Here is a 288358-nt window from a genome sequence, read left to right as displayed (position 1 = left end):
CATTTTAATTCCTACCTCTGTTCCTGTTCCAACATGGCCTCCCCTTATGCCACGATGAGGCGACACCTCACCTTCCATCTAGGTAGCATCCAACCTGATGGCATGAACATTGATTTCTCCTTCCAGTAATTTTTTCCCTCCCCCTTCCCTCTTCTTCTATTCCCCCACTCTGGCCTCTTATATACCTCTTCTCCTCACCTTCCTATCACCTCCCCCTTTGTCCGTCCTCCTTCCCTTTCTCCCATGGTCCACTCTCCTCTCCTATCAGGTTCCTTCTTCTCCAGCCCTTGACCTTTCCCACCCACCTGGCTTCACCCATCGCCTTCTATATGGTCCTCTTCCGCTCCCCCCAGCTTTTTACTTTGGTGCTCTCTTGCTTTACAGTCCTGAAGAAGATGCCTGGCCCAAAATGTCGACCATCTGTTTATTCCATAGACGCTACCTGACCTGCTGAGTTCCTCCTGTGTTTTGTGTGTTGTTACGAACCCCGTAACTGGGTCACTTACCAGCAAAGATAGAGAGGTCCGTTGAAGTCTGATGGTACTATTTTTAAACGTTTTTATTTATAAAGGGGCACAAAAGTAAGGTTAATACAAACATTCAGATAATATACGTCGTCAATACTCAATCTAAAGCGTGGGTATAGTAATAATCATCAATAAGAAGTAGCTCTATCGTTTTGTCTAGGGGTAAAAATATTGTCCGATGGAAATATAAAAGTCTCTCGAGTTCATGCAGGCTTTTAGCCTTTTGGGGACCGCTGGGTTTCACGTGTTGGAGAGAGAGAGAGAGAGAGATTTTTGGTGAGAAAAGAAACTTGCCCAGTCCTTAGGACGCAAACCGTTGAATCGGGAACGTGGGTTCCCCGTTGTTAGTTCGAAGTCCTTTTCGGTGTTATCAGCCACCTGCTCCCCAGGCCAGGGGAAACGGACCACACGTGGCTTCCGAATAGCTTCCCGTTATCACGGGAGCGATGAGCGATAGTGTCTCCTTCTGGTGCGTCGCTAGGGGACTGCCCCCTGCAGCCCCTCTTTTATCTTGACTTGCAGGGTTGTAGATGTCAAACAGGGTGGGGTGATGCAATCCCCAGCCCACATTGCCCGAGGGTGTACACGTAGCCCTGAGAGCTGGCACGTAGTATAGGATCGCAATCCACAAAGGTGTCTCCAAGAAACAATGGCCAAATCCGTTGCTTTGTCCTGCTGAGGATTCTCTCTCATTTCCTGGGTCCAAGACCCGAATTAATAGCGATCTTGCGATTCTCAAGAAGGAGGGGGCTGGGATCATAACAGTGTGACACTCTCAACAGTTGGTTAACAGTGAGATTGCACTTGCTTCATTCGTTCCAAACTTGGCTGCAACTGACAGTCCTCTCCATCTGATTCTGTCTTTGATCTTTTGGGCGATATTTCACTCTGCAGTGATCTGGTTCATTTCAGTAGAAATCAGCTCCTTTGCTTTCAATGCCAAATCACAAAGAGGCGGGTAAGTGCTGGCAGCAGTGTAACACTGAGTGACAAGTGACAATAATAAACCAATATTGGTACTGAATTGGTTTATTATTGTACCATGTACTGAGAAACAGTGAAAAGCTTGTCTTGCATATTGTTCATACACAGTGCATTGAGATAGAACAAGGTAAAACAGTAACAATGCAGAATAAAGTGTAACAGCAACAAAGTGCAGTGCAGTTACTCCATTACCACACTTTAACCTCTAACTGTATTTTTATATAATTCTTTGCTCTTTACAATTGTTGAAAGTTGTTTTTGTTGCATGCCGTACCAACACACCACAGTAAGTTCCAAATACACATAAATGTATATAGCAAATATAGTTGAACATTATATTATATATATGATGTTCTTCTGCACATCACTGTTGTAATGAGTTACTGTCACCTTCCTGTCAGCCTGAACCAGTCTGGCCATTCTCCTCTGACCTCTCTCATTAACCAGTCATCCTGACCCAGTCTGGCCATTCTCCTCTGACCTCAATTACAAGGGGTAATTGCCCACAGAGCTCCCACTCATGGATATTTTTGTGTTTTTGACACCATTCTCTGTAAATTCTAGAGACTTTTCTGTGTGAAAATACCAGGAGATGAGCAGTTTCTGAGGTAATCAAACCACCCATCTGGCACCAACGAAAGTCACTGAGACCACATTTCGTCTCTCATCCTAATGTTTGGTCTGAACAACAATTGAACCTCTTGACCATGTCTGCATGCTTTTATGCATTGAGTTGCAGCCACATGATTGGCTGATTAGATATTTGCATTAACAAGCAGGTGTACAGGTGTACCTAATAAAGTGGCCACTGAGTGTACAATTGGTTACTTGTACAGTGTGATTTATAGGGTCGCTTTTACATTTATATTCATTGTGCTTTTTATATTGCAAGGGATCGGGAGTAACAATCATTTCACTTTTTTTAACACCTTGTACTGCAGAATTGTTGTAAACAATCTTGAATCGTTAATGAATCAGAAGCCATTCCTAATGTTATTTCATATGTTTAAGCACCCATTTCTGTTAAAGCAGCGCCCTCTGCTGTTCTGAATTAATGTGTCTTGCAAGGGGAATGGAGATCATTCCAACAGACCAAAAGACGGCTGGATCACAATGCCTCTGAGTTATATCAGGGCATTTTTCTCATGGGAGTCCTTACATGAATTTTCCAATTGTTTCTCCTGCTCCATCTCATTTCTTAAACCTTCCAAAAAGGACAAATGCGACCCGGTACAAGGTGAGGACATTACAGAGGCAGAGAGCAGAGGTGAACAGCTTCAAATCCCGATTCTGATTGCTTTATTTGTCGCGTTCATCGGAACATACACAGGAATGTGACATTTGTATTAACACCCACCACAATGTGAGGATGTGCTGGGGCCAGCCCGCAAGTGTCACCATATATTCTGGTGCCAGCGTAGCGTGTCCATAATGTTCAGCAGGACAGCACAAAGGACAAAGGTAACAAAGGAAGCTCCTTTCTTCCTTCTCACCAACACACTCCCTCCAGCTCCAGGGCAGACTACCTCTGAGCCTCCAACCTCCAGTGGACTCACGGACATCAAGCCCCCAACTTCTCCAATAGACACATAGTCCTACTGCTTTGACCAATCTGTCACAACTTCCTGATTTCTGATAGACCTTTGGCCTTCAAACTTCAGTATTGACCCCATGACTTGCTGATGATGGGACTTCAAACTCTTGTCTCACCGTCTTGTATAGCTAGGGTGTCACTTGTCTTCATGTCTCCTGCACGCATGGGCCTATGACCCTGTGACCCATCGATTTGAGGGCCACCAACCCTCTTCCTCACTATTCTTTGTCCACAGTGTCTGCCACCTGAATTACATCTACAAATTTCCTTCATCACACATCCATGTCACCAGCCTTTGAATGTGGAGCATGGAGTTGAGGCCTAGACTCCGGCCTGACCTCTAACTCCCCAACATCCTTGTCCCTAAACCCTAACCTGACTCCCTAGCTCTCTTCCCTGTCTCCAAAACCATCCAACTAAATCTGAGCCACGATTTTGAAATCTCAGCTCGGCACCGTCTTGACTGGAACCTCTGCCCACAAGAAAATGAATCTCAGGGTTGTATATGGTGACATATACAGTATTTACTTTGATAATGAATTTATTTTGAACTTTGATATTTCATGGCAGGTGAGGGAGAGATTGAGACGTAGAGGAGGAAAGGAAGGGGATGATTTTATCACCAGGTTAATGGGTGTTAAAATGGAATTAAATTTCTCCTCACAGTGCGTATGTTGTGAATTTCTGGAGTCTGCTACCCTAATAGGGTATGGAGGTTAGACCTATGGAATGATTTAAAGAGCTGGTAGATGACATTTTTTGAAAGATCAGGAGATCGAGGATCTTGGGGAGTTTGCTCAGAGGAGGTGTTAAGGAATGGGCCAGATCGGGGCACTTCAAGTATTTCTGCTTGGTCCACTGCTCTGCGCTCACTACTCACACAAATGTGTGGTGAGATGCAGCTCTAATGCTGTGATTGTATTGTGATTCCTAGATCCAAGTGACATGGCACAATGGACACTCAAGTTGATTTGATAGGTTAGAACGTCAGGGACCTCCAAAATTCTGATGTATTCATGATTCAGCAGTCATGGCGCCATGGTAGCGTAACAGTTAGCGTGACGCTATAACAACTTGGGGCGTTCCGGAGTTTGGAGTTCAATTCCTGCGCTGTCTGTAAGGAGTTTGTATGTTCTCCCCATGAACTGCATGGGTTTCTTCCAGGTGCTCCAGTTCCCTCTCACATTCCAAAGACATATTGGTTAGTATGTTAATTGGTCATTGTAAAATATCTTGTGATTAGTTTAGTGCAGGGGTTCCCAACCTGGGATCCACAGACTCCTTGCTTAATGGTATTGATCCATGGCATAAAAGAGGTTGGGAACCCCCACTGTATCTCTAAATAAATAAATAAAGAAAGAAAGAAAGAAAGAAAGCTGTGATTAGGCCATATTCCGTGTACCGTGTGCAAATCTGGACACCCTGTTGTAAGGGAAAAAGAGTGAAGGTTGATAACTAATAAATAAGGATGTGGATTCTGCTAATGTGGTAACAGGGAACTGCAGACAAAAGGAAGAGACATTGAATGACACCCAAGTTTCAGGAACTTCACTAATTGTGTTATAACATGCACCCATTGTTGTAATTTTACCTTGACCTTTTACCTCTTCTCAGCTGCCTATTACTTTCCCCTGGGTCCCCTCCTCCTTCCCTTTCTCCTATGGTTCACTCTCCTCTCCTATCAGATTCCTTCTTCTCCAGCCCTTGACCTTTCCCACCCACTTGGCTTCACCTATCACCTTCCAGTTGGCCTCTTTCCCCTCCCCCCCACCTTTTTATTCTGGCATCTTCCTCCTTCCTTTTCAGAACTGAAGAAGGGTCTCGGCCCGAAACATCAACTATCTATTTGTTTCCATAAGTGAGTTCCTCCATAATTCGTGTGTGTTGGATTGGATTTGCTGCTAGACCTGTATCATTTTATTCTGTAATCAGGACCTAGTCTGATACATAATCCCTGTAGTCACCATTCTGATATCAGAATGTAGTTTTACAGGTAATCTTATCAATTTGGTAATCCGTGCTCAGGTACATCAGTTTTGACTGGTCTCTTGATGCACATCAGTTTTTAATAAATCACCCATTATTTTGCCCCTAGCTGTAATAGCATTGTACTAACCGCTGTGCTACAAACTGCGTGTGATCTTTCAGTCTGTTCCTACACACCCCATTACAGGATGGACGTGGAAGATTTGGTAAGATGCAGAAGAGGTTTACCAAGATGCTGCCAGGATGAGAGAGTATAAGGAGAGGTAGGACAATCTTGGTTTTTCCCCTCTGGAGTGTCTGAGGCTGAGCAGCTGCCTGATCAAAGTTTATAAGATTTTGAGAAGCATAGATAGTGTAAACAGAATCCTTTCTTCCCAGGGTAGAAATATGAAGTACTAGATGAAGTCAGTCAAATATGAAGTCAACAAAATAGAAAGAGTACAGAGAACATTTACTAAAATGTTACCTGGGTTTCAGCACCTAAGTTACAGAGAAAGGTTGAACAAGTTAGGTCTTTATTCTTTGGAGCGTAGAAGGTTGAGGGGGGACTTGATAGAGGTATTTAAAATTATGAGGGGGATAGATAGAGTTGACGTGGATAGGCTTTTTCCATTGAGAGTAGGGCAGATTCAAACAAGAGGACATGAGTTGAGAGTTAGGGGGCAAAAGTTTAGGGGTAACACGAGGGGGAATTTCTTTACTCAGAGAGTGGTAGCTGTGTGGAACGAGCTTCCAGTAGAAGTGGTAGAGGCAGGTTCGATATTGTCATTTAAAGTAAAATTGGTTAGGTATATGGACAGGAAAGGAATGGATGGGCTGAGTGCAGGTCGGTGGGACTAGGTGAGAGTAAGCGTTCGGCACGGACTAGAAGGGCCGAGATGGCCTGTTTCCGTGCTGTAATTGTTATATGGTTATTTAGATCATATCATTATCATCATGTGCCGTGCCATATGACATGGGCGATCATGGTCTTTCCATGACCACGATTGTTCCTGGCAAATTTTTCTACAGAAGTAGTTTAACATTGCCTTCTTCTAGGCAGCATCTTTACAAGATGGGTAACCCCACCTATTAACAGTGCTCTTCAGAGATTATCTGCCTGGCGTCAGCGGTCACATAACGTGGACTTGTGATATGCACCGGCTGCTCATACGACCACCCACCATCTGCTCCCATGGCTTCATGTGACTGATCGGGGAGCTAAGCAGATGCTACATTTTGCAGAACTGCCTTGCACCTCCTTTGGCAGAAATGTATCTCTACCTTGCCACTCAGATGTAGTAGGGAACATGCATTTAAGGCAAGAGGGAAAAATTCAAAGTAGACGTGTGGGGCAAGTTTAATATACAGACTGGTAGATGCCTCAAACAGGCTGCCTGCAGTAGTGGTGAAAGTGGATATGACAGAGAAGTTTAAGAAAACGTTAGATAGGTACATGAATCAGAATCAGGTTTATTATCACTGACATATGTCATGACATTTGTTGCTTTGTGGCAACAGTACAGTGGAATATATAAATACACTATAAATTGCAATGAGAAGTATCAACTCAGAGCCACTTGATTAGATACAAGAGTGGTCTAATAAAGAACCCTTCTGCTTTATCTGGTCTTCCGTTACTGAAGCCCATCCACTTCAAGGTTCAACGTGTTGTGCATTTAGAGATGCTCTTCTGCACACCACTGCTGTAATGTGTGGTTTCTGTCACCCTCTTGTCAGCTTGAACCACTCTGGCTATTCTCCTCTGACCTCTCTCATTAACAAGATGTTTTCACCCACAGAACTGCCACTCACTTGATTTTTTTTTTTTTGCACCACTCTCTGTAAACTCTAGAGATTGTTGTGTGTGGAAATCCCAGGAGATCAGCAGTTTCTGAGATACTCAAACCACCCCATCTGGCACCAACAATCATCCCACAGTGAAAGTCTCTTAAATCACATTTCTTCCCCGTTCTGATGTTTGGTCTGAACAACAGCTGAACCTCTTGACCATGTCTGCATAATCATTGAGTTGCTGCCAAATGATTGGCTGATTAGATACCTGTGCACAGGTGTACCTAATAAAGCGGCCACTGAGTGGATATAAAAAATAAATTAGTGCAAAAGGAGAGCAGAGATAGTGAGGTTGTATTCATGGGTTCAGAAATCTGATGGCAGAGTGGAAGAAGCTATTCCTAAAACCTGCAGGGAATAGAGGGAAATGGATAAAGTGCAGGCAGAACGAATTAGCCTTGGCATTTTGTTTGGCACAGGCATTGCGAGCCAAGGGCCCGAGCCTTGCTGTACTGCTCCATGTTCTGTTTCATGATGGACTAGATTGGACAAGCGTGCAACTGAAACCTCATCATCTTCAGTGGTGTGTTAAAAATCAGCTGTAACTGCTCGATGGTGTCTGAAAAGAGGATGCTGTCCAAGTTGCATGCCATCTTGGACAATGACTCCCATCCACTCCATAATGTACTGGTTAGGCACAGGAGTACATTCAGCCAGAGACTCATTCCACCGAGATTAACACTGAGCATCACAGGAAGTCATTCCTGCCTGTAGTCATCAAACTTTACAACTCCTCCCTCAGAGTGTCAGACACCCTGAGCCAATAGGCTGGTCCAGGACTTATTTCCACTTGGAATGATTAACTTATTATTATTTAATTATTTATAGTTTATATTGCTATATTTCTACACTATTCTTGGTTGGTGCGGCTGTAAAGAAACCCAATTTCCCTCGGGATCAATAAAGTATGTCCGTCTGTCTGTGTCCATAACTCCAGGGACATTGGCCATACTGTTGCCTCTTCAGTTGTTGACGTTTCTCTGCCTTGCATCCATTAGTGAGTTCAGGGAACTTCTGGGCCCAGAGTTAAGCACAAAAGTCACATCGAGGTCAGTCTGATTTAACATCCCTGATCTAACAAGCTATCTCTGCCAAAGAGATTGCTCCATCATAGTCTAACTCACTCTCCCAGAGCTCACATTTGTCCAGAGTTTTATTCCCTGCCCCCTCAGCTGCACCCACAAACACAAATGCCTACCTACAAAATATCTGCCCTCCCCCCCACCCCACTACCACCTGCACCACACACATCCTAGGCATGAACACAAGAGATTCTGCAGATGCTGGATATCCACACACGAAATGCTGGAGGAACTCAACAGGTCAGACAACATCAATGGGGAGAAATAAACAGTTGACGTTTCAGGCTGAGATCCTGAACATCTCCTTTTGTTTTCTGTTTCCAGACTGGATGCAAGACGCATGGCACACAAAGATGATTTTTTTTCCCTCTGTCATTTTTGTATTATGTACTTAACCCCTACCCCTCTGTCTATTATGCTGCTGTCATTTAGGGCAGCAATGAAGGTCCTCTATATCTGGTAGTGTTCAGTAGCTTACTCTCGGTTTTCACTGCTGTCAGCCATGGTTCCAGGTGGAGACTCAGGAATACCGTCACACTCAGATGTGGAAAGATTCTTTTTTGCTGTTTCTGTAACAATTTTGGGGCCCTGAGCTGGACCCCAAAGCTGGAGGGCTGGTGGACCACTCTTAGTCTGGCCTCTTGTTTACCTGTTTAGCATGGATGACCCTGCCAAAGCACAAAGCCCTGACCGCAGCCAGCATACCTCTCCAGGTCATTGAGGCACGCAAGCTTCCAAACCACGAGCTTGTGGTCCTCTTGGAGGCTGTACTTTAACCATTTGGACTACAAGTTTTTGGATCTGCTGATGGTTACTCTGCCTCTTTGTCACTTTTATTGTCAACTTTACAGACACTTCTTAGTCACTTTAATCTTCAAGATTAGCTGTTTAAAGGTCTGGATCAATGTCAAGTTCAAAGTAAATTTATTATCAAAGTCCGTATATGTCACCATATACTACCCTGAGATTCATTTCCTTGCAAATATTTACAGGAAAATAAAGACATTACAATAGAATTTATGAAAGAACAACACACAAGTGAAGACTAGCCTCCACAGTATCCAGGACTTCTTCAAAGAGCAATGCCTCAAGAAGAGGGCATCCATCAGGAAGGACATCCATCACCCAGGACGTGCCCTCTTCTCATTGCTACCATCAGGAAGGAGGTGCGGAAGCCTGAAGGCACACACTCAGCGATTCAGGAACAGCTTCTTCCCCTCTGCCGTCCGATTTCTGAATGGACATTGAACCCATGAACACTACTTCACTACTTTATTATTTCTATTTTTGCACTATTATTTAATTTAACTATTTAACATTAATTTATATACCAACTGTAATTCACGTTTTTAAATATTATTATGCATTGCATTGTACTGCTGCCACAATGATAACAAATCTTACAACATATGCTGGAGATATTAAATGTGATTCTGATTCTAACTAACAACCAACCAACCAATGTGCAATGTGCAATATGCAATCTGGTTGAAACAGATATTACGACACAGGACTATCTTCTTGCCAGAATGTATATCAGTGATCAGGGTTTGATTCCCACTGCTGTCTGCAAGGAGCTTGTACGTTCTCCCCCTGACCGCATGGGTTTCCTCTGGGTGCTCTGGCTTCCTCCCACAGTCCAAAAGAGGCACGGTTTGGGGTAAGTTGTGGGCATGCTATGTTAGCACCAGATGCATGGCGACACTTGCAGGCTGCCCCAGTGCATCCTCTGCCGGGGTTGTTTGTTAATCCAAGTGATTCATTTCATTGTATGTTTTGATAGATAGATAGATAGATAGATAGATAGATAGATAGATAGATAGATAGATAGATAGATACTTTATTCATCCCCATGGGGAAATTCAACTTTTTTCCAATGTCCCATACACTTGTTGTAGCAAAACTAATTACATACAATACTTAACTCAGTAAAAAAATATGATATGCATCTAAATCACTATCTCAAAAAGCATTAATAATAGCTTTTAAAAAGTTCTTAAGTCCTGGCGGTAGAATTGTAAAGCCTAATGGCATTGGGGAGTATTGACCTCTTCATCCTGTCTGAGGAGCATTGCATCGATAGTAACCTGTCGCTGAAACTGCTTCTCTGTCTCTGGATGGTGCTATGTAGAGGATGTTCAGAGTTATCCATAATTGACCGTAGCCTACTCAGCGCCCTTCGCTCAGCTACCGATGTTAAACTCTCCAGTACTTTGCCCACGACAGAGCCCGCCTTCCTTACCAGCTTATTAAGACGTGAGGCGTCCCTCTTCTTAATGCTTCCTCCCCAACACGCCACCACAAAGAAGAGGGCGCTCTCCACAACTGACCTATAGAACATCTTCAGCATCTCACTACAGACATTGAATGACGCCAACCTTCTTAGGAAGTACAGTCGACTCTGTGCCTTCCTGCACAAGGCATCTTTGTTGGCAGTCCAGTCTAGCTTCTCGTCTAACTGTACTCCCAGATACTTGTAGGTCTTAACCTGCTCCACACATTCTCCATTAATGATCACTGGCTCCATATGAGGCCTAGATCTCCTAAAGTCCACCACCATCTCCTTGGTCTTGGTGATATTGAGACGCAGGTAGTTTGAGTTGCACCATATCACAAAGTCCTGTATCAGTTTCCTATACTCCTCCTCCTGTCCATTACAAATGTTTGTATATGTGACAAATAAAGCTAATCTTTATTCTAGCGGTGTCATGGTTCCGGTTGGCTGTTCCCCTTTAACACTCCTTTCTCCCTGATTATGCACTAATTTCTGTCATTAGATCTCCAATTGCTGCTAGTTTACTCAATTACAGTACACTTGGTTTTCATCAGAGACTGTGAAATAAGTACGATGGCATTACTATCGCAGGTTGCTAGTTTGTTGGTCTATTCCCACGTGATAACTTCATTTCTCAACTGCTTAGAACGATTTGTTCTAAGTTCAGCTCCAGTTTCAAGATATTCTATGAAAAACCCTGTCTCCGTGTTGTTACGACCCCCGTAACTGGGTCACTTACCAGCAAAGATAGAGAGGTCCGCTGAAGTCTGATGGTACTACTTTTAAACGTTTTTATTTATAAAGGGGCACAAAAGTAAGGTTAATACAAACATTCAGATAATCTACGTTGTCAATACTCAATCTAAAGCGCGGGTATAGTAATAATCATCAATAAGAAGTAGCTCTATCGTTTTGTCTAGGGGTAAAAATATTGTCCGATGGAAATATAAAAGTCTCGCAAGTTCATGCAGGCTTTAGCCTTTTGGGGACCGCTGGGTTTCACTTGTTGGAGAGAGAGAGAGATTTTTGGTGAGAAAAGAAACTTGCCCAGTCTTTAGGACGCAAACCGTTGAATCAGGAACGTGGGTTCCCCGTTGTTAGTTCGAAGTCCTTTTCGGTGTTATCAGCCACCCGTTCCCCAGGCCAGGGGAAACGGACCACACGTGGCTTCCGAATAGCTTCCCGTTATCATGGGAGCGATGAGCGATGGTGTCTCCTTCTGGTGCGTCGCTAGGGGACTGCCCCCTGCAGCCCCTCTTTTATCTTGACTTGTATTGGAGTATAAAAGTATAAATTTACCAAAACTATGAAGTCAGTTCTGAGTTTGCTATTTGCTATGCATGTACCCAATTTGGTAGGAGACTGAAATCTTAAGATGACAATGGTGTGTTAATGAGAGGTAGCTACAGAAAGAGTTTGCTATGCATATATCCTAAAAATGTAGAAGACAATGGTATGTTAATGAGAGGTAGCTAAGAGATGTAGATTAGAACATGATTAAGTCAATTGATAGAAACAATAGGGACGTGAGGTATGTGTAATATGCAACTATAGATCGATTACATATGCTAATGCAACTGGACCAGGAGATTGCTATAAAAAATGCTATGTACAAGAATCGGTGGGCAATCAGCGACTAGCTCAATGACTGTCTCAGCTTTGATTTGCAAATTAAAGTTTAACCCTTCTTGAAGAATCTTCTGCGTCTCCTGGTCATTTGTGAGGCACAAAAAACCACGACATAATTGGCGACCGCGGCAGGACTGGATAGAGACCCGCGGAAGGGAAACGGCAGATTGGGAACACTTCCCGGTCCTCTAGGGACCCCCACAAGGCTAACAGAATTAAGGGTGCACCCAAACAAAAGGAAAGCGCTTTTTGTGACAATTTGGACTAAGAATTCTGTTGGCTTTGGGGAGGTCTTGGAGTCTCAGGAGTGTGGAACCACTGCCAAAGGGTCTCTCCGGTCCAAAGAATCTGGCAGAATTGGGGGTTAACGGAGGAGGCTCAGAGGATTGCTCAAGAACACTGCAGTGAGGGTAAGTACAAATAAGTTAATATGTTAAGAAAAAGTCCACATGGTGTTGGTAAATCCCTGTGGGTACCGCTTCGTATGAAATGAAGGGCTGAACGGGCAGGGAAAGTAGAATAGAATTAGAGTAGAAAGTCCTTGTGGTTACCGCCTTAAGAGAGAAGGGTCTGCTCGGGCGAGGTGTTAGAATAGAATTAGAGTAGAAAATCCTTGTGGATACTGCCTTAAGAGATAAGGGTCTGAACGGGCGAGGTGTTAGAATAGAATTAGAGTAGAAAATCCTCGTGGATACTGCCTTAAGAGATAAGGGTCTGAACGGGCGAGGTGTTAGACTAGGCGTAGAATTAGAGTAAGTTATAGGAAGAAAAAGTCCACGTGGTGTTAGACTAGGACTAGGTGTAGAATTAGAGTAAATAATATTATCCAGTAAACAAACTGTGAATCTCTGAAATACCTTAACAAGAGAGAATAACATGACAGGTAAAGGAACAGCAGTAGAGATTCTGAGCAAAAAATTCCAATTAGTTCAAAATGAGATCACAAAAACTTCAGAAAAATGGGGGAAAAGAACCAAAAACCTGATCACAAAGTTGCCAAAAGAAGGAACATTTGATGTAAGTTTGTGCGAAGAAATGGAGGGACTAATTAAAAATTACAAATCAAAAGATAAATCTAAGAAAAGAGAGCAAAAAAGAGAACGAGAAATGGAAGTGCTAAAACTCTTCAGAACGGAGGGAGAAAGGATGAGGAGGACAGGTAGAATATTGATTACAAGCGAGGAAGACACTAAGGTGCTGGAGAAACAGCCTGTTATAGAGAGAGAGAGAAGGGTACGGTGAGAAGCTGGCTTCAGCTCCGTACCCGGATGCGAAAGAAACAGAAAAACCCCCTCCCTATAATGAGGAAGGAACCCCCAAGCAGTGCCCCCTGCTGATGGGAACAGTAAACATGCAGGGAGAAGTCCAAGTTTGGGATAATGAGGAGGAAAAAAAACAATATGAGAAGGAAAAAGCGGCGATATGGCAGGAGATACAGGCAGAAAGGATAAAGATAGAACAGGTACAGAGAGAAATGCAAGAACAGATTGAACGGATGAAATACTTGAGAGAGGAAAAGGAATATGAGGAGTATCGATTATACCATAGAAATAAACAGACTAGAAAAGGTGACTCATTGGAGGAGCAAGAGTTAACTGGAGAGAGAGAGAGAGAGAGGATATGAGAATTTGTGGGGAAGAGGTAGGAGGCAGAAGCCTAGAAGGACAGAAGGAGGCAGTAGGGGAGCGACTTGCGGAAGTAGAGAGAGAGCCAGATAAGTTACTGAAAGGGGATTGCCAGAGGAGATGCGAAAAATACTCCAGGGGCCAACCAAGTATTGAATCAAGACAGAAAGGAAGGACTCCACAGGGAGACGGAGGGAAGAGCAGAACCCCGGAGACATTTGTGTGGGAGGCAGTAAAGACATACCCTGAGACAGATGGGGAGTCAGGTGAGGAGGAGAGCCAGGGCAGTTGGGAAGAAGGAGGAAGAATGATGCCGTTGTTAGTTAAAGGATCAGGACAAGTGCAGTATATCCCTTGGGGATCCCAGGACCTAGAAGGGCTGAAAAACACTCTGCCCAATTTACATGAAGGAGCAGGGAAATGGATTAGAGCCTTTGAAGAAGAAACAGTGGGACGATTATTGGCTATGGGAGATTTGAAGGCACTGTTGATAAGGTTGATGGGAACCTCCAAATTTAACGAACTAATGGAAATGGCTGGCATAGTAAACTCAAACGACCCAAGAACTGATGGAGATGGGTTTGACAGAGTGAGGCAGAGGGTATGGCAGGCCCTCAGAAAGCTTTATCCACCCAAAGTGGACCCCAAAGCCTTAAAAGGGGATCCACTGGGAGACACTGGAAACCCAGCAGCCTACGTAGAAAACCAGTTGAAAAGGTGGAGACTGGAGACTGAGCAAGAGGTGGAGAACAGCTTATTTATGACCTCACTGTTCCGACATAGCATTTTGGATGCAATGCCGCCACAAGTAAAATCCAAACTGGAGGAGGTGGTTGGGCTAACGTCAAAGACCCCACAAGAATTTAGAGACCACGTAGTCCATGCAGTTGAGAAATACTGGAAAGACAAACAAAGGTTGGCTGAGCAGCAGGAAGAGGTGCAAAGAAAGTTAATACAAATGCAGCTCGAAGAACTCAAAAAGAAGCAAAAAGAGAAAAACAAAAAGATGCTGCCAACAACCACCGGTTCGAGTACAGCCATCGAGCTGGACAAAGCACTGCTATATGGAGGGACCGATCATACTGTAAGACAAGGGCTGGAAAACCCCATGCCAATAATTAACTTTGAGGGAGCATTCCCACAAATGCTCTATCAGGAACAGACTAAATTCAAACAGCCCAGACAGGACTGGAAGTCCCAAGGAGGGGGGCAGAGGAGCTATGGGCAAAGGAGACCAGTGAGAAGACAGTGGGAAAGAGAGGTAGGGAGATTGTGCTGGGAATGTAATCAGCCAGGTCACATGAGAAGAAATTGTCCGTTTATACTATGGCCTGTCACACACCAGCAGGAACCGATAAGAAGGGAACTAAAGTTTAGCCAAGGACTAGCCCCCACCGGCCCAAGCGGACCTGTGAACCCCTATGCGAGGTATTAGGGGTGCCCCGAGAACTTGAGTGGGAAGGGACATTACCCAATGATAACAAGGGAGGCAGACGAGGAACCCATTGTTCAGGTTATGTTAGAAGGGCAACTGACACCAATGATGATAGATACTGGAGCCACGTACACTTGTGTACAGCCACAGTATGCCCTTCACCTTCCCATGTCAGGAAAGTTTATTAAGACGGTAGGGTTCTCGGGGAAAACACAGTTGACACAGTGCACGGCTCCAGTGCGGTTGAGAATGGGAAATAAAGAAATTGTTTTGCCGGTGCTAGTATTTAAAGGAACTCCGATTAATTTGTTAGGCAGAGATGCCTTGTTGAAACTGGAATTAAAATTAGAATGCACCAAAAATGGGCTGAGTGTGAAAAGAGCAGGGGCTCAATTGATAGTGCGAGAAGACAAGAAGGCTAATGTCTTTTGGATAGGAGACATCGCAGACCAGGTTTACCTGCGAGTTTTTCGGAGAAAGTGGAATGAGCCAAGAAGGGAGGGACCCTTTACGGTGACTAAGGCATCACCCACCGCAGTTCAGGTAGAAGGAAGCTCCACCTGGTACCACCTGAACCATTGCACGAGGGCAGTCCTGCAAGGGCAATCAGGTGAGGTGTCCGAGGTAAGTGATGCGGAAGAGCAGTTAGCGGGAGACAGACGGGGAACAAGAAGCTGACACTGCACCGCAGGAGTTTGATCAATTAGTAAGGGAAATTTTTGATTCTGAGGATGGGCCTCAAGACCCTCAGGATTTGGTGGTGGATAATAGGGCTTCTTCAGATAATGGGGATGAGCTGGGAACGACCAGTTGTGCCCCCGGGGACAAAGCACCCACATACTCTAGTGCAGACTTGGGTACCATTAGTGGGGCAGATATGGAATGGGACTGGTAACCTGCAGAAAAGAAGTAAGAGGAGCACAACACTTACCTCCTCGCCATGGTTAAAGACACATACTAATCAGTGGTATCAATGGGCAGCTTACACGGCAGGAATGGTGAAGAGACAGAATTGTTATCTGTGCTCAAGGGAAAGCCTCACTCAGCATGTAGTTCCCATGCCTTATAACTCCTCCACCTGCACGCGGTGGCGAAGAGAGCACAGGGAACAATGCCAACGACAGTGTCCAGGTCCGGGTAGGGCTTGTTTCATGAGGATTTGCGTTAAAGCAGATTCCTGCTATCAAAACTGAACAATGCACCAATGTGCCCATATTGGTGTATGCTATATCAGGCGTCCTCGCAGTTTGACCAAAACAAGCTTGCCTATCACTGTAATTATAGCAGACCCTGGGCTATAAACAAAAGAAGCCAGACACCTACACTGCAACAGCTTATAATGCAGGACCATCTGAATTATGAATGTTTCATGCGGGTGGGCACTCACCCAGTTGGCCATTTCCGAGGCAACTGCACTCAGACATGGGATGTAACCCCAGGTATAAGACACTTGACAGGTTCCCCTCCTCCTGAGGGTGCAATGGAGTCTCAGACTATCCCTTTAGCAGACACTTGGTGGCTGTGTGGGCAGGAAGGAGGTCTGAGATCTACGCTCCCCCTCAGGTGGGCAGGAACATGTACGCGTGTCATGCTGCTTCAGGAAGTTATAATGTCCCCTGAAGTACAGTCCAATGCTAACTTCCCTGAGCAGCGGACTCTGCTACGGCAGAAGAGAAAATATGACCCGGATCCGACAATCCGAATTGACAGTATAGGGCAGCCAAGAAGTAAAACTAACGAATTCAAGGCACGAAATGAGATTGCTGCAGGCTGGGAAGCTATCATACCTGTGATAGGGGTGAGCAAAAATGTTGAATGGATAAACTATATATACTACAATCAACAGAGGTTCATCAACTACACCGATGATGCACTGGAGGCCTTAGGGCAACAGCTGGATGCAACTAGCAGGGTGGCGTGGCAAAACAGACAGGTACTAGATTGGCTTTTGGCAGAGAAAGGGGGTGTGTGTGTAATGTTTGGAGAACAATGCTGCACTTTCATACCGAACAATACTAGCCCAGAAGGGTCTTTCACCAGAGCAATGAATAGGTTAAAGAATCTGCGGACGGAGGTCAAACAGAATGCAGGGTTCGGGCATCAGTTCTTTGATTGGTTAGAAAGTAGACTCAGAGGATGGGGAGCATGGCTGACTAAAATAGCAATAACTGTCAGTATTATATTGTTGAGCTGTGCGCTTCTGCTGTGCTGTTTTCTTCCTTGTCTCAAATCTCTTGTAGTGCGTGCTGCAACCAAACAATTTCCAATGTTCGTGGCAATTACTGAAGCAAGCTTAGTGGAGAAAGAAACACCGAACATGTATCGTTACAGCCTACAACACCTGTAGGATGAACAAAAGCAAAACGACAGTGTGGGAGTAGATTGTAAGGGCTGCTGAGTCTTTTTCCCTGTCTCAGGTACAGAGGGACAGGTTTTTGGCTCAGCAGCCCAGGGTAACAGGGAGAGAATACTTTGAGGTCTTGGCACAGAAAATTATAGTTTAACCTGAGATTTGGGAATAAGTGCTTGAGTTTATTGGGGCTTTTGTGCGCAGACTCTTAGTCTTTCTCTGTGTGAGTGTGAGACCCTTTGGGTCTCAAAGGGAGGATATATTGGAGTATAAAAGTATAAATTTACCAAAACTATGAAGTCAGTTCTGAGTTTGCTATTTGCTATGCATGTACCCAATTTGGTAGGAGACTGAAATCTTAAGATGACAATGGTGTGTTAATGAGAGGTAACTACAGAAAGAGTTTGCTATGCATATATCCTAAAAATGTAGAAGACAATGGTATGTTAATGAGAGGTAGCTAAGAGATGTAGATTAGAACATGATTAAGTCAATTGATAGAAACAATAGGGACGTGAGGTATGTGTAATATGCAACTATAGATCGATTACATATGCTAATGCAACTGGACCAGGAGATTGCTATAAAAAATGCTATGTACAAGGATCGGTGGGCAATCAGCGACTAGCTCAATGACTGTCTCAGCTTTGATTTGCAAATTAAAGTTTAACCCTTCTTGAAGAATCTTCTGCGTCTCCTGGTCATTTGTGAGGCACGAAAAACCACGACACTTGCAGGGTTGTAGATGTCAATCAGGGTGGGGTGATGCAATCCCCAGCCCACATTGCCCGAGAGTGTACACGTAGCCCTGAGAGCTGGCACGTAGTATAGGATCGCAATCCACAAAGGTGTCTCCAAGAAACAATGGCCAAATCCGTTGCTTTGTCCTGCCGAGGATTCTCTCTCATTTCCTGGGTCCAAGACCCGAATTAATAGCGATCTTGCGATTCTCAAGAAGGAGGGGGCTGGGATCATAACACCTCCCCTCTTAAAAACGTTTTTACCAGTGGTTAAAAACGGAGTGGTACAGAGTCTTACAGGATTTTAGAATCTACCATAATACAAAAGCTTTTCTTTTAACTACAGAGCCATACAGTTATACATTTAATTCAGCATCCAAACAGTTAGCGATTACAGTGTCCCTTCCTTTACTAGCTTAACATCCTGTGCCTTACTAAAGTCTTATAGCCTCAGACTTCAACTTAATAACCACCTATATTTTTTTTAACAGATCTAACGAGTTGTGATCCCCGACGGGGAGCCAGGCAGGCTTCCAAGGGGTTTGTCTTTATTATTCACATGCCTTGCTGAAATCCCGTACAACCGGCTGGGCTATTTAAAAATGGCGCCCTTCATTAATCGTCGTCTCTTTTCCGGTGAGTTCCTACGGGAGGAACTCGGGTAGTTTGGCGAGGTAAAACCCCCCCGCCTCGTTCATAGGGGTTATTTTATCAACACCGTGTCCCAAACTTAGACCATCTTCTGAATTTCCACCCCATTCTTTAATTTTACTCAAGTTGCTAGTTTTCTCTTAAGGACCCTTCAGGCTATTAGTTTTGAATTCGAACTCTTTGTTCAAGCAGCATTTCAGATTCTGCCTTGTCACACCCCATTCTGGAATAACAATAGGGTGGGGGTTCCCGGCATCTCCCGGCTTAATCTGTAAGCGATCTGCAGGGTTTAAAATTTCTTCATTCGATTTGGGAACTACAAATTTTCCGGTTCCTTCAATAATCATATTTATCTTACCATTTTCGAGTTCTGCTTTAAGTTTTCCCACACCTTCGAGCTCAGACCCCGGGGAACTTCCACCTCCCGCTATTACTAAGGTTAACCCTTTCTTCACTGAACCCAGTCTATCTGACCCAAAAGGACGACCGTCTTGTCCAGCTGAATCAAATACCTCAGACTTTTTCTGAGCTCCGTGACTAGGTTCAGGACCACGTGCATCCCCATCTTGGACACACCCCAACGGGACATTGACCTCTTCCAGGCTTTCAATACCCGTACCTTTTTCAAATTCCAAATTCCCTTGCTCCTCCCAGCTACTCTCTGGGCAACTCCCTTCCAGAGTAAACTCAACCCCACGGGCTGAAACAACCTCATCTGCCAACCCAGCAGACCTCTCCAAGGTAATGGCATCCTTTTCATCTAGGACTGCCCTCATCTCATTATCGGGAACACCTTTAGAATTTTCAACTTCTTCAAACAGTTCCACCAAACCAGACAGATCATCCATGTCCAACTCTGGACCTTTTAACAGCTTTATATGTTTCTCATCTTTATTTCCTACCTCTAGGACCTTTCTCTTCGCTGAGGGAAGATCTCGCTCCTCTCCCTTACCCCCTTTTACTTTACTACTCTTCGTTTTACCACCCTCTAAACCCTCATGGCACAAGGTCGGTAAAGACGTCTCGGCCAAATCAAAACTGGCCAGATTTAAACTGCTCTCGGTCTCAGCTGCCGCTCTCAACAGGCTGAGAGTGACCGCGCATGAGGGATAGCTCTTGGACGCTAGGGGCGGGGCCTCAACATGCACCGGTTGGCGGGTCATCGTCATGGCTGACCAAACCTTACCCCCTGCTAAATCGTTCCCAAGAAGGACGTCCACGTCAGTTCTCGGGAATTCTGATGGCACCCCTATTTCAACTGATCCATACACCAGCTCACAATCCATAATGACCTTATGTAAGGACACCATTTCTATCCTTTTATTTATCCCCTCCACCGCTATCATGCCCGTTTGTCGACTACCCTCGAGTACCTTACGGAGGATCATCGATAGCTCAGCCCCTGTATCTCTCCAAATCGTTACGGGAATTGGCGGGTCCCCCTCCCTCAAAGACACGGTTCCGTGTGACAGACAAATCTCAGACCCCTCTCGTACTCTGCCTACCCGGGGCTCTCTTGTCGATTTTCTGATTACCACTGCACACCCGATAGGGACCACTGCTTTCCCTTTTTCTGGCTCCTTCCTCGGAGCAAAGCACCGAGACGCAACATGCCCGCTCTTCCCACAATTAAAACAGGTCAAGCCCGGAAATCTCTGGCCACCTGGCCTTTCCCCCTCAACCTTACCACTAGCTCCCGGCGGGACCTCTGCCTCAGCCGGCGGACTTTCTCGATCGTTCCCACGGTCTCTCTGGTAACTTTTATTCGAGGGAAACTTTGTCTTGTGGGTTAGGGCATATTCATCTGCGAACCTAGCAATTTCTGAGATGGACTTATTCGGCTTCTCATTCAAATACATCCGGATCTCCTCCGGAACACAACCTTTAAATTCCTCAATCAAAAATAACTCCCTGAGAAGCCCATGATCCTCGCCCACCATTTCTGCGGTGCACCAACGGTCCAAGAGCACCCCCTTCTCATGGGCAAACTCGGTATACGTCTGATTCCACCCTTTCCGTAAATTTCTGAACCTTTGTCTATATGCTTCAGGTACTAGCTCGTAACTCCGGAGAATGGCCTCCTTTACTTTGGCATAATTCTCCGCTTCCCCCTCCTCCATGGACAATGCCGCATATGCTCGTTGTGCCTTCCCTTTTAACACACTTTGTAACAACGCCACCCACTGATCTCTGGGCCACTTCTGATTCACTGCCACCTTTTCAAAAAGCAAGAAATAACTATCAACATCCGTCTCCTCGAACGGAGGTACTAACCTCAACTCCCGACTAACATTAAACTGCTCCTCTTGGTCTGACTCTTGATCTCTTCGCTCTTGCCTTAACTTCTCCATCTCCAAGTCATGTTTCCTCTGTTTCTCTGCCTCCTCATACTCTCTCTCCTTCTCGGCTCTTTCTTTCTCTTTTTCAGCTGCTTCCAGCCCCTTTAGCTGGAGCTCATGATCCCGTTTCACCTCTAACTCCTTTAGTTGGAACGCCTGCTCCCTTTCTCTCTCAGCCCTTTCTTTCTCTTTTTCAGCTGCTTCCAGCTGCTTTACTTTGATTTCATGTTCCAACCTTAATTTCTCCAACTCTAACTGATCCGTCCCACTCGCTAGTACCTTTTCAGGGATATTTTCCAAATCCTCAGCTGTAAACACCTTCTTCTCAATGTAATACTGAGTTATGGCCCTTCGCACCTCCTGCTTTTTCATTGACGACCTCACCTCTGTGAGGCTTAACCCCTTCGCCAAATTTACCAAGTCTGATTTGGTGGCCGTCTCTAGCGCCCCCAGAGTTGGGTTTCCCATAAATTCCTCCACTCCAAGTTTGGACTTACAATCCCGATTCACTGGCCTCCCAATTTGGTGTCAAATCCCGGACGAGCCCCCACGTTGTCACGAACCCTGTAACTGGGTCATTTACCAGCAAAGATAGAGAGGTCCGCTGAAATCTGATGGTACTATTTTTAAACGTTTTTATTTATAAAGGGGCACAAAAGTAAGGTTAATACAAACATTCAGATAATCTACGTCGTCAATACTCAATCTAAAGCACGGGTATAGTAATAATCGTCAATAAGAAGTGGCTCTATCGTTTTGTCTAGGGGTAAAAATATCGTCCGATGGAAATATAAAAGTCTCTCGAGTTCATGCAGGCTTTAGCCTTTTGGGGACTGCTGGGTTTCACTTGTTGGAGAGAGAGAGAGATTTTTGGTGAGAAAAGAAACTTGCCCAGTCTTTAGGACGCAAACCGTTGAATCGGGAACGTGGGTTCCCCGTTGTTAGTTCGAAGTCTTTTTCAGTGTTATCAGCCACCCGTTCCCCAGGCCAGGGGAAACGGACCACACGTGGCTTCCGAATAGCTTCCCGTTATCATGGGAGCGATGAGCGATGGTGTCTCCTTCTGGTACATCGCTAGGGGACTGCCCCCTGCCGCCCCTCTTTTATCTTGACTTGCAGGGTTGTAGATGTCAATCAGGGTGGGGTGATGCAATCCCCAGCCCACATTGCCCGAGGGTGTACACGTAGCCCTGAGAGCTGGCACGTAGTATAGGATCGCAATCCACAAAGGTGTCACCAAGAAACAATGGCCAAATCCGTTGCTTTGTCCTGCTGAGGATTCTCTCTCATTTCATGGGTCCAAGACCAAAATTAATAGTGATCTTGCGATTCTCAAGAAGGAGGGGGCTGGGATCATAACAGTGTCAAGACTCCATATCAGAGCTCTGTGTCAAGATTCCTCCTGTTTGCTGTTCAACGTTCATGTCTACGCCAGCATCCCCATCTCAATCTCTATGCCCGTGTCCTGCGCTTGGACTCTGCTCAGTCACTCTGTGCAACAAGTAGAACCTGAGTGAACCAAACTCTGTTATTTTATCCTCCTTTTCCAACTGTGTTTTATTCAGTGATATTGGACTAACACAGCGCTTCATGATTCATACAGTGTGTAAAATACTATGCCTGTCTGGTTTCATCACAGCCTGTTATGGAAACACCAATGCCTCGGAATGGGGAAGTCTACAGAAAGAGGCGAGCCCAGCCCAGCCCATCCTGGGAAAAGCCCTCCCCACTACTGAGCACATTTACCAGGAGCTCTGCCACAAGACAGCAGCGGCCATCATCAAGGACCCTCCCCATCCAGACTGTGCTCTCTTCTCACTGCTGCCATCAGGCAGGAGGTATAGAAACCTTACTGCAGGTCCCACCTCACCAGGAACAGCCATTATCCTACAATTGTCAGGGTCCTGAACCAACGTGAATGCCTACACTCACGGCATGCTGAACTAACTCTATGACCTATGGACTCACTTTCAAGGATTCTACAGCTCGTGTCCCTGCTGAAGGCTCTTGGCCCAAAATGTCGACTGTTTATTCATTTCCATAGATGTTGCCTGACCTGCTGAGCTCCTCCAGTGTTTTGTGAGTGTTGCCTTTCATGTTCTCAGTTTTATTTTTAATCGCACAGATTATTCTCCTTTGCTTATTTGTTGTTTGGCTGCCTTTGTGTGAAGTTTTGTAAATTATATTGCATTTCTTTTTCCCATGTAAATGCCTGCAAGAAAATGAATCTTAAGATAGGATATGGTAACATCTATGTACTATGATAGTACATTTACTTTTAACTGTGAACTTTGAAAATTGTAACGCGGGTACCTCTATCCAGGAATAACAGGTGATCAAGTCCCTGTGGTGCCCACAGGTCCTGGAAGTCCCCCAGTGTACCCATACATACAACGTGCTCCGTCTCCATGGACACACGGGCATGGATGCAAGCTCGGCAATCGACTTGGGCAGAACGCAGGACATGGAACCGTGAATGGCTCCCTTAGCAACACTCTATTGTAGTGTCAACTTTAACCCAGTTGGCAGCAGCAAGTGTTTATTACCAACCTGTTACAGAATGCACCTGTCTGACTCTGGAGTCTGATCAGTTAGAGAGGCTGTACAAATCTGACCATCACTAACCTGTCAGCTAGAAGGGCTGCAAATCAGCTAATAACTGATGATCCTGGAGATTCAAGTCTCATCCGCTACTGTCCTGTGGGTTAAACTTCCCTTTGACTGGTTACACTAATACGTTCCAACAGAATGTGGAATTGTAGTAAGTGGCATGATGGCATAGTCGTCAGAACAACGCTTTACAGTACAGGCAACCCGGGTTCAGTTCCTGCTGCTGTCTGTAAGGAGTTTGTATGTTCTCCCTGTGACCACCTGGGTTTCTCCGGGAACTCCGGTTTCCCACACGAACCAGTTGTCCGGTAATAGGTCAGTGTAAATTGTCTCCTGATTAGGCTAGGGTTAAATCAGGGGATTGCTAGGTGGTGTGGAAGGGCCTGTTCCACACTGTATCTCAATAAAATAAACAAATAAATTGGTTCAGCTTCTTCCTGCAATCTGACACGTTGAGGACAGCATTCACCGATGCACTTCAGGATGTGGCAGAGATCGACGAGTGTCACAGACACAGCAAGCTGTAACCAGAGTGGTTGTGTATCCATGGACTGGAATAATCCTGGGATAAAGTATGCTGCATTAGAATTATTTTGTGTAACAGGATAAACTAGGAAAGCATTCAATGACAGTGATACAACATAACTCGCACTTAGAGCAGAGAGCATAGAACACTACAGCACAGTACAGGCCCTTCAGCGGACAATGCTGTGCTGACATTTTGACCTACTCCAAGATTAGTTTAATCCTTGCCTCCCACAAGGCCCTCCATTTTTCTTTCATCCATGTGCTTTCCTTCCATTGGCTGTAGGGAGTTCGTACATTCTCCCCGTGACTGTGTGGGCTTCCTCCCACAGTCCAAAGGCGTACCGGTTGGAAGGTTAATTGGTCATTGTAAATTGTCCTGTGATTAGGCTAGAATTTCATCAGAAGTCTGCTGGGCGGTGCAGCTTGAAGGGCCTATTCCATACTCTTTAACAATAAATAAATAATCTGAGAATATCATGTCTCTAATGTACCTGCCTCTGCCACCACCCCTGGCAGGGAGTTCCATGCACCCACAGACAGTGTAAAAAAAAACCTACCTCTGACATCCCCCCCGATACTTCCCTCCGATCACATAAAATTATGCCCCATTCCATTAGCCACCCTGGGAAAGTTTCTCTGGCTGTCCACTCAATCTCTACCTTTTATCATCTTGTACACCTCTATCAAGTCACCTCTCATTCTCCTTTGCCACAGAGAGAAAAGACCTTGCTTGCTCAATCTATCCCCTCTAATCCAGGAAGGATCATAGTAAATCTCCTCTGCACTCTTTCTAAAGCTTCCACATCTTTCCTATAATGAAGCGACCAGAACGGAACACAGTACTCCGAGTGTGGTGTACAGAAGCTACTCAGGCTACACTGAAGCTACTGAGGCACTCAAGTTGCTTTTCATCAGCAATCATTCCCTTTCACCTCCAAACCGTTCCCCTCCACCACCGCCCTCTGTCCGTCTATCAGAACTCATTCTCACCCTCAACAATTTCTCCAAACTCAAGGGGTAGACATGGACACCTGCATGGGCTCCAGCTATGGCCGCCTTTTCATTGGCCAAGTAGAGCAGTGTATGTTCCAAGCTTTCCCTGGTGACACTCCTCAACTCTTTCTGCACTACATTGGTACTGCTTCATACACACATCAATTTCAACAACTTCCACCCTGCCCCTAAATTCACTTGGCTCATTTCCAAGACATCTCTCCCCTTTCTCGATCTTTTTGTCTCCATCTCTGAGGAAAAACTGTCCACTGACATCTTTTATAAACCTACCAAGTCCCTCGGCTATCTTGACTGTACCTCTCCCCACTCAGTCTCCTGTAAAAATGTTATTCCTTTTTCTCAGTTCCTCATCTCCACCGCATCTGTTCCCAGCATGATGCTTTTCTTTCCAGGATATCTGAGATGTCCTCCTTTTTCAAAAAAATAGGGTTTCCCTTCCACCACCATTGATTCTGCGATCACCCTCATCTCCTCCATTTCCTGCACATCCACGTTCACTCCATCTTCCCACCGCCATAACGGTGATAGAGTTCCTCATGTCCTCACCTACCACCCCATGAGTCTCTGGATTCAACATATCATTCTCCACAACTTCCGCCATCCTCAACGGGTTCCTACCACCAGACATATCTTCACCTCTACCCCGTGCCCCCCACCCACCCACCAGCTCTCTGTTTTCTGCAGGGATCGTTCCCTCTGTGATTCTCTTGTCCACTCGTCCCTTCCCCCCCTTCCTACTCATCTCCCTCCTGGGACAGATCCCTGTAAGGAACAGAAATGTAACACCTGCCCATTCACCTCCATTCTGAGCCCCAAACAGTCCCTCCAGGTGAGGCGACATTCCAGGAACTTCCAGAAATTGATATTTGGAAGTTATCAAACTTCCGGTAATGCACCCCCCCCCCTTCACCATTCCCTATCCCCTTTTCCCTCTCTCATTTTATCTCCTTGCCTGCCCATCACCTCCCTCTGGTGCTTCTCTCCCTTTTTATTTCTTCCATGGCCTTCTGTCCTCTCCTATTAGATTCCCCCTTTTCCAGCCCTGTGTCTCTTTCACCAACCAACGTCCTGGCTCTTTTCTTCACCCTTCTCCACTCCCCCAGTTTCCCCTGTCACATTATCTTTCTCCCTCCCCTCCTCCCACCTCTAGCTCTACTCCTTATCTTCTCGCCAGTCCTGCTGAAGGGTCTCGTTGACTGTACTCTTTTCCATGGATGCTGCCTGGCCTGCTGAGTTTCTCCAGCATTTTGTGTGTGTTGCAAACATCTCATATTCTGTCTGGGTAGCCTCCAACCTGATGGCATTTACATCGATTTCTCCTTCTGGTTAAAACAAAATCTATTCCCTCAAACTTCTGTTCCCTACTCTAGCCTCTTACTTACATACCTCTTCTTCTCACTTGCCTATCACCTCCCCCATTGCACCTCTCCTTCATCCCTTTCTCCATGGTCCACTTTCATTTCCTATCAGATTCCTTCCTCTCCAGCCCTTTACCTTTCCCAACTCATGGCTTCACCTATCTTCTTCTAGCTATCCTCCTTCCCCTTCCCCCTACCTTTTTCATTCTGGCATTTCCCCCTTTCCTTTCCAGTCCTGAAGAAGAGTCTCGGCCCAAAACATCGCCTGTTTATTCATTTCCATGGATGCTGCCTCACCTGCTGAGTCCCTCCAGCATTTTGTGTGTGTTACTTTTACTTCCCTGTCTGTTCAAGTCCTGTACCAGAGACTTGCTCACAAAATCCAGGCTAGCATTCCCGTGCAGAGCCGAGGGGTGCTTCAGCATTGTAGGTGTAGCCTTTCAGATGAGATGTTAGGCCGAATCTCCGTCAGCTCTTGGGCTCAGAGATCCCATGATACTGTGACAACTAAAAACCTCAGGAGGAACTCCTATCAGCAGGTTGGTCAATATTTACCCAGTGTTAACACGAGATCAACAGATCTGTCCATTAATTATTTATTCTTTATAATTGTTGAATACTGTTGTTTTTTTTTGTTGAATGTTGTGCTAATACCCCACAGCAAATTCCTAATAGATGTAAATGTATAGTCCCGTGCAAAAGTCTTAGGCACATATACTGTATGAGGCTAGGGAGCTGAAGACTTTTGCACAGGATTGTAGTAATTTTATGCCTTGCATTGTACTGCTGCTGCACAGAAAAAACATATTTCATGACATATGTGATTGATGATAAACTGATATCTGATATGGGTCTTTATTGTGGGCTGAGAGTGGGAAGGGAGCAGAGAGAGAGGAGGGAGAGGGAAGCACCAGAGAGACATTCTGTAATGATCAATAAACCAAATGTTTGGAATCAAATGACTTTGCCTGCTGACTCAGGGCTCACCCATGCCACCCCCTGCCACTGACACTCCTCTGCCACCTGTCCTACACCCCTCCCACAGTGTTCCACCCTCGCCATTCCCAACATTCTTCACTCCCGCCAGATTTACAAACTCACCCTCCACTCCGCATTGCCAAATACAGTGCTGTGCAAAAGTCTTAGGCACCTTAGCTATATACTATATATGTGCCTGACACTTCTGCTCAGGACTCTATATGGAAAATAAAGTTGATCCCTGATATGGGTACAGATATGTAGGGCAACAAGGAAGTGTAGCGGTTGGTGTAACGCTTTACAGTTCCAGTCCCACTATGGTCTGTAAGGAGTTTGTACCTTAACCCCCTGAGCTTGTACTAGTGCTCTGGTTTACTTCCAGATGTATGGATTAGAAAAGGTTAGCGAGTTGTGGGCATGCTATATTGGCACTGGAAACATGGCAACACCTGCAGGCTGCCCCCAGCACATCCTCGGACTCTGTTGGTTGCTAAACATTTATTTAGCAATACAGCGCGGAGCAGGCCCTTCCAGACCAATAAGCCCCAACACCCAGCATTCCCTAGCCTAATCACAGGACAATTTATAATGACTATTTAACCTACTAACCGATACATCGGAAGAAACCGAAACCCACAAGCTCACGGGAAGGGCATTCAAGCTTTCTTTCAGAGGGTGCCAGAGGCGAACTCCAAACTCTAGCACCCCACGCTGTAATATCATGAGCCAGAAACATTGACTGTTTATTCATTTTCATAGATGCTGCCTGACCTGCTGAGTTCCTCCAGCATTTTGTGTGTTGTTTTGGATTTCCAGTGTCTACAGACTTCCTCGTGTTTATAAGACAACCTATGTTGCAATGTACTTGTGACAAATTACTCTAATCTGTATAAAGCTCTTCTCTTTCATTGATAAACTACTTGTTGGAGGAACACTGACAACTGAGCAGCTCCTGTGAAGGGGGGAGGAATTCTCAACACTTCAAGACAAAATCCTGCATCAGAACTGATCACAGATGCTGCACGGACTACTGAGTTCCTCCAGCAGACTGTGTGTTGCTCCAGGTTCCAGAATCTGCAGTCCCCTGTGTCTCCACTACCTTTAAGAAGAGAGAATCTGCAGATGCTGGAAATCCGAGCAACACACACAAAATGCTAGTGGAACTCAGCAGGCCAGGCAGCATCTATGGAATGGAATACATTCCTCCAGCAGGACAGGAGAAAAAAAGATGAGGAGTGGATTTAAAAGGTGAGGAGGGGAGAGCTATCTCTGTTGTTTTGGAGTTCTGTCATGTGCAGTTTGTTTGTTCTGCTTCCTGCATTGTGATCAGAGCCATGTTTCCCTAGACCCCAAGATCTGGGTACAATCTGACAGTCTTCCAAGCAGGGGTTCCCAACCTGGGGTCAACGGACCCCTTGCTCAATGGTATTGGACCATGGCATTAAAAAGGTTGGGGATCTCTGCTCTACGTAATATAAACATGGAGAAGATGTGGTAGAGTCTTGGACCAGAACTTTAGAATACAAGGATGCCCCTTTAGGACAGAGATGAGGAGTAATTTCTTTAGTCGGAGGGTGGTAAATATGCAGAATTCATTGCAACTGACACCTGTGAAGACCAAGTCATTGGGTATATTTAAGGTGCAGGCTGATAGATTCTTGATTAGACAGGGCAACAAGGGTAACAGGGCAGGAGAATGGGGTTGAGAGGGAAAGTAAATCAGCCATGGCTGAATGGGTTAATTATGCTCCTATGTCTTATGGACATCTATATGGTGTAATTGTGCCATTCATGAGGTTGTGGTTAATTACTGATAGATAAAATAAAATCAGAAAAATGCCAGACACTTGGTACAGAGCAGACAGTGTCAGTGGTGATGGACAACAACGTTAGTTTATCAGGTCCATATCAGACGTATTTAAGAACAATTCAAATCAAGTGTAGACTTTACATGCATCAGAGCTCTGATGAAAGATCTTGGCCCAAATGTCAACTGTTAATTCCCCTCCATAGATGTCGCCTGACTTGCTGAGCTCTGAGCCCTCTCTAGTTTTGCCAGTTTTCCAAGGTTGTCAACGGCATTTTGGGGGCAGAGCATTCTACTTATGACCCCTTCCACAACCTCCTCATTTACCGCACATCATAATCAGAGCCATGTTACTATCACTCTCTTAACTTACTGCTTTACAGTAGCAGTACAGTGCAAAGACATAATTATTCTGAATTATAAAATAAATAAATAATGCAAGTGAAATGGAACAATGAAGTTGTATTCAGGGGTTCATGGTCTGTTCAGAAATCTGATGGGGAAGGGGAAGAATTTGTCCTGAACCATCAAACATGGGTCTTCAGGCTCCTGTTATGCAGACAGAGAATCCTTGACATAGTGGTAGCACATACAGAATGGTGGAGGAACTCAGCTGGTCAGGTGTCCTCTACATTGCCAGACCTGCTGAATTGCTAAGACCTCTCCCCAGCATTGAGGACCTCTTCAAAATGCATTGACTCAAAAAAGGGAGCATCCATCAGGGAGGAGATACAGGAGCTGGAAGACACACACTCAACGTTTTAGGAACAGCTTCTTCTTCTCCTCCATCAAATTTCTGAACTGACAATGAACCTACTCACAATCACTACCTCAATATTTTTGCACTTGTTTTGTACTAATTTAATTTAATTTAAAAAATGTATTTCTTATTGTAATTTATAGTTTTCTAATTATTATGTATTGCAATGTACTGCTGCCATAAAACAACAAATTTCATGACATTTATAAGCGATTTTATACCTGATTCTAATTCTGATTCTTCCGGCTTGTTGATAACTGGTAAATCAAATTGTTCATTGTCACGTGCACCGAGGTACAGTGAAAAACTTTGCTTTGCGTGCCATGAGTTCAAAGCATAGTATTTTGGAAAAGTAACAACAAAATGCATAAAATTATGTCACAAGACGGGGTAAGACTGAGAAACAGCTTCTTGCAGAGGGCTGCTGTGCAGCTGAATAATGCTACACCTGACTTGCCTTCGAGAGTTAGGGACTATCGATGTAAATATGGGAATTTTCTTTGTTAAGTCATATCGAATGCGTTGTAAGTGCTATCCCTTTCTCTCAATTCCTCCGCCTCCGCCGCATCTGCTCTCAGGATGAGGCCTTTCATTCTAGGACAGTCTTTTTTAAAGAAAGGGGCTTCCCTTCGTCCACTATCAACTCTGCCCTCCATCGCGTCTCCCGTATTTCATGCACCTCTGCCCTCACCCCATCCCCCTGCCAGCCCACCAGGGATAGAGTCCCCCTGGTCCTCACCTATCACCCTACCAGCCTACAGATCCAACGTATAATCCTCCATAACTTCCACCACCTCCTACGTGATCCCACCACCAACCACATCTTCCCCTCCCCCCACTCTCGGCTTTCCGCAGGGATCGCTCCCTACGCGACTCCCTTGTCCATTCATCCCCCCTCCCCCCCCATCCCTCCCCACCGACCTCCCTCCAGGCACTTATCCCTGCAAACGGAAGAAGTGCTACACCTGCCCCCACACTTCTTCCCTCACCACCATCCCAGGCCCCAGACAGTCCTTTCAGGTGAGGCACCACTTCACCTGCGAGTCAACTGGGGTGATATACTGTATCCGGTGCTCCCGATGTGGCCATTTATACATTGGGGAGACCCGCCGCAGACTGGGAGACCGTTTCGCCGAACACCGGCGCTCGGTCCTCCAGCAGTGGCGGGATCTCCCTGCGGCCACACACTTCAATTCCACAGACCACTCCCACTCTGACATGTCTGTCCATGGCCTCCTCTACCGTCAAGATGAGGCCACACGCAGGTCAATGGAGCAATACCTTATCTCCCTCCTAGGTAGCCTCCTACCTGCTGGCATGAACATTCAACTCACAGACCTCCATTGATACCCCTGCCCCCCCTTACCCCCATCCCTATCTATTATTTTAGTCTGGTTCTCTTTCTCTCTCTTTTCCCCCATCACTATAATCTCCCCCCAGCCCTACCTTTCTTTCTCTTTTATTTCCCATAATTCTCCACCTTCCCCCTAGCCCATTTCCCTCCAGCCTATCACTTCCCAGCTCTCTACTTTATCCCTCCCCCCACTTCTTTCCCCCCCTCGACCATCCCATGTTACTTCACTCCCGGAGAAGGGTTTCGGTCTGAAACGTCGTCACTACCTCCTCCCATAGATGCTGTCTGGCCTGCTGAGTTCTGCCAGCATTTTGTGTTTTTATTTATTTCCAGCATCTGCAGATTCACTCGTGTTGCATTGTAAGTATCTGTTTTACACGGTCTGGAGGAGCACCACAATCTCGTTGTCTTGGGCAGTGACAATAACGTTCCATTCTATGCTACAGAAAGACAAGATGGTGTATTGCCATGACAAGATAGATTGTGAGGTCAAGAGTCTGTACTCGAGGTCCATTCAGTAGACTTATAACTGCAGGTTGGAGCTGTCCTTGAGCTTGGTTATATGGAGAAGGAAGAATGACCAGGATGGGTGGGGTCTTCGATAATGTAGACAGAGTCCACAGCGGGAAGGCTGATTTCCACGATGTACTGAACTGTGTCCACCACTCTCTGCGTTTTCTGTTACTAAGTGACTGTGTTGGTTTAACTTACTGGAGATGCTCCTGTGTCTTTAGTTCTAATACAACGTAAATCTATGGCGTCCTATATTGGATGAAATCAAGTTGCCCACGTCATGGTGCACCGCAGTAGTGTAGTGGTTAGTGCAATGCTATTACAGCTCAGGTCACTAGAGCTTGGAGTTCAATTCGGGGGCCGTCTTTAAGGAGTTTTTGTACATCCTCCCCGTAAATGTGTAGGTTTCCTGTGGGTGCTATGGTTTCCTCCCATGGTCCAAAGACGTACAGGTTAATAGGTTAATTTGTCATTGTACGTTGTCCTGTAATTAGACTGGGGTTAAATAGGTGAGTGTTATGTTTTGTAACTCCAACACATAAAAAGTATTGAACAAAAACATGGGGCTGGGGAGTAACATATCTTAGTTTTGCTTTCACTTCAAGCAAGATCTGATGCAGTGGCGTGATGACATAAGCCATTCATGTATATATAACCAATAACCTGACCGGGGGGGGAGGGGGGGGGTCCACTCTATTGGTAGGAAAGACTTGTGGCTGCAAAGAAAATCTCAGATTCTGGGGCCTCCTCAGTGGTGGTTGTAGGAGTTGAATCTGAGACTGCAGCATTTCCAATGATAAGCTGTCCCCTTGAATTCAATCTTGTAATTGTGTCCTCCAAGAAACAGAGCCCATTCATGATGCTGCTGTTAGTGGAACACCCTTCTGAAAATGAACCATGATTGAAAATGAACACTCGTGGTTAATTATCAGTAATAAGCGTAAACTCTCTCCCATTCAGGTGCTGCTTGAATCATTTTACACCCCAAGTCCTCTTTGTCAATCTGTGCATAATTTCTCTCTGCGGTGGGAAGGGAACGTGATGCAGAGTCTATCGGCCACTCATTTCAATCACTTATAACATGTGACATAACTGCACCTATACCGTTAGGTGAGGGGTCACAGGCAACCTTCATTAGATGGTGCGGATCATAACTTGTCACTACAGGGTCTGATGTCAGCATTTCCTTTGCCTTTTGGAATGCCACCTCACACTACTTCGTCCATTGACATTTCTTCATTATCTGTAGTAATGAGTTCAAGGGGGCAGCACAGTAGCAGGTTAGGCAGGAACCTGTTATTGTCATCGATAAATCCTAAGAAAGGACCACAAGTGTGACACAGCCTTTGGCTTTGGGTCTTCTACCACTGCTTGAATTTTCTCAGCACACTTCTGTAATCCTTGTGCATCAATGGTGTGACCATAGTAAGTGATGCTTAGTTTAAAGAATTCACACTTGTTGCGCCTTGCTCTGAGTTCATAATTTTCTAATCTATTTAACACCGGCTTGAGATTTTGGAGATGTCCCTTGTCTTGTCATCCTTCCCAGTATAATGATGTTGTCCAGGTAATACTGAGTGCCTGAACCGCCTTGCAACACCTGGTCTATAGCTTTCTGTCAGAGTACAGGTGCAAAAGCTTCTCCAAAAATAAGCCTATTATAGTGACAAAGCCAGTTGTGAGAGCTTATGGTGAGGAACTCTTTGGACTCTTCTACCACCTCCATCTGTAGGTAGTTAGGCCTCAGCTAAATTCATTTTGTTTAAGCGTTTCTCTTCAGAAAGGTATGAGAAGATACCTTTTTGTGGTAAACTATGTATACCTGTCTGGACACGCCCCCCCCCCCCCCCGCTGAATGCTCCTGTGGCTCCTCCCACAGACCCCCTGCTGACAGCTCCTGTGGCTCCTCCCACAGACCCCTGTATAAAGGCGATTGGGGGCACTGCTCCTCCCTCAGACTCGACATGGTCGTGGTCACTTCCTCGCTGTTAATAAAAGCCTATCCGTTCACTTCCAGTCTCCTAGAGTTATTGATGGTGTATCAGTTTTATACCGGGCAGAGGGTATTGATCTACTTTCAGTACTGCATTGACGGTGACCCTAAAATCACCACAGATCCTGTCAGACCCATTCTTCTTTCCTCAGTAGCATGCAGATTAGTGCTCTTTTTGAAACTGCTATTCGACATTTTAACTTTTTCTCTTCCCTGTGTGCCCTATTTTTTGTCTGCTTTGAATGTGTCCTACTTTGTTGCATTTTCTGTAAGTTTCGCCTTTAAACCGGCATTGGCCTGGTGTATGTGAGCCCCTGTCACAACAGAAACACAATCTGTCTGGCCAGGCAGCTTTCTGTTCAGTCGTTCCAATTTTGTTCAAACTCACTTTCATTGCTGACTGGAACTCAATTGTGTTGGAGGTACTGAAGCCTGAAGGCACACACTCAGCTTCTTCCCCTCTGCCATCCGATTCTTAAATGGCCATTGAACCCTTGGACACTACTTTTTTTTACTATACAGTATTTCTGGTTTTTGCACAATTTTTAATCTATTCAAAATATGTATAGGGTAATTGATTTACTTATTATTATTTTGTATTTTTTTCCTTCTCTGCTGTAATCTATTTATTTTAAATTATTATTTTATTGTTTTTTTTCTTCTATATTATGTATACATTGTACTGCTTCTGCTAACAAATTTCACATCACATGCCGGTGATAATAAATCTGATTCTGATTTTGTTTATGAACCTGTGAACTCATCTGCTTTCTAAAACTCGACTGTTTCTCTCTTGTGAAGAAAGCATGTTGTGCTTTCTTTTTCCCGAATGCTTCGCTGCACTTCAACAGACAGGCAGTCATCTCGGGCTCTTTTGAACTTCCTCGTCGCCACTGTTACGTTTTGTAACTTCCAAAACGTAAAAACTAATTGAAGTAAAAGCATGGAGCTGGGAATAACTCATCTTAGTTTATTTTTACTCTAAGCAAGGCGCACGCATATGACTCGGTGGCGTAATGACGTGTGCCATTTACGTACTATTACATGTAACCTATAATAAATAATTTAAACAGACAAAGTATGTTTAATCAATCAATATATTTATGATATTACTGAAATATTAAATATAAAACAGTAAGTTGTTGGGCGATGTGGCTTGTTACGTCAGTAGGTCCTGTTCTGTGCTGTATCTCTAAATAAAAATTAAAATTTTCACAGTCACCTCATCCTGTTTGATAACCGATCTCTTGAAGGATGTGGTGACTTTCATTGTGCAGTTACATATGTACAATGCTGTTAACCTGTTCTCATTGAACAGACTGGAATCTTGCCCTGAAACTCTTGCACTGGTAACTTTGTAAAATATTCCATTGTTGGCACAATTCAGACAGATCCAAGTTTTGATGAGCATGAGTAGAAAAGTCCACGTGGATACAGACATCCCAAAAACAGCCTGAGTAATTGCTACACTTTCCAAAAAAATATTTTTATAGTTACGCGTCAAAAGTAATCAATTACTCAAAACTAGACAAGCTGTGTTGATTTGTTGGCTGGGAGGCAGGCCTGATCATATCTCAACCTGTTGACGCAGGAAGGGACGGCTCTGAACACAAACAGCGAAGGGAGAAACAAGTAATTTCAAAATGCTCTGGTCTCTAAACTCCCCCTCTGTGTAAAGGTGGAGGAGCCCCAGCTACCAGTGCCATTAGCTTGTGCGTTGCAGCATGTGTGTGAGTGGGTGTATGTCTTTGTCTGTGTTCACAGTGTGCGTGTGTGTTTTAGGTGCGCTGTTGGTGTGTGCAAGTACGTACATGATCAGCCCTCGATCCCCTGCAGGTTGGAGTCGACGATGCTGTCATCTACCTGCTGAAAAGAGCCTATTCCTATTTGGATTAGCAGGGCAGCACTGTGTGGATGATGTTTTCTTATTTCTCAAGTGCCTTCAATAACATACAACCCTCATTACTGTCGGAAAAGCTCCGTTCAATGCAGGCTGGCAAACACACGGACTTAAGTGGAGCACCAACACAGAGAGGCTGTGTACAAGAAGGGCCAGAGTCGCCTCTACTTCCTGAGGAGATTGAGGTCCTTTGGGGTCTGCAGGCCTCTCCTTCACATGTTCCACCAGTCTGTTGTCACCAGTACAATATTCTATGTGGTGGTGTGCTGGGGCAATGGCATCAACATGGGTGATGCCAACAGTTTCAATAAACTGATTAGAAAGGCTGGCTCTGTTATAGGAGTCAAATTGGATACAGTGGAGGCTGTGGTAAAATAAAGGACCCTATGGAAGACCCTGGCAATTCTGGACAATGTTTCTCACCCTTCCCATTCCACCTTGGCTGATCAGAGGAGCACTTTCAGTAAAAGACTAAGACAACCGCGCTGGTCCGAAGAGCACTATATGAGGTCATTCTTACCCTCAGCCATTAGGCTCTATAATGAGTCAACCTCTAACCAGGGAAGTGACAACCCTCTCCTGTTAGACTGTTAGCGGTAATTTATTTTTTATTCTTTCTTACTTCTCTTCTGATATTTGAATATCCGTACACTTGTAATGCTACTGTGACACTATACTTTCCTTTGGGATCAATAAGTATCTATCTAACTATGACTGATGCAGCATGTGCAATGCTTTACAGTGAGCCAGATGTAGGATCAGGGTTCAATTCTCACCGCTGTCTGAGAGGACCATGCCCAAGCCAGGAGAGGAGAAGGGCTCGTACAAAGGTGAGTAACAGCCGCAGGTGTAGGCGAATCAGACCCCCAAGCCTATTCTACCATTCAATTGGCCAAGATCATGGCCTCAAAAACACTTTTAGAATATAGAACATAGATCACTACAGCACAGTACAGGCCCTTCAGCCCATGATTTTGTGCCGATCTTTTAATCTGCCTCATTTATTGAAAGCTTCCCTCCTCTGTAGCCTCCATTTTTCTTTCATTCATGTGCCCGACTAAGAGTCTCCTAAATCTCCTTAATGTATCTGCCTCTACCACTACCCCTGGTGTTACATGCCCACTTGACTTTTTCCCAGACAGGCACTGGTTGATACAAGAGGGCATAATTTTAAGATGAAAGTATGGGGGGGGGGGGGGGTGGAATGTTAGAGGTAGGTTTTTTTTTACACAGAGTGTGGTCCGTGCATGGAATGCACTGCAGAGATTAGGTTAAAGGTCGACACAACATTGTGGGCCGTAGAGCCTGAGCTACTGTCCTATGCTTTATGTTCTAATAGACCAGTTGGTCTGCCTTCATCAGTCGGGGAAATGGAATCCATTGTTAAGGAAGTGTTAGAGGGCATTTATTAAAACAAACCTAATAGGATTGGCCACAATTGACATGGGTTTGTGAAAGGAAAACTGTATTTGGCATAAATCACACAGCAGCATAATGGTTAGCGTAAAACAGGGGTTCCCAACCTTTTTTTACACCATGGCCCCTACCATTAACCAAGAGTTATGAGGAACCCAGGTTGGGAGCCCCTGGCGGAAAACCTGACAGAGTTTGCAATCACTGACAGGAGTTACGTTCTCCCCGTGACCATCTAGGCTTCCTCCAGGTGCTCTGGTTTCCTCCCAAAGTCCAAAGACGTACCGTTTAGGGTTAGTAAGCTGTGGATGTGTTATGTAGGTGCCAGAAGCATGGCAATAATTGTGGGCTTTCCCCTTGCACATCGTCGACTATGTTGATATTGATGCAAAGTGACTCATTTCCTTGTACGTTTTGATGTACATGTGATAAATAGAACTAATCTTTCTTTTCCACTGGAATGATTTGGATTCTAGGAATTTCTGACTAAACACAAACTCCACCTCTGCAGAGAAATGTTGGGACATGATGGGTGGCTGGAGATTTGTCTTCAAAGCATTCCTGCTCTCTGGTTCATTGATTTATCGCACGTACATTGAGAAATATAGTGAAGTGTGTCATTTGCCAATACAACCAGAGGGTGGGCTGGGACCAGCCCACAAGCTTCACTGCAGATTCCAGCTCCAACATAGCATGCCCACGATGCTCAGCAGGACAACTAAATCAAAACAAGCCCCTTTCCTCCCTCCCAGGTAACCACCCACACACATGGACAGTCCTCCAACACCAGTATAACCCTCCTTGCAAACATTGTGTGCTAATTAATACAGTCCACATGAATATGCCAAGAGCCAAATATTATTAGTGCATGAATGCTGACCAGAAGCATGTGTTGTTAATTAGCAGGTTGGTTTCAGTGACTTGGAGTTTAGCTTCTGACTGTGCTTATACACGGATATCGTCCACATAGGACATCAAACCGTGCAGTGCAGTACAGGTCCCTCAGGCCACAATATCATGCCAATATTTTAACCTACCCCAAGATCAATCTAACCCAGAGCTTCCTAACTATTTTCACGCCATAGAGCCTTACCATTAACCGAGGGGTCCGTGGACCCCAGGTTGGGAACCCCTGATAACCTTTCCCGCTCACGTAGCCCTCTATTTTTCTTACATCCCATTTTTACAGATGTTTTTAATCTCTCCCTCTCCCAGTGTAGAGAGCCCTCCTGCTCAAATTATCCACCATTGTCCCTGTACCAAAAAAGACCAAAGTAACATGCCTGAACGACTGGCGTCCTGTCGCACTCACCTCAATAATAAGCAAATGCTTTGAGAGGCTGGTCAAAGATTACATCTGCGGCTTTCTACCACCCAAACTCGACCCCCTACAATTCACCCGCCAACACAACCATTCGACAGATGATGCGATAGCCACTGCTCTACGTACCGTCCTTACACATCTGGAGAAGAAGGATGGTTATGTGAGAATGTTGTTCTTGGACTACAGTTCAGTATTCAACACCATAATTCCCTCCAGGCTTGACAGGAAGTTCAGAGACCTCAGCCTTGACCCTGCCTTGTGTAGCTGGATCCTGAACTTCCTGTCAGATTGTCAGCAGGTTGTAAGAGTGGGCTCCCTCACCTCCACTCCTCTGACTCTCAATACAGGAGCCCCTCAGGGCTGCATACTGAGTCCCCTCCTTTACTCCCTGTATACCGATGACTGTGTCGCCACCCACAGCTCTAATCTGCTAATTAAATTTGCCGACAACACTATATTGATTGGCCTAATCTCAGACAATAATGAGGTGGCCTACAAGGGAAGGAGTCATCTCTCTAATACAGTGGTGTCAAGAAAACAATCTCTCCCTCAATGTTGTAAAAACAAAGGAACTGGTTGTGGATTACAGGATGAATGAAGACAGGCTAGCCCCTATTGACATCAATGGATCTGGGGTTGAGAGGGTGAACAGCTTCAAGTTCCTCAGCATCCATGTCACAGAGGATCTCACGTGGTCTGTACACACCAGCTGTGTGGTGAAAAAGGCACAACAGCACTTCTTTCACCTCAGACGGTTGAGGAAGTTTGGTATGGGCCCCCATGTCCTAAGAACTTTCTACAAGGGCACAATTGAGAGCATCCTGACTGGCTGCATCACTGCCTGATATGGGAACTGTACTTCCCTCAATCGTAGGACTCTGCAGAGAATGGTATGGACAGCCCAGCGCATCTGTAGATGTGAACTTCCCACTACGTGAGAAAAAACCCTGAAGGTTCATTGGGGACCTGAGTCACCCCAACCACAATCTATTCCAGCTGCTACCATCCGGGAAATGGTACCGCAGCATAAAAGCCAGGACCAATGGGCTCCGGAACAGCTTCTTCCACCAGGCCATCAGACTGATTAACCCACGCTGATCTGAGTGTATTTCTATATTATATTCACTGTTCTATTTATTATAAATTACTATGATTGCACATTGCACATTTAGACATAGCATAAAGATTTTTACTCCTCGTATGTGAAGGATGTAAGAAATAAAGTCAATTCAATTCAATTCAATTCATCCTTGTGCTTTTCTAACAGTCTTTTGAATATCCCAACTTTATTTGCCTCCACCACCATCCTTGGCAGCTTAATCTCAGGGATTTTCACACAGAACAGACTCCATTTGGGTAGCTTCCAACATGATGACATAAACATTGATTTCTCCAACTTCTGGTAGTTTCTTTCCCCTCCCCTACCCTCTTTTTCTACTCCCCATTCTGGCTCCACTCAGAATCAGGTTTACTATCACCAGCATTTGTTGTGAAATTCGTTGTTTTGTGGCAGCCGTACATTGCAATACATAATAATAAAAACTATAAGTTACAAAAAGTACAGTATATAAATATATTTTTTAATTAAATTAATTAAGTAGTGTAGAAAGAGAAAAAAATGGTGAGGTAGTGTTCACAGATTCATTGTCCATTCAGATACCTGATGGCAGAAAGGAAGTTGTTCCTGAAATGTTGAATGTGTGTCTTCGGGCTCCTGTACCTCCTCCTTAATGGTAACAATGAGAGGAGGGCATGTCCTGGGTGAAGGGTCTCACGCATGATGGATGCTGCCTTTGTCAGGCATTGTCTTTTGAGGGTGTTGCTCCTCAAAGCTGAGGAGGCTAGTACCCTTGATGGGGCTGGCTGAAGTTTACAACTTTGCAGCTTTTTCCAATCTTGTGTGACTGCCCCACACTAAACATACCAGGAGCAACTCCTTCAAATGAGCCCTGCATACATGACAGTGACGCAACCAGTTGGAATGCTCTCTCCCTATCTCCCGATCTCTTCTCCTCACCTGCCCATCATCCCAGTCTGGTGCCTCCCTCCCTTTCCTCTTTGGTCCAATCTCCTCTCCGATCAGATTCCTTCCACCTCTCACCTCCCAGCTTCTGACTTAACCTATCCCACCCACCCACCTACTGTTGTGTATTTAATATTTCAGTAATAGTTGAGTAATATTGTAAGTATATTGTTTGAGTAAGCATTCTTTGTTGTTAAAATAATTATGGGTTATATGTAAAAGTACGTGAATGACATGGCATCATTACGCCACCACGTCATAAACATATGCCTCACTTAAAGTAAAATCAAAACTAAGATACGCGTCTCTTGCTTTCAATTAATTTTATGCTTTGAAGTTACAAGACGTAATACCAACCCACACCCCCCCCCCCATCCTGGCTTCACCTATCACCTTTCAGCTTGTACTCCTCCACCTCACCCCCACCTTCATATTCCAGCTTCATCACTTTCCTTTCCAATTCATATGAAGGGTCTCGATTGATTCTTTACTCCTCTCCATTGATGTTACCTGACCTGCTGAGTTCCTCCTGTATTTTGTGTGTGAGGATAAAGAGATTACTTCTGTGTTTGATATATTCCTTAAGGTGTCCCCGTTTATTTAGTTTCTATTTTGAGTTCAAAGTAAATTCATTACCAAAGTACATATATGTTACCATATACTACCCAGAGATTTATTTTCTTGTGGGCATTCTCAGTAAATACAAAGAAATACAATAGAATTGATGTAAGACCACAAACAACAAAGACAGATGAACAACCAATGTGCAAGACAACAAATCATGCAAATACAAAAATGTTTTTCAAATAATAAATATTGACAACATGAGTTGTAGAGTCCTTGAAAGTGAGTTCATAGTATATGAAATCAGTTTAGTGTTGGGGTAAGTGAAGTTATTCCCTCTGGTTCAAGAGGCTCATCTTTGAGGGTTAATATGTTCCTGAACCTGGTGGTGTGGGACCTGAGGCCCCTGTACCTCCTTCCTGGTGGTATCAGTGATAAGAGAGCGTGGCCTGGATAATGGGGGTCCTTGATGATCACAGCTGCTTTCCTGTCGCAGTGCTACTTGTAGATGTGCTCAGTGGTGGGGAGGGCTTTACACATGATTGTATCCATTACTGTTTGTAGGCTTTTTCATTCAAGAGCATTGGAGTTTCCATGATGCAACCACTCAGTATACTCTCCAGTGCATCTATGGAAGTTTGTCAAAGATTTAGATGACTTGCTGAATCTTCTCAAACTTCTTAGAAAGTAGAGGTGCTGCCATGCCTTCTTTGTAATGGCACTTGTGTACTGGACCCAGGAAATCAGAACACTGAGGAATTTAATGTTGTTGTCCTTTTATGGTGGTGGATGGACATTTGTATTGAGAATGGTTGTGAATTTATATTTTTTACCATGACAGGGTTAATTCACTGAAAATCCTGCATAGAATATCCATGGTTAATTTATCATCCATTACCTGGAAAACATTTGGAAGGGACTACTGATTGTGATGTTAAACAAGATTAAACTTTAACTTTTCTTACAGGAGCAGGTTCTCATTTTTTTGCCTTGTTAGCATAAAATGTTTAAAGTGTTTATCTGAAATTGTTTCCACCAGTTACTGAGGTAATCATCTGTTTGCTGTCTTCTGCTTGTTGTTTTCTTCACCTTTCACCGCTGACAAATACTACTTTCGAAACATTCAAAATTACTTTGAGAAATAGGTTGGCATTGGAAACAGAGCGATGCAAGTGGGCTGCCCAAGTTCGATTTACGTTGGTGCCAGAAGTGTGGCAACATTTGTGGGCTGCCCAGCACAATCTTTGCTGATTTAATTTGACACAAACAATGAACTTCACTGATAAAATAAGTTTTAAATCTTTAAAAGATTGGCATGCTGTTTTCCGAGTTCTCTTCATTGGTGATGACAGGTAGTGATGTCATTGAGTCATACAACACTACAGCACAGAAACAGGCCCTTTAGCCCATTTAGTCCGTGCCAAACTATTATTCTGCCTAGATCCATCAACATGAACCTGGCCCATGGCCCTCAGTATTCCTCCCATCCATGTACCTATCGAAATTTCCCTTAAATGTTGAAACCAAATTTGCATCCATACATTTCCATTGGCAGCTTGTTCCATACACTCACCACTCTCCATGTGAAGAAGATCCCCCTCAGGCTCCCCATAAACATTTCACCTTTTGCTCGTAACCCATGACCTCTAGTTCAAGTCTCACCCCATCTTAGAGGAAATAGCCTGTTTGCATTTACCCTATCTATGGCCCTCATCATTTTGTATTCTCTGTCAATCTCTTCTCATTCTCCTACACCTCAGGGAATAAGGTCCGATCCTATTCAACCTTTCCCTATAACTCAGGACCTCAAAGTCCTGCAACATCCTTGTAAACCTTCTCTGCATTTTCTCAATCTTATTGACATCTTTCCTGTAGGTAGGTGACCAAAATTGCACACAATACTCCAAATTAGGCCTCTCGAACATCTTAAACAACTTCAACATAACATCTCAACTTCTGTCCTCAACGCTTTGATGTATGAAAGCTAATATGCCCTATCTACCTGTGGTGTCACTTTCCAGAAATCATGGACCCCAGATCCCTCTGTTCTATCACACTCCTCAGTGCCCTACCACTTGCCATGTAAATCTTACCCTAGTTTGTCCTCCCAAAGTGCAACACCTCACACTTACCTGCATTAAATCCCATTTGCCATTTTCAGCCCATTTTTTCAGCTGGTCCAAATCCTGCTGCAAACTCTGATAGTCTTCCTCGCTGTCCACTACATTCCCAACCTTGGTGTCATCTGCAAATTTGCCGATCTAGAAACTTGATTTCTCAGGAAACTTGTGTCTCGAGATTTCTATTTGCATTATTCCAAAACCTTGTAGTTCCAGCAGGGAGTCAGCAAATGCCTGGGATGCCTGTTTACCTTTTGAGTTGCCAATTTAAGGAAAATCTATCCTTTCCTCACCAGAGAATTCCCAGCCAAATTTCCACATGATGGTCCAGATTCACACTTGTAGGATAATTGATGAACTATTAAAAATATATTCAGTGGCCACTTTATTAGGCACCTCTGTACCAAAAAACTGGCCATTGAGTGTATGTTTGTGCTCTCCTGCTGCTTTACCCTATCCACTTCAAGGTTCAACATGCTGTGCATTCAGAGATGTTTTTCTGTACATCACTGTTGTAATGCATTGTTATTTGAATTACTGTCTCCTTCCTGTCAGCTTGGACCAGTCTGACCATTCTCCTCTGACCTCTCTCATTAACAAGACATTTTCATCCACAGAACTGCTGCTCACTGGATGTTTTGTTGTGTTTTCACAACATTCCCTGTAAACTCTAGATACTGTTGTGTGTAAAAATCCCTGGAAACCAGCACTTTCTGAGTTACTCAAGACACCCCATCTGGCACCAACAATCATTCTACTGTCAAAAGTCACTTAGATCACATTTCTTCCCCCTTCAGTGGTTTGTCTGAAAGACAGCTGAACCTCTTGACCATGTTTACATGCTTTTATGCATTAGTTTGAGATATTTGCAGTAACAAGCAGGTATACAGGTGTACCTAATAAAGTGGCCACTGAGAGTATTCACCATTCTAAGTGAACTTTATTATATTCTACCACCAACCACTCCTCCAACCCCATAATATGCAGAGAGCTTTAATGGACTCAATTAACTATGATATAGTCAAACTAGGCTCAATGATTTAAACTTGAGGGACACTTGAAGCCAGTTTTCAAAATCCTATAATCTTTTGTGTAAGTAAAGAGACAGACTGATAGGTTACACGATAATAACTATGAAATTACTTAAACTAAAATACAAGGGGCAAATACCTTACTTTCTTTTGCTCGTGACTTTACCCTGAACTGATTAACTTTCTTCACAATGTGAAGTTGACTGAATCGCAATGTGCTTTGTGACTTATAATGGCACAGCTGTGCATTTCCATAAAAGGCTATTGACCTGAGACCTCTCATCACAATCCTCATGCTGCCTGGCTTGCTGAGGATATCTAGGATGATCTGTTTGTGTTCCCCATCTCCAGATTCCACAGCATTACACTGAAGTCAGGTACCTCATGGAAAGGGTACAGAGGAGATGCTGGGTTGGAAAGGGTACAGAGGAGATGCTGGGTTGGAAAGGGTACAGAGGAGATGCCGGGTTGGAAAGGGTACAGAGGAGATGCCGGGTTGGAAAGGGTACAGAGGAGATGCTGGGTTGGAAAGGGTACAGAGGAGATGCTGGGTTGGAAAGGGTACAGAGGAGATGCTGGGTTGGAAAGGGTACAGAGGAGAAGCTGGGTTGGAAAGGGTACAGAGGAGATGCTGGGTTGGAAAGGGTACGGAGGAGATGCTGGGTTGGAAAGGGTACAGAGGACATGCTGGGTTGGAAAGGTTACAGAGGAGATTTACCAGGATGCTGCCTGGTTTGGAGAGTATGGATTATGATCAGAGATTAAGGGAGCTAGAGCTTTACTCTTTGGAGAGAAGGAGGATGAGAGGGGACATGATAGAGGTGTACAAGATATTAAGAGGAATAGACAGAGTGGACAGCCAGCGCCTCTTCCCCAGGGCACCACTGCTCAGTACAAGGACATGGCTTTAAGGTAAGGGGAGGAAAGTTCAAGGGGGGTATTAGAGGAAGGTTTTTCACTCAGAGAGTGGTTGGTGCGTGGAATGCATTGCCTGAGTCAGTGGTGGAGGCAGATACACTAGTGAAAGTTAAGAGACTACTAGACAGGTATATGGAGGAATGTGAGGTGGAGGGTTATATGGGAGGCAGGGTTTGAGGGAAGGCACAACATTGTGTGCTGTATTATTCTGTGTTCTATATTCTATGTTCTATTTGATCCCTTTTTACTTTTCAATTTTTAAAAATTTATTTAGAGATACAGCATGGAACATGGCCTTCTGTTCCACCCAGCAACACACCTATTTAATACTAGCAAAGGACATATACAATTCACCTATTAATCGGTATGTCTTTGGTCTGTGGGAGGAAACCATGGCACACAGAAGAAACCCATGTAGTCACAGGAAGAATGTATAAACTTCCTACAGACAGCTCCGGTATTGAACTCCGAACTCCAATGCCCCGACCTGTAATGGCGCTGCTCTGATGGATACGCTACCAAGGTACTCTTGGCTTCCCTGATTTGCAAAGGTCACCGCAGTTTTGACAACTTACTGTGCCCAATTCGTCACTCCATCCAAACTAATATTTACAAGATCACAGAAACTCTACAGTGGAGAAGGAAGCCATTTGGCCCATTGAGTCCCTGTTCACCCTATTGAAACCGCTCTGATTTCCTTGGCTGCGTATGTCTAGAGAATACACACCCTCGTCCCACCAAACCTGTGAGATTGAGACAGCTCTCCCACCCCAAACCCCCAGTTTGTGTGGATGCTCTGTAATTTGCTACCCTGTTACAACTCAGTGCCACGCAATAACACACAGCATACTGCATACGATTAAAGGAATTATATTTATGAATCTTAACTTAACTAAATGGGTTAGTAAAGAAAAAAGGACCCATTATAATTAAGCAGTCAAATGTGCACTAATTCGAACACAACTCTTCCAAAAGTAGTATTCGCTGATCCTCAGTCGACTGTGGCACCTTGCTCCATTGAATCATAATCCCCCACCAGGTTGAATCCTACGATCGGTTCTCTCCAACGTCTTCTCTCTTCATCTCGCGCCAAACAAAAGACCCAGCTCACACTCCAAAGCATCCGTTCTCTCTAACCATAACCCAACAACTGCTTCTACTAAAAGACCATAACTTTAGCAGTGAAACCTTTCCCAGAGTGTTAATCTAATATTACCGGTACCCATAATTAAACTGTATCCAGTCATTCCATGCTGTAAACCAAAGTAATAAAATTATTTTATTGTTTTGTTATTACTATCTTAGTTTTAGTGGGGAAATGGTAGTGTCAATGATAAAGGATGAGGAAATGTGTAATTAGATAACCATGATAACATTCAGCAAAAGCTAACTTAACCTGTCAAAAAGAAAACTGTGCTTGCGAAATGTAACAGAGTTTTTTTTGAGCATGTACAGTAACTATTAGCGTAGTGAAATAAGAGAATGTGGTGTATCTGCATTCTAAAAAGGCATTTGATAAGGTACCACATAAAACGCATGGTAGTGCGGTGTTTAGAACATTGCTTACATTACCCATGACCTGGGTTCAAATCCTGCCACTGTCTGTAAGGAGTCTGTACATTCTCCCCGTGACCATGTGGATTTCCTCCGGGTGCTCCAGCTTTCTCTGACAGTCTGAAGATGGAGGCAGCTCTCTGACTGCTGTGTTGTCTAGAAGACGGTTTCCAGTAAATTCTTCCCTCTCCCCCTTCTTGCTTTTTCCATTCCCCATTCTGTCACTCCTCTTCATGCCTCTTCTCCTCAACTGCCTATCACCTCTCTCTGGTGCTCTTCCTCCTTCCCATTCTCCCATGGTTTACTCTTCCCTTCTATCAGATTCCTAATTTAGCCTTTTACCTTTTCTGACTGTCACCTCCCGAATTCTCACTTCATCCTCCCTCCCCCACCCATCATCTCCCATCACTTCCCATTTTGCACAGTCTCCCCTTCTCCCACCTTTTTATTCTGTCTTCTTCCCTCTTCCTTTCCAGTCCTGATGAAGAGACTTGGCCCAAAATGGCAACCGTTTATTACCCTCTGCGGATGCTGAGCTCCTCCAGCATTTTGTGTGCGTTATCCTGCGTTTTCGGTATCTGCAGAATCTCTTGTGTTTTTCTTGTGATATCTATTTGTTTTGTGGCAGCAATACAGCCCAATACATAAAAGCTTACAATAAGAAATATAAAAAATAAGTAAATAGGTTGTGCAAAAAGAGAGTAAAATAGTATCATGGGTTCATAGACCTTTCAGAAGTCTGCTGACGAAGGGGAAGAAGCTGTTCCTAAAATGTTGAGGAAGAGTCTCCAGCACTCCTACCCAATTGAAAAGTGGAATGAACTTTCTACCACAGAGACACAAGCTGTCAACCAAACCACAGCTGACATTGCAATATCTGTAGAACTCTACATGTAACTTTAATTGCATTCCTTTGTGCCACTCCTATAAAACAAAATTACATCACCAATATCTATTTGTAGTGAAGTTGACTGGCCCAGCCCAGCAACTCGGGAAAAATCTAATTATGTCAGATCTTGTTGCTGATCAGCTTGCTATTTCCTTCCACAGGTTGGAACACGTACATTTTGTGGCAACTTTATTCGGTACACCTGTACACCTGCTCGTTAATGCAAATATCTAATTATGCGGCAGCAACTTGTTGAATAAAAGCCTGCAGACATGAGCAAGAGATTCATCTGTTGTTCAGACCAAACATCAGAATGGGGATGAAGTGTGGTCTAAGTGACTTTGACTGTGAAATGATTGTTGGTGCCAGACGGGGTGGTTTGAGTTTCTCAGAAACTGCTGATCTCCTGGGATGTTCATGCACTATGATGTGTAAATAAAATAAAAACATACTGTGGATTGAAGTTCTGTGGGTGAAAATGCCTCGTTAATGAGAGCGGTCAGAGGAGAATGGCCAGAGTGGTTCAAGCTGACAGGAGGCGACAGTTACTCAAATAACCACACGTTACAACAGTGGTGTGCAGAAGAGCATCTCTGAATGCACAGCATGTTGAACCTTGACATCGATGGGCTACAGCAGCAGAAGACCACAGACATATACTCACTGGCTATTTTGTTGGGTATAGGAGGTGCTTGATAAAGTGTTCACTGGGTGTAAAATCATCTAAGCGAAATACACCATGTGAAACGGAAAGAGTTAAATTTGCCAGAAGTCATATTTGATTCTTCGTTGGTATAACAACTGTTGCTAGCAGAATATCAGATAATGATGAGGAGGTGTACAGGGGTGAGATATATCAGCTGGTTGAGTGGTGTCACACTCAACATCACTAAGACCAAGAAATTGATTGTGGATTTCAGGAAGGAGAAGCCAAGAGAACAAAAACCGGTACTCATCGAGCGGCCAGCCGTGGAAAGGGTGAGCAGCTTCAAGCTCCTTGTTGTCAATGTCACTGAGGACCTGTCTTGGACCCACCATTTTGACAGTATCATGAGGAAGGCCCACCAGTGGCTTTACTTCTCTGGGAGTTTGAAGAGATTTGGTATGTGACCAAAGACTAGCAAAATTCCACAGATGTACCTTGGAGAGCATTCTAACTGGTTACATCACAACTGTAGGACGGAGGCTCCACCGCACAGGATTGGACAAAGCTTCAGAGTGTTGTAAACTCAGCCAGCTCTTCAAGAAGATGGCATCAATCATTGAGTGCAAACCCTCTTCTCATTGCTACCATCAGGGAGGAGGTACAGGAGCCTGAAGACACACATCAACATTTTGGGAATAGCTTCTTCCCCATCAGATTTTTGAAAGTTCCATGAACCCATGAACACTATCTCACTCCTTTGTTCTATTTTGACACTATTTATTTTTTAATATATTTCTTACTTATTATTATTTTTTATATTTCTCATTAGTATTTTAAATATATTTCATGGTACTGCTGCTGCAAAAGCACAAATTTCATGGCATATGCCACTAACAATAAACCTCTCTGATTCTGAACTGGCCTATCCCATGCTTACATATGATTAAATGTGGATTCTGGAAACCAAAGGTACCTGCTGATTGATATGCTTGTAAATTACCACATGGAGTCAAGCTGGTTCTGAAGATCTTTCAGTCTGTAATTGTTCGGATGCTGCAGGGGGTTCTCAAGGTGCTTATGCAACCAAGGACATGTCACTGCCACAAACTTCAAGCAGGAGCACAAACCAGCTGTGTGACCTCCTCTACTTCAGTGACATCTAAGCACTGGGCCGAATGGAAAGGTCGGGTATTGGGCTGAGTTGAAGTGGCAGGGTTAGGGCCATTTACCCCCTTTGTTTCCAGTCCTGATGAAGGGACTTGGCCCAAGATGACAACCGTTTATTACCCTCCGTGGATGCTGCCTGACCTGCTGAGCTCCTCCAGCATTTTGTGTGTGTTATCCTGTGTTTCTGGTATCTGTAGAATCTCTTGTTTACGTTGTGATATCTGTTGTTTTGTGGCAGCAATACAGCCGAATAGAATCAGTTACAATAAGAAATATTTAAAAAAGTAAACAATGCAAAAATAGTGCCATGAGTTCATAGACCTTTCAGAAATTTGCTGATGAAGGGGAAGAAGCTGTTCCTAAAATGTTGAGGAAGAGTCTCCAGCACTCCTACCCAATTGAAAAGTGGAATGAACTTTCTACCACAGAGACACAAGCTCTCAACCAAACCACAGCTGACATTGCAATATCTGTAGAACTCTACATGTAACTTTAATTGCATTCCTTTGTGCCACTCCTATAAAACAAAATTACATCACCAATATCTATTTGTAGTGAAGTTGACTGGCCCAGCCCAGCAACTGGGGAAAAATCTAATTATGTCAAATCTTGTTGCTGATCAGCTTGCTATTTCCTTCCACAGGTTGGAACACATACATTTTGTGGCAACTTTATTCGGTACACCTGTACACCTGCTCGTTAATGCAAATATCTAATTATGCGGCAGCAACTTGTTGAATAAAAGCCTGCAGACATGAGCAAGAGATTCATCTGTTGTTCAGACCAAACATCAGAATGGGGATGAAGTGTGGTCTAAGTGACTTTGACTGTGAAATGATTGTTGGTGCCAGACGGGGTGGCTTGAGTATCTCAGATTAGCATCTCAGTATCTCAGGCATTAGCGGCGGACCAATCGTTTGAGAGAGAGAGAGAGTTCCGCACAGGTCGGGGAGAAAAGTCTGAAAAAGGAGTGTTTTGTGGGGCTCGGTGCATTAGCGGCGGACCAATTGATTCGAAGAGAAAGAGAGCTTCACATAGGTCGGAGAGAAGAGTTTAAAAAAGCAGCGTCTCACGGGGCTCGGCACGGTGGGTATGACTGCAAGGCCAGTTTTCTCTTCTGGGTGTCAGAAGTGGTATGTCCAGGAGATTTCCAGTCTCCCTGATGGCCGCCTCTGTGCTGGGTGCATCGAGCTGCAGCTCCTTAGAGATCAGGTTAGGGAACTTGAGCTGTAGCGGAAGAGGGAAGGGACGGCGTCAGGCAGTGGAGAGCACCCCTGTGGCTGACCCCCTTAACAATAAGCAAGGCTTACAAACCTGATTGAATTCTTTGAGGAAGTAACAAAACACATTGATGAAGGTAGAGCAGTGGATGTAGTGTATATGGATTTCAGTAAGGCATTTGATAAGGTTCCCCTTGCAAGGCTCCTTCAGAAAGTAAGGAGGCACAGGACCCAAGGAGACCTTGCCCACAGAAGATAAAGAGTGGTTGTAGATGGTTCGTATTCTGCATGGAAGTTGGTGACCAGTGGTGTTCTGCAGGGATCTGTTCCGGGACCCCTCCTCTTTGTGATTTTTATAACTGACCTGGATGAAAAAGTAGAAAGGTGGGTTAGTAAGTTTGCTGATGACACAAAGGTTGGGGGTGTTGTGGATAGTCTGTAGAGTTGTCAGAGGTTACAGCGGGACATCAATAGGATGCAGAACTGGGCTGAGAAGTGGCAGATGGACTTCAACCCAGATAAGTGTGAAGTGGTTCATTTTGGTAGGTCCAATTTGAAATCCAATGAGTGGCAGATCTCTGGGTAAAGCGCCTTGTTAATGAGAGAGGTCATAGGAAAATGAACAGACATTAAGTCAAATAATCACTCTATTTTTATATTTCTTATTAGTATTTTTGAAATGTATTGCACTGTACTATTACTGCAAAACAACAAATTTCATGACATATGTGATGGATACTAAAGCTGATCTGATTGTGATGCTGAACTGGCCTATCCCATACTTACATTTGATTAAATGCGGATTCTGGAAGATAAAGGTACCTGCTGATTAGTATGGTTGTAAATTACCATGTGGAGTTAACTGATTTTGAAGATCTTTCAGTGGAATGGATCAGATGCTCCAGAGGTTTGCAAGGTGCTTATGCAACCAAGAGGACAATGTCACTGCCACAAACTTCAAACAGGAGAGTGGTCTCCTCTACATTGGAGAGATCTAAGCACTGGGCTGAACTGGAAAGTTCGGGTGCAGACCGAATCAAGATGGTGGGTGCGGGCTCAATAGCGTATCCAAGTGGCAGAGCTCGGATCTGAGAGCGAGGAACAACACGAGGCTTGGACAATTTGCGCACCAGGCCACATTGAAAAGGTCAAAGTGCCTGCACTGGAGGCAAAAGATTGGCCGGTTCCTCTTGTTGCACTGCGAGGTTTCCTCATCTCTATGCCGAACTGAGGCTGTGGCCTGCAACTACTGGGCTCCTGAATCGGCTGCAGTGATGACTTTGAGGCCATGGACTCTCCCTCATGAAATCCAGTTGTCTCCTGTTTTGGTTGTTTGCACAATTAGCTTTTTTTCCCCTGCACATTGGATTTTTGACGGTCTTTCTTTTAATGGGTCATATTGGGCTTATTTGTTTTCTCTCTGCCTGTAAGAAGACGAATCTCAAGGTTGTATAACATATACATACTTTGATCATAAATGTGCCTTGACTTTAACGCAGATTGTGCACTGCTTTGTTGAACTCCTTCACTCAGTCCACCGCAAGAGGCATGATCTCCTGATGGCCCCCCATTTCAATTCAACTTCCCGTTCCCATTTATCTGTCCACAGCCTCCTCTGCTTCCATGGTACAGGCCAAACTCAAGTTCGAGAAGCCTCACTTCATATTCTGTTTGGGCAACCTTCAACCTAATGGCATGAATGTCGATTTCTTAAACTTCCAATAATTTCTCCCCCTTCCCTCTGTACTCCCCCCCCCCCCCCCCACCACCTTCTTATTCTGGCTTCTGTCCTCTTCCTTTCTAGTCCTGATGAAGGGTCTTGGCCTGAAAAATCAACTATTAATTCCTCTCCATTGATGCTGTCTGATTTCCCGCATACTGTGTGTGTTGTTCAAGATTTCCAGCATCTGCAGAACCTCTTGTGTTTAGGAGCTCTGGAAAGTTTTCATTTCTCCTTAGGACATAGAAGCAGACCATTTATTCCATTGAGTCCATTCTCTAAGCATTCCCATTCCATTAATGACTTCTCTATAATCTATTAACTGTCACACACGTATTGGCAACCGCCCCCCCCCCCCCCCCCACACAGATTCAGTTTTGTTCAAAGCAGTTCTGGAGTCACAATAGTTCATGTACTATAACTTAGCACAACTTACTTCCTAGTTTATTATGAGTTATAGCGACAATTGCCTCCTGTAGAAGTTCAATGCTATTACAATCTACATCAGAGAGTCTGACAGAATCTGCCACTTATATTTGTTTGTAGCACTTCCAGGCAAGGCAAGTTACACACATCTACAGTGAAACATCAGAACATACCGTGAAATGCATCGTTTTGCATCGATGGCCATCATAAACTGAGGATTATGCTGGGGGCAGCCTGAAAGTGTCTCCTTGCTTCTGGCGCCAACATAGTGTGGTCACAACTTCCTAACCCTAACCTGTACGTCTTTGAACTGTGAGGGGAAACCAGAGCACCCACAGGAAACCCATGTGATTTGCAGGGAGAACATAAAAACTCCTTACAGACAGCGGCCTGAATTGAACCCCAAATGGGTGACTGCTGGTCTTGTAGGTGATTGTATACCCACAACCCCTTTGTGCCATTGAAATGTTTTAGGAATCACCTGTCTCCAAAAATCTCTGACTGGCACTGTGATTGTAGGCTATAAACTCTTGGTAGCTGCCCAACTACTCAATCAGCTGATTTTGTTATTGCAATTACAAGCTCACTCGTACCATTGGGCCTCAATGGCTGATGTTTCAGTGCACTACATCAAGGTACAATGGAGTGTATCTGGGGGTGAATGCTCCTGGGTTATGAATGCCCCATTAATGGACACCCTCTACATATGACTGAGTTCCCATAGTATTATGAAATTCAGAAGTCTGATGTACAATAAATACATTTGATCCTGAGAGCAGGAGAACTGGTATCTCCTCTCCTCCACTTTCAGTAATGTTTTTTTCTTATTAGTTTTAAGTGCTTTTGATCTCTTTCCTTACAATACTGTGAAGGTATGGTTACCATAGTGAGTTGTGTATCTCTGACTTGAGGACAAAATTGACGTTGTAAAAACAGAACCCATTCGTAATGTGGGTCAGCTCGCATATGCGAATGCAATTAATATGCAGTGGATGACTGGCTTCACGGCCGTGAACTCACTTTCGTTGAGTTGCGAGCCAGCACGGATGGAAAGTGTGCAAGGGCCCAGCTGGATTCGAACCTGGGACCACTTGCCCCAAAGTCCGGTGCAGATGGCACTTCAGTTCTGAATGTTAGTTGCTTACTTTTATTGTTAGCATGATTTGTTTTATTTTCTCTCTGCACATTTGCTGTTTGACGGTCCTCTCTTTCTAATGGGTTCTTTTGGGTTTGTTCTGGAGCTGCCTGTAAGGAGACAAATCTCAGAGTTGTATAGAGTGTATATACTTAGATCATAAATGTACTCTGAACTTTGAACTGTGGATCCTGGTTAATTGGGGACAGCCACTTTTTTGGGACAATGCCTGAAGAACAAAAAGCTAACCAAGAAAATAGCTGGGATTTCCTTCATTTATTTTGGGTCACTATGGCACTTAATTGAGACAGGAGACTGTTGCCGAACAGTTTCTAACTGGTATCAGTCACATACGCTTGTGTGGCCGTTGGTCACTACACTGTGCTCAGAGTGAGCAGTTTTTAAATAGTATCAGTTGCGTATGCTTGTGGTTTGTTATTCATTTGGGACAACTAACGCCGAATTATAAAGCAGTGATTTTTGACACTAGGAAGGCAATGTAGGCAACCCATTATTTACACGATGTGGCTGCGCAAAATTTGTTCATTTACAGTCAATCAAAAGTGCACGGCAGCATACACAATATGAATCCCTCCATCATTAACTATTAGGAACTAATACACAGTTTTATACTACTGCAGTAATATTGGTCGTATTCTTTCTTTCTTCTTTCTTTAGCAATCTTTTTATTAATTAAAAAAGTACATGTATATAAACAAGAGGAGAATTATCTCAAATATCTATTTCGATAATAATTCATATAAAAGGTAAAATAAACATTATCAAGATCATACATAGTATTAATCTAATAGTATATAATAAAAAATTTAAAGTTTAAGAGTAACATGAGGGGGAATTTCTTTACTCGAAGAGTGGTACCTGTGTGGAATGAGCTTCCAGTAGAAGTGGTAGAGGCAGGTTCAATATTGTCATTTAAAGCAAAATTGGATAGGTATATGGACAGGAAAGGAATGGAGGGCTATGGGCTGAGTGCGGGTCAGTGGAACTAGGTGAGAGTAAGCGTTCGGCACAGACTAGAAGGGCTGAGATGGCCTGTTTCCATGCTGTAATTGTTATATGGTTATATGGCTAAAAAATAAGATGATCGATTCTCCTCTTATCATTCCATGAAAAGAAAAAAGATAAAGAAACTTTTATAATTTTTATATACATAAAAAACCCCACTAAAAAAAAAGAAAAAGAAAAAAAAGGAACTGGGCAGTTCATACTGAGAGTGAAAGCAAGAAAAAAGAGAAACTTTCTGATCAAATCCAACATTTTGAGAAAGTAACTGGAAGAGCAATAAATCAAATCATATGAAAATGTATTCTAATTTATTCTGTATTTCATTTAAATTGTAGTTTGTCTTTTTTAAAACTATTTCCATGAAACTTTGGCTGATTAGGATAGCTGCTTAATTTGGCCAAATGTGCCAATTAACCAGAATCCATTGTATTCATTGTTGTACATTTCCGTGCCTTGTGGTGCATCGGGTGGCAACCTTGTGGCTTAATTAGCACTTTTGTCTGTTTTTTTTATGAGGCCGAGTTGCTAGCATGATGCTTAACCCAGCACGGATGGAAAGCAGGGGACGAGCTGGATTTACACCCGGGACCATTCACCTCAAAGTTCGATGCGAATGCCACTACACACTCGGCCAGAGTGCTGTATATTCATGTTCATATGTAAATGTTCATTGATGATATCGCAATATGCACATGGAGAGTTATATTGTTAATATGAGTTTGTTAATTTTTTTGGAGACAATGGGGTAGTAAATTGTAAACTTAGTAAATTAGTTTATTATTGTCACATGTACCAAGGTACAATGAAAAGCTTATCTTCATACAACTCATATAGATTAATTAATTACAACAGTGCATTGAGGCTGGTCAAGAAAAAACAATTTCAGAATGTAAAGCCCTAGCTCCCTTAATCTCTGATCATAATGAATACTCTCTAATCCAGGCAGCATCCTGGTAAGGATTTGATTCTGCTGGCTACTTTACCAAGGCAGTGAGGTGTAGACAGAGTCGAAGTTCAAAATAACTTTACTATCAAAGTACTTATATGTCATCATATACAACTCTGAGATTCATTTCCTTGTGGCCACACTCAATAAATCCTTAATAGAATAATAACCATAATAGAATCGATGAAAGACCGCATCAGTGAGCAGAAGTCCATGGAGGGGAGGCTGATTTCCATGATGTTCTGAGCCGTGTACAAAACCTTCTGTAGCTTCTCGCAGTCATGCATTGAGCAGTTTCTGTACCAGTGATGCATCTGGATAGGAAGATTTCTGTGAGTCCATTGATAAAAATTAGTGAAGGTCAAAGAGGAATGGCAGATCTCTACATGCTTGTATTTAATGCAAGTGTATCTAGAAATTGCGATATTACTTTGGACACATTTTTGTAACAGCCCTTGCAGTTAATTGAGTGTTGTTTACTTATGAAAGAAGTTGTTTGTTTAAAAAGCTCCCGATATCGTACTTGCTTTACTGAACAGTCATATGGAAGTTATGAATGCTACAGCACTTTGATGACTTTGCCACATGAGGACATCACTGTCACATGGTGTTGGCATCTCTAAAGTGTGTCCAACAGCAGAGTTATTTTTACAAAGCTACGTGATAGCAGCAACGTCTGTCCTCCTGACTGATCTCCATAAAGATCACAGGCATCTTCTTACATGTCTGTTAATAGTGCTTGTGAACATGTAGTGTGGTGCTGCAGCAAGTGATGGGATGTCAACAGATAACAGAACAGGCAAATTGGAAGCTATGGCTAGAAGCTGGGCTGGAAATTCAAAAAGCGTAGGGAAGGCAGAGAAGCATTTTATGCAAAACAGAGAACTGGCATGAATTATTTTGTCTTTGCATAATAGATAGATGCGTACTTTAGATACACACTCAGCAGCCAATTTATATCTCCTGTACCAATAAAATGGCCACTGAGTGTGTGTTCATGGTCTTCTACTGCTGTAGCCCATCCACTTCAAGATTCAATAGGTTGTGTATTCAGAGATGCTTGTCTACACCCCACTGTTGTAACTTGTGGTAATTTGACTTAATGTCTGATCTTTCACCTCTGGCCTCTCTCATTAAAAAGGCATGGTTATTTGAATTACCATCACTTTCTTGTCAGCTTGAACTAGTCTGGCCATTCTCCTCTGACCTCTCACATTAACAAAGCACTTTCACCCACAGAATTGCTGCTCAGTGGATGTTTTCTTTGCTCTTTTGCACCCTTCTCTGTAAACCCTAGAGACCGCTGTGCACGAAAATCCCAGGAGATCCGCAGTTTCTGAGATAATCAAACGACTCCATCAAGGATCAACAATCATTCCACGGTCAAAGTCACTTAGATTACATTTCTTTCCCATTCTGATGTTTGATTTGACAACAACTGAACCTCTTGACCATGTCTGCATGCTTATATGTATTGAGTTACTGCCATATAATTGGCTGATTAGATGGTGCAGCCCCTGCTCTCATCAGGTAAGCTGTCTCCTCTGTCACACCACATTATCTCCCATGGTAAACCAGACAATGTCATGTGTGCAGTTCTTTGCTGAGTGGACATCATTCATTGAGCATGTGATCTCAAGTCCCCCAGGCAATGTAACTATAGCTTTCTCTTTTCATTTTTTTCCCCTTGGAAAAACAGATGTAGCTCTTTCACTCACTCAGCATTTCTGCCCAATGAATAGGTGAGCAAGTAAGGGCTTTGGTACAATCCTTGATCTGCTCAATGAGCTGATCCCAGTCAGTGGTGGTTTAGAGAGCCTCGAGGCCTCCCCTATTTGAGAAGGGGAGAGGGCTACCAGGTCCCTCCCCCACTGCTCATACATCAACAACTCTTGCTGGAAATGGAGCACATGCATGCGTTGCGTGAGGACACCATCAGTTTTGGCTGTGATGTCTGTAAAGGTTGAGCCCGCCAACGTTCACTGTTAAGGATCAAAGGCGACTAAAGCGGGAGAAGCATCAGAAGGTGACTGGCAGCAGAGTCAGCAGCGGAGGTTGGATCAGTGAGAATAACTAATGTGGGTACTGATTGGGTAGATACCATCACCTAAGATGCACCAATCCGTTAATTTTAATAAACCTTTATTTATTCTCTGCTCAATTAAGTTACATGTTTTTGGTCAGCCCACTCGACTCAATAAACCTGTAGTTTCCTAGTCAGCCTCTTCCTCTGAGGCCTATTTTCAATTTTATAACTGTTGTATTTATTGAATTTTCTTCCATAGTTTTTTTTAGAAACAGAGCTGAGCGGCCCTAACTGACTGGAATATTTCACCTCACAAGGGCTGCAGACTATGTACCACTTGCATAACCTTTCCTTGGAGGTACTATTTACAAATACTTGTGTTATAAATGGAGATAATGACAGCTGGGGCCTGTCCTCTGTGAATCGTGATAAAGTTCACTATGTGGAGGGTACTGTGTCGGTTGGTAGGATACCAGATTTTCCCCTCCAGAGGTCTCCATGCCTGAGTCTTTAATCCAACCCACACCTGTTTGATGAAATATGTTGTCAGGAAATCCTAGCAGAGTGAATGTTGGCGGGTGCCACAGTAGCGTAGCGGTTACCTCGACACCACGACACTATTACAGCTCAGGGTGTCAGAGATTGGAGTTCAATTCCGACATCATCTGTAAGGAATTTGTACGTTCTCCCTGTGACCACGTGGCACTCCTCCAGATTCCTCCCACAATCCAAAGATGTACCAGTTAGGCAGTTAAATGACCATTGCAAATTGTCCTGTGATTAGGCTAGGGTTAAGTAGGTGGGTTGTTGGGCGATGCAGCTCATTGGGCCTGATCCAAGCTGTATCTCTAAATAAAATATCTAAAAAATTTGCATTAATGAGTAGGTGTACAGATGTGCCAAAGAAAGTGGCCACTGTGTGTTCTTATTTCAGAACAGGTTAGGTTTGCTTGGTGAAGTTGTCTTATCCCAAATGGTTTAATTGTGGAGTTTCTTTTGTGTAGCCGATGCTGGTGATCTGTCTATTAGCTTGGTCTAGAAAGGCTGGACAGAGTGAATGTGGAGAGGATGCTTCAAGTTGTGGGAGAGTCTAGCACCATTGGGCATGGCCTCAGAATAGAAGGATGGTCAGATATGAGGAGGAATTTCTTTAGCCAGAGGGCGGTGAGTCTGTGGAGATTCATTGTCACAGATGGCTGCGGAGGCCAAGTTATCAGGTACATTTAAAGCGTGGTTGATAGTTCTTGATTAGTAAGAATCAAACGTTACTGGGAGAATGCAGGAGAATGGGGTTCAGCTGAGGTGGATCGGTTCTTGATTAATCAGGGCTAATTGCTGTTGATCACTTTTTATTTTTCACACAATTTAGAGGGAAATTGAAAATTATTTGTAGGATATACTGTACATTATAACCTATGCTTCCTCAACCAGTAATTCTTCATGTAACCTGTTGTTCTTGAGGTAGTAAATCTGTGGAATTCATCGCCACAGATCCTTGCCGCTCTCTGTAAGGAGTGTGTGGTTCTTACTGTGACCGTATGTGTTTCCTCTGGGTGCTCCGGTTTCCTCCCACATTCCAAACAAGTACCAGTTGGTAGGTTAGTTGGTCATTGTAAAATTGTTCCATGATTAGACTAGGGTTAAATCAGGGCTTGCTGGGTGGCACAGCTCAAAGGGCTGAAAGAGTTAGGCAGGTTCTGCAGTAGCAAGGGTGTCAAAGGTTACAGGACGAAGGCAGAAGAATGAGATTTGCTTTACTTGTCACATGTACATCAAAACATACAGTGATATGCGTCAATGGCCAACAAAATCTGAGAACGTGCTGGCAGCAGCCCACAAGAGTTGCTGTTTCTTCGCCAGCATAGCACACTGTCTCCCTTTCTCTTCCACACAACGATAATAGTACTCAGAAATGATCAGAGCTTTAAATCATAAACACTGCACATACTGAAAATCCAGAGCAACACACACAAAACGCCAGAGGAACTCAGACGGTCAGGCAGCATCTATGGAAATTAACAAGCGGTTGATGTTTTGGGCTGAGACCCTATTATTATTCTATTAGTAAAATGAAAAGGTGTGTGTGTACCTTGATGTTCATGATTTCCCCTAAGATGAATTCAATTCAATTCCTCGCTGATGTCGCTGATTGAAACGTTGCGGGAGACTGAGACATCAAGACAGCTGTCGGAGGCCTCTGGACTCAAGCAGGATCTCCCAGTGGCCACACATTTTAATTCCACATCCCATCCCCATTCTGATACATCAATCCATGGCCTCCTCTACTGTTGAGATGAAGCCACACTCAGTTTGGAGGAACAACACCTTATATTCTGTCTGGGTAGCCTCCAACCTGATGGTATGAACATTGATTTCTATAACTTCTGTTAATGCCCCTCCCCCTTCTTACCCCATTGCTAATTTTTAATTAAAATGTTTTTTTTCTCTCTCTCCCTCTCACAATAACTCCTTGCCTGTTCTCCATCTTCCTCTGGTGCTCCCCTCCCCCTTTCTTTCTCCCTAGGCCTCCCATCCCATGATCCTTTCCCTTCTCCCTTTTGCCAATCAACTTCCCAGCTCTTAGCTTCATCCCTCCCCCTCCTGTCTTCTCCTATCATTTCAGGTCTCCCCCTCCTCCTCCCACTTTTAAATGCAGGAAATATTGGGGTTTCTAGATCTATTTTTAAAGCGCTATTCAGAAAATGTAGTAGCATAATACTTGAAATGATACTGTTATCTGTTATTATCTAAATAATAACTAGGCTTTTGGAAGAGAGTGTTCTCATATTGCAAATCATGACTCTAAATTACATTTTTATTGGTACATGGTGAAATTTTAAATTATAACTAAATTTTAATACACTTTCAATTCTATTTTTAATCCAAACAAACAATATTTATTGGATTCCTATGTTAGCGCTTTACCTGTTTATCTCTGAATCAGTGTTTCCATCGCCTTGAATGGGTTGCTTCACTTGCTGCTGCCTATGTCATTGTTGCTGCCTCTTGCCAAACCTACACTGGAATTGGACCAAGGTTCACAGTGTTTTGGATTCTAACCAACTGAGCTAATAGAATGGATCAGAACCTGGGAAAAGGCAGGCGATGAATACATCAAGGCTCAGCCAATGCCTGCACAACACAACAATACACTGGACAACAAATATTTCAAAAGTGTTGCTCCCTCAGAAACTTTTTTTGCTTATGATAGACTACTTGAAGATGAACACAAATATAATTTCAGAATACTTGTATCACGTAGGAATTTGGAGAAATAACAAATTAACTTTTATTGAATATAATGTGTTCAATTGCATAATGGTGCTGATGCTTTGCAGTAGTTCAACTAAGTTAAAAACATTTTGTTAATGATTTTCATTTGTACTCAGTGTCTGAGGCTTCTTGCTTAAGTGTCCAACAATAATTCGCCAGCATTGATGGATTCCAGTTGCCTTGGTATCTTTTCTCCATGACCGCAATGTCCTGGTGAAACCTTTCACCATGCTCGTCACCAACAGCACCAAGATTTGCAGGGAAGAAGTCTAAATGGGAATGCAGAAGATGAATCTTTAGTGACATGTTGCATTTCATGGTTTTATATGCTTGAAGCATGCTTTCAACCAGGTGCATGTAGTTTGGTGCTCTGTAGATGCCGAGAAAAATTTCAACAACTTCCTTGAATGCCTTCCATGTGATTTTCTCTGGTCCCACTAGAAATTCTTCAAATTTCCTGTCATTGATGACCCATTTGATTTGTGGACCAACAAAAATGCTTTCCTTAATCTTGGCATAATTTGTTCTGGGATGCATCTGTCTCAAATATCAAAATCCTTCATAGAAAATTTTGTGCCTGGTGATAACAAATTCCATCCTTACAGTCCTGAACCCAATAATTATTCCTAAAACTTGTCCTGCCATGGAGCAGCCGCGCTGCCTAAGCATGCCCAAGCATGCCTAGATGAGATAGGAAACTTTCCAGCTTACATTGTAGGCAACATTTTAATTGACTTGAATTATGAATTAAAATAATAAACATAAGTTCATTTAAAAAATGATGCATGATAGGGAAATTTCATGGTGATTTTCATGATTAGTAGCCCAAAATTCATAAGATACACCTAAAGGTATTCAGGAAGCAAAATCTTTGTTGTCCAGTAATTATTAACCAATTTATTAAGTATAAATTATTATTAATAATTTATTAATTATTAATAATCAAGTGTGAAGCAGTTTTCCTCTGCTCTTTGGCTGGGTTCCTGTCTGTCTCCTTAGCCTTGCACATATTCAGTTGCTATTTCCTTCATCCTAGCCATTTCTCTCGTCTTCTCTGCAATTTAAAACTTCCTTTTCTCTCCCCGTGTAACATACATTAAATGCTAGGAGAATTCAGTAGCGCCTATGGACAGGAATAAACAAACAACGTTTAGGGTCGAGGCACTTCATCGGGACTGGAAAGGAAGGGGGAAGAACCCAGAATCAGAAGGTAGGGCGAGGGGAAAGAGTACAAGCTGGTGGGTGAGAAGTGAGACCGGGTGAGAAGGAAGGTGGATGGGCGGGGGAGGGAGGAAATGAAGTAAGAAGCTGGGAGGTTAAGTTCTGAAGATTAAAGGAATCTGATAGGATAGGAGAGTGGAGCATGGGAGAAAGGGAAGGAGGAGGGACACCAGAGGCATTGATGGGCAGGTGAGGAGAAGAGAAGAGGTTTGAGGGGAACCGGAATGGAGAAAGAGAGAAAGGGAGATGGGAGAAATTACCTGAAGGTAGAGAAATCAGTGTTCATGCCATTAGGTTGGAGCTCAGATGGAATATGAAGTGTTGCTCCTCCAACCTGATTTTAGCAATTGAGGAGGAATGGGAATGGGGAGCGGAATTGAAATGGGTGGCCACCAGAAAAGCCTGCCTTTTGAAGACTTCTCTCCGGGTTCTGGTTTCAGGTCTTTAACCTGAAACATTTACTCTGTTTCCCTTCAACAGTTTCTACCTGCCCTGCAGAGTGTTCCCAGCACTTTGCTTGTTTTCAGATTTCTGGCATCTGCAGTTCTTAAACAAAAATATTAACCCATACTGGAAAAGCTTTGAAAATCAGTATGTGCGGTTGGGAGACTGTAGGTCTGACACGGTGGTCAGCAGCACAGGAGCGCCGCAGGGAACCGTACTCTCTCCGGTCCTGTTCACCCTGTACACATCAGACTTCCAATATAACTCGGAGTACTGCCATGTGCAGAAGTTCGCTGATGACACGGCCATAGTGGGGTGTGTCAGGAATGGACAGGAGGAGGAGTATAGGAAACTGATACAGGACTTTGTGATATGGTGCAACTCAAACTACCTGCGTCTCAATATCACCAAGACCAAGGAGATGGTGGTGGACTTTAGGAGATCTAGGCCTCATATGGAGCCAGTGATCATTAATGGAGAATGTGTGGAGCAGGTTAAGACCTACAAGTATCTGGGAGTACAGTTAGACGAGAAGCTAGACTGGACTGCCAACACAGATGCCTTGTGCAGGAAGGCACAGAGTCGACTGTACTTCCTTAGAAGGTTGGCGTCATTCAATGTCTGTAGTGAGATGCTGAAGATGTTCTATAGGTCAGTTGTGGAGAGCGCCCTCTTCTTTGTGGTGGCGTGTTGGGGAGGAAGCATTAAGAAGAGGGACGCCTCACGTCTTAATAAGCTGGTAAGGAAGGCGGGCTCTGTCGTGGGCAAAGTACTGGAGAGTTTAACATCGGTAGCTGAGCGAAGGGCGCTGAGTAGGCTACGGTCAATTATGGAAAACTCTGAACATCCTCTACATAGCACCATCCAGAGACAGAGAAGCAGTTTCAGCGACAGGTTACTATCGATGCAATGCTCCTCAGACAGGATGAAGAGGTCAATACTCCCCAATGCCATTAGGCTTTACAATTCAACCGCCAGGACTTAAGAACTTTTTAAAAGCTATTATTAATGCTTTTTGAGATAGTGATTTAGATGCATATCATATTTTTTTACTGAGTTAAGAATTGTATGTAATTAGTTTTGCTACAACAAGTGTATGGGACATTGGAAAAAAAGTTGAATTTCCCCATGGGGATGAATAAAGTATCTATCTATCTATCTATCTATCATGTGCTTCATCTTTCTATTTCACCACTGTACAACAATTTTTTTCAAAAGTGTTGCTTCCTCAGAATTTTTTTTATATATGATAGACCACTTAAAGCGGAACACAAATATGATTCCAAATTCATGTAGGAATTTGCAGAAACAAGAAAATAACTATTAAGTATAATGCATTGAATTGCCTAATGGTGTTGACACTTTGCAATCGTTCATCTAAGCTGAAAATGTTTTGTTGATTAGTTTTGTTTTGTACTCAGTGTCTGAGGCTTTTTGCGTAAGTGTCCAACAATAATCAGCCAGGGTTGATGGATTCCAGTTGCCCTGATACTGTTTCTCCATGACTGCAATGTCCTGGTGAAACCTTCCACTGTGCTCATCACGGGCAGCACCAAGATTTGCAGGGAAGAAGTCTAAATGGGAAAGCAGAAGATGAATCTTTAGAGACATGTTGCAGCTCATTGTTCTGTATGCTTGAAGCATGTTGTCAGCCAGTTGCATGTAGTTTGGTGCTCTGTAGTTGCCAAGAAAATTTTCAACATCATCCTTGCATGCCTTCCATGTGATTTTCTCTGGTCCCACTCTAAGTTCTTCATGACTACATGACAGAAAGATGAAGCAAATAAAACAGTGCCTTCTTTTATATCTTTTTGAGTGATTTTCAACCTCACTGAATGCTCATCTAGCATGTTCGAATTTATACTGACTGGACGAACCTGTCCTGTCCATGGCTACTGTTTCAAAGTTCAATGTAAATTTATTATCAAAGCACATAACCTATATGTCCTGAAATTTTCCTGCAGGCATTCACAGTAGAACAAGCAATACAAAATAATCAATGACATGCTACACAAAATGCTGACAACCAATGTGCAAAGGAAGGGGAAAAGTTCAAAAAACAATTTAAATAAATAATACTGAGAACATGTGTTGTAGAGTCCTTGAAAGTTGGTCCATAGGTTGTGCAATCTCTGGGTAGTTCACAACCCCTTTGAATGTACACTCTCTGGGTGACTGCAAGCAGAATGTGTGCAATTTCTCCAGCGTGTGCAGCCCCTCTGATTTGTCTCAACCCCTCTACGCGTGTGCAACTTCTCTGGGTGATTGAAATGGAATTGGTTTTATATTGTCGTATGTACGAGATAGTGAAAAGCTTGTTGTGCACACTGTTCCTAGAAACATAGAAAATAGGTGCAGGAGTAGGCCATTTGGCCCTTCGAGCCTGCACCGCCATTCAGTATGATCATGGCTGATCATCCAACTCAGAACCCTGTACCTGCTTTCTCTCCATACCCCCTGATCCCTTTAGCCACAAGGGCCATATCTAACTTCCTCTTAAATACAGCCAATGAACCGGCCTCAACTGTTTCCACAGATTCACCACTCTCTGTGTGAACACCACACTCTGTTCCTACAGATCAAATCATTACAACTGAGGTGAAATACGTTAAAATAATAGCAAAAGCAGAATAAAGCTACGAAGTGCGATTTCTATGGAAGTTTGCAGCTCCTCACTGAGTGTGAGCAACTTTCCGGAGTTACTGCAACCTTCATGCATGAATGCAGTCTCCCAGGGTGATTGCTGCTTCAGTGCTTGCAGCTTTTCTGGGTGATTGCGAACACCAGCCAACAGTTTACCCGCCGGAGTCCAACTCAAACGTGTTGTCACGAACGCCAGACATTCCAGAGCCAGCAGCGGGCCGCGCCCCCTCTTACGTCGCCAATGACCTGCCCGCACGATGTGACGTCAGACCGCCGCCCCCGGGCCGCCCCCTGACGTCACAGACAGGGCCGAGTGCGCCCGCGCGAACCGCCCTTTCCCGGCATTGAGGCGGCTGGTCGGCACAGGAGCCTCCGGTTCGAGGAGGAGAACGTGGCGCCTGCTAGGTCATGTCAGAGTAAACGATGTCTCAGCGGGAGACTCTGCTACACCTCTTCGCCGGAGGGTGAGTAAGCCGACTCCCCGAAGCCCCCGTTCGCCGCCATCCTGCTTTTGGTTGCCGGGGAGATGAAGACGGCAGGAATGGGGGGAGGGGTTGGGAATGGGGAATGAATGGTGGGCTTGTAGGTGGGGGAGAGAGCGGCATTATACCCCCTCCCTCCCCGGAAACTGAATGGGAATGTTCTAGAAGCCGTACAAGTGTCGTGAAATGAAGGGTTTAGGATGTGGAAGCGGAGGGGAGGGCAGCGTGGATCAGCCATGATCAGACTGAATGGCGGGGCAGGCGTGAGGAGCCGCTTCCTATTTCCCCCACTCCCCATCCGTTCCTCTGAGGGTCACAAGGCTTGTCAGTTGCTCCTGACTCTCCTGCCACAGGCACTGATTTGGAAAGCAAATGGTTTTTTGGTCTTTTTCTTTCGAGTGAATTTTACTAGGATGCAGTTATGTAAGGTAGCAATTTTGTGAGATTGCACCTGAGGTATTGTGTGCAGTTCTATTCTCTAAAAATAAATATGATCCAGTTGACATGGAGAAAACGTGTTAGGGAAAAAAAATCACCACATTGATTCCTGCTGTCGCGTGAGAGGATAAAGATCATTATTTAAATATTAGAAGAAAGAGAGCCTTGTATAATTCTTGCAAGACATAAAATGCAAGACTCCTGCCGAAGGGTTTCAACCCGAAACGTCGATTATACTTTTTTTTCTGCATCGATGTTGCCTGGCCTGCTGAGTTCCTCCAGCATTTTGTGTGTGTTGCTTGGATTTCCAGCATCTGCAGATTTTCTCTTGCATGTAAAATTCTTACAGTGTTTATGAAACTGGATGCAGAGAGGATCTTTTCCCAGGCATATGGGCCTAGATTCTGGGTCACTGTTGCCGAATAAGGGATAGATTATCTTCAACTTGATGAGAAGAGATTTCTTTATGTAGACTAGAGGATGATAAGCTTTGCGATTCTCTATCCCAAGTAGCTGTTACGTTGTTCAAACCAGGTTGATAGATTTTTGGGTTTTTATGAATTTGAGGGATATTGGAATAGGTAATATCCAGATACAGTTTTGATATAGAAGATTTTGATGAAATGCAGAGCAGGCTTATGTTAATTAACCCCTAACCTAATTTCTTTGTAACTTCTTGACATTAAATGTCTACAAAATTACTTGTATGAAAAATTGGAACGAGTACAATGTACTCCCATGCAGTTAGATATTCTAATATCAGTCATTTAAAAAAAAAATCTGGCCTGTAATAATGATATGTTTTTTTTAATGTTTTTTTTCTAGTTTGGTGTGTACATTTGCTAACTTGGTTGGTTCACAAATGAGGCTGATAGATTACATAGTCTCATTTGCATTTCCCCAGAATAGCAAACAGCTTTTGAACTTGTGCCAGCTCTCTAGTTCAGTAATGTAAGTGTGATGTGATTGCAAGGCTAAGATTTCGTACTGTATTAGTCAGCTGATTGCCACCCACTTCAATTTTCTTGTAAACTGCATGGCTTCATTGCATAACTCATAAAAAAGTGAACTGTAATTATCATCTTTAATAATAAGTAAATTGGTTTTATTTTAGTCGAACCTTGTTGGGTTTGTGTTCTGTGCTACATGTCTCTTAGGAAATATATTGGAAATGGAGTATATGGTAACTTAACTGGATTATCCTGACGTTAATGTTTATCTACTGGAGAATTTTTTTCCACTGAGTTGTTTTGCTTTCTCATGGCTAAGCTTCTTAAGGATGTTGCTATTTTCAGTCCACCTTCCGGCTTTAATTATGATAGTGATTGTACTGCAGTGGGTTGGAAAGGGAGTCCCATGCCTCCAGGGTTTTTGGTGGGGGTTGCACTTAAGGGCAGCACTCAGCTAAGTTTCAGGAAGTAAGTTCTGAGTTAAGGAAGGGCAGTTAAGGGAAGGTTTACAGCATTGGCTCCTGAAATTGTCCTGTGATTAAGCAAGGCTGGGCGGTGCAGCAAGTTGGACCAGAAGGGCTTCTTTTGTGCTGAATCTCTAAATAATCTAATGATCTGGAAGAATTTCTTCATTCAGAAGGTTGTGTATCACTGGAAGTATCTATTGTAGAGAGATAGGAATGCTCTGTTGTAGAGTATGTGTCTGAGAGTGGAAGTCTGGGAATGATATACTTTTTATATCCAGTGGATCTGAGAGATGAAGGAAATGGATGTGTTGGTCATGATCTTAAGTAGTGAAATGAGCTAAAAAGACCATGTTGTACATACAGAGCTAGAGACGATACGCAGTCGGTAAGTCGTTTTGAGACTAGTTTGTTCAAACTTTGCAGCACCTAGGTCCCTAGCACCTGCCCTCTCCGGGCGGAAATGACATCAGAGGTGCATTACCAAAGTCTCCCCCCATGCGCTGGCTATTTGTGAGCCGGTTCGTCTGTGCAGAAAATGGGTCGCCACATAAACCCCCCCCCCCCCCCCCAGAACCGGCGATACACCCCCCAATGTCCACAGTCTGGATCAGCCTCTGTTTGGGAGGTCTGCCTCTGCGCCACGGTGCCTGAACCTCGACCGGCTGCACCAAGTCCACATGGGCTGGTTTGAGTCGGTCCACCGTGAAAAACTCCTCTTTCCCCCCAATGTCCAGAACGTACGTGGACCCGTTGTTGTTCATCACCTTGAACAGCCCCTCGTATGGCCGCTGTAGTGGTGCCTAGTGTCCGCCCCTTCGTACAAACACAAACTTGCAGTTCTGCAGGTCTTTGTGTACATGGGTCGGGGTCCGTCCGTGCTGTGAAGTCGGTACGGGGGCCAGGTTGCCGAGCCTTTCACGTAGTCTGCCCAGGACTGCTGCGGGTTCTTCCTCTTGCCCCCTTGGGGCTGGTATGAACTCTCCTGGGATGGTCAGGGGTGCGCCGTACACCAACTTGGCCGACGAGGCGTGCAGATCCTCTTTGGGCGCTGTGCAAATTCCAAGCAGGACCCAGGGAAGTTCGTCCACCCAGTTAGGTCCTCTCAGGCAGGCCATGAGAGCCGACTTCAAGTGATGGCGGAAACACTCCACTAGTCCGTTCGACTGTGGGTGGTAGGCAGTAGTGTGGTGTAGCTGCGTTCCCAACAGGCTGGAGGTGAACTGGGTGCCTCTGTCGGAGGTAATGTGGGCCAATACCCCGAAACATGCTACCCAGGTTGCAATCAGTGCTTGGGCGCAGGAATCGGCAGATGTGTCAGTGAGCGGGACCACCTCTGGCCACCTCGTGAACTGGTCTACCATAGTTAGGAGGTACCACACTCCTCGGGACACTGGTAGGGGGCCCACGATATCCACATGAATGTGGTCGAACCTCCGGTGGGTGGGTTTGAACTGCTGCGGCGGGGCTTTAGTGTGCCGCTGCATCTTGGCTGTTTGGCACTGTGTGCACATTCTGGCCCATTCACTGACCTGCTTGTGAAGTACGTGCCATGCGAACTTGCTGGAGACCAGCCAGACGATTGTCCTGATAGATGGGTGCACCAAACCGTGTATGGAGTCGAAAACTCGCCGCCTCCAGGCTGCCAGGACGATGGGGCAAGGTTGGCCGGTAGCCACGTCGCACAGGAGGGTCCTCTCATCTGGGCCTACGAGAAAGTCCTGCAGCTGCAAACCCGAGACTGCGGTCCTGTAGCTGGGCATCTCGTCGTCTGCCTGCTGCGCCTCCGCCAGTGCTGCATAGTCCACGCCCAGGGACAGGGCCTGGACAGCTGGTCTGGAGGGTGCATCTGCCACGACGTTGTCCTTTCCCGAGACATACTGGATGTCCGTCGTGTACTCGGAGATGTAGGACAGATGTCACTGCTGGTGAGCCGACCAGGGATCGGACACCTTTGTGAACGCGAAGGTCAACGGTTTGTGGTCCGTGAATGCGGTGAACGGCCTGCCTTCTAAGAAGTACCTGAAATGCTGGATTGCCAGATACAGTGCCAACAGCTCCCGGTCGAAAGCACTGTACTTGAGTTCGGGTGGTTGTAGGTGCTTGCTGAAGAACGCCAGGGGTTGCCAGCGCCCCTCGATGAGCTGCTCCAGCACCCCACCGACTGCTGTGTCAGATGTGTCTGCCGTGAGGGCGGTCCAAACGTCCATTCTGGGGTGCACCAGCATCGCGACATCTGCCAAGGCTTCCTTGGCTTTAACGAAAGCGGCCGCGGCCTCCTCGTCCCAAGTAATGTCCTTGCCTTTACCCGACATTAGGGTGTACAAAGGGCACATGATACGGGCTGCTGAGGGGAGGAAACGGTGGTAGAAGTTCACCATACCAATGAACTCCTGCAGGCCTTTGACTGTGTTGGGCCGGGCAAAGTGGCAGATCGCGTCTACCTTGGCGGGCAGAGGTGTTGCCCCGTCTTTGGTAATCCTGTGGCCCAGGAAGTCGATGGTATCGAGACCGAACTGGCATTTGGCCAGGTTGATCGTGAGGCTAAAATCACTCAGGCGGGAGTAGAGCTGGTGGAGGTGGGACAGATGCTCCTGGCAACTACTGCTTGGCTATAAGGATGTCATCCAAATAGATTAACGAAAAGTCCAGGTCGCGTCCCACCGCATCCCTTAGCCGCTGGAACATCTGTGCAGCATTCTTCAGGCCGAACGGCATTTGGAGGAACTCGAACAGGCCGAACGGGGTGATGAGTGCCTTTTTGGGGATGTCTTCAGGGTGCACCGGGATTTGATGGTATCCCCGGACAAGGTCTACTTTGGAAAATATTCTTGCCCTGTGCAGGTTTGCTACAAAGTCCTGTATGTGCGGCACGGGGTAGCGGTCTGGAGTAGCGGTCTGGAGTTGTAGCCTCGTTCAGTCTGCGGTTGTTGCCGCATGGTCTCCAACCCCCGGCTGCTTTGGGCACCATGTGCAGGGGCGAGGCCCATGGGCTGTCGGACCTCCGTACGATCCCCAATTCCTCCATCCTCTTGAACTCCTCCTTTGCCATGCGGAGCCTTCGTGCGTGGGCGTGGAGGGGTGGTCCCTTGGTCGGGATGTGGTGCTGAACCCCATGTCTGGGCATGGCTGCCGTGAACTGCGGTGCCAGAATCAATGGAAAGTCCGCCAGGATTCTGGTGAATTCGTTGTCCGTCAGTGTGATGGAGTCCAGATGAGGGGCCAGCAACTTGGCTTCACCCAAGTAGAATGTCTGGAAAGTCTCGGCATGTACCAGTCTTTTCCCTTGCAAGTCGACCAGCAGGCTGTGAGCTCGCAAGAAGTCCGCCCCCCAGGAGTGGTTGGGCTACCGCGGCCAGTAAGTCCCACGTGAACCGGCTGGCGCCGAGCTGCAGCTGCATGGTGCGGGTGCCGTAGGTCCGTATCGTGCTGCCGTTTGCGGCCCTCGGTGGGTCCTGGCTTCCTGTTGCGGGTGTCGTACCCCGTCGGGGGCAAGACGTTGATTTCCGCTCTGGTGTCGACCAAGAAACGGCGTCCTGACTGTTTGTCCCAGACATACAAGAGGCTGTCCTGGCGGCCAGCCGCCATAGTCATTAGTGGCAGCTGGATCCTTGCAGGGCGGGCAACAATGGCGGGCTTTTGTGCCCCACCGCTGGTGGTAGAAACACCATTGTTCACTGGCCTCCTCACTCCTGCCTCTGTGTTGTGTGCCCCCCCCCCCGCCGGGCCTGGTCTGGCCCGCTGTTGGGCGTGTGGCCTGGTAACCTGACCGACGCACGCCACGCTCTCCCTCTTGGCTTTCCACAGCACGTCTGCCCGGGCCGCAATCTTCCGGCGGTCGCTGAAATCTGCGTCGGCCAGCAGCATATGTATGTCCTCGGGCAGTTGCTCTAGGAACGCTTGCTCGAACATGAGGCATGGCTTGTGTCCGTCAGCCAGGGCCAGCATCTCGTTCATCAATGCTGACGGCAGTCTGTCTCCCAAACCGTCCAGGTGAAGCAGGTGGGCACCTCGCTCACGCCGTGAGAGGCCAAAGGTCCCAATGAGCAGCGCTTTGAATGCTTCATATTTGCCTTCTTCCGGGGGCGACTGTATGAAATCCGCAACCTGGGCGGCCGTCTCCTGGTCAAGGGCGCTCACCACGTGGTATTAACGTGTAGAATCAGAAGATATCTGCCGAATCTGGAACTGGGCTTCTGCTTGGCCAAACCACATGCTTGGTCGCAGCGTTCAGGAAATTGGCAGTTTTAGCGAAACTGCGTGAACAGATGAAGAGTCGGTCATCTTTGGTCCAAATCCCGTTTGGACCGTTGGGGTCACCAGTGTAGCGATGTACTACATACAGAGCTAGAGACGACACGCAGTCGGTAAGTCGTTTCGAGACTATTCAAACTTCGCGGTGCTGGCATTTAATACCTAGTGCCCGCCCTCTCCGGGCGGAAATGACATCAGAGGTGCATTACCAAAGTCTCTCTCCCCCCCCCCCCCCGCGCGCTGGCTATTTGTGAGCCGGTTCGCCTGCGCAGAAAGTGGGTCGCCACAATGTCCATTTTTTATTGTCAATAACACCTTTTAATTATGCAGTGACTTAAATGTGGCTGGACTTACAAGATACTTCATGACAAAAACTGGCCCAATGTAACACAAGTTTTATGAGCAGGAACATCGTTATAATGTGACTTTTAAAGATGTGGAGTCCATTTGAGAAGTGGAAAGGGAATTCCAGAGTTAGAACCATAGAACATTACAGCACAGAAACAGGCCATTTGGCCCTTCTTGGCTGTGCCGAGCTATTTTTTTGCCTAGTCCCACTGACCTGCACCTGGCCCATATCCCTCCATGCACCTCTCATCCATGTACCTGTCCAAGTTTTGATTAAATGTTAAAAGTGAGCCCGCATTTACCACTTCACATTGAAGACATGGCTACTAATGATATCATGGTTAAATTCAGATATGATCAAGAGGTCAAAATTAATAGAGCACAGATATATTCTAATAATATAAGGATAGAGAAGATTATGGCCTAATTCTGCTCCCATGTCTTATGGTCTATTATAATTGAACCATGGACAAATTTGGAAAAACATGTTTTTAAAATTGAAAGCACTGATTGAGTTGGGGCAAGGATAGGTAACGAAGTGTAAGTATGATTGTGTACATAAAAACATATGAGCAGTTAACTGTATGTAAAAGAGTGCATAGCTTGAAGAAGAGAACCATAATTGTTCTCAGTAGTATTAAGTATCTATGAGAGCTTGTTGTGCACAAATTGACATGCTTCCAACCATGGTGACACTTCACTAGTATTTAAATAGGATGTTCTCAGATTATGGAATAAATAAGACTATTTATGGTAGTTGCAATTCATTGTTATTTGCAGAGTTTAGGTGCAGGAACTCATTAACTTCCTTTACATGGCAGTGGATCATACCTGAGATACTCAAGGTCACGTTATTGTGAAAACAAGGCAAAGCTGAAATGTTGCATAATCATGCTGCGGTTGAAGTGTAAAGCTATTGATACTTGAATTTTTACATGGTGGTTCTTTGTTTGCTATTACAAATGACAAGGTCCACTGAATAAGTAGTCAGAAAACTTTACAACTTTGCAGAACTTATCTTCTTTTCACGATTATTTAATGTAATATACCAAGGGATGGTCATAGAAGCTGTCATATTTGTAGTACACAACTAATTTCTTGGAATGTGGTGTTACTCTTGACACCATTAGAGGGTCTCGGCCCGAAACATGGACTCTTTTTATTTCCATAGATACTGCCTGGCGCCTGAGTTCCTCTAGCATTTTGTTTGTGCAACATTTGAAGCTCAACTGTCTCGACGGTGAGATAGAAAAAGTGACATACGCAGTGTTTTGTTTCATTTGTATGGTTTCTTTGGAATATCCTGACAATTCATGTAAAAGGCTGTACAGAGCACAGTGCTTTGTAGAATGTTATAAATCTAATATAGATCATGGCTTCAAAGCCTTTAATATAGCTTACAATAGCGCTAACATTGAATAACCTTAAATGTGTAAAACAGGTACCATTTAATACATAGAATTTAAAATTATTTTGTACATTTTGTTTACTGAGATAATGATTCAAACTGAAATAGTTGTTGTGTAATGTTGGTCTAAAATTTGTTGTTAGTTCTTTTGCATATTTTATCACAAAAGAACCTTTGAAGATATGGTTCTGAGCTAGCATAACTATTTGAAACATCTAGAAGGGTAAAAGTTGCATATCCTGTTGTCAAGTATGTAGCAATTTCTTTGAGGATATTTATCAGTAATTTAAATCATTTGCAGTCTTTACAAGAGTGATGGTGAATTTATTGTCCAGTATATGCCACCTTTAATGTAGCAAAATCTCTTAAAGCCAAGTTTTATATGCCAATTTCCAAACAAAATTATGTTGACCCACTTATTAGGACAGATATGAAATACTTGGGTATTAAGGAGAAAGATTTAGGAATAAAATTCCAGAGCTTTGATCCTTGGCAGTTGAAGATATTACTGGTGTGGTGGCACAGGCTGCAGTGCCTTCAACTTGCATCAGAACTTGTTTTCTCTATCGTTAATTATTTTTTTGTTTTTTTTCCACAATATAGATGACCATTTAGCTGATCAAGTTTGTGCCCGTCCTCAGTACATTCCCACAAGTCCCATTTCCCTGTCTGTTATTTTCTCTCATGTGCCCTTTAGTTACCCACTGAAACCAGGGGCATTTTACAGTAGCCAATTAACACACTGCCCTGCTTTAAGTTGCAGGAGGAAACTGGTGTATGCTACGAGCAAAATAATGTGGTTACAGGGAGAATGTGTAAACTCCATAGTCTCAGTGTCTGAGGTTAGAATCAAACTGTGAGGCTGCTGTTCAGCTGGGCAAGGGAATGAGAAACAAGGCAATCAAAGGCTCATACAAAAGTACCACAATGTGAAGAAATGCCTATGGCACAAACTTATGACTTGATCTGGAAAGAAGAAAGCTTGCTAATGGATTTTAGATGCTGTAATCATGGTCATCTTTGGGAAAAACAGACAAGTCTGGCTATAATAATTAAATTCCATCAGCCACAGGTAAAGCTGTTGTGAGCATTCTAATTAACTGTCTTTCACAACACTTTAGAGATCTCTGAGCTGAAAAGCAGATTGAGGCATAATGGACATGCTCTTCACTGAGCAACAAAACTAAGAAGTCTGGTAAAGATAGTACCACTCATCTGCACACTGGGAACAATTTACAAAGACCAATTAACTTGCCACCCCAAACATCTTTGGGAGGTGATACGAAATGGGAGCACCCGGAGCAACTCACAGAGTCACAGTGAAAAAGTGTTGGAGGTGTGCATTGAGCCTGGGTCTGTAGAGCTGAGATAGATGGTAGTTGTGCTAGCTTAAAGACTTAATCATCAACAGAGATGGATAATGAAGGATTTTTCTCAAACTGTTTACTGTATTCATAAAACATGGAAGAGTACAACTTAGGACCTTTGGTCCCTTTAACCCACTCCAAGAACAATCTAACCCTTCCAACAATTTTCCCATTTTATAATGACATGAAAAGCACAATCATTACCAATTCACCGCCTACTCAACCTCATCCAGACTGGGGTCAAGCAAGGCTCTGTAATTCTACCTAATGTCCTTAGGGGCAATACTTTATCTTGCCTCCAGCAGACTGCTTGCTGGAGATAACAGGGCAAGTGCGAAACTGCTCAGCATTTGTCTTTAGAACAAAAAGATCAATTTCAGTCATTGAGTTACAGAATGCAGCACTTCATTTGTTTATGTGCACACTTCCAATTCAGCTCTAAACCTCTGTCGATTCTTTCACTGAAATATGAGAGGATGGGTCTTCCTCACAGTATCCAGAAGGCAAGGATCCTTCACCAACTTGCTACAGAACATTGCCCCTCCTCCCCAACAATCAAGACACATGACAAGATCTGCCCTTCATTACTGTAGATAGCCATGAACATCTCAATAATGCAGTCAGTGCAGCCTTAACCACCAATGGTAAAGGGTATTTGAAAACCATAACCTCAAACTCAGCACCAACCTCACGGTCTACTAATTAGCAATGAGAAGTATCTTTCTCTCTGATTTGGGGAGATGAGGATACTTGTAGTTCAAACTATTCACATCACATCACCAAACCTCAGCCATCAAATTGCAGGTGATAAGAGGACTGTCAGGTTGAGCTACTGAGGGAATAAACTTTGTCTGTGAGCATCAGTGCCTCTTCTGAAATACTTCAAATTTACTGTGAGGATAGGGGAACCACTACCAGTGTTCTCTCCTGAAACCACATCCCATGCTCAACCATGATTGGGCTGCCTCATCCACACACCCAACTTGAGACTGTGCAGGCATGCATACTTCTCTGAGCTCTGTCAGGATGAGGTTACCATGAGTACGGAAAAAAAGAAGCAGTTCAAAACAACCTGTTGCAAAAATGTGTGACGTTCTCATCAATTGGAATTTCTGGCTCAAAGTGGTGTAAATGTGTAAAAAGGAAACAGGAAGGTCCTGCACATTCTGAGCCTATCCAGGTGTATGTTGGATGAAGGAGCGCCATAAGGATCAGATGAAGACTGTTTTAAGGAAGTGAAAGATCAGACCCGAGGACCTGGAAGATGTTGCTGCTGACCGTACCACTTGGCGACAGCTGTGTAGGGACGGGGTTCGTATTCTGGAGATGGACAGAACAACCAGAAGACAGCAGAGGAGAGCCAGGAGAAATACAGCCATGGTTGCCACCACTACCACATACACATGTCCCACCTGCAATAGAGCTTGTGGGTCCAGGATAGGATTGTATAGTCATCAAAGATCTCACCGTTAAAGGAGTGGACACCGTCATCAGATTCCGATGAACAACCAGAGAAGGAGGAGGACACTAAATGTAAGCAATGGAAAGAATGGACTTATAGTCAGTGTGTCCGCCTGCTCTATCAAGTACCTTCTGTCCCTCCTGAGGATGGGTCTGCATATCCCACCTGGAAATCATTGGTCACCCTGGAACTATGTGAAAATCCCAGAGAACACTTGAAGTAAAAATGTTTGGGTGGTCTGATTTGGTGAATTGTGGCTCAGGATGGGGTCGGCTTCTGTGGCTAATATACTGGAAGTGATTGGCAATTGGGATTAGTAAGTTAAAAGAATGAGAATTTTAAAGACAAATTTTGCTTGGACAACTGCTAATGTCCATCAGAAAGTACGGTATGTCAAGAGAGAGGAGTTTAGAATGGGCTCACGCCTGAGGAAGGCTAGCTAGGGATACACTCAAATAGTTAATGGACGTATCAAAGGCATAGATGAGTGTTGGAGCAGTGGATGAGCAGAGGTAGTGATTGTGGGGCACCGGGTATGCAACGTTGAGCAATGTCCCATTGATCTTTTATTAGTGAGTTGTAAATTTCTAACCATAAGGCACACTAGGAAGTATAGATGGTAGACTGAGGGTTTAAAAGAATGATGTAGATAGTATGTAAACTTTAGCTGTGATATGTATTGCTTTTGTGAACTGTGATAAGGATCTTGAGTTTTATAATTGCTGGAGATTTTGCAAAACCAGTTAATTAAAAGAGTTTTTTTAAAGACTGAACAAAAACATACTAAATCAAAATTTGTTAATGGGGAAATAAGGAATTATTTTGAAGTTTTGAGATCTGCTGGAAGAATGGGATGGGAACTATTGGAGTATAAAGTTGCATTGTTTGCTGTGTAACCAAAACTATGTAGTCAGCTTTGTGTTTGCTATTTGCTATGTATGTATCCAATTTAGTAGGAGAATGAAATCTCTGTATTGTCTCTGTACTATTGAACACATCAGTGACTTAAGAATGTAGCCAAATAAGAAGATAATGGTGTGCTAATGAGAACACATCAGTAACTTAAGAATGTAGCCAAATAAGAAGATAATGGTGTGTTAATGAGTACATGGAGCAGAAGCAGTTGAATGACAGCTGGGATTACTGTATTGAGCAGTGCTGTCAAACGAATTGTGACATCACTTTGGTAACAGTAGGGTGTTTTACTGACTGGAATTAGCATACATTTAAGAAACTAATGGATGGAAGCATTGTCTGAGGATTTAGGAAGCAGGGATACTAATGTTTAGCACTGTTATTAAATATTTTATACATCCTAGAGCATGGGTCCTTTTTATGCCATGGATCAATACCATTAAACAAGGAGTTCCTTGACCTCAGCTTGAAAACCCCTGGCCTAGAGGGCCTTAAAAAACTTGAGTTTAACATGAGTTATATAGCACAGAAACGGACCCCTCGTCCCAACTTGTTCGTGCAAAGTGAATTTTGAGTCTATCCAACGAGGTCTTGAGTTGACAGGGACCCACGGGTTTACAGTTATGTTCTTTGAGGGCACAAATAGGAGATTCAGCATTCTACATGAGACCAGCTTGGAGTTTAGAATTGTGAAATGTCTAATCCAGCATCAAGCAATTTCAAAATTAGTATGGTGAAAATATACCAGATTTTAAGATTGTTTATAGCTTCATTTGATGAGTTAGAGATTGAATTGAACTTCTTTATTATTGCGTCTTCAAGTCGCAGTTCAGTTTTGCTGTGCTTAATGATCAGTCAGTTTGATACTAGCCTTTTGCTAGTACAATAGATTCTAGCTAATTGGGGCAGCCAGTTATTTGGGACAACTCTTGAAGAACAAAACTAATCAGGAAAATAGCCAGGATTTTCCTTTGTTTATTTGGGACACTATGCTGTTTCTAGCATCAGTTGTGTGATCTTGTGTGGCCATTAGACACTACACTGTGCTTGAGTTATGTTATTCATTTGGGTAGATGGGTGCCAATGGAAAAGGCAGTGCTTTTTGACACAATGCCATGCAGGAAGGCAGGCCATTATCTACACTGGCTTTCTGCTGATTTTGTTTATTTACAGTCAATGCAGAAAAAATCATACTCGGGATGAGCTTCTCCGTCAATAACTACCAGGAAGCAACAGTTTTATAGTAGTGTACTGTCATAGTATTGATAGCGTTCTAATTCATTCTGTATTTTCTTTAAATACATCATTTGTTAAATAATAGTTTATTTTTTTAATAGCTTTTGACTATTTCCATGAAACTTTGGCTAATTGTGGCAGCTGCTTAATTGGGCCAAAATGTACTGGTCCCGATATGTTATAGTTAACTGGAATTATGTCTGTTCCAAACCAGTGCATTTGGGATGTACATGTAATTACTGTAGGATAAACATCCAGAATCTTTTTCCCAGGGTTTAAATATCAAGCACTGGAAGAGCATAACTTTTTTTTTCTAATTTATTTTTTATTGAAGTTCATCATCAGACAAACATTTCCATAAGATGTATTTCAGATACTATACATACAGCTGAGAGAGGGAAAGGTTTAAAGGAGTAACACTGTTGTAGTGGGTACCCAGAATACACTGCTAAGACAGGTTGTAAAAACAGTGGCATTTAAGAGGCTTTTGAATGGAGGGTTACGGATTAGTTTAATTGGGCATCAACACAGGCATTGTGGGTTGAAGGGCATCTTCCTGTGCTGTGGTGTACTATTTAAAGTTTTATGTAAATTTATTTATTTAGTTTAATTAGTTGGCGATGCAGCATGGAACAGGCCCTTTCAGCCCTTTGTACCATGCCGCTCCAGCAACCAAGAACTCCAGTTTGTACCCTAACCTAGTCACGGGACAATTTACAATGATGTCATTGGAATGAGGGAACAAGCCGGAGCACCCAGGAAAAACCTATGCCTTCCATGGGAGGGCTCCTTACAGAATAGTACTAACCATTACACTACTGTCGATGTAAGAATTTCTCCCTCCACCACCCACTCAGGTGGTGTGCTTCAGATTCCAATCGTCCCCGGGTATAAAAAGTTGCAATATATCCTCCTTACCTAAACTTACAACTTCTAGTTTTAGGTAACTTTTCTCTAAGTAAAGTTTTCAGCTATTTACCAGTTAAGCTCCTCATAATTTTGTGCATCTGTCAAGTACCCTCAACCACCTCCTAGCTTTTATACTTTTAGCAAGTGAATGATTCTGAGTGAATACAAAACATGATACAAACAAGTAGAAGATGATGTTTCCTACTAGGACAAGAGGGCTCATCCTCAGAATAGAAAGACATCCCTCCAGAATGGAGATGAGGTATTTCTTTAGCCAGAGGATGATGAATCTGTGGAATTCATTGTTATAAATGGCACTGGAGACAAATCACTGAGTATATTTAAAATGGAGGTTGATTGATCCTTTATTAGTAAGGGCTTCAGCAATTAGGAGGAGAAGGCAGGAGACAGGGGTTGAAAAGGGTAATAAATCAGCCATGATGAAGTGGCGGAGCAGAATTGATGGGCTAAATGGCCCAATTGTGCTCCTATGTTTTAGGGTGTTATAAAGCCTACTCCCTTATACTAAAACTGATAAAAAATTTATCTCTGGTGAATGGTTGTCATTACTTGTGGTTGGGGATTAGGGGTGTGGTAGAGTGTAACTCTGGCTTAATGGAAGCTTTAGAGCTATCTTCTCTAATACATCTAAGGATGGCAAGGCAAGGGTTTCTAAACCCAGGTGGCTGATGTTGGGAGTGGTGAATAGAAAGATAGAGGAATAGCACCAGTAATCTGGGTTCAATTCCCGTCACTGTATAAGGAGTTTGTACGTTCTTCCATTGACCACATGGTTTTCCTCCAGGTTCTTCGATTTCCTTCCACGTTCCAAAGACATGCAAGTTAGGGGTTAGTGAGTTGTGGGCAGGCAATGTTGGAACCTGAAGCATGGCAACTTTTGGGGTCTGCCCCCAGCACATCCTTGGACCTCATTGTTCATTGATGCAAATGAGGCGTTTCCCAGTATGTTTCAATCAAGTGTGATAAATAAAGTTAAACTTTTCATTGCACGAAAGCACAGGTCAAATTCTAGAGCTGGTTTGGAAGAGGGTTACAAAGCAAATTTGTAGGTGTGGTATTTTCGTATTAGGGATGGTGAACCAATGGAGGATAGCAAGTGCTGTTCATGGCTTGAATTGAAAGGTAGAGTAGACGAATGAGTGGCTATTAAACTGGTGCAGATAGCAAGGTTTCAGGTTCTTGGATCATTGAAATCTCTTTTGCAGCAGGGGTGACCTGCACAGGAGGTACAGGTTGCACTTTTACTGAAGGGGCATTAATATCCTGGCCGAGTGGGAACCAGAGAGCAAAGTCAGAAACTGGAAGAGTTAAGAAAGTAATGTCATGACCAGTAAGAACTGTAAGGAGCAAGGTTACAGACACAATGGGTTGGACAGGTTGAAGTGAGCATAGTTTAATGCTAGGAGTATGATGGTAAAGCATTGGTCAGTACATGGAATTATGTAACAAAGAGTTGGTTAAGAGAGGGACAGAAATGGATGCTTAAGTGTTCCAGGGTTTTGATGTTTTAGAAAAGATGGAGGAGGAGATAAGAGGGTGGGTGAAAAAGTTGTGCTCTTTAATCAGAAACAATTACACAGTTGCATTCAGAGGGACACAATGGAGGGCTCATTCACTGAGTATGGGTAGAACTCTAATTAAGAAAGGTGTAATTATTCTGGGATTATAATGCAGGCCCCTCCAATAGCCACCAGGACATTAAGGAACAGATGTAATGTTAAAATTGTACAAGGCATTGGTAAGGCCAAATTTGGAATATTGGGTACAGTTCTGGTCACCAAATTATAGGAAAGATATCAATAAATTAGAGAGAGTGCAGAGACGATTTACTAGGATGTTACCTGGGTTTCAGCACTTAAGTTACAGAGAAAGGTTGAACAAGTTAGGTCTCTATTCATTGGAGCGTAGAAGGTTGAGGGGGGACTTGATCGAGGTATTTAAAATTTTGAGAGTTGACATGAATAGGCTGTTTCCATTGAGAGTAGGGGAGATTCAAACGAGAGGACATGATTTGAGAGTTAGGGGGCAAAAGTTTAAGGGAAACACGAGGGGGTATTTCTTTACTCAGAGAGTGATAGCTGTGTGGAATGAGCTTTCTGTAGAAGTAGTAGAGGCCAGTTCAGTTGTGTCATTTGAGGTAAAATTGGATAGGTATATGGACAGGAAAGGAGTGGAGGGTTATGGGCTGAGTGCGAGTAGGTGGGACTAGGTGAGATTAAGAGTTCGGCACGGACTAGGAGGGCCGAGATGGCCTGTTTCTGTGCTGTGATTGTTATATGGTTATATGCAGGGTGATAAGAGAAGGGTGTAAAAACAACAGGGTTGTTGCAGTGAATGACTACAACTTCCTTAATATAGACTGGGACCTCCTTTAGCGCAGAAACATTTAAGACAGGGCAGAATTTGTTGTGCATGTCAGGAGGTTTTTAAAAATTTTATATGTAGATATAAAATCTACATTTTTCCAGCAGCAAGAGGAGGGGCCGAACTTCTTGTGGTGTTCGGTGGTGAGCCTGGCCAAGTGACTGACCTTACTTTCAGTGAGAGTACAGTTATGGAACAGTGTTCTTGACCCCCTGAGTTTTAAGACTTTTGAGATATTGATCTGTGTGGTACTCACAGGACAGTATTAAATTGGACCAGGGCAAATTACAAGAGTATCAGGCAGGAACCAGGGAAGAGTCAATTGAGTGCAGCTGTTTTTGGGCAAGTACACACCTGACGTGTGGAGAGTGTTTAAAGATAAACAGCACAGAGAGTAGGACAGTTATATTCCAATAAGAAGGAAGGACAAGGATGGCAAGGTAAGGGAATACTGCATGTTGAAAGTTGGTGAATTTATTCAAGAATTTAAAGGAAATCCACTAAGGTTTAGGAAGTTAAAGTCAAGCTTGAAGAAGATAAGAAACCAGAAAAGAACTCAAGGGACTCAGGAAAGCCAGCAAAGACAATGAAAAGTCCTTGGCAAATAGCAATAAAGGGAATCTAACAGTGTTTTGTACATCAAATGCAAGAGGATAGCTAAAGAGTAGGTGGGACCACTCGAGGATGAAGGAGGGGGTCCTACTGGAAGGCGGGGGTAATAAATCTTCTTACCAATGAGAAGGACATGGAAGATAGGAAGATCAGGGTGGAGCTTGCGAATTTTGAAATTTAATAGAATGAAATTCTACTAGGATGAAATTTAATAGAATTTGGGGCCTGGGGCCTTGACCAATATCTTTGTGTCTTCTGCATCCACAGGAAAGGATCAGGAGGATTGACAAGGTGCTAATGTTCTTCCATTATTCAAATAGGGAAACAAGGTTAATCCAGAAAACTATAGATCATGACTCTCACATCAGGGGCATGGAAGTTACTAGAGAGCAACCTTTCTTAGGAATAGGGCGTATGATTTATAAGAATTGGAAAACCATAGCAGAATTAGACTTTGTGTAGGGCAAGTTGTAACTTACTAACTTGATTGAGTTTTTTGAGGTGATTATGAAGGTAGAGCTGTGTGTTGATAGTATCATTTTTCCCCAAGGTTGAAATGTCTAAAACCAGCGGGCATGCATTTAAGGTGCGAGGAGGTAAGTTAAAATCAGAGTGGGGCAGAGTGGTGGGTGTCTGTAACGACTACCTAGGGTAGTGGTGGAGGCAAATACTATAGAGCAGGGGTGTCAAACTCATTTTAGGTCACGGGCCGGATTGAGCAAAATGTAGCTTCATGCGGACCAGATCAGTTGGATGCATGCGAACGCAGCTTTTGTTGCCTCCGTTTTTTCAGCCTGCTCTCATGTGTCTCAGTCTCTGCTATAACTACAAAGTGTTTCACTTTACAAATTCCGTTTCTTATGAAGAAGACTGCCGAATAAACACTAAAAACCCTGAAAACCTGGTACCTGAATAAATTCAGCATTAGCCATATCATACGCCATAGGCGCTTCGATTACTGGGGCCAGCTTTAATAGTAATTAGATATTATCTCGCGGGCCAAAGATAATTCCACCGTGGGCCGGATTTGGCCCGCGGGCCTTGAGTTTGACATATATGCCATAGAGGCTCTTGGATAACCACATGAATGTGCAGGAAATAGAAGGATACGACATTGTATAGGCAGAAGGGGTTAGCTTAATTGGGCATTTGCTTACTGATTAGTGTGGCATTGCATTGTGGGTTGAAATTCATGTTCCTTTGCTGTGCCTTTCTAAGAATACGTTGATGGTGAGTAGAACAGGCTAGGTTTCAAATAGAATACAGTCGGCCTTCCATATCCGCGGGTTCCGCATGTGCGGATTCAACCAACAGCGGTGAGGAAAACCCGGAAGTTCACTCTCCAGCATTTGTTGTTTGAGCGTTGTTCGCCTCGCGTCTTGTGAACGAGAGGAGTTTAAGGCTAGTAAGGGATGGCTGGCTGGCTATGTAAAATGCTACAGTCTCAACAACTTAAGGATCACGGGAGAATCTGGATCGGCTGTTGCTGAGACGGCATCAGCTTTCCCAGAAGAGCTACGATGGTTGTAACTGTACTGAACATGTACAGACTTTTTTTCTTGTCATTATTCCTTAAACAATACAATATAACAACTATTTACATAGCAGTTATATTGTATTAGCTATTATAAGTAATATAGAGATGATTTAAAATACACATGAGGATGTGAGTTGGTTATATGCAAATACTATGCCATTTTATATAAGGGACTTGAGCATCTGTTTTTTGGTATCGGTGGGGGGGGGGGGGGGGTCCTGGAACCAATCCCCTGCAGATAAGGAAGGCCAACTACGTTTGTATATTGAGATTTTATTTTGGATGTAAATGTTCTACTGATTGCAATTCTTTTCAGTTGGGCTCACAATATAGAAATGCAATGTCACTGTTAACTTGAACATGCCAGGGTTCAATCATGCATTCTCTTTCTGGTTATTAATCAATGAATAATGCCCAAGTGTTTATGTGCATTTAAGTGAGAAGGACAAAGTGAGGATTGACAGTGGTGAAACTCCTGTTGAGTCATTGACTGCCATTCAGGGCCCCAAACAGTCCTTCCAGGTGAGGCGACACTTCACCTGTAAGTCTGTTGAGGTTATCTACTGTATCCGTCCCAGTGTGGCCTCTTGTATATTGGGGAGACCACTTCGCCGAGCACCTATTCTCCATCTACCAGAAAAAGCGGGATCTCCCGGTAGCCATCCATTTAATTCCACTTCTCGTTCCCATTCCGACATGTCAACAGTAGAGGGTTTTTTAAAATCTCTGTGTGGCAGAAGAATAGTTGTACGGCATTAGAGCATTGACACAGGACAGTTCGTTTTTCTAGTTTTTTTCTCTGCTAGTGTCTTAATTCTGTGGAACACTTTCTTGTACTCTACTTTTATGTACTGCATAGTCCCTGTATCATGAATTAATTATATGCTTGTGTCGATAATGTAAAATTCTCTATCATTGTTTCCAATGTCATGATAACAATGATGCATAAAGTCAGATTAAATATTAAAACAATGTTCATGTTATTTGCATGTATAAAGTGGGCATGGCCCAAAGCCTATGATTAACACACACCTGGCATCAGTGGTTGACAAAAGTCATATTATTTAACAACTGCATAACTTTGCAAGAGCATTAAGTAACTGCTAAGGGTATCTCTGGGTCAAACAGTATCTAGTGAGGGAAGTAATTGTCAGTGTTTTGCAGGGTTTCAGCTTGAAAGATCAACATCTCCTACACCCCCCCCCACCACACCATGTATCCCACTTGACCCTCCAGCACTTGATTGCTCCAGAATCCAGCATCTGTAGTCTCTTGAGTCTGTATAGCTTTGCATAATCCTGCCTGATAATGTAATTTGCTTCTATTTTTAAAATTTTTGACAAAGGTCTGCACTGTCAAAATGGGCCCTGCATTTATTCTCCTTTTGCTTTTCACATAGATAGGCGGCGGCTTCTTAAACCCATCACCCCTGCTTGGGCATAGAGCAACGACAAGTTGCTCGCCAGAGCCCTCTATCCTGGGTCAGTCTTTCAAGTTGTCCCCATCTGGAGAAGAGCCTTCTTCTCCCAAGGATGAGATAGAAACATACAAAAACCTACAGCACAATACAAGCCCTTCGGCCCACAAGGTTGTGCCAAACATGTCCCTACCTTAGAAATTACTAGGCTTACCTACAGCCCTCTATTTCACTAAGCTCCATGTACCTGTCTAAAACCTTCTTAAAAGACCCTATTGTATCCGCCTCCACCACCGTTGTCGGCAGCCCATTCCATGTACTCACCACTCTGAGTAAAAAACGTACCCCTGCCATCTCCTCTGTACCTACTCCCCAGCACCTTAATCTGTGTCGTCTTGTGGCAACCATTTCAGTCCTGGGGAAAAAGCCTCTGACTATCCACACGATCAATTCCTCTCATCTTGTACACCTCTATCAGGTCATCTCTCATTCTCATCCTTGTATATCTCCTCTGCACCCTTTCTATGGCTTCCACATCCTTCCTGTAGTGAGGGTACCAGAACTGAGCACTGTATTCCAAGTGGGGTCTGACCAGGGTCCTATATAGCTGCAACATGACCTCTTGGCTCCTAAATTCAATTCCACAATTGATGAAGGCCAATACACCTTACGCTTTCTTAACCACATAGTCCACTTGCACAGCTACTTTGAGTGTCTTATGGACTTGGACCCCAAGATCCCTCTGATCCTCCACACTGCCAAGAGTCTTACCATTACTATATTCTGCCATCATATTTGGAGCTTCTGTTGGTGTTTCTATAGCTCTGGATTTTTACAGGATGGGGTTGCTAACCCCATACCCAATCCTCTTTTTGCAGCTGACCTTGGGTCCGTCCATGGTGGACTTCCTTTTAAGTAATTTTTAATAGAGCAATATTATCATCCTTTCCCCACAAGCCTCTATTCTCCCTTCTCTCAAAGTACAGCTCCTACAAAGATCACTTTGATTTGAGGCCACAATGGCATTAGTTAATGAAATCAATTAATTAACTTTCTGTTTGCACTTTCCACAGGTGTGGAGGAACAGTGGGGGCAATTGTCACCTGCCCATTGGAAGTGATTAAGACACGGCTCCAGTCCTCGGGTTTAACACTTCGACCAGTCTACATTCCACAGGTCAACCTCAGTACAATCAATGGACCGGGTGTTGTTCGGCCAGCACGTGTCGCACCAGGACTTTTCCAAGTTCTAAAGTAAGTGGATTATTTCCATTTGTTTTTATTTTGTTTTCTGTGTAAAAGTCATAAATTGTCTTCTAGGTATTGAGTTGGGTATTGACGCGTGTTGTTCCAAGTAGTATCCTGGATGGTTCAGTGATTGCCCAATCAATGCGTCTCAAGTTAGTTATTAATTGGTAAAGTAAGATAAATAGGTGTTGAAATAGTAGGCTTTACAATTCCTGGAGGCCACTCTGTCATTCAGTATGTTCTTGGCTGATAGAATATCTCATTTACTTTTCCACGTAATCTTATCACTTGATTTTTTTAAACTGTCCAAAATTACCTTCACTTTGTCTAGTTCTTTGATAAGTTCAAATACTTCCTTCCATTTGCCTCTCTGCATTAAAATATTAGAACAATCCCAGTTTCTCAAGTCTACTGCCTTTAATAGAAGTTCTTCTGGGGCCCTTAGCTCGCAGTGGAGCACAGGCCGTTGATAACCTCTTGTTTCCATCATACAGTGTTGATGGTCTGGTTCGAGTTCAGCAATATTTCTGTAATCCATTGTATCCACTGTACAAGGGATTGGGTTATACAACTTCATAGAAACATAGAAAACCTACAGCCCAATACAGACCTTTCGGCCCACAATGCTGTGCCGAACATGTACTTACTTTAGAAATTACCTAGGGTTACCCATAGCCCTCTATTTTTCTTGGCTTCATGCACCTATCCAGGAGCCTCTGAAAAGACTTTGTCATATCCACCCCCACCACCGTTGCCGGCAGCCCATTCTACACACTCACCACTCTGCGTTTATAGAATCTTCTATAAAGATTAACATTGCAAGTTGTTAATATTTCATAAATTCTTAGTACAGCTATAAATATCATGTTCACCAGGTGGATTTTTAAGAACTGAAAGTTCAGAATGGGACTGAGAAGGGGATTTCAGAGTATATACTCAGCCAGTCAAAGATATAACCTTGAGAGAGGATTCAGTAGCTTTATTCAGTGCTCTGAATTCAACAAGATTTATTGCACTTTGTCACTATAACATTGCAAAAGTTCACCCACAGTATTCTTTTATTTCATAAATTTCTAAATATTTGAATTGCATTTTGCAGATCCATTTTGGAAAAAGAGGGACCAAGATCACTTTTCAGAGGACTGGGACCTAACTTGATTGGTGTTATTCCATCAAGGTAAATTTAACCGCATTCTTTTAGAGGAAGGAAATATTCTTCGGTCTTGGTTTGGTTAATAGGCTCTTGTAACCATTTAATGTGCATTCTTAATACCTCGTTAGTATCTCTTGGCTTGTGATAACAAATTGTGCAGTATTCAAACCTGTATTCGAAAATAATATATGTGACCTCATTTTACTATATATTCATGCCACAAAAGGAAGAACTCCTTATTCAATATGTTGACTAGCCACCTTTCTTTGTGAAAGGTATCACTCAAACTATTGTTTACCCCTTGATGGCCATTGACTATCAAACTCCTTACTTCTGGTTTATTGAACCAGAGGGGATAACATTGCTCAACTTCAGTCACCCTAACCCTGAACTGATCCCACAATGTATGGGCTTGTTTTCAGGGACTCTTCATCTCATGTTCTTGATATTTATTGCTTATTTATTTATTACCATTTTTTGTATTCGCAGTTGTTGTCTTTTGCACATTGGTAGTCTATACAGTTTTGTCTGCAGTTTTGATCCATTCTACCGTGTTTCTATGTATTTACTGTGAATGTCCACAGGAAAATGAATCTCAACTACTGAAGTACTAGTTTTGTTCAGTTGCTGCCTTGATGTCACGGCCCATTACTGTAACTTGAGTGAAATTCTTTCACTGATCTTTCAAGAATTAATAGATTCTGGCATTGTACAGGATGACTGGAAAATTACAAATGTTACTTTGCTACTTAGGAAGGATGGGAGGCAGCAGAAAGGAAACTATAGACCTGTTAGCCTGATATCAGTAGTTGGGAAGTTGTTAGAATTGATTGTTGAGGATGAGATTATGGAGTACCTGGAGGCACATGACAAGATAGGCCAAAGCCAGCATGGTTTCCTGAAAGGAAAATCCTGCCTGACTAACCTACAGCAATTTTTGGAGGAAATTACAAACAGGGCAGACAAAGGAGATGCTGTGGATATGGTGTACTTGGACTTTCAGAAGGCCTTTGACAAGGTACTGCTCATGAGACTGCTTAGCAAGATAAGAGCCCATGGAATTGCAGGGTAGTTACTAGCATGGGTGGAGAAAGTGTATGGTCATGCACTTTGGTTGAAGAAATAAGCGGGCAGACTATTATTAGATGGGGAGAGAATTCAAAATGCAGAGATGCAAAGGAACTTGGGAATCCTTGTGTAGGATTCCCTAAAGGTTAACCTCCAGGTTAAGTCGGTGGTGAAGAAGGCGAATGTAATGTTGGCATTCGTTTCTAGAGGTATAGAATATAAGAGCAAGGATGTGGTGTTGAGGCTCTGTAAGGCACTCGTGAGACCACGTGGAGTATTGTGTGCAGTTCTGGGCTCCTTATTTTAGAAAGGTTATACTGACATTGGAGAGGGTGAATCAGAGAAGATTCACAACAATGATTCCAAGAATGACAGGGTTACCATATGAGGAACATCTGGCAGCTCTTGGGCTGTATTCCCTGGAGTTCATGAGAATGAGGGGGGATCTCATGGAAACATGCCAAATATTAAAAGCCCTGAACAGATTAGATATGGCAAAGTTACGGTTGGGGAGTCTGGGACAAGAGGGCACAACTTCAGAATTGAAGGACGTCCATTTAGAACAAAGATGCGGAGAAATTACTTTAGTCAGAGGGTGGTAAGTCCGTGAAATTTGTTGCCACAAGCAGCTGTGGAGACCAAGTCTTTAGGTATATTTAAGGCAGAGATAGGTTCTTGATTAGCTAGGGCAGTAAAGGGTATGGGGAGAAGGCAGGGGAGTGGGGAGGACTGGAAGAATCGGATCAGCCCATGATTGAATGGTGGGGCACATTCAATGGGCCGAATGGCCTACTTCTGCTCCTCTGTCTTATGGTCTTAAGTGACACTGCAATACCTTGCCAATGACTGATTGGCTGGATTGAAGTTGTGCACTTTTGTTTTTGAGCATGCAATCTGAATCTTAAGTTTGTATTTTGAATTATATATTTTTTAAATGTACGAGGCTCAAGTATTGAGGATGAAATTAATTGGCATGTTTAGCAGTTGAGATATTATGTACGTCTCTGTTCAAAGCGTTTTGGATATGTACTTCTATATCCAAAGCTGCTTTTTCAATCGAAGAATGGAACATTGCTAGGGGTAGTGGTAGAGAGAGGTAGGTTAGAGACAGCTTAAAAAACACTTCGATAGGCACACGGATGAAAGAAAAGTAAAGGGCTATGGTATGTGGAAGAGAAATGATATATTGATCTTGGAGTTGGTTAAAAGTTAGTGCAATATCGGGCTGAAGGGCCTGGACTGTGCTTGTGCTATACTGTTGCATTCTAGAATCATTGTATTTCCTGAAGACACTTAATAAATTGTCTCTATTGTGTCTATACAGAGCGATCTACTTTGCTGCATACTCTAAAGCCAAGGAGAAATGTAATGCAATCTTTGTACCACACTCTAATGTTGTCAACATGTGTTCTGCTGGCTTTGCAAGTAAGTATTTTTAATTAGATGTTTTTTGTATATAAGGTAAAGTTTTATACCTCTTTCTACAACTTAGATGTTTGTACCATTTACCCAGATGTCTGTATTCTTAATAAAATTATGCAAGTTTTATCTTTATCAACAAATGAGGTTTTAACTTGCAGCCAACTAACTGATATTAATGGACTCTTGCCTTACCAAAGTCTTATTTACTTGCACTGATAGGCACATTTCAATGTTAGTTTGAATGATTATAGCTATACCCTGTACTGGGATGGATCTTGAGCAGTGGACAGACCAATAAGTGCTGTGTGAGCTGCCTCTCCTAGGTTTGCAGATCTCTGCTCTGGGTGCCACCCCATTTCAGCACTTTGCTTAATCTGCCATCTCTGTGTGCAGTTGATTAAGAGTATTAAATAGTTTGGAGCTGGACAGAGGATTTGCCTGTTTCCCACCACCTCGCCCTGCCCGTTGTTACAAGGGGTTGTTCCCTGTGCCAAGCTGGTTTACTTATTTGGGCTCTGTTTTCAGGATTAGTAATTGGCAGAGTCACCTGCCAAGTGCTTGTTCCTGGCCCCATTAGTGCACTGTGTTAAAATATCGAACCTTAAAGCTGGCAGCGTATTTGTAAATCTACTGTTTGACTGAATTGTTGTACTTTTGGATTTTTAATTCATTATTTCAAGAAGCGTCAAAAGGAAGTAAATAGTCGTAGCGCAATGGATTCAGGCCCAGCAAGCTAGGGGCCCACTCAGCTAGGCCCAGTTTCCTGCGTTGAGCCTATTTCCCTCCAAGCACTGCCCCTTCATACACACCTAATACTAGTATACCTGTCTCAACCAATTCCTCTGGCAGCTAGTTCCACACACTCAACACCCTATCTGTGGAAAAAGTTGCCCATTGGGTTCCTTTTAAATCTTTCCCCTCTCACCATAAATTTATGTCCCCTAATTTTGGACTCCCTACCCTGGGAGAAAAGATGATTACCACTCATCTTGTCTATGCCTCTGTGTCTCATTCTCCTACATTCTAAGGAATAAAGGCCTAACCCAGCCAACCTCTCCATATAACTCAAGCCCTCTAGTCCTGGCAAGATCCTCAAATACTTTCCAGTTTAACCTCATCTTGGCTATCACAGGGTGACCAAACTATACACAGTGCTCCAAGCATAGCTTCACCAATGACTTGGACAACATACACTTGCCCTCATTTACCTTTTAGATACCTCTTTTTAAAAAAAAAAAATCTCTAAAAGGTTATCAAGCATCACTTTCCACACACAAAGCCATGCTGTCCCCTAATCAGACTCTGCCAATCTAAATGTTAGTAGATCCTGTCCCTCAGAATTTACTCCAGTAACTCTTCTCCACTACCAGTGTCAGGCCTGTAGTTCCCTGACTTGTCCATGTTAAATAATGGAACACAATTAGCCACCATCCAGTCTTTGGGAATTTAGCAGAGGCTGACGATGAAGAAAATATCTCTGCAAAGGTCTCCAGAGTTTCCTCTCCAGCCTCCTATAAAGACCAAAGATGTACCCTCGGAGATTCATCCACCTTAATCTGCAAATGTTTCTTTGACTGGTAGAGATAAAGGATCAACTTTATTTACCGTATATATTTCCATATATTAAGATTTTGGTGTGGTTTTTGGTGCAGCATGCAACAAAAAACACATTCAAAAATTATAAGAATAAAGAATTAGATTAAAAAAAATAGTTAGAGGTTAAAGTACAGATATGGAATAGTGTGCATAAATACGTAAATCCAGCATGTATTTACAATGTAAACAGCATTATAAAGTGTTTTGAAGTATTTACAGAGTAGTGAAGTGACTGATATATTTAGAGGAGGGTGTGGCTGACTATCCTCCAAAGCGTCTGCATTTGTTTATCTCTTGCCTCTTGAGTGACCACTATTTTCTCCTCTGCCATACTGAGGAGAAAAAAAAATTAAAAATCCAGTCTCTCTCCTGCAGTTCAAGACATAAGTAGCAATGCTGATCTCTAAGGGAACCTACTCTCTCTCTCACCTTCCTTTTTACTCTTAATGTAATTATACAACCTCTTGGAGTTTTTCCTTAGCCTTATCTGCCAGGTCTATCCTCTTCGCCCTCCTAAAGATTCTAGATAGTTTATTGTCATTCTTCGATTAAAGGAGAACAAATTGATATTTACTCCAGATCTGATGCAGCATAAAAAACACCATAAGTATAAAGTACACAATTAAAAAATCAATAAATATAAAAGCAATCCTATAAAACACAATGTACAAGTAACTGTTATGTACTCAGACTGATTCAATGTACATAGTGGTGCTAGGTGATGTGGAGGGGTGGGTTAGTGGGTGGACGTGTTGATCAGCCTGACGGCTTGGGGAAAGTAATTGTTTCTGAGTCAGTAGTGGTCATGGCGTGGATGCTGTGTTGCTTCTTCCCTGATGGGAATGGGACAGACAGCCCATAACCATACCTGTATTCTTAATCTTTTTATGGTCATGAAGCAATTCACTCCATCCAGAATTTCTAAAGTCAATGAATGCTTTTTTTCTAGAACTCGTATAACTTACATTAAAATGTAACCTTTTAATACACTAGGCTTTATCACAAACACATTGATGAACCCCATTTGGTTGGTTAAAACAAGAATGCAGCTGGAAAGCAGGTAGGTTGTACTTCTGAATTTATTTAAGGATGTGTACTTGTTTTATTACAATATAATTTTAACAAGTAAAAATGCTTCTGTATTTTATTTAGTTCCTTGTTATCTGGTTGCAGGAAACGAGGTGAAAAAGCAACAAATGCTTTCCAGTGTGCAAGGCACGTCTATCAAACTGAAGGATTCAAGGGGTTTTACAGAGGTTTAACTGCCTCATATGCTGGGATCTCCGAGACTGTGATTCACTTTGTTATTTATGAAGCCTTGAAGAAACATTTGGAGGAATGGAGGATCACTGTGAGGGAGAACAATAAGAATGTTTCAGACTTCTTCGGATTAATGATCGCTGCAGGAATTTCAAAGACATGTGCATCTTGTACTGCCTATCCTCATGGTTAGTATTCTTCCTCCTCCTGGTTTGGCATGAAGTGTGGAGGGAAGGAATTTTTGACAGTGGTCATGGGGAGCAGGAAGGGGTAAATGGGAGAGGATGAGTGGGATGATGAGGAGTTAATAGATCTGAGATTGTGGAGGGTATGTGAGGAAAAGGGCTGGTAATAATCTTGAGTCCAGGGAGATGGGCTAAAACTGAGGTAACATTGCAATGTTCCTCTGGGACCAAGGCACAAATTACAGTACATAAATCACATATAGTACATAAATAATATTAACACAAAAGATAATAAAATGACAGCAGTTTGTTTTGAAAACCAGAATATTTTCCCTTTAGAGTTTAATGTGTTACAAATTAAACATTAATGTTTGATTAATGCACATGTAGATGCAAATAAGAAAAAAAAATCAAAGCCAAAAATTAATATTGCTGTTCAAGAAAATTGCAAATACCTACAAATACTAAACAAAAACCATGCGAGCAACCATTCGGTGATTCTAATTTCTGTATGTGTGAGTAACACACACAAAATGCTCATTGACTTTTTATTGCCCCTTACCCGTAGATGCTGCCTGACTTACTTGCATTTTGTGTGTGTTGCTTAAGATTTCCAGCATCTGTAGAATCTCTTTGTGCTAATGTATTTGTGAGGATATATTGTTTTTACCTCTCATAAAGACTTAATGGCAAGATTGGTCCGTCTTCTGGGTCAGTACCGTTATGGTGAGAGGAAGAGTCATAGAATACTACAGCCACAGAAATAGACCCTTCGACTCATCTAGTCCCTGCTGAACTATTATCCTGCCTAGTCTCATCACATTTCTTCTGGACCATAGCCTTCCCTACCACTCCCATCCATACACTGATCCAAAATTCTTAAATATTGAAATCAATCCTGCATCCACCACATCCGCTGTTAGCTCGTTCCACACTCTCACTGCCCTCTGAGTGAAGAAGTAACTCCTAATGTTCCCTTTAAACATTTCACCTTTCACCCTTAACCCATGACTTCTGGTTCTAGTCTTACCCAACCTTAATGGATGAAGCCTGCTTGTATTTACCCTATCCCTACTCCTCATAAATTTGCATACCTGTACCAAATCTCCCCTCATTTTCCTATGTTCCAGGGACAAAAGTCCCAATCTAACCAATCTTTTAACTCACATCCTCAAGTCTTGGTGACATCCATTTAAATTTTGATTGGTTGAAGGAGCTTTGATGCTAAAGTGGAAAACTGCAAGAAAAAAACCTATTTGTTTTTCAGAAGTAATAAGGACGAGGTTACGGGAAGAAGGCACGAAATACAAGGCATTTTTGCAAACGGCACGTTTAGTGGCAATAGAGGAAGGTTACAGTGCCTTCTATAGAGGACTACAAGCCCAGCTGATTCGCCAGATTCCAAACACTGCCATTATGATGACCACATACGAACTGATCGTTCATATCTTCGGATAGCATTGGAAATAAATGGACGCTCAGCAATGGAAGGTTTCTGTGTTGTTGCAGTGCAATGTCATTATGATGACCCATAAACTAGGGAAAAATGTAGGAAGTCACTGAGCAGATTAGGTACCGTTCATGCAAAGCACAAAGACACTATTTTCTTCCTGGATCCAAGCCAGAGTGTGATACAGGTGCGACTTCTGGCATTAACATCATATATTGTGACCAGGGCATCTGCTATGTGATGACATCTACACAAAGTGTACGTGCCATTGTAGGTGCTGGCGTTATCTTCAAGCTATATCTTCCATGATCTGTTAGAAATGGTATGTTAAGATTAGCTATCTGGGCAAGTTTTCAGATGGTTACAATTGACTGCTGTTAGGCAAGATTCATCACCAATGGAAAATAAGCAGGAAACATTGATAGAACAAAGGTATTATTTTCTCTGAAAATAATCTGTGCAGTGATAACTTATGCATTGGCCTCTAGACACCACTATTTATTTTAAAGGTTAACTAAAAAAAATTCTTGCAAATTTAATTTGTGTTACCTTTCCCTCTTGGAAAGCATAGGATATTTTTTTGATCCTTCTGAAAACTTTGGGAAACACTGAAAGGAATGTATGTATATTTGTAATGTATGTGGCTTATGTAGATATGTTCAGGTAGAATGTATTTATACTGAGTGCAGTATGAAATGCATGCTACATGTAGTAATGAGAGAAAACGACAGCAAAATATTAATTTATTCAGTTTAATGTGTCTCAACAAAAATTAGAACCTGCAAAATGGTGTTTTGTTATTTTGAAGGGAAATGTAGTCTTTATTGGCTCTAGAGATAATAACTTGCTATTTTGTCCCTATTAATTATCTTTGTTTACAATTCATTTCCCCCCAAAAATTTAGTAGATTGTCCAGAATTCAGTCTTAACCAAACACCAAAACTTGATGCTTTTGTTTATATTTAAAATTACTAGCTCTGCTGTACTTTACTGTTAATTTATTGAAATTTTTGAATTCACTATTGTATCAACAAAAGGTTAGAAATCTACAACAACAATAGTTTTAAAAAAAACTCTGCTATTAATTTCATATGTGTGCCTTATAGATTTCACCAATGATCAAACAAACAATGGAATAGAGTGAAGATGTCTTTGGTCAAGAGTGTTGCAGGTCTTTATAGTTGTTACAGACTCATTCCTATACCTCTCTTAAAACACTTCATTTAGTATCTACGATAAAGGAAAGGGGAGAGGAAGAGATGCATTCTATTGCAATGCTTAAAAAAATTTCAGTAGGTATCAGTGTACTAGCTAAAGCCAGAATGTCAAACATTTGGTATGACTTTATTAGGTATTAACCTTTAAAGGACATTAATAATCAGTATAGCGTGTGTTCAGCATGTGTTACTGTTAGTTTATTTTAAAAATGAATTGGTTGAAAATTCCCATCTGAATAAATATTTGCACCATTCATTTCTTACCAAGTACTGTGTTTATTTAAACCTTTAACCATAATTTGGGAGCAACCAAACTTGATCTGTGCATTAAAGAAAGAAGTAATATCACTGGGTTCTTCTTACCACTTTGTCAGTCATGCTTTCAGTGTTTAACTGTACATGCATCTACTTACCAAGTTATTTCAGTATAATATTGCCATCGATAGAAACACATCTAGATTAACACACTGTATTGTCAATTGGACATGGACCTGTGCCCTGGATTCTAGCACATCAAAGGTATGCACTGAGCAGTTGACACTTGAAAAGGTTTCTATTCCTGCCCTGATTTTTAATTAGTAGATTTGTCTTTTAGACTAGACAACAATAGCTTGATCTAGTCCAGGGCAAACAACCTTTTTTATGCCATTGACCAATACCATTTAAGCAGTGTGGACCCCAGGCTGGGAATCTCTGATCGAGTCTTACTAGTACTCTTTTTGTCGTCAGCTATGGATATGTGTTGTCACACTGATAGAATAGATTCATAATGTTGCAACTGGAAGTGCTTGCTGGTGAGAATATATCAAGGAGTGCTCAATATTGACACTGTCCCTCGAAGCCTCATGGCAGTTTGACAAAAGCTGTTAAGTAAACCTGTAATCTCTCAATTGGTGAATCTGTACTCATTCAAATGGAACACTTTCGGGAATAAACACTGAGGATGGCTGGTTGAGCTTGGATTGAAACCATTACGAGGGAAAAATTTAACTGACGTTATCCCACAATCAATCTTTTGCAACCGGTCTAACTTTTGAAGATTGGCTTTATTTCTCACATGTACATGGAAACATGCAGTGGAAATGTGTCATTTGCTTCAACCCCCAACACCTGCAGGGAGGCAGCTTGCAAGTGTTGCAATGCTTCCATCACCAATATAGCATGCCCACAACTAACCGTCTCTTTCTAATTTAAAATGGGGGAGAAAACCCACCATGGTCATGGGAGATTGTACAAAATTGTTAGAATACTGTATGAATTGAATCTCAATCTTACAGGTGGCATTGTGTAAAGTTTTACGCTATCTCCTACACTGCTGCTGCTAACTATAGTAGTAACATTCCCTATTCAAACCAAGGACATCCTCTGTTGTGTTTTATGGCACTATTGTGATTAATAGCATAGATTAGGCCACATAAACAGCAGTAGGACTGCAGATGCTGGAAACTCGAAGGCATACAACTGCTGGAGGAACGCAGCAGGTCAGGCAGCACCCATAGAAAAGAACAGTTAACATTTTGGGCCGAGACCCTTCTTCAGGACTCATATAGAATGGGTATAGTCTATAGATATAAAATGCCAGGAATAAACATGCTTCAATATGTGCCAACCAAGTGAAGCTAAGTCTGTGCATACTAAACAACAGGAGTATCAACATTCAAGACGAATGTAATCCTACTTCATTTCACAGCACAGTTTGGGTCACAAGCGCACAGAATGCTGGAGGAACTCAGCAGGCCAGGCAGCATCTATGGTGAGGAGTAGAGAGTTGATGTTTTGGGCTGAGACCCTTCATTAAGATCTGAAAGGAAAGGGGAAGAAAACAACATAAGAACTTAATGCTGTTGGCTCTGGATTTTCTACAAAATCTCTTGCATTCATGCATAGTTTGGGTAGCTTTGTCATTATGAATCATATACCAGTGCATGATTCATCCTTCCTAGTTGTCAGACTGTTTCTGACAATCTACTAGCTTCAGGACTGGTGTTGATACATTTTTAATTCCTTCATGCATTTAAGTAAACAGATGAGATCCAATCCAGACCTCTTGAATTACTCACTTGGTAACAATCATAGAAAATGGAACATACATCTCAGACCTTTTGGCCCACAAAACTGTGCAGAACCAATTATACTAGTAACCAAATGGCCATTTCAACCCTGGGGATAAAGATACTGTTTGTCTACTCTGTTTTATCTATGATAGCATAAGGATTACTGTAACACTTCCAGAAAATATGGCCAATTATGCAAGGTATAAGAATAAGGCAGTTTTTTTGTTTGCAAGTTTGTGGAATTGATTTTGTCTTGTGCAGATTTAATGAAAGGGCCATCCATCTCTTGAACACAAAGGTCCTTAATCAACCATGTTACCCTCATTATAAAGATTCATAGTAAGACATGACAAAATATGAATCACTTCCCGTATCTTACTACCGGACCAAGTCATACCGATGAATTTCACCGCCACCCTCAATGCGCCAACAACCTAAAGTCAATTGAGGGGAAGTCCTCTGGAAGATCAATGTTTAATTCCTGACAGGCATTAATGGTTCCCGTTTTCAGCTTTGCATATCAGAATCTGCACTGGTAGCCCCTTTGTGTTCATGTTTATCTCTCTCCAAGCAGCCGTCTGCAGGCTTAAAACACCCCTCCCCCCACTCTGCCCCATCTGTTTTCTCCCTTTCTCATTGTTTGCCGGCATCTATCAATTCATTCACCCGCCATTCCTGATCACCTCCTTTACCTGTCACTAATCTGCTCGGGGGGAGGGTCTCGACCCTAAGCGTCAACTGTCCATTTCCTTCCAGAGATGCATTCCTCCAGAATGCTGCGAGTGCTGCTCTGAATCTCCGCGTTTATGTTACACCCTTCCTCAGTGCGCCAATCACCCTGGGCTGCTTTCTCACGACTCCCCTTCTCTCTAAGCTGGCCATGTCGTGTCTCCACTCTCAAACTCTGTTGCAGGTTTCTTTTTTGCCCCCGAATTGTCGACAACTCCTTTCTTCCCACAGACTGTGTATTATTCCAGATGAAAGGTCTCGGCCCGAAAAGTCGACCTAGATAGCTGGCTGATTTGCTGAGTTCCTCCAGCGGGGTGGGGGTGTTTATGTATTATTTGCTTGTTTTTCGTGTGATGTTCTGTGCCTACGATTCAGCTGCAAAATTTTCCTTACACCTATGCATATAACAAATAAACGCCAATTAGACTTCAGCTGCCATCCGATTTCTGAATGGGCATTGACACTACCTCACTACTTTTTAACTTCTATTTTGCACTACATATTTAACTATTAAATATATATACTTACTGTAATTCACCTATTTCAATTATTATGTTTTGCACTGTACTGCCAACACAAAGACCACAGATTTTCACGACATATACCGACGTATTAAACCTGATTCTGTTTCTGCATGCCCACTGAGCTAATCGAGTTTATCGTTGCGGATTCCAGCATTTGCCGTTTCTGGTGTCTCCTGATCTACAGTAACCTGAAATAAAAATAAAACACTTTGGAGGGATAGACGGTATCTGTGGGCAGAGCGTCAGAACCTCGCATCCGCGAAGTGGTTGCCCCCCAACTCTCTCCCCGGGCTGTCCGAGCAAGCGGTTGATTGACAGTAGTCCGGGGAGGGGGGCGGTGAAGGACGTGATGACGCAGGCCCTCCGGCGCAAGGCGCCCGCGCTGACGCAGCGCGGGTGAGCAAGCGCGTGGGTTCCATTATTCACGAGCGATGGAGACGCTGGTCGGTGTGTTCGCCTCCGTCCCTCCTGTCGCCGCTGCCGGCGGGCTCGGACTCTGTGCCACCGGCGCGCTGCTCTACAGAGCCGTGACCAGGTAAGCGGAGACCCGGCGACTGACAAGGAGAGCGGGGCTGCAGGCGGCGGTGGGGGAGGGTGGAGATGGTCGCTGTCCTCTTCAACTTCGTCCGCACAACGCCCGTGACCTCGCCTCATCCCGGTGCTGAGACCTCCACCCCCTCTCCCCATTACCTTGTTCTCTCCCTCACCTTCCTCATTCACTAGTCTTTTACCTCCCTCTCTCCCTCCCAATTCTCCGCCCCCATCTTACCTCATTTCTCCTTCCCGCCTTCTCCCCACATTGCAAGTTGGCCTCCAGGAAGGAAATGAATGAAGATGACTTCTCATTGTAGGCTTTTATTGCTACTTTGCTAGGTAAACCCTTTCTCCTTTTGCAGTCAGGAATGGTTGTTTTCCTTTGTACTAATTTTTCATGCAGGAATGTACAGCTGTTTTTCTTTTGATCTTTCAACATCTAATCCATTGGCTGCTTTGGTTGTAATTGTCTTTTTGTCTGATTCTGGGACTAGGGCACAACTATCGTGGTGATGCTCCAGGCTGCTGCACTGTTTCCTTTCAGAAGAGATGTTAAATTTTGGTGATTGTTTTGAAGTGGATGCAAAAAAAAAATCCATGGCACTTAAACACTAACTAACCTAGCCAATATTTAGTCTCTGTGTTGTGAGAAAAACTTAAGTTGTTATCACTTTGCTATTTGTGGAAGGTTATTAACAACAGTTTGGTTACTGGATTTTCTACATTGTTTCTGGACTTTTGTTACTTTGATTGTAAAATGCCTCGGTCTGCCCCAAAGTGGCATGAGTGCTAGAAGAAATCTTAAATTCATATATTTTGGAAAGAGTAATCTTCATTAGAGTTTGCTGGTATATGTCACCATATATATAGTGCTGAGATTAGTTTTCTTGCTGGCATATCCAGTAACTCCGAGAAACATAGCAGAATGAGTGAAAGACTGCACCCAACAGGGTGGACAAACAACCAATGTGCAAAAGACAACAAACTGCAAATACAAAAGGAAGAGATAAATGAGCAATAAATATTGAGAACATGAGTTGAAGAGTCCTTGATAGGGTGACAGACTGTAACAGATGGAGACCATAGCCAAAAATAGCTACACTAAGCTAAAGGAAAGATGCCAAAGTACAAAGCGCTGTAAGAAAAGCAGCAGTAACATCATGAGGTAGCTTCACACACCCTGCTCCTGGACTGTTTGTCCCACTCCCATCAGGGCCACCAGACTCAATAACAGGTACTTTCCCCAAGCACTAAGGCTGATCAGTGCCCTCCACTTATTAACTTCATTACTTTATTATTCTGCATCAGTCACTGTATGCCTACCTACCATCACTTTATGATATATGTATAGTCTTTTTTATTGTGTTCTTTATCTTTTTTTTGCTGCATCGGATTCAGAGTAACAATAATTTTGTTCTCCTTACATTTGTGTACAGGAAATGACATTAAATAATCTTGAAGAAAGAGACAAATCAAATGAATGAGTGCATCCAGTGTTACTTCCATCTTGCAGAGCCTGTCATTTTCTTCATAATACTTCTAGAAAACAATAATATTTTTGTTTTAGTAGTTTGATTGAATAAGATTAAAGTTTGATTTCTTTAGGCCCCTCTGTGAGAGGCTCGTTGAGTTATTTTGGAATTCTGTTCTGCATCTGTTTAGTACTTCTCACAAGCAAGCATAAATCTTAATGTTCGAGTCTAGATGGTGTGTTAGCAAGCTACTGAGTTTGGGACTGCCATGTTACTCTAATGAGCATGGGGAGGGGATGAGAGTGAAAAGTGAAGATAAAACTGAACACCTGGACAGTGGAGATGGAGAGTTAAGTGTGAATTTTTAGTTGCTTTGACCAACTGAATTGAGTTTACTCCAGAATGTGAGAAAATGATTAAAAATGCAGTATGTAAATTGTTTGTCTGTTTTCCCCACCTCCTCTGAAAGATCAATAAGTTCACCCACCATTTGTGTTTTATGGAAGTGTATATAAAGGCTTTGCTTGTGATGGCTGACCTTAGTGGAAGTTATAAAACCAATTCACAGCAGTATGAAATCTGTCAGCTGTGACGTAGGTTTGTAACTTCAAGTCCTGAAAACAAGCTTGGAAAAGTAGGCTGAAAGTGTTAGTGGTTTGAATGAATTGTTAAATTAACAACTAGCCATCTTTTCAGGTGTATGTAGAACATTTCAGGGTCCACTTTTAATGAAGACCAGTGGGATATTCTGTTCAGTATTCAATCAGTGCATTTTCAGTTTGGAAAGCTCTACAATTTGTCTGTAAACTTCTACATCAATGTAATATTTTCCCCTCATTTGAATCCCCTTCGAAGTTTTCAGATTCCATCAGGTCAGTTGCATAATTTGGAATGTAATATTTATAGTGATTGGCTTGGGTGTGGCAAAATTGGGTGGATTGGCCGTTGTTCAGTTTTGATTTTATGTCTGAGAAGAGCTTTGAGTAGATTGAATTTTGCAATTCATGCCCTACTTCAATGTGTGGATGATGCAGATTTGATTGTGATTTCCAAAACAAAATTGGGAAGATTTTATAAGAGCAAACATTTTGAAGATCAATAGTGAAAGGTGGGATGGGGAAATCATATGACAATTAGTGTTGTAATGATTCAATGCATAAACGCCCACCCCTTCCATCTAATTTTTGACCTCTATATCACTTAACAGTCCAATTTCCTGATTTTCCTTGATTTTTTTTAAAGCAAACAGAATTCAAACTTGAGCATCCACAGCGTTTGGATAATTCTAAAGGTTCACAACCAGTGAGTACGGAAACATCTCCTTGTCATTGTTGTAAACAGGTACCTCCTTATCCTGACCAGTTATAGCTTCTGGATAATGATGAATCGATAGAGGAAAGATGAAGGTGACTGTTGGAAAATTCACATTGACTAGAATCACTAAACCAGATTGGAATGTGTCTCAGTTAGCATTAGGAAACGTCAACCAACCGTGGATCGTGAAAACCCGGAAGCTGAGCATTGTTGGCTACTTGTGTTGTGAGCGAGAGGAAGGAGTTTAAGGCTAGTAAGGGATGGCTGGCTAGCTATGTAAAGTGCTACAACCTGAAGAACTTAAAGATCATAGAAGAATCAGGATCGGCTGTTGCTGAGGCAGCATCAGCGTTCCCAGAAGAGCTACAATGGTTGCGTCTGTACTGAACATGTATAGACTTTTTTCTTGTCATTATTTCTTGTCATAAACAATACAGTATAACAACTCTTTACATAGCATTTACATTGTATTAGGTATTATAAGTAACCTAGGGATGATTTAAAGTATACGGGAGGATGTGTGTAGGTTATATGCAAATACTATGCCATTTTATATAAGGGACTTGAGCATCCGCGTTTTTTGGTATCTGTGGGGGATCCCAGAACCAATCCCCTGCGGATAAGGAGGGCAGACTGTATAAGAATAAAGGGTGATTCAGTAGCTGTCTACTTCAACTTCATGAAGTGAAAATGTACATTCATTGTTGAATACTTTTTAACTCAAATGTAGCTGAAGACTGGAAAAAAATATTTTATTGACTTGAAGCTGGTTTGAAAGTGTTGATTCAGCAGTGTAGCACTGATTGGGGGAAGTGTCAGGGGTAATTCCTGTAAATGGAATGTTTAATGCTAATAGCACAAGCATTTCCCCTATTTTAAAACTACTTACACATATATGTTAGTCTTCTTCTTGGGCCCTTAGCTCCCAGTTGAGTATAAGCCTTTGATGATCTCCTGTCTCTATTGTCTGAAGTCAATGGTATGATTGGACATGATCAATGTTTCTGTAATCCATGGTATCCACTGTATAGCTTCACCAGAGCTCCTGTTGGCCAGCCTTGCCTATTTCCATCTCTCATGATGAGAATGTAGAAAGGCGTGTGTGTGTGTGTGTGTGTGTGTAAATTTATAGTCATTATTATTATGTATTGCAATGTACTGCTGCTGCAGAACAACAAATTTTGCTACATACGCCAGTGATATTAAACTTGATTCTGGTTCACAGAGCAATGCCATTCCCCAATAATTTTCCTTGTTATATTCCTTCATTGCTGCCTGTAGTCAACCACGCAACCAAACAATTTACAGTGGCCAGTCAATCTGCCAACCTGCACTCTGTGATATTGGAGCAAACTAGAGTATATTGGTTAGAGGTGGGATGGGGAGACTGCTGTGGTCTTGGGGAGAACACCCAAGCTTCACAGACAAGACCAGAGGTCAGGATTGAACTCTGAGGCAACAGCTCTACTGGCTGTGCTGTGCACTTAAAGATTAGTTACATTTTTCACATGTACATCAAAACATACAGTGAAATGCCCCAGTTGTATCAATGATCAACACTATCTGAGACGTGGCACGGGAGTGTAGTAGCTAGCACAACACTTTACAGTCCCAGCAACTCAGGTTCAAATCCAGTCGCTGCTTGTAAGAGGTTTGGGCGTTCTCCTCATGACTGCGTCCAAAGACGTACTGGTTGGTAGGTCATTGTAAATGGTCCTGTGATTAGGCTAGGGTTAAATAGGTGGGTTGCTGGGCAGTGTGGCTTAAAGGTCCAGAAAGGCCTATTCCTCACTGTATCTCAGTAAATAAATAAAGGATGTGCTGGGGGCAGCTTGCAAGTGTCACCGTGCTTCTAGTGCTAGCATAGTTTACTAATCCTAATCCATATGTCTGAAATGTGGGAGGAAACTGGAGCTCCCAGGGGAAACTCATGTAATCATGGGGAAAATGTACAAGCTTCTTACGGACAGCAACAGGAATCGATTTTACAGCTGGTGCTGTAAGACATTTCACTAACCACTTTGCTTTCATTCAGCCCTTATTCTAACATATTCAAGATACCAGAATGCCGTCTGTTGTGAAAACCCATCTAGTGTTGGGTTGGACAAGTCTGAATTTGTTGTTAAATTCTTGCTGCATCATTAAAGTTATCGAAGGGTTGTTTAATAATTTTCATGGCCCTGCATTGTTGTTCATGGCCCTCTATTACCAAAACATTATGAAAACAACTTCAAGGATAGTGTATTTTGAGGGAAGTTCCGTAGTTGTAAAAAACCATTCTATAGAATTAATTGAATTACAAAAAAATGCATTTAAGTTTAGAATGGTGCTTTTGTTATCACCCTAACCAGCAAAAAATCAGTGTGGAGTGCTGCGGATGTAGAAGAACTAGGTAACTCCTGGAACTGACTTTGATTCCATTTGCAGTGTTAGTTAATTCATGTTTACATTCATATTTTTAAAAAAATTATGGAGTCCAGTTCCAGGTAGTGTTGCATAGTGCAAACAAATGATCATTGTTGTGCTAGGTGCCAAATGGAGTGTTACAGTCACCTTTTAAGTATTTGCATAATCTCCCGCTTTCGAATGGGTTTAAAGTATTGAGTAGATGAGGTTTGGGAGTTTGATTGTTGGATGTTATGTGTCCTTTTGCTGGGAAAGGATGGGTTAGAGACTCTAATCTATCCCAAACTGTAGTTCCTGATCATGTGAAATCCATTGTTTGGTGCCTGTAATCTCAGTGGATTAGTGGGAACGGTGAGAGGAATAAAGCTCCTCTGGCAGCCTGCTTCAGTAGATGGGGAATTGTTGCTGAACAAAGGCTGGAAATCTGATCTCATCCTCTGCATTTACAAGTTATACAGCTAGTACAGATGATTTAATTTGATGTTCTTGCTGCCTTCATTAAACACTCCTATTTGATTGTCTTGATGATTAATATAAACAAATAAAACATATTTGTGCCTCCATTTATTGAGCTGACATTTGGTTCCTAGTGCCTCCATATGCCAGTTAGTTTAGTCATGTTAAAGATAATGATTTCTGTATTGAGGGACCCTCAGAAGTGCAGTGTTTTTGGTTGATGACAAACCAGTGAGTGTAGTTAAAACAGAGAAGATATCCAGTCAGCCAAAATCCATGAGCTAGAAATTTGGCTTTAATTGCTGGTCCTCATTTCTTGACTTGTGTTTTGCTGCTTAGCGAATTGAATATCAATAGATTTAATGTCAGAGAAATGTATACAATATATATCCTGAAATTCTTTTTCTTTGCAAACATCCAGGAAAACAAGGGAGGATATTCAGGGGGATATTGGGATGGACAACTCATATAAACTTTGTTTACCATGAGCAACTACAGAAATTTTCTGCTGTCTTCAGTTTCTATTTAATTATATATTTAAATATGAAGAAATTGATTGTTAATGAGATAATTGTGCTTCTGCAGTTCAGGAACAAAGCTGCAGCAGTTTATAACCTTCAGTTAAACCTTCATTTTTTTCTGTCATAAAAAGGCTCTAGTGTTTGATTTATATATTGTTTCTCAGCTTTTTGCAAACTACAGTGTATATACTGAGATGATACACATTGAGCACCTTTATCTGAAAACCTCTGAAATCCAAAATCTTTTTTTGAGCACTGAAGTGATACAACAAATATAACGTTCCACAAGACACTAGGAAGGTTCCCAGGCAATGCGCATGTCTCTGCGTGCTAGACAGTTCTGAGAAGTGTACAGGTTATATTTTCATTATATTAATGTTAATGTAATAAATCTTACTGTAAGTACATGTGTGTGAGGAACAAGTGTAAAACAAAGACTGCTTATCAGTAACACATAAATTCAGAGTCGGGAATGATGGCAATGCCAAGCAGCCATTGACTGTCCACCTGAGTGGTCGAGGTAGTGATAGTTTACCTTTCTGATGGTTCAAAGTTTCACACACAAAGTTATTAATATATTAGATAAAGCTACCTTCAGGATATATGTATAAACTATATATGTAATGGAAATGCATTTTCTATTCACTTTGGTCCTATCTCCAAGACATCTCTGTATAGATACAAATATTTCCAGCTTCAAGCATCTCGGGTAAGAGGTGCTCAGCCTATAATGGTTTGTATGGATGCCCCATTCTGCTCATTGTCCTTCATTTCTTAAGCACATCGTGAAATTAAAAATTTAAAGCAGCGGGAAGTTGGTAGTATTAGAAGACCTGAATTTTATGTTGGTCGGCTAGCAATATTAATCTGAAATTTAAAACAATTCTGTTGTCAGAATCCCAATAATTGCAGAGTTGGTGCCAGGCTTTTTTTAAACTAATTTATAAGATGGCATCGTCACTAGCAAGTCCAGTATACCTAACTGCACCTAAGCTTGTCTATGGGGAAGATTTGAAGAAAATGAAGTGTCAGTCATACTGCTAAGCTGGCTGGTGGTGTAGTGGCGTCAGCCCTGGACTTTGGGGTGGAAGGTCCTGAGTTCGAATCCAGCTGGCTCCCGTGTACGCTTTCCATCCATGCTGGGCAGCTTGACCTCATCAAAAATGAAATTGCCTGCTACAGAAACATCAACAACAAAAAAGTTGGTGGCCTATGCTCTCTCATGAGTTGAAAGGATTTGAGTACAGGAGCAGGGAGGTTCTACTGTAGTTGTACAAGGCCTTGGTGAGACCACACCTAGAATATTGTGTACAGTTTTGGTCCCTTAATCTGAGGAAGGACATTCTTGCTATAGAGGGAGTACAGAGAAGGTTCACCAAATTGATTTCCTTGGATGGCAGGACTTGCATATGAAGAAAGACTGGATCGACTAAGCTTATACTCCCTGGAATTTAGAAGATTGAGGGGGGATCTTACTGAAATGTATAAAATTCTAAAGGGATTGGACAGGCTAGATGCAGGAAGATTGTTTCCGATGTTGGGGAAGTCCAGAACGAGGGGTCACAGTTTAAGGATAAAGGGGAAGCCTTTTAGGACCGAGATGAGGAAAAACTTCTTCACACAGAGAGTTATGAATCTGTGGAATTCTCTGCCACAGGAAACAGTTGAGGCTGGTTCATTGGCTATATTTAAGAGGAAGTTAGATATGACCCTTGTGGCTAAAGGGATCAGGGAGTATGGAGAGAAAGCAGGTACAGGGTTCTGAGTTGGATGATCAGCCGTGATCATACTGAATGGCGGTGCAGGCTTGAAGGGCCGAATGGCCTACTGCACCTATTTTCTATGTTTCTATGAAAGGCAATTTCTCTTTCTTTCTCTCATACTGCTTGGACCATGTGCATGCAAGGCCAGCTAAGTAAGGCAGATAACTTGTCCTATGCAGATATGGTAGTCTCACGCTCACCATTATTTAAACTTGGATTTTGTTTCTTCTTATTTAAATTCCTTAGGTGTAACTGAAGTCTTGTCTGGAGATAATTAGTCCAGAGTCTAGATGTCACCTAGCAACTTAACCATTATGGTTCATACAAAAAGTGCAAATGTATTGAGAGTGAAGACTGAGTCTGATCAGATGCTACTGATGAACAATGGAACTAATCAACACTGTTGCAGGATTTGCAGTGTGGTAAAGGGACAATGCTTATGTTTTTCAAAAGCAGACCACTTCGGAAAAATATCTTCAGTGTGGGGGTTACATCTTCTAAATTGACTTGCAGCCTACTGCTCACTGGTACACCACATTATCTGTGTGTATGTGCTTGCATGGGTCATCTTGCATTATGACGGTGATGGATGGTGATGCTCTCACTAATGCCTCCCTCCACTCTCCCCTTGACCATCCCAATCTGTGGTCCTCTCCATGGTCCCAAGCCCTCCCTGTTTTGGCAGGTTGGTCCAAAGGTGGATTCTGATCCGACCCCAGCGGTGCTTTAATAGAAGTGATGTATATTGCAATGGTTCAGATTCCCAAGTTAGTCACTTGCATTCATGTTGGAAACAAATGCAGTCAGTTCCATTTCTGAGCTTACTACAGCATAGGTTCTAATGAAGGTATGGTTTTCTTCTCTCTTCTGCATTTTGATCTCAGCCAGTGATTAGTGAAAATTGTGGTGGAGGGAACTGTGACTGGAAACTGTTGAGGTAGGTGCTGGAACCCTGGCACTGGATGAGTGAGTTCAGCATTTTCCCCTACTGAGCATATTTTTCTCTGACCAGTAAATTCAAGAGTAATAGATAAAAGGCTACAACAAATGGCAATTTGTAGGGCATTCTCTGATCCATTTACTATTTACTTTGAAGGTCCCAATAATTGGATTGTCAGTAAACCTGGACTTGAAAAGGATGTTTTAGTGCTGCTTTGGATCAAGTTGTGTTAAGCCATGGCTGAATCAACTTTTTTCTTTTAAACATTCTTACCAGCTGCACCCATCCCATAGCATATGTCCTCTGAATTAAGCCAGTTATTGTAACAGTTATCATGCTGTCTTTTCCCAATTCACTTCTGAAGCAGTTGTATATTCATGTTTGCAGCTGTCAGTGCAGAGAGTGGCCTGTTGTTATCTCCCATCCCAGAGGCTATGGAAAGATTGTGTAGATCACTGTTGTGTGGATTAGTTGTTGACCAACTGCCTGAAGTCTCCTCTGTTCAGTGTTAGCATTTGACAACTGTGATAGTACAAGTGGTTTCTGTGAAAGTGCTTTTTTTTGTACCATTCATGTGAATAAAAAAGACCTTTTATTACATGGTTATGTTTTGCTTTTTTTTTGGATCCATGTAACTACTTTCTTAAATGAATCTCCTCCCATGTATTCATAATTGCAAAAGTTAAGATATACAGAATGCCAGAATTGGAGAAACAAGGTTTGATAAATTTGTAACAGTATAACCAGATTTATTAACTCTGCATTGTTTTGCTTGTCATATTATAGAAAGGGCATTGAGACATGCCTGAGATTTTAGTTATAAGGAAGTCTAAGGTGGGGTGTAGTGAATAGTGAGAAAAGCTATCAAAGCTTGCAGTGTGATTTGGACCAGCTGGAAAAAATGGCAGATGGAATTTAATTCAGATGAATGTGCTGTGTTGCACTTCAGGAGAACAAACCAGGTTAGAACATGCACAGTGAGACAGGGCACTGAGATGAGCGGTAGAACAAAGGGAACTGGAATACAGATCAATAATTTCCTTGAAATAAATCAGACAGTTGAGTACGGGAGTTGAGATGTTGAAGTTGCAGAAGGCATTGAGGCCAAATTTGGAGTATTATGGTCTTCTGCCTACAGAAAATACATAACTAAGCTTAAAAGAGTGCAGAGAAAATTTACAAGAATGTTGCTGGACCAGAATTATAGGGAAAAATTGAATGGGTTTGGACTTTATTCCCTGGAGCACTGGAGAATTAGGGGAGATCTCAGGTATGCAAAATCTAAGGGTATAGATTTTTTTTATTAAACAAAATATACTTTATTCAAAAATAAAATTATATACAATAAACCATTCAATGACTTTCAATTCTTTACAGTTGTTTCCATTACTGTCTTTATATTTTCAACATTTTGGCCACCCACGTGGCACTCTGTTCTTTCATATTTACATTCAGGGGGTATACCCCCAAACCCCCTACCCCTCAACTCCCGCAGGAGAAGAACTCTAGACCATGGTCCTTCCCCACCAGGCCCTGGAGGTGGCTGCACCAAGTTTGAGTGCGTCCCTTAGCACGTACTCCTGCAGCCGAGAATGTGCCTGTCGGCAGCATTCCCCCACGGACATCTCCGTGTGCTGGCGTCTTTGACTGAGTAGTTGATCTGCCAGCAGTACCAGATGTTGGTTTCGGTGTGCATCCCCGGGAACAGCCTGAACATCAGAGAGTCCTCTGTCATGCAGCTGCTGGGGATGAACCTCGACACTGTCCCTTCCATCCTCCTCCACACTTTCTCCGCGAACCCACGGTGTGCAAAGAGGTGGGTCACCGACTCCTCCTCACTGCAGTCCTCCTGTGGGCAGAGGGGTGTGGAGACGATGTTCCGGGCATACAGGAGGGATCGGACTGGGAGGGCCCCTCTCACCGCCAGCCAGGCGAGGTCGTGGTGCCTGTTGGTGAGGTCTGGCGATGAGGCATTTTGCCAGATGAACTGAACGGTCTGCTCAGGGAATCATCCCACTGTGTCCATCACATCCTTCTCCTGCAGTGCCTGCAGGACCTTACGTGCTGACCACTGCCTGATGGCCCTGTGGTCAAAGGCATTGACCTGAAAGAACTTCTCTACGAAGGACAGGTATGGTGACAACGACCAGCTGACGGGGGTGTTGTGCGGGAAAGGGGCCAGACCCATCCTTCGTAGCCAGGGCAACAGGTAGAACCTGGGCACATAGTGGTACTTGGTGCCCACATACCTGGGATCCACACACAACCTGATGCAGCCACACACGAAGCTAGCCATCAGGGTGAGGGCGACATTGGGGACGTTTTTGCCCCCCTTGTCCAGGGACTTGTGCATGGTGGTCCATCTGACCCGCTCCATCTTGGATCCCCAGACGAATCTGAAGACGGCTTGGGTGATTTCTGAGCTGAAGGAGCGGGGGACTGGCCACACCTGTGCCAAGTACAGCAGCCCTGACAGCACCTCACACCTGATGACCAGGTTCTTGCCTGCTATCGATAGGGAGTGCCCTCCTCACAGCCCCAGTTTCTGTTTGACATTGGCAGTCCGCTCCTGCCAGTTCTTGTTGCACGTCTCGGCCCCTCCGAACCAGAACTCCAACACCCTCACGTGATCAGACCTGATGGTGAAGGGGACGCTGGATCGGTTGGGCCAGTTGCCGAAGAGCATGGCTTCGCTCTTCGTGCGGTTGACCCTGGCCCCCGACGCCTGCTTGAACTGTTCGCAGATGCTGATCAGCCTGCGAACTGACCTTGGATCAGAGTAGAAGACGGTGACGTTGTCCATGTACAGGGAGGTTTTGACTTGGGTCCCTCCGCTGCCTGGCAGCGTCACCCCTCATGCCCCCATCCCTCCTGATGGCTTCGGCAAAGGGTTCTATAAGGTAAATACATGTGAGCTTTTTCCCTTCGGGTTTGGTGAGACTGGAACTAGATGTCATGAATTTAGGGTGAAAGATGAACTGTTTCACTTGAAGGGGGAAGGTCCCCGGGGAACTTCTTCACTCAAAGGGTGGTGTATGTGTGGAATGAACTGCCAGCAGAAATGGTGGGTGTGGGTTCAACTGCAATATTTAAGATAAGTTTGAATAGAAACATGGATGAGATGAGAGTGGAGGGCTAAGATCAAGGTGCAGGTAGATGGGACTAGGCAGAAAAACAGTGGGCATGGACTAGATGAGCTGAAGGACATGTTTCTGTGCTGAAGTACTCTGATTCTTAAATTGAAGATTGCAGACGGATTATAAATTAAAATAGAGTGGAAAATAATTTCACCATTAGGAGAATATAAAAATTGAAGAGAAAAATAACAAGTGCTATAAGTAATTCAGGAGAAGCCTTACAGTTCACAGAACGGTGGAATACAGTATAGCATTTCTTGTCATGTGGCTATACCGTATGTTCTGTTTAATGTTCATCTGAGGAACAGAACATTAGAGCATTACAGCACAGTAACAGGCCATTCAGCTCATCTAGTCCACACAGAACTGTTATCCTGCCTGGACCACAGCTCTCCATGCCCTTCCCATCCATTTACATATTCAAATTTCTCTTCAGTGTTGCAGTCAAAGCTGCATTCACCACCTGTGCTGGCAGCTTGTCCGCACTCGTGCCACCCTCAGTAACAAAGTCTCTCCTCAGATGGCCCTTTGTCTTTCACCTTAAGCTATTAACTTTAGTTTTAGTTTCACCCTACCTCTGGAAAAGGCTTGCTTGCATTTACCCTATCTATACCCCTTGTAGTTTTATATACCTCCATCAAATCTCCCCTCATTCTCCACGCTCCAGGGAATAAAGTCCTAACTTAGTTGACCTTTCCCTATAACTCAGAACCTCAAGTTTTCTCTGTATTCTTTTAATCTTTTTGATATCTTTCCTGTGGCATCATTAGCTTAATTGTGTTATGTTCTTTAGTGAAGAGTAATTATAGGCCAAATTGGCTGTCCAAATTTAATGCTAATTATTTGCAACAATGCAGTCTACCAGTGCGTTTTGCCTCCTCAATTTGAGTTGAAACTTGGATCACCATAATAGTAATAAAGGCCAAACACTTTTGGTCTACAAATGCAGTAGAGACTCCCCTAACTCTTTTTACCTGTAGCCAAGCATTCCATGCTGTGGAAACTCCCAACAGTATTATGATTCATCTGGGGGTGGGGGGGGGGGGGAATGCATTTCTGGAGAACACCCAGTTATGTTACTGAAGTAGTAATATAAATACATACTCCATGAGAAGCAGCAAAGACTTGAAATCATAAAGTCATAGAGAGACTTCTGGTAAGATGGCGATTGTTTAGTCGCTTCAAACTTTTGCTCCGTTATATTTCCTATCTTTGCACTATATGTCTCCCTTTTTAAACCTTAGTTTGTTATTTTATTGGTTTTCTTTTATTTGCCTGCGAATACATCTAATAATGGCTACAAAAGGTACTAAAATCAGGAAAAAAGAAACTTCCACGGCTCTGTCGGCTGAGATTCTCGCTATTTTGGAACAACATTGACAAGATACTTTAACGGATATTAAAACTGAATTTAGAACTTCTATCAATCAGCTGGAATCAAAATTGGATCAGATTAATGCCAGAGTGGGTGACCATGCTGAACATTTATCTCGCATCGACCTATCCTCTGAAGATTTAGAACGCTGTGTTCAACATCTCAAAATTTTCTGCTCCAACCTAGCGGAGAAGAACAGTAAACTTACTTCCAAAATGGTGGATCTCGAAAATTGGAGCAGACGTTGCAATCTACGAATTCTTGGTTTGCCGGAGGCTACGTTGAATTTTTCTCCTCTTTTCTCTGTGAGATTTTCGGGAAAGAATTTCTTCCAACTCCACCTGAGCTAGAAAGGGCTCACAGGATTTATGTTCCTCGCACAATTTTGGGTTCCCGTCCATGGCCAATTATTTTATGCTTTCATCGATACCAGGTGAAAAACCATTTGATTATGGAGGCACGCCGCAGAGGTACTTTTGCTTTTCAAAACACGAATATTCGTTTTGTGGAAGATTATGCCCCCAGGTTCTGAAGATGTGTGCTGAGTTTAAAGGTGTAATGAAAGTGCTTTTTGATCGTGGATTCAGACCTTCTCTTCGAAATCCAGCCGATCTTCAAATTACGCTTACTACTAGAGAATATAAGTGGTTTAAATCAGTGAAGGAGGCTGAGTTGTTTGTTGGAAATCTTCCAGCCATCTTGTTTTCTTCAGAACCAGTCTGACTTTCTAAAATGGCTGATAAGCACTTTTCGAAGTAAAGTTCTTTTTTCCGAACTCAGACTTTACTTGTGTTACGTACCCCGTAACTGGGTCACTTACCAGCAAAGATAGAGAGGTCCGTTGAAGTCTGATGGTACTATTTTTAACAGTATTTATTGATAGAAATACACAAAAATAATATCAATGCAAACACACAGATAATATACATCGTCAATACTAAATCTAAAAGCGTGGGTATAATAATAATCAATAAGAAATAGCTCTATCGTTGTCTCGGGGATAATGTATTGTCCGATGGAAATATAAAAGTCACTTTAGTTCAGTCAAGCTGTAGGCTGCAGCCTTTGGTTGGAGAGAGAGACGGGTTAAACTTGCCCATTCCTTTTATGATGTCAATTCTTTGAGAGTCATTGGGAGTTGAGTTCCCTGTTGTTAGCTAAAAACTGTTTTTCCGTGGCAAAGGCCACCGATTCCGGGCAAGTGGAAGCGGACGCACATGGCCTTCCACCGGCTTTCGCTATTACGGGATCGCTAGCGTTTCTTCTGGGGCAACTGAGGGGCTGTTCCCCCAGACCCTCTTTTTATCCTGACTCACAGGGTCGCAGATGTCGATCAGGTTGGGATGATGCAGTCCCTCCACCAACCTCCCCCTCGGTTCATTGCCTGGGGGGGGGGGGGTTCGATGCATTGTGCAGGATGCAATACACAAGTCCGTCTCCAAGAGACAATAGCCGGTATCAATGGGTCCACCTTTTGAGGCCAGGACACATTCCAACCCTTTTGTGGATTCTGCATGTCTTTCTCTCATTTCCTGTGTCCCCTGAACTGACTTAATAGTGATCTTGCAATTCTCACAAAGGAGGGGGCTACCCCGCACCCTTCAGCCCCTCAGAGCTGTGGCACATTTGTAACACTTGAATAATTCAGACATTAACTATTGAGATTCTAAGGGCTCTAGTTAATCTCTCCCTGGACTTGGTGCGTTTTTCCTAAATAGATGATTTAAGTTTAATGTTTCCCTGCGGACTTTTAGATTTTACCTGTGTAATTTATTTTACTTCTGTATAACTTTATCTATAAAGAACTACAATTGATCTTAATTTGTTTTGGAGGCTTGGAGTTTTTTTATTGAAGGCCTCCCTGTTAGTTGATTTATAGTATAAGATTTGCTTTTATTTGTAAATGGCTGATAAGTACTCTCTTTAAATTTATAATTTCCCCCTTTAAAAAATTTTTTTTCTTTCATAGTTTCTCGCAGGTTGGTTAGTTTTCTGATTTTTTTTGTATTAAGTTTTATACCTTTTCTGATGAAGTTGTTCCTATTTGTAGTTTTGCTCTCTAGTGCATAAATTAGCTATTTGCTATATTATATATACGGAACCTTTGTTAACGATACGGAACTGGAAGTCATTTTTGGGTTAATATTTTTTGTAGCACTAGCTGCTTTTTTGGGTAGCCGTCTAGTTTTGGGTTGCGAGGATGCGGTGGGTTCTCCAGTTCCAACACTACTCACTGTTTTTTTTGTTTTTCCAAGTTATTCAGGACATGTCTCTGTTCTGATTCTACTGATTTATGTTTACATTTTTGCTCCCAGACTGTTATTGTACTGTTTGATTTTTTATATGCCTGCTACCTTCTATGCACTAACAATTGATAATGGTTAATACACTTAAGTTTGTGAGCTGGAATGTAAAGGGATTGAATCATCCTGTTAAAAGAAGGAAGGTCTTCTCTCATTTTAAACAACTCAAAGCTGGCATTGCTTTCCTTCAAGAAACTCATATTCGTAGTTTTGATAATTCTCGGCTTTTGTCAAAGTGGGTGGGTCAACATTTTCATTCATCCTTTGCCGCCAAAGCTGGGGGGGGGGGGGGTTCCATTGTCGTGGTTTTTCGTGCCTTACAAATGACCAGGAGACGCAGAAGATTCTTCAAGAAGGGTTAAACTTTAATTTGCAAATCAAAGCTGAGACCGTCATTGAGCTAGTCACTGATTGCCCACCCTTGACACAGCAGCTTTTAAAGCAATCTCTAGTTGCATTTTACACGTGCTGCACTGCACGTACATTATGCATAGCAAATAATAAACTCAGAACTGAACAATGTTCTAATCTACATTTCTTTAGTTCTTTAGCTACCTCTCATTAACACACCATTGTCATCTTAAGACTGCAGTCTCCTACCAAATTGGGTACATGCATAGCAAATAGGAAACTCAGAACTGAGCAATGTTCTAATCTACATTTCTTTAGCTCTTTAGCTACCTCTACATTCCTAAGATTTCATTCTACTAAATTGAGTACATGCATAAGCTCAGAACTGACGTCATAGTTTTGGTAAATTTATACTTTTATACTCCAATACCATCCTTATTAATTCAAATATTCCTTTTGAACTCCATAATAAGATATCTGATACAAATGGCCATTTTATTATTGTTTCTGGTAAATTATATAATACTAAAGTTGTACTAGCAAACCTGTATGCTCCCAATTTTGATGTTAATTTTTTTTGAACGTTTTTTCTCCTCACTACCAGATTTAAATTCATATTCTCTTATACTGGGTGGCGACTTTAATTGTTGGTTAGATCCTAATTTGGATCGGTCGTCCTCTGTTGCTAGATCACCTACTAAATTTGCTTTAGCTATTCACTCTTTTCTTTCTAATTATGGTATCTCAGATATATGGCATTTCCTTCATCCTACTGAGAGAGATTATTCTTTTTTTTCACATGTTCACCATACCTTTACTAGAATTGACTATTTTTTACTTGATAATCAACTTACTCCATTTGTCTATTCTTGTGATTATCAGAGTATACTGATTTCTGATCATGCCCCGATTACTTTGTCTTTAAATTTTCCTGGTCTCCCTCAGAGGAATAAACACTGGCATTTTAACTCGACTTTATTATCGGATGATGATTTTCTAAAATTTATTAAGGATCAGATAACTTTTTATTTTAACACTAATACATCATCTGAAATGTCATCCCAGATTGTCTGGGATGCCATGAAAGCATATTTGAGGGGTCAAATAATCCCTTATACAGCAAATCTTAATAGAAAATCCCGTATAGATCTATTAGACCTAATTAATCAGATTAAAGAATTAGATCAATTGTATGCTCAAACTAATAATCCTGAATTATACAAGAAGCGTGTAGAACTTCAAACTAAATTTGATCTTCTGTCTACTCAACCTGTTGAACGCCAACTTCTTGAAAGTAAGAGTCGCTTTTATATTCATGGTGACAAATCTGGTAAATTTCTAGTTAATCAGCTGAGGCGTTCTAAAGCTAAACAACATATTACAAAGATCCGGAAGGAGAATGGGGATTTTACATCAGATCACTTAGAAATCAATGACGTATTAAAAAATTTTTACTCTCGGCTTTATTCCTCTGAATCTCTGAATGAGAATATTTCTGTTGATTTTTTTCTTAAATAATCTGAATATTCCTTCGCTTTCATCTGATTTTAAAGCAAAACTTAATGAGCCTATATCAGGGGTGTCAAACTCATTTTAGCTCACGGGCCGGATTGAGCAAAATGCAGCTTCATGTGGGCCGGATCAGTCGGACGCGTGCGAACGCAGCTTTCGTTGCCTCAGTTTTTTCAGCCTGCTCTCATGTGTCTCAGTCTCTGCTATAACTACAAAGTGTTTCACTTTACAAATTCCGTATCTTATGAATAGGACTGCCGAGCAAGACTGCCGAATAAACACTAAAAACCCTGAAAACCTGGTACCTGAATAAACTCAGCATTAGCCATATCATACGCCATAGGCGCTTCGATTACTGGGGCCAGCTTTAATAGTAATTAGATATTATCTCGCGGGCCAAAGATAATTCCACCGCGGGCCGGATTTGGCCCGCGGGCCTTGAGTTTGACATATATGGCCTATATCATCAGAAGAAATATCTTTTGCTATTTCTGCATTGTCTTCAGGGAAATCTCCTGGACCTGATGGGTTCCCCGTAGAATTTTATAAATCATTCTCTTCACTCCTTTCTCCTCAGTTACTCTCAGTACTATCTGACTAGTTTAATTATGGTAAATTGCCACCCTCTTTTAATGAGGCATCTATTATTCTTTTATTAAAAAAGGGTAAAGACCCAACAGAGTGTTCTTCGTACAGGCCGATTTCTTTGCTTAATGTTGATGTTAAAATCTTGGCCAAAGTTTTGGCTCATAGATTAGAAACTGTTATTCCTCTATTATTTCTGATGATCAAACTGGTTTTATTAAAAACCGTCTTCCTTTTTTTAAACATTCGGCGTTTATTTAACATTTTATATTCACCTTCAACTGGAATTCCTGAATGCGTTATTTCCCTTGATGCGGAGAAAGCATTTGATCGTATAGAGTGGAACTACTACCTCTTTGTAGTTTTAGAAAAATTTGACTTTGGTCAAAGTTTTATCTCTTGGATCAAATTGCTATATCTGTGTCCTACCGCCTCTGTTTTGACTAATTTTCAGCAATCCCAGTTATTTAACCTCAAACGTGGCACCCGTCAAGGATGCCCTTTAAGTCCCTTTCTCTTTGATTTGGCTATAGAACCTCTGGCGATAGCATTCTGAAGCTGTCCTGAACTGACTGGGATCTGGAGGGGGGGGGGTGTTGAGCATAAAGTTTCTCTTTATGCTGATATTTATTACTTTTTCTTTCAAATCCGTCCACATCCTTACCTCCAATGTTTTTACTTCTTAATCAGTTTAGCCAGTTTTCTGGCTCTAAACTTAATTTACATAAGAGTGAACTTTTCCCAATTAATAAAGAAGCACAAGAATTAGCATTTCGTGACCTCCCCTTTAAAGTAGTTCATAATCAATTTACTTACCTTGGGATTACAGTTACAAGGAAGTTTAAAGATCTTTTTCATGAAAATTTTGCCAATCATTTATATACTACAAAACAGAGTCTGTCACAATGGTCACCTTTATCTATGTCCTTGGTGGGTCGTATTAATGTTGTTAAAATGTATGTTCTCCCTAAATTTTTATATTTATTTCAATCTATCCCAATTTTTATTCCTAAAACCTTTTTTGATTCCTTAGACTATTATTTTGTCATATCTGTGGAAGAATAAGCGCTCTAGAATTAATAAAGTTTATCTTCAAAAATTTAAAAAAGAGGGTGGCTTGGCCTTACCTAACTTTCGTTTATATTATTGGGCAGCCAACATACGTTGCACTACCTTTTGGTCTTTTTTTCATAGCCAACCCGAGTGCCCTAATTGGGTGGCAATGGAGTTGAATTCCACTAAAGATTTATCTATTTCTGCACTTCTTGGCTCTGCACTCCCTAGTAGTTTGTCTAGACTAATTGTTAATCCTCTTGTTAGACACACTTTGCTAATATGGGCCCAGTTTAGGAAATTTTATGGTTTTTATGGTTTTTCCCTTTCTAGTCCTATCTTACATAATCACCTTTTTTTTACCTACTAGTATGACTCAACATTCTATGATTGGTATAGGAAGGGCATGAGACATTTTGAAGATCTTTTTATCGATAATCGACATTTTGAAGATCTTTTTATCGATAATCGACATTTTGAAGATCTTTTTATCGATAATCGCTTCGCATCTTTTCAACAGCTCTCTGCTAAGTTCAATCTGCCTAATGCCCATTTTTTTTAGATATCTCCAAATTAGACACATTATTAATCCTTTAATTCCTAACTTCCCTGAAATGCCCGAGAAAAATGTTATGGATTTCTTTCTTTCTATTAATCCACTGGGTAAAGGTTTAATATCATTTATTCGTGATAAATTAGCATTCTTACGGCGTGCCCCTGTGGATAAAATTAGAATGGCTTGGGAGCATGATTTAAATATCTCTTTATCCGATGAGATTTGGGACTCGATTCTCAAATCGGTTAATTCAACCTCTCTTTGTGCTCGCCATTGCCTTTTACAGTTTAAGATTGTTCATAGAGCCCATATGTCCAAATCTAAATTATCTCAATTTTACTCTAATATTAGTCTAATTAATATTTATTAGACTAATAAATAGGGTAGTCTAATTACCCTAATATTACCCTAACATTATGATAAATGCAAAAGGAGCGAGGCTTCTCTTAATCATATGTACTGGTCCTGTCCTAGTTTAGAGAAATTTTGGAAAGATGTTTTTATAACTTTATCCTGTATTCTGAATCACCACTTAGAACCTAACCCTTTAATTGCTCTGTTTGGTTTTTTGGGTGAGACAGATATACGTTTGAGCTCGACTAAGTGTCGAATATTATCTTTTGCTTCTCTCCTGGCTAGACGTCTAATCCTCCTTAGATGGAGAGATGTTGCCCCGCCCACGCTTGCTCAATGGCTTAACGATATTATGTCCTGTTTAGACCTTGAAAAAATTCATTATTCAATTCTTAATTCGGATATAAAGTTTCATAAGGTCTGGGGACCTTTTATTGAGTACTTTCATAACTTTCCTCTTAAGGTTTTTTTTGCAGTCCCTTTCAGCTCTTTTTTTTGGTAGTAGGCATTATTATCTTCTGTTTTCAAGTGTATTTACAGTTTTGGGGGTTTGAATGTCCTGATTTATATTCTCTATATTGTGTTTTGGTTGGTCTGGAGTATTTTTGTTGTTGTGGGGCTTGGGGAGGATACTAACTTTACATGACTTCAATTTAGGTGCTTTCTCAATTATCATTTTTGTATTATATTATTATTGTATGTTTATTTTGCACTGTATTTTTTATTTTGGTTTGGGGTTTTTTATTTGTAGTGTAGAAAATGCATTAAAAAATCAATAAAAAAAATAAAGTCATAGAACACTATAGCGTAGAAACTGGCCCTTTGGCCCATCTAGACTGTGCAGAGCTATTAATCTGCCTAGTCCCTTCAACCTGCACCCAGACCATAACCCTCCATACCCATGTCATCCAAATACCTATCCAAATTTCTTTGTTTCCCTTAACCTTTTTAGCTTTCACCCTTAACCTTTGACCTTTAGTTCTAGATGCTCAGTGGGACAAAAAGCCTGCTTACATTTCCCGGGTGTATACCCCTCATTTAAAGAGTCCAGGAAAGAAGAGAAGTTGGCAAAAAAAATCTACGATCAAGGAGCTTCTGCAATAGTAGCTTCTGCAATAACAGATGAAGTACCCTCAGTAGTTGTGGAGGGCCATGAGGTCACCTCATCGCCACTGCCACCTCAACGTGATTAAGAATTGACATTAAAGACCGATGTTGACATGAAAGTGCTCTGGTCCCATGTTCACTCTGGTTATTAAAACAATTATCTTGAAGTGAATTCAGAAAGATCCTGCATTCGGTTACTGGTAGAATCAATTTTAATGAATACAGGTTTTCTTTCTCATCTGTACTGGTTTGAATAAATCAGTTTTATGCCTTTGAGTTGTCAAAGCTAGTGTTCAGATTTATGGAGCTAATTAAAGCAAATATGAACTTGGTCTCTCTGATAATGAGAACAAATCAAAGTAGGTGAATAAAAGGACATGGAGGCCAAAGCCTCCAGGATCTGTCTATAGTGCTGGGAGAACAATTTCATCACTCCCAGCTGTAGATTTCCAATCATTTATTTGCCTCATAGCTATCAATTTCTATGTTTTGTTTTGCAGAAAAAAGCCAACCCATGTGAAGGTGAACTGCTGGTTCTGCAACCAGGATACAACTGTACCCTATGGGAACAGAAACTGCTGGGATTGTCCAAACTGTGAACAATACAATGGCTTCCAAGAGGTTAGATTCCTAGCACATTTTTAGCACCGTTGCGCATCAAACAACTTAGAAAACATGCTTTTTGTCACCATAGGTTTCTCTTTGACAGAAAAAAATGCACATTTGATGCTTCTTGTTGTGGGCGGCATTACCTAACTCATTGCCTCTTGCATTGGTCAGAGTTTAGCATGGGGTAGCACCTTTCCCATAAATATCCACAGTTCTTTTTACGATTTGAGGAATTTTAAATAATTCCCTAAAATAATAGGTTGCAAGTTGGGCTTAACCAGAATGCACTCAGTGCAAAATCCAGTTCTGTCAAGAACAGAAGGAATTAGAAGAATCAAGTAACTAATTTCTAGCTTGCCTAGAAATTATTGGCATCTACAAATGTTTATAAATACTAGGTAAATAAGGACTGATGGATTCACTGTTGAATGAAGAATTGGGTGCAAGAGTCCACAAAGAGAGGGTAAAATTACCTCCCCATGACAATCAATATTATTTCTATCATTGAGTCCCACCTCATTGTAGACTGGTAAATTGATCATTAAGGTAAGCCTGAGAGTGTGTTCTGTGGTGAATGACATGCTCCCAGTTTTCTCAGAAGTTTATACCATCAGAAAGCAAAGTACTAGAATACTTTGAGCTCTATTGTTGGAGCTATTCTGAGCCAGATGAGATATTTGCTCCCATCTAGGACAAAGCAGCAGCTTTATTAGCACCTAAACCACTGATTCCAGTGTGCCTGATCTACACAATGACATTAACTTGCCATGGCTTCTTTTTCAGTACCTCCAAGTAGATGACCTCTGTCAGTTTAAATGGGGGAAGATAAAAGCCAGTACAAATCTTCCTCCATGTCACGTGCCATCTGAATTCAGAATTATATTGCAGTTTCTTCAAAACAAAATGTTGTTAAATCCCAAGAGTTCCCCTGCAGTAGTATTTCAGGAGTACTTTCACCATATTCATTGCAGGAGGTCATGAATAGTAAGTGCTAGCCTTGTCATCTTGGCATGAATGAATGTAATAAATAATGATTTTGTATCCTAAGAAATGTACCACATGGATGAACTGTAGGATCTTTCTGACTGAACTAAAATGTCTTTTCTCTTGTTGAATAAATTAGTTCTCTGTCCTTGAAGTTAGAATTCGCACAAAAGATCAAGATGTACATGCTGGAACCAGTCAGCTTGTTGAGATGAACTTGCCTTCAATGAAGCATCAGAATTAAATGCAGTAGAACTGTTGAGTGCCTGATGTGGGATCCAGAAGTACCTAGCATCTTGTGTATATAGCTCTCCACTCAGCTAAATAATCAGTACCTTTTTAACCTAACTTGCAATGAGCAGCTTTTGATAAACGATCCAACTAAATTCATGGTGATTTAATGCCGATTTACTAGAATTTGTCCAGTGTTCAGTGTATAACAATGTTATGTTTTCTTTCAGAATGGTGATTACAATAAGCCGATCCCTGCTCAGTATATGGAGCATTTGAACCACATGGTGACCAGCTGGGCCACTCCTTCACAAGCCTCCAAAATTCAGCAATGGCCAAATGGGCAAATTCTCTTCTGCAAAAAATGCAACAACAACCAGCCTCTGAAGATCAAGCAATTGGCTTCCTTTGTGCCCAGAGATGAAGTAAGTATTTAGTATCCAGTATCTAAATGTAATGTTGTTTAACTTACCCTTTGTAAATTTTGATTTGATTCTCATTGACTCGATTTTAAATAATGCATGTAGGGCAGCAAAATGACATTTCCTGATCACCAGCATTCAATCACACCAGTAGATTGTGAGATAATCAAAAACTTGATCATTTGTGGAAGATTTTAAATAATAAAGGAGAATAGAGGGGTTGAAAGGTTTAGGGAGAAAATTCTAGTGCTTGGCATGGTTGAAGGCAAAAATGAAGAAGCCATTATTAGAGCTAGAAGAGGTTAAAAATAGGAAGAATGAAGGCATACATTTAATTTGAAATGCTGAAAATTTTACAGTCAGGTGTTTCCTGTTGAGAATGTCTTTGGCTCAGTGAGCACTGAAGATAAGACTAAGGATGAGCTAGGAATGGGGTAGCAAGGGAACAGACCTTTCTCAACCATCAGGTCTAAGCCTGCTCATGGTTCATATCCCTTCATGTCTGCTAGATGCCTTTTAACTGTTGTTATCGTGTTTGTTTTTACCATCACCTCTGTCAACGATTTCCAGTCACCTATCATTTGTGTGTTTTATAAAAAAAAAACTTGCCTCATGTGTCTTTTAAACTCTTCTTTAACCTTAAACTTATGCCTTCTATCATTTGACATTTCCACCCTATCTGTGCCGTTTATAATTTTATATACTTCTATCAGGGCACTCCAAAGTAAAAAATCCAAGTTTGACTAACCACTTCTTTTTAAATATAGCTAATGGACACACATTCATAACTCCATCTGCACCCTGTCCAGATCCTCCACATCCTTCCTTTAGTGTGGGAACAAGAACTACACTGAAAACTCAAATGTGACCTCACCAGATTTTTATAAATCCTCAACAGACCTTCTATACTTCATACCCAATGCCCTGACTGATGTAGGCAAACGTGCCATTTGCCTCTTTTGGTCCACTTGTGTCACCATATTTGGGGAGCTATGGACTTGTAAGTATTAATGCACAGAAGGGTCTTGGGTACAAGACTCCTACCGTTTACTGCATATTTGCATTTGACCTCTCAAAAATGCATCACCTTAAACTTGTCCAGATTGAACTCCATCTGTCATTTCTCTGTTCTAAATACCAGCAGGTCTGCTACTCTACAACATATATTTTAACATGCTTCATCATTATCTATAACTTTTCTAATCTTTGTGTTATCTGCAAAATTGGACCGATATTTTCGACCAAATCATGAATGTGTGTTACAAGCACTGATCTTTGTGCAACACCACTTGTCATAGAGCTCTAGGCAGAAAAACAACCACTTACCAATAGACACCTACGCTCGGTCCGCCAGAAAAAGCAGGATCTCCCAGTGGCCAGACATTTTAATTCCACGTCCCATTCCCATTCTGATATGTCTATCCATGGTCTCCTCTATTGTCAAAATGAATCCAAACTCAGGTTGGAGGAACAACACCTTATATACCGGCTGGGTAGCCTCCAACCTGATGGCATGAACATTGACTTCTCTAACTTACGTTAATGCCCCTCCTGTCCTTCTTACCCCATCCCTGACATATTTAGTTGTTTGCCTGTTCTCCCCCCCTCTTTCTTTCTCCTGAGGCCTCCTGTCCCATGATCCTTTTTCTTCTCCAGCTCTGTATCACTTTCGCCAATCACCTTTCCAGCTCTTAGCTTCATCCCACTCCCTCCGGTCTTCTATCATTTCGCACTTCCCCCTCCCCCCCCACTACTTTCAAATCTCTTACTTTCTTTCCTTTCGGTTAGTCCTGACGAAGGGTCTTGGCCCGAAATGTCGACAGCGCTTCTCCCTATAGATGCTGCCTGGCCTGCTGTGTTCTACCAGCATTTTGTGTGTGTTGTTGTTTGAATTTCCAGCATCTGCAGATTTCCTCGTGTTTGCACTTACAAATAGCCTCTGTCTTCTATGTCCAAGCCAATTTTGGATCCCATTTATCAACTCAGCATGGATCCCATGTGATTTTAATCTTTTGGGTCAGCCTACTATGAGGGAACTTGTCAAAAGCTTTAAGGTTTACATAGACAACATCCACTACCCTATCCTCATCAGTCATTTGGATGACAACAATTATGGGACAGCAGAACAATGGTCGTTTTCTAGAACTGCATTGAAATAGGCAAGACTAGATTTGGATACACAGATTAGAGTGGGCTGAGTCAGTGTTTGAGTTTGGAATCTTATGGAGGGTGGAATAAGCTTTCTTGGTGATTGTCTGGTTGTGTGGCCTGAAGCTCAACAGAGGAAAATTAATAGTACCCAGGTTGCAATTATAATGGCAAGTATTTCTTTCTGAAGAAAATTCCTGCTTCTACATTGCCAGATATCAAGCAAGCAATATCAAAATTCAGGTAGACTGAAGAAAAATTATAAAGGCAATTTTGTTTTAAGAGTATTAGGATTTCGCAAACTTGTAGCTTTCATTTGGATTAATTTACAATTATATATGGGTTTTATCCCCTTATGTAAAAGAATTAGGGCGGCACAATAGCCTTCTACGGTATCAGTGACCCAGGTTCACTTCCCGCTGCTGTTTGTAAAGAGTTTGTACATTCTTTATGTGGCTGCGCAGGGTTTCCTCCGGGTGTTCCGGTTTCCTCTCACATTCCAAAGGTATACTGATTGGTAGGTGAATTAGTTATTGTAAATTGTCCTGTGATTAGGCTAGGATTAAATCGGGGGTTGCTGGCGGGCATTGGTCAAAGGGCCGGAAGGGCCTATTCTGCATTCTATCTCAATAAATAAATAAGTTATAATCTTTACCTTCATAATTAAATCATAATCCAAATGTTTGCTGTGATATGGCAGCATTGTTCTTTTACCAAGCATTAAAATGGGAGTTAAACTTTGGTATATCTGCAAACAACTTAACGTAGTAGGACAAATACTGTTGCTGGGAACTATATACGAATTGCTTGCATCCTTAGTATTTTGTTTTGAATGATGCATATACCGTAGATTCCGGACTACAGAGCGCACCTGATTTTTAGCCGCTGGCACTAATTTTAGAAATAAAATCATTTTTTTAAATGTAAAGGCCGCACCGGATTTTAGGCCGCACCGGATTTTCGGCCGCAGGTGTCCCACGTTGTAATATGAGATATTTACACAGAAAGATATTACACGTGAGGATTTTTTTAACTTTTAATTAAATCCATATGGTAACAAAAACAAATACATATTGCAAATGCTTTTTTTCGAACCGTGCCCGTACGCGGCTACTTTTAAATATACGTTGCGTATACTTCTTTACTGAACAACATTCCAATATCTCCTAACGACTGGTAAAAAATATATATACTGCAGCCTACCAGGAAAAGTTATTGATACCTTTAACTTAAAAGCAGAGTTCGCTCGGATCCAAAGCCGCTCGCGGAATCCGCTCCCCCCCCTCCTTTCCGTTTCATCGCAAACGGCATTTAAAAGCAGATTTCGCTCGGATCCAAAGCCGCTCCGCCGCTCGACCCCCTCCTTTCCGTTTCATCGCAAACGGCATTTTCCCACAAGACGCCGCGAAACCGGGTGTGTCGTCATAGCATCCCGCGATGTAGTACAGAAAACAAATATAGTTTAAACTAAGAGGGTAGGTAGCACAATGCTTCGAGTGTTTTCCATGTTGATGAGGGTGAGTACAAATGACTGATTTACAATAATTTAATTGTGAAAGTGCGCTTGATTTATCGTACAATTTCATTGGACCTCTGTGAACTACTCATCAATTTTATTGGTCTACTGTTACGAGGCAAAATGTTTACGAGGCGGCATGAAAAAAACCTTGCATTAGCCGCATCGGATTATTGGCCGCAAAGTTCAAAGCTGTTCAAAATGTGGGAAAAAAGTAGCGGCTTAAAATCCGGAATCTACGGTAGTTTCGAAAAAGTTCATTAATCTTTGGCTTGCAGTGACATTTACATTACAGCAGATGGTGTTGTATTGTAGGTAAGTGGTGACAGGACTGAAGTTTGGTATAGTGCGGGTGATTCCTTATGGGGGCGGTTACGTGTCCTAAAGGGGTGGTTAAGACAAACAGAAGTTGATGGGAGAGCGTTCAGGATTCTTGGGGGGCGGGGGCCTCAAGTACCCTAACTTGAGGCACAAGACCTGACTGACCATTAGTAAAGCAGACACTTCCAAAAAAAAAAGATGAGTTACTAGAACACAGGAAGGGCCATAGTTCTGCGGGAAGTGAGCACTCTTCTTTACAATGCTTCTGAAATTTAGCAATCTCATCTGATCTTACCAACTAAACGGACATTATTGGGGGTGCATAAGTTAGCAGCCAGGTGCCCAACAGTTACCCTTGACTCGCAGTACAGAACAAGGTCATGCAATTTAACAATTGGTAAGTCAACTACATCCTTACAACTTTCTCTGAGGAAAACAGGTTGCATAATGATACAGCACTGGCCGGAACTAGACAGTGAAATAAAGCCATCGTTCCATCACTGTCAACTTGCTACTGTTGTCTGCATCCAGTAGGCATTCCCAGTTTGTTAATTTTTAAATTTTAATTTAGCCCCGTTAATGATGGGTAAGTGCATATGACGTGATCTGAGTCTGAAGGCGGTGAAGCTTTGAATTCTAATCCTGCTAAGAAACAGAAACTACTGAAAGTGCATTAATACAATGTTCAATACCTGGAGTAAGGTTTTGTTCCATTCCTGTCAGATCAGCGATGTCTCGTGTTTTATATGTAATACTGTACTGTCTAGTGAAGCCACAAAACCATCAAGATTGCAGGAACACTTCTGTGGAAAGGCTTCTTATGGTATTACTTGGTTCCAGTAGATGAAAGAAGCATTTGAAAAGTGTTGCACACTCAAGTCATTTGCCAAGAAAACGAAAAATGACCTTGATAGATTCTCTTTTGTAAAAAGTTTAAAAACTATGATGAGATCAAAATGTATATTAAGGATAAAAGTATTCTGATTAAAAACATGATTTCTTGTGCAGCAGATGGAGCACCATATATGACAGGTCGTCATGCTGGTTTAGTGGCATTTATGAAAGAGAAATTCCAAACCTGTTTGCAATATATTGTCATTCACTGTCAACATCTTGTACCAAAAACCTCAGCCACAGACTTTTTTCAAGTATGACTTGTAATATCAGCTATCAACAAATTTAAAGCTCATCCATTGAATAACAGAATATTTCACCAGTTATGGCAAAATAATGAAGAGTTTGAATGCTTGCTTCTTCACACTGAAGTGCGTTGCTGTCAAAAGCTTGCTGCTTAAAACATTGATCTTTTTGACACTGGTTGAATTTTTGCTCAAAGTTGACAAGAGTTTGGTAAACAATATTAAACTGCTATGTGAAGAGGAGTCATACCTAGCCAAACTGTATGACAAAATGAACATTTTAAATATGAAACTGCAGGGTGAGAATTTCAGTTTAATCCAGGCAAAAAGTGCAGTGTCCATTTTTATTGGAAATATATAAGCAAAACACTGGGAGAAGAATGTTCTCTGTTTTCCTGCATGGAAAGTATGGTACTGTCTTTCACAGATGGTGATTTGCAAGACTACTGATTACACCTGCAGTCACAGAAGAAGGATTTTCAGAATCAATTTGAATGATCTAGAAGTTCTGGACTGGGTAATTAACCTATTTGCAAGGTGGAAGAACAGGCAAAAAAACTTAGAAGAAGAAATTATTGAAATTCAGAATGATGAAGAAGCAAAAATGTCGGCTTTTGTTGGTGTGTGACTGCACTGTCATACTAAGTTTCCTGGAGAAGAGCCAAACTGCTCTTCATTGCATTTCCATCTTCCTAACGTTGTTGAAAGAGACTGCAGTGCAGTGAAACACTTACTCACAAAAAACAGAAACTGTTTGGACGTTGTTACGCTGGGGGCTTGAGGCTTTTGCTGTCACAATTTCAACCAGATATTTCAACTCTTGCTAAAAACCATCATGCTCGAGGATCATATTGATACCAAAGCTGTTGTACAGTGGGCAGGTACTGTGTAAGCCAGATTTAAAGACAAATAAAAATTTAAAGTAGAATCATTTTACTCTTGTTAGCATATGGGGTGCCAGAAAGTATATTGTGCCCAAGGGGGTGTTGGCAAGTATGAAGGTGCTTTGGGGGGGGGGCGCTGGCAAGTATGAAAGTGCTTTGAGGGGGTGTTGGGCTAAAAAATGTTGGGATACATTGGTGCAATAGTGTTACAAGGAATGTGTAGTCAGTTTCTTTGTCAGTGTATTTAAGGTATGCTTACAGCTTTTTAATTATTTGAAGCCTACTCTGGTGTACTGATTATTGAGAAAGCAGATTGGATCGCAGTCTTTGTGGAGAGGAGTGTCATGCTTTCCTCAGATCTTGTTTTTTGATTCTAAGTATTACCAACATTTTGATGAAAGATCCTTAAACAAAAAAGCTTATTTTTTTATTGGAAAGTATCTGATTGTTTGTTACTTCAGCAGAAATGCTGGTTAAACAAAAGTACTTGTCAAATAAACTTACAATCTCATATTGGAGTGTACATATTTTTAGTTGAATCTGGATGTTCACAGAACCAGCTGTAACACAGTAAGGGTCACAATGTATTGCATAGGATTATTACCCACAGATTTGAGACCAATTTGTGTTAACAGACTGGGACAGTTACCTAAAGACTAGGTGAAACTGGTTGATTTTAAGGAGCCTCTTGGAGGAAAGGAAGGTGGGAAGCTTTGGACATTAATGATCTGGAATAATAGTTACATTTTTTGAAAGGGATCATGGTGATGCCATGAGTTGAACAAAGGTGTTGCTCTTTACAAATCATGTTCTCAATATTTTTATTTGCATCAGTCTTTGTGTAGATTTTCATAAATTCTATTGTATTTTCCCCATAAACGCCTGCAAGAAATGAATCTAAAGATAGTATGGTAACATGTATATACTTTGTACTTTGAAATTAACTGCTTGCTATTATAGGCCTACAAGCATATGAGATGTGGGGGCCATAGGGGAAGGTAATGAAAAGAACCCAGTTTTATCCAGTGAACTTGAGGATTCATTTTGCCAAGTTCAGATGGGGTATGAAGTTGATCTATTTTTCTTGCTGGAAGTGGTAGTCTGTGCTGACTTTTTTGTGGTATAACACTGTGAGTGTTTTTATAAGGACTTTTACATCAAAACATTGCTAATGTTCAGAATTTAAAGGAAAAGACTGATTTGCTGTTCTTTAGCACCATTACTTTTTAATCATCCCAAAATGTTTTAGAACTTTAAAAAGTTTTTGATAAGAACAGGCCATTTGGCCCAACAAAGCTTGCAAATTCCTATTGACATAGTCCATTGAAATAACTATCAAGTTTAAATTTGGAAGTCTCTAAGGTACTTCTCTCAGCTACATAACTAGGTAGTCTGTTCCATGTGTCCACAACTCACTGTGTAAAGAAATACTTTCTGGTGTTAGTCTGAAGTTTCCCTTTAATCAGCCTCCACCTATGACCCCATGTCCTTGATGGATTAATTTTGAAGTAGCAGCTGGTATCTACCTTACTTATAACCTTAAAGATTTTGAACACTTCTGTCATGTCTCCTTTCATTCTAAGTCTACTTAGCCTAAAAAGATTTAATTCTTTCAATCTTTCTTCATAGCTCGTCCCCTGCAAACTTGGAATGAGACTAGTCACCCTTCTCTGAATTCTCTCCAGTGCCTTCACATTCCTCACATAATATGGAGACCAAAACTGTACTCAGTATTCAAGGTGTGGCCTCACAAGTGCATTATACAGTTTAAAGAGAATGTCTCTAGACTTGAGCTTCACTAAGCACATTACATATCCCAACATTCTATTAGCCTTCCTAATTGCTTCTGTGCATTGCCTGGATGTTGATAGTGATGATTCTACATGGACTCCCAAATCCTTCTCAAACAGTACACTTTCTAAATTGACCCCCCCCCCCCCCATTGTATTTTCATATCTGATATTTCTACTTCCTACATGTAATACTTTATATTTACTTGCATTAAATTTCATCTGCTATTTATCTGCCCACATCTGGATTTTGCTTAGATCTAACTGTATTGATTCTGCTGCCTAAATGTTATCAGCCCATTTCCCTAATTTTGTGTCATCGGCAGACTTTGCTAGTTATTTGTTATGTGCCTATCCAGATCATTAATGTAAATTAAAAGCAGTGGCCCTAAAACTGATTCGTGCAGAACCCACTTTTAACATCTAGGTGTGAGAATAATCCTCTCACCGTAGCTCATTGTTTTCTGTTTTTGAGCCAATTCTTCGCCCATTCACACACCTTACCCTGAATCCTTACCGCTTGGACTATTTTTACTGTGCCTGTAGTCTGTTTTTTTTTAAATCAATTATGCTATTGTTTGCACTGTTGTAACTATATGTTGTAAATATGTGGTTTTGTGCAGGTCTTGTAGCTTTAGTTTTTGGTCTTGTTTGTCTGGTGGATTTGGAGCTCCTTTCCGGGGAATGCACTAGACGGTAGCGTGATAGTAATACGCAGCAGCCTCTCCGGACTCTGGATTGGGGATTGCCAAACGTTATGTGGATTTTCTGGTGTGGTCTGTTTTGTCATATCCTTTTGTGATATCATTCTGGGGGAACGTTGTCTCATTTTTTAACTGCATTGCATTTGTGGTTTCTAAATGACAATAAACTGAATCTGAATCTATAATTTGATTATTATCCTCACATGGGATACATTGTCAAAAGCCTTCTAAAAGTCCAAGTAAATGACAACTGGCCAATTATAAATTTTAGTTGCCTCTTCATAGAACTGCAGCGTATTAGTAAAACTTAATTTCTCCTTTGAGTCCATGCTGACTTTCTGTTTTTATGCCTGTTCTTATCAGTTGCTTTTCCATCTAATTCTTTATTAGTGTTTCCATTATCTTACCTACCATACACATTAAGCTTACTTGGTCTGTAGTTACCAGGGACAGTGTGGTCACCCTTCTTATATACCAAGACAATATTGACAGTATTGAAAAAATCTTTTGGGGTTAATCTTAGCATTATCAGCAATATCCTCAATTTGCCTTTTGGCAATCCAAATTTCCCTTTTGACTACATCTCTCAAATTTTCATAGGCCCTAAGGTTAATATAATTGCTATTTTTTCCTATATTCCTTATATTTAATTTAAGTACTTTTTAAAGCATAGCCATTGCTGTAACGTAGGATTGTTGTTGTCAATGTGCACTAAGCAACCACGTCATATTGAGAAAGTCTTTGTTGGCTAGGATTCTGGCATATCACTCCTGTTGTTCTTTGAAATACTGGTCTTTCGTTAATGTCTCGTTTGAAAGCCTAGTTGCCTGTGGCCAACGCAGAATTGAGTCCAGGGGTGAAGAAGTTGCAAATTTATGTAAATCTCATTGAAAGAATTTTTAGTGAAGAGCTTGATTTTGTGGCGGTCCACACACGCGGGACTCAAACCACCTTCGGGAGCCACGGGCAGACCTTCCAGGGACAGTCTGCCGCCCCGTGGGTCGCAGAGGCCCATGGGAGGGGAGATTTAAGGGGAGATTTTGAATCAGTAAAGGCATTCTGAGTTCAGGTCTCTCTGCCTCCGTGTGTTTCTTTCGTAGCACGTTGTGCGTGACTACATTGGTGACCCCGACGTTCCAGACGGCATCTGGAGCCGGCGACTCAGTGACCAGCCATGATTTTGAGCAACTTGTACAGTGCAGTCTCTCTGAAGCTTCCGACTTTCTGGACAACTCAGCCACATGTTTGGTTCGAGCAGGCTGAGGCCCAGTTCAATATCAGAGACATTACAGCCGACGCCACACGGTACTACTACGTGGTCAGCATGCTCCACCAGGAGACGGCAGGCCGGATCATTGACTTCCTACGCCAGCCACCAATGAAGGACAGGTACACTAAGCTTAAGGCGCTCCTGATCCGTACCTTTGGACTCCCCCGCCACGAACGGGCCGTGCAGCTCCTACACATGGACGGCCTGGGCGACAGCACGCCATCCGAGCTCATGAACAATGTGCTGGCACTCATGGACGGCCAGAAGCCATGCCTGTTATTTGAACAGTTGTTCCTCGAGCAAATGCCAGAGGACATTCACCTCCTCCTCGCGAGTGAGGATTTCAGTGACCCACGCAGGGTTGCAGCTGAAGCAGATGTCCTTTGGCAGAGCAAGCAACGTGGAGCAGCCTCCACTGGCCTAGCCACAATCGTGCGTCCCAAAGCCCAGGCCCTGCAACCAAAGCTGTCGAGACCCACCGGGGAAAAAGACGAAAGTTTGGAACAATGGTGTTTCTATCACCAAAGATAGGGCTCAGGGGCACGCCACTGCCGTCCACTATGTGCTTTTCCGGGAAACGCTGGGGCCAGCCGTTGCTAATGGCTGTGATGGCTGGCCACCGAGACAGCCTCCTGTACCTCTGGGACCGACACTCCAAGCAGTGCTTCCTGGTGGACACCGGGGCCGAAGTCAGCATACTCTTCCCCCCCCCCCCCCACCACCCCTCGAACATGGACACTCGTAACGCGGTCCCAGGCCCCGAACTCATTGCTGCAAATAGCACCAGTATTCAGATGTACGGCCTGCAAACTATCTCACTGCATTTCGGGTCCAGCCGTTTCACTTGGACTTTCACATTGGCAGCGGTATCATAGCCACTACTAGGGGCAGATTTCCTACGAGCCAACTGCTTCCTGGTCGACCTAAAAGGCCAGCGTTTGATTTATGCCAAGACGTTCCAGACTTTCCAGCTCGGAGATGCCTAGCTACCGGCCCTCCACCTGGATTCCGTGACCCTCTCGGGTAACAAATTCGCCAGGGTGTTGGCAGAATTCCTCTCCGTAGTCACCCCGCAGTTCTCCACGGCCGAGCCCAAGCATGGCGTGTAGCACCACATCCCCACGCAAGGACTGCCGCTGCACGCCCGAGCTCGCAGGCTCCCACCCAACAAGCTCCACCTCGCCAAGGAGGAGTTCTGTAAGATGGAAGAGATGGGAATCGTATGTCGCTCAGACAGCCCATGGGCATCCCTGCTGCGCATGTTGCCCAAGTCCGCAGGAGGATGGAGGCCCTGCGGAGACTACAGAAGGCTCAACAATGCCACAACCACTGACCGATACCCGGTACCCCACATCCAGGACTTCACGGCGAACCTGCCCGGAGTGACCATCTTCTCGAAAATCAACCTGGTCAAGGGATACCATCAGATTCCAGTGCACCCCGACGACGTGCCCAAGACAGCTCTCATCACCCCGTTCGGCTTGTTTGAATTCCTGAGGATGCCTTTCGGTCTCAAGAATGCAGCCCAAACTTTCCAAAGGCTCGTGGACTCGGTGGGATGCTGCCTGGATTTCGTTTTCATTTACTTGAACTATATCCTGATGGCCAGCAGTTCGCACCAAGAGCACGTGGCACATATGCACCAGCTCTGTCAACGCCTGAGCAACCACAGACTGGCAATCAATCTGGCTAAGTGCCAGTTCGGGCTGATGGAGATCAACTTCTTGGGCCACAGAGTCAACCGACATGGCGCAGTTCCCCTACTGGACAAGGTCCAGGCCATCCGCCAGTTCCCCAAGCCCAGCATGGTCAAGGGCCTGCAGGAGTTCGTAGGGATGGTCAACTTTTATCATTGGTTCATGCCGGCGGCAGCACGCATCATGAGACCCTTGTTCAGCCTGAAGGCCGGCAAGGCCAAAGAAGTGGCATGGGACGCGGAGTCCACGGAGGCGTTCGAGCAGGCCAAGGAGGCGCTGGCAAAGGTGGCCCTCCTAGTGCACCCGAGAGTCAATGTAACCATGGCACTCACAGTCGATGCTTCCGACACGGCAGTCAGCGGAGTCCTTGAGCAGCTCATCGAGGACCAGTGACGACCACTCACTTCCTTCAGCCGGCACCTATGGCCACCAGGGGTGAAGTACAGCGCTTTCAACAGAGAGTTGCTAGCGCTCTACCTGGCTGTCTGGCATTTCTGGTACTTGCTCGATGGAAGGGAGTTTACCGTGTATATGGACCACAAGCCCCTCACCTTTGCACTGGCCAAGGTTTCGGACCCATGGTCGGCTCGGCAGCAGAGGCACCTGTCCTTTATTTCAGTATTCACCACGGGCGTCCACATCGCAGGGAAGAACAACGTCGTCGCCGACACACTGTCTCGCCTTTGCCTCCACTCAGTAGGCATATTGTCCTCAGGAATAGACTACGCAGCACTGGCGGAAGCACAATGGTTGGACACCGAGATCCCGGCTTACCGCACCGCTGTTTTGGGGCTCCAGTTGGAGGACGTCTCCATCGGCCCGGCAGCGGATTGACTCCTGTGCGACATGTCTACCGGCAAACCCTGACCCGTGGTACCAGCAGCATGGAGGTGCCGGGTGTTCGACACGCTGCACGACCTGGCCCACCCTTCCATCCGGGTGTCCATCAAGCTGGTAGCGGACAGATTCGTCTGGCACGGTTTGCGCAAACAGGTCAGACACTGGGCCAGGACCTGCGTACACTGCCAGACTGCCAAAGTCCAGCAGCACATGAAGGCTCCCCTCCAGCAGTTCCAGCCGATGCACAGGAGGTTCCAACACGTCCATGTGGACGTTGTTGGACCCCTTCCAGTCTCCCGGGGCGCCAGGTATACCTTTACCATGGTAGACAGGTTCACCAGATGGCCGGAAGCCGTATCGCTTGCAGACACGTCCACTGAGTCCTGCACCAGGACGCTCATTGCAAACTGGATCGCCAGGTTCGTCCTCCCAACGGACATCACCTCTGACAGAGGGGTGCAGTTCACGTCTGGTTTGTGGACAGCACTGGTGCAGCTCCTGGGCACCCAGCTGCATCACACCACAGCGTACCATCCCCAGTCCAACGGTTTGGTAGAGCGATTCTACCGGCATCTCAAGTCGGTCCTGATGGCACGCCTCAGGGGCCCCAACTGGACAGATGAGCTTCCCTGGGTCCTACTGGGCATCCACACAGCCCCCAAGGAGGACCTGGACACCTGCGCGGAATTGGTCTACGGCGCCCCCCCCCCCCCCCCCCCCCCGACAGTCCCAGGTGAGTTCGTACCAGAGGCCTGAGGTTAGGATGAAACTCCAGCAGCGGTGCTAACGAGGCTGCGGGACAAAGTAGGGACCCCAGCACCGGTCCCAACCTCCTGGCATGGTCCTACACCATCCTTCACCCCGAAAGAACTCCTAGACCGCGAGTATGTTTTTATTCGCAAGGGCATGCACAGGTCACCTCTACAGCGGCCATACGAGGGACCCTTCAAGGTGATCCGGCACAATGGAACCACGTACGGCATGGAGGTGGGTGGCCGGGAAGAGACTTTTACAGTGGACCACCTCAAACCCGTGCACTTGGACATTGAGCAACCTGTGAGGGTACCGCACTGCGCCGGCAAGGCCGGCCACCCAGGCAAGCCACACAGACTGGGGGCTCCGCTCCCTCGATGGACGTTTTTGGGGAGGTGGTGTGGTGGCCCGCACACACGGGACTCGAACTGCCATCGGGAGCTGCGGGCAGACACGCAGTGGCATGTTTGGAACTACCCGCTCGGGGCAGACCTTCCGGGGACAGTCTGACGTCACGTCCACCCCGTGGGTCGCAGGGGCCCATGGGAGGAGAGATTTAAGCACACAATTTTGAATCAGTAAAGGCATTCTGAGTTCAGCTGTCTCTGCCTCCGTGTGTTTCTTTAGTAGCGCGTTGCTACAGGTTTATTCTTTAACCTGTTGAAAAGCACCAGGAAAAACTTGGAAAATATGTTTTTCTCACTTGCATGACAGAATTTTCTCACTGACCTTGTCTGTGATTAAGTTATGTACTTTTCATTGGCTGCTACAATATTCAGCATAATGGGTATTGCAAGAATTTACTGCTTTCTGTTTTATGTATAATGCCAGCCACATTGTATTATCATGTACAATTGACCACATTGAGTGACAGCTGATGATAGCCATTGTTCTTGGAATGCTGCAAAACTTTAGGATCCTTTTAAATTAACACATTTAATCTTTGTTTTGTTGGAGATGTTGGATACTGTGTCAACAAAAAAATATTTGCTGCCTTGATGAAGGGACTTGGCCCAAGCGTTGACTCTTTATTCATTTCCATAGATGCTGCCTGACCTGCTGAGTTCCTCCAGAATTTTGCATGTATTACTCTGGGTTTCCAGCATCTGCAGGATCTCCTTGTGTTAATAATTTGAGTTGTGTGATCTGTTTTTTGGAAGAAGCATGGTTAAGATTAATTTGCTTATTCACCTTGATTCATGGAACATGAAAGAGCAAATTATTTCTAAAATAAAATGTACAAGAAAGAAACAAATTTGTAAAATTAAAGGTATGAATTTTTGCTAATCAAAAGACTTGCTGAACCACATTCGTGTAATGGAGATGGAATTGTTGCATTACCAGGGCTAGTCATCCAGAGGTTGGAATAAAGCTTTCAGGGATATGAGCTTAAATTTCATTAACCAACTTTGAAAGATCCATCATGTAAGTAAAATACGTATGTTAGTATGTCCACCAACACAGCCCTGAGCTTCCAGATGCCTACAACTTTAATAAACCATTCTACTTCCATTTTGTCCTATTCTAATTCAGTTTGACATCAGGTGTTTGATCGTTGGTGTTGACTTGTTCTCTGATCTTGCCAATCCATTTTGTCACCATACGAGGAGACATCATCAGTGTGCTATTCACTTGTGGTGTGTCCTCTGTATATAAAAGCTAGAGGACACACTGCAAGTGAACTGTGCACTGGTGACGTTTCCTTGTATGGTGATGAAACGTTTGCAAATCAATTGCCAGCAGTTTTCAGTGCTTTTTAAAATGTTCTTCCTTGGATCTGTTTTACTTCCTGTGCAACCAGTTCACGACTGAGAATATGTGTGTTAATCAGCTCTGGAGCACATGTTAGGCAAGACTGATTGTAAACCTACCCAGGGAAGTGAGAGCTCTTGGCATTTTGTCCCTAAATGTAACAGGACAGAATAGATCAGAAGGAAAGTAAGAAAATGCCCAAGAGATTCAATAAATTTTCAGAAAAAAATTATTTTTCAGAATGAAAAATTATTGGCCTGAAATATTAACTGTTTTTCTCACCATAGATTCTACCACACTACTGAACACATTTTGCATTATTTTATTTCTCAATTCTGGCATGTGTAGTATTTGTTTTTTACAGTAGATCAGGACTGTTGCCCATTTCTGAAGAAAGCCTTGTTGCGACTACGGTAATTATTTTTAAATGTGTCACACTGAAGCAAATCAGCTTTGTGCTCTCTGGTAATTCACTTGCCATGGTTCACTAATCAGTGAAGTAAATATTTGAGCCTCCTCTTGTGTAAACTCATTTAAAATAGGTTATTGTGCCTTTATCATTAGCTGATCTCTAAGCTGGGGTCTCCAAGCGGAGTAATGGAAGTTTGAGAGCATTTCTGTAACAGATCTACATAAGAAGATATTGCTGAGCAGAGAAAGACATAAACATGGTGGGGGTAAAGCCCTCCATTGGAGATTGATCTTTCTGTCAGCAGGATATTATAAACCAGCTTGAGAATGTTCTTTGGAATATCTATCTACATGACACTTTCACATGGGAGATTGCTGTTTTGTTGGAATTCAGCACTTGGCTGTAAAGTTTGTGTTCTGGAATGGACTAGTTTGCAGTTGGCCAGGCATTTTTCTATTTCAAGTTCTGCGTGGTGATGTGTTTGAATAATGGTGAGTGAGACCACTGTTAACTTTTCTATCTTCATGCGGATGTTGTCCCATTCTGAATTACTTAAATTTCGTAACCTAGTTGTTGAACCAGAGTAAATTGCAGAAATAGGATGAATTCCGGTGGTCCACAGTGACGAGGTTTCTCATAGGTTGGTGATGTTTGTTGAAAAGTACAGAAAGGACAAGCAGGGCGGCCATTGTTGGGAGTAGGCCAATGGTGAGAGTAGAGAGTGTCAGGCTTTGGCTCAAAGGAGGCTTCGGCTCAGAAGAATTGATTCTGGGTAAATTTCTGTTAAGGTTCCCTTTTTCTTACTGTACCTGGTGTTGTAAATGGCTATTGTGTGTTCTTTGAGTTGGATGTGGGGGTTCTGGGAGATTCGAGTCTCCCAGGGAACTACATCTGTGTGAAGTGCATCCAGCTGCAGCTTCTAGAAGACCACATTAGGGATCTGGAGCAGCAACTGGATGACCTTCGGCTTCTACGAGAAAGTGAGGAGATATTGGATCAGAGTTACACAGAAGTAGATGCCCCTAAATTGCAGGAGGCAAATAGCTGGGTGTCTGTCAGAAGAAATGGAAATGTGAATAGGCAGTTAGTGCACGGCAACCCTATGGCCTTTCAGCTCAATAATAAGTATATAGTTTTGGATACTGTTGTGGGGGATGACCTCCCAGGGGAATGCCATGGAGATTGGGTTATTGGGACAGAGCATAGGTTCGTGGTGCAGGAGGGAAAGGGGAGAAGAGGGGAGAGGTTGTGATAGGGAACTCAGTAGTCAGGGAACAGACAGGAGTTTCTGTGGATGTGAGCAGGACACCCAAATGGTACGTTGCCTCCCAGTTGTCAGGGTCAAAGACGTCTCGGATCACGTCCACAGCATTTTGGAGGGGGAGGGAGAGCAGCCAGATGTCTTGGTACATATTGGTACCAATGACATAGGAAGGAAAAACAGGTCCTGAAAAGAGAATTTAGAGAGCTAGGCAGAAAGCTGAGAAGCAAGACCTCCAGGGTAGTGATTTCTGGTTTGATCCCTGTGCCACGCGCCAGTGAAGGTGGAAACGGGATAATTTGGCAGATTAATGCATAGCTGAGAAGTAGGTGCGGGGGTAGGGCTTCAGGTTCTTGGATCAATGGGATCTCTTCTGGGGAAGGTATGTGCTGTACAAAAGTGACGGGTTGCACCTGAACTCAAAGACCAATATTCTTATGGACAAGTTTGTTAGAACTGTTGGGGAAGGTTTAAACTCATTTGGCAGAGGGGTGGGAACTGGAGTGAAAGAACTTGGGGTAGGATGGATGGTATAAAAGCAAAGATAGTGTGCAGTCTGATTATCAGGAAGGGCAGACAGATGATAGGACAAAATTGCAGCCAGCACGGTTAGTATCAGTGCATTTGGGATACAGAATCAAAAAGAGTAGCAAATACAGGACTCAAAGCATTATATCTCAGTGCGTGGAGAGTAAGAAATAAGGTGGATGATTTTGTTGCATTATTACAGATTGTCAGGTATGATGTGGCGATCGCTAAATCATGACTGAAGGATGGTTGCATTTGAGAGCTGAATGTCCAAGGTTACCCCATTGTATCAGAGGGATAGGAAGGTAGGTAGAGGGTGTGGTGTGACTCTGCTGGAAAAGAATGGCATCAAATCAGAAAGATGTGACATAGGATTGGAAGATGTTGAATCCTTGTGGGTTGAGATAAGAAACTGTAAATGTAAAAGGGCCTTGATGGCAGTTACATACAGGCCTCCCAACAGTCGCCGGCATGTGGACAACAGATTAAAATGGGAAATAGGGCAATGTTATGATAGTCATGGGAGGTCAGTCAGGTTGGTAATGGATCTCAAGATGGCTGTTTAGAGCAGTTTGTCATTGAGCCTACTAGGTGACCAGCTATACTGGATTTGGTGTTATTTAATAAACCGGAGGTGATTAAGGTAAAAGAACCCTTAGTTGCCAGTGATCACAATATGATTGAATTCAGCTTGAAATTTGGTAGGGAGTAAATAAAATCTAACGTAGCAATGTTTCAGTGGTGTAAAGAAAATTACAGTGATATAGAATAATGTTGTGCCTCCCATATAACCCCCCCCCCACCTTAAATTCCTCCATATACCTACTGAGTAGTTTCTTAAATTTCAGTAGCATATCTGCCTCCAGCACTGACTCAGGCAGTGCATTTCACTCACCAACCACCCTCTGAGTAAAAAAAACCTTCCTGTAATATTTCCCTTGAACTTCCCACCCCTTACCTTAAAGCCATTTTCTCTTGTACTGAGCAGTGGTGCCCTGGGGAAGAGGCGCTGGCTGTCCACTATCTATTCCTCTTAATATCTTGTACACCTCTATCATGTCTCCTCTCATCCTCCTCCTCTCCAGAGAGTAAAGCCCTAGCTCCCTTAATCTCTGATCGTAATGCATACTTTCTAAACCAGGCAGCATCCTGGTAAATCTCCCCTATACCCTTTCCAATGCTTCCACATCCTTCCTATAGTGAGGCAACCAGAACTGGACACAGTACTCCATGTGTGGCCCAACCAGTTTTATAGAGCTGCAACATTACCTCGTGACTCCTAAACTCTGTCCCTCGACTTATGAAAGCTAACACCCCATAAGCTTTCTTAACTATCCTATCTACCTATGAGGGAACTTCCAGGGATCTGTGGATATGTACCCCCAGATCCCTCTGCTCCTCCACACTACCAAGTATCCTGCCATTTACTTTGTACTCTGCCTTGGAGTTTGTCCTTCCAAAATGTACCATCTCACACTTCTCCGGGTTGAACTCCATCTGCCACTTCTCAGCTCATTTCTGCCTCCTATCAATTTCTTTCTGCAATCTTTGACAATCCTCTACACTATCCACAACACCACCAACCTTTGTGACGTCTGTAAACTTGCCAACCCACCCTTCTACCCCAACATCCAGGTTGTTAATAAAAATCACGAGAAATAGAGGTCCCAGAACAAATCCTTGTGGGACACCACTAGTCACAACCCTCCAATCCGAATGTACTCTGTCCACCACGACCCTCTGCTTTCTGGAGGCAAGCCAATTCTGAATCCACCTGGCCAAACTTCCCTGGATCTCATGCTTTCTGACTTTCTGAATAAGCCTACCGTGTGGAACCTTGTCAAATGCCTTACTAAAATCCATGTAGATCACATCCACTGCACTACCCTCATCTATATGCCTGGTCACCACCTCAAAGAACTCTATCAGGCTTGGTAGACACGATCTGCCCTTCACAAAGCCGTGCTAACTGTCCTTGATCAGACCATGATTCTCTGAATGCCCAAAGATCCTGTCTCTAAGAAACTTTTCCAACAGCTTTCCCACCACAGATGTAAGACTCACTGGTCTGTAATTACCCTGACTATCCCGACTACCTTATTTGAACAAGGGGACAACTTTCACTTCCCTCCAATCCTCTGGTACCATTCCTGTGGACAATGAGGACATAAAGATCCTAGCCAGAGGCTCAACAGTCTCCTCCCTCGCCTCGTGGAGCAGCCTGGGGAATATTCAGTGAGGCCCCAGGAACTTATCCTTCCTAATCATCAGCAAGTTCCCTCTCATTGGTGAATACCAAAGAGAAGTATTCATTGAGGACCTCGCTAACTTCCACAGCCTCTCGACACATCTTCCCACCTTTATCTCTAATCGGTCCTACCTTCACTCCTGTCATCCTTTTGTTCTTCACATAATTGAAGAATGCTTTGGGGTTTTCCTTTACCCTACTCGCCAAGGCCCCTTCTCATGCCCCCTTCTTGCTCTCCTCAACCCCTTAAGCTCCTTTCTTGCTACCATATATTCCTCAATAGACCCATCTGATACTTGCTTCCTAAACCTCATGTATGCTGCCTTCTTCCACCTGACTAAATTTTCCACGTCACTTGTCACCCATGGTTCCTTCACCCTACCATTCTTTATCTTCCTCACCGAAACAAATTTATCCTTAACATCCTGCAAGAGATCCCTAAACATTGACCACATATCCACAGTACATTTCCCTGCAAAAACATCATCCCAATTCACACCTGCAAGTTCTAGCCTTATAGCCTCATAATTTGCCCTTCCCCAATTAAAATTTTTCCTGTCCTCTCTGATTCTATCCTTTTCCATGATAATGCTAAAGGCCAGGGAATGGTGGTCACTGTCCCCCAGATGCTCACCCACTGACAGATCTGTGACCTGACCCGGCTCGTTACCTAATACTAGACCTAGGATGGCATTTCCCCCAGTCGGCCTGACAACATACTGTGACAGGAATCCATCCTGGACAAATTTATCAAACTCTGCCCTGTCTAAACCATTGGAACTAATCAGGTGCCAATCAGTATTAGGGAAGTTAAAGTCACCCATGATAAAACCTTTCCAAAATCTGCCTCCCAATCTGCTCCTCGGTATCTCTGCTGCTACCAGGGGACATATAGAATACTCCCAATAGAGTAACTGCTCCCTTCCTGTTCCTGACTTCCACCCATGCTGACTCAAAAGAGGATCCTGCTACATTACCCACCCTTTCTGTAGCTGTAATAGTATCCCTGACAAGTAATGCCACCCCCTTCCTCCCCCCCATCCCTTTTAAAGCACTGAAATCCAGGAATATTGAGAATCCACTCCTGCCCTGGTGCAGCCAAGTCTCTGCAATGGCCACTACATCATAATTCCATGTACCGGTATGTATCCAAGCTCTCAGTTCATCACTTTTGTTCCTGATGCTTCTTGCATTGAAGTACATGCACTTTAGCCCTTCTACCTTACTGCCTTTACACCCTTTATTCTGCTTCTCTTTCTTCAAAGCTTGTTTATATGTTAGATCTGGCTTTACTCCAGAGAAAGGAGTTGGGCAAAGTAAATTGGTAGAAAATGCTGGCAGGAATGGCAGCAGAGAAACAATGGCGTGCGCTTCTGGGAAGAATGAGAAAGGTGCAGGATAGATGTATTCCAAAAATGAAGAAATACTCAAATAGCAGAGTAGTGCAACGGTGGCTGACATGGGAAGTCAAAGCTAATGTCAAAGCAAAAGAGGGCATACAACAAAGCAAAAATTAGTGAGAGGATAGAAGATTGGGAAACTTCTAAAATCCTACAGAGAGCAACTAAAAGAACCAAATAGAGGGAAAAGATGAAATATGAAAGCAAGCTAGCAAACAATGTCAAAGTAGATAGTAAAAGCTTTTTCAAGTACGTACAAAATAAAAGGGAGATGAGAGTGGATATAGGACCGCTAGAAAATTAGGCCGGTGAAATAATAATGGCAGACAAGGAGATGGCAGATGAACGAAATAAGTATTTTGCATCAGTCTTCACCAGAAGACACTAGCACTGAGGGAAGAGAAGTGAGTGCAGTTTACTATTACAAGGGAGAAGGTGCTCAAAAAGTTGAAAGATCTAAGGGTACACAAGTCACTTGGACCAGATGAGCTGCACCCTAGAATTCTGGTAGAGGTAGAGATTGTGGAGGCATTTGAAATGATCTTTCAAATATTATTGGACTCTGGCATGATGCCAGAGGACTGGAACTTTGCAAATGTCACTCCACTCTTTAAGAAAAGAGGAAAGCAGAAGAAAGGAAATTGTAGACCAGTTATTCTAACTTCAGTGGTTGGGTTGATGTTGGAGTCAGTTGTTAAGGATGAGGTTATGGAATACTTGGTGACACAGGACAAGATAAGACAAAGTCAATATGTTTCCTGAAGGCAAAATCTTTCCTGCCAAACCTTTTTACCCCTGTTCTACAGGGGTCGGTGCTGGAGCCACTTCTTTTTATGCTGTGTATATCAGTGATTTAGATGATGGTACAAAGATTGGTGGAGGGACAGGTAGTGTTGAGGAAACGGGAAGGCTGCAGGAAGACCTAGACAGATTAGGAGACTGGGCATGCACTTTGGTAGTAGAAATAAATGTGCGGACTATTTTCTAAACGGAGAAAATCCAAAGATCTGAGATGCAAAGGGACTTAGGAGTCCTTGTGCAGAACACCCTAAAGGTAACTTGCAGGTTGAGTCAGTGGTGAGGAAGGCAAAATACAATGTTAGCATTCATTTCAAGAGGTCTAGAGTACAAGAGCAGGGATGCGATGCTAAGGCTTTACAAAGCACTAGTGAGGCCTTACCTTGAGTACAGTATTGTGAACAGTTTTGGGCTCCTCTTCTAAGAAAAATGTGTGACATTGGAGAGGGTTCAGAGGAGGTTTACAAGGATCATTCCAGGAATGAAAGGGTTATCATGCAATGAAAGTTTGATAGCTCTGGGTCTGTACTCGCTGGAATTTAGAAGGATAAGAGGGGATCTCATTGAAACCTTTTGAATGTTTAAAGGCCTAGACAGAGTAGATGTGGAAAGAGTGTTTCCAGTGGTGGGATAGTCTAGGACAGGAGGGCACAGCCTCAGGGTAGAGGGGTGTCCATTTAAAACAGACATGGAGAAATTTCTTTAGCTAGAAGGTGGTGAATTTGTGGAATTTGTTACTGCAGGCACCTGTGAACAGGTCATTGGGTGCATGTAAGGCAGAACTTGATAGGTTCTTGATTGACCATGGCATCGAAGGTTGCAGGGAGCAAGGCTGAGGAGGAAAAAAACAATTGGCCATGATAGAATGGCAGAGCAGGCTTGATGGGCCAAATGGCCTAATTCTGCACCTATGGCCTTCTGGAATTAAAACATTTTCATCATATAATCACCCTTTAGTTACAATTTGTGAATTGCCTGAAAGGAAAGTGGTTTACCATTTTAAAAAATACTTTTGAAATTGAAAAATATTTGGATAGGATATATGTGGTTCGTCAGGGAAGAAGTAAATGAGTAGATGAGAGATAGAACAGCACAATGGATAGTCTTTTGTGATGTACCATAATTTGATTAGTTTAATCTTCTAAAGTGAAATAGTTTTACAATGTGATCCTTGTTTTACTGATTTTGTGCAGTAAGTCAACTGTTCTCATAATGCTAATGTGGACACCCATGTATGTTTCCACCCTCTCAAGGAATTTTAGTTATTATTAAAGTTAATTAAATTTTAGGGCAGTGACCTTGAACTGGTTTGGAGTAAAACAGCCAACTGAATACAGTAGTAACACAGGCTCAATAGAAGCAAGCAAAAGGTTCTAGGATAGTCACATGATTACACAGGTTGAAGGGATATGGGCCATGAACAGGCAGAAGGGATTAGTTGTCATTAGCTTAAATAGTATAGCACAACACTGTAGAATGAGAGGCCTGTTTGTGCTGTACTGTTCTGTTTTTTGAATCCTGGGACCAGTCCTCACTGTGTATGTATTCCAGCCACTTGATAATTTTCCCAACAGTCCTGCATGTAATTTCTCTCAAATACCTGCCTAGCTGCTTTTTTAAAAAAAGCTCCAAGAAAATCTGATTCCACCAGCTTATTATCTGGAATTTTTTAAGCACCTTGTGGATCCAAGATCTCCTGAACTCACAGTATGCATTGACATTCTCTGTCTCTGTTGTAATGTAGGAAGCATGATATCCATTTTGCCCCAGTAATGTGATACTGACTAATCTTTTAGTGATGTTGTTGAGTGATCAGTATTGGTCTAGAGCTGGGGCCTACAGACCCTTCGGGTAATGGTAGGGGTCCATGGCATAAAAAAGGTTGGGAACCCCTTGCCTAGAGCACCTGGAAGAGTTTCCATGGGACCCTCAGTATACCTGTGACTGAGTTCAAAGTAAATTTATTATCAAAGTACATATGTACATGTACCACACTGAGATACATTTTCTTGTGGGCATTCACAGCAGAACAAAGCAGTACGATAGAATCAGCTACACACAGTCTGATAGCTACCAATATGTAAAAAAACACAAACTTTGCAAATACAAAAAAAAAGTTAATAAAACTGAGAAGAAGTTGTAGAGCCCTTGAATGTGAGTCCATGGGTTGTAAGATCAGTTCAGAGTTGAGGTGAGTGAAGTTATCCATGTTGGTTCATGAGGCTAATGCCCTTGGTTTAAACATGGATGATAGAAATTGACTTCAGTGTGTGATATGTTTGCCAGATGTCTGAAGTAGTGCTTGTACTCATGACATTATGACTCAAGCACATCTTCCCAAACTGCATCATTTGACAAGTATGATCTGGTTAGGCTCTGGTACCGTTACCTGGTTCAGAATCTGTTGCTATTCCTTGGCTAGATTATGTAAGATAACTAGTTGGTTTAGGCCTTAAAATACTCTACAGTAAGTCCCTTCAACAAAACAATATGATGGAAACTGTCTCCTGCACAAGCCAAATTCTTGACTCTTAGGTTTTTGTGAAATGCTGAAAAAATCTTTACATTAAAGAAATTGCTTTACTTGCACTCCAGGCAAGTATGATATGTTTATTAACACAGCAGATTGAATTTATGTTGTGAATATTTTAAAATTGAGCAATCGATCACGTCTGGAATTGTTTTTCAGAAGTGATCCAAAGAGCCTTGGGGAGCTAAGCATGACTGCTTAAAGAAATTAATTTGGTGGCACTGCTTCAGACAGCTCCTGGAACCATGTGGTATTTTAACAGTATTTTGACAGCAGTAATCAAAATGAAGTCATTCCAGAAGCTGTAAGTAAATGCTTAGCTTCTGAAACCATAGTGATAATATTTAGTCTTCAAAATTGAGGCAAACTATGGTTCTGCCTAGATTTCCGAGTGCTGGGTTGCGTGGTAGTAAGCCAAATATATTTTGGCTTTTGTCATTGAAATGTTTTTATTTGAAGAGACTATCTGTCTCCACAAGTATGGGGTAATGAGATCTCAACAAGGATACAATGCAAGATAAAAGCTCATAACTTTCTGTCAAATAACATTGTGGTTTTAGGCATTGCCGGCTCTTGCTGTATAATTCCTACGTGGCTCATCGTGTTTCACAAAACAGGTGAAAGAGATTCTGGTGGTGGATGGGAGAATAATGAAGTGTTGTGCAGCCATTGACTTGTGTGCTATTTAAAGGGTCCTGCCTGTTCTTGATCATTTTTGGGAATCTATATGAAAAATCTAAGTAAAAGGAGTGATAGGACCTGCATCCAAATTCTGTGATAATCGATCTGTGTTTCCAAAGAAACAATGTGCATTCCAAACAGGCAGTTTCTCCTAGGCAGCATCTTACTTTTTGAATTAATCAGTAAACCTGGGCCTCAATACTCCTTCTGCAATTGGATCCTGGATTTCCTTACTTCTAGACACCAGTCAGTTTGGATTGGCAAGAATATCTCCTCCACAATCTCCATCAGCACAGGAGCACCACAAGGATGTGTACTTAGCCCCCTGCTCCACTTGCTTTACACCTATGACTGTGGATATAAGTTTGCTGATGATACCACTGTTGTGGACTGTATCAAAGGGGATGATGAATCTGCATACTGGAGGGAGATTGAAAACTTGGCTGAATGGTGTAATGACAACAACCTCTAACTCGATGATAATAAGGACAATGAACTCATTGTAGACTTCAGGAGAGGCAAACCAGAGGTCCGTGAGCCAGTAATCATCAGAGGATCAAAGGTGGGAGAGGGTCAGTAACTTTAAATTCCTCAGTGTCACTATCTCAGAGGACCTGTCCTGGACCCATCGTATAAATATTATTGCAAAGAAAGCACAACGGCACCTCTGTTTCCTCGGGTCTGCGGAGGTTCGGGATGTCATTGAAAACCTTGGCAAACTTCTATAGATCTGTTGTGGAACGTGTGCTGACTGGCTGCATCCTGGTCTGGTATGGAAACACCAATGCCTTTGAGTGGAAAATCCTTATAAAAGGTAGTGGATTCGGCCCGAGACAGCACAGGTAAAACCATCCCAACAGTTGAGCTCATCTACTTGAAATATTGCTGTAGAAAAGCAACATCCATTATCAAAGACCCTCACCACACAGGCAATGCTCTTTTCTCGCTGCTGCCATCAAGTGCCTCAGGACTCGCACCTCCAGGTTCAAGAACAGTTACTACCCCTAAACCATCATTTAAGGACTCCAAAATATTGTTATTTCAAGCTTGTTATTTATTGCTTTTTATTTATATTTGCATTTGCATGGTTTGATCCTGTTTACAGTTCCTGTTCTATAGATTTGCTAAGTATGCCTGCAGAAAAGGAATCTGAGTTGTATGTGGTGACATGTATGTACTCTAATAAATTTTATTTTGAACTTTGAATTATTAACTAATCTAAAATTCTGTTTGTTTCTGACCTTTTGCCAATTTTTATTTCTTATACCTATTGGCCTATGTTTATTTGCAATTCATAAAGTCTCACTGTTTTCAAATCCTTGTCTACATAAGCTTTACCAGCTCTGCCTGTGAGAGTGCTTTTTGGAGTTAGCATATATAGCAAATAAGTTCAGCAACTGACTTCAACCATCAGGCTTCAGATTTGAATATGAACTGTGGATTAAATCTGAAATGCAGCTCAGAACAATGGGTTCCAAAGTCTGTGGACCACATTTAACTGGAAGACCAGACAATGCTGATTAAATTTGTCACTATATTTGGATGTCATTTGGGTGTCAGTCATGGATATGAAGAAGGAGGTATGAGCGTGGTGCGGAATTTGAAGGAAGCATTGTAAATATGGAATTGTCTTTTAGCATATAAGATGTTGTGTAGCATTGGGTCAGGCAGACCCCTTGCTCTTAAAGGAATCTCAGTTATGATGCCTGCTGTGTCTTATTTTGTTGAATAGAGACTGCTTTATATCTACCAATACTTCTCTCCGGTGACTTTGTTCACACAACAGCCCTTCTCCACATCCTTCCATACACCGCTATCTCTTTTCTTACCATTCATGCAGTACTTATTTCTATGTATTTGCCATTAGTGGCCATTCCTTGAGGAATGGAATTCCCAACCGCTCTTTTGCAGAGCCTTTCCACTTTCCTATCTTTTTCATGACCTCCTTAAATGTTAGCAAGGATTTTATTTGCTGCAGTGTTTTTGCGCTTGCCAGCTACCAAAGAGTTAGATTAAAGTTAGCTATATTTGTTATTCTATTCACAATTTACTGTATCATATTGAATCATCTTCAAGTTGTCATTAACTTATGAAGGCCAACATCAGATTTTGAACATTAGGGTGATCATTTTGTAATATAATATCCAGGTTAAAGGAGCGTTGCTGAATTTCTATGGATTATTTGGAAGTAGAATTAATCTTTCTAAGTACAAAGATCAATAAATTCTGTGAACGTGACAGAATTGCTCATCCATGTACTCAAAAAATAAGTTACTTATACTATGTAACCTAGTAGAAAAACATTCTTCAGTCAAATATTTTTAGATGTTGTGAGAATAGTTTTATGAATATTGAAGTAGGAAAACTTGCACATACAGAAGTCAAACAGATGACCCTGGTAAAAATGTAAATCTTTTTATGTGTCCTTAGGATAAGTATGAAGAAGAAATAGAAGTATATAAACACCATCTTGAACAGACTTACAAGCTGTGTCGTCCGTGTCAGGCAGCGGTGGAATATTACATTAAACACCAAGACCGGCAGATTCGAGCAATTCTCTTTGACCATCAGCTTCGTCGTCGAGAGACAGACAAAGCATTTGTGCAGGTATGGGTTCGATGTGCAATTAGAATTTATTCATATACAGCATAGAGTATTGAGCCAAAGTCTTGGGCACCCTAGATATTTTTATATAAACTTCGTTTCAGATATTTATCTTTTATCTTCATTAGTGTGTCAGTAGAAAAGAGCAAATTTTAGATTTCCAAGCATTCATTTTCCAAAAAAATTAAATGTTACAGAGAAATTTGTGTTTCATTAAAGAAAGTAACATATTAAGTAATAGGCCATTTTTCAAATAACTTGATTACTTTGCAGGTTATTAGCCCTATGCACGATTAAGCAAAGATAACAAGCAGGTGTTAATGATTAATGTCATAATGAGTTGAAGGAACTAAACTGATTAACTAACAGAAACAGGTGCAGAAGGAATCAAACTAGGTGAAAGACAACCAAACTAAAAGGTGGATATGTGTCAGATGTGACAGTTTAACCTTCAAATTATCAATTCTTACACCATGGTAAGAGTTGAGTATAGCAACAAGTCACAAGGTGGTTATCCCTGCATCAATCAGCAGGGTCTCTCTCAAGCAGAAATTTTGCAGCAGACAAGAATGTCAAGATATGTTGTCCTAGCTCTTCTGAAGCGGCATAAAAGAGCGGGCAACGTTAAGGATCAGAAACGCAGTGGTCAGCTGTGGATACTGAGTGCAGCAGATGAGAGATACATTAAACTGGTGTCCCTTCTAAATTGGAAGAAGTCCAGCTTTGCTATCAACTCTCAACTCGCGGAAACCACTGGAACCCAAGTATACCCCTCTGCAGTCTGGAGAAGTATTGTTAGAAATGGCTTCGTGGAAGAAATGCTGCCAAAAAGTCAGTCTTCTGAAGTGGAAACAAAGCCAAGAGACTCACCTACCCAGAAAAACACCAAAGGACCTATGTGCTCTGAACTGACAAATCCAAATTGAAATTTTTGGCTCAAACAGGAGGCAGCTTATCTGCAGAAGAGCTGGGGAGTACTACATGGATGAGTGTCTGCAATAGTGGAGCATGGTGGATGGTCCCTGCATGTTTGAGACTGCATTTCTGAATATGGAGTTGGTGGTCTTGTCAGAATTAATGGAATCCTCAATGGTGAGAAATACAAGCCCATTATCACTCATCGTGCAGTACCATCAGGGAGGCATCTGATTGGTTCCAACTTCATTCTGCAGCAGAACAATGATTCCAAACACATGGCCAGGGTCATAAAGAACTATATTCAGCGAAAAGAAGAACGAGCTTTGCAACAGATGGTATGGCTTGAACAGAGCCCTGATCTTAACATCATTGAGGTTGTCTGGGATTACCTGGAGAGAGGCAAGCAAGCGAGGCTGCCGAAGTCTGCAGAAGAACTGTGGAAAATTCTCCAAAGTGCTTGGAACAACCCACAGGCCTATTTTTCTTATAAAACTGCACATCAGTGTGCTTAAGAGAATTGATGCAGTTTTAAAGGCAAAGGGTAGTCGCATCAAATTTGATGTGCTTTAGTTTTTTACTGTTTAATGCTCTTCATAGTAATCTTTTTGATATTTGGAAACTTTTCATTATTTTTGAATGCATCTTTGCTTTACAGATTTTTTTGCATGTGCCTAAGACTTGCATGGTTCTGTAGAATAATACTGCAAGGTACAGGTCGTTTGGTCCATAATGTTGTGTCAACCTTTTAACCTATTCCAAAGTTAATTTAACCCTTGCTTCCCACATAGCCCTCCATCATTCTTTTATCCATGTGCCTATCTAAGAGTCTCTTAAGTGTTCCTACCACACCCCCTAGCAAAGCATTCCGTGCACTTTATTTAAAAAAAGTAACCTACTTCTGACATTTCCCCTAATAGTTTCCTCCAATTACCTTAAAATTGTGCCCCCCCCCCCCATATTAGCCATTTCAGCTCTTTCATCAGAATTTTTGTGTCCTCTTGAGAGAATGAACAGGGCTCACATTTAATGCCAGTTTAGCCTCCATGTTTGTGCTAAAGCCCATGTTGGGACCTAAATCCACAGCCTTTTAACTTGGAAGGTAGGGGTGTTGAACCTGATTCACCTAACTTCGATTTTTGAAAACTTGTCTTTCTTTGTTATTTTGACCAGGGTGGAATGTGGAACTTTAACAACCATTCCCTGTCTGTTAATGTTCTGACACCACTTTATATGTGCTATTTTGATTGATTCATTATTAATGATGACTGATTTGGTTTCTTCTTTCATGTTTGCTTGAGGCATGGTTTTAATGGTATGGTAGTGGGACCTTGTTATCCCATTTAGACACATGTGATTGAAACTTTTTTCCACAAACAGTCCAACTGATGTGGGTAACTGGTACATTAATATAGGTACCAAGTTTAAGCCAGAAGATTTATTTTCTGTAGTGTTGGTTTTTTCAGATATGTAGCTGAAATATTTTTTCTCCCAAGGCTATTTATTCAGCAGTGTGCAGAAATTATGTAGTGTAGTATTGCTGTAGGAAATATTTTCACTACTAAACTGATCCTTTGTTAGAAGGTGTTGAATCGAATTTGTGGGCTGAAAATCCTTATGAACAGCATAGAGATTATGACAAGATGGTTACCCAGTTAGTTGCCTGTGTCCTGCACCATGCTACTTACCTGTATGTCTCGTCTATTGACCCCTGAGCCTCCTGAATGATCTGGAGTTCATTCAGTCCCAGCTCCAACTCCTTTTTTGAAGCTGCAGCTGGATGCATTTCTTGCAGGTGTCGTCGTCAGTGACACTGGAGGAATCCCTGCCTTCCCACATCCCACAAGAGGAGCATTTCACAGTGGGCATCCCCACTGCTCTAAATGCACAGCAGTGAGAAAAGATTCAGAAAATGCATCAACTGCTTTGCAGGATGAGCAGAACTGAATATAAATTCATTTGAAATGATGTTTTGTTGATTAGATGCTTCTTTGGGTGAAGGTGCATGATTTCAAGGCACTACTTTGATGAGAGTAAGTTGTTTATATCTAGAGCAATGTATTAAGAGTACATTTGTACTGCAGCCGTAGCACCTTTTTAAAAAAATTTATGCAACAATAAAAGTCAGTTTTGCCCAAATCCATGTTTAGGCCTGAAGTGAATTGGATTTTGTTTGAATTGGATTGATCACAAATGCCAAGCATGAGTACCAAAGTACACTGATTCAACTTGTAATCTTCTAAATTCTAGTTATTCTCTGAAGTAGTTCCAGGATCCTGATGAGGGGTCTCAGCCCAAAACGTCAGCTTTTTATTCCTTTCCATAGATGCTGCCTGACCTGCTGTGTTCCTCCAATATTTTGTGAGTGTCGCTCTGGATTTCCAGCATCTGCAGAATCTCCTGTGTTTATTATTTTTCTAATACTATTGCCCCATTTGACATTCTTGTCATTAATTCACTAACCATTGGGAAAAAACTCTTAATTACTTATGCACACAATATGTCTGCAGTTTTGAAAATAATTGTTTAGATGTCCTTTTGACCCACTTCATTAAATGTGTCCCTAGTGATTTAAATATCTTATAACGATATTCCCTTATCTGTAATGTCATTCTAGTTAACCTGTATTATTCCTTCCTAATCCTGGTTCCGTTTGGGTTTGAGCTGGGGGAGGCATTCCTAGTAAATGTGCATCTCAGTCAGCCACAAGCTAGCAAAGATTTGTTTGTGGCAGTGCTTTAATAAAAATTGCCTTTCACGGCCACAGGATGTTGCAAAGTGCTTAATGTTTAACGGCGGTGTATTTCTTGTCACTGTGTAGAGGAAAACACAACATCTGGAAACCCAACAACTGAAAACCTATTTATTTTTTTAATGAGATGTGAACATTGCTATGGGCAATGCTTGTGTTTATTCAAACAGTGAACTGAGGAGATAATTGTAAGTTTATCATATTGATAAGGTCAAGGGTCACTGTTAAGTAGGCTGTTAAATTTCTGAAGTGTTAGCACAGATTATGTAACCACAGTTTGGAAGTGGTGTTGGTAGCCTGTTGACTTGACAAATTTTCTATTACTGTTTCATTTATACAACATTTCTGTTGTACAAATTTAAAATCAAGGGATGTTTATTTTTAAAAAAGAATAAAACGTTCTTAATTGTGAGAATTTTAAACAAGTCTTTGCAGATGTGGAAAGGATCTGTTTCTAATCTTGTGAAAGAGGTAAATATGAAAGCATGGGGAAGCCAATTCTGATGTTGAAGGTAATTGTGTAAATATCAGAGCTCTGGGGAAGGCTGGAGCAAATAAGACCATAAGATATAGGATTGGAATTAAGCCACTTGGCTCATGAAGTCTACTCTAGCTGATAATCATGGCTGATTATCCCTCTTAACCCCATTCTGCCTTCTCCTTGTAACCTTTGATACCGTTACTAATCAAGAACCTATCAATCTGTTTGAAATATACCCAATGCCATAGGTATTTTCTTCTCCAAGAAGTTGGAGAAGAATAGGGTCTTTTCTGCTGTTTGATTTTAAGAGGCTAAAATTATACCTACAGTGCATTTACTCTTTGTTTTACAGAGTTCCCATTATTCCGGCCTTTCTACTCCATTTCGAGTAATCTTTCTTCGATTCATGGCCTTTGTCTGTGGTGCTGTGTTGGTTGCCATGGCAATTTATGAATCAGGTGATCAACATGAGGTCCAAAAGACCACTACTGAAATGCCTGCACCTGATGTGCTACTGCATCCGTCCAGCAATGACAGCAAAACCATTTCTGTGTCGGCGCACAGTGCTGTCCTGAATGCCATAGCCTGGCAAGAGCTGCTAGAGATGGTGCCGGAGAGAATGGTGATCAACCTGCAAGTTGCATGGGACTATGGGAAGAACCACCAAATGGCTGTGGTTGCCACTGGCCTCCTCACTTGCTTATTGGCTGTTCTTATGGCTGGACGTATTAGGTGAGTCACATTTCTCTTATTTGTTATTCATTTGATGAGTATATTGGAAAAGGTTGTCATTTATCGTCCTGAAGTGAATGGCGAAATCTGGTGGTTTCTATAGTTGAAGTTCATACATTATGAGTAAGTTTTCCCAACCTGAGAGTTGTGCAGTAACTGGGACCACATTCATTCCGCTATGTTGCCTGGCTGATGGATGTCTTTCCCCTGATGTTGGGCATAGTTTGGGACAGGAGTTGGATGATCTGAGCCTTGTGCTGTAAACCTGGGTATCTATTGTGTTGCTGATCAAAACTTTAGGGAGCATCTATGAAAGTAAATTTGTTTTTGTGGGCAGAGGGAGGGAGGGGGAGGAGGAGAGATAAATGAAGGGTTAGGGTGGCCTTTTATATATTGGTGAGACCCGACGCAGACTGGGAGACCGTTTTGCTGAACACCTACACTCGGTCCGCCAGAAAAAGCAGGATCTCCCAGTGGCCACACATTTTAATTCCACGTCCCATTCCCATTCTGATATGTCTATCCATGGCCTCCTCTATTGTCAAAATGAATCCAAACTCAGGTTGGAGGAACAACACCTTATATACCAGCTGGGTAGCCTCCAACCTGATGGCATGAACATTGACTTCTCTAACTTCCGTTAATGCCCCTCCTCCCCTTCTTACCCCATCCCTGACATATTTAGTTGTTTGCCTGTTCTCCATCTCCCTCTGGTGCTCCCCCCCCCCCCCCCCCTTTCTTCCGAGGCCTCCCATCCCATGATCTTTTCCCTTCTCCAGCTCTGTATCACTTTCACCAATCACCTTTCCAGCTCTTAGCTTCATCCCACCCCCTCCGGTCTTCTCCTATCATTTTGCATTTCCCTCTCCCCCCACTACTTTCAAATCTCTTACTATCTTTCCTTTCGGTTAGTCCTGACGAAGGGTCTTGGCCCGAAACGTCGACAGCGCTTCTCCCTATCGATGCTGCCTGGCCTGCTGTGTTCTACCAGCATTTTGTGTGTGTTGTTGTTTGAATTTCCAGCATCTGCAGATTTCCTCGTGTTTGCTCTTTAAATTCACTACTGCGAAGCCTCTGCCAGTGATGCCTACACTGAAGAAGTTTAAATCTTCTCTTCAACGGGAGTTCAGTGAAACCCTCTCTCGCTGCTCCCCATCTATAATTCCTTCGGCCCTTCAACTTTTCGATCATATTTTGACCCAGACCCGCTATTACAGCCATATATCCTTCCTTGGAACGTGTCTCCGCCGCCAACTGACTCCAGTTGGCTTCAGGATCCGTTTTCGAGCTTCTCAATTTGGACCTTCTGAGGATCCCAGGTACTCACATTTAATTGACTCTGCCTCCCGTTGTTTCTCCCGTCGAGCTCTGAGGGCGACACTCTCCGCCATGAGAAGGTACCTGGCGTCCCTATCACAATCACTTTCACGCCTCCGGGACACCTTTTTCTCCGTTTGCGATGGACCTGTCCGTTATTTCATCCTCCATCGGATCCACACGTGCAATCTCCATTTCTTTGAGTTTATCACGTCCTGCAAGGATCGCAAGATCTTCCATCTGCTGACCCCAGAGCATGGTCTTCGTATCGCGGCACGGGCCCAGCCGTCGATCTCGGCTGCCCCAGCAACCCAGGGCATATTGAAAACCTGGACTCCAGTGCCATCACCGCGCGTTCCAACGGCCATGGATTCGCCCCGGCTGTCGATCTCGGCTGCCCCAGAGTCCCAGGGTATTTTGAAAATCCGGACTCCAGTACCATCAACGCGGGTTCCAAAGACCATGGACAGCTTCAAAGCGATTGCGCAACCACCGACTGCGACTCCAGCCTTGAACTCCAGGCCGGGTCTTCACATGCTGCGGTTGTGACTCCCATCTCCCCTTCCCCCACCACCACTCTGCAATCCCCTCTCCCTCAGATCCCATCGTCAGCTCCTGGGCCCTCAGAGGCTCCATCTTCCTCTCACTCCAACACTTCCCTCTCCACTGACACTACCAGCCTCCCTCCCCCCTCTGATCCCATCTCTCATCCGTGCCGGGTCTTCACCATTCCCTCCGACCTTCAACTCTCTGAGGCAGAGCGCTCTGTCCCCATTAAGGGCCTCACCTTTGTCCCCCTTTGCCCACACCTCAGTGAGTTCTGCGTATGCCATGACGCTGAACTCTTCTTCCGCTAGCTCCTTCTCCGAGCTTACTTCTTTGACAAGGACTCTCTTACACCCACCGATGACCCCTTCTCCTGTCTTCAACCCTCCTCCTCTTCATGGACACCCTGTTCTGGTCTTCTACCTGCTCTGGATCTCTTTATTGCTAATTGCCGACGGGACATCAACTGTCTTGACTTCACCACACCCTGTTCCAATTCCATCCTCACTCCTTCCGAACGCTCTGCTCTCTGCTCCCTCTGCACCAATCCCAACCTCACTATAAAACCTGCTGATAAGGGGGGAGCTGTTGTTGTCTGGCGTACTGACCTCTACCTGGCCGAGGCACAGCGACAACTCTCTGATACCTCCTCTTATTTACCCCTTGATTATGACCCCACTAAGGAGCACCAGGCCATTGTCTCCTATACCATCACCAACCTTATCAGCTCTGGGGATCTCCCATCCACTGCCACCAACCTCATAGTTCCCACACCCCGCACTTCCCGTTTCTACCTCCTACCCAAGATCCACAAACCTGCCTGTCCAAGTAGACCTATTGTCTCAGCTTGCTCCTGCCCCACTGAACTCATTTCTGCATACCTTGACACTGTCTTATCCCCCCTTGTTCAATCTCTTCCCACCTATGTTCGTGACACTTCTCATGCTTTGAATTTTTTCAATGATTTTAAGTTCCCTGGCCCCCACCGTCTTATTTTCACTATGGACATCCAGTCCCTATATACCTCCATCCCCCACCGAGATGGTCTCGAAGCTCTTCGGTTTTTTTTGGATTCCAGACCTAACCAATTCCCCTCTACCACCACTCTCCTCCGTCTAGCGGAATTAATTCTTACTCTCAATAATTTCTCCTTTGGCTCCTCCCACTTCCTCCAAACCAAGGGTGTAGTCATGGGCACCCATATGGGTCCCAGTTATGCCTGGCTTTTTGTTGGCTTTGTGGAACAGTCCATGTTCCAAGGCTATACTGGTATCCATCCCCCTCTTTTCCTTTGCTACATCGACGACTGCATTGGCGCTGCCTCTTGCACGCATTCTGAGCTCGTCGACTTCATTAACTTTGCCTCCAACTTTCACCCTGCCCTCAAATTTACCTGGTCCATTTCCGACACCTCCCTCCCCTTTCTTGATCTTTCTGTCTCCATCTCTGGAGACAGCCTATCTACTGATATCTACTATAAGCCTACAGACTCTCACAGCTACCTGGACTATTCCTCTTCCCACCCTGTCTCTTGCAAAAAGGCTATCCCCTTCTCACAATTCCTCCGTCTCCGCCACATCTGCTCTCAGGATGAGGCTTTTCATTCCAGGACAAAGGAGATGTCTTCCTTTTTTAAATAAAGGGGCTTCCCTTAGTCCACCATCAACTCTGCTCTCAAACGCATTTCTCCCATTTCCCGCACATCTGCCCTCACCCCATCCACCCGCCACCCCACTCGAGATAGGGTTCCCCTTGTCCTCACCTACCACCCCACCAGCCTCCAGGTCCAACGTATAATTCTCCGTAACTTCCGCCACCTCCAACGGGATCCCACTACCAAACACATTTTTCCCTCCCCCCCCCCCCCTTTCTGCGTTTCACAGGGATCGCTCCCTACGCGACTCCCTTGTCCACTTGTCCCCCCCATCCCTTCCCACCGATCTCCCTCCTGGCACTTATCCTTGTAAACGGAACAAGTGCTACACCTGCCCTTACACTTCATTCCTCACCACCATTCAGGGCCCCAGACTGTCCTTCCAGGTGAGGCGACACTTCACCTGTGAGTCAGCTGGTGTGGTATACTGCGTCCGGTGTTCCCGGTGTGGCCTTTTATATATTGGTGAGACCCAACGCAGACTGGGAGACCGTTTTGCTGAACACCTACGCTCTGTCCGCCAGAAAAAGCAGGATCTCCCAGTGGCCACACATTTTAAATCCACGTCCCATTCCCATTCTGTTATGTCTATCCATGGCCTCCTCTATTGTCAAAATGAATCCAAACTCGGGTTGGAGGAAAAACACCTTATATACCGGCTGGGTAGCCTCCAACATGATGGCATGAACATTGACTTCTCTAACTTCCGTTAATGCCCCTCCTCCACTTCTTACCCCATCCCTGACATATTTAGTTGTTTGCCTGTTCTCCATCTCCCTCTGGTGCTCCCCCCCCTCCTTTCTTTCTCCTGAGGCCTCCCGTCCCATGATCTTTCTCCAGCTCTGTATCACTTTCGCCAATCTCCTTTCCAGCTCTTAGCTTCATCCCACCACCTCCGGTCTTCTCCTATCATTTCGCCTTTCCCCCTCCCCCCACTTCTTTCAAATCTCTTACTATCTTTCCTTTCAGTTAGTCCTGACGAAGGGTCTTGGCCCGAAACGTCGACAGCGCTTCTCCCTATCGATGCTGCCTGGCCTGCTGTGTTCTACCAGCATTTTGTGTGTGTTGTTGTTTGAATTTCCAGCATCTGCAGATTTCCTTGTGTTTGGACTTTTAGTCATTTCCTTTTCCTGAATGCCAGTTTCATTTACCAGTGAATGTGTCAGAATACTGGATGATGGAAAATATTGCTTTGTGAATCTCAATTTTAATATCCAGATTTGGTGCATAGCTGTTGCTGTACATCAGGTGGTAACTTGAGCTGTTTATTTTTCAATGGCAAAAGGGGGTATCCAGTTCTGATTAGAAGCAGTAAAGCAGCGCAAGTGATGCCAGATTCCTATGTTCTCTGTTAGTACCAACTTGCACAATGAAAGACATGTAGACATGGTACAGGAGCCGTTGTTGCCCAGACAATCGTACCGTGGCAAGAATCACAGAGCGAATGATTTGCCATCCTTGCTCAATCCAAATATTTCAGGATGCACACTTGTATTGGCACTTAATTCTGAAGGCAAGAGATAAATTTCTCCCTAGGGGATTTAGTGATAACTTCCTGGTTAAAATTACTTGGCATTGATGCAGTGTCGAAGAGAAATTGTAGCAGCATATGCATTCAGAAAATAAAGCATTTCCAGTACTGCTGTACATAGCAATTGAGTAATTTTCTGCTAGTTTATAAAAATGCTGCTGTAGAGTTCATATAGGAGTTGACTTGCATTATTTTTTACACAGTTCATGATTGCTCTTTCCTGTGATGATAAATACCATCTTCGAAATCTTGCACAATTTTTGCTTAGAGTTATTGCTGAAGGTGAAAGTTACAGGCAGGTGGTCACTCCGGGGCCACGGGAGGCAAATAGGTGGGTCACGGTCAGGAAGGGGAAGAGGCAGGTACTAGAGAGTACCCCAGTGGCTGTACCCCTTGACAATAAGTACTCATGTTTGAGTACTGTTGGGGGGGACAGCCTACCTGGAGGAAGTGACAGTGGCCGGGCCTCCGGCACAGAGGACGGCCCTGTAGCTCAGAAGGGTAGGGATAGAAGAAAGAGGACCATAGTAATAGGGGACTCGATAGTCAGGGGTTCAGACAGGCGGTCCTGTGGAGGTGATCGGGAGTCCCAGATGGTAGTTTGCCTCCCTGGTGCCAGGGTTCGGGACGTTTCTGATCGCATCCAATATATCCTGAAGTGGGAGGGTGAAGAGCCAGAGGTCGTGGTACATGTAGGTACCAATGACATAGGTAGGAAAGGGGAAGAGGTCCTGAAACGAGAGTATAGGGAGTTAGGAAGGCAGTTAAGAAGAAGGACCACAAAGTTAGTAATCTCGGGATTACTGCCTGTGCCACGCGACAGTGAGAGTAGGAATGGAATTAGGTGGAGGATGAATGCGTGGTTGAGGGATTGGAGCAGGGGGCAGGGATTCAAGTTTCTGGATCATTGGGACCTCTTCTGGGGCAGGCGAGACCTGTTCAAGAAGGACGGGTTACACTTGAATCCTGGGGGGACCAATATCCTAGCGGGGAGGTTTGCTAGGGCTACAGGGCAGACTTTAAACTAGTAAGATGGGGGGGAGGAATTTGAGGAAACTATGGGAGAGGAGGTTAGTTCACCAGTAGAGCAAGTAAGTAGACAGTGTGTGAGGGAGGAAAGGCAGGTGATGGAGAAGGGATGCGCTCAGCCCGGAGATGTAGGGGAGAAGAAAGAAAAGGATAATAAATTTGAATGCATTGTTAGGGATGAAAAGAGAGGAGGAGGTGGAGAGAATCTTAAATGTATCTATTTTAATGCTAGGAGCATTGTAAGAAAGGTGGATGAGCTTAAAGCGTGGATTGATACCTGGAATTATGATGTTGTAGCTATTAGTGAAACATGGGTGCAGGAAGGGTGTGATTGGAAACTAAATATTCCTGGATTTAGTTGCTTCAGGTGTGATAGAGTAGGAGGGGCCAGAGGAGGAGGTGTTGCATTGCTTGTCTGAGAAAATCTTATGGCGGTGCTTTGGAAGGATAGATTAGAGAGCTCCTCTAGGGAGGCTATTTGGGTGGAATTGAGGAATGGGAAAGGTGTAGTAACACTGATAGGAGTGTATTATAGGCCACCTAATGGGGAGCGTGAGTTGGAAGAGCAAATGTGTAAGGAGATAGCAGATATTTGTAGTAAACACAAGGTGGTGATTGTGGGAGATTTTAATTTTCCACACATAGATTGGGAAGCTCATTCTGTAAAAGGGCTGGATGGTTTAGAGTTTGTGAAATGTGTGCAGGATAGTTTTTTGCAACAATACATAGAAGTACCGACTGGAGATGGGGCAGTGTTGGATCTCCTGTTAGGGAATGCGATAGGTCAGCTGACAGATGTATGTGTTGGGGAGCACTTCGGGTCCAGTGATCACAATAGCATTAGCTTCAATATAATTATGGAGAAGGACAGGACTGGACCTAGAGTTGAGATTTTTGATTGGAGAAAGGCTAACTTTGAGGAGATGCGCAGGGATTTAGAGAGAGTGGATTGGGTCAAGTTGTTTTATGGGAAGGATGTAATAGAGAAATGGAGGTCATTTAAGGGTGAAATTATGAGGGTACAGAATCTTTATGTTCCTGTTGGGTTGAAAGGAAAGGTTAAAGGTTTGAAAGCGCCATGGTTTTCAAGGGATATTAGAAACTTGGTTCGGAAAAAGAGGGATGTCTACAATAGATATAGGCAGCATGGTGTAAAGGAATTGCTCGAGGAATATAAAGAATGTAAAAGGAACCTTAAGAAAGATTAGAAAAGCTAAAAGAAGATACGAGTTTGGTTTGGCAAATAAGGTGGAAGTAAATCCGAAAGGTTTCTACAGTTATATTAAAAGCAAGAGGATAGTGAGGGATAAAATTGGTCCCTTAGAAAATCAGGGTGGTCAGCTATGTGTGGAGCCGAGGGAGATGGGAGAGATTTTGAACGATTTCTTCTCTTCGGTATTCACTAAGGAGAAGGATATTGAATTGTGTAAGGTGTGGGAAACAAGTAAGGAAGTTATGGAACCTATGACAATTAAAGAGGTGGAAGTACTGGCGCTTTAAAGAAATTTAAAAGTGGATAAATCTCCGGGTCCTGACAGGATATTCCCCAGGACCTTGAGGGAAGTTTGTGTAGAGATAGCAAGAGCTCTGACGGAGATCTTTCAGATGTCATTAGAAACGGGGATTGTGCCGTTGGATTGGCGTATTGCTCCTGTGGTTCCATTGTTTAAAAAGGGTTCTAGAAGTAAGCCTGGCAATTATAGACCTGTCAGTTTGACATCAGTGGGTAAATTAATGGAAAGTATTCTTAGAGATAGTATTTATAATTATCTGGATAGACAGGATCTGATTAGGAGTAGCCAGCATGGATTTGTGCGTGGAAAGTCATGTTTAACAAACCTTATTGAATTTTTTGAAGAAGTTACGAGGAATGTTGACGAGGGTAAGGCAGTGGATGTAGTCTATATGGACTTCAGCAAGGCCTTTGACAAAGTTCCACATGGAAGGTTAGTTAAGAAGGTTCAGTCGTTAGGTATTAATGCTGGAGTAATAAAATGGATTCAACAGTGGCTAGATGGGAGATGCAAGAGAGTAGTGGTGGATAATTGTTTATCGGGATGGAGGCCGGTGACTAGCGGGGTGCCTCAGGGATCTGTTTTGGGCCCAATGTTGTTTGTAATATACATAAATGATCTGGATGATGGGGTGATAAATTGGATTAGTAAGTATGCCGATGATACTAAGGTAGGAGGTGTTGTGGATAATGAGGTGGGTTTTCAAAGCTTGCAGGGAGATTTATGCCGGTTAGAAGAATGGGCTGAACGTGGCAGATGGAGTTTAATGCTGAGAAGTGTGAGGTTCTACATTTTGGCAGGAATAATCCAAATAGAACATACAGGGTAAATGGTAGGGCATTGAGGAATGCAGTGGAACAGAGAGATCTAGGAATAACAGTGCATAGTTCCCTGAAGGTGGAGTCTCATGTAGATAGGGTGGTGAAGAAGGCTTTTGGAACGCTGGCCTTTATAAATCAGAGCATTGAGTACAGAAGTTGGGATGTAATGTTAAAATTGTACAAGGCATTGGTAAGGCCAAATTTGGAATATTGTGTACAGTTCTGGTCACCGAATTATAGGAAAGATATCAATAAATTAGAGAGAGTGCAGAGACGATTTACTAGGATGTTACCTGGGTTTCAGCACTTAAGTTACAGAGAAAGGTTGAACAAGTTAGGTCTCTATTCATTGGAGGGTAGAAGGTTGAGGGGGGGATTTGATCGAGGTATTTAAAATTTTGAGAGGGATAGATAGAGTTGACGTGAATAGGCTGTTTCCATTGAGAGTAGGGGAGATTCAAACAAGAGGACATGATTTGAGAGTTAGGGGGCAAAAGTTTAAGGGAAACACGAGGGTATTTCTTTACTCAGAGAGTGATAGCTGTGTGGAATGAGCTTCCTGTAGAAGTAGTAGAGGCAAGTTCAGTTGTGTCATTTAAGGTAAAATTGGATAGGTATATGGACAGGAAAGGAGTGGAGGGTTATGGGCTGAGTGCGGGTAGGTGGGACTAGGTGAGATTAAGAGTTCGGCATGGACTAGGAGGGCCGGAATAGCCTGTTTCCGTGCTGTGATTGTTATATGGTTATATGGTGAAGATTCAGTCTAATTTGTTTGTGCAAGCATAACTTTTAATTAGTATATTGCATTGCTTGCACCTGTATTCAGTGGTGATTAGCCCAACATGCTTATGAAGGGTTGCTGTGGGGCAATAGTATCCAGATTTGCCCAATTTGATTCGCATGACTCATTCAAGATGTATCTAATGAGGATTCAGGACCCTAATGGAGATGCATTAATGTAGATTTAACTTGTTGTAATGGGACATTGCAAAAATAGGTACGTATTGCCAGTATTTAGCCCACTTCCTTTATTTTTTGGTTAAGCATCCTTAGGAGCTTTTTAAATACTTGTGACCTCTTCAGTCTTCTCTTGTTCACTGTCAGGTGATGCAGTAAGTCTAATTTGCAATACTGATATCCTTTAGAAACTGTAGAACAAAGCTTTAAAAACAGCCAAGCCATTTGGACTTGATGTGATGCAAAGCAACAATGTTGTTTCTGGGCTTCATGATTAAAATGAGCTTGCACTTTTGAGTACATTTCAAATTACAATATTATTAGCCATTTCTGGATTCAATCCATCATAAAGTCTTTTAATTTACTTAGGAGCAGAATTAGGCCATTTGGCCCATTGAGTCTGCTCAACCTTTCCATGGTGACTGATTTTTTTTTATCCCTCTCAATTGAATTCTCCTGCCTTCTTCCTGTAACCTTTAACACCCTGATTAAACGAGAACCTATCAACCTCCACCTTAAATATACCCAGTGATCTGCCCCCTTCCAATCTGCTTTGTCCAGCTCCTCTCTTATACTTCCAATTTCCTTTACTCCACTGTAATACTGATGCATTGGATTTTACTTTCTCAAACTGCAGGGTGAATTCTATCGTGTTATGGTCACTACCTCCTAAGGGTACATTTACCTGAAGCTTCCTAATCAAATCTGGGTCAATACATAACACCCAATCCAGAATTGCCATTCTCTTAGTGAGCTCAACTACAAGCTGCTTTAAAAAGCCATCTTGTAGGCATTCTGCAAATTCTCCCTCTTGGGATCCAGCACCAACCTGATTTTCCCAATCTAGATACATATCGAAATTCCCCAGGACTACCTTAACTTTGCCCTTTTGACATTCCTTTTCTATCTCCTGTTGTAATTTTAGCTCATATTTTTGTTACTGTTTGGAGACCTGTACATGCCTCCTATCAGGGTCTTTTTACCTTGCAGTTTCTTAGCTTTATCCATAATGATTCTACGCCTTCCAATCCTATGTCACATATTTCTAAGGATTTTTTTTTTCGATACAATATGTATCATTGGATGTTAAGCACCCAACTGTGATCTACCCGCTACGACTCGGAGCTGTCCTTGACATCATACCTGCCGATCTTTAACTGCGCCACAAAGTCTTCTACTTTATTCTGTACACAGTGTTCATTCAAATACAGTATATTACCACTCCTGTGTTCATCACCCATTTTGATTTTGCCCCATGTTATACTTCAGTTCATCCCAGTGACTGCAATTTTGTCTGTTATCTGACTGTCCTTCGTCACAGTCTCATTACACAATGCATTGACTTGTATACCAACTGCCCCATCCTCAGCCCTGTCACTCCAGTGTCCATCCCTCAGCCAGTTTTTAGTTTAAACCCTCCACACACCTCTAGCAAATCAATGATCCAGAAATCTGAAACCCTGCCCCATGCACCAATTCCTCAGCCACGCATTCATTTGCTAAATTATCCTATTACCCTCACTGGCACGTGGCACAGGCAGCAATCCAGAGATTACTACCCTGCAGGACCTGTTTTTCAATTTACTGCCTAACTCATTATTTTCTCCCTTCAGGACCTCCTCCCTTTCCCTACCTATGTCATTGTTTCCAATACAAACTATGCTTTTTGACTGATCGCCCTCCTCCTTTAGGATGCCATGGATCCAATCCAAGACATCCCTGACCCTGGCACCTGAGAAGCAACATCCAACTGACAATATTTTGACATTGATCAAAATTGCTCAGGGTTATGTACTCTTTTGATTGAGGGGGTTGATGTTTAAAAACTGGCTATTCAAGTGCTGGTATTCACTAGAATCTATTTCACATCATTTTTCAATGGATTTGTTTATTAACCTAACATCGTTCAATGAGAGATATGTTTGCTAAAACCTGTTAAGAGTTGACGATATCAGCCAACAAGGTAACTACCAAGGCATTCTCGCCGATAGAACTGCTGCTCACTGGATGGTTTTTGTTTCTCACACCGTTCTCTGTAAACTCTAGAGATTGTTATGCATGAAAATCCCAGGAGATCAGCAATTTCTGAAATGCTTAAACCACCCCACCCGGCACCAACAATCATTCAACAGTCAAAATTACCTAGATCACATTTCTTCTCCATTCTCATGTTTGGTCTGAACAACAACTGAACCTCACTGCCATTTTTATGTATTAAGTTGCTGCCACCTGATTGGCTGATCAGATATTTGCAATAACCACTAGGTGTACCTCATAAAGTGACCATTGAGTGTGTATTGAAAGTCTGCACAATTGTTTAGGGACGCCACCTTTAGCTGTCATAGTTCACATTACAGCGCTTTGCCAAAGACTGGCAGCTAAAGGGAAAGTCAGTAACCCAGCTAAAGTCTTGCAAATCTTAATTCCTAATTATGGCCTCTCAAGTGGCAGAAGTTGAGTGTGAGGGTAGAGAGCACTTACCTACCCAGTCTGCCTTATCTGACTGCAGAACAGTCCAGCCTTCTTGAGACTACACATACATAATTCTGCTATAGTAACACTAAGCAGCATTAAATATTGCAAAGCGTCTTAACCTGTCTTGTCTCTTTGAAACAGCCATTAATTAATCCCATTCATCTTTTGGCACAGTTCTGGAAATTTCTCAAATATGTATCTAACTCTCTTTAGGAAAATTACTCTGCATATGCTTTCATCATTTCCTTTTCAATGGTGAATTCTGAAATTTTGTAATTTGCTGACTTTAAACAAAACTATGAAAATGGACAAGGGAGAGCCAGTGGATATAGTATACCTGGACGTCCAGAAAGCTTTTGATGAAGTCCCACATAGGAGATTAGTGGGCAAGATTAGGGCACATGGTATTGGGGGCAGAGTACTGACATGGATTGAAAATTGGCTGGCTGACAGGAAACAAAGAGTAGCGATTAACGGGTCCCTTTCGGAATGGCAGGCTGTGACCAGTGGGGTACCGCAAGGTTCGGTGCTGGGACTGCAGCTGTTTACAATATACATTAATGATTTAGATGAAGGGATTAAAATTAACATTAACAAATTTGCTGATGACACAAAGCTGGGTGGCAGTGTGAAATGTCAGGAGGATGTTATGAGAATGCAGGGTGACTTGGACAGGTTGGGTGATTGGGCAAATGTATGGCAGATACAGTTTAATGTGGATAAATGTGAGGTTATCCACTTTGGTGGCAAGAACAGGAAGGCAGATTACTATCTAAATGGAGTCAAGTTAGGAAAAGGGGAAGTACAACGAGATCTAGGTGTTCTTGTACATCAGTCAATGAAAGCAAGCATGCAGGTACAGCAGGCAGTGAAGAAAGCTAATGGCATGCTGGCTTTTATAACAAGAGGAATTGAGTATAGGAGTAAAGAGGTCCTTCTGCAGCTGTACAGGGCCCTGGTGAGACCCCACCTGGAGTATTGTGTGCAGTTTTGGTCTCCAAATTTGAGGAAGGACAAATTGCTATTGAGGGAGTGCAGCGTAGGTTCACAAGGTTAATTCCCAGTATGGCGGGACTGTCATATGTTGAAAGATTGGAGCGAGTGGGCTTGTATACACTGGAATTTAGAAGGATGAGAGGGGATCTGATTGAAACATATAAGATTAAGGGATTGGACACACTGGAGGCAGGAAGCATGTTCCCGCTGATGGGTGAGTCCAGAACTAGAGGCCACAGTTTAAGAATAAGGGGTAGGCCATTTAGAACAGAGATGCGGAAAAACTTTTTCACCCAGAGAATGGTGGATATGTGGAATACTCTGCCCCAGAAGGCAGTGGAGGCCAAGTCTCTGGATGCATTCAAGAGAGAGTTAGATAGAGCTCTTATAGATAGTGGGGTCAAGGGATATGGGGAGAGGGCAGGAACGGGGTACTGATTGTGTATGATCAGCCATGATCACAGTGAATGGCGGTGCTGGCTAGAAGGGCCGAATGGCCTACTCCCGCACCTACTGTCTATTGTAAAAAGTCCCCTGAATTGTTTAACAGTTATCAAATTTAAGGTATCACTGGAGAGAAACTGAAATATTCAGACTTTAATCTGATATTATTCACTTCTAGAGCAGTGAAGTTAATGAGAAGATTTAGCTGGCAAATTCATATTCACCCAAATGAACGTAGATTTTTCTGTTAAAGTGGATTCATGTCCAGAAGCCACAGGTTTAAGATAATTGCAGAAGAACCTAATGAAAGATCATGTAGTGAAATATCTGGAATCACTGCTCGCTGGTAGAGGCAGATAGTGACCTTAAGACAATCTTAAATAAATAAAACTGCAAGATGTGTGCAAAGAACACTTGACTAGGATAATTGGAGGACTCTTTAGAAATGGATGAGGCCAGGTTCCTCTCCTAAACAGTTTGATTTTTACCATACCGAAGTGGAGGATACAGAGTGCAAGTCAACCTTCCCCTTCTAAGAAAGTGAGCAGGTACCTCATTATAAACACAAGGGATTCTACAGTTACTGCACATCTTGAACAGCACATACAAAATGCTGGAGGAACTCAGCAAACCATGCAGCATCAGTGGAGGTAAATAATCAGTCAATGTTTTGGGCAGAGACCCCCACCCCCCCATCATGACTGGAATAGAGATGGTGAAGCCATCTGAGGATGTAGGTAGATGGGTGGGGTAAGGGAGGAATGAAGTAAGAAGCTGGCAGGTGATGGGTGTCAAAGGTAAAAGGCTTAAGAAGGAATTTGATAGGAGAGGACAGTGGACCATGAGATGAAGGAAGAAGGGCACTAGAGGGAGGTGATGGGTAGATGAGAAGAAAAGGGTAAGCATGTAACTAGAATGGGGAATGGAAAGAGGGGGTGAGAAATTACCATAGTTAGGGAAATCAATGTTCACACCGTCAGGCTCGTTTGTTAGTTTGAATTGTGGCTTTTTAGCTGCTGTAAACTGGTTCTTGAAATTTCTCTCGCCTCTGTTTATTTGGAATATTGTTTTAAAGTATCTGATTTTCTTCCACATCAAATTCCCCTAGGTTGCGGAGAATTGACGCAATGGCTTCTCTTCTCTGGCTGGCCGTGATGAGTTTGTATTTGGTGGAGGATTACCTGCAGACTGATGCTCCTGGGTGGCTCGACACTCTGAAATTCAGCACCACCTCCTTGTGTTGCTTAGTGGGATTCACTGCAGCCATCGCTACTCGGAAGTCAACTGGCCATCGGCAATACAGAGCACGAAGGTCAGAATCTGAACAATGAACAGTGGCAGCATATGAACTCCTGTGTAACTGATTCTGTCCTCCTACAGTGGAATGCTGTTTCTTATTTCGCTTTCCCAACATTTGGTTGTCTCCTGAGGAATTTAAAGTTGCAGCATCATTATTCTTTGACCTATGTGAATGAGTTGGACTTGACAATCCTATAAAATCAAACCTCACGTCTATGTACTCTTTTTCCATGGAATTTAGGCTAAATTTACTGAACACTTTCATTAGGCACAAATTCAAATATCATAATATTTCTTGGATGATCTTGGAATATAGGTCATATAATTGCTATTAATTTACTTAAAGACTGTCAGTAGATCTCTTAGCATAATTAACATGCTCACAAATTGCTTTAATATTAGTTTAACACTTTAATTGACCATAAAGCCAATTAATGTGGCCATTTGGCCCATGGAGTCTGTTCCACCATTCCACCAAGCCTAATTTATCCCTCTCAACCCCCATTCTCCAGACATCTCCCCATAACCTTTGATACCCTTACCAATCAAGAACCTATCCACATCTATTTAAATATACTTAATGATGACCTGCACAACCGCATAGTGGCGATGAATTCCAGAGTCACCTCCCTCTGGCTAAAAAAAATTTCTCCTCTGTTCAAAAGGTATGTCCTTGTATTCTAAGGCTGTGCCCTCTGGACTGAGAATCTCCCACTATAGGAAACATCCTTTCCAAGTTTGGAGGGGGGTGGTGAGTGGGTGGGAGAGGGGGATTGAAGTGAGAAGCTGGAGGGTGACCAAAGCCCTAATTGGCCCTAATCTGAGAGCTGATCACCTTTGCGTAGCTGTGGCTGCTATGGCGAGCAATTAAACTGAATCCTGGTGCTAATAATAGTTTCAGGAATATTCATATTACTTGCTGGTCATCACAAGTTGACATTGGAGAAATAAATAAGTACCTCCAAATAGTTAAGACCAAAATTGGGCCATTGAAGACAGAAATGGGTGAATTTATTATGGGGAACAAGGAAATGGCAGACGAGTTGAACAGGTACTTTGGATCTGTCTTCACTAAGGAAGGATAGGCTGTTGAGTCTGAAGGCTGATAAGTCCCCGGAACCTGATGGTCTGCATCCCAGGGTACTTAAAGAGGTGGCTCTAGAAATCGTGGACGCATTGGTAATCATTTTCCAATGTTCGATAGATTCAGGAACGGTTCCTGCTGATTGGAGGGTGACTAATGTTGTCCCACTTTTCAAAAAAGGAGGGAGAGAGAAAACAGGGAATTATAGACCAGTTAGCCTGACGTCAGTGGTGGGAAAGATGCTGAAGTCAATTATAAAAGAGGAAATTATGACACATTTGGATAGCAGTAGAAGGATCAGTCCGAGTCAGCGTGGATTTGAGGATGTAACTATGAAAATGGACAAGGGAGAGCCAGTGGATGTAGTGTACCTGGACTTCCAGAAAGCTTTTGATAAAGTCCCACATAGGAGATTAGTGGGCAAAATTAGGGCACATGGTATTGGGGGCAGAGTACTGACATGGATTGAAAATTGGCTGGCTGACAGGAAACAAAGAGTAGCGATTAACGGGTCCCTTTCGGAATGGCAGGCTGTGACCAGTGGGGTACCGCAAGGTTCAGTGCTGGGACCGCAGCTGTTTACAATATACATTAATGATTTAGATGAAGGGATTAAAAGTAACATTAGCAAATTTGCTGATGACACAAAGCTGGGTGGCAGTGTGAAATGTCAGGAGGATGTTATGAGAATGCAGGGTGACTTGGACAGGTTGGGTGATTGGGCAAATGTATGGCAGATGCAGTTTAATGTGGATAAATGTGAGGTTATCCACTTTGGTGGCAAGAACAGGAAGGCAGATTGCTATCTAAATGGGGTCAAGTTAGGAAAAGGGAAAGTACAACGAGATCTAGGTGTTCTTGTACATCAGTCAATGAAAGCAAGCATGCAGGTACAGCAGGCAGTGAAGAAAGCTAATGGCATGCTGGCTTTTATAACAAGAGGAATTGAGTATAGGAGTAAAGAGGTCCTTCTGCAGTTGTACAGGGCGCTGGTGAGACCCCACCTGGAGTATTGTGTGCAGTTTTGGTCTCCAAATTTGAGGAAGGACATTCTTGCTATTGAGGGAGTGCAGTGTAAGTTCACAAGGTTAATTCCCAGAATGGTGGGACTGTCATATGTTGAAAGATTGGAGCGAGTGGGCTTGTATACACTGGAATTTAGAAGGATGAGAGGGGATCTGATTGAAACATATAAGATTATTAAGGGATTGGACACACTGGAGGCAGGAAGCATGTTCCCGCTGATGGGTGAGTCCAGAACTAGAGGCCACAGTTTAAGAATAAGGGGTAGGCCATTTAGAACAGAGATGCGGAAAAACTTTTTCACCCAGAGAATGGTGGATATGTGGAATACTCTGCCCCAGAAGGCAGTGGAGGCCAAGTCTCTGGATGCATTCAAGAGAGAGTTAGATAGAGCTCTTATAGATAGTGGGGTCAAGGGATATGGGGAGAGGGCAGGAACGGGGTACTGATTGTGTATGATCAGCCATGATCACAGTGAATGGTGGTGCTGGCTAGAAGGGCCAAATGGCCTACCCCTGCACCTACTGTCTATTGTCTATTGGTGAATCTAATTTAATAATGTGCCACACAATCACCAATGGTGCAGTGAAGGAAGCCGAGATGTAGAGGAGACCAGAATTAGAAGACTTGATCTGTACGAGTTGTAGCCCAGGAGAATACAAATTCACAGTGGCCAGCAGTTCACAAGAATGAAAATCTTAAATTGTAAGTTGAAAATTTTTTAATTAAATAAAAAAATTAACTTAGGGAATATAAAGTGGAATTCTATTGGACCATTGCAAATAGTTTTTAATCAACTGTTTGTGATAGTTTATTATCACTTTGCAGCCTTAATTTTTAAGAATTCATCACCATTACTCAGCCATGGAGTTATGACATTTCCTTGTGGCTATAATCTACAATTTGTGTACTTGGTGGATTTCTTTCAAATATTAATATAAAAGGCATCACTACCAATGACCAGACATTGTTTTTAATATGACTATAAATTTTCTGCAACTATTCCAGCTCTTCAGATTGATAACTCTGTCACAAATAAGGCTAATTTAGTATTATCTGCATTTCCAAATGAAAATCATAGAAAATTAAGCTCCTTTTCTTAAAGAAAGCTGTGGTGCTCTGTCCTATTTAGAAACTTGCAGTGATGGTGGACATCCTTTTTTCTGCTGCAGTTCTGACTGAACATGTGCCACATTGGAGAATCAGAACCAGGTTTAATATTGCTGACATGTCGTGAAATTTGTTTTGTGGCAATATTACAGTGCAATACATAAAAATAATTTAAATTGTAGAAAGAAATACAAGTATAAAAATAATTAAGTAGTGCAAAAATAATGTAGTGTTCATGGGTTGGTTAACTGACCGTTCAGAAATCTGATGGTGAAGGGGAAGAAGCTCCAGCATGTTGAGTGTGTGTCTTCAGGATCTTGTACCTCCTCCCTGATGATAGACCACAGATTCTATTTCACACAAAATGCTGGAGGAACTTGAGGAGGAACTTAGCAGTCATGGCCTGAAACATCAACTCTTTTCCATAGATGCTGCCTGACCTGCTGAGTTCCTCCAGCATTTTGTGTTTTGCTTTGGATTTCCAGCATCTACATATTTTCTCATGTTTCAGACACTCTCTCCTTTACCTGTTACACCAGTAACACTAAAACTTATCTGGCAAATATAATAGCACTGATTTTTTTAAAGAATCTTGGAACCTCCTCTCTCCAGCCTCAGACAAAAATAAAGAAAAGTTAATGAGACATTGAATGTTTTGAACATGGAAAAAAAGTGGACGTGTTTGATTTCTTAAAGGTACAATCAGCCCAATTTTAGGTCCAGAAAAAATGATTACTGCATCTTTAAAAGAAAAAAAACATTCTTGGCTTCAGGCTAGTGAGTGGGTGATTTGATGGCTTTGGTTTAAATTAATTATGTTGTAAATAAATGCTGCCTTGGCAATTTGCATTACAATAAAATTAATTCTACAGATCAGTTTTTTTGCATGCATTGGGAAGGCTTCAATATTTATGCAAGTGTTATTATCACACTGGCATCATCATACCATCCATTACTAGCTCCAATTTCTTTTTTCTCTTGCAAATGCTACTTTCAAATTCTGGTTTCCTTAACTTTTTTGAATGCTGAATAGCTGTTATTTAAGTAGCCAGTAAAATTGGTGCTATGCCTTCATATATGATATTTGCTGCATCCCAGTGAATGTAACTTGGGACACAGTTCAGTAGTACTACTGGCTTTCCTTTCTTAAATTTTATCAGATAATGTGTAATTCAATATTTAGATCTAGATGTATTAACATATGCACAATTGCTATTTCTGTGCAGTACGTATTTATGGTACTTAATACATATATTTTAAAATTCTATGCAGTTTCTGTTAATGCACTAAAATATTTTGATTCCTTGTAAAGGTTTTCTATTTTTGAATTGTATTTATATTATTATCTTGTATTTTATTTCAAATGTCTCAGCATTCAAAAGGGTGTGCCACCTATTTTACTTCTTCCCTGCCTATTATCACCTTTTGTGCATTTTAATCATTTAAAAATGTTCTGAAGTTTGCTTGTATTGGAAGCCCTGCAGCTGCTTTTTTTTTGCTTTAAACCTTACTGTCACTTTGAACCTTCTCAGCATTTTAAAAACAAATATTATGTACTCATTTAATTGGTCCAAGTTTAGTTGGCAAGTAGAATTTATGTAATGTGTTGTAGAAGTGATGCTTGTAGGCTTATGTAGTTTGCTTTTAATAAATTGCCTACACAAAAATTCAATATGCTCTTTATGTACTGTTACTATTCATTTCCAAATTAGATATCACAGCCATTCACTGCATTTCAGTAACTGCTCATTTTGGGGTATGCAAAGTGCTTGTTATCTAAGCGTTTCAAGTTTCAAAGTTCTCAGAGGAACTTGAGGTTTGCATTGAAGTTGTTGAATTAGAACTGATGGGACCTTGCATCCCAGTGAATGTAATATGGGACACAGTTCAGTAGTACTACTGGCTTTCCTTTCTTGAAGTAAGTAACCAGAATGAGTTTCTGATCTGAAACTGCCAATGTAAAATCATTTTCAGAAAGCAGGAGACATTGTTGGAACTAAAGTTACAACTTTTAAAATCTTAAATCAGAATAAATGCCATAGGCCTTTTAAGAGAAGAGTTGGAAGGGTTTGATTCAAGCAGATTTGCATCTATATCATTGTCTCTGATTTAGTTTCAGCCTTAACTAATTAACTTGTATTTTATTGTAGATTTAAAAGCATATTATTTAATCTGCTGTTTATCATTTGACTTAATGTTGCTGGAAAGCCTGTTAGCACTGTTTGTAATATAAAACATTGTGTAAACATTGAAGTGCAAAGCTGTAGTCTATGTAATGACGTTTTCTGCATTATTTGGGTACAGCCAACAGCAGTATATAAATGTGAATGCAGCCAATAGTTATAGTCTAACACATCTGATGGAAATGTACTGTATGTAATTCCAACCTAGTGAAATCCTATTAAGTAAAAGCCAATGTAGAAATTTTACTGCAATATTAAGCTTAATTTTATTGTAAAATGGAAATGTTGCAGTGCTCTGGAGTACATCTAATGTGATCAGTGTTATCGTGTTTAGTGAATCTTAACTTTCTAACTTTATCTGGATTATTGTACTCCTCCAGAATCAATGTTCATTTCACTTCTATCATGCAAGTATTAAGAGCTCACCTTACCTTTTGCAGCTTATTTACTGAGACCACCATTGCATGTTGTCAAGATGACACTTGGGACTGCAAATCGTTGCTCATAATTGTTGTAGATTCATCCAAATTCATTAGTATGTACTGTCGCTGCTTTATCACATTGTGTGTCAGGACCACTTAGAGCAAACTGCAGTAACCCAGATGAATCCTTGGTTCAGCACAAGTGAGTTGTGACAGCCTAATGGCTCATCTTGTGGCACTGAACTAATCTTGTTAATCAGGATGTTGGTGATGACCTCCCTGAGAACATGGGTGTCTTTCAGATGGATGTTGAACAAATTTAAGTCTTTTTTTCATGTTTGATCTTTGAAAATAAAAAAAATTACACAATGTATTGTGAATTGCAGAGCCAGTTTCTGATTTCTGTTCTTGTGCACAGGATTGCTAAGGAGTGTAGGTGTTTTAATTTTTCACTTGGAAGTAATTTATCATTTAATGGTGTTCTGATGCCTGAAATCTTCTACAGAGAAGACCAATAATTGATAATGTTCTTGATTTTATAAAAATTATTTTCAAATCCTTTGGGTCTAGGTCTGTCTTTATCATTATGCCAGTGATTTTCCGTTTTGTTTCATTGAGTGATTATCTTTCTTTGCGTGGAATTGTATTTCGTTAAACATTCTGGTTTTGTAATTGCTAGCATCTGCCAGCCTGATCCTCCATTAGCCCCACGAATCATTCAGAAATTAGCAGGTAGCTGTCAATTTGTGGAAGCTGGAGAGTGAGTGGATTACATGAATGTTTGAATCTAAATCCAACGAAAGCATAGATGAGCAATTCAGCAGAGGATTAGGCAGGAAGGTGGGTGACATGAAGTGGTAGGTGGCAGCATTTCCCAAGCATGGGAAATGGATTAGAAGTTCTGTTCAGAATCATATAAGGCAGTCAGTGAGATAACTGTGTAGTTCAACCTGAGGAGATGGACAGGAAGGAGTAAGAAATCTGTGGAAAGCAAACAGTTTATATATTTTGGATTTCTCAGAATTTAATTTGAAATGATTAATGACCATAAGATTGTCTTGATGGAACTGTGGCCCAAGAATGAAAGCATTGGAGGTGTTTATTAATGGTGGTGCAGTAGTGTCTCATCATGCACGTCATTTTCCAAAGTTATGCATAATTGTACTCGTGTCTGAAAATTGTGACTCCAGCAACCCTGCTCAAATGTTGAGCCATAACCATTCTCTTCTTTTGACAGTGACGCTGCAGAGGGATATTCTCTTTAGCATTAACCTTACTGCTCCATGTTGGCCATGCAAAAACAGGGTTAGCACACTTATTCATGGGAAAGGGCCAAATTTGGATTGAAAACACAAGGCATTGTGACCATATTGGGTGCTTGTAAGAAAACTATATAAAGCCAATTTATCGTGGGAGTCAGTCAAGTCCATGGTGATCTTGAATACAGAGAGAAAGGTAAGATTAATTTATCTCATCTTTCAGTCAAGATGGTGCCGAGCTGATGTCTCCATGGAGATTATGGCTTAGACTTAGTTTTTTTAAATTTGTAAGGATGGTTTTGGGAATAGTGAGGGGAGTTAGAGCTGAGTTTAGGGTTTAAGGACAGATATAGAGAAGTTATAGGCCTCTGCTCTGCTCGGGCCAGCGACATGGTCACGTGATGAAGGCCATCTATGGGTAAACGGCTGTCCCAAGTCGATGGGTCAGATGTCCATGGGAGAGGAGTCATGAGAGCTGGTGAGGTGGTGAGCCTGGACTTTGGGATCTCATCATTGATCAGTCTCGGGGCTGATACTGAAGATCAGAACACAAAGGTCAATTGGATGTTGAACCCTGATGGCCGAAACCTGGAGATTAGAGGCCAGGAAGACTGTTTGTGTGAGTAGGTGGGTGGGAGGGAGACAAGGGGCTTGTTTTGCTGATGTAATTTTGTTGTTCATGTTCGGTTTTGTGTAAACAAGAGGTTCTGCAGATGTTGGATGGAAATCCTGAGCAACGCACACAAAATGCTGGAGGAACTGGGCAGATCAGGCAGTATCAATAGAAAAGAATAGATGGGCCAAGACCCTCTATCATCAAGATTGGAAAGAAAGGGGAAAATGCCAGAATAAGGAGTTGGGAGGAGGAAAGCTTAGAAGATGATAGGTGAAGCCAGGTGGGTGGGGTGGGGAATGAAGTAAGAAGCTGGGAGGTGATAGGTGGAAAATGCAAAGGGTTAGAGAAGAAGGAATCTGATAAGAGAATGGACCATGGAAGAAAGGGAAGGAGGAAGGGCACCAGGGGAAGGCGATAAGCAGGTGAGAAAAGTTACGAGGCTGGAGTGAGGAAATGAAGAAAAGGGAAAGGGTATTGAAGAAGTTTTGTGTTCTCTGTTCTGCTGAGCATTGTGGTCATGCTCTGTTGGTGTTCAAAAGTGTGAATCTTGTGGCTGTACTCCACACATCCTTGTGTGTGTTGGCTGTTCTTGCAAGCAACACATTTCATGATATGTTTTGATGTACATATGATAAATGTACATGAAATTCAGATCAATTGGAATATACAGTGAAATATGTCATTTACTTCAAAAGCCAACGCAGTTTGAGGATGTGCTGGGGTAGCCTGCAAATGTCGCTGTGCTTCCAGTGCCAACGTAGCATGTACACAGCTCACTAACCCTATCACACGTCTTTGGAATGTGGGAAGAAACTGTATTACTTTAGGAAACCTAAGCTGTAAAGAACATATAAATTCCTTACAGACAGTGGTGGGAATTGAACTCAGGTTGCTGACATTATAAAACATTACACTAACCACTATGTTACTGTACCATTCTAACTGTATAGTGTGTTCATCGAATGTTAACATTCAATAGATAGAAAGTTTGTCATAAATTAAGAGCTTCATTTCTTGCTTTTTTTTTAAGTTCACAAATTCTAAATTAATCTTTACCTGTCCTTTCCCCCTTCTGGTCTATTTGTTCCAAATTGCAATTTTGATTGTGATTGATTTTGGCTTCCTAGATGTATTAATGGGAAGTTTTGATCTAAACTGTTTTTGTGAGACAATGTGTGTTTCATTTAGTGTTTCCTCTGTCACACTCCTGCATTTTCTGTCATGAGCCTGCGGCACATCCCTCCCTTACGTACTGCTGTTGTACCATCACTACAAAAACTCAAAGCTTTAAGTCTGCTCATTCTGACTTGGTTGGCAGTAGGCAGCAAATATAATTACCTTTTAAGATTAAGATACGGGTAAATTAACATTATCTTTTAACAGTCCTGCCAAACAATTGGATTTTCATGTATTGGTCAGTTTCTTCAGGATTCTAACTGATTTGTTCCTGATGTTTGGCTACTGAAAAATTCTGAAGCAAAAAATATCAAAATTGATATAAATGGAAACTCTCTGGACTGGAGTGTGTGGAATTTTCTTACTTCATCCCCCCCTCCCCCACCCACCTGGCTTCACCAATCACCTTCTAAGCTTGTCCTCCATCTCCTCCTCCTCCTCTCCTCAATTTCTCACATCTTTCCCTTCCTTGTTGGCTTGCGTTCTCTATACTGAGTGATACTTTGATCAAAGGCTGTCTTGTTAGAAGTACTTCTTGGTGGAGCAGATGAGTAATATTGAATAACCATTTTCAGTGACGTGATGTCAAGTGGGTCTGGGGCCTGAACTTGTCAGTGGCAGCTGACATAATAAACCTTAAACTTGAAAACTGCGAGGCATCAGTGTAAACTTGCTGAATAGGAAGCTCTGGGTCCTAAATAGTCAGCCCTTATTTTTAGTGTGATTACCTTTAATAGTCAAATATACATCAAAACATACAGTGAAATGCATTGCAACACACAATGCTGGAGTAACTCAGCAGGCCAGGCAGTCTCTGTGGAAAAAAGTAAGCAGTCAACATTTCGGGCCAATACCTTTCTTCAGGACTATTTGTTTACTCTTTTCCATGGAGGCTGCCTGACCTGCTGAGTTCCTCCAGCATTTTGTGTGTGTCGCTTTGGATTTCCAACTTCGGCAGAATTTCTTGTTTTAGTGAAATATCTCAATCGCGTCAAATCAAATCGACAAGGATTCCTTGCATCAAGGAAGAGACCCAGGAGCACTTGAAAACCACAAGCGTTCAGAAGCATTTGAAATCTGTTTAAATTTATAAGCTCATCAATTTATTAATTCAACAACCTCAGCATTAAAATTAAAATATTGGCGGGGGCTGGCGGAATTAAATTATCTTGCGGCTCTCCTTTGCGTTTCTCCCCGTCATCAGTACTAGATAATTAGGGAACGTTTGTTGCTGAACCAGAGTGGATAATTTCACTCAAGTCAATACTGAACTGATTCTATAACCTATGGGCTCACTTTCAAGTACGCTACAACTTATGTTCTCAGTATAATTTATTTATTTATTATGATTACTTTTGTATTTGCACAGATGGTCTTTTGCGCATCGGTTGTTTGTATGTCTTGTGTGTAAGTTTTCAATGATTCTGTTGTATTTCTTCTTTCTACCGTGAATGCTTACAAGAAAATTAATCTCAGGTTTTTATATGGTGACATGTAGGAGACGTACTTTAATAATAATAAATATACTAGGAAGTTTGCTTTTCGGTTATGGCAGCAGAGCTGGGAACTTACTGGCAGAGTCTAGCCAGCAAGTTTAAGACTTCAGTATTCATGCACAAGCCTGAGATTTGTTAGATTAAGTACCATCGTCCACACAGAATTGCTGGCATTCTCTAGCACATTTTGGCCCATTTCCAACCAACCCCAAAAGAATTTGCGTGCATCCATGGTCTCAAGGTGGAGGAATGGTGGTACTTAAATTTGTTTACATTCAGTGTAAATCATAAATCATCTCATCCGGTGACATGAGGACTTGGCACTCTCATCATGGCTGCCTTCAGCAGAAAATTACAGAGCTGGAGATAATTTACAGGCCCTTGTTCAAACTCAAACTAAGCATTGAATCGGAATCAGATTCAGATTTATTATCATTGGCATCTGTCATGAAATTTGTTGTTTTATGGCAATAGTACAGTGCAATGCATAAGAGAAAACTAAAATACAATAAGAAATGTATAACAAAAAATTAAATAATTTGTGCAAAAAGAGAGCCAAAAGATAGTGAGGTAATTTAGAGGTTCATTGTCCATTCAGAAATCTGATGACGGAGGGGAAGAAGCTGTTCCTAAAATGTTGAGTGTGTGTCTTCAGGCTCTTGTACCACCACCCCGATGATAGTAATGAGAAGAGTTCATGCTCAAAGTTAACATTTTATTTTGATGCTGGTATAAATGTTAGTTAACCATTAAACGCCAGCATTATTACTTGGAAGAAAGAAGTATCTGGCTGTAAATTACCAAATTTTAAGACAAAATGCAGTAATATTTTTATCTTGCAATTCCTCAGTTATGTTGTCACTGTCATTGTCATGAAATAATTTACTCATTCTGATCAACCTGCATCTGAAAGATTAGATTAGCTTTATTTGTCATGTGTATATTGAAGCATACAGTGAAATGCATTGTTTTTGCATCCAAGGATTGTGGTGGGTGCACCCACCCCGCAAGTGTTGCCATGCTTCCGGTGCCAACCTAGCATGCTTTCAACTTACTAACCTAACCTATACGTCATTAGAACGTGGGAGGAAACCGGAGTACCCAAGAAAATCCACACAATCACAGGGAGAAACTCCTTACAGAACAACAGCAGGAATCAAGCTCTATTCGGTGATCGCTGGTGCTGTAAGGTGATTGTGCTAACCACTACGCTATCGTGCTCCAGCTTGTGATTCCAAGTTATGCTGGAAGGATTGCATCTTTAGAAATGATAAGCACAAGAGATTCTACAATTGCTGGAAATCCAGAGGAACAAACAAGATGCTGGTGGAAATCAGCAGCTCAGGCTACATCTATGAAGAGGATTAATCGGTTGACAGTTTGGGCTGACAGCCTTCATTAAGGTACTGTATTAGAAATTACACCTTGATGAAGATATTTACTCAGTGGGCTGAATTAATCTATTAAAGAATAAATCCCAACAATTGAAATGGCATACTTCTGGAAAGTCGAGGTTACTTTTGGAAGAAGGAGCATAATTCATTGCCACACTTGGCTGTGGAGGCCTGGTCGCTGAGTATACTTAAAGTGGAAGTTGATAACTTATTTAGTAAGGATGTCAGAGGTAGAAGGCAGAGAATGAGGGTTGAGAGGGATGATAAATCAGTCATGATGGAATGACAGAGTAGACTCAATGGGCCAAATGGTCTCTCTTGTGGTCTAAGTTCCTCGTTCATATAAAAATACTGACTTGTTCAGGAAAAGCATGTTAATCTTAGGCTCTTTTCTAAATCTGCATTGCACCTTTGAAAAGCATCGCTTGAGGGATATGTGAAAGATTCAGATAAACCAGCATTATAACCCTGTGAATTGACAGGCATAAAATATTCTACTTGCAGCAGCAGTGTCTGATTTGAATGAGCGACAAATATAGGGTTGTTTGCTCAACAAGTATCATCAGGTTGAAAACTGGAAGCTAAGGGAATAAAATGCAGCTTTGGCAAAGGTAATAAGCTTCAAATTAACATAGAGAGGGAACTTTCCTGCACAGCACCCCCCCCCCCCCCCCCCTCCACTTCCACCCTGCATCTTGTTCCTCTGGGAGGCAAGAAGGCAGAGACACAGTCCTAGGTAACAGAAGTGACAGGTGTCATCTTTCTAGTCACCAGCATGAATCATTTGTGTGTCTAACTCTGGTTAACTAACTATATGATTCTACACTTAGATATCTAAAAAGTTACAATACATGGCTTTGACTGTTTGTCCTTAAAACATGATGAATTGGTGATGGGATTGAAAAAAGGGATTGCCTGATGTTTTAGGGATCGGACATCTTGGATGGTTTATCCTGATCCTCATAAAGCTTGTACGTGCACTCATGTCGAAACGGAACAGACTGTCAAACACTTAACAACGGTATTTACAGTAATTAAATATGATAGATACTTAAGAACATTACTCTTTAGAGTATGTCTGAAAGTTATTCATCCTCAAATCTGGCTGTTGGTGTGCTGAGCTCAACACCTCTCATAATTTGCATTATTGCTTTAAAATGAATGATCATATTGGACCCTTTGCTTGCTATCAATTTGTCCAGTCCACAGCCAGTCACCTCTGCAGCTATTTGTATTGATTGTTACCTCCTCAAGCTCTGTAAAACAGAGGGAAACCTTCAGAAAGCTAGAAACTTAATTCTGCATCAATAGTACATTTAACATTGCTAGCTAATGAATTTCAGCTGAAGCTGAGTGGCTGGTAAGCCTTGGTTAGAATCACTCACACCAACATAGAGAAAAGGTGCTGAGCAGAACAAGTTGCTGCCTGACAAAGAGAAAAAGCTATACCAGTGGCTCCTCTACCAGATCCAGAGGTTTCCATTTCCTTACTGTGCATGTCCCTGTCACTCACAATTTGGACTTCAAATTCAGCCACCTTCAAATGCATAACAAAAAAACTCTACAAATCTTAACTCATTGTCGATATGATGGACTACCAGTCAAATTAGTCAATCAAAGTCGATGCCCTCTTGGGCAGGGAAGCTACTAAAAGTGTTAATTAACTTGCCACAAAGCACTCTCATTTAAAGTGCATAATTTTCTTTTTCTTGATCTGAGCATCCACAGCACATAGGTGCAACCTGCTTCCAAGGATTCAATGTATGTGCTGTAACAATTTGATTCTAATTTCAATTTAATGGCATTAGTGGTAATTTGGTACTTGGAAACATTAAATTGGATAATTTGTTTGGGGAATTCTGCTTGACATGGTGTTGGCATTATTCATACTAGTGTTGCCTTTTTATTGTGTACATTAGTGAATACTAATCAAGTCAATAAAATGATAAAATCTAAGCTTTCCAAGTACCCTAAGAAGGCATAAACTTAGAATTCCACACTTCACCTCTTTAAGTGAATACAGTGGGTAAGTGTTTGAAAATTGTGGTAAGCTTTAAGGCCTGTTCCTACAGAAGTGATATGAATGAGGCAACAATCTGTGTCTCCCACTCTGTATTTGAGTGACCTTGATATACTTCATTATGTCAAGTTGTATGCTAAATATAATTAAGCTCAAGTGTTTTGGTGCATGATTGAAATTCACCCCTCTGGCACTTTCTTAGACACCCATTAAAGGTTTGAATTTGCTGTAGACGACCCTTCCAATTTATTTCCTGCTTATTCATAAATTCTGTATGTAAATTTCTACAGTTAGTGAGTGCATGTGCATGTGTTTCCAGCAACTGTTTATTAGTTCCTATTAGACTATTTAAAAAGTGCTCTAATTGAAGAACTTTGTGGGTGGCCCTATCAAAAAGTAATTGTATGGCTGTAAACAGTTTTGATGGATCTTTCGGTGGCTTGCCGCCACCAAATTAGCTATTGCTTCCTGTACACTTTCTTTTCCTTGCCATTCTCCGTGGGTGGCCACATTATTGCCAGGTATATTTTTTTGATTTTAAACTGACAGTCAGAAGATCCCCTTCAAGATTGTTTAATGTAATTTCTTGTACACACATGTAAGGAGAACAGAATAATTGTTAACTCTGGATCCGATACAGCACAAAAAACCCATGAAAGATAAAGAACACAACATTTTTTAAAAAAACACAATAAATATAAATAGATTAGATAGCTTGTATACATTGATTGTATGTCCATAAAGTAGTGGGTGGAGATGTTGATCAGTCTTACTGCTTGGGGAAAGTAAATGAGAGTCTGGTGGTCCTGGTGTAGATACTATATAGCCTCTTCCCTGATGTGAGTGGGACAAACAGTCCCTGAGTAGGTTATGTGGAGACCTTTCTGATATTATAGGTCCTTTGCCTGCACCTTTCTGTATATATGCCCTTGATGGTGGGTAGACTGGTGCCAGTGACGCATTGGGTATTTTAACACCCAGTTGTAGAGTCCTCCTGTCTGCTGCAGTGCAGTTTCCATACCAAACAGTGATGCAACCTATTAAGATGCTCTCTATTGTGCATCTGTAGAATGCCCAGACTGTTGCTGAGATTGGTCTGGAGTGTATGGAGTGGAACAAGTGTTGACTTCGCTGTTACAAAGAACTTAGCTTCAGTGTACCAGGGCATTTATAACACCCAACTCTAAATTATAGACACAAGTGATTCTGCAGATGCTGGAAATTTGGATGAAAACGCACAAATGCTGTAAGATCTCAGCAGGTCAGGCAGCTATGGCGAGGAATAAACAGTCTGGAAGGATAGCCAGGATCCCAAAGAAATAATTAATACTATCCCCTAACCCACAAGGAAACTCACATCGCAGCTTATGCAGGTCCAAGATGACCTGGCATTTACAATATTCCCTGTGAAGTGGAGCAGCCTATATCGCCAGACAGGGTGAACAGTGGAAACCAGCATCAAGGAGCACAGGAGGCGCATCTGTTTGGGTTACCCAGAGAAATCAGTAGTAGCAGAACGTTGCATTTGGATTTCAGCACAAAGCTACTGTGCCGTGCCAATAGTTTTTGGGACCGCCTGGTGAAGGAAGCCATTGAAATAAAACCAGAATTTTAACGAGGACCAAGGGCTTGCTCAAAGTAAGAACTGGAATTCAACTGTAAACAAGGTGGGACAGTGGAAACCTGATTGGATGAGGACTATCAAATCAGGAGGAATGGATGACAGGGATGTAAATACTACTGGTCTAGACATGGCCAGGAATCATCCCCAGGCAGTGACTAATAACCTGACTTTTGGTGTTGATGGAAGAGATGGGTGAAAACATTTTATTGATGCAAGCCATAAATACGAGTCTGCAGATGCTGGAAATCTAGAGCAGAACACACAAAATGCTAGAGGACTCAGCAGGTCAGGTAGCATCTAGGGAGAGGAATAAACGGTTAATATTTTGGGCTGAGACCCTTTATTAGCTCTGGAAAGGAAGGGTAAGAAGCCAGAATTGGAAAGCACAGTGTGATTAGACCAAATATAAGTTTACCCATCCAAATCAAACTGGTTGTCTTGTTAATCCAGTTCTTGATTTTTCTTGGGATAAATTGGTGTGTAAAGCTGAAGATGGCATTGGACTTCAGTAAACCTTTCCCTTCGCACTTCACTAACTTCTGTGCAAGACGCACAAAATGCTGGAGGAACTTAGTAAGTCAGGCAGCATCTATGGAGAGGAATAAACAGTCGAGACCCTTCATCTGTACTCTGCTACTGCCCCTATAGTTATTTTTGACTACGGAGGCAGTAGAGAATACTTGCTATTTGACTCTCTATTCTGAATGAGTCTGTATCATAAACCACAAGAGATTCTACAGAAGTTGGAAATCTAGAGTAGCACAAACAAAATACTGGAGGAACTCAGCAAGTCAGGCAGCGTCTATACAAAGGGTTAAACAGTTAATGTTTTGAGCCATGTCTCACAATACCAGTGCATGCAGGAGTTTGATCTTGTATTTCATGGTGATGTTGCTGTCCTTCTCTTGAGTTCGGATAGTGCAGTCATTGTCTGGTTCTTGTCAGGATTTCTGGTCTTGATCCTTCATCACTGATGATTGCCCCCAGGTATTTGAACTGCTGCACTGTCTCAGGTTTCTGACCATAGACTGAGATGTCTGTGGTGATGGCACCATTGGCATTTGCAATGAGCTTGGTTTTCTCGGTACTTATTTCCATTCCAAACTTTGTGGAGGCTCTGTCAAGATGGCTGACCAGGTTGGCCAGTTCATCCTCTTTTCCTGCAAGCCCATCAATGTCGTCAACAAATCTTAGATTTGTGATGTTCTTCCCCCCGATGCTGACTGTGCTCACATGATTAGGGGTATTTAAGAGCCTCTTGGACAGGCACATGGATGAAAGAAAAATAGAGGGTTATGGGGTAGTGTGGGTTTAGTACTTTTTTTTAAGGATTATATGGGTCGGCACAACATGGAGGGCTGAAGGGCCTGTGCTGTGCTGTAGTGTTCTATGGTTCTATGATCTTCAAGGGCATCACTGATAATCCGTTCCAGGAAGACCCTCCCAGCAGAGCTACAGAGGAAGATACAAGCATTGGAAATGAGATGCTATTGCAACACCTTGGGCATCTCATACTTGGACCACATCACAAACGAGCAGGTCCGCAAGTCCATCCAGCACCACATTGGCCCTCATGAAGACCTCCTCACGACGGTGAAGAAAAGAAAGCTGAGATGGAACGGCCACGTAACGAGATCGAGTGGCCTTGCAAAGACTGTTCTACGAGGAACTGTAGAGGGGAAAAGGAGGAGAGGCAGACAGAGGAAAAGATGGACGGACAACGTTAGAGAATGGACAGGGAAAACATTTGCGGTGACCCAGGTCCTGGCACACAACCGCGACAGCGGTGCAAAGCTTGTCATGATGGCGCCCCGACGACTCCACCAGGAGTTAAGGGCACAAGGCAAGGCAAAGGTTTTGAACCAAGAGACTCTAAGCCTGAAATGTCAACCATTTATTTCTTTCGATTGGAGTTCCTCCATTTTGTGTGTGTTACTCTGAGTCTGCATCAGCTGCCAGTAACTGCAGGATCCTTTTTGATATTTTCAAATTTAAGTTATATTACAGCCTGGTATCTGTTCATGGCTATTAAAAAATGTAAATACTTTTATGTCAGCTGTTCTGCATACTGGTAATTGCAATTTTTGCAGCCAAAATAAACATCTTTGAAGGCATTAAGTTTTGGAGTCACCTCTATTCGGAAGTTGGATTTAATTCTGGTTTTATGCAATGATATTACCTTAAATCCTGCAAACAAATTGAATCATTAAGTATTACAATAATTATTACAGTAATTAAGTACTTGAACCTCCACTGATTGAAGAACGTTATGAAGGGAATGGAGGGATGTACAGATAGAAGGGGTTAGTTTAACTAGGTGACATTAGCTTAATTTTTCAGCACATCAAGGCTGAAGTGCCTTTACCTGTGCTGTACTATGTTTCAACTTTTACCTTGAGGCAAAAAATAAACTTCAAGCATTGGATAAATGGCTTATAAGTTAGTTGAGGGGTTTTGAGCAACTTCTCAAAGGCGAGCGAAACCAGTGAACTACAGAGCTGAAATTGTGGAAGAGATGAGACCATTATGATTGCAAGCTGGATGAGCAAGAGGCCAGCAGCAAAGAGGTCTCGGTGGATTGCAGGGACATAGGATGTCACAGAGGAGGGGTGAAGCCAACAAGGTTGAAATCAAGGCTGAGTGTTTTGATGGTAATGTTGGACTGGGCGTTTCGTTCTACTGTGAATGCTGCAAGATGATGAATCTTGGGCTAGTATATGGTAGTTTGATAATAAATTTACTTTGAACTTTGAGCAAGGGTCAAATGTGTGTATTATGGTTAAATTGGTTGAATGGAATAGGATGCAGGAAGCAGTCTCTGAATACATAACTTCAATATTTGTCATTAAACATTGCATGTAGGAAATTATGCTTGACTCCTAATAAAATTTTGTACAGGTATTGGAAGCAATTGAAACTGTGCGCGTATGGTTGGTGAAGCTATTAGTCTGCTGAAGTGGGCATTGTTTACTGAATGCCAAGCTGTTCACTTAGTTGCATAATAGAATTAATTGAAATACACAAACTATTTTGCAGCAATAACTGAGCCATTTGTAGTGTCTAATGCATCCAGTGCTAACTTGTCTATTGTAGTTCTGCAGTGGTGCTAGAGAGCTTGTGAACCCTGTAGAATTTTCCCTATTTCTGCATAAATATGACCTAAAATGTGATCAGATCTTCACACAAGTCCTAAAACTAGATAGACAACCCAATTAAATAAATAACACAATAAACATTATACTTCATTTATTTATTGAGAAAAATTATCCAATATAATATGTATTTGTTGGAAGAAGTTTGTGAACCTTTACTTTCAGTAACTGGTGTGACCCCCGTGTACAGCAATAACTTCAACCAAAGGTTTCCAGTAACTGTTGATCAGCCCTGCATGTTGGCTTGGAGGAATTTTAGTCCATTCCTACTCATAAAACTGCTTCAACTCTGGGATGTTGGTGGGCTTCCTTGCATTGACTGCGAGCTTCAGGTCCTTCCACAGCATTTCTATAGGATTAAGGTCAGGACTTTGACTCGGCCATTCCAAAAAGTGAAATTTCTTCTGATTTAACCATAGTCTGACTTATGTATTTAGATAGAGTTGTCGTCTTAATACAAGACCCATTTTCTCTTGAGCTTCAGTTCACGGATGAATACCCTGACATTTTCCTGTAGAATTTGCTGGTACAATTCAGAATTCATAGTTCATCAATGATGGCAAGCTGTCCTGGTCCCAAGGCAGCAAAACAGGCCCAAACCATGACACTGCCTGGGGAGTTTCACAAATACAGTGAGGTTATTATGCTGGAATGCAGTGTTTGCTTTTCGGCAAATATAGCACTTCTCACTTAAGTCAAAAAGTTCTATTTTGGACTCATCCATCCACAGAACATTCTTCCAATAGCCCTCTGGCTTATCTACGTGGTCTTTAGCAAATTTAGATGGGCAGCTATTTTCCCTTGGGGAGTGGCTTTCTCTGTGCAATCCTGCCATGCGCATGATTGTTGTTGAGTGTTTGCCTGATGGTAGACTCATGAACACTGACATTGGTCAATGTAAGAGAAGCCTGAAGCTCCTTAGATGTTACCCTGGGGTTCTTTGTGACCTCCTGGAACATTACTCTTTGTTCTTGGAGTAATTTTTGCTGGCTGACCACTCCTGGGGAGAGTAACAATGGTGTTGAGTTTCCTCCACTTGTACAGCATCTACGTTACTGGATTTGTGGAGCCCATACTCTTTAGAAAGTTATGCTTTTCCAGCCTGGTAAGCATCAACAACTCTTTTTTTTGAGGTCCTCAGAAATCTCCTTGGATTGAGGCATGGCACACTTCCAAAAATCTGTGGTGAAGATCATACTTTGATAGTGAAGACCCAGGTTTATGTTCTTTAAATAGAGCAGGGCCTCCCACACTCACACTTGATTGTCATCCCATTGATTGAAACACCTGACTCTAACTTCCCCTTTAAATGAACTGGCAATCCAAGAAGTTCACACACTTTTTCCAACAAATCCATGTAATATTGGATCATTTTATTCAATAAATGAACAAATATAATGTTTTGTGTTTATTTAAGTGGGTTCTCTTTATTTAGTTTTTGTACTTGTGTGAAGATGTGATCACATTTTAGGTCATATTTATGCAGAAATAGAGAAAATGCTAAAGGGTTCACAAACTTTCTAGCACCACTGTATAACTACTTCTGTAGTTGTAATATGCTAATATAAAGTCCTTGGCTTTCTGTGTAACAGGTAGAAGTGTGCACATGCAACCATTGAACAAAGACTTTACAAATTCTGTCTAAGGTAGTGCTAGTGGTTGTAGGCTAATGTTTTGACATTCTAGGAATAATTTCCAAGATGGCATTGGCAATATATGGTGATATTTTGCAGGCTACTCACAACACTACTAGATATACTTCTGAACTGCAATCCTCAGCCTGTATTTTCCCTTTAAGAAAAACACTTTGGAACCACCTAAATGAACTAATGATTTTACACTCTCCTGACGGATTCGGTGAACTTGACTCAGGAATGCAAGTACGGCACCTTGAAGTGGACTATACTCACCCATCACTGAAAGTGAGAGCACTGGGGTGGAGTTCTCGCCAAATTAAAACATCAATGCTCGAGTGGAAAGCTGGTATTCAGCCCATCACTCTGTGTCAGCCAAGTTCCCTCACTTGAGCCCGTCCCATCTGCCTGCGTTTGACCCTTCTCCCCCCCCCCCTTCTCATTACTACCATCGGGCGAGAGGTGCAGGAGTCTTGGGTTCTACACCAGGTTCTACAAACATTGGGCTCTTGGCCGAGCATAGATGGCTTCACTCGCCTTAGCACAGAACTGACTCTACTACTACTACTACTACTACTTTGAGGAGCTTTGCCTTTATTATGGATGGTTTCTCGTGAATTGTATTATATGTATTTATTTTCCTGTGGATGCCTGCAAGAAAATAATAATGTGTTGTAGTACAGTTGGACGAGAAGCTAGACTGGACTGCCAACACAGATGCCTTGTGCAGGAAGGCACAGAGTCGACTGTACTTCCTTAGAAGGTTGGCGTCATTCAATGTCTGCAGTGAGATGCTGAAGATGTTCTATAGGTCAGTTGTTGAGAGCGCCCTCTTCTTTGTGGTGGCGTGTTGGGGAGGAAGCATTAAGAAGAGGGACGCCTCACGTCTTAATAAGCTGATAAGGAAGGCGGGCTCTGTCGTGGGCAAAGTACTGGAGAGTTTAACATCGGTAGCTGAGCGAAGGGCGCTGAGTAGGCTACGGTCAATTATGGAAAACCCTGAACATCCTCTACATAGCACCATCCAGAGACAGAGAAGCAGTTTCAGCGACAGGTTACTGTCGATGCAATGCTCCTCAGACAGGATGAAGAGGTCAATACTCCCCAATGCCATTAGGCTTTACAATTCAACTGCCAGGACTTAAGAACTTTTTTTAAAGCTATTATTAATGCTTTTTGAGTTAGTGATTTAGATGCATATCATATTATTACTGAGTTAAGTATTGTATGTAATGAGTTTTTGCTACAAGTATATGGGACATTGGAAAAAATGTTGAATTTCCCCATGGGGATGAATAAAGTATCTATCTATCTACATGCCTTTGCTTAAGTGTGAGTCAGAGGTGCAGATTTGTCACTGACTGAATGTGCTGCTGCTGTTTTCTTAGTCTTGTTCTCATCCTTTCATGGCCCCATACTTCTCTAATTCTATAATCTCCTTCCACCATAGAAGCTTTTGAGATCTCTGCACTCCTGAATCTCTGATAGCAGTCCCCCAAGACCTTATTTTCTGGAATTTCCCCCTAAATCACCCATTCTTCCCCTATATTATGTCCCTTTGAAGCTATGCCTCCTAGTCACCACTGTGGCGTGGTGTCCAATCTTGGCTGGTATTACTCCTGTGAAGCTCTAGGGGATGTCCCTTAGTAGTTACTAAATGCTGTTTTTTTTTTAGACAAATTGATCTCCACAGCCTTGATCCTTCTAAAAGATATTAGATGTAAAATGCTTTAGGGCAATGTAAGGTTGAGATTTTAATGTTAATAATTATTCGATGTGAATGCGCTGCGTATGGTACTCTGAGAATATCTGTGTAATGTCCGGTTGCCACAGTGAGTGGAAGATACCTTTCCACTGGGTGATTGTTTCTGAACTGCTTCCTGTCTGAGTGCGTTTAAATGAAATGGGTATCAGTACAAGGCAGATAGAAAACATCGACTCTTTATTCCTTTGTGTGGATGCTGCCTGACCTGCCGAGTTCTTCCAACACTTTGTGCATGTTTCATCAAATTGGTATTTCAGGTGAATGATTTTTCTTAAAAAAAAATTGATGCTCTGCATTATTACAGTTATCTGTGCCGAGTTTAAACTTCTGTTGATGCTATCATGGATGGATGCATCTACCACAGATCAGTGGGGATGAGGTCAAGTAATTTTGATCTTTATAGAGTCATAGAGCACTACAGCACAGAAACAGACCTTACAGCCCATCTAGACTGTGATCTGCTTAGTCCCATCGACCCGCACCTGCACCATAGCCCCTGGTACCCCTCCCATCCACGTACACCCAAATATCTCTTAAATGTTGCACTCAAACCCGCATCCACCACTTGAGCTGGAAGTTCATTCACACTTGCACCATTCTGTGAAGAAATTCCCCCTCAGGTTCCCCTTAAGTATTTCATCCTTAACCCATGACCTCTAGTCTTACCCAAACTGAGAGGAAAAAGCCTGCATGTGTTTACCTTATTTATACCCTTATAATTTAGTATACCTCTATCAAATCTTCCTACACTCCAGGGAATAAAGTCCTAACCTATTCAACCTTTCCCTATAACTTGCGTTCTCAAGTCCCAACAACATCTTTATAAATTTTCTCTGTTCTCTTTCAATCTTATTGATATGTTGACTCTCTGAATACCTGTGATCAACTCAGCCTGGCTGACAACTGATTCAACCTGTTTATTCAGTTGTTATGCAATCAACCATTCTTAGCAGCCCGGAATAGGCCCAAAGCCTCGTTTACCAGTTCATCATATTAGTGGGCATGGAGCACAGCAGCTGGGGTAGTTATCATAGCCTCAGCAGCTTGGCGAGAGGAGTGACCATCACGGAGAATGAGAGAAATCAGCTCTCGCCTCAGATCCCAACACCCTGTCTTTTCAGTCTATCCGGACAGATGTTTAAATTGACCAAACAACAGAACAGTGAAAGACTCCAGCATCCTGGAGAGAGGAGTGGACATCGCAGAGAGTGAGTGAAATTGGCTCACGCCTTGATCTGGGCCAGCATTTAAATGATCTGAACAGCAGTTTGTACCTCACACTATGGCCCAGCTACTGCAAAGGACTTGGGGCCTAGACCACGCCACCCAACCCAAAGCCATTCTCAAGCTCTTCCAATCAGCTTGGCGTCCAGAGCGATCCAACTTTGCACCTGCTGGGCCAGTTGTATGGGCATTGAATCTCCTCTGCACAGACCCCAACTTCTCTCGGCACCCAGAGCAATCCAACCTAGCACTCAGGGTAGTCATACGAGCATCAGAACTCCATCTGCAACGATTCTGCAACACACCATCACAGCTCATCTCCCGTGAGCTCACCTCGCTATTGTACGCCCCTTCACTGTTTACGGTGATAATTCAATGCAATTTACCTCAGAAAAGGTATTTTTAGTTGGATTTATTAACTTATTAACTACCAGTAAACTATCACACATGTTCAGTAGTACCAACTTAACTGTAAATTAATAGCAGTATGTCCATCAAGGTCTTGATGTAATGAGATTCAAGGTTGAAAGTAAATTTATTGTCAAAGTACATACATATCAGACTCTTGCACAGACCTCTTGTATGATAAGATGGACTATTGACCTGGCAATCTACTTTGTTATAATCTTGCAGTTTATTTTTTACCTGCACCGCAATTTCTTTGTATCTTTTACACGATATTCTGCATTGTCATTGTTTTACCTTGTTCTACCTTGGGAGGCTATGGTAGTGTAGTGGTTAGCACAATGCTACTACAGTTCGGGGCATTGGGGTTTTGGAGTTCAATTCCAGCACAGCCTGTAAGGAGCTTGTATGCCCTCCCCTTGAATGGGTGGGTTTTCTCTCAATGCTCCAGTTCCTTCCCACAGTCCCAAAGACATTCCAGTTGGTTGGTTAATTAATCATTGTAAAGTGTCCTGTCATTAGGCTATGTTAAATTAAGCTAAAAGTAGTAATCTCTGGATTACTACCAGTACCATGTGCTAGTCAGGGCAGGAATAGGATGATAGTACAGATGAATGAGTGGCTGAGGGAGTGGTGCAAGGGGCAGCGTTTCAGATTTCTGGATTATTGTGATCTCTTGGAAAGTATGACCTGTCCAAAAAGGACAGGTTACACCTCAGCCCGAGGGGGACCAGTATCCACGTGGGTAGATTTGCTCGAGCCGTTGGGGAAGGTTGGGGGGGGGGGGGTGGGGGTGGGAGTGATAGGGCTGAGGTTGGGTCAGTTGGTATTCAAGTCAATGTAGTGTGTAGAGAGATGTTAGAGCAAAGTTGAAGTCAGTGGGATGAATTGAAATGTAACAGGCAAAATTGAAAAAGGTGATGAATGCAGGATTGAAGGTGTTATATTTGAATGCATGCAGTATACAGAATAAGGTAGATGATGTTGTAGCACAGTTAGAGGTTGGCAGATATGACACTGTGGGCATCTCAGAGTCGTGGCTAAAAGAAGTTCATAGTTGGATGCTTAACAACAAAGTCCTGTTGAAGAGTTTCGGCCCAAAATGTCAACTGTACTCTTTTCCTAGATGCTGCCTGGCCTGCTGAGTTCCTCTAGCATTTTGTGTGTGTTACTCAAATCCTTAGAAAAGAGGTGACATCGGATCAGAAGATGTAAAATCTTTGTGGGTAGAGATAAGAAACTGCAAAGGTTTAAAAAAAGACCTTAGTGAGGTTATATAAAGGCTCCTGTACAGTAGCCAGGATGTGGGATATAAATTTCAACGGGAAATAGAAAATATATGTAATAAGGGCATGGGGAATTTCAATATGCAGGTAGATTGTGAAAATCAGGTTGGTGCTGGATGGATCTCAAGAGAAGGAATATATAGAATGCCTTTTTAGAGCAGCTTGTGGTTAAGCCTATTAGGAGAAAGAAAATTATGGATTGGGTATTGTGTAATGAACCAGATTTTATTAGGGAGTTTGAGGTAAAGGAACCGTTAGGAGCAGTGATCATGATATAGAATTCACTCTGCAGTTTGAGAGGGAGAAGGTAAAGCATTACAGTGGAGTAAAGGAAATTACAGAGGTATGAGAGGGGAGCTGACCAAAGTTGATTGGAAGGGGACACTAACAGGGATGCTGGAAGAACAGCAACAGTTGGAATTTCTGGGGTAACTTGGAAGGTGCAGGATGGATATATCCCAAACACTAAATATTCTAAATCGTGGAAAAGACATCTATGGCTGACAAGGAAAGTCAAAGACAGCTTAAAAACAAAACAGAGAGCATGTAATATATGCCTTGAACTCCAGACTCGCTGATGATGAGACCCCTAAGTACTCTGGTCAATGGGTCTTGACTTCCAGGCTTCCAATTTGACCTTTGGCCTTGATCCTTGGCCTCGACCCTAGGGCTTGACAATCACCGAACACTGTCTTGAACTCCACGCTCACTGGTGATGGGACCACTGATGAGTCTGGCCGCTGGGCTTTGACTTCTGGATTTCTGATTCGACTCTCAAGACTCGATCCTCAGCACTGACCCCAGGATCTGCCAATCATCGAACACTGGGTTGAGTCGGTGGTGAGGAAGGCAAATCCAATGTTAACATTCATTTTGAGAAGACTGAAATACAAGAGCAAAGATGTGATGCTGAGGCTTTATTAGGCATTGGTCAGACCACACTTGGAGTATTGTGAGCAGTCTGATGCACCTTCACTAAGAAAAGACGTGCTGACCTTGGAGCGGGTCCAGAAATAGCAAAGATAGCTAAATAGTGAGATATTTTTCAGCGTTCATAGACCATTCAGAAATATGATGGCAGAGGGGAAGAAGCTATTCCTGAAGCATTGAATGTATGCCTTCAGACTCCTGTTCTATCTCCCTGGTGATAGCAATGAGAATGGGGCATGTAGCAGATGGTAGGCGTCCTTTATGATGGATGCTGCCTTCTTAAGGCATAACCTTTATGAGATGCCCTCGATGGTGGGGAGACTAGTGCCTTCTGAGTCATTCTAACTGAACACAGCCTCAGAATTTGCAGATAATATTTTCATCATTCTAAACCAAATATTTTATAAATTACTCATTTCTCATGGTCTTTGTATCACCAACCAAACCAGCATTTATTGCAGTTCTTGAATTACCTTCTAGTATGTGGTGACAAGCTGGCGCTTTGCACTGCTGTGGTCCACCTGGCGAAGGTGCTTCCATGGTGCTTTTGGGTGGAGTGTCAGGTCTGAAATAAAACAGAAAGGCTGAGTATTTTTGAAATGGTGGGAGATTAGGGAATATTGATGTTCAAAGGAACCTGGATTTCCTTGTTTGCTGTAACGTGCAACAGGTAATTAGGAAAGCAAATGCTAAGATGGTCTTTATCAGTATAAGATTTGAGTACAAGAGTAATATTGTATTACTGCAATTATATAGGGCCTTGGCAAGACCTCACCTGAAGTATGTTAACTGTCTACTGATTCTAAAGATACACTGGCTGTAGAGGGAGTGTAATGGAGATTTATCAGATTTTTTCCTGGGAAGGTGATCTATCCTATAGGAGATGGAAAATGCCGGCTTTCATTCTCTGTATGTGTGTGTGTGTATGTATTTGTGACAGAATCAAGTTTAATATCACTGACGTGTTGTGAAATTTGTTGTTCTTGTGGCAGCAGTACATTACATAAAAACTGAATTACAGTAAAAAAAATATAAAATTAAGTATTGCGAAAACATAGTGAGGTAGTGTTGATGGTTTCAATAGTCATTCAGAAATCTGGAGTATGTATGTGTTTAAATAATTTATTGCTATTATTACTTTTATCATTTACTTTTTAATTATTATGCATTATTATTCATGGATTTATTCATTCAAAGATGCAGCGTGGTAACAAGCCCTTCTGTCCCAATAAGTTTGTGTCACCCAATTACATCCATGTGACCAATTAATCTACTAACCTCTGAAAGTCCCTGGAATTTTCACTATTCAAGCCAGGGACCAACCACTTTAACACACAAACGTTCTATTCGAGAGCCAGATTGGTTGTCAGATTAGCACAGTAATTCTACAGAGGAAGTTGTCTAACAAAAGTTTAACAAAAGTCTGCTTGTAGCAACAATGTATTTTAAAAAAAGAAAAATGCATATCATGGAAGCGAAGCAGTTAGCATAAAGCTATTATAGCACCAGCAACATGGGTTCAATTCTACCCATGTATGGGTTAGTAGGTTAACTGGTCACATATAGGTTAGTAGGTTAATTGTGGTGAGGAAGTTACCCACACTGGTTCAGGAACCTGCTGCTTGTAGGGTAGTAACTGTTCCTGAACCTGGTGGTGTGGGACCTAAAGCTGTTCCTCTATTCTGATGGCAGCAACAAGAAGAGAGTATGGTCTGGCTGGTGGGCGTCCTAGATGACTCTTTCCGGTAGCATCGCTGCTTGTAAATGTGCTCAATGGTGGGGAGGGCTTTTTCTGTGATGGACTGGGCTGTGTTCACTGGGTTGTAAATCTAGACCTTAACCAGTTGTTCACTAATACTTCTCATTTTTAGAGAACAGGGTTCAGTGCATTAAATTAATTGTTGTCCAAGAGATGTTAGTATAGCCAATATACAAAATTCCACAGAGCCTTGTGTTCCACATGGTTACGTTTCACTTCTGGGTAATAGATCACTATTATGCTGCTCGTTATTAAGTCTAGAAATTCCCTTCAAGGAGATGTTTGTGTTTTGCAGATACCTGTCTGGTGAATCGATCAATTCCTTCTGTGGTGATGGTGCACTTGCATCGCGTGCTTCGACGCCAGTCTCACTGTTCATCCCTGTGCCTCCCAGTATTCCTCAACTGGCAAGACAGCAACTGTATAAAACTTCCAAACGGAATTCCCCTGGCTCGCTTCCTGGTCGTCTGAATAGAGCTCTGTCGCTGGGTACTAGCCCACCACTTACTCGGACAGGTATGGTTTGCTTCTGGAAACTGAATTTGGTGTTCCAGTCTGGTTAACGTAATGGGATCAGTCTCACGGTGAAATCTGCCTGTGTTGAGCATCCTGTAGGCAGCTATATTGGAGCAAGATGCACAATGCTAATCAGAGAGAGAGAGAGAGAGTGAAAGACAGCACCAGGCAGCATGGTTGCGTAGCAATCGGAAGATCAGGGTTCAATTCTCATTGCTGTCTGTAAGGAGTTTGTACATTCTCCTTGTGTTTGCATGGGTTTTTTTTCTCGTTGCTCCAGTTTCCTTCCACATTCCAAAGGAGTAAGGGTTAGGAGTTAGTAAGTTGAGGGCATGGTACGTTGGCACCGGAGGCATGGCGACAATAGCAGGCTGCCCCCACCGCATCCTCAGATTGTTTTGGGTCGTTGTTGCAGGTGACACATTTCGCTGTGTGTTTTGATGTTTCGATGTACATCTGTTAAAGCTATTCTTCTGAAGCAGGCCCTTTGGCCCACCCAATCTATGCCAGCCATCGACCATGCATTTACAGTCATCCTGTATTTTTCCTGTTTTTACTCTCCCCACATTCTTATCAGCTGCCCACTCAAATTCAGCCATACCTCAACACACCCAGTTGGCTGACTAACCCGCAGGTCTTTATCATGTGGGAGGAAACTGGAGCACTTGGAGGAAACCCTTGTGAATGCAGGGAGAACATGCAAACCACACACAGATAGCACCTGAAGTTGGGATAGAGCCTGGCGTCTCTGGAGATTCAAGGCAGTGACTCTATTAGCTGTGCCACAGTACGATTGTAGGCATTCCGTGCTCTCCCTTTTTAACTCTGAGAACGTAACCTGAGGCTTGCTTCTAACCTTTCTAAGCATTCCATCCATGTTAGTTTGTATTATCCAGCGTTCTCAGGATGTACACTCAATAGCCACTTTATAAGGTACACCTGTATACCTTGTTAATGCAAATATATAATCAGTTAATCACGTGGCAGCAACTCAGTGCATTAAAAACATGCAGACATGGTTAAGAGGTTCAGCTGTTGCTTAGACCAACCATCAGAAAGGGGAAGAAATGTAATCTAAGTTACTGCGACTGTGGAATGATTGTTGGTGCCAGATGGGGTGGTTTGAGTTTCTCACAAACTGTTGATTTCCTCGAGTGTTTACAGACAATGGTGTGTGAAAAACAAAAAAAACCACAGTGAGCAGCAGTTCTGTGGGTGAAAACACCTTGTTCATGAGAGAGGTCAAAGAAGACTGGCCAAACTGGTTCAAGCTGACAGGAAGGCGACAGTAACGTATTACAACAGTGGTGTATAAAAGAGCGTCCCTAAATGCACATGTCAAACCTGAAAGTGGTTGGGCTACAGCAGCAGATAACTACAAACATACGCTCAGTGGGCACTATTAGCTACGGGAGATGACTAATAAAGTGGTCACTGAGTGTACTTTGGCGGTTGAGTCTTACTCACATTGCATCATTTCAGTTTGCCCAATTTGCCGAAGCTGGAGAGCCTCATACTCGTGTTTTTAATGCATTGGACTAATGAAAATTTGTTGTGTCATGGGTGCTGCTCAGGGGAGGTGCAGCATGTATGACGGGTAAGGCCCTACCCGAATCACAATATTGTGGGAATTGCAGATGATGTAAAGTCAGATCTGCTGCACTGTCTGGCCTCCACTTCAACTACTCTTAAGGTCTGTTGTCTCTCTGGTCCTAGACTCTTTCTGCAGCAGACCCCATGAATCAAAACAGTCAGATCCTGGCTTTGGAGCACTGAAACTGCAAAGCACCAAGGAGCCTTAGTTCAGGAATAGCTATTCCCCTACAATCAACCATCTACCCGCTGAACCGTATGGATAACTTCACTCACCACTGAACTGATCCCACAACCTATGGACTCACTTTCACTTTTATATAATTCGTGTTCTCAGTATTATTTATTCACTTTTACTTTTGTATTTGCACAGTTTGTTGTCTTTAACATGTTGGTTGTTTGTCAGCCTTTGCGTGTAGTTTTTCCATTTATTCTGTTGTATTTCTTTGTTCTACTCATCGAGATAGTGCCACCATGGTTCCATGGTGATTTTTGTTAAGCGGCTGTCTGCAGGGGGACAAATTTCAGAGTTGTATTCTGTATACATACTTTGATATTAAATGTACTTTGAATTTTTGAATGCCAGCAAGGAAATTAATCTCAGGGTAGTATATGGTGACACTTTGATACTAAATTTACTTTGACCTTTGAGGTGTGCATTTATTTTTTGAAAGAAAATGAGGGTTACTGAGGCAAAACAATCCACAGGAGGAACTTAATGTTTTTAAGACAACTCTGTCTTATTAGTGTTTCTTTATTATTGTCACAGAAACCGGAGACATTGCCATCCAGATTATGGCGTACATAATAATCAAAATAGTACAAAGAAAGCAATGTAGAATATGCTGCTGCAGTTATCGAGCAGGTTGACAAGGTTGGAAAAAGGCACTGCCTCATTCTCCTCCCCTCTCCCCTCCTGCCTGTAATGCTGCAATGGAGGGTCCTCTATCTCTAGTGGTGTCCAGGGCTTCCTTCGTCATGTCATTAACTCTGTTTTCACTACTGTTAATCATGCAGGTCCTGGGTTGAGACTCAGCAATGCTGTCACACTCGGAAGTAGAAGGATTTTTCATTGCAGTTTCCATTACAGTTTTGTCTTGCCAGTCAGGGTTGCTAGCCCTGAGCTGAGCCCCTGATCCTGGAGGACTGGTGGATCGCTCTTAGTCTGGCCTCAAAACTTTGACCTGTTTGGCATGGGTGACCCTGCCGAGAGCCAAAGCATAAAGCCGACTGCAGCCAACATAGCTCAACAGAAGCACGCAAGCCTCCGAACCATGACAAGTTGGTGATCCTTTTGCAAGGACGATCTAATGCACATCTTTTTTAAAACTTGAGCTATTTAAGTACAAATAGCAGCATTGTTTCCTGTATATTCATAGTAAAATTACTGTGGTTTCTTTGTGTAATAGAAAGTAATGAATGACAATGCAAATTATTGTACATTCATACCGAAGCTCCAATGCCAGTTGTCTCTGTGGATTTTGACAGGTTGTTTATCATCGTATTTTCTTTGCACCCACATTTATATTACAACTAAGCAGAAACCTTGAAGGAGTAACATGCCCCACTGTATTTCCATACAACGGATAGAAACTCAGGCATCTGTAATCGTGTAATATGTGTACATTGCTGCTAAACAGATTAGTGTACTCGGAATTATGTCTCCAAATTATATATAAATGCTAAAATGTGGTAGGTCAGTAATTGAGATAAATTATAACATACCACTATAGTGGTGAGCTTCTCTACAAATCAGTTTGTAAATGCAGAATTCCCTATACCAACTTGCTTGCACAATCTTCCGCAGATGACAACAACTCTAATAATATCAATATAATTATCTCCAAGTCTTCAAAACAACTTCAAAAGGGGTGACCAGTGATCAGTGATTAATGTTCAATTCTGTACTGCAGTTTGAATCAAAATTGACTAATTCACAAAAAGGGTCATAAATTCAATCTGTATCCATCCTGCATTGTGCTAGGTAGATTTTGTGACAGGTTGGTGTGTATATATACATATGCACTCAGTGGCCACTTTGTTAGGTATCTCCTTGACATGTACGTTCAGAGATGCTCTTCTGCACACCACCACTGTAATGTGTGGTTATTTGAGTTACTGTCACCTCTCTGTCGGTTTCAACCAGTCTGGCCGTTCTTCTTTGGCTTATCTCATTAACAAGGTGTACTCACTCACAGAACTGCTGCTCACTAGATTTTTGTTTTGTTTTTTGCACCATTCTCTGTAACCTCTAGAGACTGCTGTGTGTGGGGAAAATCCCAGAAAATCAGTAGTTTCTGAGATATTCAGCCACCCTGTCTGGCACCAGCAACCATTCCAAAGTCAGTCACTTAGATCACATTTCTTCATTTTGGTGTTTGCTCTGAAGAATAACTGAACCTCTTAACCCTGTCAGCATGCTTTTCTGCACCGACTTGCTGCCATGTGATTGGCTGATTAGATATTTGCCTTAATGAGCAGGTGTACAAGTGTAGCTAATAAAGTGGCCACTGAGTTTAATCTGTTAAAAGCCCTTAGAGACAAGAATGATACAGTCAAAGGTGAGTTTGTTGTCACATGACCAAGTGTATACGCGTAGGGACGATGAAAAGCTTGCAACAGACAGTGCATTAGTAAAAGTGCACGATAATTTGCATTGTCTTCTATCACTTTTTCGTACTATTTAGAGGGGAATTGAAAATTACTCAGTTATAACTTATGCTTCCAGTAATTCCTCATGCAACCCTGCTGTTCTTGAGGTAGTAAGTCGGTGGAATTCATTGTCACAGATGGCTGTGGAGGCCCAGTCATGGGTATATTTAAGCAAAATTTGGTGGGTTCTTGATTAGTAAGAGTGTCAAAGGTTACGGGGAGAAAGCAGAAGAATAGGGGTTAAAAGGGAAAATAAATCAGCCATAATTGAATGGTGGAGTAGACTTGATGGACTGAATGGCCTAATTCTGCTCCTATGTCATATAAATAATGAGAAGGGTAGCAACTCAAAGAACTCCTACCTGTGGACCACCCACCACCTCCCCGGAAGAGTCGACTGGTCTCATCACCTACCTCAGAATGCACAGAACCGGAGTGAAAGCTAACCAGCACCAACTATAAAGTGCTTCTTGGATCGTCCTCCACAACAATGCTTTCTGGGCCTTCTGGGCTGCTGCTTTTTTCTGGTTTTAGTGAGCGAAACTCTTGTTGATACACGACCATAAAATGAGTCCCCCTTTGTGCACTGCACCCAGCTGTGTGCCTGTCAGAATGCAAAGTAAATCTTTCAAAGGAGACATGCTTTAACAGGCAAGAAAGTCAACTACAAAGTTCTGGTTGGGCTCTTTCAACACCTTTTGAACATGAAATGATTTTGATGCAGTGATTTTTTTTTAAAAGCAACTGCATACTGCATGAAGCCCAAACCATTATGACAGATTTTATATTCTTCAAATTCTAAGCAAATTTTTGAGGCTTCAAAGCTGTCGCTCAATTATTAATGATTTGACCACACACAGTATGCCAAGAATAGCTGTAATTATATTTTAATTTAACATTTAGGATATGCAACCTAATGTATTCGTCAGAACTTTGGCGTAGTTTGATCCTTACAATCTTTATTTGCTAGCATCTGAGAGTCTCAGGCAAAATTTATAATGTTTTAAGTTAAGAATGTCATTGTTCTTGACATTCAGATACTGAGGTAGAGCACATTTTACCAAAGAGGTTTCCTTGATTTAAGCCTGTGTCAGTTTGTTGAGCAATCTCTACTTAGTGTCCGTGATTTCAAATTTCCTGATGGTGAAGTAAAGGATACAGAACTCAGAAGAGGTTTGGGGGCCTGGTCTATATTGTGTTATTACTGCAGTGTAAAGGAGGTGCAAGAACTACTGTCTTGTGAAAGTAGATGATCTTTTTCCAGATGAAATACGTTCATATTTTCTTGCTATATTGCAGCCTCAGTCAACAACAAAAAAGATACAGCAATCTTTGTTTCTTTGTGATTTCTTGTTTGGCCATTCCAACCTCCTTCAACATGTCTAAAGTTTAACTATTTATATGAATCTTGATATTGTTTCTTTATGGTTTCCTTTACAGCGCCAATGATTGGAAAGTCAGTGTTCAATTTTCACCACTGTCTGTAAGGAGCACTGCATATTGCCACTGGAAGCATGGTGACATTTGCAGGCTGCCCCCAACACAACCTCACACTATGTTGTTCATTGACATGAATGATGTGTTTCACTGTATGTTTTGATGTTTCAAAGTACATGTGACAAGTAAAGCTAATCAAATCTTTAATCTTCAGCAGAAGAGTTGCTGATTTAATTTTTCCTTTACATAGATACGTGCTTCCAAGCTTAAATCTAACGCTCCATTTCATGATGTATTCTAACCAGTGGAAGTAATTGATCTCGGTCAATCCTGACAGTTCCACTCAAGTAAGTGAAGGACTGAGAAGCCTGCAGACCAGAAAGAACTTCGGTCTGCAAATCAGTGAATTCGAATGTATCGAGGACAGTGGAAGCAGACAGACCAATTGCCTTTGTTCTTGCCATAAGGGAGGAGATGGAGGCTGCCATTTTATGAAGAGTTTTCCATTTTGAACTTAAGTTGCTTGGCTTGATCAGTGTTTTAAAGTTGACACAATGAAGCTTCAGGTAATCTGCTGAACTAGGGATCATTTCCAAATAAAGAAGTTATTTGTGAAGTGTTCTTTGGTTGGATATAACATTCAGGTTTGTGAATGGTGTGGTCTGTATCTGTTTGCGTGATTAAAGCTGGTTGCTGATTGAAAACGAAGAGTCATAAATTACCGATTGTCACTTGCTGGGAAGAGGGCAATAAATTAATGCTGGCCTGGAGCAGAGCCAATAAAAAGGTGTTAACAGTCAGACACATGACCTACAACCAATGACACTAGAAGGCAAACACGAGGAAATCTGCAGATGCTGGAAATTCAAGCAACACACACAAAATGCTGGTGGAACGCAGCAGGCCAGGCAGCATCTATAGGAAGAAGCACAGTCGACATTTTGGGCCCAGACCCTTCGTCAGGACTAACTGAAAGAAAAGAAAGAAAGAGATTTGAAAGTTGAATGCAATATTTGAATTGGTAAGAAATGAGTATAAAAGCAGAGGTCTTCACATACAAAGCAGTGATAACTTTGAAGAATAACCATCGCGGGTACAAATGTGAATAATCCAGTGTGGAACACGTGGAGAGTGAATCAGGACTACGAGGAATGCCTGGTCAGCGTAGACTCCTTTGTCCGGGTAATACCTTTGCTATTATTTGACTATTCAGGAGAGCCAGGGAAACTAAGCGAGTAAGCACATAACATATTTAGTGTATAAATTCATGTACTTTGTTAGCTTAGACAATAAAGGTACTTGTCGGTAATATAGATTCTGTCTGTACCTCACTGATCATTAGTACAAGGAGTAATTCTTATAACATCTCTTTGTCATAGTAAAGGGAAAATTTATCATGGAAGGTACATGTAAAAGGAGGGTATTGTGAGATATGGACCATGTGCAAAATATGGGATGTTTGGATTGGTATTTAGCACATACATGGTGAGCCAGAGTGTTCCTGTGTATTTGGTCAAAGTCTTTGAACGGACGCATAGCCAAGATGATTTTAACGGAGTACTTAAAGTTAGGGGCATTGAATTTTCAGGCAGGGTGTTCCAGAGGCACAGCCTCTGATGTCATAACTGCCAAGGGTTGTTTCAGAGCCAGGTCTTGGAGGAATGCTGAACTCTGAGGGTTCTTTGCTGTGAAGAGGTGTAAGACCACAGAACATCTGGATCAGAAATTAGAATAGATTTGCTGGATCACACGCTGTTTTGGTCAGCAAACAGAAGTGGTGGATGTCATGGAGTGACACAGTAGGGAAACAGGCCCTTTGGCCCACTGAATCCATGTCCATCGTCTGCTCTTCCCACCAACACATCAATTCTCCCAAATTCTCACATAGTCCATTTAGTCCAGTCTGTTTGTGTTGTAAAATGAATATTTATTATTACTTTAAAAAAAACTACTGACCTCAATGTTCAATATGCTTTGACATTGTTTATAATTGGTCAGGAATTAAAGTTTTATACCTGATGTGTGGTGATAACCACACATTTTGTTGTATTCTTTTGTAAGTTCTAGACTTCCTGAAGTTGTGAAGATGCTATCGTTATCTGAACCACCCAATTATCATCGTTAAGTTTTGATTCTTGATGAATTGTGTCAGCTGAGAATGAGTTGAAAGTTTGTCCTGAGTCTTCCAGTCCAGAAATTTCACAACAGAAACCAGCCTGGGACTGTCTGTGATGCAGGTTGTAAACACGCAGTTCGGTGGTTACAGCTTCACTGGTTGTTACAGCTTTCCACCACTGAGGGGCAGTGTTGAGTTTCAGATGGGTAATTGTGAGCAGCTCCTGGTTTCTGCCTACATTACAACGTCTCTAAATTTGCTGAATACCTGCTTTCTGTAACAATTTTCACAACTGCTTATTCTCTGCAATTCAGTAGTTGATACATGGGTGCAGTACAGAAAATAATCTGCAAGAGACATTGTGGTATAACCATAGTACACAGAAAGTACAGCACAGGAATAGGTCCTTCAGCCCACAATGTTGTGCTGACCTAATTAAACGCCTCACTAAACTAATCTCTTCTGTCTACCCATTCCCATATCTCTCCATTTTGTGCACATTCATGTACCTATATGAATGCCTTTTAAACACTTCTATTGTGCTTGCCTCCTCTGCCACCCTGCAGCACATTCCAAGTATCCACCGCTCTTCTTTTAAAAAATTGCCCCACACGTCTCAATTGAACTGAGCTCCCCACTTATCTCATCCTTAACATATTAGACATTTTGACCCTAGGAAAAAGATGCTGTCAAGTCTTTGCCACTCATAATTTTATAAACCTTAATCAGGTCTTTCCCTCAGCCGCTGCCGCTCCAGAGAAAACAACCCAAGTTTGTCCAACCTCTCTATTTTAGGCAGCATCCTGGTGAATCTCTTCAGCACCCACTCCAAAGGCTGTAAACCCTTCCAGTAATAGGGCGGCCAGAACTGGATGCTATGCTCCAAGTGTAGCCTAACTAGACTTTGAGAAAACTGCAACACTCTTGGCCCAGAATGTTGAATGTTTTTTTCCCTTCCACATATACTGTCTGACCTGCTGAGTTCCTCCAGCATTTTGTACGTTGCTCTAAATGAACACAATTGGCTGAGATCAGAAAAGCTGGACTGGTAAGTTGCTACAAACTAGTGCGGATCATAGATAATTTTGGATCTGAGTTCGATTTGTACTGCAGGTTCCAAACATGATGGACCTCGGAATGCCAGACCGGAGTTTCCATCTGTATGTAGATTCAGTGTTAATGTAACAAGGTGCAGTATTTCAGGGTGCAAGTGTAGGGAGTAGCTACACAGAAGCCAAACTGGTTTGCTTATCTGAATACCGACAAGACTTATCCACTTCAGACCTTTCAGCTTCCCAAGTGCCTACCTTCTCCTTTGTAATAGCAACTGCGCTCAATTCTGCCCCCTGACACTAATGAATTACTGGCATACTGCTCATGTCTTCCACAGTGGCGTTGCGGTTAGCGCAGCACTACTGTAGTTCAGGAGTTAGATGTTCAATTTCAGCACCAACTAAGAAGTTTGTACTTTTTTCCTGTGACCACGTTGGGTTCCTCTGGGTGCCCTGGTTTCCTCCCACAGTCCAAAGACATACCAGTTGGTAGTTTAATTGGTTGTTGTAAATCGTCCTGTGATTAGGCTAGGGTTGAATAGGTGAGTTCTGGGCAGCACACCAGAAGGGCCTATTCCGAGCTGTATCTTTAAATAAAATAAATAAATAAAATCCTGGCAAATGTATGTGCCAAAGTTTAGGCATTATTTCATTTTTGTGAAAACATTTAAGTTGAGTTGCTGTCCATGACATCAACATTCAGGCAGATATTTTTTTTAACAGTTTTATTTTCAAAATTTCACCCTCTCTGGGATCCAAGCCAAGATGACAGATGAAGATTGATAGATTATGGGATTGGTGCATGCTGGGGCAGACACTTGATGTGGGTCAGGGTTTCAGTCATTGTCACAACTCGTTGGCAATGAATAATGCAATGTAAACTCAGCTCTTGTTAAATGAAGAATTTCTCCTTAGTGCAGGGTGCACTCAAGCCAATCTGAAAAATATTATGTCATTTTTTTCCTTTGCTGAGGTTAATTGAACCCAAACATTTAGTTTGAAGCCAGGTTTTCTGTGACACTGATGCACATTCCCAAGCAAAACTGAAAGCCGGATTCTTTCAGAAGGTGATTAAAGATCTGTGGTAAATTGATAGCTCACCTGAATGAGTCATCTGCTAAAATATTACATCAGCTGTACCTTCCAGTCTTGGCAAACTGCAGGGTTTCACCCCAAGAACATAAGGCAGAATTAGGCCATTTGGCCCATTGAGTCTGCTCCACCATTTGATCATGATGATCAGTCAAAAGCGTATCAATCTTTGTCTTAAGCATACCTAATGAATAGGCCTACACAGCCCTCTGTGACAACAAATTCCACAGTTTCACCACCCTCTGGCTGAAGAAATTTCTCATCTCACTTTTAATGGGATGTCATTTTATTAGACCATAAGATAGATAGATAGATAGATAGATACTTTATTCATCCCCATGGGGAAATTCAACTTTTTTCCAATGTCCCATACACTTGTTGTAGCAAAACTAATTACATACAATACTTAACTCAGTAAAAAATATGATATGCATCTAAATCACTATCTCAAAAAGCATTAATAATAGCTTATTAAAAGATATATATAAAAGATGAGACATAGGAGCATAATAGGCCATTTGGCCCATCAAGTCTGATCCACCAATCCATCATGGCTGATTTATTTTCCCTCTCTCTCTAACCTTTGATGCCCTGACTATTCAAGAACCTATCAACCTCCACTTTAAATGGACCCAGTGACTTGGACTCCACAGTGCTCCGTGGTAACGAATTCCACAGATTCAGCAGCCTCTGGCTAAAGAAATTTCTCCTCATCATTTATAGCTTCCCATCAGAGATCAGTGCGACTATTGGTGCAGTTACATAAGTTGAACTGTGAGCAGAATATTGAGATCTCAGCTGAACAGTGGCACATCCAATGGAAATCCATCTTTTGAATCCTATGTAATACATAGAGTGCAGAAGCGATTTACCAGGATGCTACCTAGACCTGAGGATATGTCGAGCAAGCTAAGGCTTTTCTCTTTGGCATGGAGCAAGAGAGAAGACTTTGTAGAGGTGTACAAGATGAATAGAGGCATAGATAGTAGATAGCCCGGGGTGGAAATAGCTAGTACTGGGGGCATAATTTCTTTACACAAAGTGGTGGATATGTGGAACGCCATGTCGGGTGGTGGTGGAGTTTTAAAAAAACCTCTTCGATAGGCACATGGATGATAGAAAAATGGAGGGCTATGCAAGAGGGATTAGATTGATCTTAAAGTTGGTTAAAAGATTGACACAACATTGTGATCTGAAGGGCCTGTGCTGTGCTGTATGGTTCTTTTTCCTATGAATTAAATGACACTACAAAGGACTATTTAATATAGAAATGTTTTCTGGTGGTTAATGATGGAAATAATTTTTTTTAAATTAAGCATGATGCAATATATCAGATACCAGTGGCTTTAGGACTGTTGAAAGGAACACAGTGGTTTCATCAGACAGGATATTCCAGTTACATCACTGACAGCTTAAACCAGTTCATTAGCAGCAATATAAAAGAAAGATGGATTGCTGCAAATGTGTTTAGATCTTAATAATTTGAATAAAGCTATAAAAAGGAAGCATTGTCTGTTGATAAAGATGTAGTGGATGCCAAAAAAATTTCCAATTCAAGTTGCATGATATGAGTTTGAACATCTGTGCTTTAAGGTTATCATATTTTCCCACTTATCATTTGATGGAAGCACAGGCAATCACTTCTGTGTCAGATCCTTTCAATATGAAAAATGCTCAAGTTTGTGGAAGATTTTGAGGGAAAAGAAGTTGTTGCTGATTAACTTACAGCTGTAGGTGTTGGAGGCAAGGTGGAAAAAATGATTCAAGTTCATCGTGAACTTTTGTCTCTGCCTTTCTTCATAAGAGGTGAATGCGGAGTGATAACACAGAACAATTTTTTTTTGAAAGTGTTACTTTCTCAGAAATTTTTTGTGATCGACCATATCAGACTTTTTGTATCAAGTAGGAATTTGGAGAAACAAGGAATTAACTTTTATGAATATTGCATAATGGAGCTGACGTGCTGCAGTAGTTCAACTAAGCTAAAGCTGGGGTTTTTTTGATGATTTTCGTTTGTACTCAGTGTCTGAGGCTCCTCGCTAAAGTGTCCAACAATAATCAGCCAGCGTTGATGGATTCCAGTTGCCCTGATACCATTTCTCCATGACAACAATGTCCTGGTGAAACCTTTCACCGTGCTCATCACGGGCAACACCAAGATTTGCAGGGAAGAAGTCTAAATGGGAATGTAGAAAATGAATCTTTAGTGCCATGTTCCACTTCATTGTTTTATATGCTTGAAGCATGTTGTCAACCAGCTGCATGTAGTTTGGTGCTCTATAAATGCCAAGAAAATTTTCAGTAACATCTTTGAATGCCTTCCATGTGATTTTCTCCAGTCCCACTAGAGGTTCTTCGAATTGCCTGTCATTGATGACCTGTTCGATTTGTGGACCGACAAAAATGACTTCCTTAATCTTAGCATCAGTTATTCTGACTTGAATTATGATGTAAGATAACAAATATAGGCAATTTTTTAAAAAAATGGTGTTTGATAGGGATATGCCAGGGTGATATTTATGATCAGCAGCCTAAAATCAATAAAGTACACTGAAAAGTACTCAGGAAGGAAAATTTTTGTTGTCCAATGTAATTATTAGTTGTAATATATCAATGTAACAAAACTTTTCACTGCTTCTTGGTACCTGTAACGAAAAAATGTGTTGCTGCATATATAGAGATTCGCTGAAAAGCTTTATTTGCATGCCATGCAGACAGGTTATTCCATACATAACTATAGCAGAATACAGAATCAAAGATCAAGTTTATTCACTCTATAGATTTACATGTATTAGGAATTTGTGATAGTGTGTTGGTCAGTGTGCAACATGCAAAAAACACAACATCCAATATTAAGAATAAAGAATTATTAAAAGTAAAATTAGAGGTTAAAGTAGATATGGAATCAAATATGCATAAATACATAAATATCAGCATATATTTACAGTCTAAACAGTTTTATAAAAAGTAGTTTAAAGAGTTTACAGTTTATTAAATGGGGTAATAGATAGGGCGGGGTTAACTAGAATCGAGAAGGGACAGGAGCTTAAAAACATACACTCAGGATTTTAGGAACAACTTCTTCCCCCCCGCCATTAGATTTCTGAACAGTTTATGAACACCGCCTCATTATTTTGTTCTCTTTGTAATTTTTTTTTGTATTTGTTGTTGTAACTTCTTGAATTTTTAAAGTAAGTGTTGCACTGTAGTGCAGCAAGTTTCACGACATGTGTTAGTGATATTAATTCTGGTTCTGATTCTCTTGGAAAGTGCAGTGCAGCTAAACAGTTAAGGGACAAGGTCCATGATGAGGTCAACTTAAGAAATCTTATAACAGCAGAGCAGAAGCTTGCTAATACCTGTTCTGAAGTTTTTCTTTTTTCTGCCCGATGAGAGGGAGAAGAAGAGTGGGAAGGGTCTTTAGTTATTAATGACTGCTCTGCTGGGGCTGCGGGAAGTGAGACAGTGTCAGTGAAGAGGAGGTCACTTCTGCGTCCCATCCACAACTCTGCCATTTCTTGTGGTCCTGGGCAGAGCAGTTGCCGTTCCAAGCTGTAATGCATCCAGATAGGATATGTTTTGTGGTGCATCTGTAAAAACTGGTGATATTAATAAGGATGAAGTGAAAACGTGGATCAAAGTGTTCTTTCTCTGAACATATTGCTGCTGGCTGAGGACTAAACAAAAGTTATATCAGATTTGGATGTGCCAGCACTGACAGGTGGCAGAAATCCAACATTTGTTGAGACTTGCTCAGAATCAGAGTATGATTCTCCCTCGTCCACCATACGAGGGGAAGACATCCACAGATCTAACAGGGAGAAATTCAGAGTGGTTCGTAAATAAAAGTATTGAGTACAAGAGTTGGGATGTTAATGGTGAAGTTGTATCAGATGTTGGTGAAGCCTAATTTGGAATATTGTGTGCCATTTTGGTCAGTACAGAGAAAATCTACAAGGATATTGCCAGGACTGGAGTTATAAGGTAAGATTAAATAGGTTAGAACTTTATTCCCTAGAACATAGAATGAGGAGAAACTTGATAAAGATGTGCAAAATTGAGGAATGTAGATAGGGTAAATGCAAGTTAGCTTTTTCCACTGTGAAATAACCATAGGTCATGGGTTAAGGGTGAAAGGTGAAATGTTTAAGGAGAACATGAGGGGGAATTTCTTAACTCAGGGTGGTGAGAATGTGGAACGAGCTGCCAGCACAAATGGTGGATTTCAATGTTTAAGAGAAGTTTCAGTAGTTACATGGATGGGAGGGGTATGGAGCGCTGTGGTCCGGCTGCAGTTTAGATGGGTCAGCATGGGCTAAATGGGCAGAAGGTCCTGTTTCTTTGCTATAGTTTACTGTGATTCTATGACTTATTAAAGTTACTCTATGCTTCAACCTTCAATGTGCAGAAATAGTTCATACAAGAGGGCATAATTTTAAGGTGATTGGAGAAAAGTATGGGGGGGATGTCAGAGGTAGTTTTTTTTAAAGAGTGCTGGGTGTGTGGAACATGCTACCAGGAGTGATGATAGAGACGGATACATTAGGGACATTACTGGTGCTGTGAGGAAGTGGCTCCACTTGATGTAACATTTACTGAAGAATAATTTGGTGATGAGGTCTGGCACCCAGTGCCTGAAACAATGGTGGTACATTTATAAAGTAGCTGGAGGTGAGTTCTATTGCTGTGACTCATCAGTCTATCCCTATGGCTCCTTGGTTGACACCAACAGAGGCCAAAAGACCTCATGTACTGTAAAATGTTCTACTACAAGTGTAAATAAACCTTAATATTTGACTTAAATATCAATAGGGTGCTTTCTGTATGTGTCAACAGTGCCAAATTTAAGTATACAATATCCCAAGAGTAAAGATCTGATCATCCATTCGTAAAAGATCCCTGTTTGATAGCAAGGGGGTTGTATTTTTTGGCTCCAATATGGGAAACAAAATACAATAGTCAATATCCATGCAAGACTACACGAGAAGTCTCGGAATATAATTTAATTATATATTATGAAACACACACCCATTCAGCAGTGTTTCTGTCTCAGATCTTTACACATTTTTAAATTTCCTTTTAACGCCTTTGGCTGTTGAATTCTAAGCTGACATATCTTGTCTTTATCACCTCTTATATGAAGCAGAAAATTGTAATTTTCTTTGTATAAAAGCAGAGCATAAAAATGTAAATTTAATGACTTGGAAGCAAGGAAACTACAATCAAAGTGTGTTTGTAGATAGGGTTATAGGAAAGAATGGCACAAAAATAGGCCCTTCAGCCTATCTAGTCTGTGCTGAACCATTTAAATTGCGGACTCCCATCAACCTTTACTGGGCCTATAGTCCTCCATACCTCTTCCATGCATGTACCTATCCAAACTTTGAAATCAAGCTCGAATGCGCCACTTGTGCTGGACGTTGGATGTGCAGGTGGGAATGTGCTTGTCAGTGCAACTTCTCACTTCTGGAGAGGTTTGTTGGAATGGGAGGTGAACTATGGGGTCTATAAGAGCTCTGAATAACACCTTTTAATTTCTAAGCATCTTTAATGTTGCAGAACACCCCATGACACTTCACAGTTAACTAATAGCTTCTTCTTGGGCCTTTAAAGGGGATATTGGGCATAGATAGGGTGGAGAATCATGATCTCTTTCCAGGGGTAGAAATGTCAAAAACTAAAGGAGGTGCATTTCAGGTGAAAGGAGGTTAGTCCAAAGGAATGTGCAGGGGAAGTTTGTTTATTCTGCAGAGTAGTGGGTGCGTGGATTCGACTGCTCGGGAGTGGAGGAAGCAGACACGATAGTTCAAAGTAAATTTATTATCAGAGTACATGTATGTCAGCATCTATAACCCGGCAATTCATTTTCTTGCAGGCGTACACAGTAAATCCAAAAAAACACAATAGAATCAATGAAAGACTACATCCAGCAGGACAGACAAGCAGCCAATGTACAGAGGACAAGCAACTGAGCAAATGCAAAATTATAAATCAATAAATATTGAGAACGTGAGCTGACGAGTCCTTGAAAGTGAGTCCAAAGGTTGTGGGAGTGGTTCAGTGATGGGGTGAGTGAAGTTATCCCCTCTGGTTCAGACACATGATGATTGAGGGGTAATAACTGTCCTGAACCTAGTGGTGTGAGGCCTAAAGCTCCTGTACCACCCTCCTGTTGGCATCAGCGAGAAGAGAGCATGACCTGGGTGGTGGGGGTGCCTGATGATGGGTGCTGCTTTCCCACGACAATGCTCATTTAAATCATTTAAGAGGTTGTTAGACGTGACTATGCAGGGAATGGAGGGATATAAGATCATGTACAGGCAGAAGAAAATTAGTTTGATTCAACATCAACATTCAACATCCTGTGCTGTGCTGTGCTGTTCTATGTTCTAAGATAAGTTTAGGGAACATAGAAACATAGAAAACCTACAGCACAATACAGGCCCTTTGGCCCACAATGCTGTGCCAAACATGTACCGTAGATTCCGGACTACAGAGCGCACCTGATTAAAAGCCGCAGGCTCTAATTTTAGAAATAAAATCAATTTTTTAATTGTAAAGGCCGCACCGGATTTTAGGCCGCACCGCTACTTTTAAATATACATACGTATCGGTAACACAAATTACGTTGCATATACTTTTTTACTGAACAGCACGAACAACATTCCAATATCTCCTAGCGACTGGTAAAAATATATATACTGCAGCCTACCAGGAAAGGTTATTGATCGACTTTAACTTAAAAGCAGCGTTTTCGCTCGGGTCTAATCGGGTCTGACGCGCTTGCGCAATGCGATCGGGTCTAATCGGGTCTGACGCGCTTGCGCAATGCGATCGGGTCTGACGCGCTTGCGCATTGCGATCGGGTCTAATCGGGTCTGACGCGCTTGCGCAATGCGATCGGGTCTAATCGGGTCTGACGCGCTCGGGTCTTGCTTTTCTTCGAGTATTTTCCATGTTGATGAGGGTGAGTACAAATGACTGATTTACAATAATTTAATTGTGAAAGTGCGCTTGATTTATCGTACAATTCCATTGGACCTCTGTGAACTACTCATCAATTTTATTGGTCTACTGTTACGAGGCAAAATGTTTACGAGGCGGCATGAAAAAAATCCATGTATTAGCCGCTCTGGATTATAGGCCGCAGAGTTCAAAGCTGTTCAAAATGTGGGAAAAAAGTAGCGGCTTATAATCCGGAATCTACGGTACTTACATTAAAAATTACTTCAGGGTACCCATAGCCCTCTTCTTCTAAGTTCCATGTACCTATCCAGGAGTCACTTAAAAGACCCAATCGTGTTCGCCTCCACCACTGTTGCTGGCAGCCCATTCCACGCACTCACCACTCTCTGCGTTTTTTAAAAAAAAAACTTGCCCCTGACATCACCTCTGTACCTACTTCCGAGCACCTTAAAACTGTGCCCTCTCATGTTAGCCATTTCAGCCTTGAGAAAAAGCCTCTGACGATCCACACAATCAATGCCTCTCATCATCTTATACACTTCTCTCATCCTCTGTCACTCCAAGGAGAAAAGGCCAAGTTCCCTCAACCTAAGGCATGCTCGCCAATCCAGGCAACATCCTTGTAAATCTCCTTTTCACCCTTTCTGTAGTTTCCACGTCCTTCCTGTAGTGAGGTGACCAGAGCTGAGCACAGTACTCCAAATGGGGTTGACCAGGGCCCTATATAGCTGTAACATTACCTCTCGGCTCTTGAACTCAGTCCCACGATTGATGAAAGCCAATGCACCATATGCCTTCTTAACCACACAGTCAACCTGCACAGCAGCTTTGAGTGTCCTATGGACTCGGACCCCAAGATCCCTCTGATCCTCCACGCTGCCAAAGTCTTAACATTAATACTATATTCTGCCATCATATTTGACCTACCAAAATGAACCACCTCACACTTAATCAACACACACAAAATGCTGGTGGAACACAACAGGCCAGGCAGCATCTATAAGAAGAAGCACTGTCGACGTTTCGGGCCTGGCCTGCTGTGTTCCACCAGCATTTTGTGTGCGTTTGAATTTCCAGCATCTGCAGATTTCCTCGTGTTTGCACCTCACACTTATCTGGGTTGAACTCCATCTGCCACTTCTCAGCCCAGTTTTGCATCCTATCGATGTCCCGCTGTAACCTCTGACAGCCCTCCACACTATCCACAACACTCCCAACCTTTGTGTCATCAGAAAATTTACTAACCCATCCCTCCACTTCCTCATCCAGGTCATTTATAAAAATCACAAAGAGAAGGGGTCCCATAACAGATGCCTGAGGCACACCACTGGTCACTGGCCTCCATGCAGAATATGACCCATCTACAACCATCTACAACTGCCTTCTGTGTGCAAGCCAGTTCTGGATCCACAAAGCAATGTCCCTTTGGATCCCATGCCTCCTCACTTTCTCAATAAGCCTTGCATGAGGTACCTTATCAAATGCCTTGCTGAAATCCGTATACACTACATCTATTGCCCTTCCTTCATCAAAGTGTTTAGTCACATCCTCAAACAATTCAGTCAGGCTCGTAAGGCATGACCTGCCTTTGACAAAGCCATGCTGACTATTCCTAATCATATTATGCCTCTCCAAATGTTCATAAATCCTGCCTCTCAGGATCTTCTCCATCAACTTACCAACCACTGAAGTAAGCCTCACTGGTCTATAATTTTCTAGGCTATCTCTACTCCCTTTCTTGAATAAGGAAACAACATCTGCAATCCTCCAATCCTCCAGAACCTCTTCCGTCCCCATTGACGATGCAAAGATCATTGCCAAAGGCTCAGCAATCTCCTCCCTTCCTTCCCACTATAGCTTGGGCTACATCTCGTCCGGTCCTGGTGACTTATCCAGCTTGATGCTTTCCAAAAGCTCCAGCACATCCTATAGGAAGATATAGGAAAACCCTATAGGAAGAGACCAAGAAGGGGAGTGTACAGTATATATAGATGCTGCAGTGGGGCAGCTATTAGTCTTGTTGCTATAAAGTTAAATATCTTTAAAAATTAGCTTTATTTGTCATATACATAAAAACACATGGTGAAATGCATCAATGACCAACGTAATCCAGAGATGTGTTGAGGATAGCCCACAATTGTCGCCATGGTAGCGCTAACATAGCATGACCATAACTTACTAATCCAAACAATTGCATGTTTTTGGAATGTGGGAGAAAACCATAGCACTCGGAGGCAACTCATAGTCATGAGAAAAAAAATGTACAAACTCCTTACAGACAGAGGTAGGAATCGAACCCCAATCTTCTAGTCACGGTAAACCATTTTGCCAACAGCTGCTGTGCTTCATGTTGAGTTGCATTCTGACCATGGCTGCTGTCCTTGTGGAGTTTGCACGTGCCCCTCATGATCGAGTGTGTTTCCCACGGGCGTTGCAATGTCCTCCCATGTCCCAAAGATGTGCTAGTTGGATTGACTTCTGTAAATTGCCCCAGTCATGGTGTATGGCAAAATAATTGAGGTTTGGGGGGAAAGGGTTAGATGCTGGGCAAGTGAGAGAGAAAAAGTTGAAAGGAAATAGGTGGGTGAGTGGGACTGAGAGCTGGCATCAGCTCAATGGGCTAAATGGACTCTTGTGTGAAAAAAAAATTCAATACCAGAGCTCAGTGTTTTGGGCAGTCGGAGTAACTCAACCCAAATGATTTAATGATTGAAAAAGAGACTGGAATTTAGAAAACTCTGGATATATCAAAGGGCTTTAAGATTAGCAGAGATTAGATGGTGAGACAGGAGAAGTTTGTAACTGGAGTAATGTTTTTAAAAAAGACCTTTAATGTCAATCAAAATCAGGTTTAATATCATTGGTGTATGTCGTGAAATTTGTTGTTTTGTGGCAACAAAGCATTACAATACATGATAATAAAAACCTATAAATTGCAATGAGTATATATTACAGTATATAAAGATAAATAGTGCAAAAGGAGAGGAAAGATATAGTGAGATAGTGTTCCTGGGAAGGGAAATGAAGTGTCATAAAAGGAATGTAGGCCTTTTCTGGAGGTTTCTGCGTGTGTATAAACTATGTTCAGGTTGCATAGCATACCATCTGAAAATCAATAACCAAATAAAACACTTAAACTAGAAAACAAAGTCTGAACTCGCCAGCAAATAAAACTGAAACTTATCTTCCATCAACAGAGTAATTGAGAACCTAGTGTATATATTTTAATAGTAGAGGAGAGATGTCAGGGATTGGAACTCTTTCTGCCCCCATGCCATGCGTACCCTGAAGGTTTTAATTCAGGGGCACTGAAAAAGTCAAATTCAATTTTTGCTGCATGGTTTTATACCAGTGTTTAGGTGGATCACATTTCACCCATTTACAATTAGGCCCCTAGTTCATGATGAATGAATGTCAAATTTTGCTTTTATTAGTATTTTCCAGAAACTGTTTCCAATGTTTTGGGGCATTGAACCCCATGATTCTGGACTTTATCCAATGATCAGCTGGTTGTACAACACTTACATTGTGTAAACCAGGTACAGGGCAAACAGATCAATCCAGTCACATTCTCATGTTCTGCGTGCAATGCCCGTCAAAACCAAGGATACGTGGTGTACTTCCTGGACTGGCTGGTCAGCTCAGACCCGACCCTTCACCTACATTTGAGAAAGGAGCTGATAGTACACTTCATTCCCCAATGTGGCCTCCCCACTCTGCTCTCTACTACTACAATTACCACCTGTGTTTCTGGAGCTATGGAATTAGGATTAACCAACTGCAGACAATGTCTCAGCATCCATCTTGATCATGTCGTCTTTCAGACTAGAACGTACTGACCAGAATGGGCTCCTTATCTAAGAAAGGATATGTCAGCATTGGAGAAGAGGTGGTTTATGAGAATGATCCTAGAAATGAAAGGGTTTAATGTTCAACAGTTCCATTTAATCAGAGAATGTATACAACACATAACCTGAAATTCCTGTTGTTCGCAGACTTCCACAGAAACAGAAGAGTGCCCCAAAGAATGAGTGACGGTAAAAACGTTGGAATTCCTCCCCCCCCCCCCCCCCATGCACACAAGCAGCAGCGAAACAACAACCCTCCCCCTCCCCCACTTAGTTCAACAAAATACGCATCAGCACCCTCCACCCACCAGGCAAGCAATAGCAAAGCCCCCAAGGATGTACGAGGAGCATTTGATGCCCCGGGCCTATTCTTACTGGAGTTTAGCAGAATAAGGAGGAAGGGAATCTCATTAAAACCTACTGGATATCGAAAGGCCTAGATCAGGTGAGCATGCAGAGGATGTTTCCAATAGTGGGAGAATCTAGAACCAGAGGGCCTCAGAATGGAAGGATGTCTCTTTAGAGCAGGAGTTCCCAATATTTTTATCCAGGGATCCCAGGTTGGGCATCCCTGATTTCAAACAAAGATGAGGAGGAATTTCTTTAACCAGAGGGCTGTGAATCTGTGGAATTCATTGCCATGAATTGGCCAAGATATTGTGTACATTTAAAGCAGAGGTTGATAAGTTCTTGATTAGTAAGGGCATCAAAGGTTATGGGAAGAAGACAGGAAAATGGGGTTGAGAGGGTAATAAATCAGCCAAGACAGAATGGCAGAGCAGAATCGATGGGCTGAATGCCCTCATCTGCTCCTGTCTTATTATCTAATTTACACATAGTATTGTAATAATAACCACGTTTTTAGTAATGGTTGAAGGAGGAAATGTTGCTGTTACTTTCCTGTTCTTCCTTGAATTATTGCTGTGGGATCTACTACATACACCACAGTTTCTTTGGTTTATATCAAAGGCAAGATTGAAAAACTTAAGGCATAAGGAAGGAGATTTAAGAGGGTATCTCAGAGAGAATTTTTCTTAACCAATAAAAAATAGTTCCACCAGCAGAGGTGGTAGAATCAAATACAATTACTGCATTTAAGAGCTTTCAAGCACTTACATGGGCAAGGCATAGAAGGATACAGTCCTAATGCAAGCCAAATGGGGCAGTATAGTAGTCTAGTGGTTAGCACATTCACTTTAGCCGACTCCCTGTTCGTTTCCCAAGTTTCCCCGATGCTCTGGTTTCCTTCCACTTTTCAAAGGGGTACAGTTAGGGTTAGCATTAGTGAGTTATAGGTATTCTATTTTCAGTAGCGGTTTGTGTGACACTGTTACTGATAGCTTGGGGGAAGAAACTGACTTGACTTGAGTTTGTGCGACACTATTACTACTTAGGCCATCATACTTCGGAGTTCAATTCTGACGACGTCTGTAAGGAGCTCGTACATCATCCCAACAATACACATGGGCTTCCTCCGGGTGCTCTATTTACCTCTCACGGTCTAAAGGCGTACCAGTTAGCAGATTACTTGTTCATTGTAAATTGATTAGGCTAGTGTTAAATCGATTGTTTGCTGGGCAGTGCAGCTCGCTGGACCAGAAGAGCCTATCCTATGCTGCATCTCTAAATAAACACACGATCGGCTATCTCAGAGGCGAGAGTGCTGCCCACTGCTTCACAGGTGCCACATGCCCCACACTAATGTTTGCCACTAAGACCTGAATCAAGACCTTAAAAGAAGGATCATGGCTAATGATGGACTGTCATCACTACTCTGCTTCCTTCTAATAAGCCACAAGAAATCTAACACAACCATAATTAGCAAGTGGCAGCTGAAGTTTTTTATCATCAAGGCACTAATGGTCTATTATTTAGAAATGTCTTGGGATTAAGCAGATGAAGGCTTTGTTTTTAACTACCCCTCCAACAAGTTCTTCTCTCTTTCTGTTCCAGCTGAGCTTCATCAATGGGAATTAGCTGTTAATCTGATACCCTGGAATCTGTAGAAACATCTGCTTTGAGATACGAGACCTAGCCTTCAGATTCTGAGAATTTTAGAGTTCATATGGTTCACTTTTGAGGAAAAGAATCTGTATGCATTGTGATTGTAGTATCTGCTAAAGTGGTGTTTTGGGGGTGTTGAAATAACTTAATGAAGTGCGCAAAGTGTAGGACATATGTCAGTTTTGAAAGCTCAGAATTCACATGAGGGATCTAATTTATGAAAGCACTTTTATCCTACGTTGGTAACAATACTTTGATCTCTTAGCATTATAATTTAATATTCACAAAATGTTCAACTCAACCAGTCAGGCAGCATCCATAGAAATGAACATACAGTAGACATTTTGGGACTCCAGGGAATGGTCTCGGACTAAAACATCGACTGTTTGTTCATTTCCCTGAATGCTGCTTGATTTGCTGAGTTCCTCCGTCATTTTCTATGTTTTGCTTTGGATTTCCAGCATCTGCAAAATTTCTTGTGTTTATAATTTAATATTGTTTGCTTTTAAATAGTCTTGTTATTATAGAGTCAGCACTGAAGCAGGTGATTTGGAAACGGATCCATACTGACCAAGATGCTTTATCCAAGATCCCATTTGCCTGCATTTGGCTGTAACCTTTTCAACCTTTCCAATCCAAGTACCTGTCCAACACTCTTTTCAAGTTATTGTACCTGCCTTAACCACTTCCTCTGGTAGCTCATTCTACATAGATAGCAGCCTTTGTACAAATACGTTGCCCCTCAAGTTATTGAACTATCAAGTTGTTAGAAAGCATAAAACTACTAGCAGGGAAGAAAACCACTGGATTGTCATGAAAGTCTCTGGTCCATCCATGCCCTTTAGGGAAGGGAGTCTACCATGCAATTGTTAACTGCAGTTGGGGACAAGTAATAAATCAAAGTTTTTTTTTAGTCAAAGTACCTGTATGTCACCATATACTACCTTGAGATTCATTATCTTTGCAGGAAAATAAAGAAATGCAATATAATTTATGAACAGTTACAGAAACAAAGGCTGACACAACCAATGTGCAAAAAAAGACAAATTGTGCAAATAAATAAATACTGAGAACATGAAAGTGAGTCTGTAGGTTGTGGAATCAGTTGAGGTGAGTGAAGTTATCTAACATCATCCAGGAGCCTGAACTGGTCCTGAATCTGTTGGTGTGGGACTCAAGTCTCCCGTACTTCCTACCCGATGGCAGTAGCGAAGAGGGCATGGTCTGGATGATGGTTGCCCTTGGTGGATGCTGCAGTCTTGTGGCAGATTCCATGTAAGTGTGCTCAATTGTGGGGGCGTAGCCAGTGACATTCACATCCCATGAATGGAACACGTTAAGTATCTACTGAATTGACAGGTTAAATGGGAAAATCATAAGATAGCTCAAGTGTTAGTAATTACAAATTATTTTGTACTCCACGCATGATGCAGGCATCTTCTGTCATGTGGGAACTCGGTTTATGGCCTCATTTCTGACTTATGATCTGTTTGGCTTCTAAACCGTTCACAGGGCTAGAACCCTGTCGTAATACCTGAGCTTGGAGGGCTTGAAAGGACAAAAGAATCATAAAAGGTGAATGGGGAAGTTAAATTTAGAAGTATGGAGCGTTATAATATGTAATGTGAACTATTTATGAACCAAAAAATCTGCCTGTCAGAATCAGAATTCGGTTTATTATCACTGACATGTCGTGAAAATACTTGTTTTGCTGCATAAAAAGCTAAATTACAATAAGAAATATATATATATTAAAAATAAATTGAGCATATAAAGAGGAAAGAAGTGAGCTAGTGTTCATGGTTTGGTTTACTGTCCATTCAGAAATCTGATGGCAGAGGGGAAAAAGCATTTCCTAACACATTGAGTATCTCTCTTCAAACTCCTATACCTCCTCCCTGATGGTAGGACAGAAAAGAGGGTTTACAACATTGTCCCAGTACAGAAACAGAGAAATTAAATTCACAATGTGCTTACAACTGTATGATTCTAATAATAGTAATTATTAAACCCACATAGATCCTATTTATTCACAGCCAATGGTATTTATATTATAGTGCTATGCTTGGCTTGGTAAGTTGCAGTCTCTTTGGAGTTAGAAGCTTTTGCCAATGCTCTAAGCAGAAGGCTCCTTGTCCTTTGCCAGCCAGAATTTGTTTCTAAGGAAAGCAAAAAGTTAGCACCTCACCTCATGTCCAGACCCTTGAGTATCCCTCGGACAGTATCTGAAACTGGTGACTCAAAGCTAGTTGCGGGAGCTTGCTGCTGTGATTCCTCCAACTCAGCACTTTAAAAAGTACTTCATTGGCCACAAGGTGCTTTGGGATATCCTGTGTTTGTAGAAGATTCTTAGTTTCATTATTCATATTAGCACAAACTACAGCATCAACACCCAATAAAATGGACTTATGGAGCTCAAACTTGGAATGTACTATATATGAACTTCGTACATAGACACTCAGTGGCCACTCTATTAGATATCTCCTTCTGTTGTTGTAATCCATCCTCTTCAAGGTTTGACATGTGGATTCAGAGATGCTCTTCTGCACACCACTGTTGTAACACGTGGTTATCTGAGTTACTGTCAACTTGAACAATTTTGGTCATTCTCCTCTGACCTCTCTCATTATCAAGGCATTTTTGCCCACAGAGCTGCCATTCACAGGATGTTTTGTATTTTGCACCATTCTCTGTAAATTCTAGACTGCTTTGCTTGGAACTCCTGGAGATCAGTAGTTTCTGAGATACTCAAACTACCCTATCCATGGTCAAAGTCACTTAAATCACATTTCTTCCCTGTTCTGATGTTTGCTCTGAGCAATAATTGAACCTCTTGACCATGTCGGCATGCTTTTATACACTGAGTTGCTGCGACATGATTGGGTGATTTGATATTTGCATTAACAAGCAGGTGTACCTAATAAAGTGGCCACTGAGTATATGTCACCATATTCTACACTGAGATTTGTCTTCTTACAGGCATTCACATTAGAACAAAGAAATACAATAGAATCAATATAAAACTACACAAAGACTGACAAGCAACCAATCAGTAAAAGAAGACATACAGTGCAAATACAAAAAAAAGTAATACAGAGAACATGAGTTGCAGAGTTCCTGAAAGGGAGTAAAGTGATACTGATTCTGATGAACTTCGTGGAGTTCTCCTTGGACTTTGTATTTTACTTTGAGCATTTGTAATTCAGTGAAGTGTGAATCTAGCTTCCAACCTGCTCCTGCTTTTCTGTTGGACACTGGCAACCTCATCTCTGTACCATCCATTCATTGTCCTTCAGTCTCACATCCCCACTACCGGTGGGTGGAGGGAGTGCTGATGTTTTCTGCTGCAATAAGTGGGAGGGGGTTGATGTTTTGTTATTACTCATTGGTTGGAGGGGACTGGGGATTTTGGGGTCCATGCGTTTTTTTCTGCCATTCATTCTTTGGTATTTTTCTGTTTCGAGGATGTCTGCAGAGAATAAGAACTTCGGGTTGTATACTACGTACATCCGCGGATATTCAATGGAACCATTGAAACATTTGGTCAAAAGATTTTGGCAAAGACTAGAGCATTTTTTAGATGCAGATTCAGATTAATTTATCATGTTTACATCCAAGCGTACAGTGAAACCCATTTACAACAGGATGTGGTGCGAGCAGCTTGTTAGCACCGCTGCACATTCTGGCCCCGTCATAGCATGCCTGCGGAGTTCCACAGAACAATGCAAGCAACAGCAGCAACAAAGCAAAACAAGACCCTGAGCTTTCTCTCCCTCCCACCCTCCTCCTCCTCAGATACCTAGACAGCCCTCCACCTCCAGTCCTTGTCCCCAGACTCCTCCATCAGAGGTGTTTGCATGTCTGGAAGTCAAGTCCTGATGGTCAGATCTGGCAAAGTGTAGAGGGCAAGGCTGAATGTCGAAGACAGACGGTACAGACTCGAAGGAGTCACGAGGACACAGGTCACTGTGGTGACCTGTGCAAGTCTGGAATTTCTTTTAAAATTCATATACATCATAGAGTAGGCCCCTCAAGTCATGCTACCTAGCAATCCCCTGATTTAACCCTAGCCTAATCAATTTGCAATGACCAATTAACCTACCAACCAGCATGTCTTTGGACTGTGAGAGGAAAACTGGAGCATCCAGAAGAAACCAGTGATGGGGAGAACGCACAAACTCCTTGTAGGCAGCGGCAGGAATTAAACTTTTGGTCAAGTTAATAACCTCTACACAACCATAACTTGAGGCGTGAAGGTCAAATTTGGCGAAGCCTGAATGTCAAAGACCAGAGATAGAAGCCCGAAGGAGTTATGAGGGCCCAGGTCACTATCGTTGGAGATCCATAGATCACAGAATGGTATGTGGGAAAGGAGGAATGAGCGGGAGAAGAGCAAGGTTATTCAGAGGTGAGGATGGGCTTCTAATTTGGGATTGTGGTGCTAGTGGACAGTAGAGGAAGAGATGGGGATCAGCCTTCCCAGAAATGGCAGTTTTGAGTGCTGGATTGGGGCACTAGTGTGAACAAAGACATGGACAGGGAGACTGTGTTGGTGGTGGAGGAAGTTCCTCAGGAATAGAACCAAGTTATATTCGTACGGTTTACTGCAGACCTTTCGATGATGAAGCAAAGTGAAAGTTTCCACACCTTTTGTTGACGCTGCATTGAGAGAATAGTAAAGCCACCAGATTCCTGCACTGGGACCCTGATATTCCTCACTCTTGTGTCCTTCTCCAAGAAGGGCTGCTGGTCGGAAGCCTTAATCCTGGAGGTAAGTTGGAGAAACCACTTCACAGTAAAGCATCCTGGTTCAATCTGTCATCGCCACAGATTGACTGTAAGTGGGTGGAGAGAGGCCCGAAACAGATTCAGGCTTGCTGGGGATTACATTTCTGCCATTCCAGACTTGTCCCACAGGTGCGCACAATCGACACCTACTGTTTTTCGATATGGTATCTGTGAATTACCCACAGCAGCTCGCAGATAACTTTAAGAAGACAGAACATTGTCAAAACCAAAGAAAATTAAACAGTTGTTTTAAATAAACTCCTCTTCAATGATGAGGCCTCTCTCAAGTTGGAGGAGTAACACCTTATATTCTTTCTAGGTAACCTCCAACCCAATGACATGAACATCGATTTCTCCAACTTCTGGTAATTTTTTCCCTCTCCCTTCGCTCGTCAATTTCCCACTCTGGCCCCTTACCTTTTCTTACCTGCCTATCACCTACCCCTCATGCCCTTCCTACTTCCCTTTCTCCCACAATCCACTCTTCTCTCTTATCAGATTCCTTCTTCTCCAGACCTTTGATCTCTTGTCAGGAGGTTCAAATGTCTTTCACTTTTCACAGTGTCAGCACACGTTAGATGCCTTCCTGCAGGTGTGGCCACACATTCAGGTGCCAACATAGCATGACCACAGTGTTCCACAGAACAACACAAGGAGCAGCAACAACAACAAAACACAGCAGGTCAAATCAACAGTAGCAAAATAAGCCCCTTTCCTATGTCTCTCTCCCCCCCACCTCTCCCCAGGCAGTCCTTGGTCCCAGATTCTCAGACTTGCAATCTTCACCATTGGAGGTCTTTGTGAATCCCGAAGTAGAGGCCCAAAGGTCAAACCTGGTAAAGTTTGGAGGGTCCATTGGAATCTGGAGCTTGCCTGCATGGAGGCAGTCAGTCCTCCTGCTGGCTGTTCATTCCTCTTGTACATCACTCATCTGCTAATCTTTCCCTTCTCACTTCTCCCTCTTTGAGATAGGGGCTAATTGGCTAGCTTTTGCTGACACATCTCTCCTATCTGGCCTTTATCTTAAGTTTGTTCTGTATTTATTGCCTGGAACTTATTGTCCACACTCCCAAAACACTGACTTAAACAATCCAATGGAAGCTGAGAAATCCACAGCTGTGTGAAGGCTGGGTTGCTGCTTCAGATTTTTAGAATGATGCTTGAACCCCAGACTTTGTGTCTGAGAAGTGATCTACAGAATCTGAGACAGTACATGGAGATGTACAGCTGTATGCCAGTTCGGAGAATAACAGCACAGCAGCATAGCGGTTGTGTAACGCTTTACAGTGAAAGCCGTCAGACTAGGGGGTTCAATTCCTGCTGCTGTCCATAAGGAGCTTGTATGCTCTCCCTGTCACTGCTTGGGTTTCTTCAAGTGCTCTAGTTTCATCCCACCTTTCAAAGACATGTAGGTTAGGATTAGTAGATTGTGAGCATGCTATGATGGTTCTGGAAGTGCGGTAACAGTTACAGACTGCCCCAACACATCCTTGGACTGTGTTGGTCATTCATGCCTCTTTACTCACTCCTCTTCACCCTTTTCCTTACTCCTCACCCTACTCCCCAAACCCCAGGATGGAGGATAGAATTAAACTTGGAACTTGGAAAATTCACTACGAATCATAACTTGACTTCGAGTGTCAACTAAAGCTTGTATTCAGAGCTGGATCCCAGCATGAGAACTCAGCACACGCTCCAGGCTGTCAGCCAACTATTTAATCAACCCTGTCCCCATTCCACAGTAGACATTTTATGCTCAGTCCCAGAAACTATTACCAGTCTTTCAGTTTGCGTGGGGCTAATTTAAGTAGACATGCATGCTGGTAGCTTATGTTGAATATTGGATTTTTACAGTATGGAGATATGTTTTTGAATAAGTAGTTTTTGTTTTATGCCATAATATTAAAATCTAGTTATGTTATTATGGCACGCATTCTCTACACATGAACGGAGATTTGCTTTTGACTCCATTTGGTGCAGTTTATATATCACCCTCACAATTTCTCCATAGCAACTTTCCGTCAGGCATGGATCATATAAAAGTTCTTCACTGTACAAAGTCAAAGGTTTAAGATAAAGATCAGTCTTATTTGTTGCATGTGTACTGAAGGATCGAAACAATCCTTTTGATCCTTCAATATTTTTACAGTATTTTTGGCACGTGGCACACATGGCAGCCAATTTGTACACAGAAAATTCTTAAAGACAGGATGAGCTGATTCCAATCATTAGACAAAAGAAATGGTCTCTGCTACACATTTCTTGTGAGGAGAGGTTGAGCAAGCCAGGGCTTATTTTTGGAGCAAAGGAGGATGAAATGTGACTTGATGGAGGTGTACAAGATGAGTAGAGGCATAGATTGAGACAGGCAGGAACTTTTTCCTAGAGTGAAAATATCTAATCCAAGGGGCCATAATTTTAAGATGATTGGAGGAAAATATGGAGGGGATGTCAGAGCTAAGTTTTTTTACACAGTGAGTGGTGGCTGCCAGATATGATGGTAAAAGCAGATATATTTAGGGTTATTTCTGAGACCCTTAGATGGGCACATGGATGATAGAAAAATCAGAATCAGTTTTAATATCACTGGCATATTCATGAATTTTTTTGTTATGTGGCAGCAGTATATTGCAATATAAAATAAAAGCTGTAAATTACAGTAGTGCATAAAGAGGGGGAAAAGTAGTGAGGTCGTGTTCATGAGTTCAATGTCCATTCAGAATTCTGATGGCAGAGGGGAAGAAGCTGTTCCTGAATCTTTTGAGTGTGTTCCTTCAAGCTCCTGTACCACCACCTTGATGGTAGCAATGGGAAGAGGGCATGTCTTGTGTGATGGGTTTTTTAATGATGGATGCTGCCTTTTGAGGCATCGCTCCTTGAGTATGTCCTGGATGCTTGGAAGGCTAGTGTCCACAGTGGAGCTGAGTGAGTTTACAATTTCTGCAGCTTATTTTGATCCTGTGCAGTGCCCCCCCCCCCCCACCCCATGGTAGACAGTAATGCAGCAAGTTAGAATGGTCTCCGTGGTACATCTGTAGAAATTTGTGAGTGTCTTTCTTGACACTTACAAACGAAGGGCTATGCGGGAAAGAAGAGTTATATTGATCTTACAGTAGGTTAAAAGGTTGGCACAACATTGTGGGCCAAAAGACCTGTGCTGTAATGTTCATTGTTTTCTGTAGGCTGATCAGTGCCTGTTCATGGTGCAGCTTCATCAGTTTTGCTTCTGCATTCCTTTCCTTTTATATAATAGAAACAATGGTGTTGGGGTAGTTGATTACCACTGACACTTCCTTTCAGATTGTGTTCAGTACCATGGGTCCAGGGATCAATATGGTCAGAGCACTGGGGAGATCCCCTTGATGCCTCTTAGAAATCGTATCCACTGTACAAGACAATATGGCACCTTGGTTTAATACCTCATCGTCAGACATATAATTGAAGCATATAATTGGAAAGGAAGACCAAGCTTGCATTTTGTATCACCTTTATCTTCAGAATATCTTAGAGTTTGTGTCATTATCTTAACATTTCAATGTTATTACTGAAATTAACTATTGCAGTAATGAAGTACTGATTCAACATTGGTTGAAGAACTTTTTCAGGAAATTTGAGAGATTATGGACCATGTGCAGGCAAAAGTAATTAGTTTAATGAGTCATTATTATCTTATTTAGTTCTACACAACATCATGAGCAAAAGGTCTGTTCCTGTGCTATGCTGTTCTATATCAGACAGCAGAAGTGAGTGAAGTTGCTATAACTAAGGAGATGGTGCTTGGGAAGCTGAAAGGTCTGCAAGTAGATAAGTCTTTAAGAAGGGAGGGAGGTAGATAGAAGAAAGGAAATTATGGGCCAGTTAGCTGGATTTCAGTGGTTGGGAAAATGTTGGAGTCCATTATTAAGAGTGAGGTTTAGGGGTATTTGGAGGTGCATGATAAAGTAGATCAAAGTCAGCTTGGTTTCCTTGTGGGAAAATCTTTCCCGACAAATCTTTTGGAATTCTTTGAGAAAATAGCAGGCAGGGTAGACAAAGGAGAGTCAGTGGATGTTGTTGACCTAGATTTTCAGAAAGCCTTGGACAAAGCGCTGCAAAAGAGGCTGTGTAACAAGATAAGGGCCCATGGTATTACAGGAAAGATTCTAGCATGGATGGAAGATTGGCTGATTGGCAAGAGGCAAAGAGTCAGAATAAAGGGAGCCCACTCTGGCTGGCTGCCAGTGACTAGTGGTGTTCCACAGTGATCGGTGTTGGAATTGCTTCTTTTCATGTTACATGCCATCAATTTGGATGACAGAATTGATGGCTTAGTGGCCAAGTTTGCAGATGACATAAAAGGTAGGAGGAGGGGCAGGTAATGTTGTGGAACCAAGGAGTCTGCCGAAGGTCTTGGACAAATTGGGAGAATCGGCAAAGAGGTGACAGATAGAATGTGGTGTAGGGAAACGTATGGTCATGCACTTTGGTAGAAGGAATAAAAGCACAGACTATTTTCTAAACAGAGAACATTTTTAAATATCAGGTGCTAAGGGACCTGGGGAGCTTTGTGCAGGATTCTCTAAAGGGTTAACTTGCAGGTTGAGTCGGGGTAAGGAAGGCATGTGCAATGTTAGCATTCATTTCAAGAGGACTAGAATATTAAGAACAAAGATGTGATGCTGAGGCTTTATAAGGCATTGATCAGACCGCACTTGGAGTATTGTGAGCAGATTTGGGTCCCTTATCTGAGAAAAGATGTGCTGATATTGGAGAGGATCCAGAGGAGGTCCACATGAATGATCTGGAGTGAAAGGATTAATGTATGAGGAGCATTTGATGGCTCTGGGCCTGGGTACTGGGTACTCGCTGAAGTTTATAGAAGAATGGGGGGGAGGGTCTTATTGAATCCGACCAAGTCTTTGGGTATATTTAAAGCAGAGGTTGATAGGTTCTTGATTAGTAAGGGCAACAAAATTACGGAGGCAAGGCAGTAGAATGGGTTGAAAGGAATAATAAATTAGCCATGATAGAATAGCAGAGCAGTCAATAGGCGAAGTGGCCTAATTCTGCTCCTGTGTTTTTATGGTCTATGATATAGTCTGTCATCTGTAGATTCCTTGGGAAATCTGATCACTTGTGTAGACAAATAGAGCAGAGATCTTCGCATAAATGACTAGGTAAATTCTAGCAGTTGATCCTTGATGGTTTGGCAGGCAATCTCCTCTATTCTCTGGTTTATTTTTAGTGTCAATTGTGAGAACCAAATTAAATGTTCCAAGACGAGCAGCGTTCTCATGTGACACTATATTTATATTTAAATATTGCTTTTATTGCCAGCTTAACTCTTTAAAAAGATTAACATCTCTAGGTGTTTGTTGATTGTTCGTCTGTTCTCTATATTTCTAATGATATAACTTGAAATGAAACAAGATCATACAGGTTGAAGTCATTTCTGAAAGCTTACCAATCTCTCCGCCAATGGCCAGACTCCACTAAAAACTGACTGGAAAGGATCTCAAGATGCTGGAGAAACTCAGTGGGTCAGACAGCATCTGTGGAGGGAAATTAGGTCGTCATCTGTCCATTTCCCTCCACAGATGCTGCCCAAACTGCTGAGCTCCTCCAGCATCTTGTTTGGTGGCTAAGGTTCCATCATCTCATAGTCTCAAGAGATTCTGCAGATGCTGTAAGTGTTGAGTACCGCACACCAAATGCTGAAGGAATCAACTGGCCAAGCAGCATCTATGGAGGGGAATAAACTGTTGATATCGTCAGGACTGGTGATAAAGGGTGCAGAAGCCATAATAAGGTGGGGGGAGGGGTCGGAGTACAAGTTTTTAAAATTTTATTTAGCGTTACAGTGCAGAGGAGGTCCTTCAAGCAATGCCACCACAACCCCGATTAACCTTAACCTAATTATGGGACAATTTACAATGATGATTTAACCATATAAACCATATAACAACCACAGCACGGAAACAGGCCATTCCGGCCCTCCTAGTCCGTGCCGAACTCTTAATCTCACCTAGTCCCACCTACCCGCACTCAGCCCATAACCCTCCACTCCTTTCCTGTCCATATACCTATCCAATTTTACCTTAAATGACACAACTGAACTGGCCTCTACTACTTCTACAGGAAGCTCATTCCACACAGCTATCACTCTCTGAGTAAAGAAATACCCCCCTCGTGTTTCCCTGAAACTTTTGCCCCCTAACTCTCAAATCATGTCCTCTCGTTTGAATCTCCCCTACTCTCAATGGAAACAGCCTATTCACGTCAACTCTATCTATCCCTCTCAACATTTTAAATACCTCGATCAAATCCCCTCTCAACCTTCTACGCTCCAATGAATAGAGACCTAACTTGTTCAACCTTTCTCTGTAACTTAAGTGCTGAAACCCAGGTAACATCCTAGTAAATCGTCTCTGCACTCTCTCTAATTTATTGATATCTTTCCTATAATTCGGTGACCAGAACTGTACACAATATTCCAAATTTGGCCTTACCAATGCCTTGTACAATTTTAACATTACATCCCAACTTCTGTACTCAATGCTCTGATTTATAAAGGCCAGCGTTCCAAAAGCCTTCTTCACCACCCTATCTACATGAGACTCCACCTTCAGGGAACTATGCACTGTTATTCCTAGATCTCTCTGTTCCACTGCATTCCTCAATGCCCTACCATTTACCCTGTATGTTCTATTTGGATTATTCCTGCCAAAATGTAGAACCTCACACTTCTCAGCATTAAACTCCATCTGCCAACGTTCAGCCCATTCTTCTAACCGGCATAAATCTCCCTGCAAGCTTTGAAAACCCACCTCATTATCCACAACACCTCCTACCTTAGTATCATCAGCATACTTACTAATCCAATTTACCACCCCATCATCCAGATCATTTATGTATATTACAAACAACATTGGGCCCAAAACAGATCCCTGAGGCACCCCGCTAGTCACCGGCCTCCATCCCGATAAACAATTATCCACCACTACTCTCTGGCATCTCCCATCTAGCCACTGTTGAATCCATTTTATTACTCCAGCATTAATACCTAACGACTGAACCTTCTTAACTAACCTTCCATGTGGAACTTTGTCAAAGGCCTTGCTGAAGTCCATATAGACTACATCCACTGCCTTACCCTCGTCAACATTCCTCGTAACTACTTCAAAAAATTCAATAAGGTTTGTCAAACATGACCTTCCACGCACAAATCCATGCTGGCTACTCTTAATCAGATCCAGTCCAGCCAGATAATTATAAATACTATCTCTAAGAATACTTTCCATTAATTTACCCACCACTGATGTCAAACTACCCAGTACGTTGCGGGTAAACTGGGGCATCCAGGTAAAAACCCATGCATTCCACAGGGAGGGTGTACAGAAACTCCTTACGACATGGTGCCAGAATTGAACTCTGAACTCTGGAATACCCTAAGCTGTATGGGCATCACGCTAACCACTATGCTCCTGTGGGAAGGTGATAGGTGAGACTAGGTGAGGGACTGGATGATGTGAAAATTTGAGACGTGATAGTTGAAAGAGGTAGAGGGCTGAAAAGAAGGAATCCGATAGGAGAGGACAGACAAGTAAAGGAAGGAGGTGGGGAATCGGAGAGGGGTGATGGGCAGGGGAGGAGAAGAGAAAGGATGAAAGAGCCACCAGCACGGGGAAGCAAAAAGGTGGTGGGAGGGGGTGAGAGGGGAATGGTTACCACAACTTGGAGAAATCGATGTTCATAGAAACATAAAAAATAGGTGCAGGAGTAGGCCATTCGGCCCTTTGAGACTGCACCGCCATTCAGTATGATCATGGCTGATCATCCAACTCAGAACCCTGTATCTGCTTTCTCTCCATACCCCTTGATCCCTTTAGCCACAGGGGCCATATCTAACTTCCTCTTAAATATAGCCAATGAACTGGCCTCAACTGTTTCCTGTGGCAGAGAATTCCACAGATTCACCATTCTCTGTGTGAAGAAGTTTTTCCTCATCTCGGTCCTAAAAGGCTTCCCCTTTATCCTTAAACTGTGACCCCTCGTTCTGGACTTCCCCAACATCGGAAACAATCTTCCTGCATCTAGCCTGTCCAATCCCTTTAGAATTTTATACGTTTCAATAAGATCCCCCAACTCATATCATCGAGTTGGAAACTATCTAGACAGAATGTGAGGTATTGCTTCTCCAACCTATATTTGATCTCATCATGGCAGTAGAAGAGGTCGTGGACAGATGTATCATTGTGGAACTCGGAAGTCCAACTGAAATAAGTGGTCACTGGGAGATCCTGTCTTTTGCAGCAGATAGAATAAAAGTTCTCAATGAAGATTTCAGCATCTGCAGTCTCTTGTGCCTCCAGGAAATCTCAGATGGTTTCCAATCCTTTATTGGCCTTTATTTTTTTCAGGAACTAGTTGTCTACACTCCCGAAACACTGATTTAACAAACCAATGTAAACTGGAAAATCTCTGCCTGAAGGCAGGGTTATGATCTCTCTGGATTAACTGTTCTGGGCTACAGCTGAGGTTGAGGCAGAGCACAATTGATCATCTTATTCCAGAAACTTAGGCCTGTGCAGCCTTCAACCTAACCTGTCTATGCCAACCAGGTTGCCAAACTGAGCTCCGTCCCACTTGCCTGCATTTGAACCATATCCCTCTAAACCAGGGGAATTGATCCCAGTCTTGTTTCCTGGTTATTAATTTTACTTGGATCTCCCATCTACAGGAGTTCCATAAACAAGCTTGAAAGAATACAGAGGAACTTTACAAGGAAGTTGCCAGGACTTGAGGGAAAGGTTGAAAAGGTTAAAACTTTATTCCCTAGAGTGTAGATGAATGAATGGAGATCTTGTAGAAGTATGTAAAATTATAAGGAGTACAGATAGGATGAATGTATTTGGGCCTTTTCTCCTCATTTTGAGTAAGTCTAGAAATAGTGATCATAGGATTAGGGTGAAACTTCTTCGCTCAGATGGAGATGTGACATGTATTAAACTGCCAGTGGAGGTGGTGGATGTGGCTTCAATTGAATAGGTACATGGATGAGAAGGGTATTGAGGGCTATGGTCCGGGTGCGGGTAAATGGTCCTAGGCAGACCAGACAAGTATAAACCAGCTGGGCTGAAGGGCATCTGGTGGTTTTGTCTCCAGAAACACCACATGTGGACTCAATGTTGATAGCCCACTGCTCTACTCAAGGTAAACGAGCAACATAAATCAAAAACTAGTTAAGTTCCCGGCTCTTACACACTGCAGCATTGAGTTGTATGTGGTAGAAATGGGTGTGGGGGGATTCATGGTGGAAGTGGATGGTAGAGGAGATTTGATGAAGATGGGAAAGAAAACAGTACTTAGATATTGGGGCAAAAAGTGATTGAAGTGGATTGTGTACCAGTAACATCTGCTCCTTTGGCTTTAGCCTGGTGCTGGTCCTGTTTATCATTCATTTAGTTAGATGTTTACTCCAACACCAAACTGTGATTATGCATTTGTGTTGGTTCTTGTAGTTTCATTATATCTAGTGTTTGTCTTTTTAATTTTGTTCACCTTTTAATTAAATTTATGGGACTATAGTTCAGTGTTAACTGTGTATTGCAGTACATTTTGGTTGGGAATTGTAATTACCATTAGAAAACTACAGAATCACTCCCTAAGTATGCTGTTTTGAACATTCAGACAATGTTAATTAAATATCAACAGGTGAATAAAATAATTGGCTGTGGGAGTCCTTAATGTCTGGACCTTTGTCACACGCCACTATTATGTAAATGTCCAATTTTCATGAGATCATTTGGCATCCTGAAGGGGAAAAGGCCCCGAGTTATTAGGGTTTATATGGCAACATTGTGGTATTAATATTGGAGTTCCAGCCTGTGGTGCTTGTGCAGGATCTCCTTAACCTGATGGTAAAGTTAAACAAAATCATCACACTTGGTCATCTATAAGTGGCAGCAAATTCTAAACTCAAATATTCAAGAAGACAGCAAACATGCAAATACAAATATAAATAAATAGCAATAGGTAACGAGAGCATGAGATTAGAGTGCTTAAAGTGAGATCATTGGTTGTGGGAACATTCCAATGGGTGTTCAAGAGCCAGATGGTTGTGGGGTAGTAACTGAACCTGGTGGTGTAAAATATATTTGCTGCTTTGGAGAGGTGAGATTGTAGACATTTCTGCAGAACATTAACAATACTCAAAGAGATGGAGGAACTGATCTGGGCAGGCAGCTATGGAAATGAATTAACAGTTGATATTCAGAGCCTGGATCCTTCATTTGTTCAGCCTGAAACACCGACTGTTTATTCATTTCCATAGGTGCTTCCTGACCTGCTGAGTTCCTCCAGCATTTTGTGTGTGTTGCTCTGAATTTCCAGCAACTGCAGAAACTCTTCTGTCCACAAAGCATTGGTCCCATTTCCAGCTGACGCTGTAACAACTTCCATTTCTGTACGGATCAAGGATCAACTTTATTTGCCATCTACATTGACACGTATGAGGAAGTTGCTGTGGTGTGTTGGCCCTGACATGCATCAAAAAGCAATATACAACAATTATAAAGAATTATGTAAAAATTAAATAAGGTTAAAGTATGGATATGGAAAAATTCTTCATCAATACATGAATACCAGAGTGTATTTACAAGTAAACAGCATTACAAAAGGTGATTTAAAGTGTTTACAATGCAGTGACAGAGGTAATAGATAAAGTGGCTAACTAGGATGATTGGTCAGATTAACTGCCTAGGGGAAGAAATTTAAGATAGCATGGATTTTTTGTTTTAAATAGCCTTATAGCCCTCTCCAGAAGGGGGCTTTGGGAAAAGGCAGGTCACTGGGTGGCTAGTGTCCTGCCAAGTTCTTTGTCTTGGGCACACACAGTGATGGTGGGCTACAGCCCAATTACTTTATCTGTTGTCCTGGTAGTTCACTGTAGTTTTCAAATATTGTGAGAGGATGTTACACCAAACCAGACAGTAATGGCTGATGTGAGGTAAAGCCTTTATTGTAGCAAAACACTCCAAAGAAACACTACATCACTTCAGAAGATATTGGGACAGGAGAGCAAAAGTTTGGTCAGAAACTAAGTTTTATGGTAAACTTTACAGTTGAGAAATTTTAGGAAAAGAATTCCAGAGCTTAGGGAAGAGAAGAGACAACGGCCAGTTACCAACTTGGGAAAAAAAGTTGACATAAAGTTATGAGGTGATTTTGGGGAACATCTTCCGTTGCACAGGACTCATTCACTGCTTGTCCATGGTACATTGCATGGTAGTGTAATGGTTAATATAATGATTTACAGGGTCTGAAATCAGAAGATTGGGTTTCAATTCCCACCACTGTCTTTAAGAAGCTTCTGTGTTCTCCCCATGGTTGTGTAGATTTCCTCTGGATGCTCCGGCTTCCTATCACATTCCAAAAGGCGTATGGGTTAGGTTTAGTCAATTCTGGGCAGGTTATGTTGATGCAGAAGCATAGTGACACTTGTGCGCTGCCCCCAGTACATTCTCAGACTGATCTGGGTGGTGGGATGGAGATAAGTTCTTACCAAAGGAGTTGTGAAGCACTTCTTCCCTCCACTAGCTGGAGGTCACCCTTGGGCAAGGTGTAGCACCTGCTTAGCACCCCCCCACCCCCCCCCCCCCCACCGATCAAGGTCATGTGAATCCTTGGGAGCTGGTGGTGGATGATCGTATGAGCAGCTGGTGCATATGACAAGTCCTGGTTATGTGACCACTGACGCAAGGCAGACAATCTCCGAAGAGTATTGATAACGGCTGGGGTCACCCATCTTGTAAAGACACCACATCTGTAGAAAAATTTGCCAGGAACAACCATGGTCACAAAGATCATGATCGCCCATGTCAATATGTCACAGCACAATGATGATGTTGATCGTTGACACAAATGCTGCATGTTTCAATATACATGTGACATATAAAGCTAATCCATCTATTAAATCTATGAAGCACACTGCTTCTCCCAGATCTGGCAATATCTTCCACAGGAAGCCCAGGAATTTAACATGACGGGGTCATCGCAGAGTAAGCAGTTGGCTGCACTCAAATGGCAGCTTTGACAGCTGGTGAAGCCTCACTCAGACTCAGTAGCTGAAGATCCCATTGAAAGTTTGTTAACAACTAACATCACTTGGGTCTTGTCTAAAGACAAAAAAAATAATGATTTAAAAGAAATTAAAATTTTTGAAACACTTTGTTAAAATACCCCCTCCCTGACCCATGTCCCTCCCCCATGCCAGCTGATTTCTCCCATTTATTGGAACAGGACTGCCATGCTTGTAACAGGCTGTATCTGGCACAAGTTCATCCAGTGGTTATCCACATTCAGATTCATTTATTTATCACATGTACATCAGTACCGACAGTGAAAAGCATCCTTTGCTTTAACGACCAACACAACCACGGATGCACTGGAGGCAGCCCTCAAGTTTTGCCACATATTCTGGCACCGATATAGGATGTCCACAGTGTTCAGCAGAACCACACAGAACCCAACCGAGAAGCTGTGAAGTTAGAAACACTGGGCTGAACCTCCTCAATATAATTCATGGGTTCCCAACCTGGGGTTCACAGACTACTTGGTTATTGGTAGGGGACCATGGCATAAAAAAGTTTGGGATCCCCTGATCTAATTCCAGCCTCATGTATCCCTCCTCCCTTCCATCTCATCACCTGATCAGAACCTCATTTCACCCAAACCCACCACGAGCTCAATCCACCCCCCCCCCCACCTGCGAATTAAACCCACCTTGTTTGTGTCAAAGGGTACAGGAGACTGAAATTGTGAGAGAAAATAAATCAACCATGATCAAATGGTGGAGCAGACTCTATCAGCCAAATGACTTACAGTACTATGCAAAAGCTTAAGCAAATATTTATAGTATTTGTTAGCGTGGAGTGGAGAGTGAATTTGTAACCTGGGTTGAAGAAGAGGATGTTGGGAATGTTGAAAATGAAGCACAGCAAGAGAGGTGTGGGTCAGGTAGTAGAGAAGGAGTGCCAGGGGCGAGGAGTAGCATGAGTGCAGACACACCCAGCCCCTGAGTCACCAGGCAAGATCATTTGATTCCAAACAATTGGTTTACTGATTATTACAGAATGTCTCTGTTGCTTCTCGCTCCCTCCCCTCTCCCTTCCCTTTTCCCAGCCATGATTCCCCTCTCCCTGCTCCCTTCCCACTCTCAGTCCACAATAGAGACCCATATCAGAATTGGGTCAATCATCACTCGCATATGTCATGAAATTTGTGTTCTTATGTGGCATCACTACAGTACTGTAAGGCCGCTCCTAGGTCTTGTGGTCTATCAGGAGACTAGACAAATCAGGGATGTTCCACAGCAGAATGTGTACTTCAAACTGAAGGCCAAATTAACACTAAAACTTCTGTGAAATGGTGGTATTTACAGCAGAAGAAAGCTTTCTTTTCAGAAGAAAAGCTTTGAAAGACAAATATTGTAGTGATGGCCTTCTGTTAAAATATTTTAAAAATTGTAGTTCCTGTGGGAATTATCTAGTGCAATACACAGGTGCGTGTTGAAGTGTCTCTGGCTTCCGCACCTTATTCCTACAAAAAGCCCATTCTGTGGGGTCAAGTAGCAAAGAAGCCATTTCTGTGTGATAAATGTTGACATGAGGGCGACTGTTGAAAATGTGCAGGTGACCCTAAAAAGATTTATAAATTGAGACTGACAATCTGGCCTTGCATGAGTTAAAGTTTGGCTGGCAGGCTGCTATCAGTGGAAGCCCCTATTTTCTTGAAGTCCTGTCAGGGCCAATAGTGATAGATGAGGGAGGGAGCTGGAGAACAAAAGCTGTTGACGGGGCTCTGATCAGTACAAGACACGGGCAGGTGGGTCGTGCATGGTTGTCTAGGAGAGGGGTCACCAGAAGTAGCTCATCTTCCCTCATTGTCAGCTGAAAGGGGCACAATGGTCTTGTGAAAAGGAATTGCCAAATAACTTGTTCTTTTTGTATGCTGTTCAGTATGCAGCTGGAGTTGTATGGTGGTATGTTGAGCTGGTGTCTTTAGGAAGCAGGGGCCAGATCTTCTGTTGATTTTTTTTTTGACAAGAAAGGTGTTTAATAACACTCCAATGTCTCATCTTAGTGGTCCTGGTTTATTGTGCTCAGAATCTGAGGTTACTCAGATGAATTGGCTCCAGTACAAATTAATCTCATTGCCCCCAACAGCAAGTACACCTGGCGCTACTTCAGAAGGATATTGTCAGAAATCATTTGTTTAGATAAATCTTCCTTCCTTTTGTACTCTTTCCCCTATCTGTGTTTAAACTTGATCAACCTTTTTCAACAATCCTTTTTGACAGACGTAATCATTCACTGCTGAGTCAGAGTGTTATGGGTTAATTCCAGAGTTCAGCACAGGTATCCAAGGTGTGTTTCAGTGTAGCACCGAGCAAGTGCCATCCTGTAGATGTGGACATTAAGCTGTTTCCCCTCAGTCCTCTCTTCATGGAGGTAAAAAAAAAATCCCTCGGCACTGTCTTCAAGAATTGTAAGGAAGGTTATGACCAATGTCGGAGTTAATGATTTAATAATGTATTATTAATCTGCACTAATAATTCATTATTGTTTCTTTTGTGGGAGCTTTCTCTTCCCACTTTACAATAATGACTATGATTCAAAAGCTATTCATCGTCTGTGAAACTCCTTGGGATGTCCAGAAAAAGACTTGAAATGTGCTCAAAATTTTTTTCCCCTGGAGAGCAGCGGGGACCTGAAGTCACCATCAGAAAAGCAGAGGCAGAAACCTACACCTTTACAAGGAGCCCGGATGTGGTGTTGGGGACTCATGAGCTTCAGAGATGTGGATCTGTTGCTGAATGGTGGAGTTAGGTTGAATCAGAATTAGGTTTAATACTACTGACATACTGTATCTTGTGAAATGTATTGTTTTGCAGCAGCAGTACAGTACAATTTTAAAATTGCCATAAGTTACAATAAGATTCAGGATTATTTAATGTAATTTCTGGTTAAGGAGAGCAAATATATAGCATGTATACAGCATAGAGGTTAACACAAATGTTTTACAGTGCCAATGATCACCAATCAGGGTTCAGCTCCCACCGATGTCTAGGAGTTTGTTCTCCCCATGACCCATGATTTCATCTGGGTGCTCCAGTCTCCCAGCATATCCCAAAGGCATCCAGTTAGAGTTGGTGCATTGTGGGAATGCTATGATGGCACCAGAAGCGTAGCAGCACTTGCAAACTGTTCCTAGCACAATCCTTGGACAGAGCTAGTCATCGACACAAAATAATGCATTTCACTGTATTTTTCCATGCGCATATGACAAATAAAGCTAATGTGTACCTGTAATAAATAAGGTTGAAAAGAGGGCCAAATAGTGAGGTAATGTTCATGGACCATTCAGAAATCTGGTGGTGAAAAAGGAGAGGCTGTGTCTACAACGTTGAGTATATGTCTTCAGGCCCCAGTACCTCCTTTCTGCTGACAGTACTGGGAAGAGGGCATGTCCTGGATTGTGAGAGTCCTTAAGGATGAATGCCACTGCCTTGAGGCACCACCTTCAGAAGGTGTCGTCGATGGTGCCCATGGAGATGGCCGAGTCTACAGCCCTTTGCAGCTTATTATAAACACGAGATTCTGCAGATGCTGGAAATCCAGAGCCAGACAGACAGAGAGAGAGAGAGAGAGAGAGAGAGAGACACACACACACACGGCAGCATCTATGGAAAGGAATAAACCCCTGATGTTTTGGCCCGAAATGTTCACTGTTTATTCCTTTCCATAGATGCTGCCTGACCTGCTGGTCCCTGCAGCATTTTGTGTGTATTCCTCTGTATCCTGTGCTCTTTCTAGGCTGGTGTGAACGAAATGGTTTGAGCAGCCTCTTGTGTCATTAGGTTACATTGATTCCCCCATTGCTGCTGCCTTTCCGTTGCTTCATTCATCTTCATTTCTTATTACCAATTTTGTTTTGCTCAATAACTTTTCCACTGAAACGGAGCAGGCAGTGCAGTTTCTCAAACCTGCATTGAGTGGAAGTGCTGATTCTCTGGGATTCCATATGTTGACTACTCAGTACAGAGAACAATAAATTATTCTATAAGCAGGGTGAGCCGTCAATGGCAAAACATTTATTTTTGTGAATGAAAGGCAATTTTGGTTACAGATCTGTGGTGAGTTTGGTTACCCTCAAAGGCAATTATGTGGAAATATTTAATTATTCAGGGTAGCAAATAAAAGCTGGTTTTGCTTCAGCATCCAGATCCCCAGGCTCTTTTCAGTTTCTTTTTTTTTTACTTCATAGCAATGAGATACCCGAATCGTTTAATTTATTTTCTTATGTGTAATATTCACCTATGTTCTTAAAAGTTTCTTCCCCCAAGCGGTTAATCTGATCAACCATTCTAGTTAGCCCATCCACCCCCTCTATCTATTACCCTGTCACTGCACTGTAAATACTTTAAACCACTTTATATAATGTTGTTCGGTCTGTAAATACATGCTGGTATTTATTTATTAATGCGCATTTTACTCCATATCCATATTTTAACCTCTAACTTTATTTCTTTGTTCTGTATAATTGTTAAATGTTTTTGTTCTATGCTGTATGTTGCACCACCATTTCACAGCAAATCTCTAATACATGTGAATGTATAGGGTGAATAAAGTTGATCCTGGAGTATGTGGGTTTTCTCCAGGTCCTTTGGTTCCCTCCCACAGTCCAAAGATGGGTTAATTGGTCAATGTAAATTATTCCCTGATTATTAGGTCAGGGTTAATTGGGTTTGTCGGGGGTTGCTGGGATAGTGCGGCTTGAAGGGTTGGAAGGGCCTACTCTGCACTGTTTTGCTAAATAAATTGCTGGAAGCTATAAAGGTCTACTAATTTCTATCGTCCCCTAACGTTTAAGATTTCTAGCATTGGTAGTGTGTGCTTGCTGCCTTGAACAATATGTTCCACTGTGTTTGGGAACAGCAGGGTTCACTGCCTATGTGAGGGAAGGGAACAGCCATTTGAAGAGTTTTGGGGAAGGAGAGGCTAAAGGTCCCGGTGCCACATTCAACAGCGAGCCTTGGCTCCCAGCTGCACTTCAAGAAGCAGCTAGGGAATTGGAGTGGTTTGACATATCCAGCTCTGACATGCCACACTGGATGTTTTTGAGATTGGCTGCTTGGCCCTTGACCTACAGGTGTTGGAGATGATTGTTCCCCCTCCCCCTGTTTAGTAGCAGTGTAAAGATTCCTGCAGATTACCAGCCATGTTCAACTCTCCACCCGACACCTGAGCAGAGTGATCGGGCAAGGCATGTCAGAAATGCTTTGATTGAATTCCAGGGGGAATGTGCTGATCTTCAGAATAATGTGAACGATTCTATTGTACCAAATGTTTGATAGAGTCTTTTCTTTGGAAATTGTCTTAGTTTATCCCACAGTTTATTTTTATTTTATTTTGAGATACAGTGCGAAACAGGTCCCTCAGGCTTTTCGAGCCACACCTCTTAGCAACCTACCGATTTAACACTAGCTTAATCACAGCGCAATTTACAATGACCGATTAACCCATTGACTGCAATGTCTTTGGACTGTGGGAGAAAACACAGTCACACACAGGACAGAATGTACAAACTTGCTGGAATTGAACTCTAAATTCCAGCACCCGAGCGGTAATAGCATCTGTTAACGACTACCTTACTGTGGTGCCCAGTTACTTGTCCGTATTGTAACAGGCTAAGAGAAGAATGCTAACTTTTATCACTTTGCTGCTTTCTTCACCTCCTTTGAAGGGGTTGGTAAAATACACAGAGTGGCCACTGAGTGTATATTCATGGTCTTCTGCTGCTATAGTCCATCCACTTCAAGGTTCAACATGTGCATTCAGAGATGCTCTTCTGCACACGACTGTTGTAACATGGTTATTTGAGTTGCTGTCACCTGTCAAGATCTGATGAGCAGAGATTGGATCTTGGTCAGCATGGAGCTGTTGGGCTGAAGGGCCTACTTCCATGCTTTATGACTCTATAACACTGTAAACGATCTTCTGCACGTCTTGGAGGTGATGAAGGAGTGAAGATGGCACTGGCAAACACGGCAATGCTTGGCAGGCAGCTAACAAAACTGCTAACAATTCTACCAAACATGCTTTTTCGGGACTATGATCGCTGCAATCCCCAGCCTTTAATTTTCCATTTGGAGTGGCGCTTTTGAGCCATCTGTATAACCTGGCATTTTTGTGGTATCTTGAAGGATTCGGGATGCAGGTGTGGCTGCGGTGGCCATTGCAGGAGTGGACATGGGATTGGACTGAAACTCGGGGCTGGACTGAAGCGGTGAGGCCTGGGTCCAAGAGTGGATAACAAACCGATGTTTGGTTAATATAAGTGCAGAGCCACATTAAAAAGATTAAGATCTCAAAGCCAAGGGTGAAGGAAGAACCAGTGTCCAGCTCACTATTCTGTGAGGCTTTACTCGCCTCAGTGCTGAACTGACTCTAGCTGTGGCCTATGGCCATCGGCACTCGCGTCAGCACTGAACTGGCTTTGTAGCTGTGGCCTGCAGCCATCTGCACTCACCTCAGTGCTAAACTGGCATAGCGGTTGTGGCCTGCAGCCATTGGCACTCACCTCAGCGTTGAACTGGCACAGTGGTTGTGGCCTGCAGCCATTGGCACTTACCTCAGCGTTGAACTGGCACAGTGGTTGTGGCCTGCAGCCATTGGCACTTACCTCAGCGTTGAACTGGCACAGTGGTTGTGGCCTGCAGCCATCAAGCTCCTGGACCGACTGCAACACAGACCTGTCTACAAGGCTGCGGACTGACATTCGGGGACTCTGCAGTTCATGTTCTATGGATTGTTTGTATTTTTTATTGTTTGCACTATTTATTCTTTCTTTTTTTTGCAATTTGGAGAGTTGACTGTCTTCGGGGTTTTTTGTGGTTTCTATTGTATCTTTTTGTTTTGTAGCTGCCTGTAAGAAGATGAATCTCAAAGCTGTATCAGGTATACATTCTTCGATAATAAGTGCATTTTAAACTTGGAACAGGTGATGACATCACTTCTAACTTTCATTGCTTCTTGCATTTTGGGAAGTCCAAACAATGATCTTTCAACCACAGTAGTGTAGCAGTTAGTGTGACATTATTACAGTGTGGGACATCTGAGTTTGGAGTTCAATTCTGACGCCATCTGTAAGGAGTTTGTACGTTCTCTCTGTGGACCTAGTGGGTTTCCTCAGGTGATTCGGTGTCCTTCCACAGTCCAAGCACGTACTGGTTAATAGGTTAATTGGTCATTGTAAATTGTCCTGTGATTAGGCCAGTGTTAAGTTGGTGGGTTGCTGGGCAGTGTTGCTCGTTGGGTCGGAAGGGGCTGTTCCATGCTGTAACTCTAAATAAATATAAAAAATAAACACTCCTTTAGTTTGCTGGAAGTATCTGATGATTCTGTTCGGAGCATTCTTAGAACAACAATGATTTAGCGGGGCTAGATGAGAATGCGTTTGTAAAATGATGAAGTCACTGAATTTAATCCAGAGAGCCAGATTAACAAAAGGCAAAAACAGATGCTGCAACTCTGAATGACGTTAAAAGTTCTCCCCTTCTGTCTCTACTGATACATAATATCTGCCTAGTAATTGTAACATTAGATGTGTTAAAGTCTAATAAGTCACTGGTCTCAATTTTGAACAGCAGTGCTTACACGTGGAAAGTCGTTGTGTTGCTCAAGTTACGGCTTCTCATTAATTGTTGGGTCAATTATGATGTTCATCACTCTAACCAGGCATTCACGACCAAGCATGCTAACTTGCTGATTTGCCTGTTAGCATACTGTATCTTTCTGTAAACTCTGGCAGTGCCATTGATCCAAATTACAGTGACAACCTCAATTAAAAATATTTTGCCTGAATTATTTCCAAGTAATTTTTTAGGATCAGCAATATTTACCTTTTTTTTACACAGCCAAAGGTAATGATTATTTCAAATGAATCCCATTAGGCCACTGAGTATAGAAGAGATTTGCTGGAATTGTCGGTGATGATGGATTTAAGGTAAAGAGACTGAAGAAACTGATATGATTCACCTTTCAGCAGTGAGGCTGAGAGATGATTTGTTACAAGTATTAAAAAAATCCTGATTTTGACAGATGTGTTTATCTTTGTGGCATGCACTGCCTGTGGTGGTAGATGCAGATACATGAGGGAGTTTTAAGAGAAGTTTAGATAGGCACATGAATGAGAGGAAAATGAAAGGATATGGAAATTATGTAGGCAGAAGAGATTATTTGGCCGTTTGATTACTAATTTAATTGGCTCAGCACAACATTGTGGGCCGAAGGGCCTTTTCCTGCACTGTACTGTCCTATGTTCCAAGGTACCGTTAAAAACATTGTTTGCAACCCATCCAGCCAGATCATGCCTTGCATAAGTACGTCAAAAAGAAAACAAAATGCAGAGTGTAATATTGTATCTACAGAGAAAGTGCAGGTAAGAAGTGGAGGAGCCACACGAAAGTAGATTGAGAGATCATCTTTAGCGTTCGGGGAGTCCATTCAAAGGTCTGGTAACAGCAGAATAGAAATTCTTCTTGAGCCTGGTCATTTTGCAGAGAGAATTGTTCATTAGATCAGGAACTGGAGCGCACAGATTTAAGGAAAGTTGAGGGGAATATTTTGGTTGTGATCTGGAATTCACAAACTGAGGGGTCTATGTGAGCTGGTTTAATTGCTTCTACAAATAGAAGAACTTTGTAATGACACACAAAATGCTGGTGGAACACAGCAGGCCAGGCAGCATCTATAGGAAGAAGCACTGTCGACGTTTTGGGACGAGACCCTTCATCCTGACGAAGGGTCTCGTCCCAAAACGTCGACAGTGCTTCTCCCTATAGATGCTGCCTGGCCTGCTGTGTTCCACCAGCATTTTGTGTGTGTTGTTTGAATTTCCAGCATCTGCAGATTTCCTCGTGTAAACTTTGAAATGAGATGTGAACTTGGGAGTAAGGCCATAAGACATCAGAGCAGAATTAGGCCATAAGACATCAGAGCAGAATTAGGCCATTTGGCCCATCAAATCTACTCCACCATTCAATTATGGCTGATTTATCAGCCCATTCTACTGCCTTCTCCCCATAACTTCTGATGCTCTTACTAATCAATACCATATCAATCTCTGCTTTAAGTATACCCAGTGTCTTGGCCTCCACAGATTCACCATAAATTCTTTGTCATCTCTGTTCTAAATGCATGCCCCTCTAAGGCTAGTCCTAAATTCCTCCCCTTAGTTCACATTTTCTGCTGGTCCGCTCTATCCAGGTCTTTTAATATTCAATAGGCTTCATTGAGATCCCCCCCTCATTCTTCTAAACTCCAGTGAGCACAGGCCCAGAGCCATCAAATGCTCCTCGTGCATTAACCCTTTCATTCCTGCGATCATACTTGTGAACCTCGTCTGCCTTAGAGCCTCAAATCCAGTTTAAGGTTGTTGGTCTTGAGCAAAGGAGGTGCCTGTCTATAAGTGATGGATTAACATAGAGGGTACGGTCACAGCCTCACAGATCTAGATTCAGTCCTGACCTCTGGCACCCACTGTGAGGAAATTCTAAGTCAAAGTAAAACTTAGAGGCACCACAGTAGCATATCAGTTAGTGCAATTCTATTACAGATCAGAGTGTCAGAGCTTGGAACTCAGTTCCAGCACCTTCTGAAAGGTTTCCAGGTGCTCCAGTTTCCTCTCATGTTCCAAGGACAGACCAATTAGTAAGTCTGAAATAGGAGTTAGGATGTAATGTTAAAATTGTACAAGGCATTGGTAAGGCCAAATTTGGAGTATTGTGTACAGTTCTGGTCACTGAATTATGGGAAAGATGTCAACAAAATAGCGAGAGTACAGAGAAGATTTACTAGAATGTTACCTGGGTTTCAGCACCTAAGTTACAGAGAAAAGTTGAACAAGTTAGGTCTTTATTCTTTGGACCGTAGAAGGTTGAGGGGGGACTTGATAGAGGTATTTAAAATTATGAGGGGGATAGATCGAGTTGACGTGGATAGGCTTTTTCCATTGAGAGAAGGGGAGATTCAAACAAGAGGACATGAGTTGAGAGTTATGGGGCAAAAGTTTGGGGGTAACACAAGGGGGAACTTCTTTACTCAGAGAGTGGTAGCTGTGTGGAACGAGCTTCCAGTAGAAGTGGTAGAGGCAGATTTGATATTGTCATTTAAAGTAAAATTGGATAGGTATATGGACAGGAAAGAAATAGAGGGTTATGGGCTGAGTGAAGGTCGGTGGGACTAGGTGAGAGTAAGTGTTTGGCATGGACTAGAAGGGCCGAGATGGCCTGTTTCTGTGCTGTAATTGTTCTATGGTTATATGGAAATGTACCGTTTCATATGACAAGGTGGTCATGGTCTTTCCATGACTATGATTGTTCTTGGAAAAATTTTCTGCAGACTGGTTTGCTGTTGTCATCTTCTGGGCAGTGTCTTTACAAGATGACCCCAGACATTATCAATATTCTTCAGAGGTTGTCCATGGCTTTACGTGGCCCTGACTGGGGGGGGGGGTGGAGCGCTAAGAAAGTGTTACACCTTGCCCAAGGGTGACCTGCAAGTTAGCGGAGGATAGGAGCACCTTACACCTCCATTGGTAGTGATGTATCTCCAGCCCACTCCCAAGGTATGTTAATTGGTCATTGTAAATTTGTCCTGTGATTAGGCTAGGGTTAAATTGGTGAGTTGCTGGACGAGGCAGCTCATTGGGCTGGAAGGGCCTATTCTTGTGCTGCATCTCTAAATAAATAAAGGTTGTGCTGCATAATTTGATCAGGGTGCTATGGTCTATACAATTTGTTTAATACTGATTCTGAATCAAGTGACTTCAACAGCTGAGTCCATTTGGATCTGATTTAGAACCTTCCATATCTTAAAGGCCAACATCAGGAGCTCTTGGCATTGTCTCGGAGATTAGACATTTATGTCAGACGTCCCAGAGGAGAACAAACTGGGGATAATTGGATTCTCTTTTAATTGGGACCACCAGTGCATTGACCATTCTGTGATTGGAAACTAAAATTCATTTTCCTGTTCTTCAACAGATTCAGGCTACTTGTTCAGCGGAAGTCGGCCACCATCGCAAGTAACCGTGTTCAAGGATTCGCCCCCTTCGGGTAGGTTTATTTTGGAGCATAAAATTGGATAAAGATTAAAAGACTAGCTTTGTTTGCCACGCATCAAAGCATACAGTAAAATGACTCGTTGCATCAATGACCAACACAGTCCGAGGATGTGCTGGGAGCAGCCCGCAAGTTGCCGTGCTTTTGGTGCCAACATCTAACCCATATATCTTTGGGATGTGGGAGGAAATCGGAGCACCCAGAGGAAAACCACGTGTAATGGGGAGAATGTACAAACTACTTACAAACAGCAACCAGAACTGAACTCCAATCGCTGGCAATGTAATAGCATTATGCTAATTGCTCCACTACCATGCTGCTCAAAATTAGTCTTGAAATCAATAAGGTGAGTGTAGTGTTAGCTGTGCGTGGATTGGAGTATCAAGAAGGGGACATTGAAGTAGGGTGATATCAGATTGCAGACTATTCATAGTAGACTGGTCCAGATGTTTAAAGCAAGTGGGATCTCTGGAGTGTGAAAGTTTGAGTGAGGGGGCAACCTGATAGAAGTTTATAAACTTCTGAGAGTCATAGATAGGGCACAGGGTCAGCTTCTTCCCAGTGTGAAAATGTGAAATACTGAAGAGTGCAAATTTAAGATAGATAGATAGATACTTTATTCATCCCCATGGGGAAATTCAACTTTTTTCCAATGTCCCATACACTTGTAGCAAAACTAATTACATACAATACTTAACTCAGTAAAAAATATGATATGCATCTAAATCACTATCTCAAAAAGCATTAATAATAGCTTTTAAAAAGTTCTTAAGTCCTGGCGGTAGAATTGTAAAGCCTAATGGCATTGGGGAGTATTGACCTCTTCATCCTGTCTGAGGAGCATTGCATCGATAGTAACCTGTCGCTGAAACTGCTTCTCTGTCTCTGGATGGTGCTATGTAGAGGATGTTCAGAGTTTTCCATAATTGACCGTAGCCTACTCAGCGCCCTTCGCTCAGCTACCGATGTTAAACTCTCCAGTACTTTGCCCACGACAGAACCCGCCTTCCTTACCAGCTTATTAAGACGTGAGGCGTCCCTCTTCTTAAGATGAGAGGAGGAGTGTTTAAAGGAGATTTGTGAGGTTATTTTTACAGAATGATTGGAGCTTGGAACTTGCTGTCAAGGGAGGTGGTAGAGGCAGATATGGTTATATGGACCATGTAAAGGCAGATGGGATTAGTTTAGATTGGCATAATGGTCAACACAGGCACAATGGGCCGAATAGTCTTTCCCTGTGCATTAACTAATTTCTTCATCGCCTCAGATGTAGTGTATCAGAATCAAAAATGCTTTGAGACACAAAAAACTCTGAACTTTTGTTGGTCACACCACTGGAAAGGCAACTTATAGTCACTATATCACTCAGTAATGTTATTTCTTCAATCACAGGACATGGGCGTTGCTGGGAGGGTTGGTGTAACATTTTACAGTGCCGTGGATGTGTTCAATTCCCGCCACTCGTAAGGAGTTTGTATGTTCTCCCTGTGACTGCATAGGTTTTTTTTCCAAGTGCTCCAGTTTCCTCCCACAGTCTAAAGACATACAATTTAGTAGATTAATTGATCACATGGGTTTAATTGGGCCTGTTGGACTGGAAGGACCTGTTGCTGCACTGTATCTCTAAATAAAATATGAACAATTGGCCATCTTTGCCTTCTACACTCCCTTTTAGTGCCCACACTTCAAAAGAATTTCATTAATTCCAAATCACTTTTTTGAAGTTCATTAAGGGAGATTTGTAAATGCAAGTCATTTTGCTCTTTTGGGTTAAGCAGTATTATGCAAGGCTGCACAATCTTACATCAGCTTTGGTTGTCGACAGAATAAGTGATTTTGGAAAATCATATTAGGTTGTGCTATTAAGAGCAGATTCACAAGACTATTATTATTTTAATTCAATTTTAATTATTTCAAATTTAATATATAGTTGAAATGCTAATTAAAATAATTAGCCTCTGTGTTTGTAACTCCTGCAAAACAGTGCAGATGTGGAGAAACATGGGCTTCGGTATTCTTTAATTAGCCCACACCTTGAGAGGCAGTCAGAAAAGTTGTTGTGTCCACTCTTATTAGAACTCAGACGCGGGGAATATGATTGAAAATCCTGAAAGTCATTCTAAAATAGCAGTCTTTCTTATCTTCGAATTATTGCATCACAAAGGCAGTGGTGATGTGTGGGATACAAATTGGATTTATCAGAGCAGTTCACACTCTCTGCCATAATATTACGTACCTAGCAACTAGTGTCACTGTAAACAAGCCTCCACAGCATCATTTGAACGAAGAGTGAAAAGTAAACATAAGAAGATAATGTTTTTATTTGTCGCTAAGGAACTTGGTGCATTCAAGAAAGTACTCAATGTCAGCAAGACCATGGAGCTGATTATTGACTACAGGAGAAGATAAACCAGATCTTCCATGAGCCAGTCCTCATCAGAGGATCAGAGATGGAGAGGGTTAACAACTTTAAATTCCTAGGTGTTATTATTTCGGAGGACTTATTCTGGGCCCAGCACGTAAGTGCAATTATGAAGAAAGCACAGCAGCACCACTACTTCCTTAGAAGTTTGCGGAGATTTCATGCCTAAGTTTCCTTCTAAAATTTTGACCATCTTCTGTAGATGTGTAGTGGAGAGTACATTGACTGACTGCTTCACAGCCTGTTACGGAAACATCAATGCCCTTAAATGGAAAATCCTACAAAATGTGGTAAATATGGCCCAATACATCATGAGTAAAACCCTCTCAACCATTGTTCACATCTACATGAAACGCTGTGGCAGGAAAGCAGCATCCACTATCAGGGACCCTCACCACTCAGGACATGCTGTCTTCTCACTTCTGCCATCAGGAAGAAGGTACAGGAGCCTCAGACTCACATCACCAGGTTCAGGAACAGTTACTACCCTTCAACCATCTGGCTCTTGAACCAAAGGGGATAACTTCACTCAACTTCAGTTGCTCTGTCATTGAAATATTCCCATACCAAAGGACTCAATTTCAAGAACTCTTCATCTCATGTTCTCGATATTTATAGCTTATTTATTTATTATTGTTTCTTCTTTTTGTATTTGCAGTTTGTTGTCTGTTCACTGGTTGAATGCCCTCATTGGGCACTTTCATTGAATTTGTTATGGTTATTGCTCTTTCGATTTATTGAGTATCCCACAAGAAAATGAATCTCGGTTGTATATGGTGACATATATGTACTTTGAACTTTGATTTTTTTTTTTAGCTGGTAATGTAACCATATAACCATATAACAATCACAGCACGGAAACAGGCCATTCCGGCCCTCCTAGTCCGTGCCAAACTCTTAATCTCACCTAGTCCCACCTACCCGCACTCAGCCCATAACCCTCCACTCCTTTCCTGTCCATATACCTATCCAATTTTACCTTAAATGACACAACTGAACTGGCCTCTACTACTTCTACAGGAAGCTCATTCCACACAGCTATCACTCTCTGAGTAAAGAAATACCCCCTCGTGTTTCCCTTAAACTTTTGCCCCCTAACTCTCAAATCATGTCCTCTCGTTTGAATCTCCCCTACTCTCAATGGAAACAGCCTATTCACGTCAACTCTATCTATCCCTCTCAACATTTTAAATACCTCGATCAAATCCCCCCTCAACCTTCTACGCTCCAATGAATAGAGACCTAACTTGTTCAACCTTTCTCTGTAACTTAAGTGCTGAAACCCAGGTAACATCCTAGTAAATCGTCTTTGCACTCTCCCTAATTTATTGATACCTTTCCTATAATTCGGTGACCAGAACTGTACACAATATTCCAAATTTGGCCTTACCAATGCCTTGTACAATTTTAACATTACATACCAACTTCTGTACTCAATGCTCTGATTTATAAAGGCCAGCGTTCCAAAAGCCTTCTTCACCACCCTATCTACATGAGACTCCACCTTCAGGGAACTATGCACTGTTATTCCTAGATCTCTCTGTTCCACTGCATTCCTCAATGCCCTACCATTTACCCTGTATGTTCTATTTGGATTATTCCTGCCAAAATGTAGAACCTCACACTTCTCAGCATTAAACTCCATCTGCCAAAGTTCAGCCCATTCTTCTAACCGGCATAAATCTCCCTGAAAGCTTTGAAAACCCACCTCATTATCCACAACACCTCCTACCTTAGTATCATCGGCATACTTACTAATCCAACTTACCACCCCATCATCCAGATCATTTATGTATATTACAAACAACATTGGGCCCAAAACAGATCCCTGAGGCACCCCGCTAGTCACCGGCCTCCATCCCGATAAACAATTATCCACCACTACTCTCTGGCATCTCCCATCTAGCCACTGTTGAATCCATTTTATTACTCCAGCGTTAATACCTAATGACTGTACAAGGAAATTGATTGGACCATTACTGAGATACAAGTACATATTTATTATGCGCAGCAGGCTGCCAAATACCATCCCATATGATACTGACCAGACAATATTTTTAGTTGTACTCATTGAGGACTCAACACTAATGGGACAGCGGAATTTCTTTTTTCTTTGAATCAGTGCGGACTGTCTTTAACGCCCATCTGAAAGGGTGCCCCAGTTGTATATTTTGCATAAAAAGAAGGCACCATCAATAATGTTGCACTTCCTCGTGAAGTGCTGGGGTGCTGGGTTGGAGTTTTGTGCTCGTGTCTCTGGAGTGGAACGTGACGGCCATTCTCACAAATGCACGCACATCCTAGGGTGGTGAATCTGTGGAATTCTTTGCCATTGATGGCTTTAGAGGCCAAGTCATTGGATATATTTAAAGTAGATGTTGATGGGTTCTTGATTAGTCAGGGTGTCAAAATTTACAGGGTGAAGGCAGGGGAATGAGGTTGAAGAGGGTAATAAATCAGCCATGATGGAATGGCAGAGCAGACTTGATGGGTTTCAAAAACTTCTGGAGCAATCTTTAGCTTCTCTCATTCCTTCATGTTCACAATACTCTTAAGTGTGGTCTGGTCAGTGCTTTATAAAGCCTCAACATACATCCCTGCTTTTATATTCTCGTCCTCTCAGTTCTTTTCCACACTCCACCTAGACATACTGGCTTTCAGATGTGCCCTATCAGGCATACCACATAGTTATTCCATGGCAGGTAGAGCACTGCCCTCCATTCCTGAGGGAAACTTGTCAGCAGTTCAAAGTAAGTTTATTATCAAAGTACGTGTATGTCACTGTATACTACATTGAGATTCATTTTCTTTCAGGCATTCACAGAAAATACAAAGAAATCAAGTCAATTCAAGTTTAGGTTATTGGCATTCAACTGTGCACATGTATACTGCCAAACTAAATAATGTTCCTCTGGACCAAGAAGTCCAACACAGTACATAAAACTCACGCACAACTCATAAAATAATATTACCACTAGTAAATCAACAAATAGTAAGGTACATTTACCACACAATTTAAAAAGTAAACAGTATAACGCTACTGGCGCTTCACCTGGGTGGTGCAGGGAGTTCAGTAGTCTCGCAACTTGGTGGAAGAAGTTATTTCCCATCCTAAGAGTCCTTGTCTTAATGCTATGGTACCTCCTGCCTGATGGTAGGTGGTCAAAGAGATTGTTGTTCGTTTGGGAGGGATCATTGACAATGCTAAGGGTCCTGCGTATGCGCCGTTCCTGATAAGTATCTTGGCTGGGTGAAGAGAGACCCCAGTGATCCTCTCAGCAGTCTTTACAATCCTTTGTGGGGTCAGATGCCTTGTAATTCCCATACCAGATGGTGATGCAGGTGGTCAGGACACTCTCAATGGAGCCTCTGTAAAAATACAGTAGAATCAATGAAAAACTATACACAAGGACTGACAACCAATGTGCAAAGGAAGGCAAACTGTGTAATAAATAAATAGATTGATAGATAAATATTGGGGTTGAGAGGAAAAATAAATCAGCCATGATCAAATGGTGGAGCAGACTTGATGGGCCGAATGGTCTAATTCTGCTCCCATGCCTTGTAATTCAAACTATGCCACCAGCCACTTTGTTGTCATTTTAAATGATCTCAGAAACTAAAAATAGAACCATGTAAGTTGGGCCATGTTTTGTCACACTTTTTCAAGGCCACGGGTCATTGAGGAAAGAGGCTGATTTGCTACTTTCTTTTTATATTGTTTTCTGTAGATTATTTCTCCTTGAAGTCTGGAAGCCGACCTTCGTCTCCCTCAATGTCACCGGCGCCATCGGTGGCAGGGTCAGTGACGTCCAGTTCTGGCTCCTTGCATCTCAGGCGACCCCTCATCAGCCCAGCTCGGCTCAACCTCACAGGACGCCGACTCAAGTTGTTCACAGAGCACAACGGAGTCCAGCAAAGTTCAGTGAAGTTGCCTTGTAAAGGCCGTCCCACACCAAACGTGTCAGAGGAAGCCCATGTATCCAGTAACAATCTGATGCAGGATGCAACACAGCTATCTTCTCACAGCAATGGTATGCACTGATAAAAACAGATCTCCAATCGTTCGACTCACCAACACTTAGTTTTAACATGAGTGCAGTAAGATTCCTCATTGGTTAATTTGTAACACCTACCCTGTCTGGGTGAAGAAGCATCTTTCTATGAACTGTTGAAATTCTGTCCTCTGCATCAAAGTAAATTGATTATTGAAGTACGTATATGTCACCATATGCAACCTTCAGATTCATTTTCCTGCAGGCACTTACAGGAAAATAAAGAGATCCAATCAAATTTATGAAAATCTATAACAAAGATTGACTCACAACCAATGCTGAAACGAAGACTAGTCATGCAAATAATGAAAAAATGTAAATAAATAACAGAGTTGTAGAGTCCTTAGGCTGTGGAATCAGTTCAGTGTTGAGGTGATTGAAGTTATTCATACTGGTTCAAGAGCCTGATGGTTGCGGGGTAATAACTGTTCCTGAGCCTCGTGCTGTGGCCTAAGGCATGGACTTTGCATACAAACCTCAGTTTTTTTAATGCAAAATATCAATCATTTTAAATTAGTAAGTTGATTTATTATTGCACAAGTACTGAGGTACAGCGAAAAGCTTGTCTTGCATGCCCTCTGTACAGATCATATCATTACTCAGTACATTGAGGTAGGAGATTCAGATTCAAGATTTATTATTCACATAGATGGAAACATAGTACTGTACAGTGAAATGTGTGGTTTACATTAACAACAAGGGAAAAGCCATAAGAGAATGCACAGTATCCTTTTACAGTTCTTGAGCCTAGTGGTATGTCTTTACAGGCTCTTGTAACTTTTGTCCAATGAGAAGAGGCAGAAGATACACTGTGCATGGTGGGTGGGGTCCTTGATACCTTGATAATGCTGAGGTTGCTTTACTGAGGCAGCAGGAAATGTAGACCTGTGTCCATGGAGGAGAGGCTGGCTTTGGAGAGCTGTGTCTGCAGTTTCTTATGGTCTCAGGCAGAGCAGTTGCCATACCCAAGCTGTGATGCATCCGGACAGGGTGCTTTGTATGGTGCATCGAGCAAAATTGCTGGGGGTCAAAGGGAGCGTGCTGAATTTCTTTAGCCTCCTACCCACACGCTAGTTAACCATGAGCTGGATTGCTTAGTTAATCTTCACTCGAGACATATTTTGGAGAAAGATTCAGAATATTGCCCTATTAACGTTTACAATCCAAAACAGATGGTTGGATGCGGTAGAATTTTCTTTCAAAGGGAATATTTATAAATGTAATAAACTTGGTTTCTAGTTGTATTTAAATATATAGGATATTATACCTTGTAAAATTACTCATGCATTAGATATAGCAGCTAGGGATCATATGCAGCTTTTTAGTTTTGGGTGGTTTTGAATGCTTTTTGCCCCACTCCCAAGATGACACTGATGAACCACAGTGATGTGCTGTAGGCTGCTTACAAAACTTCTAGATATACTTCTGATTTACTCTCGCTGCAATCTGCAGCGTGTAGTTTTCCTTTAAGCAACATACTTTGGAACCGTCTTAATGAAAAAGCAATTTTGCAATCTTCTGAAGGATAGCAGACTCTCAAGCATACAGGTACAACACTTTTAAGCTGATGAAGGTATATCATCATTGCTGGAAGAGAGGAAGGAAGGGAGGAGTCAGAGACAGCCCGAAACGCAGAGGAATGAGATCCCCTCTACCAAGCATTTTGTTTGCAAATGTACAATCGTTGGAGAACGAGATTGACGACCTAAGGGCAAGATTGCTGTGTTGGAGGGAAATGAGGAATTTCTGTGTTCTGTGTCTCATGGAGACATGGCTCACTCCAAACACGCCGATTCAGCGATCAGACCCGAAGGCTTCTCAATATCCAGGATGGACCAAACTGCTGATTCAGAGAAAGCAAATGGTAGGAATCTATGTTTCATGATAAACTCTCTGTGGTGCACAGATATGGTAGTTTTGACGTACTCTTGTTTCCTCAATTGGAACATCTAATGATTAAGTGTCAAATGTTCTACTTAACTAAGAGACTTCTCCTCCATGATCCTGACCACAGTTTACATGCTGCCAAAAGCCAACGGTAATCAGGCACTTATGATTTTGAATGCTGCCATCACCAAACAAGAAACAGCTGACGCTGACACATTTCAAATCGTAGTCAGGGACCTAAGTTAGGCTTGTTGGAAGAAATCTCTGCCCAATTACCATCAGCATATAACCTGCAGCACCAGGGGTCCCAAAATACCAGAGTACTACTGTACTAGGGTAAGAAATGCCTACTGTTCCATGCCAGAACTCATTTTGGGAAATCTCTTCCTACCAACATTCAGGCAGAGGCTAAAGAGGAAAGCTCCAGTGGTCATGGGAGGCAGAGGAGTGACTACAGGGTTGCTTCAAGTCAGTAACCAAGGCCTTGTTCAAGTACTCATCAGTGGATCTGAGTAAGTACACCACGGTTGTCACAGACTTTATAACAACAGTTGTAGATGAATGAGTTCCTACAAAATCATTCAGTCTCCCCCAACCAGAAGCCCTGGATGAACCATAATATCTACAATCTGCTGAGGGCCAGATCAGTGCCATTCAGGTCTGGTGACCAAGTAAGATACAAGAGGTCCAGGTATGATCTCTGGAAAGCTATCTCACGGGCAAAGTGGCAGTTCCAAAGTAAACTTGAATCATTGAAGGACGCTGGACAGCTGTGACAGGCTTTGAATGCTATCACCTCTTACAAAGTGAAATCAAGTGATCTAGCTGACAACAAGGCTTCACTTCCATTTGAGATCAATGTCTTCTATGTTTGCTTTGACCATCAAAACATGGAGGAACCTTCACAAACTCCCAGAGCCCCTGATGACGCTGTGATTTCAGTCTCTGAGGCCAATGTGAGAGCATTGTGAACCCATGGAAAGCATCCAGCCCAGATGGGGATACCTGTGTTGATCAACTGGCTGGAGTGTTCACCAATATCTTTAACCTCTCACTTTGGCAGTCTGGGGTACCCACCTGCTTCAAGCAAGCTTCAATTATACCTGGTGCCTAAGAAGAATGTGATAACGTGCCCCAATGACTATCATCCAGTAGCACTTACGTTCACTGTGATGAAGTGCGATTCACTTGAGAGGTTAGTGATTTGCCCACCAGCAGAACAAATCCACAGCAATGCCATTTCATTGGCTTTTCATTCAACCCTGAAACACATGGATAGCAAAGGTGCGTACATCAGGATGCTCTTTATCAACTCTTGATGTGCACCGTTGGTCGGGGTAGACCATAGAGATTGCATTCCAGCAGTCTACGCGATACACAAGCCAGGGCTGCTGAGTCCCATCTGCCCGAAGCGACTGGTTTTAAGGCACCAGTAACCTGCTTTTGCCCCTTCTGTCAGAAGCCGTTCCCCTGAGCTTAATAGCTAAGCCACATGTGAAGGCCACGAGTTGGACTTGGTTGTTAGAGGCTATTTGAGATGCATGCCATTGGGAGAACTTAATAGATAGTGGGAGCTTATGCCCACAGTTCTATTCTTAGAGAGGTTGCTCCTTAAATGTAAAACTTCCCGGTCAGCAAAAAGTAGGTCAGCACATCATCAACTGTGGTGAAATTAACGGCAGAATTTAAGTCCCATTCCAGAGGTGCACAGTCTTGACTGGATTGTTGCTGAAATTTATCTGGGTCACTAACGTCCTTCAGGAGATCTTACCTGACAAAGCTGTTGAAATTCTCAGAGGAACCAACAGGCAGAATAGACAAAGGATGATGTTAAGTTGGATTTTCAGAAGGACTTTGACAAGGTGCTGCAAAGGAGGCTGCTAAAGAAAGTAGGAGCACCCCAATCCATAGATTAGCCAAACATCCAAATGAGTCTTTATGGGCAGCAAACTTAAAAACAATTCTCTGTGACCTAAAATATCCTGATAATATTCATTTTTGGCTGCTCAAAAAAAAATCCAAAAAGTCGCCAGGATTAAACCAAAAAACCTGATGGCTGTCAGATTTATGGTTTGTTTTGTCTTTTCTTCAGTAATTCCTTTCCTTTTAATAAATACCTTCTCAGTTCTGCAAGCAGTCCTTTAATTTCACTGGCTTGTCAGAGGAAAACTGTTTCCGCAACAGTGCAGGCACAAGAGAAATCCTGTTAATTACGAGTTTCATATTTTTGCTTAATTCAGTGGAGACCCTGAAGAACATCTTGTCAAAATGATTTGCAGGCTTTACTGGAGGGATTCCTACAATGGGGCGGCATGGTAGTATACCAGTTAGCACAATGCTTTACAGTACAGGTGACCTGGTTTCTATTCACGCCGCTGTCTGTGAGGTGTTTGTACATTCTTATGGTTTCCTTCAGGTGCTCTGGTTTCCTCTCACGTTCCAAAAGGCAAACCGGTTGGTAGGTTAATTGGGTGGTGTGGGGTCATAGGGCTGGAAAGGCCAGTAATTGGTGCTGTATCACAAAATAAATAAAGAGAAGTTTTAAATATCATTTCAGAGAGAGAATGGGAGGTTAATTGGTCATTGTAAATTGTCCCATGATTAGGCTAGGGTTGCTGGGTAGCACGGCTTGAAGGACCGAAAGGGCATTATCTCTGCTGTATATCAATAAGTAAATAAAAATCATTGTCCTGACAAAGGGTCTCGGCCCGAAACGTCGACAGCGCTTCTCCCTATAGATGCTGCCTGGCCTGCTGTGTTCCACCAGCATTTTGTGTGTGTTGCTTAAAAATCATTGTTGTTGACTTTGCCGAATTTTGGATATTTAAAAAAAAAGGCTTGTAGAAATGAAAAATCCATTGGGTTGTTTTGTGGCATTTTCTTAGTAAGATAGTTACAGATTTCAACAGACTATACATCATTGCTTGCTCTCTCCAGATTTTCCTGGAATCTATAGAGAGAGGAAGGTTGTTCAGGGGCACCTTGAGCTCTGGATCATTCCCCACACCTTTTGGTCAGACCTTGTCTTTTCTAACTTTCAACATCTGTACTCCACTCAGCTGTCCTCCATGCACAGGCTGGGCTGAGCTCATTCACACCCTCTCCTCACTCAGGGTGGGCTCTTGTTTCCTATTTTCATGAGGATGAATTTCTTTAGCCAGAGGAGGGTGAATCTGTGGAATTCATTGCCACAGATGGCAAGGAGGCCTAGTTATTTGGGTATACTTAAAGCAAAGGTTGATAGGTTCTTGTTTAGTCAGGGTGTCAAAGGTTATGGAGAGAAGGCAAAAGAATAGAGTTAAGAGGGATAATAAATCGGCCATGATAGAATGGTGGAGCAGACTTGATGGGCCAAATGGCCCAATTCTGCTCCTGTTTGATGGTCTCTGTGTCACTCTGGCTTTGTGGGACCTAAACAAAATGTCTTACAATCTCTAAATGGTGCCTACCATGGTGCTACTATGGTAGCTTCTAATAGAGAAAGACAAGGAACCATTGCTTGCATTGCTGGGTAGTGGCTGGGCCCTAGGTATATTTTGTTCCCTCCAACTCTGCTCTGCTGGCATGTAATCTGAGTAATTTTTTCATATGTTTGCACACAACAGTTGGATCATTTTTCATCCCAGTTGAAATTGGATAGAACTTACTGTGAACAGGTTTTCTGAAACGTAAAAGCATAAAATATAGCTCCCAACTTGAGTTCTGAGGGTTGAATTTTATTACTCTTCTAGTTGAGGAATGTTTCTCAGGGGGAAAAGGATTGGTTTAATTCATCTGTCTTACTGTGCTAAGAAAAAAAAAGACTTTCATTTTAGAGATTGTACTTAAAATTAAATAATCATTACAGTCAAAAGAGAAAGTAGACTTATCAAATTATGTTTATGTCACCATACACTACTACCTTGAGATTCATTTTCTTGCAGGCACTTACAGGAAATTAATAAAATCCAGTAGAATTTATGAAAAATCATACATAAGGACTGACAAACATCCAATATGCAAAAGAAGATGTTTTTTTTCTAATAGAAATCTAAATAATACTGAGAATGTGAGATGTAGAGTCCCTGAAAGGTTGTGGAATTAGTTCAGTGTTGAGGTGAGTGAAGTTATTCATGCTGGTTCAGTAACCTGATGGTTGAAGAGCATTAACTGGTCCTGAACTTGGTGATGTAGGACTAAGGTACACCACCATGCTGCCCCAAGCCTGATCTCAAGATTTTGTATCTTCTGCCTGATGGAAAGCGGGGAGGACAGAAGATTATCAGGGTGGGAAAGGGCCTTGCTTTAGTTGGCTAAAGAGTCTCAAACAATTTAGAGGGTTATACAGTTGAAAGGGACTAATGAGATATAATGAGAAATTCAAGAGTTTTGAAAACAAATACAAGATTTTTAAAAGCAAGATGTTGTTTGACTAGGAGCCATTGTAGGCCAGGAAACATGGGAGGCAATGGCTGAATGGGATTTGGTGTAGGTTAGGTCACAGGTTACATTGCTTTGGATGACCTCAAGGTTGCAGAGAGTAGAGGGGGTAAACAAGGCCAGTGTCAGGTCTAGAGATTGCACAGCCAAGAGTGAGAGTTTCAGCAACAAGTTTGCTAAAAGGTACATGGAAGTTCAAGTTCAAGTTTATCGTCATTCAGCCATATACATGTACACCGCCAAACAAAATAACATTTCTCTGGACTAAGGTGCGCAACAGAGTGTATATATAACACACACAACACACAAAAGTAATATCACCACAAATAACTTGATGACTAATAAGGTGCATTTACAAGATAAATTAGAACATAGAGTATAATGCTGCTGGCACTTCATAAGTGATGAGACCTGGGTGGTGACAGGGAGTTCAGTAGTCTGGTGGCCTGGGGGAAGAAGCTGTTTCCTTTCCTAACAGTTCTTGTCCTAATGCTATGGTACCTCTTGCCGGATGGTAGGGGGACAGAGAGATTTACACAGGTGGAAATGGGTGATCCTTGTAATGATAACCTGCTGCTGTAACTTGGGGATCCAGTCTATCCATGGAATTAATCACAAATAATGCATGTTTATTTCCTGCTGATCCCCCTTGTCAAGTTATCACAAGGTTTTAGCTTCAAAGCTGATTGACATTAATTTTATGGGAAGGAAGTTAAGGGAGTTAGGGGAAGACATGTCTCCAAGATATTCCATCATACGTTTGCAGAGAGGGGTTGAAGGAAGATCAGATTTCCTCGTCCTTATCCTCAGATAACAGTGGATCCTGCGATGTTCTGCAACACCTGGTGTTGTCAGCGATACTCTAACAGGAAGGGAGGAAATTAACCCATTCGGAAGTGAAGAAAAGATTTCAGCCCATCTCCAGGGATTAATTCAACAAAAGGTTTACCCCTGCAGATTTAAATGCCTGCCGATCAGTTCAGTCTCGCAGATGACAGTACAGATTAATCTGCTTGTTGAAATGATGTGCCATTAGCTCCAGACATAGTGACCTTCTCTGTTTTTAAGCATGCAAGAAACCTTAAAAGTAAAACTTAAAACCGCTGAAAACCTCATTTCATTTAAAATCAAATGACAATTTAAATTCATAAAAATAGAGGGCTATGGGTAACCCTAGGTGATTTCTAAAGTAAGTACATGTCCGGCACAGCATTGTGAGCCGAAGGACCTGTATTGTGCTGTAGGTTTTCTGTGTTTTTATGTTTCTATCAGCGCTGACTGGAGTTTTCTTTAAGAATACATAGTCAACACACCAACCTGTTAGAATGTGCAAATGAGGGAATGACTTTATGGGGGCCAAAGAAATTTCAAAGATTAATAGTTCTAAATAGCAAGCACACAAAATTCTGGAGGAACTCAGAAGGTCAGGCAGCATCTGTAAAAATAAATAAACAAACGGTTGATGTCTCAGTCCAAAATGCCGACTGTTTGTTCATTTCCGTAGATACTGCCTGACCTGCTGAGTTCCTTCAGCATTTGTGTGTGTTGCTCTGGGTCTCAGAAATCTGCAAAATCTTTTGTGTTTAGTTCTAAACCATAGAGTTTGCAAATCCAATGAACTGCACAGCACGTCTCTCCATAAAAATCCGAGCGGCTACTCTTCGTGTGAAAAATTTATGCCTCAGGTCCTCTTTAACCTCCTCCCTCTCCGGTTAATCCTCTACCCTTTAGTTTTGGACACTTCTAACGTGCAAAATGGATTCTGGTTTTCTACCTTATCTATGCCTTCCACAATTTCAGGTAACTATCATGTCACCTCTTGTGTCCTTACCATTATTAATAAATCTGTTATTATAGGGCCATTCCTAATTGATGGAATCATTTTAAATATCACCTTCCTGTCAGCTTGAACCAGTCTGGCCATTCTCCTCTGATCTCTCTCATTAACAGGTTGTTTTTGCCCACAGAACTGCTGCTCACTAGATGTTTTTTGTTGTTTTACACCATCCTTTGTAAGCTCTAGACTGTTGTGCATGATACATCAGGAGATCAGCTGTTTGAGATACTCAAACCACCCTGTGTGACACCAACAGTCATTCCACGGTCAAAGTCAACTGGATTGGCTGATTAAAAATTTGCATTAACAAGCAGATGTAAAGTGGTCACTCAGTGTATGTGACAATAATGAACTTACTTTGCACTTTAATTTCCAAATGTTTTGCCCTGAATGTCTTCTTGTTAAAACATCTTAACAATGCATGTTCTCTTCTTCTCTTTAGAAGCCAAGTCTGTTGAAGGTGGGAGCATGTACAGTGAGGCTACTGGTCACAGGAAGGACAGTTCTTCAAGGTCTTCAGCATGTCTGGTAGATACCACCACCAACGTGGTCAGCCACCAGGCAACGGACAGTGGCAGAGGATGGAAAGGTATGATATTTGAAGCAAACTTAACGCGGCTTCCATTGAGCAACTGAACAGCTTTGTTTCTAAAGAAAATGAATCTTGAGAGATTTAGTAAATTGGTTATTTCATGAACCAGTGCACTTCAGGCTGAAGTAATTGTATGTGTCCAGGACAAAGAAGTGATCAGGAAAAATCATTGCAGATGTTACCCACCCAGCAAACTATGTTTTTCCAAAAGCTCCCTTCTGGAAAGTGTTACAGAGCTATTAAAACAAAAACTCCATACCATCATAAAAGTTTCTTCTCCAGGGCAGTTATTTTGATCAACCGTTCTACTTAGCCCCCTCCCTCTATCTACAACCTCAGTCACTACACTGGACTGAAAACACTTTTTATAATGCTGTTTACATTATAAATCTCTGCTGGTACTTATATATTTATTCCATATCTGTATCTCTAGCTTTATTTTATGTACTGTAATTCTTTATCCTTATTGAATGTTGCTTTCTATTGCATGCTGCACCAACACACCACAACAAATTCCTAATACACGTAAATATATGTGGTGAATAACAATTTCATGATCATATGGTGTACTGGGTTCATTCTTGCAGTGGTGAGCTATTTGTAAAATATTGATATCTCCTGACGCCATAGAGGAGTCATTGAAAAGTACAGCATAGAATCAGGCCCTTCGGCCCATCTAGTCCATGCCGAATCATTGAAACTGCCTACTTCCATTGACCTGCACTGTAGCGCTCTATACCCCTCCTATCCATGCACTTATGCATGTTCCAACACTTTCCTGTTTGGGGAGGCACAGTGGTGTTGTGGCTAGCGTAGTGCTATTACAGCGCCAGCAGCACGGGTTCAGTTCTGTCGCTGCCTGAAACGAATTTGTATGCTCTCTCTGTAAATGTGTAGGTTTCTTCTGAGTGCTCCAAAGACATACAGATTAGTAGGTTAATTGCTCACATGGGGTGTATTTGGGTGTCATAGGTTCATTGGGCTGGAAGGGCCTCCTAACTTACTGTGCTGCATCTCTAAATAAAGAATTGTTTTTTTAAAATTAATAAATGATACATTATACAAATCTAGATTATAAATTAACAAATCTAAAGGAGCAAAGGATGTCGAGAATGGCGAGGGTGGAACACCAAGGGAGGAGTGTGGGACAGGTGACCAAGGAGAAATGCCAGGGGCAGTGGGTGATGCGGGTGCAGACATACCCAGCCCTGAAACACAAGGCTAGATCATTTGATTCCAAACATCTGGTCTGTTGATCATTACAGTATGTCTCTCTGGTGCTTCCTGATCCCTCCCCTCTCCCTTCCCCTTTTCCCAGCCATGATTCCACTCTCCCTGCCCCCTTCCCACTCTCAGTCCACAATAGAGACCCATATCAGAATCAAGTTTTTCATCACTCATATATATCATGAAATTTGTTTTTTTTGCAGCAGCAGTACAATGCAATACATAAAATTTACTGCAGCACTGTGCAAATGTCTTAGGCATCTTAGCTATATATATATGGACCTAAGACTTTTGCACAGTACTATAGAGAGATGCAACCAGAAGGCCATCTGGGTTTAAGCAGACCCTTTCCTGTATTTCTACTCCGTTATTCTCTGCTGGTCTTCAAGACAAACCTCTGCATTTTTATTGCTTTATTGGTTTGGGGTGGGAGGGGGGGAGTATGCAGAAAGCAGCTCAATATCACAGAACTTCTTTTAGATAAGAGAGCAGGACAAGGTGTGCCAGCTATTTTCTGTTCTAAAATAGGTACATGGATAAGATATGCTCTGGGTGCTGGTAAATGGGACTAACCAGAAAATCAGATCAGCATGGAATAGATGGATTGAAAGGCCTATTTCTATGTTGTAGTACCCTTTGATTCTAAATGCCGTTAATTAATGTGATCTGATATGTCAGAGAAAGTAATTTGCGGTTACAAAGATGTGGATCAGGGGCGAGAAAGGAACTCGGTATCTTTGGAGTGGTTTGGAGGAGAGTCAAGATTAAAGCAATTATCACGATAGGGGTGGGTAAAACATACAACTTCAAAACTAGATGAGGATTAGGTTCCACGACTGGTTTTTGGAGGCTAAACCATTGTCCTCCTCTCTTAGAATTACAACACAGTAAAAGACCTTTCTGGCCCAATGAGCTGGCGGTGCCCAATTCCACCCATGTGACAAACTAACCTACTAATTGCCACCACTGCCTGTAAAGAGTTTGTAGGTTCTCCCTGTGACCGTATGGGTTTCCTCCGGGTGCTCAGTTTCCTTTCACAGTCCAAAGGCCTATCAGTTGGTAGGCTAATTAGGCTAGGATTAAATCGGGGTTTGCTGGGCAGCACAGCTCGAGGGGGCAGAGGGGCCTGTTCCATGCTGTATCTCGATAAATAAATAAACCATACCGTACCTCTTTGGAATGTGGGAGGAAACCAGAGCTCCCAGAAGAAACTCAGGTGGAGGATGTATGAACTCCTTACAGGCAGCGGCAAAACTGGACCCGGGATCGCTGGCGCTGTAGTGGTATAAAACTAATTGCTACGCTACCGTGCTGCACACCGTTTAGGAACATAGGACACTACGGCCCAGTGCAGGCCCTTTGGCCCACGACAGTGTGCCATCCTTTTAACCTACTCCAAGATCAATCTAGCCCTTCCCTCTCACACAGCCCTCCATTTTCCTGTCATCCATGTGCCTTTCTAAGAATCTCCTAAGTATCCCTAATATATCTGACATTTTATTTTGGATGACCCCACATTAACCACTCTGCAGGTGTGGGCGGTGTTGATGTCTACTGGAAAATCATGTGAAAACCTAAAAACACTTGTTCTGAAGTTAGGAAACCATCTCATTACACCATCCCTAGATGTAATTATGAGGATTAATTGCCCTAAAACAGATTTATTCAGCATGTGTGGGAATTTTGTGGAGAAATGTGGAGTTAGATACTCTGGGACCACAAGTCTTAGCATTGGTTCTCAGCTAGTAACCAATTTAATTCCAAATATCTTCATATTTTGGCTTGATCAGAAGGGTGAGACTCTTTATAACCTGCAAGCCCAAGATCATTTACAGAGTGTGTTCAACACTCCAGTGCAGATCCTTGGCTTTTTGGACTGCTGGGGGAATTGGGATCACACAGGTAAGTGGACAGAGTTTTGCCAATGATCTTATTAAATGGCAGGGTTCAGCAGTGTGCTTTCATACTGTATGGACATCAGGTAATGTAGAGTTAATTGCTGCCATTCCAGGATATGTGACCAGGGCATTATCACTGCGGGGAAACAGAAGGAATTAGGCAGCAGCCTGGCTGTGTAAAAGAGGGAAGATCCTTCAGAGTGTCAAATAAATAGTGGTGGCTCACCTGGGAATTAATTTGAGTCTTTGTTGTATAATACCAAAAGAAATAGGAGCAAAATGGGATTGAGAGGGTTAATAGATTAGCCATGATTAAATGACAAAGCAGACTTGATAGACTGATAGGCCGAATTCAGCTCCTATGTCTTATGGTACACTGGAAGCCCAGAGGCAGTCAGTCCTGGGACTGAAAGACTGTCTACAGTACTATACAAAAGTCTGAGGCACATATATATAGCTATGGAGTCAAATCTTTTGCACAGTACTGTAGTAATTTTATGTATTGCATTGTATTGCTGAAGCAAAAGTAACAAATTTCATGACATTTGTGAGTGATAATGAACCCGATTCTGATATGGGTCTCCATTGTGGACTGAGAGTGGGAAGGGGGCAGGGAGAGGGGAATCATGGTAGGGAAAAGGGGAAGAGGGGAGGAGTGGGAAGCACCAGAAAAGCATTTTGTAATGATCAATAAACCAATTGTTTGGAATCAAGTGTCTCAGGGCTAGGTGTGTCTGCACCTGCGCCACATCTCCCCGCCCTGGCGCTTCTTCTCTGCCACCTGTCCCATACCCCTCCCGTGGTGCTCCACCCTCACCATTCCTAATTCTTTGCTCCTGCCAGATTTATAAACTCCCTCTCCACTCCACATTGATAAATACAATACTGTGCTAAAATCTTAGTCGCCTTAGATATTTATAAGACTTTTGCACTGTATGTGTGAGTGGGTGGGAGGAAGGAATGGGGCGTGCTCTGTTGTTGTTGCTTGTGTTGTTCTGCAGAACATTGTGGCCATGTTATATTAGCGCCAGAAGTGTGGCAACACTTACCCACCACATCCTTTGGTTGATTACACAAACAACGCATTTCACAGTATGTTAAACATACATGTGATAAGTTATAAATGTGCGCCTTTGAGCCTCGTAAGAATTAATCGAGGCTGACTGTTTAGCCAAGCCAGTTTTTGAACCGGATGTTAAACTGAAGCCTGACCTTCCATTCTCAAGCAGACGAATAGGAAGGCTTTGTACATTAAACTGTCCACCAATCCGGATGACAATTCCCTATCAAAATTAACAGATTATCTTTACACCCACTTGCTGGGTTCTTCACTGTGCATAAAATCATTACATTTGCCTATCCAACAGCAGTAAATAAATCCAGCAATAAATAAATCCATCCTCGAGGAAATCTGCAGATGCTGGAAATTCAAACAACACACACGAAATGCTGATGGAACACAGCAGGCCAGGCAGCATCTATAACGAGAAGCACTGTTGATGTTTCGGGCCGAGACCCTTCGTCAGGACTAACTGAAAGGAAAGATACTAAGAGATTTGAAAGTAGTGGTGGGAGGGGGAAACGCAAAATGATAAATCCATCCTCCTGTTTTACTGCGGATTTATTTATTTATCGCATGTACACTGAACCAATCAGTGAAATGCATTACCTACCAGCACAACCTAAGTATGCTCTGGGGACAGCCTGCAAGTGTCCCCTCACTTTCCTGCACGAACGTAGCAAGCCAGCGGAACAACAGCAGCAGCAAAACAAGATTCCTTGCTCCCACTTACACACACTCACAGGGACCAGGCCTTCAATCCTCTGGGCCTCTAGACTCCATTGAACTCGGGGACTCGCAGACATTGGGCCTCTGATTTCCCCAGTGGTCAAGTGGGGCCCACAGATTCTGTGCAGAGTAACAGGTATCTTCTTCAGTTTACTAGGATGCCACAGTAACGTTGTAGTTAGCACGACGCTACTACAACTCGGGGTATCAGAGTTCGGAGTTCAACCCCAGTCCATCTGTAAGGAGTTTGAATGTTCTGCCCCGTGACCGCATGGGTTTCCTCCCGCAGTCCATAGACATACTGGTTAGTATGTTAATTGGTTATTGTAAATTGTCCTGTGATTAGGCTGGGGTTAAATTGGATGGTTGCTAGGCAGCCCAGCTCATTTGCTGGAAGGGCCTGTTCCAAGCTGCATGACTGGGTGGATAGATCGATAAATAAAATATTCTAGATCGATAAATAAAAGAGATTAGATAGATAAATAAAAAAAGACCTCCCTGATACAAAATAATACAGAGGGAGAGTTAAAGGATATCATGAAACATGTTGGAAAAGGATCAGCAGGAAACGGCAATGCCCCCACGTGAATAGCTGCCCCTAGTAGGTTTATAACCTCATTTATTCCTCTGTCACTATGACAGCTTAAGATGTCACGATGCAATCCCAACATCCTCTGAACGTCTTCCCCGTGGAGTGTTTCCTCCGGCCCTCTGGTTTCCTCCCACAGTCCAGAGACGAGCCAGGCATGCTAATTGGTCATTGTAAGTTGTCCCGTGAGTTGGTTAGGGTTAAACCGGGGTTGCTGGGTGACACGACTCAAAGGGCCAGAAGGGCCTATTCCGTGCTGAACCTCTAAGTAAGTAATCAATCCAACAAAGTGTGCATTAAATTTATATTTTTAAAGACTTTTTATCCCTAAAATTGGCTTTAAGATTTAGTGTAATATAATAGAAAATTATAGGGATTACTCGAACACCACTGCTTTGTCGTTTCCTGTCAGAGTCACTTTATATACTAACAGTCCTGTGCCTAGTGTCACTTTATGGACATAGAATCAATGTATATAAACTACCTTATATATTTATTGTTTTTTAATTATTGTGTTCTTTATCTTATTGTGTTTTTTTTGTGCTACATAATATCCAGAGTAACAATTATTTCGTTCTCCTTTACACTTGTGTACTGGAAAATGACATTAAACTATCTTGAGTCTGCTTCCCTGAATATTTTATTAAACACAGTAGAAGAATGGTAACTTTTCGACTAATTATTTTGCTGTTTTAATACTCAACCAGCACATAGCTATTTCCTGATCCCCCCCCCCCCCCCCACCCCTTACAGTTGAAAAGGTCCCTGAAGTCTTGACCCCAAGCTGTCACAAAACTAAGTATTTCTCTAGGAACAGGTGCAGCCTAATCCAGCACGGGGCAGGGTTAAGGTCAAGAAGTTACATTAGCTGAGTTGTCTGGCCCCAAGGAAGATGTCGGCTTCTCTGCAACTTGTTAAACACAAGGTGCCTGGTGAAAGTTGCTAATTGTCAGCGGGTGCAGAAGCTACAATAATAGAAATGGTTCCTAATGAACCGGGGGGGTGGGGGGGGGAGCAAACAATTCTGCAGCCACGGCACTAAACTCGATTTCACTCACACTGCATCACTGAAATGTCGTGGAATTACAGAAAGGTAGGTTTCAAGTGGAACGGATTATGAACAATCTTGCCCCGAGCATTCTGGCTGACAGTTTAGGGCAACAGGAGACAGGCTTTCTTCCCTGTTCTACCTAAAATCTGTATTATCTGAGTTTGTACAGTCTTAACGACACAGGAAGCAGACCATAATTATACTTAACCCTTTCAGCAATAGGTGCATTTAAATTTTGCAGGTTTTAATGTCTATGTGTCTCGAGTGGAATCTGCAAGAACAATAAACAGACACTGCAAAATGTTTCCTGGGATTTTTGAAAATTACATTATTTATCCAGTGAAGAACTGCTGGAAAATCTGTGGAGGGAAATGGACAGTCTTCATCTTAAATCAAGACTCTTCACCCTGCACAGTGTTGACAAACTGGTTTTGATAAGAAACATTGTCTATTTCCTTCCACAGACATTATCTGACCTGCAGAGTTCTTCCGGCAGATTTCTTTGTCTCAGTTTCCAGCATATACAGTCTCTTGTGCCTACAATATTCTTCCAAATGTACAGGCAGGTCTTCTTTACCTAACTCTTCCAGATTCTTTGGTTTAACCTGAAGCTTCTGATAACTTGGGCAAGTTTGCTCGTTCCCCAAGAACTTGGTTGTAAGCTCTAGGCCCTCTGACTGAGACTGAGCAAGAGTACATCCCTGACCCAGCCTTGTGGTGGATGGAGAAGTATGGGAAAGGGGCTGCATGTGCAACTTCTCCTTGGAGAGAATCCAGATGAGGTTCACGAGAATTATAAGTAACACGCACAAGATGCTGGAGGAGCTCAGCAGGCCTGGCAGCATCTATGGAAAAGTGTAACCAGTCGATGTTTTGGGCTGAGACTCTTCATCAGGACTGGAAAAAAGATGAGAAGTCAGAGCAAGAAGGTGAGGGGAGCGGAGGAAGAAGTACAAGGTCGTAGGTGATAGGTGAAACTGGGAGAAGGGGAGTGGTGAAATAAAGAGCTGGGAAGTTGGTGAAAGAAATAAAGGGTTGGAGAGGGGGCAATCTGTTAGGAGAAACTGGAAGATGATGCAAGAAAGGGAAGAGGAGAGGCACCAGAGGGAGGTGATGGTCAGGTAAGGAGATGAGGAAATACTCATTCCCAGAACGATGAGGGAATAAAGGGAATGGGGAATGGTAATTTACTTTGATAATGAAATTAGAACTGCATTGCCCAATGGACTCCTGCCAATGCAATTGTGTTGAGGGTTGACATCAATGTACTTACAACAAATGCATAACCTGCCACTTTCCTGCTCTGAAGCTGCTTCATGGGGTTACAGTAACCATCAGGGACGTGACTGGATTTAAGTAGCGTAATGTCGATACAACTGGTAACGCTCTGAATCCCGTTATTGGTACTTACTGGGTATGTGGGCATCAGGCCATCACTGCCTACCAGGGGCACCCCTTCTAAAATGGGATTGTTGGCCTGAACCAAATCCATGGAGGAGTTGCTGTATCGGGCCTACATAGTACCATATATGTATTGTCTTTTTTTTTTCTCTCTCTCCTCTCTCTCCCCTCTCTCCCCCTCTCCCCCTCCCCCTCTCTCCCCCTCTCCCCCTCCCCCTCTCTCCCCCCTCTCTCCTCTCTCTCTCTCCCGCTCTCTCTCTCTCTCCCCTCTCCCTCTCTCCCCCTCCCCCTCTCCCCTCCCTCTCCCTCTCTATCTCTCTCTCTCCATCCCACTGAGTGGGGATCCTATAGAAGAACCATGGAGACCGAGTGTTTCTGAATTGTAGTGTTCCTGTTCTGGGAACATGCTGGACTGGCTCGTGAAAGCATTAACATGTCCTCAGCACTGCTAGAGAAACTTGCTACTTAGCACTACAGGACACAAGCCAGGCCATCAATGACATTACTGCCAAAACGCTGGCAACCTGCACTGTGGCCCTTCAAAATCGACTAGCACTAGACTTTTTGTTGTCTAAGAAGGTGTTGCTTTTGCCATTGTTAGCTAGGAGTGTTATATGTACATCCTAAGTGAAACTGTCACAGGCATTCAGTCTCGGAGCTATTGAAATTTGGTAAAATTTATGTTGTCCTCTACTGGACAAAGAGGAGGGAGTGTGAAATTTGCAATAAGGCAGCAAGGGTTAAAGACAACGTCCAAGCAGGGATGGCCTGGGGCAGTTATTGTCAAGTGAGACCTCTGTAGACTCTTCTGTTTACTATAGACAGGATAGGCAGGGATGATTTCAGAGGTGTGTTCTCAAGCCTGACAAGTGAGATCTCTTTAGTGAGACTTTTTTTTAAAAGGTCTTCCTAAAACATAGCATCCCTTTACACATTAGTTGGCGTCAGAGGCAGATGAGGTAGGAATAACATCCAACAATGAAGGGACAATTGCTTTACCAACTTCAGTGTGTCAGCTTGTAGTTATTGACTTTTAACATCTCTAGTGCGAATGGCAAATAATCCTGCAATAAGGGATTCAAACCTATACAATTTACCAATATCTGAAACTGATAAGCCAATTCTGTGTAAAAATATTCAGACTTCAGAAAGGCGTGGGTGACAGGGGACCTGCTGTTCTCCGTGTACATAGGTAAAAGAAAAAGAATGTTTGGGGCATAAGAGTGCATGTGTTCTGCGTCTAGTTGTTTTAATTATGTTATTTATTTATTTTTATCAGCTATGACTTGGCCCATCAAGTCTGCTCCCCGAGAGATCTAGACTTACTTATTTTCCCTCTCAACCACATTCTCCTTCCTTCTCTCCATAACCTTTGATGCCCTTACTGATCAAGAACCTGTCGACCTCTGCTTTATTTTCATTTTAAAATCTTTTTTATTAATTATTGAAGATCAACAAAAAAGATACATTAAGTCAATATGTCATTATGTACAAGGAAGAATTAAATTAGCAAATAACTTATTAACAAAGCTAAGCAATATATTAATAATAATAAGAAAAAATAAAGTGTTAAGAATATTTTTTGAAAGAAAAACGAAGGGAAAAAAAGAACCCCTACTAACTAAGAAAAAAAACCCTACTAACTGGAAAAACCCCCCAAAAAACCCCAGAGCTATACACAACCCCAGAGCTATACACAACCCCGGAGCTATACATCACACAAGCTTCCATAGAAGAAAATCATCAATCCGCCAACTCAAATCCATTTAAAGAAAAATCGGAAGGAAACCATATTAATTAACTCAAATCAGATGATAGTAGCAGGCAAATGAACTCCACATTTTCTCAAAATCAAATCAAGGATCAAAAGTTCGACTTCTGATTTTCTCCAAACTAAGACATAGCATCACCTGAGAAAACCATTGTATCAAAGTAGGAGCAAAGCATCTTTCCATTTCAACAAAATAGCCCTTCTGGCCAATAATGTAACAAATGCAATTACATGTTGGTCTGATGGAGAAATACCATGAATATATTGAGGGATTATACCAAATAAAACTGTCAATTTATTAGGTTGTAAAGTAATTTTTAAAACTTTAGAAATTGTAGAGAAAATAGACTTCCAAAAAATGTTTCAATACAGAACACGACCAAAACATATGTGTCAATGCGGCTGTCTCGGTTTTACATCTGTCACACTGACTATCAACATTAGGAAACATTTTAGACAGTCTTGTCAAATAGTTACGATGTACATTTTTGAATTTAATTAAAGAGTGACTGGCACAAATCAAAGAACAGTTAACCAATTTCAAATTCCACAACCAATCTTCTGTTATCAAGGTCATGTTAAGCTCTCTCTCCCAATCTTGCTTAATCTCAAGTGAAGGGTAATTGTGCTGTTGTAACAATAAATTATAAATTTTCCCAATAAAACCCTTCACGAAAGGATTCATTTTAAAAATAATATCTGAGGTCTGAATCCTGTATATATGGAAAATTACTTAAGTATTTTTATAAGAAGTGTCTGACCTGAAGATATTGCAGGAAATGTGAATACGAGAGAGAGTATTTAGTTACTAATTTCTCAAAAGACATCAATTGGCCATCTTGGAACAGATGTGGGAAGGAATAAACTCCTTTATTCCTCCAAAGAAGAAAGGTAAGATCACTTCATGAAGGTTTAAATAAATAATTTTGATAAATTAAACTAAAAAGTTTAATTTTTTTGAGATTAAAAAAATTACGAAACTGGAACCAAATTTGTAATGACTGCTTAATCACAGGATATAAATTTAAATTAGTAATTTTGGCCAGTTGTACAGGTAGAGAAGCTCCTAATGAGGTTAAGTGAAACTGTTTCACAGCATTCAATTCCAAATCAGCCCAAGGTGGTCGTTCATTTCTATCAGCCCAATATAACCAAAAACACATATAAAGTATATTAACAGTCCAATAATACATTCTTAAATTAGGCAGAGCAAGACCTCCATCTTTTTTTTAATTTTTGTAAATGATATTTACCAATTCTTGGTCTTTTATTATAACAAACAAAAGATGAAATAATAGTCAACCTGATTGAAAAACTTCTTAGTTAAAAAATAGGGATATTTTGAAATACATATAAAAATTTTGGTAAAATCATCGTTTTAACTGCATGAATTCGGCCGGCTAACAAAAGTGTAAGTGGATTCCATCTACAAAATAATTGCTGCATAAAATCCACGAGAGGAACCAAATCAGCTTTATAAAGGTCTTTATGATTTTTAGTAATAATAATACCTAGATATTTAAATGAGTTCATAACTCTAAAAGGAATGTCATCATATAGAGAAGCAGAATCGTTTAGGGGAAATAAATCACTTTTACGAAGGTTTAGTTTATATCCTGAAAACTTTCCAAAATCGTTTAATAGTTTCAATAAACTAGGAATGGATTCTTCAGGATTCGAAATATAAACTAAGAGGTCGTCAGCATAAAGGAAGGTCTTATGAACTGTCCCATTTATGAGAATTCCATGAATATCTTTAGCTTCACGAAGTGCAATAGCCAAGGGTTCCAGCACCAAATTAAATAACAAAGGACTTAACGGACATCCTTGTCTCGTACCCAGCGAAAGCCGAGAAAAAGGAGATCTGTAATTATTAGTAATAACAGTAGCAATAGGGCTTTTATATATCATTCTAATCCACTTATTAAAATTAATACCAAAGCCGAATTTCTCTAAAACATTAAATAAGTATTTTCATTCAACTCTGTCAAATGCCTTTTCAGCATCAAGAGAGACAACACATTGGGGAGTCTTAGAAAAGGATGAATATATAACATTTAACAGTCTCCGAACACTAGAGAAGGAATAACGGCCCTTTACAAAACCTGTTTGGTCTTGAGAGATAATTTTAGCTAGAACATTCTCCAGCCGATTAGCCATTACTTTTGAAAGAATTTTAGCATCCACATTTAATAATGAAATAGGTCTATATGAAGCACAGTCAGTAGAGTCATTTCGAACATATATGAAGAGAGCAATTTTTCAAATTTTTAATAAAATCCTACAGAATAACCATCCAGTCCAGGAGCTTTACCAGATTGTATTGAAAAAATAGCTTTCTGAATTTCACTTTCAGTAATAGGAGCATCAAGAATTTGTTGATCTTCAACAGAAATTCGAGGAAAATCGATCTTTTGTAAAAAGGCATTCATTTTAGAAGAATCAACTGGAAACTGAGATTTATAAAGTTCAATATAAAAGTCTTGAAAAATGCTAAACTACCATCTCCTTTACGAATTTTTAAAATTTGTCTTTTTGCTCTAGCTGCTTTTAATTGAGATGCTAATAGCTTATTATTTTTTATCTCCAAACACATAAAATTGACTTTTCAATTTAAGCAAATTTCTTTCAATAGGATAAGTTAATAATAAATTATATTGTGATTGGAGTTCAACTCTTTGTTTGAATAAATCAATGTTAGGAGAGATTGCATAAATATTATCCAAGCCTTTAATTTGTTTGGAAATCTTATCTAACTCTGTTTTTGTCTGTTTCTTAAGCTTAGTTGAATAGGAGATTATCTGACCTGTGCTTTAAATATATCCAAAGATTTTGCCTCCACTCCCAAACTTGCAGACACTGGGTCTCCATAGTGGACTCGCGGACTTGCAGACCCAGGGCTTCAGCCATTGGTTCTTGTCTTCCGGACTTCCAATCAAATTCTGAGCTTAGATTATTACTAGTTGCAACGAGCTCATTTTCAATTGACACATTCAATCATATGAAAAGCTAATAAAGTATATAGAAAACATAACTATAGGAGTAGCCACAATGCAATCTCATGCTTCAATCACATCCCACTCTTGCATGATGATGAGTGTTCCAGCAGAAAAGAATGCTTGGAAAGAGAAGGATCCCACAGGGGAGATGTAGTTCAAGTAAACGAATAGTTGTGTGGTATTAAATTAATTCTCCTGTACAATGAATTACTGATGCGAGATCCTCAAGAATGTGGTTTCACTTGCTATTAGGGATTAATTTCACCGAAAGTGACTGTAACATTAAAAAGACCCACGGCTGTGTGTTGAGTGACGATCTGCAGGTTTCCCATTGAAAGGGGAGGTGGTGATGTGAGGAGTTCTTCAAATTGGGTGATTAAAGCTAATGAACGTTCTGGTTTTCCTCAAGTAGCAGAGCTGAGATCTATGTGCTCTCCATCAGTTTTTCTGAAACAAGATTTCCCACACAGATGGTGCACAACTGATTGCTCGATGGATTGACATGAACATTAAATTCAAGATTTGATGAAGGTGATTAGATCAAGTCAGAATCTGAAGAATCAGTGATTTTCAATTGGCTTTCTTGATTATTTTGAAATGTAAACCTTCACAGCCACAAATTAGATGCTTCAATGTGGGAAAGACAGGCTGAGAGATCAGTGCAGTGGGAAAGAAGTAAAAATCATTTTAAAAAAACCATCACAACAGAAGACCAAAACACTTGACTGAAATGATGTATTATGAATAAAACTTTTTGGTGGTGAATGGAGTTCGAGGCGATGATTCAAATGTCCAAAACTTCCACATTTGTGGGGTAATTGAAGGGGTAAGGCAATTGTAAGCAAAGTATAGAATTTCAGAAGCCTGAGGCACCTGAAGATTCAAAGTTCAACGTAAATTTATTATCAAATTACATATATGTCACCATCTACTACCCTGAGATTCATTTTCTTGCTGGCATTCACAGTTGATTCAAAGAAACACAATAGAATCAATGAAAATTGCATACAAGGGCAAACAAACTACCATGCGCAAAAGACAACATTGTGCAATAAAAAAATAATAATTATCAAATAATAAATATTGGCAACATGAGCTGTAGAGTCCTTAAAATGAGGAGGGACCTGGAGCCTTTGCAGGGGTAAGTTAGAACAAAATCTGAAAATGCACTGCAAAATGAATTTGTCGAATTTTTGACTGAAGGAGATACAGGAAAGTTATAAATTCAGCTCACCAGGAAAAATACATCCCGTCTCCAGAGCCGAGGTAGAAAGGCTTGAAGCATTGATCTGCCATCCCAAAGGGTTGACTCTAATCTTGGAAATCACTGTCCAACTGGCTGATCACCATGTGACTTCACAATTATTTGGCAAATATAGTTTCCTTTCACAAGAAGCAATTGCTTTTCATTTTATATACTTTGATATTTAATAGTCGTGTGTGTGCGTGCGCTCCCTTAACTCCAGGTGGAGTCGGGCGCCATCATGACTAGCTTTTTGCACTGATCTTTTGGTGATTGCTCATCGTACGGTGTGTCTTGGGCATCTGAAACCTGGCGGAGCCCATCCCTCTCCAGGTGTTTTTTTTACGAGGTCGACACTCAACCTGGGCACGGATGGAGAATGTGCAAGGGAGCCGGCCAGATTCGAACTCGGGACCTCTCGCCCCAAAGTCCAGCACTGATGCCACTACACCACCAGCCAGCGCATTTAATTAATTTTTTTAAATAAGGCTTGGCTCCTTCCAAAAGAACTGTGGAAAGTAATTTTATTTCTTTCAAATGTTTCCTCCCAGTAACATCAAAGATGGATATCAGATATTAGAAAATAATGTAAGCTGGGTGATATGTCTTAATGATCAGGTGATTTCCACTTTGAAAACACATGAGACATTACCAACCTTATCAATATTAGTTAGTTAGTTAGTAGTAGTCTCTCGAAGTCCGAGGAAGACGAATGTGTTGCGCAGTCAATGTCTGTGGGCACGCATATGACTTCTGAGGCTGAAGCGCAGATTGGTCGCAGATGGGGCAAGGAGCACCGCCTGTTCAGGCAGGAGCGGATGCCTTCCTGTGTCTTTCTTGACTCACCTTGAGGCTTGGAAGTTGTTTACTGCCTTGGAGCATAGATTGTGCCACTTGGACCGATCAGCAGCAGTGTGTTCGAGATCGCGGGGCTGGAGTTTGGCCCACTTAAGGTTTGACTTGAGGTTGTCCTTGTACCTCTTCCTTGGGCGACCTTGGGCACGGTTGCCCTGCTCCAGTTCTCCGTAGAACAACTGGCGCAGCATTCTTGACTCATCCATGCAGATCACATGGCCGGTCCATCTGAGCTGAGCCTTCAAAACTTTGGCTTCAATGCTTGTGGAATTGGCTCGGTCCAGGACTGTCAGTTTGGAGATACAGTCTTGCCAGCGGATTTGCATGATTGATCACAGAGCGCAATTGTGGAATTGTTCAAGCTGTTTGACATGTGTCTGCGATACAGTGTCCAGGTTTCACAGCCATATAGAAGTGATGAGACCACAACAGCATTGTAAACCTTCAGTTTAGTGGAGAGGCGAATGTCTGTGCATATTAACCTGACATCTAATAGCTAACTTCTATTTTTATAGTGAAAGCAATCCTAGGTTTACCAGAGATCTTCTTTAAAGATTAACTTTATTTGTCATGTCTCTGTATTGAAACATAGAGTAAATTGCGTCATTTGCATCAATCAAATCAGCGAGGATTGGGCTGGGGCAGCCTGCAAGTGTCACCACATATCCAGCATGCCCACAGCTCTCTAATCCTAGCCAGTACATCTTTGGAATGTGGGAGGAAACTTGTGTGGTCACAGGGAGGACATAAAAACTCCTTACAGACAGCAGAAGGAATTGACCCTGATCATAACAGCTGACACTGTGACCGTGTTACGCTAACCCCTATGCGTTTATTGTAAGGTTTTCAGTAAAGGATTACACTGCCATGGTGGTATCTCCACCACTAACCAAGGTGCTAATTGTTGTGGCAGGCACTGTAACTTTAAAATAAGGATGAATCAAGTAGAGAAAATAAGGGTTAATTGTACAGTTAAGCAGCTTAAACCATCGACCTTTTTGGGAAGGTGTCATATGTATCTGTGTAATCACTCTGAATATTTCAAACAAGTGCAGCTGAGACATCCAGGTGTATAATTTCTGACAGTTTGAAGGGGCTGCAAACGATCAGTGTTACACACTGCGACTACCCTGTGGGACTACACGGGCCACTTTCAATTGACACCAGTTATATTTGGGAGTAAACAAAGGTTAACTTGTTGGAACAGCAACAGTTACTCTGCAGGCTGAACACTGGGAATTGTAGCTCACATTTTGAAAAGGTGGGTAGCTTTGGTCAATTATCCTACTGTTACAAATTCTCTGCAGTCGGGATTGGTTTTACATTATTTGCAGACAAATGAGAAAGTCATTAAAACTATCTTTTTATTCATAGATTAATAGAATAGAATATTACAGCACAGAAACAGGCCCTTCAGTCCATCTAGTCCATGCTGAACTATTAATCTGCCTAGTCCCATCGACCTGCATCCAAACAATAACCCTCCATACCCCTCCTGTCCAAGTATCTATTCAAAATTCTCTTGAATGTTGTAATTGAACCCTCTTCAACTACTTACGCTAGCAACTCATTTAACTCTCAGCGCCACCTGAGTGAAGAGATTTCCCGTCATGTTCCCCTTTCATCTTTCATCCTTAACCCATAACCTCTAGTTCTAGTCTCACCCATCCTCAGTGAAAAAAGCCTGCTTGCACTTACCCTATCTATGCCCCTCATAATTTTATATATGGTTCAGAATTAAAAGATTGGAGGCACAGAATGCCTCAAAATATAGAATGCACAATGTTTTAATGGATGGAATTGTGTGCTATTATATTCCTACAGGATGACATTTCCTAAAAGTGAACTGGGAGCAAAGGAGATAGAGTTTTGAGTAGACGAGAAATATGGATAGACGGGGCACAATATGAGCAAAATGCTGGAGGAACTCAGCAGGTCAGGCAGCATCTATAGATTGTTATTAACGTCCATAGATTCTGCCTGACCTAATGAGTTACTCCAGCATTTTGTGTGCATTGCTCTAGATTTTCAGCATCTGCAGAATCTCATTTATGGATAGATGGGATTTCTTTTCTTTTGGCAAGGAATTTAATAGCTTGGTGTATTTTTTATAATGCTATGTCATCTATTTTTATTGCTAATTTTCTTATCCATAAGCTGTTTGTGAAACTTGTTCCTTCTTCTTTTAGTTTATTGATATATATATTCTGTTTTGTTGTCCAATCTCTAACCAAGGACTTTGTGGAAATATCCTGTGGAAGAGTCTTCTGGGATTAAGCCTCACTGCAAACGTGGTCTTCACATCACTCTACATCTATCAAGGCCTGCACTGATGAGAAAACGCTCAAGCACATGTTCTGACCAGAGATTTCATCCAATCATCTGCTCCTTGACACAACTCTATACTACAGATGAATTACTGCCTTTCTGTTATGCGTCAGCCATCTCATCGCCCTTATTGAAGATCAGTAGGTGTTGGGAGGAGGAGGAGGAGGGGCGGGTGGATATCAGGCTTCTAGCCTCTCCATGCTGATTGGAATCTGCCTTCAGTTCCTGTGCTCCTTTAACTTCTAAGAAACACGTTGACTGGTGCTAAGCATACAGACAGCAGCAGGTATTAATGTGGCGTACTACTGCTCCGAGGCAAGTTAAAGAAAATGCAATTGTCTATTTGTCATATGATTAACTTGATCTTTTTATAATGCGTATTTCAAGGCTGCTGCAGCCAAGTTTTGTTTAAAGGTTCATACCTGTAGAGGACTTTTTTCAATCAGTGGACATCTATTTTTGTTGCTTTGTTGTTGATGCCTGATAAGCAAAATGGACTCCACATCAAAGTATTGTTCAATATTTACTAACTGGGGAAGAAATGATGTGTGGTGGTACCAATGGGTAGAATTTAGAGTAGTCTAATGTGTCTAGAATGTTCTACTGATGGACTTCCTCAGTTATTTATATGGACTTGAGTCAGTTGGACACTTTGTGGATATCAAAGGACCTCAGTGGAGGAAAAATGTTTTGTGAAAATGCTGATGGGAAGTTTGGAAAAGCTCTTTACAGCTGGACAACTCGCTTTCTCCATCAGAAGTGGAATGTTCAACACTCCACTTAAGTCTACAGTCTTCAACTTACCCCTGAGGAGGTAATGGCTTGAATAATTCCACCAATGGATAATTCAGTCAGAGTTGGGGGCGAAAGGAGCAAAAGTTACTAAAGAGACAATTCATTTATTAGGTGATAGAATTTTTTTTCTTCAGTTTCTTCTTGGAAAGTATTGATCAATCCAGGTTACTGGGTATTAACTCTTCTTTTGGAAGCTTCAAGTAGAGTGATGAATTCCATCCGGATAATAATTTGGACCTGCACCAACAAGGGTTAAAGTTGTACTCCATTATTTCATGAAACAATTTGACCGCCTTCAGCTAAACTTAACAGCCATGTTGAATTGACCACAGTAAAGGACATTTTTAATACAAATAAATCCTCTTTCTCAAAGCAGATTAGAATCAGTATTGATGTGTAAAGCTAACTAGTACGGTTTGCTGCTGATCTCTGAAGGAGTCTCGAAGGCAGCTTTAAATATTCATTAATATCCCTTCAGCCAAAGTAAATGCTCCTTTTGTTTTGTTGAGAAGACCGACCAAGGCCAGTAACAAGTCAAGTGAACAGTCTACGGTTTGCAAACATTTGATCTGTGCAAGGGGAGTGATACAGCCATGTAGTTGTATGTTCTCATTGACAGTCCTTCGGGATTGAGGATGTTCTGCTTCCACTAGAGTGAGGTGTGGAAGATGCATGCGTGTGGTCATTGCAAACCAGCTACCTCATGGTTCTTGACCACTGAGGTCATGGTTCAATGATAAGAATGTTCAGGGTGACTGGGGACCACATTCCCCTGCCCTGACTTGAGCAAGTAGAGGGGACGCACACAATCACTGACTAATTGTGTGACCACATCCAGGTACAGGAGTTCAAATAGGGGGGAGGTGGGCTTTAGTGGGAGAGAGCTGTGTTGAACTTGGGGGTGAAGGGGAATGAGCAAAGTTTTTGAGAGGATAAGGGAAGTGAGAGAAGATAGGGTATAGGAGAAGGAGGTAGTGACTGTGCAGTTAGATTGTGATTAAGCAGTTGAGTCTCTGAATTTGTTGATAAAACTTGAGTTATAAACATGCAGAAAGGTGATGATTCCAAAGGAAAACTTTAGAATAATGTCTGACTCAGACAATTTTACCTTGACCGCTTGAGTCGGCTGCAAACTGCTAGTTGTGTTAGCACATCAGCAATTTATAAATAAATACTATTCTAGTGTCCCAGTCAATTTACTAGTTAATTCTGCCTCCGCAAAGTCCATATTTATTTGCCTTAACTTTACCTGTCCCACAACATAGCAGAGGAGCAGTCTCCACAAGTATTGAAACTTGCCACCAAGTCGTTTATCTGCTTCCACTAGAGTGAGCGGAGTAGTAGGCAGAACCTAAGGCTGCTTCTTATCAACACTGACTGCAGCTCATACCCCCTGAGTCATTCAAAATTGCACACACGGGCAATCTGGGCACACAAAATGCTGGAGGAAATCAGCAAGTCAGGCAACGCCTATGGAGGGAAACATCAGTTCTTTAGTCTTTTCCATAGATGCTGCCTGACCTGCTGAGCTCCACCAGCATTTTGCAGTGTTACTGTGGATTTCCACCATCTGCGAAATCTCTTTGTGGACACTCTAGGTCCTGTTACTCCATCTATGACAGGTGCTATTTTTGGAGAAGGTTCTGAGCATCATCCCCTAAACCACTTGGAGTTTCAACACTAAATGAAACACTGCCCTCAGTATGACTAAACACCAAATTCTGAAATCAAATCAGTATTATGTGCTTATTAATGGACCAAATTGCTGTGTAGACAATATTTGCGTAATACAGAGACAGAGCCTACGTTTGAGGTTGAAATTGAAAAAGAACCTATTACTTTCTGATTGGATAAGATTTCACAAGTTTTTTGAGACCATTGTCTCTATCTTAAACAGCTGCCAGAAACAAAAAGCAAGGAACAGAGCAGTTCAAATCATGTTGTCTCCTGTGAAGTTCGCATTGTGAATGAAATTAGGTCACTTCAGGCCACATCGTGGTGGAAACCACTGCCTCCTGACCTGCCCCATTCATACTACCTCTCTTTCATTAACTTGTCCATAAGTTCCTTACAAGTGAAGTCTCACAAATACAAACATCTCCCTCAGAGATTGTCCTGGCTTCAAACCACTTGGCTGTTTGTTCCAGTAATTTATCTTTGCTTGTCTTTTTCTCAAAACATAATTTCCGATCACATCTCCTATAGTTCCTATTTCTTATTGCCAAAATATGGAATAAGGTTGAGCAAGTCAAAGAAAATTGGACGTGGGAAACCCTGAGAGTAATTATCAATCATTCCAAAGCAAGGCAGCTCCATGTGAAGAGCCAAGTTGGTCTTAAAGAACTTTTCTGTAGTGTTACTTTAACTGGTTGTGGATTGGACTCTGGTAAGCGTACAGAAAGAGTCAGCATCACCAGGACTGTCTGCAGTGTGCGTAAACTTCCCAGAAGAAGTGAAGTGCATTATCATTGGGTTGACTGTGCGCTGTTAGCAAAGTGAATTACCCACCACTGACAAGAGACATTGCCTACCCGAATCCAAAACCATGGTGGAAACTTGGAAGCAGGTGCAGGAGGGTCAGGCCAGATGAGCACAGGGTTATCACCATCTGGTGTAGGAGCTAAAGGAGATGTATTTCACAGCACTAACAATTACTTGTACAGGTAATGTTTGAAAAAAATAGCAAAAACCCCTTGAGAGATGGGGACAGAGATGCTACACTAAACCAGCCGTCAAAAGCAGTAAGGTCATCACTAGATTCTATTAGAACAGAGTAATTGAATTGCCGTGACTGTACTTGCTCTCTGCAAGAGCCAACTGCCTATTTCCTCTGTGGTTTCTGATTTTATACTTTTGTTTGAGAAAAATGCGGATTCATGTTCGATTTTTGTGGAATCTGTTTTTTCTCAAGAGCCATTTTTATTTATATAAACCAAATGTGCACTAAAAGGAAATTATTTCTCAAGATCTTCTCTGAGATGGATTTGGAAATTGTGCTCTGTCAGTAAGAACATGCTTAACTCTGAAATTCATTTTCTTAACTTACCTATGGTAAACTCTAGTTTTAAACAACACTGTTGCTATCATCTCTGTCTTCAGATGAAATGTTCTCCAACAAGGCTCCAGTTTTCTGTCTTTTAAATGTCCAGATGCTCAACTCCATTGCCATCGCATCCAACTTAATGACAAAAGCAAAGGTAATCTTACTGTGAAGGTGCAGGTTAGGAGCAAGGTGCTTAATGAAAGGCCAAGCAATGAACCAGAAGACCATCAGAGATTGAAAACTATCCAAAGGAGGAAAACCATAGGGTGAAAGTAACAATGGAGGGTTTACTGAAGTTGGGGTGGAAAAACTACCTAGAAATTTCAGATCAGAATCTTGATCCTTGTCTTGAAGCAGACTTTGAGCTTGATGTTGGGTAAGGAGTACAGTCGATATATCAATGGCTCAATAATGACTCACTAGTACACAGACTTAACCAGGGGATGGTTGGGGTGTTACTTTGAGTGATTGGAGTCTGCTGCATGAAAAAACTATTTCAGTGGCTGTAAAATGGGATGTGATTAAACAGACTTTATAAATACATGGTTGTCTGTGTTCCTGTCATTCCCTGTTTTTGCAGAATTCTGCTCATCTCATGTCTGAAGCCACTTGAGGATCTCACAATGGAACTGAACTTTGCCTTGATCTACCTTTTGAACTATTCACAGCCTACAAGCATGATCTTTGAACCTGCAAAAGATTGGCTTTCTTTTAGGAACTTTGTACTCAAACATGGTACAGAAAACATAGAGCACTACAGCACACTACAGGCCTTCTGTCTACATGTTGTGCCGAATTTTTAACCTACTCTGAGATCAAGCTGACTCTTCCCTCCATTTTTCCTTCACCCATCTGCCTATCTAAGAGTTTCTTAAATCTCCCTAATGTAGTTTCCTCTACCACCACTCCTGACAGTGTTTTCCTTGCACCTACCATTCTCTGTGAAAAGAACTTAATTCTGACATTCCCCCCCCCCCCCCCATGCTTTCCTCCAATCACCTTTAACTTATTTCCCCTGGTATTAGCCATATCTGCTCTGGGAAATATCCTCTGGCTATTCAGTCTGTCTATGCCTCTTACCATCTTGTACACCTCTATCAAGTTGCCTCTCATCCTCCTTCAGTCCAAAGAGAAAAGCCCCAGGTTGCTCAATTTATCTTTATAAAACATGTCCTCTAATCCAGGCAACATCCTGGTTTTTTACCCCCCACCCCCACCCCGGGGCTTCAGTCCCCCCCCCCTCCCCCCACATCCTAACGATCAGCTGAGTGATAGTTAATGTGCTGCTGTAAGTTGACCCTAGTGTAGTTCAACAGTGCTGTATGGAAAATGAAAAGCCATCTATTGGCCAGAGCTTGCTACTACAGAATAACTAGTGACACAGTGATACCTTTACCAAGATGTGGTGTGCAAATCTTGAATGATTTGGTTCCTGAGTGTCAGTATCTCGGAGGATCTAACCTAAACCCAACATAACGATGGAGCTATAAAGAAGGCATTAACAGCAGCTATATTTCATTAGGAATTTGAGGAAATTTGGTATGTCACCAAAATCACTTGTAAATTTCTACAGATGTGCACAAGAACATAAGAAATAAACACAGGAGTAGGCCAACTGGCCCGTCGAGCCTGCTCCACCATTCAATGAGGTCATAGCTGAGCTGACCATGGGTGCATCTCCACCTACCTGCCCTTTCCCCATAACCCTCAATTCCCCTACTATGCAAAAATCTATCCAACCTTGTCTTAAATATATTTTCTGAGGTAACCTCCACTGCTTCATTGGGCGGAGAATTCTACAGATTCACCACTCTTTGGGAAAAACAGTTTCTCCTCATCTCCATCCTAAACTTACTCTCCCGAACCTTGAAGCTATGTCCCTTAGTCCTTGTCTCACCTACTGGTAGAAACAATTTTCCTGCCTCTATCTTATCTATCCCTTTCATAATTTTATAATATACTGTGGAGACCATTCTAACTGGCTGCAGCACCATCTGGTATGGGGAGGTGGGGGGGGGGGCTACTGTACAGAATTGAAGTAAGCTGCAGAGTGTTGTAAGATCAGTCAGCTCCATCATGGGCACTGGCCTCTGTGGTATCCAGGACATCTTCAAGGACTGATGCCTCAGAAAATTGACATGCATCATCAAGGACCCCCACTACCCAGGACATGCCCTCTTCTCATTGCTGCCATCAGGTAGGAGGTACAGAAGCCTGAAGGCACACACACAGTGATTCAGGAAAAGCTTCTTTCCCTCTGCCATCCGATTTCTGAACGGACATTGAACCCATGAACACTAACTCATTACATATATATATATATATACACACACACACACACGCATATTTATTTATTTACTATAATCGCTGTTTTTCTCTCTATTATCATGTATTGCATTGTACTGTTGTTGCTGAATAGTTAACAAATTTCACGGCATATGCCAGTGCTTAAACCTGACTCTGATGAAGCCACAGACAGCTGTGGAGGGCAAGCCATTGGCTATATTTAAAGCAGGGGTTGATGGGTACTTAATTAGTAAAGGTGTGAAAGGTTATGGGGAGAAGGCAGGAGAATCAGATTGAGAGGGAAAATAAATCAGTCATGATTGAATGGCAGAGCAAATTCGATGGACAGAATGACCTAATTCTGCTCCTGTGCCGTATGGCCTATGGCCTTAAAGACCTTTTCCCCCATCACCTCCCAGCTTCTTACTTCATTTCCTCCTCCTCCCCCCAAAACACCTTCTAAGATAAAGGGTCCAAAACTGCTCACAATACTCCGTGAGTCCTCACCAGTGCTTTATAAACTCTCAACATTACATCCGTGCTTTTATATTCTATATATATTTTATATTCTAGTCCTCTTGTAATGAATGCATTTGCCTTCCTCAGCATCGAATCAACTTGCAAATTAACCCTTAAGAAATCCTACGCAAGGACTCCCAAGTCCTTTTGCGCCT

General features: G+C 42.2%; 2 protein-coding genes across 3 annotated transcripts; both read left to right on the top strand.

The window, feature by feature from the left end:
- The first annotated feature begins 65904 nt into the window (after positions 1–65904).
- On the top strand, positions 65905–96632 carry slc25a33 (solute carrier family 25 member 33). The gene is made up of 7 exons (XM_073032261.1): positions 65905–66058; positions 86852–87031; positions 88125–88202; positions 90571–90671; positions 93258–93324; positions 93438–93712; positions 94977–96632. The coding sequence occupies exons 1-7, from the start codon at positions 66018–66020 to the stop codon at positions 95165–95167; spliced, it is 933 nt and encodes a 310-aa protein (XP_072888362.1). The 5' UTR covers positions 65905–66017; the 3' UTR covers positions 95168–96632.
- Positions 96633–100061: 3429 nt separating this feature from the next.
- On the top strand, positions 100062–285939 carry tmem201 (transmembrane protein 201). 2 transcript variants are annotated; one of them, XM_073032259.1, is made up of 11 exons: positions 100062–100218; positions 121923–122043; positions 123477–123671; positions 150771–150947; positions 155445–155824; positions 170217–170420; positions 198265–198485; positions 249120–249191; positions 255351–255653; positions 264260–264406; positions 281468–285939. In XM_073032259.1, exons 1-11 carry the CDS (start codon positions 100115–100117, stop codon positions 281563–281565), a joined length of 2022 nt encoding a protein of 673 aa, XP_072888360.1. In that variant the 5' UTR covers positions 100062–100114; the 3' UTR covers positions 281566–285939. The 2 variants fall into 2 exon arrangements, with proteins under 2 accessions (XP_072888360.1, XP_072888361.1); XM_073032260.1 differs by lacking the exon at positions 255351–255653.
- The last annotated feature ends 2419 nt before the right edge of the window (positions 285940–288358 follow it).

Source organism: Hemitrygon akajei, chromosome 29 (genome assembly GCF_048418815.1).
Source record: "Hemitrygon akajei chromosome 29, sHemAka1.3, whole genome shotgun sequence".
Classification (NCBI taxonomy): Eukaryota; Metazoa; Chordata; class Chondrichthyes; order Myliobatiformes; family Dasyatidae; genus Hemitrygon; species Hemitrygon akajei.
Note: the sequence above shows the minus strand (reverse complement) of the source record. Positions and strands in the feature narration are given on the sequence as shown.

What these genes read in the sequence shown, in the direction of transcription:
- slc25a33 (XM_073032261.1), top strand. Translation starts at nt 66,018, where the DNA reads ATGTCTCAGCGGGAGACTCTGCTACACCTCTTCGCCGGAGG. An exon ending in CTACACCTCTTCGCCGGAGG is followed by an intron (nt 66,059 to 86,851) that starts GTGAGTAAGCCG and finishes CACTTTCCACAG; the next exon opens with GTGTGGAGGAACAGTGGGGG. An exon ending in ATTGGTGTTATTCCATCAAG is followed by an intron (nt 88,203 to 90,570) that starts GTAAATTTAACC and finishes GTGTCTATACAG; the next exon opens with AGCGATCTACTTTGCTGCAT.
- tmem201 (XM_073032259.1), top strand. Translation starts at nt 100,115, where the DNA reads ATGGAGACGCTGGTCGGTGTGTTCGCCTCCGTCCCTCCTGTCGCCGCT. An exon ending in CTTATGGCTGGACGTATTAG is followed by an intron (nt 155,825 to 170,216) that starts GTGAGTCACATT and finishes AAATTCCCCTAG; the next exon opens with GTTGCGGAGAATTGACGCAA. An exon ending in CAGTGGCAGAGGATGGAAAG is followed by an intron (nt 264,407 to 281,467) that starts GTATGATATTTG and finishes TCTCTAACCAAG; the next exon opens with GACTTTGTGGAAATATCCTG.